Consider the following 248,065-nt stretch of genomic DNA (forward strand, 5'->3'; position numbering starts at 1 on the left):
ACGTAGGAAGAGAACAAGTCGTTGGAATTGTTGGAGAAGTGCCAAATTTCGTACACGTGTTGGATGACGTACCCTTGACGAAGGGCTTCTTGTAATTCGGGGGTGGGCCACGTACCCACCAGACATCGCTCCTGCTCGTTGTGGATGCAGCGATGACTGCGTTCGGTCAGCGGTTTGGGTTGCTCGGTTTCCACGCAGGTTCTGCAAAGTGGAAATGTGGGTTTACCCCCACTGCGGTGGGGTAAGACGGGGTGATACAAACCAAAGGGTGGAAGGATCTTGCATTTGACCAGACCGAAGTAACTGGAGATGTCGGTGCCTTCGGGTTGGTGAATGATTACGGGAAGACCCACAGGGAAGGGACAGTTTTTGTTGGTCCAGGGGTAGAGGGATGTGAAATCGAGGTAATGAACCTTTTCTCCCTGTTCGACCTGATGGTAAAGTTTGATGGTGTTGGTGCTTCCACCGTAGAACGCGTCTCTGGGTTTGAGTCTGGAGACCAGGTCGAAGGATTGGACCAGGCTTCCCAGGTTGTCGTCTTCTTGCTTGAGTTGTTCCCATTCACATTGCCACATGACCACCATACTGTAGCCAGCAGCCAAGACTGTCTTCTTTGAGTTTGGTGGCTTCGTAGACATCGCGCATGGTCTGATCGCACATTTTGTGACGTGTGCGATCGCGGTCGGGTAACACTTGGAACACCCGTGCCAGAAGCAACCGTGAAATTCTTACAAGATGCGAGTGAGTTCATCGTACCCGTCCACGAAGAAGGTTTTGTCTCCGCGTAGGATCACGTGTTCCCCTCCATTGAGGGCGTGTCGAATGTGGTGGTCGGGTTTTCGATTCAAGTAGGTCAACCATTCCAGGGACGCGAGGGAATGCGGTTTGCCTTGAGCATGCCATCCGGCGATGGGTTCCGAGGTGATGGCGCGTTCTTGCATGTGTTTGGTGCGGTAGAAGAGATTGCAGGCGGAGGCGATGGTGAGACATCGTTGGAGAGGATTGAAGCCGCTGATGGCTTCGAATTCTTGGCAGAACACTTCGCAGGCACCTTTGAGTAGCAGCACGTCGGATTCACAGTAGGCTACGAGTTCTGCTTGGAAATCGAAGATCAAGTTGGGCTCGGCGAGTTGTTGGGCATACCATCGTTCGAACTCTTGCGCTCGTTCGGTGGGCATGCCTTGGGGGTCATAGTGTTCTTTGTCGGGTAGAGGTCTCACGTAATCCTGATGGTCGGAGGTGTTGAAGAAGTGGGGGAAGAAACCTTTCTTTTGTTCGACCAGTCCGAAGGCTTTGGGAAAATTGGCCAGAGGCATTTGAAAGAAGCAGAGAGAATCTTTGAAAACAATGTCTCCTGCGTTGATGGACAAAGACAGGATCTTGGCGCCATTGACCACTTGCTCGGGCACCACGTATTGTTGGTAGAGTTCATCCAGTATCAAGTAAGAATCGAACCCTTGGGAATTATGGGCTAGGACGGTGAGGGTACAATCCTGAGCAAAAGCTCTCAACCAATCCAGGAAATCTCGAATGCAGGTGGTGCCTTCAAAATGAAAGAGTTCATCGCAGTTGGAAGTGGCGGCGCACACCAGGTTGGGGACGTGGACACCCGTGTCTTGCATGGTTTCGCTGTCCCAGTACACGAAGAGATGGTCTTTGGTGTGCACGCTACGCGAACCGTCGGCCTTTCGTTTTCTGGATTTCAATAATTATCGCTTTTGTTTCAACTTGGTGGGATTCTGTATGAAGCATTGGTGTCGGTAGAGATTGTGATACTCCTTGCATGAGGGACATTCGGCGGTAACGCACACGTGACGCGTTTCAATCTCGCGAGGCCTGAGTAATCTGTTGCACCGAGGACACTTGCGCAGGGAACTGCAGACAAGTTTTTTTTTTTTGGAAGCGTCGGCTTTGGTTCTATCAGTCTTGGAGTAAGCGTAATGATTGGCCAAACACTGTTCTCCGAAATAGGCACGGTGACAACGAGGGCAGATGTGTGTGGTGTCGCTGGCGCGACGACGATCTTCACACTGGGTTTGACAGCAAGCGGGACATTTCTTACCGTTGCAGGGATGGTGAGAGATGTCGTCGGTCTGGTAGCTTTTCTCACACTCGATGCAAAAATTGGATTTTCCTAGGAAGGCAGAGAGGGAATTACAACCGTGATAATGTTCACCCGCTTTGATGAGGACGATTTGTTTGTCACGTGGGGGGCCTTTGAAAATGATTTGATAATTATGGTCCAGGGAAAGCACCACGATCTGGTGATCGGTGAGTTGACGTTGGAAGGTGTGGAGTTCGGCGAGACCGCAAGGTCCTTCGGGGACACCCGCAGCCTGATGGAGTGCCTTGGCCTTTCTTGCTTGAGCGGGTTTACCCCGTCGTAGGTTGACGTAGTCGGGATGTCTACTACCTACGTCGCAGTAGGCTTGCATGGTAACGAGGGCCCGTGCACAACCGAGTTCATCATCGTTGTTGATTTTGATGACGCTCTTTTTGAAATCGAGTAGCTTGTCGAGCGCTAAGCTGGCTTTGCGAAGTCGCTGTTTGTCGCTACCTCGTCCAGGATCTCGGATGTGTGAAATGTGTAACGAGAAGGTGTCATCCAATCGAAACTGTTCGTTGGAGTTTAACATCTTTGAAATTTGTTGCATGATTTCTTGGGCTCTGAGATCATTGTTCATCCATTCTCTGACGCGCATGCGAGCCGAGTGATAGGAGTGTCTCAATCGGTTCGAATTAATGTTGATGAGAAAGTGATCGTTGGGATTGACTTCTGGATCTTGCAGGACTTGCTCTCGTATGGCGCGTTGGAGGGCTTGTTCTATTTGACGCGGTAAGATTTGTCGTTGACGGGTCGAGAGAGGTGCGGCGCCGCCGCCTTGCATCAATCGTCCCACGTAATTTCTGTGTCTGACGCCTAAATGGCGAACGCGTCGATCCAAGTGAGGCGTTACGAGAAAATCGAAGCCTTGTTCAATGTCATCCAAATGATGGGCTAAGAGGGCGTTGCCTTCTTCATCGTCGAGGTCGAGATCGTCTCTCTGGAAGCGAAACATGATGAGACTGATGGGATGATCAAAGTCGACTTGGTTTTAATCGTGTGAGTGGACCAATGGGAAAAAAGTACTTTTTCAACACGTGAAAAACTTTTTTTTTGCCCCGACTAGGAATCGAACCTGAGTCTTCACGGCCACAACGCGACGTCTTAACCACTAGACCATCGAAGCATGAGTTGAAGGGATCGTCGAGGTGACGTTTATAGGGTGGGGGTTCCCGCCCTTTTTTTAATGACGTCACGGCTGGGGATACCCCCATCCCCCTATGGTGACGTCACGTCACGTGTCGTGATTCCGCGTGTATAAAAATGGCGCGCCTTGGCGGTTGTGGCTCAACTGATGAAGCTTGAAGTGAGTTTGCCGTTGGTGAGTGTGACTGTGGAGCTGGACAATTTTGCGCTTCTTATCATTGGAGTAGTTATCATTGAAGTTTTTCATTGAAGTGGAGGTGAGTTCGAAAGCATGGATACATTGAATAGATGCAATCGAAAGATGACTACTTTAGCAAAGTGGGTCAATGAGTGGAGGGAGCATGAGAAAGAAAATTGCGGGAGTTTTTTATGCAGTGACTTGCGGAACCTGTCAGGTTGCATCGGTGTGGTGCTGCAGGATATTGACCGTTTGTTCCTCGAACAGCAGCTGGGCTTTTTGAGTGAGATGGATCTGGAAGATTTGCGGAAGGACGTGAACTGGGCTCTTAAAGCCTATAAAAACCTGTTTTAATTTTTGTGTTTTTTTAGAAGAAAAAGTGTTCAGTCATCAGGGATCAGTTCAGGGATCGTATTCCTCCCGAAATACAAAGTTACATTATGGACTTGAAGTATAGACAGGAACGATTGGACACGTTGACAGAGGAACGAAAGCGATTGTGTCAAGAAATGAGATTGTATCATGCTGTGAAAGATAGATGGAGGATAGGTCGTGTGGCGTGTCACCCTTATTATTGTTCTATTTGTAATGAGTTTCATGTGAGACTGTATGGTCATTATCGCGATCAACGCGTGATGTTAGGCTACTCCTTGAATCAAGCTATGTGCAATATGGCAGTTGCCAAGCATGGTCTGTTAAATTCGAGAATTCGTTTTGTTTTGTAGAAAAAATGTTAAGCCGAGGGGATTGTCTTCCGCTCGAAATACAAACGAACATTCTCGATTTGAAGCCGCGACGAGAACGATTGGACATGGTGACGGACCAACAAAAAGAGCTGTGTGAATTGATTCGATTGTATTATCGCGTGAAATGTAAATGGAACCTAGGTCACGTGAGATGTCAACCTTTTCAATGTTATATTTGTAACGGGATGAGATGGAAGTATGAAAAAGTAACGCCTGACACTGTCTTTCATGAAAAAGTCTATGGTTCTTATAACGGACGAGAAGTCTTATTAGGTAATTCGTTACATCGAACGATGGAATTCGTAGATGGTATTAAAGAAAATCTTACGATCTTTTTTCCTTAGAAAAATGAATCTCAATACCAAGATGCAATTGAGCGAACAAATAGAAAGTTATTGGGATCTTTTACCATGGCACATTGCCTCCAGAATTGTCAAAGGGATCTTTAGCAATTTCAGAGTGGCTTATTTGCACACCGAAAAGAAGAAGAAAGCCCAAAAATAAGTGAACACATGTATCTTTAATCAAAACGTGATTAAAAAAGTTACAATTTACATCTTTTCTTGGCTTGCATGATTCTTTTCACCACCTTTTCCGTCAGGGTCTTTCTACCGGGTAACCAGTCGATGGCCTTGATCATCTTCGTGTCGGCTTTCTACTTGTCCTGTATATTCTTGGCTCGACTGTAATCGATGTCGTGTTGTTTGGCTAGTCGGTCCAAATGATTTATCCCAGGATCTCCTCGGGCTAGTCGTTTTTTCAGTTTGGTGCCCGGTCCCATGTACTGATACCCCGGCCAATGAAATTCGATTCCCGTCTTACTCAACAGTTTCTGAATGTGGAAGCCATCGCCGCGTTGCTTTTTACGAGTCCTGGTCTTGTTGGCTCTAGTCCGTGTCATAGCCGAGACGTCGTCGACTGGGTCTTTCCCACTCTTCCCAAGGCTTCAGGCGTTCGGCCGCTGTCGGTTTGCGCTTCTGGGGTTTCTTGGCGACTTTCTTGGGGCTGTAACCACCCTCTTCGTCGTCTGTGTCGTCGTCAATTGATTTGGCATCTAGACCAATGCTCTTTAAAAAGCCTTTTCTGGCCCCACTCAAAACGCTTTTTTCAAACCACCCGATTTGGGGGCAGGCTTCTTACCACTTGAGGGGGGTGCGGGCTTTTTACCGGTCTTGGGTGTTTCGGGTAAGATTCGTCGCGGTATTCGACTAGCTTTGGCTTCCTTTTTGATCCCCGAGGGACCAGCCACGGCGGGTGTTGACACCTCTTTCTTGATCCTGGATGTGGCGGGGGTTTGACTTTTGATGACTTGTTTCAATAAGTTTCCCAGGGACTGTCGAGAGCTTCTTCATCCGGCGCAGGGGCGCTCACGCCAGGGCGTGGGGCACCTCCTGTCCGAATCCGTTTGGTCAATGGAGTCTGTTCACGAGCCAAGGGTTTGGCCATCTTGACGGCAATGCCGTCGGGAATGGTGGGATTCCCCAAGATCAATTGTTTTTCGGCGGCCAGTCGTCCTGCTTTGTTCAACAGAGCACTTTGGGAAATCTGTCCTTTGTAGTAATCTTGCAAACGTTCGAATTCACTGACCGGAAACATGACCTCTTCCGTCATACTGCAATGCAGTTTCAAAACAGTCTTGCCAGTAACGGGCTTCTTGGTGGGGTTTTTCCAATTTCAATTGCAGACTCTTGATGGTCTCTTCTGAGTTGGCGCAGGTCTTGCAGGGGATGATGACGTCTTCCACGTCGTCTTTAACTCGTATGCAATCGTCACACCTGTTACCGTATTTTATAGCCAAATATTCCTGTTCGAGAGCCCGATACTTTCGAAACTGACGATCTTGGACTATTTTGAGTTGTTCTTCTCTGTGATTGGGTTCTTGTAACAATCCAATGAGCTTAGACAAGTTGTATTTGATTTCGACTAGTTTTCTCTTCTCACCCACACCTTCTGGTACCACGTCGATGCCCTGTAAGGGGTAACCGTCTGCGTCTCGAGTCGACATGTTCGTAACACTCATTTAAACCTCGCCAGAATCCACTCCCTGTCTGAGCCAACAGATGTTGACGCCTCCTCTTCAGAGAATTTCTGCGCTTACCGACTTCGCGCAACACGTTCTTATGGCGTTGAAGTTTTCGAAGCGTCTGAGGCTCGACGGGATTTCTCTTTTTCAACAAATTCAAGACCATTTTACTGACGGCATTGATCTGGTCGGCGTTGGCGTGTTCCAACAACTCTTGACGTTTGAAACGATTGGCTTCTTGGAGAATACTGGTCAAGAACGGACGTTGTCGCCGTAATCGATTCATCGTCTCTTTCTGAGTCGGTAGTGAGGGGTAAAGTCTTTTATGCCTTGAATCGACTCTACCACTTTCACACCCGCTGGAATGTGGAACGTTGTCTTGCGTTTTTTCTTGACAGGTTTGAGGGCAGTTTGAAAGGGTATTTTGCGAATGGCACGTTCCAACTTGCCTCTGTTCTTTCGAATCTGTTTGTTCAAAAACCTCAACGGACCAGCCTGAGGACCAGCTGCTCTGAATAGATCATTTAACCTTCTCTGGTTCACTTGGGCTCCACCTCGTTGCAGTATCTTGGGTCGGGAGAGTCTTGATAGCTTACTTCGCTGTCTTGCCATGTTTTTTGAACGTGGGTTGAGTGAAGACCAAGCTTCTTATGGCTTTTTCATCCCATCATCTTAACCAATGGTGTCTTGACGGCTGGGATGCGTTTCAATAAACTCAGGAGGGTGGTTCTACGATTAAAACAGACAGGTGGTTTGGCTCTACTCCTGGTCGGGGCTCTCTTACGTTTCACGAATTTCTTCACTTGGAAAGTCTTATCGTACCATGCTTTGCCCTTCTTTGATTTCTTTCACTTCCTACGCATCGTCACGGTGGCTGGCAATTCTCCGGTGTTTAGCACAGCATCCATCGTATTGAATGAGACTTGAGGCTTTTTTTATCGCTTTTTATAGAGCCAAGGTTGTTTGCGATGGCGATACGTGCTTTGAGCAGCGCCTGTCAAACCCATAGTCGGTAATCCTTGCGTTTTCCCAAGGTGTAGCCCATTTTGGCGGCACTGGCAAAGATGTTTCCTCCACTTTGTCATTTCTTTCTCTTCTTCTTACCGATAGCTTGCAAGGCTTTTTTGGCCCCGTAACTGGCTGCTCCGGAAGCCGCCCCCAAGCCCACGGCTTTGCCCAGTGCGATGCCTGCCGGCACGAGAGCTGCTAAAGGCAGGACACCACCCTTCTGTTTCTTTCTCCTCTGACGTCTTCTTCTCATCATGAGCGCGAGCCCCGCGGTCGTTAGGAGGGACGCGGGTAGCACACCACCCTTCTGTTTCATGGCGAGCAATGAACCCTCATACACCTAGGTCCTCTAATTTATGCTCTTTTTGGTAAGGAATGTAACGAAATTTCAGGTCGTACTGCTTGACGTACGCGTCCTTGATGGGTTGAGTCAAATCCGTGATGGTGTCCTCCATGGTTTGCAATTTGATGAGGAAACCTTCAAACTCATCCAAGGGAAAAACGCGCACGTAGGTTCTCAATTCGATCAAGGTCTTTTCATGCGTGGTGAAAGCGAAACGACTCATGTCCATCTTTATGGAAAAATTCTTGAAATCTTTCCATCCCTTGACCAAGGTTCCTAAGGCGGTTAAGATGGCCACGACGACATGTTGTTTTTCCCAAAGCACGCCTATGATCATGCTTAAGGCCATGATAAGCAATGCTAGTCCATTGAGAAAACAAAACCACATTTTGAAATGGTAAAACATTTGTTTCCGATACCACCATTGTCGATGATAATATTTGTACAATCCATCCAATCGCGACAAGGATTCTTCTTCCACGCTATTTCTGTAAGCACTGTTGAGTAAACTGACGTCGATCGTCATGGCTATTCAGTTCGAGACACTGGTCGAATTGCGAGTCACTTGGGGTCTTCCTCCGTCTTTGTATGTGGTAGTGATGGTGTTGGTGGTGGTGATACCAGCGATGCGTCGTCCTCGAGCGGTTTGACGTTGATCGTTCAACAAAATTTGCAATTGACGTTGTAAACTGTCTTGATCCATGTGTCTGGGTGTGGAAACGGCACGGCTTTTGTCGTCATCGTCGTCATTATCGTCATCATCATCATCGTCTCCACCACCACCGCCTCCCGCACCACCTCTACCAGGACCGCCTCTGCCAGGACCACCTCTACCTCTACCCGGACCGCCGAAACCGCGTCTGGGTTGCTTCCCACCTCGACCCCGTCTGGGTTGTTTTCCACCCCTGGTAGCCGGTCTATTGAATCCCACGGTGGCTGTACGAGCCAGATACCCTCGTCCGGGTAGTGTAGTAGCTCTACCTGGTACGTCTCGACAAGTGCTCAAACCCGAGGGACCCGCTCGGGCTGGGGGAGGACTCGCGCCTACACCAGCCACACTACCCGCTGAGCTGGGGCTACTTTGAGCCGAGGGAGTACGTCGTGGCGTACTTTGAGCCAGTGGCCGAGGTCCAGCCGTTCCTGCCCCAGCTGGGGGTGTATTCAGTAGGGGTGGACTAGCGGAAGTGTCCACTCCAGGACCCAAACTTTGAATATACTGGGTCAAAAAGTCGTCGTTGTAAGCGTGGGCCAAGTCGACATCCTCCAGAGGTGAAAGAGGTGAAGGCAAGGCTTGGGCGATGATGCTGGGAGAGGTGCCCACGCCAGCTGGAGATGAAGAATAGCTACTCATAGTAGATAGTCTGGATCGTTCTTTTCTCGAGAATACGTGGATCGTCTCGGCTTTTGGATGTAAATCTAACAAGAGATAACCAAACGGTCGATCGGTCGCCTTTCGAAACGTGTCTTGCACATCTTGCCATCGCGAAGGAAAGGCTTGTAACAACAAATTTCGCATCCCCAGTTGATCTCTAGGGTTCTTGAATCCCACGATATAACGCGCATTTCTGGAGATGCTCTTGGAAAATTTACCGGGTGGAAACATGTCTTGCGATAAATAGATCACCGTGATGTTTCCATGGTGGGAATCTTTGGTGAAGAGATCCAAGACGCGTTTGTCGTTGCCTCCTTCTTCCATGAGATCGTCCAGCACCAGTAAGCCACCCTTGGGAAAACAGATGGGTAAGATATCGGAGTCGGGAATGCCGAGATGGAATTTCACCCCATACTCTTTCATGCGCTTGAATCCGTCTTGCCAGGAACCGTAACAGTAATAAATGTGTTTGGGTGGGGTCTCGAAGAGATCGAGATTGTCCACCAATAATTTGGTGGTGAAAACCGTTTTACCAGATCCCGACGGACCCACCACCATCATGCTGGAAGGCGTGTTGAATCGAAACGCTTTGCGTCGTTCCACGGTCAAGTCCCATATGGATGAGAAAAAACGAGTTCGTTTCATATATAAACGGCATGGGCACCTCATTTAAAACCGTGAGGTCCGGATAGACAGGACTACCGCTCCTGGGCGCGGGAGCCATATATCAACACGCAATTGTCTTGAAACCTTGACTTCACATTTTTTCAAACTTTAATGGTCAAAAATTTTTACAATAAATGTCTTACACCGCAACGAGAGGTACAAGTGTCTTGCTCCTAATCACATCGACATACTTAATCCCAATTCAGCTCTTTTTGTGTCAATTTTTTTAACATTTGTCCCACTTTATGATCATTTTCTACGTAATCGTGAGGACTGAAACGACGTAGAAACGTGTTCATGTCATGACCTTTCGATCGATCTATCAAAAACATCAAGGCGTAATCGCCGCAACTCTGACTGTACAGCGATTGCTGACTCTTGCCGCTGTGTATGTTAAACTTCCAATGTTGATCCAACCACCTCTGTAAAGGTTTGGTGGTCATGTAGGTGTCCAAGGGAAGGGCGTAACTGTCCATGATCTCGCAAGCGTCCTTGAAAGTCCATAGCGCAATCCAATGCCAACCCGGTTGGCCTTGAGGGTCCGTGTTGACGATGTAACCCATGGGTCCTTTCTTGTTGGGTTTCTCGGGTAACCTATCGCAAGGTACCGTGCCGTAAAAATAGGTTTCAAACTGGGCTGACTCATGGCCAACACGTCCAACTGCACGTTGTTCAAACTGACTTTTTCCATTACACTTGGTACACGTCGTATTGCACGGTCTTGTTGCTGTTGATCTCCAAGAGATTTTCAAATTCAGCGTAGATGATGGCAGAGACGTTGGCACCCTGATCGGCTCCAAAGTCGAACACCAACCGCAACTCACCGCTCAGCTTGGGTTTCAACACTGGATTGTTGAGGCAACCGTTGGCCGCGTTCTCAAATACAAAACAGAGTGCATCCTTTGCCTCGTCCCCAATCTTTGGCTCTCACCATGTTTCCTTTGCTCTTACACAAACTTCCTGTGGCTTGTAGAAATTGTCTGTAGCCTCTCATGTCTTTACTTCCATTGGTGTGGATTAATTCCAAGGCTTCATAGGAATAGGTTTCTCCTCTCACCACTTGTTTGATGCTGGTCAGATTAAATTGCTGGCAGGTGAAAGGATACCCGTCGGCTGCACCGTTGAAGGCTGTGGAAGCTACCAATCCCACCACCAGCATGTTGGGTAACCGGTTCTGGAACGGGTTGGTGATTTCATAATGTAACTCGTTTTGCGTGATGTTGTAGGTTCGTATCTCGCTTCTGACCGTGGGGTAACTAACCACGTTTCTTCCACTACCCAAGTCATTCATCAATTCTCGGTAGACGGATGGGTTTAGTCTCACTTGGCAAAGATACAATTTCACTTTGATATCTCGGGAATCTATACGGAAGGCCACAGCGCCATCCATTTGCCAACTCCACACATCCGGCGAATTGAAGTACATTTGGATACCAATCTGCACATTGGGTATCAAGAGTTTGCTGAGATGAAACACTTCGATGTGGGGTACGAAGCTGTAAGTGCGCGTCATACTGTCAATGCTAGTGGCCTGGGCTCTGAGCTCACGCACCAGGGCTTGTCTTTCGGGAGGTAGAGCTCTGAAATCTGCATGTGTCAAAGTCAGTTGAGTGGCTGTCAAGGTATTTGGCTCGTTGACAAAATTGAACCAGCCTTGAGGTTTCAAGATAGTGTCTCCATCGTCTCTGTCAAAATTCAGTAAGGTTTCGATGTAAGCTTTGTAATGGTAAGTGTCCGTTTGATGACTGATGAGCGTGCCGTTGAGTCGCACGCTGATCTGTTTGAAGAGGGAGTGAGCAATGTTGTTGACCAAAAACGTGTTTTCGGCTGCAACGGCATCGCCACCAGCTGCTTTCTGCACTTTCCAATCCAGTTCGAAGTAACTGCGAGACAAATCGATGTAATCTTCTTGCGGATCGATCTGAAAATCGATCGGGTTGATGCCCGTGGTGAAAGGATGAATGGGTACCATACGATAACCCGAGATACTCAGATCCGTGGGTGGTACCCGAAACAAATTCAACGTGGGGAGAGGGACAATGTCAGTCATCGTCGTCGTTTAGGTCCTCGTCGATGTCTTCTCTTGAGAGCGCTCCGTACCCAAGTGGGCTCTAGACCTCGTCTGCGGTGGGGTAAGAAGGCTCCTCTCTTTTGCACTCTTCTCCTTCTTCCTCGAGTCAACTCACTGACGATGGGAGGAATGCGTCGAACGCGTCTCGAATAAATAGGATTCATATTCATTTTCCAAAAATGTCGTCCAACTTGCGTTTGGCTGCTCTGTTGATTTCACTCAAGGCTTTGCGTTTAATGGCTCGTTTCCCACCAGCCTTCACGCCTCAAATGCAACCTGCAATGTTGGGTAATCCCATAGGTCCACCCTTTTTTAAACCTTGCCATCCTTCTCGTAAACTGGATCCCGAAAAGTCTCGTAAGAAACCTCTTCCCATTTGACCGTCAGGTTTGAAACGCGTCAAAGCACCACCTCTCATTCTTGTTTGAAGTGTAGAGTGACAATGGTATTGCCTGCTCCGAATTGAGTCAATTCACCAGTGGTCTCAGTGACTTGTGTCTCTATCATGTCGATGTAATCTTTGCGTACCGGAATATATTGAACATGGAGAGGTTCAAAATACTGGAATCCTTTGCCTTCTCACCTGTAATTCACTTCTCGTAACAGATCCGTGACTTGATTACCCACCACGCCACTAGTCCCCACATCCGAGTAAATCATCAACGAACGCGATGTGGAGCCCGTCACGTTCTTGAACGAGGTGTTGAGGTTGATGAACCGCCAGTTAAAGGTGGTGGTCAACTGAACTCTCTTTTTGTCGGGTGTGAATTTCCAATAGGGATGACCTGTCCTTTGGCTGATGTCGACGGCAGGTGGCACTTTCAGTTCTTTGTTGTTCAGTTCCATGGATAGATTCGGACCCAACACCACATTGTTACCATCCATCTTAAACCATCCCATGTCGATACCCAGTTCCAGATTGACGTAGATTTGTGGATAATAATGACCATTGAAGAATCTCATGTTGAGTTCAGTGTTGTCGATGACAAAATCTTCGCCTTCGAATTGGAAATTCAAGAGATTGCTTTTCTTGGTATTTTTATCCGCGAAGAGGTAACCAGCTCAAAGCCTTTTCTCAATCACTTTCCTGTCAAAAAAACTCTTGACGGTCTTCATGAATTCCACACCCGTCAGATTGAACAAATCGCCCGTACGAACGTCGTTGGGCTTGAAATCAGCACCTTTGGCATTGTGTCGGTTGCTAAATTGCACGGTGTCTTCCACAAACCAATAACCTTCAAACATCACATCGTCACCTTGCAACAAGGGAAGTACTTGACTCTTGGGGTCTGGTAACGAGATACTGCTGAGTCCCACTTTCCAATTCGCTCCTTCCACTTTCAAAGGATGAGGGAGACGAATCTTGAAACTATTAGATCGGTTCTCGGGATACTCGGTCTTGCTACTGTGACTCGGTAGACTCACGTAAAAATCCGTCATGTTTGAAATGCAGGGTGACAGTCGTGACTCCCGCAGCAAATTTCACCAACTCTCCGTCGTTCTCAGCCACTTGCGTATCGATAATGTCAAACACGTCGCTGCGCACCGGTAGATATTGGATATGAATGGGCTCAAAGCTCATCTTCTTCTCGTCGTGCGGGACTTCTCTCAAGAGATCGGTGACTTGATTCCCCATCACGGTACTTTGCGCCACGTTGCAATAGACATACATGGGTGGACGAAGAGTCTCACTGACTTTCATATCACCACCATAGTGCTGATCGTATAGCTCGTCAAGATAGTCGAAGCGCCAATTGCAATAGGAACTGAGCTGTAAGGACCCATCGTGCCTGATGTTCCAAAAATTAGTGGAATGAGTGCTGTGGCTGTTGACCCAATCGAGTGGGAAATTGTCAGGCACTTTGTCGTCTTTGAAGATTTTCACCACGTGATCGGTCAATTTGTAATCGTCCAGTCCAGTCTTTTCAACCCACTTCATTTTCTTCACCATTTCAGGACCAAACCACACTTTGGGACGCATTCTATTGCCTTTTTGATAGAGGAACGTATCCGTGTTGTCAATAATCAAAGAATCCCCTTCCCAAAGAAACACGGGGTAGTATTTTTTACCGTCAGGAGCTCGTAGACGTTCATTGGCACGTTCCATGTACTCAGTCAGACGATCTTGGAAACGATTGACCAAGTATCGCATGAGCGATTTACCACTCGTGACTTTGACCTGGTCCTTGTGCAGGTCTGACCCATTGATGTAAAAGCTATTGCCGTAGACAATAGGAAACCAGAGACCATTGGAACTACGTTGGAAGGTTTCGATGCTCCAATCAAATTCCAACAGGACGTCATCATCTTCGAAGAGGTGTGGTCTGTGAGTCGACGGTTGATAACGTCGCAAGGGTGGGACCGGGTAAGAAATGCTACTCAAACCCACTTTCCACCCTTCTTCTTTCAGTTGGATCTGGTAAGGCAAACGGTTCTTGAAACTGTTGGCTTTATTGGAGGGGAATTCCGTGGTACTCGAAGCGCTGATCAATTGTAAATAAAACTCTTTCATCTCGCCTTGACCAGCTCCCCTTTCTCAATCCACGTGTCGTATTTGTTTGGCCAACCTTTCCACCGAACCAAGACTTTATCCCCTTTTCGTTTGACGATCTTTTCTACGCGAAATAGATCGTCGCTCTTCACCGTCACTTTCCGCAAATCCTGGGCGTAAAAAGTGCCACTCAGAGGTGTTCCGTCCCACTTGTTAATCTTATAGGTAGGAATCACACCCGGCACCACACGAGCCACCACAAACACTTCTTCGGTCCAACCCGGTAAATACCCTTTCTTGAATACGCGATATTTCTTATTCAATCTCACCCGATCTCCCACTTTCAACTCGGGTGGCAGGCGTTTGGCTTGCAGTCGATCCGCGTACAGATTCTTCCACACCTGCTCTTCGTTACCCAGGTTGACTTTCTCGGGCGCCATCTTGATACGATTGTATCCCAACACCAAATCCTTCAAGACGGGTAAATAACTGAAGGTGTTCTTGACCGTAAAATATCGATACATGCGTTTCTTCAAGGTGCGATTGAATCGTTCGATCACACTCGCTTTGGTATCGCCGCTGGTCGAAAAATGACGAATGTCTTTTCTTGTCATCAAGGCTTGAAAGGTCTTGTTGTAAAATTCTTTGCCGTCGTCGGTTTGGAACTTGCGAGGTATCCTTCCATCACTGCGTTTCAAAATTTTCTCGAAGGCTGACGTCACGTCTTTCCCAGTCTTGGACTTGACCGGTTCCACCCAAGCATACTTGGACAACGCGTCCACCACCGTCAATAGATACCTGTACCCTCGATTCGATTTGGCAATGTTACTCACTTCAATGAGATCCGCCACCCATTGTTCGTCGATACCGTAGACCATGACCGGTACAGTACGAAAACGACGACGTGTGGGCTTGTGAAGCGTGTAGCCCAAACTGGCTTCCAATCGCTTGCATACCGGTCCAATGGGTAGTCCTCGGGCTTTGGCGAAACGCGTCACGCCTCCAAGACTTCCAGGGACACTTGGATCCTCGTACGACCTCACCAAATTAGCATACCGATCCACCTTCTTCTTCTTTCGGGTTTTCTTACTCATAATGTCGACAATCGGCGGAGAGCTTGTCTAATCAGCTCGGAGTGTTCTCTTCTTATGATAGAGTACCACGCGATTGGCATGGGTTGTCATTTCAACCACAATATGAAGACCACGAAACGCCACACGTCCTCTTCGACATGAGTCTCCAAAAACACCTGTTCGGGGTCAAACCCTACCAACGAGGGAATGGGATATTTCTTTTCATACTTGGCATATAAAAGCTCGCAGCGCTCGCAGAGACTATACCACGCACTAGCCATGCTGGCAAAAAATGAGTTTTTTATTTAACATCACTGCTTTGATACAAAAAGGACTAAACCAGGACTCGAACCTGGGACCTTTGGGTTATGAGCCCAACGCGCTGACCACTACACCATTTAGTCATCCTCGTTCATCAAACAGTGATTAAAACTCTCAGTCATCAATTCCACCAACAAGTCCTCCATCTTTTCAGTCAGTTCCCTGAAATAAGCGGGAGTCCCCAAAGAAATCGGACGATTCAGTTTCTCGCTCAATCTCACAGAGATATCTCTGGCGTGAGTCAGGGCTCCACCATCTTCTTGATCTTCTGTCTCATACCGAAGGTCAAACTCGATGTGGCCAACAGACAGAACCTGTCCTTCATTCTGACCGGCGGAACGATAGCTGACACAAAACGAATCACATCCAATTCCTTGATGTAGACCATGGATTACCAGTCGATGGTGAACAGAAAGGTTCTGCGCACTTGAGATTTCAGTAAAGGAAGAATCTGCCATCTCCACTCAGGACGTCGACGGAGTAGTTCAGGAATGGTCCAGTCTTGCTCAGGTTTACCATAAAACAAAATGTCAAACACCAACAGGTCATCGACCCCTTCGTCTTCATCGATGCAAGCCAAAGGCGACACGTGAAATCCACACACCGACTCGATCAAATGAACGATCTCGTTACTGTTACTGTACAACACGGTCAACATCTCGAATCAAATGATAAAAACAAGAACTGCAACGCAATGTTTTATAGTAAAAAACGCAAGAAGCTCATTGGTCAATACCACAACACGCCACCCTAAAAGTACTGAGTCACGAAGTAAACCGTTGTTCATTGTCCATGACTCTCATGAACACGTCAAGGGTCGCTTTCTCATCAGCACTCCTCTTCCACTCTTTCCAACCTGTTGGCAATCCGTCCACCAATTTATGCAACTTCACGCGACTTCCCGCTGCATCCATCTGTTCCGCCACTTTCAAAATCCCCCCCAGACAAAACGCCTCGGTACTTATCCATCTTGTTCCCTATCTCAGCGGCTTCCTCCCACATGATGGTATCAATGGTCTTTTTGATCAACAAAAGCAAAATATCAGGTTCTTCTTTCTTCTCTTCTTCCACCTCCATCTTGCAAACCGGAATTTGCTCCTTGGGAGGTGGCTTCGTTTTCCTCTCAGCCTTCCTTCTCTTCAAGGTGGTCTTCTCTTCAACCAGGGGAGTCTCTTCGCTGCAATCCATCGTGTCAAGTGAACTCCAAGCAGTAAACCGCGTTTTTTTATACACCCAAACCTGTCAATCAAGTAAAATCACTTTTGTGATGGGAAAGTACTGACCACGTGATGGAAAAGTATTGACCACGTCATGGGAAAGTACTTGCTCTTGATTGGTCGATGCATAACACTATAAATACAAAGACGGAGTTTCATTCGTTTCATTTTCAGTCGTGATCAGCCACAGGAAGCATGGAGCCCCCGCAACCCAGTCCAGACGAATCCCCCACGCGCTATATGTTACCAGACCAATCGCAGGAGGAGGGTAAAGGGTTTGGTAGATTATAGTCTCAATCCTCATTCGCCCGCCAAATAGCCTATTAGTACCAAGAAGAGAAAGAAAACGGACAAAAAGAATAAGAAGAAAATCAAGCAGGAACCACCTGAAGTTAAACGAGTTCATTTCCAATCTAAAGTTACGGTCAAAACCATTCACGACAAACGCCATCACTCCATGCAAGAAATAGAATTAACCTGCGAAGACGATTATCCGTTAAGAAACAGTGACTTCGCTTTAAAACGTCAAGAACAAAAAATCATCCTCAAACTTCAGCGCAAACGAAGACCCTTAGGTCTTAGACGAATGCGCATACTCGAACGGTTAGAAAAAGAAAATAACTTGTCCTCTGTTTCTTCGACGCAGATAAACCCCCAGCCATCCACACCTTCTGGACCGTGCCAGAGGTCAAAGATGAAGTCACGCGAGACGAATTCGATCCCGACGCTTTCCTCGACCGTATGAAACAAGAAAGGAAAACACCCTACAGGAACCCTTCACCACCCCACACACACTTTCCTTGCCCTAGACACCCCAAGCAAGAATTGAAGAAGCGAGAGACGACCACGACCTACGGGCGTTGGTCCTATTACAAATGTCCCGTACCCGATTGTTTTGCCTGTGCAGGCGTCGACAACATCCAATGTCGTGTGGCTTCCAGCCAACGTATGCTGAACGACTACTATATCCAACTACCCGTGGAAGAAATGAAATGCTATTGCCAAAGACCTCTCATCATGAGCATGTCCAGATCAGAAAAGAACCCGGGCAAGTTTTACTTCAGGTGTTCCAAGCGCCAATGTGATATCTTTCAAGGGGCCAATGAATACCCACAAACCAAGGTCAGAGCTTGGTTAGCAGAGGGTCGAAAACTTTGGTTGGAACCCCACCCACTTCAACCAAGTGTAGATAGAAGAGATGCTCTGGGTCCCTTCGAAGGGAACTGGGATCGAAGCGATTTGAGCCCGCGGATCAAGTTCAACCTAGACCGACTACTCCGAGAGAACACTCCCCAACGATTTCACGATCAGTACCTGTTTAATGAATTCACCCCCAAAGAACGTTTGTACCTGGAACGAAGAGGTTTGCCTCCACCCATAAAAGACAGTCCATAAAAGGCAGTCAAACACAAAGTGAACCATCAGTTTCAAACATGGAAGCGTTACAGAACAATCTTTGCTTCATTTTGGATTTAGAAGGTTTTTTCATCAACAAGACCTTTCAAGTCAGAGAACTGGGTTATTACGCTTGGAACCGAGAATACGGAAGACACGCTTTCAGCATACCCATCCCTTACAAAGAGTTGAGCGTACAAGACAAACGAACAGTGAATTTTGTGATAAGGAAGATCCACGGATTGAGCTATCAACCCCTCGAGGCTGAACACTACCAAAAACCCGAAGTCCTCGAAGACCTGATCAAGAATATCTACTCAAGGCACAAAATCGGACAGAGAACCGTGGTGGGGTACAAGGGAGGACATGTGGAAAAAGATTTGTTAATGAAACTGAACATTCCTTCGCTCGATCTGGAAACATTGGGTTGTCCCAAATACGACAAACTCAGACACATCATTTCAAGTGAACGTGTATTACCCAGCTGCGGTTTTCATCAAGATGAGAGTATCCATCATTGTCCTGTTACAGAATGTCATGCTTTCTGGTTTTGGGTGACAAACATTTTCGGTAAACAATAAAGTTTTTTCTCACACATTGTGTCTTCAAAATTTACTAAAGTAATAAAATAATTTGTCCATGTCCGACAGGCGCACTTCCATCTCTTCTTTGGTCCTCTGCCTCTCCACACTGTTCCCATACTCCTCGTGAATCTTCATCAAACGCCCTCGGCACTTTTGAAATTTCAGGATCACCCTCAAGATCAGATTCATCTTCCTCTTCAATAAGTCCCGCGCACCGGTACTCCTAGCGCGTCGCTTCTTGGACTGCACGCGTTCCCACTCCTCACTCAGTCGCTGCAAAGTAGTGTCCAGCTCCGCCAAAATAGTACCGTACGCTCGCGTAATCGGCATTTTGAAAAACAGAGAATCACGCGCCGCGCCTCCTCTTAATCAACACCTCCACCAATCATAACCCTCCTTCTCAATGACGTCGCCAGAGTAGGGATACCCCCATCCCCCCTCCACCAGGCACGCGAAAATCACATGACCCCTATCTATTTAAACGAGCGAGCTACGACACATTCCGTGATTTTCCATCATGGCTTACAGGCAAAGTCTACGATTGCAAGGCATGGAACCCGAACTCTCCCCGTTCAAAGACCTATGTTTCATCTGTTTATTGGAATTAGACATCCAATCCGTCGTACGTTGTCGCGTCATGCCATGTTGCGGAAAATTTATACACAAACGATGCTTCAAAAAGGCCAACGAACAAAACTTCCAATGTGGACATTGTCGACGTCCCTCCCTCGACGATAGTAACGACACCATCAGCGTTGAAGACGGGGTCGATCTCCGAGCCAACGAACACTTGGCGGACAGTCCCGACAACCCACCGATTTGGGTGTCACCCCCCGACCTCGCGGGTCCCACGCCCTTGGAACGCGCACGAAACGCCATCAGTGATAACCGAACCAGCACCATGGCCCACACCCTTCACCAAGAAGAGAGCAGCTCCTGGGATATTCTGCGTTTTCCCATCGATCCTTTAGTTTGGTATATCTTCTCGGTCCAACTGGATTGGTTCATCTCCACTTCCCCCGATGGAAGAAATCCACTGTACATTCACGCGTCAGTCAACACCCCCATCGAACCCACCCAAGAAGTCCGAAAAACATTTTACCGATTGGTCAACAAAGTCATTCCCGGGGCCGTGTATCCCTACCTGCAAGAAATCGTGCACCGAGAACGCTTCATTCACATTGCCGACTACGAAAGGGAAGGACAAAGGTACGCTTACAACAGAAACGAAGTCACCGTCACGCACATTCGTATGACGCGATTTTGGTCGCCCGAATACTATGAAGACGCTCCCTACACCAGCAAATTAACCTGGACGCAAGTGGGATTGTAAATAAAAAATTTTGAAAAAAATCTGATCACGTGGTCTGTCTGTGTGAAGTCACTTCCGGTCCCCAGACCCTCACGGCATCGCGTCCAACCCTGCGCGGCCAACTTTGACCGAGCTCGCCCCAGTCTTTCCTATTGCAAACTAATGCAACTGCTGACCTGACCCGAAAATCCTGCACGCTGATTGGTCCAGACGCGTCACATGACCAAAATAACGCGATCTGATTGGTTGGGTCTCAAACCGCCCCCTTATACTACTAATTTCAAACTTTGCACGAAATTTCACACCGGTGAAAAAATCTTGGAGAACTCAACTGGTGAACTAAATGCAACTAACATAAAGTAGTTCGAAATAAATCTGTTCTTTAATACATCTTTCCTTGCCTAGTATCTGAGTTACTCACTCGTTCGTTCGTTAGATTTTTTACGAATGGTTTGTAGACGGCGCGTAAACCAATTCAATGACAAAGTTGGGTAAACAAACCCACTCGGAAGCCAATTTACCGCAGGAAAAAAGATAAGCACGTTATTGGCCGGCTTATAGTCGGTCCGTGTAGTTAAACACTGTGACCTCGAGTTTGAAAATGCTGCCCGAGGCCGCAGGCCGCGGGCAGCATTTTCAAGACTTCGCCCACAGTTTTTCCCAATACGGACCTCCCAGCCGGCCAATAACATATATATGTGCTACACGTTTCCTCCCGGGAAAGGATATTTTCAAAACAATAGTTTATCTAATGCTACTCGTCACCACGCAACTCAGGCAATCAGTAAAAATATGTCTTATATATTAAACGAGGGCCTATGCGGTGGAAGATTGTGTCAAAAGTTTTTCTTCTCCTTTGTTTTGCTAAACGTTGCCATAGTTCAAGACAAGATGAACGATAAGTGGGTTCCCACAAACAGGCCTTATTCTTAAGAAAATCATTCTCAAATTCTTTTGATGATAATGTTATTAGAGTTGTTTCGTGGATGTTTTTTTTGTAAGGCGGCCTGGGTTGTGCACGTGTGCAGAATCAAAATTCTCCGCACTTTGGACTTGGGCTTTCTCGCGCGCTTTTATTGTCATTACCAGTATCCTAAAACAACATATTAACCTTGCTATCAGTAAATAATCTCCATGGGTACCTTGCGACACTTACTGCAGAAGATTATTGGCTGTCGACAACACTTTTTAATAAACACTTGTCACACAAAAATGGGCAATTAAAAAAAAAGAAGGGCCACGAAGGAAACTACATGAGGGTAAACTAACTACTTATTTTGTCTGTGCCTTTCAAAGGTCTTTGAAATAGTTTACGTTCGCAAGGAAACCACAGAAGACAAACGAAACTGCCAAGCAGCATTCATGTTGGTCGAAAATATGTATCGACGATTCTTCTATTTTTACTAGCATTGAAGGAAAGGTAACAGCAGCAGTTGCAGGCGAGAGTTCTTTATCGGGTGTGTCCTTTTTCAACGATTATCTTTCTTGTTTTCCATTTTATTTCGAGCACTATTAATTGTTTTAGCAAACAAGGAGCAAATATTTGATAAACAGTGACAAGCACAAAGAAAGTTCAGGAGAAATCAGTCGTTCCCTTTAATGTCTGTTTATTAAGAGTGAATGCCTATAAAAATAGACTTGAATCGCTTATCAATGGCACAAGTCGACAAATTGATTTCGCTTGTATTTTGTCCGTAGATAGGTCCTAGTAAGAATAGAAACGGACCATAGTTAGTTTCAGCTAATACAGCTTTCTTTGGTAGAAATATGCCAAAAACGATTTCGCCCCGATTAGGCTCAGTAGTGAAGGACGCTTATAGGGGCCGTAACCAATCAGGAGGCAGGGATTATACCACGTGACCTTGATCTTCCCATACATTCTTTTAAATTTTCAAATCCAAGATGGCGCATTGGTGGGGCAAATATGGCGCCCACCGGAAATGAGGTCACGCGCATGCCCAAATAAGGCGAGAGACAGGAAGTGAATTTCAAAATTGATTTTTATTGCCACAGGAAGTAAAAATTACATTGGTGTGTATCCGTACGGAAATGACATGAAAGTGTTCGGGTCTACGACACGTTTGTCGAAGACGAGTCCGTATCGTTTAGTCCGTGTGATGACTTTGAGATGTTTGGTGGCTGGGGTTCTCCAGAAGAAGTTCGGGTTGACGACGTTGATATTGCGTCGTTCATCCTCGAGAGGTTGTGTGAGTTCGTCGAGTAGATTTTGTCGCATGACGTCATAGTTGAGTTGCCTGGATCCTCGTACATTCAGTGAGGAGCCTCGTACTTTGCAGCAGACTTTGCCTTAGTGGGTTCTGTATCCGTAATTTTTGGGTCCAGCGGCAGTGAAATCGGTGATGAAATCGCCCTCGTCGAGTTCGTTGGTCATCTCGCCCAGGTAATCGCCTAGCGGAACATTGGCTTGACTTGGTTTGTGCGAGTAGATGACGGAGTCGGTGTCAAAGTAGAGAACTTGTTGCTTTAACTGTTCCAAGTAGCTGTACAATTTGAGACGAGCCCAGCAGGTGGTGAAAGCTGCGACGAAGATGTTGATTCGTCCGTTGTCGGGTTGGTTGTCTTTGAGTTCGGCGTGGACGACTTCTACAGCTTCGTCGTTGGCGATTCTGACTTGTCGTATGTCGTTGAAGGGGTTGGAAACGAGGGCGAAGAGATGCGCTGCGTTGTAGACCACTTGAGTGGTGGGTTGGTGTAGATTTTCACCGAACTTGCCCCAGAAGGAGTTGAGCATGAGTTTGGCGGCGGCTTTGTGGCCGGGATTTTTCTGGATCATGGTCGGGTCTAGAGCGACGCATTCTTTCTGTTGGTATTGGTGGACGTAACGTGCCTTGTCTTCGGGGGTGGTACACCAGTTAGGGTAGCCAGCGGATTCCTGTTTAATTTTTAGCCAGGTGTTCACGTAATCGGCGAAGAGTCCTTTACGGCGTTGTTCGGGTGGGAAATGGTGGACTTCGTGGATCTTATTGAGAGTGTATCCCATGGCAACGGCTTTCTGGAGTTCGGCTGTGCACCAGGTCCCTCGGAGTGTACGTTGCTCGGCCGTGTGAGGGCAGTGATGAGATTTCTCTAGGAGGGGTTTGGTCATTTCGTTTTCCACACACGAGAGGCAGAGTGGGAAGGTGAGTTTACCTCCGTGCCGAAAGGGTAGAACGGGATGGTATAGTTCGTGAGGAGGTAGTATGTCCCCTTTCGCCATTCCGAAGTAGTGATGGATATCTTGATCTTCGGGGTTGACGATGACTTGCGGGTGTCCTACGGGGTATTCGCCTTCCTTGTTGACCCAGGGGTAGAGCGACGTCACGTCGACGTACTTGGTTTTTTCTCCTTGGGTCACGTCGGTCACGTGATACAGTTTGATTGCGTTCGTGCGACCTCCGAAGAAGGCTTCTCGTGGCTCGAGCGGGTCGACGATTTGGAACGTGTCTAGGAACTGACGGAGATCTGGGTCGGTTTTGACCTCCAGGTCCCACTGGCATTCCCACTTGACGTGGAGCTGGTAGCCGCGTCGCCTGAGAAGGGCGTGTTTCTGGAGCGTGGACTCGTAGACTTCCTGTAGAGTGCGATCGGTGTGACAGATGGGATATCTGTCGCGTTGTCGAGGAAAACAGCGAGGACATCCGTGCCACAGACATCCGTGGAATTCGTAGATGGTTCAAGTGTTGGGATCGTAACCGTCGACGAGGTGATTGGCAAGGCGGACTTCGCCTCCGTTCTGGACCGTACGGATACGATCGCCTTGGTCTGTGTGTTGTAACGAGTGTTCTTGCCAGGCTAGCCATTTCAGGGCTTTGACGGACTGATTGGATCTGGCGCCGTGCCATCCTCGAGGTGGCCTGGATGCGATGGTGTTGAGCGGGACGAGTTTCTTGCGCCAGAATCGGTTGCAGCCGGAGGCGATGGTGACGCATTTCTCCATGGGGTCGAAGTCGGCTTTTTGTTTGAATTCTTGTCGGAACTTTTGACAGCCTGCTTTGAGGAGTTTGACGTCCGACTCGCAGTACGCTTCCATTTCTCGCCGTAGGACGAAATGGTAGTTGTCGTTGACTTTCTCTTGGTACCACCGTTCGAATTCGGCTTTATTTTTGGCGGACATGCCGTCGGGATCGTACATGTCTCGCGGTGGCATGGGTCCTTCGTACTCTTGATTTTCTAGGGTGTTGAATTTGTGCGGGAAGAATCCCTTGCACAGTTCGTTGATCCCGAAGGTGGCGGGAAAGTTGGCCAGCGGGAACGGGAGAAAGCACAGGGAATCTTTGAAGGTCAGTCTGTCGGATCTCATGGAAAGTATCTTGGTACCTACGGTGATCTGGTCCGTGACTTCTCGATGCGTGGCGTAACAGTGTTGCAGGATGAACATACCGTCGTAGCCTTTTAGATTGTGGAAGATGACGATGACGTTCCGATCGTCTCCGTCCACGTCGACGTCGATGGATTCGAGGTGGTCGAACATGTCAGCGGTGCAGTTGGGACCGTAGAAGGAGCAGAATTGATCCTCTTCATCGTCTTCTAAGCAGAGAAGAATGGGTGTTTGATTCCCTTCGGCGTCGGTGATGGCTTCGTAGTCGCAGTACACTTGAAGGGGCGGATCTGTGTCCACCCAGACTCGTGTGTCTGGATCACCGGGTTCGGGTTCTTCGAAGGGTCGACCTCTCACTTCGTCGCGTGGCACGCGTTTCTTTTTGGGCTCGTCTTCGTCTTCGGGGATGCGTTGGATGTAACATCGGTGAGTCGGTAGAAAGACATTTTTTCGCAGCTGACACATTCGCCCCATCCGCGCGTGTGATCGGGGACACGATGGTCACCTCCTCGTCCAGTCCTGTGTTTTGGTTCGTAGACGTGGCAACAGTCTGGGCACTTTTTGTAAGTGTCGCAGATGGATGGGATGTTGCGGCTCCGTCGTTGCAGGTGGTAGTTGTAGCACTGGTCACCAAAAAGTTTTCTGTGGCACAACCGGCAGATCGAGGTGGGTGTGGGAAACTTGCCTCGTGCTAGGGGTCGTTTGGATTCGATGAAATCGTGGCAGTCTTTTCGTTTGCAGGCAGGACACCATTTACCGTCGCAGGGATGATGTTGAAAGTCGTCGTGATCGTATCCTCGATTGCATTCGTCGCAGAAGTAGGATTTGCTGAGGAACCCGTTAAACGAATTGCATCCGTCGTAGTGACTGTCTTCTTTGATGAGGCGAATGATTTTGTCCGAGGGTACGGGTTCCGCGTAGATGAGCATGTGTGGTGGATCGATGGAAAGGACCTTTAGTTGGTACCCAGGTAACGCGGCCTGAAACTGCTGCAACTCGGGAATGCCGCAAGGTCCTTCGGGTACGTTGGCTAGACGGTGGAGTTCTTTGGCCAATCGCTCTTGGACGGGTCGCCCCTGTTTGAGATTGCGGTAATCGGGGTCTCGCGAATTCCCGTTCGCATCCACCAGGGCTTTCATGGTGACAATAGCGCGGGCGCAGCAGAGATTGTATTTGTTTTGGATGGTCACGCGCGACCGTTTGAAGATTCCAAGTACGGCCGCACAGCTCGGTTTGTATCGGTTTCCGTTCCCACGCCCAGGACCTGGGGTGCGTATGAAAGTGGTTTCCATGGTGAACGTGTCGTCGGGGGTGAATTCTTCGTTGGAGTTGAGTTTGGCCGCTAGAGACTGGAGGGAAGTGTCTAGTCTTTCACTCCCTTCTTCGAATTCGCGCACGGTGAAAGTGGTGGATTGAAAGGCGTGTGTGAAGGCACTAGACTGCATGGTGAAATGGACCGCGGAGTTGGGAGTCAGGGTAGGATCCTGATCGATTTGTTGCTCGATGGATCGTTGAAGGGCATGAGTCAATTCTTGACCTAGATTGTCCCTGGGAGTAACATCTCTATGTTGTCTGAGCGTGGCTTCGAATCTTTGTTCGTTGAGGACATTTCGCCAGTTACGGCGAGCGCCTACGGGTCTTAATTCGAATTCTAGGAGTGGTCTTGTACTACCACCACCGGTTTGGGTCATCACTTGGTCGAGAGTCGGATCAAAGATCCAGTCATCATCATCGTTCTCGTCGAAGAACGCTTCGTCGTGGGTCCCTCTGTTCTGTGAAGACATGAGTACAATTTGAATGAGACAATGACACAAACATCGCTTTTTTATCAAGAAAAACACAAGTTTTTATTGGTTGGTTTTTACTGCCAGGTTGCCAAGGAAAGTTTGTGACAAGAACGATTTTTTATCATTTACATCAAGGAACGCTTTTTTAAAACTAAATCCTAAATAGATTTTCATTTTCTCGTTACGCATGTTGACAAAATGACCATAGACAGCCGTGTGATAAGGGGTTTGTGTTTCATAAATCATTTTACACACGTTTAGTCTACATTTACTCGTTCGTATTTCTATGTGACCGTAACCCCATTGTCTTTTCAGTATATTGTAATCTAAAATTTCGTCGTGAAGTTGAATCAATTGTTCATTGTTCCTGCGATCGAGTATGTGTTGCCAGGTAGCAAGGTGAAGTATGTAACACTGTATTTCTTCCGGTAGCTTATCCCAGTGACTCTGTAAGAGAGTGAGGACGATATTTTCTTAACCACCTATTATGAGCATACTTGGTGTAGTATTCACTGACAGGGTAAATGAAACCTTTTTCTACGAGGGCGCATCTCTTGGCATCTTTGTAAGACTCGGCTAAATACGTTTTTTGAGGTTTATCGTCAATGTCGATGTAACATCCGTATATTTTAAAATATGTGTCCTATGCCCCATTCTTCTTTCAGTTTTGCGTAGGCTAATATTTCCTTGCGAAGACGTCGTAACTTTTTGTTTCTTCTACGCTCGAGTAGGATTTGCCTCGTAGCCAGTCGAATCACGTAACGCTGTATTTCAGGAGGTAGTAGATCCCAGTAACTCTAAAAGATAGAAAGTCTCTTAACGTCCGCTATTCTGTGATAGGCATGATTAAACCCGTACCCTAAATATATTTCTTTCTTATTGTTTTGTTCGTCTCTGTAGAATCCATACACGACCATGTGCTTATTTTCGAGTCCTGGAATTCTTCCTTTGGAACAATAATCTAGCAGACATGTATCTAGCTTGACTTTGACGGCGCCTAGTCCCCATTCTGCTTGGACCTTTCCGAAGGTCCGTATCTCGTTCCAAAGGTCTCTCCACGATTCACGTTCACGTCTCTCGATGAGAGACTGGGACTCTCTAAGGTGAATAATGTAAGTCTGTATCTCAAGGGGCAGCCAATCCCACCGGCTCTAGGATCAAACGAATCGTATGCACTGAATAAATCATTCAGGTTTGAGAGAAATACATCGCGGATCACGACCGGTCTCGGTCTGGCAATCCAATCGCTCATTTTCATTTGTCTTTCAAATTCCATTTTCTCCTCGAAGGCGAGTTGTGACTCAGCGAGTGAGATGATGTAAACTTGGATTTCTGGTGGCAACCAATCCCAGTAACTCTATGAAAAGAAGGTGATGAACAAGGCATGACAAAGATGTCGTCCGAATTTGTAACCGCAAAACACAACGAAACAAAATCTCAAGTCCAAACGAAGGTAAATCTCTATGGGAGGAGTTACTAGTCTCAGTTCCATTCGTCCAAGATGGGCACGAGCGCACTTAGCATACACAACGAGTGACAGATCTGGCAGTACAACTTCTCTTTGATCACCCCCTTGTTCATCTGATTACCGAGTGCCTGGGTGTAGCAATCGTAGTGAACGTAGTAACGACAACACTTGGTCCTAGCGCAGGTTTCGGTTCTAAGTATGGCTTGCTCGCATAGGGTACACGTTATATTATCCATTTTTCAGATACTCAGTGCTTCCTCTTCTTCATGTTGGTCCATCTGTCGGTTCATCTCCTCGTCAGTGATCTCAGCCATGATACAAGTTTCAGAAAAAACTCAGAGTGCCGTGAACGGTTCGACTCGCTTGTTTTATACGCTCGGTGAAACGGGGTCCAGTCTCCGACCATGTGGGGGGTGTGGTAGGGGGATACTCCCTATCCCCTGAGTCTACCTGTACACGTGACTTCGGCTTTTTTCGTTTGATTGGTGTATGATTGACATAAAGCGAGGTGAACGCATTCGGCGTTTTTCAGTTTGGTCATGTCGACTGAACCTAGACGCAGCCGCCGCCTTCGACGTCTGTCACCCGAAGAAGAAGAACCGAGACGATTACGTCGTCGTCGTGCGCGATCACCCGACGATGAACCACCGAGACGTAGTCGTCGCCTTCGGGGTCAGATACCCGAAGAAACGCCGCTTCGACAAGTTTGTTTTATTTGTCGGAGAGATATCCACATTGTTTCTCTGGCGATATGTCAACGTACTCCTTGCTGCGGTGTGTTCATGCATCGACGTTGCTACCAGGAGATGGAGAGACAGGTTCGAACCTGCGGCAACTGCCGACGCGTGATCAACGAGGATCAGCCTGAGATCGTGTTGGAAACCGAAGAGGAACTCGAGGATGATGATGATGATGATGATATTGACCCGTTCGTGTTACCGTCAGGTGCGAATGGCTTAGTTAGATTTGAGCAAGAGTTGGCTCGATACCGTAGTGAGGATAGACCTACGCGCAGTCATCACGAGGGATCGTATCTGTGGCATGAATTGCCGTATGACTTGGACCCGGACATTTGGAGTCGTTATTATTTCGTGACTCTGTTTCCGAATCGAATCATGTACATTCATGGTTGTGTGCGTCTCCCCGTAGAACCGACCCGAGAGATCAGGTCTATTTTGTACCGTCTGTTCATATACAATACTCCTTATGCGACGTATAAATTGATTCGAATTCAAAGGTTCAGACTCTTCTTTAGGCGCGTAGAGGGACTGAGGAATATTGTTATTCGTTATGTACATCTATTACCCTTTCCGGGCGGTCCATCGCTTTACCACGAGGACGGACTGTGGACCTGACGATGTTTTTTTTTATTTTTATTCGTAGTGTATGAACAACGTAGAAGAATTCAGGAGGACATTTGGCATTTCAGAGACACGGGAAGACCCTTTCAGACGCACAATTCCTTGACGCGTTCGTGGAATCACTTGCGTTATCCCATTCCGGTCACGGTGTGGTTCCGTTACTATCGCGAGTTGGAGGACTTTGTGCGAACCTCAGAGGGACGAAGTCCCCTGTACATTCACGACACCGTGTTCATGCCCTTCCATATCATTTCGTACGATCATATACGCATGGAGGTGTATCGAATGTTTTATTTCAACACCCCTTATAGACTGTACAATTTCATCCCCAGACTTAGGTTTAGGTTGTTATTCGTGTCTTCGTCAACGTTCGGGGACCAAATAAGGATCGAACGACTGATGGTGAGATCGAGTGTTTCGGATACTCTGTACCACGATGGCATGGCGTGTGAGTCTTGAATAAAAAACAAGACACTTTTTTGAAACAACAAAAGTGTAATTTTTTAATGATTACAAAAACAAAAATAAAAAACTTGTTTTACAATTTTCCAACGTTTCTTGTCTTGCATGATTTTCTTCTTAGACAGAGTCATAGCTCAGTCCTTTTCTCTAGGGTTCGAAATCTTCCCACCCTTCTTGTAACTTTTCTGCGGCTGTCTTCTTGGCCTTCTTGTACGTCTTTGTCTTGCCTTTGGGACTGTAACCACCGTCGTCGTCTATGTATTTTTCGGAGACACCGATGTCTCTCAAGAAACTCTTTTGCGATTCGGACAAGGCTTTCTTTTTCGAACTATTCCCCTTTTTACCTAACGTGGATGGTTTGGGCGGAATGGGTGGCTTCTTGCTTGTGGATGGTTTGGTAGTTTTAAACTCCTTTTTGAGACCTGACGTGGAAGGTGTGGCGGGTTGTTGTTTGATGATAACGGGGGCTCGTGCTGCGGGTTGTTTGTTGAGTCCCTTGATGATCTGTTTCAACAGACTTTCGACGGGTGCGTCGGCCATGCCTTTGGGTTCTGCCGTCCCTTGGTACGTGGGGGTGCCGCGTGTACCCGGCCGTATACGTTTCACCAGTTTAATTTCTTCGTTTGCTATGGGTTTGGTCATCTTGACGGCCATGCTGTCGGGGATACGACTGTCATTCAAGATGACATGTTCTTCGGCGGCCAAACGTCCCGCTTTGTTCAACAAGGCACTCTGGGTGATCTGACCCTTGTAATAATCTTGCAAACGATTGAATTCTTGAACGGGCACCATCATGACTTCGTTCATACCTGCTGACTCAGGGTCGTATCAGGAAACTCGGACAATTCTCTCAAGGCCGTCTCGTAACAGTTTTGCCAGTACCGTTTGGCTTCTTCTTTCTTTTCCAAGTGTAGTTGAAGACTTTGAACGGTTTGCTTGCCTTTACCGCACTCCTTGCACAATTCTATGCACCCACCGGGCGGCGTGGTATCTCGTTTCGTTTGACAGGTTTGGCAAAAGTCACCGAATTTTAAAGCCATGTACTCTTGATACAAGGCGTGGTACCTCTTTTTCCAGTACTCGGACGAGTCTTTCCATTGGGCTTCGCGTCGATTGGCATCTTGTAACAACTGCACGAGTTTAGGAATGGTATTGGACTCTTCTTGGTTTTTATCTCTCGGCGGGAAATTGGGTACGACGTCGATACCCTCCAGCGGGTAACCGTCTTCGTCGCGTCCTTTCACCGTACACAACATGCTCGAAGACAACCGTGTAATCCGCTCCAGAACCCTACTCCGTTTTGACTCAGGAGGTGTTCTCTTCGACGCTTGAGGGAGTTTCTACGTTTACCCACTTCTCGCAAAACCTTTTTATGTCTTTTCAGTTTCCCATAAGTCAACGCGTTGATGGGGATCCTCTTTTTCAGCAAATTGAAGACCATCTCGCTGATGGCGTTGATCTGATCTCTGTCGGCGTGATGCAACATCTGTTGACGTTTTTTTCGATTGGCTTCTTTCAGGACGCTCGTCAAGAAACGACGTTGTCGTCGCAACCGCTTCATCGTTCACGTCTAACGTCCGGTTGGCTCGTCACGCTCTTTTATTCACAAGCTTTCGAGAACATTCAAAACTGTCTTGGCTACGGTGCCTATCAGTTTACCAACACCTTTTCCCTTTTGGATCCTTCCTCTTCTCCTTCCACGTATTCCAATACGCGAGGGCACTCGCCGTCTCCTTCGCCTCCTCAACATGTCGGTTCTGATGACGACTGGCACACACTTCAACCTTGAATGACGCCTGAAGGTGATCACGTGTCCTTTTTATAGAGGAACGTGAACGAATCGTTTTTCGTAGTCTCGAACGTATCGGTCGTAGGTGGGAGGTGTGAAATCCGTCACCACGTCGTCTAACGTTTGCATCTTGGTGAAAAACCCATCCAATTCCTCCACTCCAACCAGAGCGTAGTTCCTAAGTTCAGTCAGCGTCTTTTCGTAAGTCGTGTAAGCGAATTTGACCATGTCCATCTTGAACGAATACTTCTTGAAATCGTTCCATCCTTTCAGTAAGGTGGCGAAAGCCGTCAATCCTACCACCGTGTACCCATCTTTCCACACGGATCCCAAAATGATGCTCGCGGCCACGACCAGTAACGCTAGTCCGTTGAGAATGGCGTTACACAATTTGTAGTAGCCAAACATCTGCCTTCGACACCACCAATACTTGTGGTAGAAAGCATACAATCCGTCCAAACGTTTCAGCGAGTCCAATTCCACCATGGTGGTAAAAGGTTCATCCAATAGACAGACCGACGTGCTCATGACAACGCCTCAACCAGTCCCAAATGTATTCTAACTTTCTTTCGGTACGTTCGATCCTTTTAGCTTGTTGCTCGTATTCCCAGATCTCGTCCTTGAAAGCGACTTCTACGGACTGGTTCAGGATCTCCTGGACTTGTCTGTAACTATCGCACTCGTCCGCGATACGTTTCATGTTTTCGTGATCCATGCTGGTATCATCCCAGTAAGAGCGAGAGCATCGACATAGATGCAAGAAGTAGGGAAACCACTTGACTTCACTCCTCAACATGTTGTTGTTCTCAGTTACGCACACTGGTCGAATTGCGAGTCACAGTAGGACGTTGTCCGTTTTTATAGGTAGTCGTGATCGTATTATTGGTCGTGATACCAGCAATGCGACGACCCGCGGCCGTTTGTTGTTGTTGTCTCAAAATCTCTTCCAATTGTTGCTGCATCTGGGCTTGGTTGAGAACACGGGTTCCTCGCCTTCTTCGAGCTCGAGAAAGACCCGATCTCACCGACGAAGGAGGTGTGGAGTCACTACTACTTCCGCCTCCACCTCCACCTCCACCTCCGCCTCCACCTCCGCCTCCACCTCCGCCTCCACCTCCGCCTCCACCTCCGCCTCCACCTCCGCCTCCACCTCCGCCTCTGCGTCGTCTTCTTCCACTAGCATAGCGCTACTTCTTCTGCAGCTCCCGGCATCACTGCGGGACGTCGGCGTGTTTTGACGAGGGACGCGTCTCGGTCGTTTCCCTCCTCGAGTAGCTCGTGCCAAAGGTGTGGCGTCTGTCACTGTGGGTGAACGTCCCACCATTCGACGCAACGAATTTGGCGTACCCACTCCAGTCGTGACGTTGGTGCGTGATGCCCCCGAGCCAGCGCTACCGACACCCGCCGTGACATTGGCACGTGGCGTGCCCGTGCCAGCGGTGCCTACCCCGACCGAGGCCCCTCGCAGGGGTGGTGTCGCCAGTGAAGACTGCGGTGAAGGGGTGTTCAGGCTTAGACCCACACCCGCTGCAGGCGGAACCGGAGACCCCGTTGGAACCGGCGAATCCCACGGCGAATAATCGTCCAGAGCTTCAAAATTGAATTCGTCATTACCAGAACTCATTTCTCTCTCTCCCCCTCTCTCTTTCTATCTTCTTCTTGGCGAGTACTTGTTGTGTATGAACCAAACTCTCGAAACCTTCACCATAATATGTATTTATGATGGATCGTACTTGACGATAACTATCGCATTCTGTGACCTGTCTCATCGGCTCGTAGTCCGTTTCATTGGGATTCATGACGTAGTTGAGCCTATTTTTACACAGGTGAATGAACAGCGGAAACCACTCGACTTCGCTCCTCAACATGACGTTGCATCAAACTGATGGCATCGTACGAATCCCTCGTCTTTTAACACGCGGCTGAGCACGCGTTGATCGTCCTGACTGGCCGGATGAAGATCCAATAGCATGTAACCGTAAGGTCGATCGGTGACCTTTCGAAACGTATCCAACACGTCCTGCCATCGCGTGAGAAACGATTGCAGTAATATATTTCGTATCCCTAACTGATCCCGCGGGTTCTTGAAGGCCGCGATGTAATGAGTGTTTCTGGAAATGGTCTTGGCGAATTTTCCGTTAGGAAATAGATCCTGACACAAGTAAATCACCGTGATGTTCCGATGATGCGAGTGTTTAGTGAAGAGATCCAACACGCGCTCGTCGTTGCCACCCTCGTCCATCAGATCGTCCAGCACCAAAACGCCCCCTCGAGGAAACCATCGGGGTAACTGTTCGCTGTCGGGGATACCTTCGTGAAACTTGACCCCTCCCTTCTTGAGATTTTGGAAACCATCTTGCCACGATCCGTAGCAGTAATGAATACTCTTCGGTGGTTCTTGGAACAAGTCGCCGTTCTCCAAGAGCAGTTTGGTGGTGAACACCGTCTTGCCACAGCCAGACGGACCCGCTATCAACAAACTCGACGGGGTCTGAAATTGAAACGCTTTGCGTCGTTCCATGATCTTGAAATGGTAAATGGTATCGAGACGCTCGGTTTTTATCCAAACAACTTGGCCAATGGTGTCTTGACGGCTTGGATGCGTTTCAATAGACTCAAGAGGGTGGTTCTACGATTGAAACAGATGGGTGGTTTGGCTGGACTCTTGGCGGGCGCTCTCTTCGAGGGCGCTCTCTTTCGAGGTTTCTTCGCGAATTTACTCAAATTTCCGAACTTGTCCTCGTACCAATGCCTCTTTTTCATTCTTCTTTTCCTATCTTCTTTCTTGGAAAGCGTCGGCATGGCTGTCGCTCTCTTGCGTTTCCTGCGCGTTGTCACCGTGGACGGTAACTCACCGGTGTTGAGGACACTGTGTTGCGCGTTGTGCTCGTCTTGAAGTCTCTGAGGACTGTTCATCAAGGCTCTGTAGAGCTCTTGAAGTTCGGCGTTCATTGCAAGTGAATGACCAAGTGAGTTTTTACTGCACCTTTTATGCACTCGCAAAGTGATGTCGGAAGGACTCATTGCCGTAGCGAAGAACGTGCCAGTAAGGGTAACACCTATAATCTCTGCAAGCGTCTGTTTGAAGTCTGGCTCTCGTACGCACGTGGAAAAGGTCGTATCGAAGTAAATGATCTTTTTCCTGATCAAGTATGAATCGGACTCGACGATAACTGTCGCAATCCAAAATGAGTTTCAGGACCTTTCGAGGAGGATCATCCGAGGACAAGTCGAGATACCTGTCTCGACACAGTTCTAGGAATCGAGGGAACCATCTGACCTCACCACGCAACATCTTTTCTCAAAATGAACACTTTTTTATTCCAACAGCTTACTTTAACAAATGACGCACTCCTCTAGAGGAACCGCACGTGTCCTGGTGACACCGGGTTTTACAAATCTTGCGCCAGTCCAACTCGTCCACGATCAAACGTTTTAACATCTGTCCTACTTTACGATCGTTCTCTACAAACTCGTTTTTCTTAAAACGACTCAAGAACGCGTTCATGTCACGACCTTCGGCTCGGTCGATCAGGAACATCAGGGCGTAGTCGCCGCAACTCTGACTGAAGAGTAACTGTAGACTCTTGCCGTTGAAAATATGGTACTTGAAATGACGGTCCAACCATTCTTGGAGCGGCTCGGTGGTTCCGTATACGTCCAACGGGAGTCCGTAACTGTCCAGGATCTCACACTTGTCCTTGTCGGCCCACAAAGCGATCCGATGCATACCCGGTTTATCGTGAGGGTCCGTGTTCACGATGCAAGTGGTCGGTCCTTCTTGAGGTAGTGTCTTGGGAAGCCGATCGCAAGGTACCGTTCCGTAAAAAATACAGCAGAGTGACGGATTCGTTCGGGCCAAATGATCCAATTGTAAATTATTCAAGGCTACTTTCTCCATTTCTTTCTCATTGGTACACGTCGTACGTGACGACTCGGTTCTCCTTGATCTCCAGCAAGTTCTCGAATTCGCCGTACAACAAGATGGTCAGGTTTTCTCCTGGGTTGCCTCCAAAATCGATCACCAGACGCAGCTCACCTTCCTGCTTGGGGTTGAACACTGGACTGTCCAAACATCCGTTGGCTGCATTGTCAAATACAAACATGTTGCATCTCTTGCCGTGCCCCCAGTCCTCTTTTCTGACCATGTTTCCTTTTCCCCTGCACAAAGCTCCTGAGCCCTGGAGGAATCTGTAGTAGCCTCTCTGATCTTTACTGTCCCCATCGTGTTGGAGTTCCAAGGTCTCGTAGGGGTACTCTTCACCTCTCACCAATTGTTTGATGGAAGCGAGATTGAATTTTCCAAAATTGAACGGACTCTTAGTGACGGATCCATTGAAGGCAGCTTGTTTCATCAACACCACCACTAACCGATTAGGAAGCTTATTGTGGAAAGGATTGCTGCACTCAAAATGACGATTGTCATTGGGATGAGAGTAGGTTCGAATTTCACCTCTCACCGTGGGGTAGGTGGCCACTCTTCCACCTTTCATGCTGGACATGATTTCTCGGTACACCGAGGGAGTCACTCTCACTTGGGACAGGAACAATCTCACTTTCACGTCGGCTTCAGTCAGTCTGAGAGTACTGGCACCATGCCATCGGATGGTCCACGCAGCTGGGGCATTGAAAAACATGTCGATCTGGATCTGCACGCCAGGTACCAGTAACTTGCTGAGATGAAACACTTCCAGCTAAGGTTTGAACCTCAAAGTCACTGATTTTCCATCTAGAAACTGGGCTCGTCCCAGGACTAGGTTCTTTAGGTCTTGTGGTAAAGCAGTAAAATCAGCGTGAGGAGTACCAAAATCCAGCTTATTCGTCGGGTACACCGCGACAGTTGTACCAACCATTGGGTGTCAGGATCGTTTCACCGTCGTCTCGGTCGTGGTTCAACAGAGCCTCAATGTAGGCTTTGTAGTGGTAAGTATCGGTCTGAGGGCTGATGAGAGTGCCATTCAATCTCACATTGATCTGTTTGAAGAGGGTGTTGGCCAGATTGTTGACGAGTCCCAGGACATCCGCTGTCAGCAGATCCGTATTGCCAGTTTTCTTAACGGTCAATTCCACTTCAAAGAAACTCTCGTTCAAGTCGATAAAGTCTTCTTGAGGATCGACTTGGAACGTCACAGGGTTGATCCCCGTATTAAACGGGTTGATTCTCACCACACGTCGAGACGACATGCTTAGATCCGTGGGAGGGGTCTGGAACATGTCCAGGCGGGGGTTACGAACCCCCGCCGACCTGGCATGAGCCACCAGGTCCGTCATCGTCGTCTACGTCGTCTTTTTCGTCGTACACATCTCAGTGCGGACTGTACCCAACGATAGTTTGGACGTTTTGAGCGTGTCTGGAATATCGAACCGCCTTTATACGTGCGTATTCCTCCAGGGAGACGTCTCACGCGTCTCAAGTAGATGGGAATCATGATCCAAACAGGTCTTTTCTTTTTCTTTTACTACCCAACACACGTTGTATCTCTTGCGACGCTTTACGTTTCCCGGTTCGTATGGCACCTCGCTTTAACCCGGCGAGTGCACCTTTCCAATTGGGCTTTCCTCCTTTGCCACCCGAATTTAAACCTTTCAGACCCTCGATGGCCGTCTCGTTCAGAACGTCCTTGAGAATGCCGGGACCTCGTTTCTTGATGCCTCTCCAAATCTGACCGAATATGCCTGAACCCGTTTGGTATCCGTCGGGATGAAACCGTATCAAAGTTCCCCCGATCATGATTTCTTAAAGTGTAACGTCACGATCGTATGGCCAATCCCAAATTTCACCAGTTCTCCAGTTGTCTCGGCCACTTGCACCTCTATAATGTCAAGCACCTCCTTGCGCACGGGAATATATTGAATGTGAGTGGGTTCGAAGTACTGAACACCAGCACCTCTTCGAATCCAGTTGACCTCTCTCAGTAAATCCGTGACTTGATTTCCTACCACACTTCCACCTCCCACGTCGGAGTAGACGAACAAGGAACGCGAACTGCTTCCAATCACACTTTCAAAAGCTTTGTTCAGGTTCAGAAAACGCCAATTGCAAAAGATGCTGAGTCTCAAAAAATCAGCATTTTTGAGTGGGTTTTTTACGACATTGAAAAAAAAACACGATTTCCATCAGAATCAAATAGGTCTCCATTGCTTTGAATGTCTGGAATGACATCATCGAAAAATTCGATTCGCAAGTTTGGGCCAATCACGTAACTATTTCCCTTCTCCAGGATCCATCCCATTTTCAAAGCCAGATCAACGTTAAATCGTAATGCAGGTGTATCCGTTCTGGAACGTAAGATGTCTTTGTTATCCGTGACCAGGTCTTCACCTTCCCACTTGAACGCGACGTAGGTTCTTTTACCATCACTCGTGACATATCTTGAGTTTGATCTCGGTCCAGAGTATTTGAAGATGCGTTCCCTTTCGAAGTAGCTGAGAATGGATTTCATGAATTCAACTCCGTTCACGTTGCTGTAAACCTCTCTGACATTTTCGGTGCTGAATAAAGCTTCTCCAAACGAATGCCCATTTGAAGTTCGAGGTTCAACGCGTCTCCATGCGGTATAGGCCAAGGTGACTTTATCTTCAGAATCGGTAAAGGAAGGAAGCGTCACATGAGCACTGACATAGCGATGCTACACATCCCCACTTTCCACCCATTTCCCTCCAGGCGTATGGGATTGGGTAGCCTGATCTTGAAACTGTTGGACTTGTTCTCCGGAAACTCGTTGTTGTTGCTGTGACTGGGTAAGCTGACGTAAAAATCACTCATCTTGTTTTGAAATGCAACGTGATCGTGGTCACACCCGAAGCAAAGTTCACCAGTTGTCCGTCGTTCTCAGACACTTGCGTCTCGACAATGTCCAGGACGGCCGTGCGCACCGGTAGATATAGGATGTGTCTCGGTTGAAAGTCGACTACACCCGGATCGTAACGAACTTGTTTCAACAGATCCGTGACCTGATTTCCCGTCACCATACTTTGTCCCACATTCGAATACACGAACAAAGAACGACGATCGTGACCAAACGCTTCTTCGTAACTACGATCCAGGTCCGTGAAAACCCAATTGATGTAACAACTCAAATGTAATGCGTCTGGGTCGATCTTGTAAAATATCTCGTTCCCTGAAGGTATATGGGTTTGATCAAGTCCAAGGCCGTGGGCACGACTTCCTGGGGAAATTCTTTTCTTAAGTTGGGTCCCAAGACGTAACCCTGTTGTCCGTTATCCAACGTTCCAATCTTGACCCGTTTCATCCTCTTGGCCAATTCGATCCCAATGGACATTTTGGGGTAGACGCGTTTACCGTTGATGTCGAGGGTGGTGCACGTTCTCGAGTTGTCGAGGACGCATTCTCCATTCTCGGCCCGATGCATGACCGTGTACAGCAATTCGGTGGGATCGTCGGGTTTGCTCTTTTTCTTGTACATCGTCGCGTCGACCGGCGCTCGTAAACTCATCCTCCACATGTATCGATCTCGTATCATGTTCAGTAACTCGGTACCGGTCCTCGGCGTGAATTCCAAATCGACTTCTCTTGTCACTCCAGCGACATGAGAGTATATTTCGAGGTCTGGGTCCGCCATCGCGAGCCACCAGATTTCAAACAGAATAGAATCTTTCAAGTCCATCTTACGAACAGCAGACGGAAAAGAGAGGTCGCTGATACCCACTTTCCATCCCGATTCTCTCAACTGTAACGGGTTCGGCAAACGATTCTTGAAACTGTTGGCCTTGTTGTCCGGGAACTCGCTCGTACTGGCGTTGCTCATCAACTGCACGTAAAAGTCATCGGGAGACTCATTCATCCTTAAAGTGTAATGTCACCGAGGTCACGCCCGATTCAAAGTCCACCAGTTTCCCGTCGTTCTCGGCCAATTGCATCTCCACTATATCCAAAACATTGCTGCGCACAGGTTTATATTGAATCTGAGACGGTTCGTACGTCGTCTTGGTAGGGTCGTGGGGTACTTCTCTCAATAGGTCCGTCACTCGATTCCCAGTGATCGTGTTACGACCTACATTCGAATACAAGTACATGGGACTGCGAGGAGGAGGGAGCTCCGGATGGATGATGACTCCACGACAGACCTTGGCGTATTCCTCGTCCAGGTAACTGAAGCGCCAGTTGCAATAGGGACTGAGCTGTAACACCCCGTTGCTGCCCAAATCCCAAAAGTTATGAATGCGAGTGGCGTCATGGTTGGCCCAGTCTTTCTTGAAATCAGATGGGACGGTGTCGTTTTGGAACATTTTGATCATATTCATAGTCAAGTGAACGGAGTAATACGATTCCTCGTTAATCAAACCCAAAGTCTTGACCAGTTTAGGACCAAAAAACACTCTGGGACGTTGTCTGTCTCCGGACTCGCCGAGGAACGTGTCGGTGTTGTCCAGAGTCAAATCATTCCCCTCCCATCGAAACACGGGGTAGTATTTTTTTCCGTCCGGCGCTCGTAGACTTTCACCTGCGCGATCCATATAATGATACATTCTTTCGTGAAACGATTGATGAGGTATTGCATGAGAGATCTACCACTCGTCACTTTGTGTCGGTCACGGTTCAGTTCCTTGCCGGTGACGTGAAATGGTACGCGGTATCGCCCCGGAAGCCACGAACCATCGGATTGCCTGAGAAACGTTTCAATGGTCCACTCAATACTAAGCAACGTATCGTCATCGTCAAAGTCGTGCGATTGATGGACTGGTACTTGATGCGGTCGTGACGGGGGAATCGGGTAAGAAACGCTCACCAATCCCACTTTCCATTCCTTGTCGGCGTCAAACGTGAGCGGGTAAGGCAGACGATTCTTGAAACTGTTGACCTTGTTGTCCGGGAACTCGCTCGTACTGGCATTGCTCAGCAACTGCACGTCTTTCACTTTTTTTTTCTTTTTCACGAGCACGTCTTTTTTATCCAACCAACTGTCGTACTTGACTGGCCAACCTTTCCAACGCACCAAGACTTTATCCCCTTTTCGTTTGACGATCTTGTCGATACGGAACAGATCGTCGTCTTCCACGGTCACCTTTTGCAAATCTTGCGCGTAAAACGTACCTTCGACCGACGTCCCATCCCATTCTTCCACTTTATACGTGGGGACCTTACCCGAACGCACCCTACGTATCACAAACACCTCTTCGGTCCAACCGGGTAAATACCCTTCCTTGAACTGTCTGAACTTCTTGTTCAGTCTCACACGATCCCCGACTTTGAGTTGAGGTTTCTTGAATTTTCCCTTTTTCTTTCCGTAAAGAGTCTCCCACACGTCCTCGCTATTGGTCAAAGTCACTTGATCGGGAGCCATCTTGATACTGCGATGATACGATCGATTGTACCCTTTGACCAGATCTTGTAACACGGGTACAAACTTCAACGTATTCTGCACGGTGAAGTACCGGTACAAACGTTCTTTCAAGGTCCGATTGAACCGTTCCACCACACTGGCTTTCGTATCCCCATGGGTCGAAAAATGATGAATGCCTTTCTGCTTCATCAAATCCTGAAACGTCTTGTTGTAGAATTCCTTCCCGTCGTCCGTCTGAAGATTGATGGGTTTTCTACCTCCTTTCAAGATCTTAGCCATGGCCTCCGTCACCGCTTTACCCCTGTTGCTCTTCAAGGGTTGGACCCAGGCGTGCTTGGAAAACACGTCCACAACCGTCAAGAGATAACGATACCCTCGATTGTACTTGGCGATATTGATCACCTCGATCAAGTCGGCCGTCCACTGCTCGTCGATTCCGAACACCACGACCGGTACCGTGGGAAACCGACGACGTCTGGGTTTGTGCAACGAGTACCCCAAATCCCGTCGCAAGACCTCGCGAGCACGTCGTACCGAGATCTTATTGGCCTTGGCGAATCGCGTCAGACCGCCCAGACTACCGGGTCTGGAGGGATCCCGATACCGTCCCAGTAACGTCCCGGTCGAAAGCTTCTTCTTCTTTTGACTTTTCTTCTTCATAATCGCCAAAGTTTGTAAACGCACTGTCTCCACAACTCAAAACGTTGCTCACGTACATCGAGTTACTTCTTAAATGAATCGGGCTGTTGTTTCAACCACAAGATATAAGCGACAAAACGCATCACGTTGGGTTCGACGTCGGTATAGTCAAACACCTCCAAGGGCGAATCACTGAAAGTGTCGGGGACGAGTTCACCTTCACCGTATCGCGCATAGACTCTAGTGCACTTGGAACACAAGGTGATCCAACTCCATCGATCGGTCATGGTCGCACACACTCTCGATATCAACCAACTCAATGCTTGAGACATGGTAAAAAATGATTCAACCCAATTTTATTTCAACTTTCTTATAGATACAGAAACGTTGTGCCTGATTGGTTCTTACGAAAAAACAAATCTGATTGGCTATCAAAAGAAGGCGAAAGACTACTGATTAGTACACACTTCGTCGTCCTCGGATGTGAATCCGGACGTGTTGTCAGGCAGTTCCATGTTCTTACAATCTTGGCGATACTCCTCATCATAGTCTTCCTCGAAGGAATCCATGGCATAATATCTAAAATTTTTCCAAAAACAATCCCCTTTACCGGGTCTCCAGTTCAGGGCCTCCTCTTCATCCCCCTTCACATAAAATGCCTGACGCATACTCTCTTTACAGACACCACACAGTTCATCCTCATCAGCGTCAATGGCACGAAAGAAAAACCGATCCTTCCATAGATCACGTTGACGCATGATCTTACCGATCAACTCTTCCAACTTCAGACAAGTTTCCTTGTGATCGCCCTTGTTGAAAGTCAGTAACGACTTCACATTGGGACTCTCGTCTGCCTCCAACACCCGTCGTGCCACGTCTCGAGCGAACCGCAAGGGTTCAAACAGATCACGGATGGCCTCACGCATCATGTACGTGATGTTATTCGTGACAATCAAACAGGTACGCTCTGCATCCAGGGCAGGATCCCGACTACGAATAAAACTGAAATAGTTATAGCCCTTTCTGTACAGCACACGACACCACTCACCACAGAACAGATACACCACTTCATTCCTCTTCATCAACTCCAAAATCATACCACCCCAGTCAGGACGGCGTCTCATCAAGAGATCAAAGGACCAGGAACCTTCGGGTAATTTCCCTAACGGTTCAAAGAGATTGTCAAAAATGTACACGTTCACGTTCGACATGGTATCGAGAGATCCCAAAGGGTTTACCTTCTCATCCACAATCTCCTTCACTAGCTCCTGAATCTGGTTAGAGTTGCTGTAGTAAGTCATCTTGGCCACTCTCCGACTAACTCGTTAAACTTCTTTCCTTCTCGATCCGCTCTCTTCGTGATCTCCAAACCCGACAAATGAGGATAGATCGTTCGGTCGCCCCAGTCAATCAAGTGCCTCTGAAGCCTATAGTACAAAGGGGAGACAAGATGTAACTCCAAGTCAAATATCTTAACATGTAACGGTCTTTCGCCTTCTTCGAGTCTCTCCAAAAACTTAGAAGCTCGATTCAACTCTTGTCTCAGATCTTCAATAATCTCTTCCACGTCTCTCTCATCCAAAACCCTATGAGACATCACCGCACCACGAGCAAGTCAAGAATGATTCTCAACCCGAGAAGCGTGCTCCTTTTATACCCGCGCCGTACCTCCACTTTCACTCAGTACACGTACTTTTACTGATCACGCGCCATTTTTTCACACAACCAATCAGAATGAAGACTAGTGCATGATCCCATCACCTGACACGTCTCCGATTGGTCGTAAAAAACCGTCTATAAAGTCGAACCACGCATTCCATCACGAGTCATTCGCAGGCGTCATGGATTCACTCGTCGAACCCGAAGAGGTCCCAAAAATCGATAAGAAAAGAAAATCATCCAAAAAGAAAGAGGCTCGTAAGAAACTGAAACTGGACATCCCCAAGAGAGAAGAAGAAGGTAAACTACTACAATCCACCTTAGATAGATGGCTATTCAAAAAACCTCGTTCTAGACTACGTTTCAAAGAACGCGTACTCCTCAAAGAGATCACACCGGACTCTGTCAGTTGGACCACCGTACCTCTCAAAGGCTTCTCGGAACCCTGGAGCGCCTTTTCAGTCAAACGACTAAGACTGACCCCCAAAAACGTGCGAAAAACCAGACACATCCTAGAAACAATGATACGAGAAAATACCTTGTTGGGATACTAACTCATCTCTTTCCTTAAAATCATAGACTCAAAGCTACCTGCCATTCAAGGCGGATGCATGTCACTGATAGGACTCGACAAGTTCAAGAAAGATAACGTCATAGTAGGAGAAGTGCCACCCGAAGTGGACGACAAAGGAGAATTCACCGAAGTACAAGTGTTGCAGGAATTCGACCCCGATCAGTTCCTGGACCAACTGAAAACACAAGATCACACCTGCCCGCGCTGTTGGGTACAAATGAAATTCGGGAGTGTGGAAACCCCCGATGGTAGTACCTGGGAGTATTACCGATGCCCCTCTTCCAGATTCTTCACCAAGTGTTATGTGACATGTGGTGCTAGTGAAGTGAGCACCTACTTGCAACGCGTCACCGAACGGACCCACCCCTGCTACAAGACCATCGACCCAGCCCGTTTCCGATGCCTATGCAACAAGTCCCTGGTCTTAGCCACCTCCCACTCCGCTGCCAACCCAGACAGACTCTATCTCAAGTGCCCCGAGCGCACCTGCAATTTCTTTCAATGGATCAACGAACCCCCACGAGGGGTCGCCGAAGCTAAACTGATCAACGGACAAAGTCCAGAAGATAGATGGACAGAAACCAAACTAAAAAAGGCAGGGTAGCGCAGTGGAAGCGTGTTGGGCTCATAACCCAGAGGTCCGAGGATCGAAACCTCGTCCCGCCCATTTTTTTTATGAAAAAAAAAACACACACACACACAGTTTTTAAAAAAACACTCTGATTTTTAATTCACATTTTTTTCTAGTTTTGCAGTTTGTCTTCTGCATCGATCATCGATCGCATTGTGTTCTGATCACATTTATTGAAAACTTCGTAATAAAAGTTTATAACGTTCATGTATCGCCTTGCCGTGTTCTTCTGTATGCGAGTCCAGTGAGTCTGGAACGGTTCGAAATTGTAGCACAACATCATTCGGTGAAATGTCACTCTGTCCATAGGCGGCTTCACCTTCAGGTTCCAAACAATGTTCCTTCGAACTGCAATGATGGCATTGTGTAAAGTTCTGTCGAACACCCACTCTGCGCGTCTATAGCGGCACTGGCTACAGGTCCAATTTTCACGCTGCTCTTCCATAAAGAAGAGGACCTGGTGAATCATCACCTCCAATTGACTCGATTCCTTGAAACGTATGACCCAACGGCGACCCGCCAACAAATCTCGTATGGGGAACCCATTTTCCTCGTAAAACTATACCCAGTCGCCATCCATGGTGTCGATCGCTTCTTCATACGATATGTCAGGCTTTCTAGGTACATGGTTCTGCAGATAAATCTCTCTCAAGGCCATGGTAGCGCTCAATACAAGTTTCAAAAACTCAGAGTGGCGAGCGAACGACGCCGATTCGCTTTATGCAGATCCGTCCAGCCACTCACAGATCAATCCTAAGTCACGTGTGCCTATAGACACAGGGGATAGGGGGTATCCCCTACCACGCCCCTCACGGTAGTAGACTGGACCCCGTTTCACCGAGCGTATAAAACAAGCGAGTCGAACCGTTCACGGCACTCTGAGTTTTCGTGAAACTTGTATGAGCGCTGACAAAAGACTGTGGCTGTTGCTGTTTCTATTGCTGTTGCTGTTGGATTTCAAGTGAGTATAGCATGGAAGTGTTAGAGCGTTGTAATGCAGAGTTGACTACCTTGGGAAAGCGGGTGCGAGAGTGGACGAAGGATGAAGAAGAGAATCGAGAGACCCCATTATACAGTGACCTAGAAAACCTTTCTGTTTCTAGAAGAGATGATGGGGTTCGCTGAAGAAGATGAGATTAACGATTTAGTAATAGATGTGGACTGGGCTCTCAACGCCTACAAACAACTATTTTAATTTTTTAGAATGGAAAACAGCTGTTATGTATGCAAGCAATCGAGACCCTGCTGCCGCCAACCGCTCCTAGAATTGGGTAAATATGGGACCCACGACAAATTCGTCCACACAGTCAGTAGACCGCTGAGAGAAGCCTGGAGACTAGGGTGCGTCTGGGCAACCTGTTGCGGGGCCATCTATGGCATGTACCACAATAAGGAGACCGCCCGTTACGAACCTGTCTTTCTGGGAAACCATTATGAAGAGGCGCTGAACAGAGTCAAACATGTCAAATCTTTCTTTTATGATGAAGAAGAAAAAGAGGGCGCAGGTCATTAGGATCGTGCACACGTCCCATCCTGTAATTAACAAGTGTAGTGTCAAAAATAAAAAAAAATGTTTTTTTGTTCCATTTAAGACTCATGTCATTTCCTAATCCAAGATGTCTTTGGTGTAGTGAAGGATACACTCACAAATACGGGCTCGACAACTATTTTCTCACCACGTGTTGCAACCAACTCTATCACGGAACCTGTAAAGCCCTCAACAATTGGTGGCTACGCCCCTCCCAAAGAGTTTGCACCCATTGTAAAACCGTGAATTTCGGCGAACCCTACAATGACAACCCCAAAAACAAGTACTAAAGAGGTAAGCGCTTCGGTGGTCTAATGGTTAAGACGTTGAGTTGTGGCCTCAGAAACCTAGGTTCGATTCCTGGCCGGGGCATTCATTTTTTTCTCTTTTTTCCAAAGAGACCCTTGGCCTGTAAAATCTATTTGGATGAACTCCACCCAGACGAAGATGTCATGCTCATCTTCCTCACCCAACATTTTCCCTACCCATGGTACCTGAGAGGAGACCTCTCCGATGTATGGCCCTTCGGACGCGTTTTCGAATCCTCCTCAGGCCTTCACGGAGAATTTCTCACCCCCAAGACAATGATGTTATCCCTCGTTCACCTGGGAACCAATGATGTGCAAGCCCTCAAAACGATGCAAAAAATCACACAAGAAACCATGTACATTCTCTCGTTAAAGGATCTTTATTAATTTTGTTACAGGCATTAAAAATCTTGTGTTTTTTTCACTCTGGTGGTGGTGGTGACGTCATCATTTTTAAAAATGCTTGGTAAGCCAACTCTTCTCTGTTTTCCCAACCGCTCCTCCACTCTTTCCATCCGGCCTCAAAACTCGCTGGCAACCTCTCCAAACACACGGGGTCCTTATCCGACAGAGACTCGTCATTAAGCATCCTAGTAGACATGGCTTGTCTGAACCTAATCACGTCATCGGCCAGCTTCGTCATCTCTTTCTTCAGGATGTAATCCGTACTGTCACTAACTGCGCCTTTCATAATCTTTCCAAGAAGATTATCCTTCACAGCCTTCAACACTCTCGCTGCAAATTCATTCCTCGGAGTTTCGTCCGGCAAGTCTCCCGCGGGAATCTCCACCACCTCCACCGTCGTCGTCTTCTTGCTATCCTCCGAGGCCATCTTCTTGTCGATCTCGAAACAACAATACCAACTCGACACTCACACAAACCTTTTTATTCACACCCTAACCATCTCTCATTGGTTCGCGCCCTATTTGACCAGGCACGTGACGTCCTCGATTTCATGCATTGGCTCGCGCCTTATTTGGGCATGCGCGTGACGTCATTTCCGGTGGGCGCCATTTTTGCCCCACCAATGCGCCATCTTGGATTTGAAACTTTAAAAGAATGTATGGGAAGATCAAGGTCACGTGGTATAATCCCTGCCTCCTGATTGGTTACGGCCCCTATAAGCGTCCTTCACTAGTAGGCTCAAAATCTACTTCCGGTTTTGCTGAATTTTCCGAATATTTGATTGCTTCGCGCTCCGCAGAACAGCTACTTAAGAATCTTTTAATGGATTTTGTATCCAGTTCAGGTCTTCATGGTATGACTGAGCAAAAAATAAAATAAATCAAAGTAAGTTTTGAGCCCGAAAAGAGATCAAACTGACACGCAAAATTTCACAATGTGTTGCAAGAGAATTATTGTATAAAAAATTTGCCATATTTTTCTACGGGTTATAACTTTAAATACCATAAAAACACTTTCTACGGGTTAAATATACACCCACCTGTTAGGATATCAAAAAACATCTCTGGGCAAATGGTTTTAAGCCGCCCGCCTTGGCCTGTGTTTCTCATAGATTTTGCCCAAAATCCGCCGTTGGAATGTAAACAATTGCGTGACGCGGATAGCCACTCTCGAGTAAATATTCGTTTGCAACAATCCGATGAGAGCAATTTTTGAAACGTTGTGTGGATAAAATAATGGAAAATGTTTTTTTTTGTTTGTTTGTTTAAGTTAGTATAAATATATATATTTTTTCACTTGCATTGCAACACCCACGACATCCCCGATAAGGACGTGACTACAGTGCTCCGGGAAATGATTTTAACACTTGTTTATTTTATTAATTTCACTGATAATTTACAATACAGTGGCAGTTTTAGAGATACACTTAACCAACCTCTATGGTTTATGGCAATTGAATCATTTACTGACAAATACAGTCAAGTGGAAATACCATAAATTCTATAAACTACTAACTGCGTGACGGCATCTCAGCTCTTCAAGCTGTGTAGAAAATTTGTACCTACCCAATATGTTCAACCTGAGCTAGAAAACTCGGAATTTCTTGAATTGAATTGGCCGAGGAAGAACTTGGGTTTAAGTTTCAATCATACTGGGAAAAAAATCCATCTTTTCTACTTTGGTTGTTTGATTAATTAACTGAAACTTGCAGATCATAACACTGGTAGACAAATAAACATTACAGTGGTCGATCTAGGACTAGGTTTACACAAAAGGAGTTTTTCCGGATTCGTAAAAGTTTCCGGATTCATCAGTTTTAAAGTATTCGGATTAGTAGGGGTTTACAGTGAAAAGATATTCGGATTCTTAACCGTTTACACACGACGATAACTCCGGGAACATTCATGATGGAAGGGTTAACAAGCAGTTTGTTGCCTCGACAACGAGAAACAAAATGCCTCCGAAAATAAGACTAGGGGTAGGTTGAGACAGTCTGAAGTTTTCTTTGAACTCGCTGACCACGGTACTGTTGTCCGTCATGTCAGGTCCCTCCAGGCATTTATTCTGGTCTTTACTTAATATCTAGAACCGTCGAGGTTTTCGATCGTGCCATCGTCGTCATCTGCGCAGTAATGTATGGAGGACGTCAATATTGTTTCGTCGATAAATTGGGTTTCTGAGGAACATGGCATTATTATAAAAGTGATTACCTACACCTGAAACAGCACGAAGTAATCAGCCAGCGACAGCCATCAAATGGCCATCAATGTGTCTACGACTCGACTACGACTGGATCATGTAATCCGCCATTTTCGTTCCACCGCAAACTCAAAAGATCACAGGCGAAAAAATATCCGGGTCGAGAGAAAATCGTTTACACGACAAAACTCTCCGGATTCAAAAGTTTTCGGATTCAAAGTTCACACTTTAAATTCTGGATTCAATATCTCCGGAGACACGACCAAACCGGGGAGCTTTTATTTCGTATTCGTCCACTTTTGTGTAAACGGCAAAATCAATCCGGCACTAAAACGTTCCCGATTCATCACGAATCCGGAACAATTTCCTCTAGTGTAAACCTACAATCCATGCCATAAGTTGTTGGGACACTTCCCCTTTTTGCGCGCTAGAACCCACGAGTATAATTGCAAGTATGATTGACCCCCTCCCCCTAGCAAAGTTGCAAGAAAATGAAGCTATTCTGAAGACTAGATCGGACGTGGGAAAAAAGGAAAAAAGGGACAATAGAAAGTGGTTAGACAGTTGTGTTGGAACCGAGCGTGATTGCTAAAAAATCGTTATTATGGGAATAAGACGTGAATATCTATCTTATCGTCTCTTTATTTGGAGAATACTGTTCTAGGAGGCGAACAATTCTTGAAACGTGGCTATTCTGAAGCTATCGCCAAGGTTTTTTTTTCTTCAAGATTTTTATCAACATTGACAGGGGGGGGGGGGGTAGGCGGGCTTGCGCGGTTTTGGTCTTAAGAGAAGCCGCCTGTGAAGTCATCTGCCGTGAACTGTCCCAACACTTTTGACCAGGATTGTAGTCTTAAATGAACAGCGAACATTCATCTTGTTTGTTCGCGGAAGTCGGTCACGGAACAGCGAATTTCAATGAAATATATGTATATAATTTGATTAAGCAATTAGTCAAAAATAGGTTAGCCGCTAAAACAGTTTAGGGTTTAGCCCAACTCTAACTATAAATTTTAAGACTGAGGAAAAAAAATATCTGTCAAGATAATATTATTGAGAATTTCAGTTGTTTGAAATGAAACATTCGCGTAACCTGAAAAGCAATCCGTCCAGCACAGTAAATGTTCAAATTGACAACTTACCGACACACTGGCACGGTTGAGGCCTCTTATTTATGATTTAAACGTTTAGGATTTGTTTAGTTTACTTTTTCCGACTTTTTAGAAGGAGAAAAGGCACTACATGTACTGGTACAAATAAAACGGTTTAACCGAAAATCGATCCGTCGAAATCAACAAATACAAGTTTAATCACTGTAGCGTTCCTTCAGATCACGTAAGGCTACAAACCAACAATATCAACTTGTCGTTACGCTTAACAAATGAACTTAGCACGATTTTCGTTCTAAAACTCGTTCTTGTAATTAACACGATCAAAGAAGGAACGACAGCTTAAAAGGACATAGCAGTAACACCCGAACTCCAAGTAAATTGCTTTTAATTGGCGTTTTTAATTAACGGAATTTTCCAAGCGATGCCTTTCAAAATATAAAGTTAAAAGTGGTCCATTATGTTTTTCTTTTTTCACCCAAATGTTCTGAGATAGCCATCTGCGGTTTCTTGGAAACGAATTATGTATTCAGGGTGACCGCCTGCGTCACGCAATTGTTTACATTCCCACGGCGGTTCAGGGAAAAATTTATGAGAAGCACAGGCCAAGGCGGGCGACTTAAAACCATTTGCCCAGAGATGTTTTTTGATTTTCAAACAGATGGGTGTATAGTTAACCCGTGGAAAGTGTTTTTACGGCATTTGAAGTTATAGCCCATAGAAAAATATGGCGATATTTTAGTGCTATAATTCGTTTGCAACACATTGTAATATTTTGCGTTTCTGCTCGATCTCATTTCGGGCTCAAACGAAACCTCGATTTATTTTATTTTTTGCTCAGTCATACCATGAAGACCTGAGCTGAATATAAAGGTCATTGAAAGATTCTCTAGTAGCTGTTGTGCGACGTGCAAAGCAATCAAACTTTCAGAAAATTTAACATAACAGGAAGCAGATTTTGAGCTCAACCAGGGAGAAATCGTTTTTCGCAAATTTCTCCCAAAAAAGGCTGCATTAGCACAAACTAACTATGGTCAGTTTTTTACTAGCTAGGGCCAATCTATGGGCAAAAAATGAGCAAAATCGATTTTTTGACTCGTGCCGTTGTTTGGTCAAGAGCTGTCCATATGCTGTTTACATTTTTTTTTTTCTTTTTGGCAAATGTTTATTTTGAGTCGACAAACAGATTCTTAATACTCGTCGATGCGCATTTAATATATTTCACGCTGTACAAATCTGCAGAGGACCTTTCTCCGCCCTGGTTATGCTCAGAAGCTCGCGTAAGTTTCTGGGCCCTGATTACATGGAAATTGGTGGGCTTTATATCTAAAGTCTGGCTTTTATAGCAGGCGTTCCTTCCCCTACTTCCTCAGATTTTTCGCCTTCCCAATTCCTTCCCCGTTTACGCCTGCGCCGGCTATCTAGGATGTACTATTTACATCTTTAATCTTTAAGTAAACACAGAATCGCGTTTTGTTTCTTTTTCCTTGGCGAAATTGAAAAACAAAACAAAACAAAACAAAATGCGTGCATGAATACGAGTTTCCAGATGAATGCCTCTATGAGCCGCCCTGCAGGGAATAATTATGGTATTTGTATTCATAAAAACAACCACCCTGTCCAAGATAATCAATACAACTACCACGGTTCCCTGCAAGGGCGTCTGATAGAGGGAATTTAAGACTTGTGTTTGCAGCCGACATAACGCGAGCTCTGATTTGCTAATTCTAGGAAATTGTTCTCCCGTCATACCCATGGACTGATAGCACGGCTACAGAAATAGTACAAAAAGCCATGTAAAAGACAACTTATTGGCCTTGAATGTTCCGGAGAAATTTTAAACAGCGGCCTTGCCGTATTTATCTCCCTATCGCTCGGCCAATAAGGCACTTTCTTGATATGTGTTGCGTTTTGTAAAGTTTGATTGAAAGTCATCTTAAATTCCCAAATCAGTTAAGGAGGGTCTGAATCTGCTCCCATATGTATTTGTTAAACCTTGGCACAAAAATACTATTAACACCTAAATCACAATTCAATAATTAAATGATAAATGGAGGTCACCTGATTAATTTTTGAGTTTTTAAACCTAAGAACTAAAATGAAGGGTGCTTTTAACGGGCTTCAAAGTTGATACGGTAGTCTTTTCCTACACACAAAGAGCTGTAACCTATTTGCCAATAATTGGGCATTTTTTACGGTGTTGCATCAACTAAAAACGAGATCAGTATGATATACATGGGATTAACTCTATTATCCTTTAATCCATTCTTGTTCACGGTTAAATTTGCTCTAGACACTGCTTGAAATAAACGTCACTTTGATAATTACTCGGCTTACAGTGTCCTAAGTATTCTTAGCTATTCCTATGCCCATAGTTTGTTTTTACATAGAAATGAGCTCCATTGAGAACCCCAGCTCGTACTAATCACTGTCAAATGAAAAGTAAGATTTCAAAAACTTAAGTTTGCGGATTTCATTAGTAACTCTCTTTTTCTGTTCGTCTGTCCACTCTACTGAGTACCTGGTTTTAGATGGCTTAGAATATAGAATCTTTAACGTTGAGGTGACAAACTCGTCATAACACGTGACATGAAGATAGTCGCATAATTTACGCAGAGTTTCCCTCGGCTTTGCTATCACGTCGCGGCTGTAAACATCAAGGATTGGATACTTGGACATCTCGTGAAGCTTTTGGACTGTCCGAGTATGGTTGAAGTATCTTTGGATGCAGAAGTCTAAGGCCTTGGCATTGGGTACCTGAAAAAATTGAAATAGGATATAGTTTGTCAGGTAAACACAAGTGAGCTTCTCACATTTCGGTGGAGGAAAAATGCAAAAAGGCAGTCTCCTTTCTGATTTATAAAACGTAAGAACCAGGTAGAAAATCCCCAGTTCGTACGTCGTCACAATAACAGTGAAATCTTCCTTACGTATACTCCGTTAACATGGTCACCTCTTTATCACGTACGGCCACTTTATCCTGGCCTGAACATGCGTACAAAAGCTAAGTCCATTTGCTCCTTGTTTGAAAAGAAACCAAAAGAAACAAACAAACATACAAAAGAAAAAAAAAAAAAAACACTTGTTTGGCTGTTGGCGTTGGCTATTCTGTCACAGCACTGTTGAAGATTAACGAGGCCAGTGCTGTACCAACGCTGTTACTAGCTGCGTGAAAGCGGCCGTTGTGATGAAGGTTACACTTAGTGCAGCTCGGTCCTAGCTATATAGTATAAAGTATAAAGGGGGGATAGGGGTAGGGGTAATGTAAAAACAAAAAATATATATATACAATTTTGAATTTGCCAAACAAGCTATTCGATAATTGGCTTACTTTGTTTCTTGCTAACTGATATCGCACCTCTGGAGATTTTGTGCACATTGTAGCGATGTTGTCGAACGGGTTTCTGATAACATGAATCAGTTTAACTGGAACCACCACTGTTTTTTGTAGTGCTTGTAGTACTTGAAGGCCTTCTCGTTTTCCCAGTATTCCAGCTGTTCCACCTCCTTTTTTGTCTCCAATTACCTACGTTTATAGTAGGAGATAATTAACAATTATTCCATTCGGGCTTGCAGGATATGAGATTGGTAAATAGCCAACGGGGCCCTTAGGGCCAAGTTGGCTATAACCAATCTCATATCCAACAAGCCCGAATGGAATAATTGTTTTATTAAATTCGGTGCGTTTGTATACTTGGAAATTATAGCTTAATTTTCTTGGATTTTAATAAGCGGCCGGAAGTCGATGTGGCAAAAGCAACAAGCGGGAAATCACATGACATGCGCGCCGTTTGTAAATTTAGTTAAATGAAACATTTGAAAGCGAAGGAAGCGAATTTGCTGAATGAAATAACAATTAAGTAGAATTCAAGGAACGTCTATCAAATGTAGGAGATTGAATGAAGGAGAAGCTTTGAAAAGCATTCAAATTCGAGTCATGAAGAAGAGCCGAATAACTGTGCACTTGCACATTGCCGTTGTAATAATGCTGCGGAAAACTTTGATCGCCATGTGACACCGACGTTGTGCCAAAATTATTCCCGACAATACCTCTTTCAGGATTCCCTTGCTTTGAAAGCCTTGGCATTTCGAGCTGTACGTATGGAGCTCATTGTTGGTCAGATCCAGAGTCAGGGACAGAAACTATTTGAGCGTCAGATTCATATTCAGAATCTCCGAGGCCACCGTGATGGTTTTTCGTGGCTGGTAAAGAACCGGGCTTACTTCGGTTCAGCTCAAAACACTTATCTCCTTGAGGCGTTTTTCGCAAGAGCGCTAGCTGTCGTTGAATTGCTCGTCCTCTTGGCCAAACAAGAGACCGAGATAAAACAAGGTCGTCCTCTGTAGCTTTGCGGGATGTTTGCTCTTGACCGATCCGACGTCGCTTAAGTCGAACAGTTTCCTCATCTGCTCATTGGAAATAGGTTTGTTATGGACTACGCCGGCAATAATCCCTGTTTTCCTGAGGCCTGATGGAAAACGGTTTGTGTTGCGGCGGCGTGCGAAGGAAATGATCAATGGCGGTTCTTATGGATTTCGTGGATGTAATACGTGCCATCTCTCCTCTTCGTAGACAAAAATTCAGTTCTTCTTTTGACCTTTGTTATATCGGTTTGCAAAATTCTAGCTTTCTGATTGGCTCACTGGGTCTCGGTTACCAGCCATTATACCTGCGTTTGACCTTATATGGAAATGAAAGCGGGAAATGTCACTCGGCATGAGCTTTTTCGCGTGAAGCGAAGTTTCGTCGACAAAAAAAATGGATGAAAAAAAGCACATTCGGTGAGCTATCTCCACAAGAAATACAGAAAATTATGGACAATGCCGTCCCAGTAACAACAAAAAAGCCACAAAGTTCGAGATAAGATTATTTAACGGTACGTATACGTTAAGTTTCCCTTAAAGTTGCAAAATTAAAATATGACCGGCGAGATTTTACCCATTCATGAAGATTATGTGACAAAAACAATGTCTGCCTCAACAGAATGGCTTGCTGGTCCTGGTGGCACCAAATTTTCGAAACCGATATAAGAAAGGTCAAAAGAAGAACTGAATGTTAAGTTGAAGTGTTTTTACTCGTCTGCGAGGAAGAAAGATGACACATATTGCAAAAGTTCATTGATTAAATCTATTAGAGCCGCCGGTTGATCATTTCCTTTGCACGCCGCCGCACAACAAACCGTTTTCCATTATCTCTGATCAGGCAAATAAATTATTAGAGCATATGCATTTGTAAAAGGCCGCAGGAAAACAGGGATAATTGCCGGCGTAGTCCATAAGAAACCAGTTTCCAATGAGCAGATGAGGAAACTGTTCGACTGAGCAAGCTTGGATGGGCCGAGAGCAAAAATCCCGCAAAGCTACAGAGGACGACCTAGTTTCATCTCAGTCTCTTTTTTGGCCGACCACAACGACAGAATCAACGACAGCTAGCGCCAACAATTCTGTCCTTGAGAAAAACACCTCAAGGAGTTGAGTGTTTTGAGCTGAACCGAAGCGAGCCCGGTTCTTGACCAGCCACGAAAAACCGGAGATTCTGAAGATGAATCTGACGCTAAGATAGTTTCTGTCCTTGACTCTAAATCTGGCCAACAATGAGCTCCACACATACAGCTCGAAATGCCAAGGCTGTCAAAGCAAGGGAATCCTGAAAGGGGTCTTGTCGAGAATAATTTTGGCACAACGTTTGTGTCACATTGCGATCAAAGTTTTCCGCGGCATTATTACAACGGCAATGTGCAAGTACACTGTTATTCGGCTCTTCTCCATGACTCGAACGCTTTTCAAACTTTCTGACCAAGTTTATATCTCCTTCATTTGATAGACTTTCCTTAAATTTTACGTGACTGTAATTTCATTCAGCAAATTCGCTTGCTTCGCTTTCAAATTTTTCATTCAACTACTTTTACAAACGCCGCGCACGTCATGTGGTTTCCCACTTGTTGTTGGTTTTGTCACATCGACTTCCGGTCGTTTTGTAAAATTAAAATCCAAGAAAATTAAGCTATATTTCCAAGAATACAAAAGTACCGAATTTAATAAAACAATTATTCCATTCGCGCTTGTTGGATATGAGATTGGTCATACCATCTCATATCCAACGCGCGCTCATGGAATAATTGTTAAATATTTGGGGTCATTTTTAATAAAACAATTTTTCCACTCGCGCTTCTTGGATATGAGATGATCATAGCCAACTCAACGCTAGGCGCCTCGTTGGCTATCTATCATCCCTTATAATTCATCAAATACTTTCGTGCGCACGTGATTGGTCCAAAACATCACTTGACCGAATATTCCCCAGCTATTCAAAACTGCGCATATTGCGAAAAATGTTTGAAAGATGATAAGCACAATAGCCTGCATTTGGTGCAAAAATCTGCTCGGATATTTGTCCTTGGACATTATCTGTTCATCCAAGCTCACAGTTTTCCTCGAGCTACGCTCTTGGAAAACTGTTCGCTTCTCGAAACAGCTAATGTCCGCGGACAAATATCCGAGCATATTTCCGCGCCAAATGGAGGCTGTTGTTTATATATCCAACGTGCGCTCGTGGAATAATTGTTAAAGAAAGCCCTTCTTTTTTTGGTTATATATTGTCATAACTCAATTTAAGGACAATTTCTTCTTGAAATTGATTACTTCTTGCTTCTTCAAGCTTCTTCTTCGATATTGCTTCTTTTAAATCGTATCAGCCTTTCTTATCCCCATGTCCATGCATCATTTAACAAATTGACATCATTTTCTATTCATCTGTCCTTTAATTGATGCTAAATTGCTTCATAACATTGTCTAAGAGGCAGCAGAACCACAGCCACAGCCACTTTGACAATATTATGGCCAAATTTATCATCAATAAGAGGGCAGACGCATAAAAAAACTGACATCTATTTGTTTTTTACAATAACAAGACCCCAAAATAATCAAATAGCGGGAATAAATGAGGGGAAAAGACGCCGTAAACTTGCCGTAAACAAAGATAGTTAATTTTATTCAAAATGACGCCAACATTGTCAATAGCTTTTCTCGCCGTTTGATTGCTGCTTAAAAAAGTCCATAAAATCTCATTGGTTGAAACGTTGGCAGTTTGACAGCTAAAATTTGAACTTGAAAGCTTGCATAAAGTAAAATTTTATCCGTCTGTAGTCTTATTGATGATAAAAATGAGTTAATCAGCGCGCGAGAAATTAGACAGTTATTGTAAATCAATCAATCAATCAATCAATCAATCAATCTAGAAATGATGCTTCGGTTATATTGTTGTTGAGTCACACAGCCTCGTTTCCTACACCCAATGTGCTCAATTCTTTATATATCCATAACAACCGTTTTTTGATTCAAATGCTTTTCCAGTATCGACTTTTAGTGCCCCAATAGGTAAAATGTATATTTTACTGGTCACCAGTTGTTGTTGTTGTTTTAATTTTTTTTAAGACTTTTTTTTCTTTCATTGATTAGTTTTGAGCCATTTTGATGGTTTGGTCAAGTCTTCTAAAAGTGAAGCCACTAAAACTATCCAGACTGTTTAATTCTACTAATTTAAGTTGAAAAATCGTAAAGATAATAAAATGCATGCTCTATACCTTTCCTTACCTTTATTTGATTTCTATATGTTCCTTGCCAGCTTCCCGGAATATAGTAGGAATAACCATGTCTTTTGTTTGGGGAACGGTTTCCTTGTATGGTTTGACTGTGCGAACGTGAGTGCAAGGCAGAAAAAATCCGGAGTCTCCGACTATACCTTTCCTCATTTGGGTCCTTATAAAAGCTTTTAAATTTTGCCAGGATATGGAGCTCATTTGCAATGATTATCTCTGGATGAGAGTCCAAAATGGCGGCTATAAGACTGTGGCCACTTCTTCCAAGACCAACAAACAACACGAATGTTTCAACGCTATCGTACAAAGAATGATGCTCCAGCTTCTGTTTCCCTTGAGAAAAAGAAAACAAGCAAATTAATAGACAGAAATAAATATTTGACCAATATATAAAATGAATGAATCATGTATATGAAATGCGAACAATTGAGGAATACGGCGTAAGGTGTAAAAGGAAGATTTTCGGGGGGAAACGATCTCCTTTACATATGGACAAACGCGTTCTTTTCTGTTAAAAACGTCTTCTTTATTACACCTGGTGTTCCATTACTTTCAACAGCTATTACACTTCTCAACTTAAGATTCTGCTCTCGTTCTTTTATACCGACCCGGTCGACACTTGTCAATCAAGCATCAAACTTACATCTAGGCTTGCATAAGAACTTACACAGCCCACGCATAACGACACTACGCTTACGCACGAGAAGCATTACCATATTTTCCTTCGACCGAATACCAGAGTCGAAATCTTTTTCATTTCACATTTTCTTTATGATTTCAATAGTCTGGCCAAAATAAAACAATGAGAGCAATATAAAAATTACAGCAATGATCTTTTCAGAATTGAATGAAAATATACGTTACAGCAATGTATAGACTCAACACTCAAATAAAGATTGTTGTACAATCGTTGTCAAACAGCAACTCAGGCTTACTTATTGAGGAAGAAAGGCGGCCCTACTGGTTACGCCTTTTCCACATTTTAATATTTCAGTAGTCGGTAAAAATTTTCAATACCAGGAATCCATACACATAGGTGCCATCAGTACAAACGTACGTGTTGCCAAGTTCTTTTAATGAAACCGACTTCCAAACGGTTTTCTGCGAGTAACACCTTTTCTTTTTAATTACCGTGCTACCAGAAGATATTTAGTATGAGCTAAAATTGTCCATCTGAAACCTTCGCTAAAGAAGTTAGTTTTGCTGTGCTTTTACATCGAAGAAAATAAAACTTTACATTAAGAACAAAACATAACGTCATAACAATAAATTATTCCAGGAAAAATGGTCAGGTACAACATATCTTAGCAATTTACCTGGTCATTACAATAAACATAAATAAAGATAATCATTCCACTTCAAATAACACCAGCTACGAACCTTAATGAAAACGTTCTCATTTAGATAATTTTATTCTAAGCAAGTGCAGATTAAATGTTTACTGAGTTTTTCCATCAAGAATTTCCAGAAACAGTTTTCTTTAAAAATGATCAATTTTTGTTCTTTAACACAGGACTAACTCACACAAGAAAATTTGGCTCGATGCAAGTTTAGTAAACATTATTATTATTTTTTAAAGAATGGAATATGGCCTCATAAGTTTAAAAAAGTATTGAGGTTTTCACAAGCTGTTTGAATATGGTGTCCTGTAATTTGTTTTTTCTAGCTCGATGCCTTGTCTATACTTAAAATCGGATGCTGTTCAGGCAATTTGTTATCAGTGACATCAGCAAAAATGTCGTCAGTTTTCTTTGATCATTGAGGGATCTGAAGGCTATGCCCTTTTCCATGAAAGGCGCAAAGACCTAACTTGATACCTATGCTAGGATCCTGAGTGCTTTTCCCGCCAGAGAAACCCGTAACTCCATGGCTCTGGTATGTAATCATGGGCTGGAGAACAGTCCATGAATTAGCAGCAAACATCATTGTACCGCTGGACTCTTCCGGTCGCGTTTAGTTCTGTCTCTTCTGTACGTTTTACTTAGACTCGTGCATAATAACAAAGAAACTTGTTTAGCCAGCGATAGGCCGCACAATTTTAATTCCATTGCGAAAGAATGGCATAGATAAACATGAAAGAGAGAGAAAATTATGGCGTGTACTAAAAACATCACTAACACTGAAATAGCAGTTTACGTTTCTTCTAAAACTTACCTAAATCATTTGGGAAATCGTTCCTGCTTTTGGGCCACGTGAAATAATTCATCAAAAATAATGCGAGCCCCAAACCTAGCAAGGTGAGCCAAATTATGCTGTAACTATTCAACTTCATTGTTAGCATCACATCCACTGGCCACTACGTGGAATAAGAAATCACAAATATTGCCATTAGTTTTTCGGTTTGTTTCAGTGTTTTCTTCGAAGTGAAAAGGGAACGGTATTTGCATTCGTCAGCAGGCCTATAATGTGTACGTTAATTAATTATAATAAGGAAAGATGTGCGGAGAAATAACATACGGTGATGAAGCAGCACTGTGAGAGTAAAGTGTGTTGACTAGAAAGGCTTCTAAATTCTCAAATAAAAACAAAAATACAAATAAAAAAAGTACATGATTGTATATTGTTAAGTTAAAGAGCGCAGGCCTCACCGTCAGGTTTTTGGGATGATTGTCCTTTGACTCTAATATCCGATCGGCCACACTTGCACTTACTTCTAGTTTTTAAGATGTATATCCTCTCGTATTATTAAAGACTATTTCCTCTTAGATAAAAAAATAAATAAATAAAAAAAAATAAGCAAAAGAGAAAAACGCGGCGTGTGTTATACACAACAGCTAAGAAACGTGGCGATTCTGATCAAATTTAAATTGATTTGAAAGTAAGATGTCTTCAAATCGATGGATTTTTTTCACTGTGATGTAAAATAGTCGAATAATGCCTATTTGACTGATGATACGTTGCTAAGCCAATCTTCACCTCTGCGTGCTGTTCATTTCCTTTCATAATATTACTCTCTATACTGAAGAATAAGCTACAAAGGATGCGATCAGTTTGCTTTACATAACTAGAGCAATTGCTTCAAAGTTGTTAAAACTGCCTCCGTCGCTATGCGACTGGGATAATTTTGTGAAAACCTAGTTAATTGTCCAATGTATGAATAGAGCCACGCTGCTCTCTATTCGAGTAAAACCTGCTAATTCATCCACTTTTTAAAGAAATTACCATTGGAAAGGGATTCATTTATAATTTAAAATGTTAACTAAAGGAGTAAATGTCCACCGGTACCGGCACGGCTTTGAGTATCAGAAAAACTAAATTAAATTAACTAACTAAATAAATAAAAACCGTCGAAGGTTTGGTCCATGCACATAGCCGAATATATCACAGTTTCATTTCCACAAGTCCACAGCGGTAATATATCAAAGCTGCACATAACCTTAAACCAACCAACCAAATATTACGAGAGAAATACTGGTTCTCAACCATGAACGGTATGAAAGAACTGAACACAAAGCAACACCGACAGGAACCCGAAGGCCACTGATATAATAATAATAATAATAATTTATTTCTAGCGCATTACATTAAAATATCTCAATGCTCTTACACAATAAAAATGAGAAAAACGATAACGAAACCAATATAAGGAAAATATATTAAATTACAATGGATGATAAGATACTAAAATTCAGTAATACTAAAATTCATGATAAGATACTAAAATTCATTATAGAAATACTAGATATATATCAAGGGACGGCTTGAGTGTTGTATCTATAGATTTGGGAGGGCCGTACCCCGATTATCCGGACTGCCATCACAACTTGCTTATGAAACTGGGAGGAGCCGCCGAACACTTGATTGACGCTAGCGAAGATGCATTTGTCGGTTGAGCTTTGAATTTTAGAGTTCACAAGTTATTGAGAGGCGTAGTAAGGATATGAATCACATTCACTGCACGTCAGCAATGTATGTGTAACATGAATTTAACGTTTTGAAAGCTCAAATGCAAAATGTTCTCCTGTAACATAGATAAGTTCTTTGTGAAGGTTTGAACTTTCCAACAATGTTTGAGTCCTCTAACACGTTTCTTTTCTCGAAATGATAAATAATAAATGGATAAAAGAAATAAAATTAAAAACCCTCATGATATTAATTTAGCCGTTTAAAACAACCACGAAACCAAAACTCATTCGCATTTTCACTCGAGGAAAACGAAAACCCAAGAACTGCAAAAGTAAAGCAATTTGCATTACTTTTTAAACCTTCCACCGAATAACAAAAATGCCTACCGCGAAAAAGTATTACGTATAAAATAGATTTATTCTCACCTTATGCGATGGGTCTGTCCAACGGGATATCCCAAAGGATTCTAAGCAAATCCAGAATTTGTGCAAAAGATACGTTCTAGTGGGATGAACCATTTCCATTCTAGGGAAACCAAGAGAGAATGGAACATTAAACTAGGAAGCGTGCTCCTTAGTTCTTTTTGAAAAAGAGTGATGGTCTGGGCCGAGCGAATTGATCGGCGCAAGTGCTTATGGGATTGTTTGGGGTAAAGAGCCCAGGGTCAACTTCAAATCGGAAATGGTGGATCTGATGCAGACGAGTGAGTTGAGCTAAGATCCAGGTCTACCAAGATGCCTCTGGACGCAGACTCAACTTGTGCTACCCCATGAGTAATGACGTAAGCAGCGCTTGATTCTTGCCGAGCCCTTGCCGAGCCCTTGCCGAGCTCAGACACTGTATTGGCATTTAATGCTCGGCAACTTTGTTACCCGTCATCCCTTTTGCCACAGCTGTGGCAGGTATCATTGGCTGCAGGAGAGTCACGACGTGCAGCATGTGGCGCGCGGCTGCATCACAAACAGGTAGAAGACGCAAGAGACTATGAAGCTGAGAGCCCTTGCTGTTTGAAGGGGCGACGAGGAGTTCTGGATTTGACATCCTAACCCTAACCCTAACCCAAAACTTGAAGGCTCGACGGCGATCCTCAGAGCTGGCAACGAATGGGGGTCGATCTTTACCCATGACGTCGAAGAGGGAGTCGATCAGGCTAGTAGCGTTGGAGAGTCGATCGCTGAGGTTGTAGCGCTGAAAAGAGTCGAAACAAAATCAATGAAGAGCGACCAGGCTGGAACAATGATGATTTGGGTTCCAAAGTTCTGACACAATGTAATAACTTTGAAAGAATCTCACTAATAAACTATTTTAATGATATCAACATGGCCGACTAGTCGAGCACATGCTTATAATACAATTATCACTGAAATGCAATATGGGGATCCTAGCTTGGGTGAAATGAGGCGAAATTTCTCGATGCAATAAACAAGTCAAAAACCTATGTAAGCGTAATTTGTCTCCTGAAGGAAAAAAAATCTTATTTAATTATTAAGTTGCCAAGGATAAATGTCCTCTCTTAACTGCTGTTTTTCCTTTCATACAAATATTTGTATGTTTCCTTAGGTTACTCGCCAATACTAAACAATTAGGTAGGGGTTATCATCAGGCTGATAACCGTAACCGAGACCTTGATTGTTCTGGATATCACAAAAACCGAATCTAATAATTGTTTTATTTTACATTGAACGAAAAAGAAAAAAAAAAATGGTCACGACAGTGAGTGGAACTGGTAATTTATTTCTAAACGTGTAAACACATACAAATCAGCGGCACATAATTCGCTTGACAAAAACCTCTAAGCATTTAATAGACAGTATGTGAAAAATTGAATAAAAGCTGGTTGAGAAAGTAAATAGCAATAAATAAGTCTAACTAAAGAAAACATTACAGTTATAAAAAGCGAAAATTTTGGAAACTTAGGAGTGAGTTGTCTGAAAGTGTAAATCTCGCATAACGTGCTCTTCCTGTGAGAGAGTTAAAAGGGGAGACAAATTGATATTTTCAGCTCTTAGGCTTTCTAACCTCGCAGAGTCTTCATTGGGAGCAGAGTTGCTAGCGCTGGCAGCGGTTAACGTTTCTGACATTCTCCTCTTGGTGGTTTGATTGGTTTTGCTGTAGGCCCTGATTGAACTTTCATTTCTGTGTCCACTGACAGTCATTATGTGACGAACTTCAAACTCTGATTTATCGAGAATAGCGACGGCTGTAGCTCGGATAGAATGGTTTCTATAAATACTTGACAGGTTTGCTTCCTTTGATATTCGCTTCATCATGTCGCCCAACGAGCGCTCGCCAACTACTATGTTGTCGTGCCAGACTACGGCATCTGAGCTCACTTCTTTTTTGAGTCGTTGAAATAAGAACTCGTTTTTCGGGTTTAGATGTTGCAAATATTTCTCGAAAGAAGCGACAGGACACCACACGCCTTCAGTAGCATACATAACTCCTCCTTCCTCAGCTTCATCGTCTTCTCTGTTATTTTTAGTTAACTCGTGGCGGACTTTTGACACAAATTTGGCTCCCGTTGCATCAGTGTGGACTTTGAAGGCAGCTTTTTTCAATTGTGGTAGATTTTGACGACCACGTCTGCAAAAGCACAGCATGATTTCGAAGAATACTTTGTTCAGAAGCGTCTTGAGTCGTCTTGGGATGGTCTGAATTGAAAACCCCGCTTTCATACAGTTTTCTTCAGGTCATCATCGAGTATCGGCGGTTTGTGTTGTACTTTAGCTTGACCATCTTTCTTTAGTTGGACACATTGAGCTGTAAAAACTTTGTTAGCCTCATTGAACTCGACGTCATTAATAATATCAATCCCTCTTGTTGATTTAAAATGTCTGTTCAAGCCAAATCTGAGGGTTTCCAAACTCCCCATGGAGTAAAACGAACCATCTTTCTTTCTCGCTTCGACATAAAATGTTTTCAAAGTTTGTGCCAACTCTTTCTTTTCCTCGGGTTCTCTCAGTTTTTTCTCTTTCGCGTAATCAGCAAACAGCTCCTTTGCCACCTTCATCGGCCTTTTTGTGTTTTGTGAGTCCTTGTCTTCAACTATTTTTCCGATGTCTTGCTCGGTCAACGAAGCAAGCCTAGAAGTCATGTTTTTGCTTCTTCACTGACGGCAAGCACCACAAAGCGGGCGAACTTGACATGATTACCCTTAGAAATCGTGCACCGCGGTCATATATGCCATGATTACCCGTGACCTTGAGTGTCCTTGACATGATTATTGTATAATCTGCAGTTACGACGTCACAGGCGCTGATTTCGAAAATTCACTGTACGCTTTCGGCCAATCAGAAATGGGATAGTGAGTTCAATGTATTTACGGTTGAAAATTCTGATTACGAGTGATTCGAGGGGGGGAACAGGGGGGGAGGGAGCCTGGGAGAATAGGGGGCGGGAGGGGTACGGGAGGCGGGAGAGGAAAGGGCGGGAAGCGGGAGTTCTAAGAAATCGGGAAGCTGGAGAGATAACCAGTTATCTACAACAGGTAACGGTGATGTTAGTGACTTAGATGGTATACCTGAACCCGAAGATGGAAATGAAAGCGGTCATGAGGTGCGTCTATCACACACTGGAATATATGCCATTGGAGGAAGATCCCATGTTTTCTCCGTATTCATTTCAAGCGAAATGGAACAAACTGATATCTTTGGCACTGAATATGTTGTCATGGACGAAAGTTCATGGCGAAGCAGCACTTACATCTTGCAAGAAAAGTGACATCTTTTGTGAAATAGACAAGGGGGGCGTAAGACTATTTGATAGCCGCTTGCAACTTGCTGAAGAAACGTTTTGCAAGATCCTTTCAGACTGCCTAGAAGAGCGTGAAATGGAATCTGATGACATTGGAGAAATCACGAAATCCCTCCCGACTCGGAAGAGGAAGGAGACTTAACAGGTCTAAGGACCATTTACCCGGCCGTGGGCAGCATTTTCAAGACTTCGGCCACAGTTTTTCCTTTTACGGCCAATAACATATATATGTGCTACACGTTTCCTCCCGGGAAAGGATATTTTCAAAACAGTAGTTTATCCAATTCTCCTCGTCACCACGCAACTCAAGCAATCAGTAAAAGTATCTCTTACATATTGAACGAGGGCCTATGCGGTTGAAGATTATGTCAAAAGTTTTTCTTTTCCTTTGTTTTGCTAAACGTTGCCACAGTTCAAGACGAGATGAAGGATAAGTGGTTCCCACAAACAGGCCTTATTCTTAAGGTAATCATTCTCAAGTTCTTTTGATGATAATGTTATTAGACTTATTTGGTGGATTTTTTTTTTTTTTTTTTTTTGTAAGGTGGCTTGGGTTGTCCACATGTGCAAAATCAAAATTCTGCGCACTTTGGACTTGGGCTTTATCGCGCGCTTTTATTGTCAGCACCAGTATACTAAAACAACATATTAACCTTGCTATCAGTAAATAATCTCCATTGGTACCTTGCGACACTTATTGCAGAAGATGATTGGCTGTTGACAACACTTTTTAATAAACACTTGTCACACAAAAATGGGCAATTAAAAAAAAAGGAAGGGCCACGAAGGAAACCACATGAAGGTTTCTGTAAACTAACTATTTATTTTGCCTGTGCCTTTCAAATCTCTTTGAAATAATTTACGTTCGCAAGGAAACCACAGAAGACAAACGAAATTGCCAAGCGGCATTCATGTTGGTCGGAAATATGTAACGACAATTCTTCTATTTTTACTAGCATTGAAGGAAAGTCAACAGCAGCAGTTGCAGGCGAGCGTTCTTTGTCGGGTGTGTCATTTTTCAACGATTATCTTTCTTGTTTGCCATTTTATTTCGAGCACTATTAATTGTTTTAGCAAACAAGAAGCAAATATTTGATAAACAGTGACAAGCACAAAGAAAGTTCAGCAGAAATCAGTCGTTCCCTTTAATGTCTGTTTATTAAGAGCTGTCCATGTGCTGTTTACATTTTTTTTTTTTTTTGGCAAATGTTTATTTTGAGTCGACAAACAGATTCTTAATACTCGTCGATGCGCATTTAATATATTTCACGCTGTATAAGTCTACAGAGGACCTTTCTCCGCCCTGGTTATGCTCAGAAGCGCGCTTAAGTTTCTGGGCCCTGATTACATGGAAATTGGTGGGCTTTATATTTAAAGTCTAGTCTTTATAGCAGGCGTTCCTTCCCCTACTTCCTCAGATTTTTCGCCTTCCCAATTCCTTCCCCGTTTACGCCTGCGCCGGCTATATAGGATGTACTACTTACATCTTTAATCTTTAAGTAAACACAGAATCGCGTTTTGTTTCTTTTTCCTTGGCGAAATTGAAAAACAAAACAAAACAAAATGCGTGCGTGAATACGAGTTTCCAGATGAATGCCTCCATGAGCCGCCCTGCAGGGAATAATTATGGTATTTGTATTCATAAAAACAACCACCCTGTCCAAGATATTGAATACAACTACCACGGTTCCCTGCAAGGGCGTCTGATAGAGTGAATTTAAAACTTGTGTTTGCAGCCGACATAACGCGAGCTCTGATTTGCTAAATCTAGGAAATTGTTCTCCCGTCATACCCATGGACTGATAGCACGGCTACAGAAATAGTACAAAAAGCCATGTAAAAGACAACTTATTGGCCTTGAATGTTCCGGAGAAATCTTAAACAGCGGCCTTGCCATATTTGTCTCCCTATCGCTCGGCCAATAAGGCACTTTCTTGATATGTGTTGCGTTTTGTAGAGTTTGATTGAGACTCATCTTAAATTCCCAAATCAATTAAGGAGGGTCTGAATCCGCTCCCATATATATTTGTTAAACCTTGGCACAAAAATACTATTAACACCTAAATCACAATTCAATAATTAAATGATAAATGGAGGTCACCTGATTAATTTTTGAGTTTTTAAACCTAAGAACTAAAATGAAGGGTGTTTTTTACGGGCTTCAAAGTTGATACGGCAGTCTTTTCCTACACACAAAGAGCTGTAACCTATTTGCCAATAATTGGGCATTTTTTACGGTGTTGCATCAACTAAAAACGGAACCACTATGATATACGTGGGATTAACTCTATTATCCTTTAATCCATTCTTGTTCACGGTTAAATTTGTTCTAGACACTGCTTGAAATAAACGTCACTTTGATAATTACTCGGCTTACAGTGTCCTAAGTATTCTTAGCTATTCCTATGCCCATATTTTGTTTTTACATAGAAATGACCTCCATTGAGAACCCCAGCTCGTACTAATCACTGTTAAATGAAAAGTAAGGTTTCAAAAACTCAAGTTTGTTGATTTCATTAGTAACTCTCTTTTTCTGTTCGTCTGTCCACTCTACTGAGTACCTGGTTTTAGATGGCTTAGAATATAGAATCTTTAACGTTGAGTTGACAAACTCGTCATAACACGTGACATGAAGATAGTCACATAATTTATGCAGAGTTTCCCTCGGCTTTGCTATCATGTCGCGGCTGTAAACATCAAGGATTGGATACTTGGACATCTCGTGAAGCTTTTGGACTGTCCGAACATGGTTGAAGTATTTTTGGATGCAGAAGTCTAAGGCCTTGGCATTGGGTACCTGGAAAAAGTGAAATAGGATATAGTTTGTCAGGTAAACACAAGTGAGCTTCTCACATTTGGGTGCAGGAAAAATACAAAAAGACAGTCTCCTTTCCGATTTATAAAACGTAAGAACCAGGTAGAAAATCCCCAGTTCGTACGTCGTCACAATAACAGTGAAATCTTCCTTACGTATACTCCGTTAACATGGTCACCTCTTTATTACGTACGGCCACTTTATCCTGGCCTGAGCATGCGTACAAAAGCTAAGTCCATTTGCTCCTTGTTTGAAAAGAAGCCAAAAGAAACAAACAAACAAACAAATAAACAAACAAACATACAAAAGAAAAAAAAAACTTGTTTGGCTATTGGCGTTGGCTATTCTGTCACAGCACTGTTGAGGCCAGTGCTGTAACAACGCTGTTACTAGCTGCTTGAAAGCGGCCGTTGTGATGAAGTTTACACTTAGTGCAGCTCGGTCCTAGCTATATAGTATAAAGTATAAAGGGGGGATAGGGGTAGGGGTAATGTAAAAACAAAAAATATATATACAATTTTGAATTTACCAAACAAGCTATTCGATAATTGGCTTACTTTGTTTCTTGCTAGCTGATCTCGCACCCCTGGAGATTTTGTGCACATTGTAGCGATGTTGTCAAACGGGTTTCTGATAACATGAATCAGTTTAACTGGAACCACCACTGTTTTTTGTAGTTCTTGTAGGTCTTGAAGGCCTTCTCTTTTTCCCAGTATTCCAGCTGTTCCACCTCCTTTTTTGTCTCCAATTACCTACGTTTATAATAGGAGATAATTAACAATTATTCCATTAGCGCGCGTTGGATATGAGATTGGTAAATAGCCAACGGGGCCCTTAGGGCCAAGTTGGCTATAACCAATCTCATATCCAACAAGCCCGAAAGGAATAATTGTTTTATTAAATTCGGTGCGCTTGTATACTTGGAAATTATAGCTTAATTTTCTTGGATTTTAATTTTAATAAGCGGCCGGAAGTCGATGTGGCAAAAGCAACAAGCGGGAAATCACATGACATGCGCGCCGTTTGTAAATTTAGTTAAATGAAACATTTGAAAGCGAAGGAAGCGAATTTGCTGAATGAAATAACAATTAAGTAGAATTCAAGGAACGTCTATCAAATGTGGGAGATTGAATAAAGGAGAAGCTTTGAAAAGCGTTCAAATTCGAGTCATGAAGAAGAGCCGAATAACTGTGCACTTGCACATTGCCGTTGTAATAATGCTACGGAAAACTTTGATCGCCATGTGACACAGAAGTTGTGCCCAAATTATTCCCGACAATACCTCTCTCAGGATTCCCTTGCTTTGAAAGCCTTGGCATCTCGAGCTGTACGTGTGGAGCCCATTCTTGGTCAGATCCAGAGTCAGGGACAGAAACTATTTGAGCGTCAGATTCATATTCAGAATCTCCGAGGCCACCCTGATGGATTTTCGTGGCTGGTAAAGAACCGGGCTTACTTCGGTTCAGGTCAAAACACTCATCTCCTTGAGGCGTTTTTCGCAAGAGCGCTAGCTGTCGTTGAATTGCTCGTCCTCTTGGCCAAACAAGAAACCGAGATAAAACTAGGTCGTCCTCTGTAGTTTTGCGGGATGTTTGCTCTTGACCGATCCGAGCTCGGTTAAGTCGAACAGTTTCCTCATCTGCTCATTGGAAATTGGTTTCTTATGGACTACGCTGGCAATAATGCCTGTTTTCCTGAGGCCTGATGGAAAACGGTTTGTGTTGCGGCGATGTGCGAGGGAAATGATCAATGGCGGTTCTTATAGATTTCGTGGATGCACTTTTGTAATAATTGCCATCTTCCCTCCTCGTAGACGTGTAACAACACTTTAGACAAACATTCAGTTCTTCTTTTGACATTTCTTATATCGGTTTGGAAAATTCTAGCTCTCGGATTGGTTCACTGGATCTCGGTTACCAGCCATTATACCTGCGTTTGACCTTATATGGAAATGAAAGCGGGAAATGTCACTCGGCATGAGCTTTTTCGCGTGAAGCGAAGTTTCGTCGACAAAAAAAATTGATAAAAAAAAAGCACATTCGGTGAGCTATCTACACAGGAAATACAGAAAATTATGGACAATGCCGTCCCAGTAACAACAAAAAAGCCATAAAGTTCGAGATAAGATTTTTTTAACGGTACGTATACGTTAAGTTTCCTTTAAAGTTCCAAAATCAAACTATGACCGGCGAGATTTTACGCATTCATGAAGATTATGTCACAAAAACAATGTCTACCTTAACAGAATGGCTTGCTGGTCCTGGTGGCACCAAATTTTCGAAACCGATATAAGAAAGGTCAAAAGAAGGACTGAATGTTAAGTTGAAGTGTTTTTACTCGTCTGCGAGGAAGAAAGATGACACGTATTGCAAAAGTTCATTGATTAAATCCATTAGAGCCGCCGGTTGATCATTTCCTTTGCACGCCGCCGCACAACAAACCGTTTTCCATTATCTCTGACCAGGCAAATAAATTGTTAGAGCATATGCATTTGTAAAAGGCCGCAGGAAAACAGGGATAATTGCCGGCGTAGTCCATAAGAAACCAGTTTCCAATGAGCAGATGAGGAAACTGTTCGACTGAGCAAGCTTGGATGGGCCGAGAGCAAAAATCCCGCAAAGCTACAGAGGACGACCTAGTTTCATCTCAGTCTCTTTTTTGGCCGACCACAACGACAGAATCAACGACAGCTAGCGCCAACAATTCTGTCCTTGCGAAAAACACCTCAAGGAGTTGAGTGTTTTGAGCTGAACCGAAGCGAGCCCGGTTCTTGACCAGCCACGAAAAACCGGAGATTCTGAAGATGAATCTGACGCTAAGATAGTTTCTGTCCTTGACTCTAAATCTGGCCAACAATGAGCTCCACACATACAGCTCGAAATGCCAAGGCTGTCAAAGCAAGGGAATCCTGAAAGGGGTCTTGTCGAGATTAATTTTGGCACAACGTTTGTGTCACATTGCGATCAAAGTTTTCCGCGGAATTATTACAACGGCAATGTGCAAGTGCACAGTTATTCGGCTCTTCTCTATGACTCGAACGCTTTTCAAACTTTCTGACCAGGGTTATATCTACTTCATTTGATGGACTTTCCTTAAATTTTACGTGATTGTCATTTCATTCAGCAAATTCGCTTGCTTCGCTTTCAAATTTTTCATTCAACTAATTTTACAAACGCCGCGCACGTCATGTGGTTTCCCATTTGTTGTTGGTTTTGTCACATCGACTTCCGGTCGTTTTGTAAAATTAAAATCCAATAGAATTAAGCTATCTTTCCAAGAATACAAGAGCACCAAATTTAATAAAACAATTATTCCATTCGCGCTTGTTGGATATGAGATTGGTTATACCATCTCATATCCAACGCGCGCTCATGGAATAATTGTTAAATATTTGGGGTCATTTTTAATAAAACAATTTTTCCACTCGCGCTTCTTGGATATGAGATGATCATAGCCAACTCAACGCTAGGCGCCTCGTTGGCTATCTATCATCCCTTATAATCCATCAAATACTTTCGTGCGCATGTGATTGGTCCAAAACATCACTTGACCGAATATTCCCCAGCTATTCAAAACTGCGCATATTGCGAAAAATGTTTGAAAGATGATAAGCACAATAGCCGTCATTTGGCGCAAAACTCTGCTCGGATATTTGCCCTTGGACATTATCTGTTCATCCAAGCTCACAGTTTTCCTCGAGCTACGCTCTTGGAAAATTGTTCGCTTCTCGAAACAGCTAATGTCCGCGGACAAATATCCGAGCATATTTCCGCGCCAAATGGAGGCTGTTGTTTATATATCCAACGTGCGCTCGTGGAATAATTGTTAAAGAAAGCCCTTCTTTTTTTGGTTATATATTGTCATAACTCAATTTAAGGATAATTTCTTCTTGAAATTGATTACTTCTTGCTTCTTCAAGCTTCTTCTTCGATATTGCTTCTTTTAAATCATATCAGCCTTTCTTATCCCCATGTCCATGCATCATTTAACAAATTGACATCAATTTTTATTCATCTGTCCTTTAATTGATGCTAAATTGCTTCATAAAATTGTCTAAGAGGCAGCAGAACCACAGCCACAGCCACTTTGACAATATTATGGCCAAATTTATCATCAATAAGAGGGCAGACGCATAAAAAAACTGACATCTATTTGTTTTTTACAATAACAAGACCCCAAAATAATCAAATGCCGGGAATAAATGAGGGGAAAAGACGCCGTAAACTTGCCGTAAACAAAGATAAGTTAATTTTATTCAAAATGACGCCAACATTGTCAATAGCTTTTCTCGCCTTTTGATTGCTACTTAAAAAAGTCCATAAAATCTCACTGGTGAAACGTTGGCAGTTTGACAGCTAAAATTTGAACTTGAAAGCTTGCATAAAGTAAAATTTTATCCGTCTGTAGTCTTATTGATGATAAAAATGAGTTAATCAGCGCGTGAGAAATTAGACAGTTATTGTAAATCAATCAATCAATCAATCAATCAATCAATCAATCAATCAATCTAGAAATGACGCTCTTAAGAGTCTTGAGGTTACCTGTAGCTAGTGGACAGCATATTGCTTCGGTTATATTGTTGTTGAGTCACACTGCCTCGTGTCATACAACCGATGTGCTCAATTCTTTATATATCCATAACAACCGTATTTTTATTCAAATGCTTTTCCAGTATCGACTTTTATTGTCCCAATAGGCAAAATGTATATTTTACTGGTCACCAGTTGTTGTTGTTGTTTTAATTTTTTTTAAGACTTTTTTTTTCTTTCATTGATTAGTTTTGAGCCATTTTGATGGTTTGATCAAGTCTTCTAAAAGTGAAGCCACTAAAACTATCCAAACTATTTAATTCTGCTAATTTTAGTTGAAAAATTGTAAAGGTAATAAAATGCATGCTCTATACCTTTACTTACCTTTATTTGATTTCTATATTTTCCTTGCCAGCTTCCCGGAATATAGTAGGAATAACCATGTCCTTTGTTTGGGGAACGGTTTCCTTGTATGGTTTGACTGTGCGAACGTGAGTGCAAGGCAGAAAAAATCCGGAGTCTCCGACTATACCTTTCCTCATTTGGGTCCTTATAAAAGCTTTTAAACTTTGCCAGGATATGGAGCTCATTTGCAATGATTATCTCTGGATGAGAGTCCAAAATGGCGGCTATAAGACTGTGGCCACTTCTTCCAAGACCAACAAACAACACGAATGTTTCAACGCTATCGTACAAAGAATGATGCTCCAGCTTCTGTTTCCCTTGAAAAAAAAAATAAGCAAATTAATGAACAGAAATAAATATTTGACCAATAAAATGAATGAATCATGTATATGAAATGCGAACAATTGAGGAATACGGCGTAAGGTGTAAAAGGAAGATTTTCGGGGGGAAACGATCTCCTTTACATATGGACAAACGCGTTCTTTTCTGTTAAAAACGTCTTCTTTATTACACCTGGTGTTCCATTACTTTCAACAGCTATTACACTTCTCAACTTAAGATTCTGCTCTCGTTCTTTTATACCGACCCGGTCGACACTTGTCAATCAAGCATCAAACTGACATCTAGGCTTGCATAAGAACTTACACAGCCCACGCATAACGGCACTACGCTTGCGCACGAGAAGCATTACCATATTTTCCTTCGACCGAATACCAGAGTCGAAATCTTTTTCATTTCACATTTTCTTTATGATTCCAATAGAGTCTGGCCAAAATAAAACAATGAGAGCAATATAAAAATTACAGCAATGATCTTTTCAGAATTGAATGAAAATATACGTTACAGCAATGTATAGACTCAACACTCAAATAAAGATTGTTGTGCAATCGTTGTCAAACAACAACTCAGGCTTACTTATTGAAGAAGAAAGGCGGCGTTACTGGTTACGCCTTTTCCACATTTTAATATTTAAGTAGTCGGTAGAACTTTTCAATAACAGGAATCCATACACATAGGTGCCATCGGTAGAAACGTACGTGTTGCCAAGTTCTTTTAATGAAACCGACTTACAGACGGTGTTCCGCGAGTAACACCTTTTCTTTTTAATTATCGTGTTACTAGGCGATGTCTAGTATGAGCTAAAATTGTCCATCTGAAACCTTCAATAAGAAGTAAGGTTTGCTGTGCTTTTACATCGAAGAAAATAAAACTTTACATTAATAACAAAACAATAAATAAATTATAAATTAAGAATAGATTATTCCAGTAAAAATGGTCAGGTACAACATATCTTAGCAATTTACCTGGTCATTACAATAAACCTAAATAAAGATAACCATTCCACTTCAAATAACACCAGCTACGAACCTTAATGAAAACGTTCTCATTTAGATAATTTTATTCCAAGCACATGCAAATGAAATGTTTACGGAGTTTGTCCATCAAGAATTTCCCAAAACAGTTTTCTTTAAAAATAATCAATTTTTCTTCTTTAACAAAGGACTAACTGACGCAAGAAACTTTGGCTCGTTGCAAGTGTAGTAAACATTATTTTTTTTTTCAAAGAATGGAATATGGCCTCATACGTTTCAAAAAAGTACTGACGTTTGCACAAGCTGTTTGAAAGTGGTGTCCTGTAAGATATTTTTCTAGCTCGATGCCTTCTCTATACTTTAAATCGGGTGATGATCAGGCAATTTGTTAGCAATGACATCGGCAAAAATGCGTCCAGTTTTCTTTGAAAATTAAGGAATCCGAAGGCTATGCGCTTTTTCAGGAAAAACGCAAAAACCTAACTTGATTCTCAGGCTTGGATCCTGAGTGATTTTCCCGCCAGGGAAACCCGTAACTCCATGGCTCTCTTATGTAATCGTGGGTTGAAGAATAGTCCATGAATTAGCGGCAAACATCATTGTGCCGCTGGACTCTTCCGGTCGCGTTTAGTTCTGTCTCCTCTGCATGTTTTACTTAGACTCGTGCATAATAACAAAGGATCTTGTTTAGCCAGCGATAGGCCGCACGATTTTAATTCCATTGAGAAAGAATGGCATAGATAAACATGAAAGAGAGAGAAAATTATGGCGTGTACTAAAAGCATCACTAACACTGAAATACCAGTTTATGTTTCTTTTAAAACTTACCTAAATCATTTCGCTGGTCGATGGCAGAGAAATCGTTCCTGCTACGGGGCAACGTGAAATAATTCATCCAAAATAATGCGATCCCCAAACCTAGCAGGATGAGCCAAATTATGCTGTGACTAGTCAACTTCATTGTTAGCATCACATCCACTGGCCACTACGTGTAATAAGAAAGCGCAAATATAGCCATTAGTTTTCCGGTTTGTTTCAGTGTTTTCCTCGACGGGAAAAGGGAACGGTATTCGCATTCGTCAACAGGTCTATGATGTGTACGTCAATTTATTATGATAAGTAAAGATGTGCGGAGAAATAACATACGGTGATGAAGCAGCACTGTGAGAGTAAAATGTGTTGACTAGAAATGCTTCTAAATTCTCAAATAGAAATACAAATACAAATTTAAAAAAATACATGATCGTATCTTGCTAAGTTAAAGAGCGCAGGCCTCACCGTCAGGCTTTTGGGATGATTGTCCTTTGACTCTAATATCCGATCGGCCACACTTGCACTTACTTTTAGTTTTTAAGATGTATATCCTCTCGTATTATTGAAGACTATTTCCTCTTAGATAAAAAAAAAATGAAAATAAAAAATAAGCCAAAGAGAAAAACGCGGCGTGTGGTATATACAACAGCTAAAAAACGTGGCGATTCTGATCAAGTATAAATTGATTTGAAAGTAAGATGTCTTCAAATCGATGGATTTTTTTTCACTGTGATGTAAAATAGTCGAATAATGCGTATTTGACTGATGATACGTTGCCAAGCCAATCTTAACCTCTGCGTGCTGTTCATTTCCTTTCATAATATTACTCTCTATACTGAAGAATAAGCTACAAAGGATGCGATCAGTTTGCTTTACATAACTAGAGCAATTGCTTCAAAATTGTTAAAACTGCCTCCGTCGCTATGCGACTGGGATAATTTTGTGAAAATCTAGTTAATTATCCAATGTGTAAAGAGAGCCATGCTGCTATCTATTCGAGTAAAAGCTATGAATCCGTTCTTGACAAGAAATTACCGTGGGAAAGGGATCCATTTGTAATTTAAAATGTTAACTAAAGGAGTAAATGTCCACCGGCGCCGCTTTGAGTGTCAGAATACCTAAATTAAACTAACTAAATAAATAAATAAAAACCGTCGAAGGTTTGGTCCATGCGCATAGCCGAATATATCAAAACTTCGTTCATTTCCGCAAGTCCACAGAGGTAATATATCAAAGCTGCATGTCACCTTAAACCAACCACCAAATTGAAATATTGCGAGAGGAATACTGGTTCTGAACCATGAACGGTATGAAAGAACTGAACACAAAGCAACACTGACAGGAGCCCGAAGGCCACTGATATATATCAGAGGAACCCAGGAGTGTTGTATGTATGGATTTGGAAGGGCCGTACTCCGATTATGCGGATTGCCATTACAACTTGGTTATGAAGCTGGGAGGAGCCGCCGAAAACGTGATTGACGGTAGAGAAAAATGCATTTGTCGGTTGAGCTCTAAAATTTAAAGTCAACAAGTTATTGAAAGGCGCAGTGAAGATATGAATCACTTTCACTGCTCGTGGGCAATTTATATGTGACATGAATTTAACGTTTTGAAAGCTCAAATGCAAAACGTTCTCCTGTAAGATGGATAAGTTCTTGGTGAAGGTTTGAACTTTCCAACAATGTTTGAGTCCTCTAACACGTTTCTTTTCTCGAAATAATAAATAATAAATGGATAAAATAAATGAAATTAAAAACCTTCATGATATTAATTTAGCTGTTTTAGACACAAAAACTAAACCAAAACTCATTCGCACTTTCACCCAAGGAAAACGAAAACCGTCAGAACTGTGAAAGTAAAGGAATTTGCATTACTTTCTAAACTTTTCACCGAATAACAAAAGTACCTATATTACCGCGAAAAAGCATTACATATAAAGTAGATTTATTCTCAGCCTGTGTTGTGATGGGTCTGTCCAACGCGATATCCCAAAGGATTCGAAGTAAATCCAGAATTTCTGCTTTCTAGTGGGATAAACCATTTCCATTCTATGAAACCTTGCGAGAATGAAGCAATAAATCAACAAGCGTGCTCCTTAGTTCTTTTTGAAAAAGAGTGATGTTCCGAGCCGAAATTACTGATCGGCGCAAGCGCTTATGTGATTGTTTGGGGTAAAGAACACAGAGTCAACTTGAAATCGGAAACGGGGCTCTGATGCAGACGAGTGAGTTGAGCTCAAAAGCCCTTGAGCTTGGCTCAAAGCCCTTGCCGAGCTCAGACACTGCATTGGCATTGAGTTCTCGGCAACTTTGTTACCCGTGGCAGATATCATGCCGTGGCAGATATCATTGGCTGCAGGTCAGTCACGACGTGCAGCATGTGGTGTGCGGCTGCACCACAAGCAGGTAGAAGACTCAAATACTGTGAAGCTGAGAGCCCTTGCTGTTTGAAGGGGTGACGACGAGTTCTGGATTTGACATCACTGGGTGTGATCTTGTGTGCTACGTCAGGTGCGTCCTCATTTATGGCGCTGGGGTGTGACCAGGTGAGCTGATTCCTCAAGCTGTCGTTTACTGATAGCTGATTCAGTTTTCAGGCCAGCTTCAAAGTCACGAGTCTTACTAATGACTTGTTAGGTTAGGGAAGGCAGATTCTCCCGAGAAATGAGGTAGCTCAGAAAGTGCTTGAAGGTGTCAATGGGGCCCGTTACAAAAATTTCTCTGTAGCCGGTCATTGACTGTTGATGGAAAGTTACATATCTGATACTCTAGTCGCACAACTGTTTGTTGCTGTTGAATACTCATCCCTGGGTCCGGTTTTAAAATGCGAAGGAAATTATGAGTACACTGTATGATGGGTTGCTCGCCAAGACAGTGGCTAGGGAGTTTAGCTAACCATTTGGTGGGACGTGGTTTATCCACATTCAACCTGAGGGAAAGCTCTTCCAAGGAACGCCATGGCTTTAGATTGTTTCGCTCTCAATATCTTCAGTAGAATCATCGTAGTCCTCCATAATGCAATATTCTGAAGTTAGCAAGGAAAAACTTGAAGGCTCGTCAGGGATCCTCCGGGCTGGCATCCAAGGTCGAAGAGGGAGTCGATCAGGTTTGTAACGTTGGAGAGTCGATCGCTGAGGTAGTAGCGCTGGAAAAGAGTCGAAACAAAATCAGTGAAGAACGACCAGACTGCATCGATGAAGATTTTAGTTCCAATCATGGTGCACAGCAAACAGAATACCCGCCCACGAGCCGAAGTCTGAAGCAATGATAATATCTAGGCCGAGCTTTTTTGAGAAATTAGCAGTTTTTAAACAAATCAAATTTTTACCCCAGCCTACTTTGGAATCCATCTATTTTAATATTCAATAGTTCTTAGTGTTGAGTACAATATTGTTGCTTTGCTCTGTTGCTCTGTTGCTGTTTCTGCTTTCCTTGCCAGGTGGTCCATGAACTTCCTTCCGTAGCGCTTGATATCTCTTTGTATTTCCCGATTGATCTCATCATACTACCTCTGTGCTTTCTTTAAGGCTACTCTTGTTCTGCTGTTATTAATCGTGGCCTTGTGCTTCTTCTTGCTTTCAATATTTCCCAGGGTTTCTATGATGACCCATTCTTTGTGCTGCTGGTTTTGTTTTTGGTCAAGGATCCCTTTAGGCGCGTCCATCCAGGCCTGCTTCTGCTCTGTTCATGTCTTCCATACTTTGTTGCTGTTCTTCATCGTGTAGACCTGCAAGGACCTGGTAGCTTTTGCTGAGTGCGATAAGAAAGTCTGTGAGGTTAAGTACACCTTTGATGTTGTATGTTGAAGCTGTTTTTGAGTCGTTGGCATTTTATTTTCTAGGTTTCAAGCTCCGCGTGGCCACAACTACGGGATGCTCTGAGCCACAACTTCCCCTATTTGAGAGTGTGTCCATTGGAAAACCAAGCAAGAGGTGATACAGCTCAAACACCGATTTCGCTCAAACTTGGCACAAATGTTTGGTTTGGTGAGTAAATGACTGTGGCAAAAAGTAAGTCAAAATCTTTTATTCCCCTCAAGTTACGAGGACCCCTTGCAAAAATGGCCATTTGACACTAATTTATGCATTTAGCATAAATTCGCAGCTAATTAAAATGATTTCCGCACAACATTCGAGCGATAATGGCAAAATTAAGTTACCAAAAAATCCTCATGGCATGGTAATATTTTGAATACAGTTAAGAAGAATTTATCGAGACTTAAGCTCTCAAGCTGGCCCCGCGAGAGAAAATTGAACTTGAAGTTATCACATATATGCATTTCACTTAAAACAGACGTTTTGCGTTATATTTAAATCAAAAACACAATAACACACGCTTTAAGCATTCTCACGAGGTTGACATTAACTTTCACGAGAATTTTTGAGAATTTAATCGCGGGGTCACTGAGAGAAATGAACTAAAGTGAGTAGTTTTAGATAGCGTTCCAAAAGTTGCCGTGCTGTGAGTAGATTTGTAGTAAATAATTTTTACACTCATCGCTCGAACTTTGAGAGGAATCCGTCTTAATTACCAGTCTTTGGTTCAGTATTTCAACTACAAGAAAAGCCATTTGAACTGGCGTACTGTTTACACAGGACTTTACGGTTTATGAACATTTCGTGGACATCCACGAAAACACAAAGAGCCATTATTATTACTATTTTTTGTCTTAACCCAACACTAGCTGAGCATTTTTCTATCGATTACGAGTAAAAACTCGGCGAAAGGAGGCATGCGGCCTTCAGTACGGGACTCTAATTTACTTCTGGTAGTCAAGGAAGGACGCTTGATAGAGAAGAGCGCTTTTTACAGACGCTTGTTTCTCTTTGAACATATATATCTCTGCTTGGTGATACAATCTAATGAAAAACAATAGCTAGACATCCTTTGAGTAAAGAGTTGTAACAACATGGGTTCCGATAGTCATAAGGTTCAATATAGCTTCAGGTAAGGAAGCAGACTTCATATTTAGTTCGTAGGTTTATTCTATTCTTATATACTCTGCTATAAGTTGGCTACCCTTCCAAATTGCGAAAATAAGATTTCAAAGTAAGGGTAAAAGAAATAAAATAATCATAATGTATATTGTTACGTTATCATTCAAACGACAGAAAAGATACACTGTGAAACTCTTCTTCGAACTCAACTTCTTTATTTAGCGATACGCAGTGAAATCCTAGTTACAGAGAAGCAACTTCTAAACAATGCAATCTACCATCAAACTAACTTACGCCTACTGCTACAATTTCAGTCACCACTGACACAAATTCAGAAAACGTCGTTGTCTCCAAAGAAATCTCCTCTCGATCCACTCGACTTTAAATGGAGTTCCTTAATAGCTCTCTACGATTCCAGATCTCTTGGTATAGCTACTCCAGTTGGTCTCTGCCGACAACAACAACCCACGCTAGTTAGCTGAGTCCTTATATACAATAAGTTAATATCCTAGAACATTCTTGGAGCTTCTAACACAACTAGTTATGTTCAGTAGCATTACATCGTAATTAGCGCATTTAGTAGAATGTTCAAAACCGTTTCATAGTCTGACAGTAGAAGATTTTGTCATAGTCCGGCGACATAGCTCTTGAATTGTGCGATTTTTGATACAGTCAAGCACCAAACTTTGTAGGAAAATGTACATTCCCTTATTGATCAATTCCTGATGTAGTGCCAAGCTCAATTTTCTAATTCCATATAGTTAGCGATAATTAGAGTTTTATTCATTAGACCCTCCGCGAAGTTATTGTTCAGGTTGTTTTTCGAGAATTGATTCACGTTTTTACCTTACGTTTTTATGTTTTTAATGCACGTATCACTGGAATAGCTATTTTTTTCTCCTTATTTTAACTTCAAGTACAGGTAATTTTCCCCCTAATAGTAGAGAGCTTAAGCATTGGACGTTTTTGATGTCACCGACATCAGAATACCGGGGAAGACTGGATCGACAAAGGCGTTTTCGGCGCGAAATTTTTGACTTAAGCTGGACACCCGCGTCACCCCGAACGTGACAGCTTTCTGTCGGAGGTCCTCCTCGAGTTTTTCTACCTCGAGATACTCTTCTATTAGCTGATCCAGTTCTGAAAAAGATGGGCTTGTTCCACTTGCTTTTGCTTCTCTCTTCATTCTTATTGAATACTTCTCTGCCAACAAAACGTACCGATCTTGCACTGATCGTTTTGTCATTGAATCCTTAAATAACGGATCTTTTAATCCACTTAGCGCCTCTGCGATCGACAGCCATATTTGTGCTCGGTTGCTCGTTTTCTTCTTTACTTTAAACGGATTCTGCACTCTGACTTCTTTCATTAGTGCTATGTCGTGCTGTTCAGACCATTCCATGGGCCCACTACATGAAAAGAAAAAATAGAAGCGAGTGTTTACTATAGGTAGTAGCTGTATAAAATAATCGGTCATATTTAAACACTTAAAATAAACTTATATAATGGCGTGAAAATTCATGCACTTTCTTGACCGTAGAACACGGCAACGGCATAAAACTCTCGACAAGAAAGAAAACGACTAACGGCAAAAACAAACACAAAGCAAGATAAACTAAACGGCGACATACAAAAACCAATTCACAGTAAAACAAAATCAAGTAACAGAACCCGAGGCAACTTGGACCAAACGCACAGTAAGACACATTTTGTCCTATTTCACGGAATTTTCTACGGTGAAAAGTATTTTAAAAAGTCATTGTTTAAGTACCTCTAGAACACTACTTCTTATGAAACATACACAGAGCAAAACAACAGGCACGGCAAACATCCCGCTTTCACGTCTGCGACCTCAAGTCAAAAACCTTTGCACATGCGTACTGACTGCGAAGCCCAAATTCAAACTTGCGGTTGACGTCCGTGAATGAAAAACGTCCGATGATTAAGCTCTCTAGAATCAAATGAATGAAGGCCTTAATTTGCGTAAGTCTGCATTTTCTCCGTAGTATTGCTGAAATGTAGAGAAAGGGCAGCAAGGCTTGCTGCCCTTTCTCTACATTTCAGCAACACTTTCTCTTGGTTCTGATGGCAGGAGCGGCATCTCATTCTAACTTGTGTCTGCAATTGGATGCAAATAGGTAAAGAAACCGTTGTTAGAAAGATAAAATGGCGAGCTTGAACATGTAAAGGAAGAAATTGGTTGATTTGGGAAAATTTGAAGGAGACAATGGAATTGCTCGGACATTTGAAATTCAACGTGTCACTTGGCATAAATCTCGTCGAATTCGACAGAACCAAACATAACCAATATGGATCACATATCTAAAAGGAAACTGTCGCGGCCAAAGAAGCAGCAAACGTACAGGAAGTATTTTCCAGACAGCAAAAATGTTCCAGTATGTTCCTTTTGGAAGGAACCGACCACTGAGGTCGATTGAAGAGAGGCGTGTACAATGGTTGTTGACTCCGATCCTGCGGCTGATCTGTTGATCACGAGTTTTGCCATTTGAATCTAATATCTACGCTAAGTACAATTGACATGATTGTCCTTGAAGCCAAATATCATCTGAGCCGTCTCAGCGCTGGTCAACCCCGCGCGACGACATAACAATAGGAAAGTCATCAGAAAAAAGAAAAACGTAAATGCCACTCTATTACTATAGCTTAGTTGATTTCCCACAAACAAAATTCTAGACTGCGACAGTCTCGAACTACCTTTTTTTAAGCTCTTGGACTCGAGAGAGGAGTTTTGCAAAAGGCGTGGCGGCAGAAAAGCAAGAGATACATTTGTACACTCTACGCGTGTTATTGACTGCTGACACCCAAGTTAAAGAGGTATTGTTAGTGTTTGACGAAGACATAGGAAAACAATGGCAATACGGTGAATTTAGAACGTAGAGCTAGCATAGCACGTAAGGAAAGGCGCAATAGATCATTCATAGCCACAGGACCTTTTTCTCAGAACTGCCAAAAGGAATAAAAATAATTACCCAGACTTTGCTGGCATCGGTAACCACGATCCCTGCGAGACAAACGTTAACCTGTACTTCCAGTCATGACGCCCACCCGTAAATCCGAAGAATACACTCGGCATGTCAAAGATCAAGGGAGGCCTTTACCAGTATGTATAAGCTGCATGCTGCACGGAAATGTACTTAAGAAAGAAAGTGTTGACAAACTGCATGCTCTTGGCATGTTGATAGCCAAGCGCAACAGTGCTATCCTTGTCATATTTTGTGTGTGTGATGGCAATACATTCGTGACGAAGTCTATTCTGATACGGAAAATTTAAGAATACCTGAAAAATATGTAGGTTTTATTGTAGATAATGGTCTACCTAACTGGAGGCCCATCGCGAAGACGCAGAGCGTTCTTTTATTTTCAACGAACGTGGGATTCTAATTTTGATGGTTACCAATCCAAATCCTTCCCCTTCCCTCCCCCCTCCCCCCCTGATAGGTTCATTTTCATGTAAATCAAATTCGTTTTCATATGAAAGGTTTTAAACGAGGGCTTATTTTTAAAACAGAGGTACAAAAAAGTTCGGAAATAATAAAATAATTAAAATAACATAAAAGTACAATGTGCAGTTAACTGGTGTCCGTAAATTCAAATGAGATTTAAGTTCGATCAAGAGACTTTTTACGATAACTGCAGAAATTCTCGCGCGCACATTGGCTAATTTTCATTGTCAATAAGCGGACACACACATGAATATATAATCTATGCGATGCGTCAACGAGTGAGAGCGGACAATTTAACAATTTGTTATCGTAAAAAGCAAATTGATGTCAGTTTTTAATGCGTCTGTCCTGTTATTGACAATGAATTTCGTCATAATATTGTCAAAGTAGTCACAGCTTCTTTGACAATGTTATAACGAAATTCATGATTAATAACAGGACAGACGCATGAAAAACTGACGTCAATTTGTTAAATATATAACCATAGTCTCTTGGTTCGATACACTTCCGGTCAGAACATCATCACTGTTACGACCTAGCAATATTTAAAGTATTAGAAGAAGGAACTCTTGCAGGCAAATTTTTTTGCCATGAATAATGATATTTCACATTTCGGTTGCTGAAAAGAGTATTGGACTGTAAGTGTCACACTTGGGTCGCGAGTTTTCCCTCTGCTTACTAAAATTCTTGTTGAGAAATGTCTTTCATCTTTTCTTGGGTGTTTCCAAATCTAATATGGCTAAGTAAACAGCTTAAGATCATTATGACATCTCATGCGACTCTTTTGAACGGTTGCAATGCGAATGGCCTTTTAAACAATGATTCGCCGAAGTGAATTTTGGTAAATAGTTTCCGAGACAAAGTAAAAGTATTATCCGTTTTAACTGATTCTTCGGGTTCCTAAGTACAGAATTTTTTTCTGCAATTTACGCGTACAGTTCTGCTTCCTGGAAAAACTCTGAGAACTAGATATTCACCAATATAAACCGTGGCTGGCTTTACGTTAAAAAATAAAAATACAAAATACAATACTGGTTTAATGTGAATATAGGCTTAGCTATGGTGGTGCACTACAAAAGTTTACTAGCTAGTTTACAGGTATATCACTAGAAAAGAAATATTAAACTATATTGAATATGGAGTGACAAAAATTGGCTAAAATAAGCTAAAATATTGTAAAAAGAAAAAAAAAACAGTGAAAACTTCCTTTACATATGTACAAGCCTAAGATTAATTAATAAATCGACAGAATAATTAACTTATATACACCGCACTATGTCCATCTAGGTCCTGTCAGATCTTGTTTTTTAATACTATTTTTAAAAGCCTTGTATGTTTTAATAGTTCTTGGAGAGTCCGGCAGAGAGTTCCAAGGTTTTGGCCGATTTCAGGCCCTACGTAGTGTGGTATTGGCCCTAGGCAGTTTTAAGAGGTCATTTCCTCTGATATCATATTTGTTTTTTTCTGAGGTTTGAGGTGAGAAATTAATACTCGACAAGTTCTGCTTAATATTCGAGAATGACGTTTTCATAAGGATTATTTTTTCTAATTTAGCTCCAATATTTTTATCATCCAAGCGCAGTCTCATTTGAGATATCCAATGCTTATTTGTTTAAATCGGCAGGTGTTTCAAACTGCATGAGAAATTCAGTCCTTATATGGAAGAGAAAGTGCTATCGTGGACCGGTTTTCATAGCAGTAATGTACTCTCTGGTGTTATCAACCTGTTAAAGTTCTCACTTTTCGGTAAGATTTGTGGAAAAAAGGTAAATTAAAAAAAAAAAAAACACTCAGTCCTGTTTTCTTCCTCACGTTTTGAGGCACGCACTTATCTTATTTTTGCCCATTTTCTCCATTAGCATTGATTTCGTCCATTACGCCCATGTTAATGTAAATGTAAATGCAAATTTAATGTCAAACACAAGGAGTGCTTGCGCAATCGCCCGAGTCAGGGGCTCATGATAAAGTTATCAACCTGTTAAAGTTCTCACTTTTCGGTAAGATCAGTGAAAAAAAAAGTAAATTTAAAAAAAAACACTCTTAGTCCTGTTTTCTTCCTCTCGCCCTCAAGCCTCTTCGCCCATAAGTTGAGGTCGTTTACAATTAGCCAATCAGAAAGCTATACAAACACATTGACACGAGGTTTAGTACTAATATCATCTAATGCAGTTGTTGATAAACTTTAATACCATCGAACAAGCGCTGTCTATCTACATCACGTTTAATCAATTAATATTTGACAAACTTTTTTATCTTTTTTTAAACTTTTTTTTATTACTTTACAATGCTTACAATACAATATGGACACTACTTACAAGCTACAGCTACTTACAACTGGACACGATATAAGCCCGGGTATTAATTAACAAATGCTAATATCGCTTACTAGCGAAGCACTATTACCCATTACTTGAAATATCGTAACCTAACTTACAACACCAAGTGAACTTAATAAACAGCCAATAGAGCGGTTTTCAATTGAGTGTCGACCTAAGACCAAAACCACAGTAATAACTCTGGCCAATCACAAAGGACACAGACAATCCAACGGACCAATCAAAACTTGAACAAAATGCACGTAGCTAACCCGACGCGCGGGAAAACGTGTGCCAGTAAGGTTTTGGTTTTACATTTGATTGGATTAAAAAGTGGCACGAGATTTTTACCCCAATAGCGTATCGTAGTGACAAAAACCAATTAATTTTCGACACTCAAGTGAAAACTGCTCTAGCTCTTTTTTAAAATGCAATCGCAAAGGCAATTGCAAGTTACAAAGAAAGAAATACTATACTTAATATAATACAATCACTGCTTACCTTTCTTCCCTGTTTCTTACTTATTTTCAGCCAAGGTACACCATGGAATAAAAGGATCTTATGACCAATATACGTGAAGTTACATAAGACTAGTTATCGCCCTTCTTTTAATTTAAATGATTTGAAGTTTTGTTCTTCATTAGCGCAGGTATATTTTTAAAATTCAACCCACCTAAGCATTTTTTTAGTATTTGAGATCTTCTGCAATTCCATAGATATTTAGTTTGGCTATCAATAAGAATTAAAATCTAGCAAGGGAGATTCTGAAGCTTAATGCCTATTAACACGTCTTGTAAACTAATACCCCATTCACGTCAACCCGTTAAACATGTTTAAAAGTGGTTTAACTAGACAAGGTTAAAATTTAGCTGCTCAGACCATACACACCCCACAACTTTACAAGGCAAAAACCTGTTTGAATAACATATGTTAGCAAGGTGACTTGACCTCTGTCTTCTCAAAAAGACTGGTCTAGTTGGTGTGAATGGCGTATAAGATGAAATCTATTTTTATTAAAAGAGAAGTAAAATCCAAAATCTTGCTAAACAATCTTGAGTACATACGGTCGAAACAGAGGTGTACTAGAGGGTTTCTGGTTCACTCTATATCGTCTATAAAAACTCCTATCTAAGATAATTTGATAGTAGTATATAATGTACAGTTGGTACCTGATATTGAAAAGCCTTAACATAAGCCTCAGAACACGCAATATGCGAGAGAAGAATCACTTATAAGGTCAAATCGTGTTTCTGAACAAGAGACTCATTAGAATGTATATATTACAATGTATGTTATAGTCTTTTGATTTTTTATGATGAAAAAATGTCAACTGAAAACATTGTTTATAATCAGGGATCAAAGAGGATGTTTCTGATAAGTCTCTGCACTCTCAATAACCTCTGCAAGACCTCGTTAGCAGTCGGCCTTTGCCGGGGATCAGTCGCTCGACATCGTTCCATCACTCTCCGTAGTTTACTCTTTGTAAATCTGCTTCCGTTCACATCGCCAAGAATTCTCTCCACAACCGGAGGAATCTTCCAAATGTCTATCTTTTCGTCGTAGGTTGGCTTCAGATCTGATCTGAAAGGTACGGACCCATTGAAAGGCCACCTTTGCTCTGGTGCCACAAACTGCAGCAATTCCTTCCTGTTTGCGCACAGTATTCCATTTTCGTCTCTGGCGTCTGGTGTGTTATCGAGGTCGTTCACAACCAAGTGAAAGTCATCCGTAATTAAATATTGCGTTAATAATTTACGTAGGGAAGCAGTGTCACACATCACACGAATTCCGATCGGACTGTTGTGCAGGTAGTTCATGATCTTCACATAATCCACAATCAACTGAAATCTCGTCTGTATGTTGTTGTATTGAGAGAACTCTGGCTTTTGAAGAAGTCTGTTCAGATTATTTGCTGAGCCATGTTTGTAATAGGCTGTTACAATCTGCAAGAAAATAGCAACGTAGACAGTTCATTAATTCGCATTGGCAGGAACGTCACACTATTCGAAATTAGTTTTAGTGTCTTAGTGCACGTTTCGCTTCTTAATAGCATTTGATTTACATGGTCGATTTTCATTTGCCTCGATCGGCGATACTACCTATGAATTTAGCAGGTATTTTAAGAACGTTTATCGTTTATATCATTCGACGGAATATTTGAACCTTACACGGGACCCAGGGCTGTGGTGAAGGGAGATCATAACTCAGAAACATTTCTCTGGCTGCCGTTAACTGTAAATATTTTTTGAAGTTCTGCACCAATTGAACGGTCGAGGGTATTGATGACAGCCCTCCAGTATCCGCGCCTCAAAAGGATGGTGGGGAGAAGTGATCCTGAGTTTACGAATGTTGCTGTTATTCAGAAGCGTGAGGAAGAAGAGTAATAAAGAGGGTGCAGGCAGCGGTGGCAGCGGCAGTGACGCACTTAAACGTAATTGCAAAGGTTGAAAAAATAATCCCATATCGCTTGATGAGTTTAAATTTCACAGCTAGTTGACAATTGATACACACTATCTCATGGTCAAATACTGTATAAAACCTACTGAAAGTTAACCACATGCGAGATTTTATTGCTCACTTGAAGACAAGAAATGCTGCAGAAGATATTGTATGGCTAGCTCATTCTCATATGCATCCAAGATCATGAAATGTTTAGTAAAATGTTTTAAGCAACACAGGTAAACTTAAAATCTTGTCAGCAGCGCTTTATTAAACGAGAGCAACAGAGAAATAATCAGAGAAATAATCAAAGGACTGAAATAATTGAATTACCTTTAGCAATAAGTATTGTAAGATAAAGATATCGCTAGCCGAATTAAGTATAAATACAAAGTACTCCAAAATGTATACTTTCAAACTCTCAAATATTTATACTTTCATGAACCCTTCTCGATTTCAATGAACATATTCGCAGTTTATATTTAGACAACGATTCAAAACTACTCTTCATCAGAACTCTAGTATTGCCGTATTTTTGTTGTGTATTTTTTGTTTACCCATCAGGCCAAACACTGTTGGAAGCATTTTTCCCCAATTGGATTTCTCCAATTCACACTTTCTCAGCCTTTTCCCTCAATTAGATTTTAACTGAACGTTCCCTTGAAGGAATCGTGATTTGCAAACAAGGGTTTTCCAAAGCCACTAAAATTATAGCTTGGTTTAGAATTCATAAACAAAGGCCTTACGTGGCAATATTTAAAGATATAATCATGTAAACAATACTCTACAGCTTGCGAATGAAATCCACGTATATTTGTCCGTGTTCGTTATCATATCCCTGAAGCCAAGATAAAGTTCGCGGTTAACTATATGTTCCTATTTTGTCTGTCGTTATATTCTCTTCAAAGTAATCACTTTATTCATGATATAAAATGCTTTCACGGGTTTATCTCACACTGATATCCACTCTGTCATGCGTAAGGTGTAATAAAACAACATAACTCACCTCTAGCTTTTCGTGACATCTTCCAATAAGACGAGTTACAAACGGTCCTTGAAGCTCTTCCATCCTGGTCATTCCGCGCAAACACTGCGTCTTAACTCGAGTGCTTGAGCAATTCACATACACAACGCGATGGCCGTTCCAGTCTGCCAGCCATTTTTCTTTCACCATTCCTCGGAAGGTGCGCTCATTCAGATGAACTTGGAGAGCAATATCTGAACAATTTAACAAAGGCTTGCATTCACTCCAGCCGGAAAAACCAAACGTCCCGTTAATACATGGTGCACAACCATTGGGCGTTGGAAAGGTGTTATCTGAACACGATATATTTTGTGCGTAGAAAGCGTCGGTGTTTTGTGTTATCTCGTTATTTATTTCTTTAGTGTCGTTAATATAACCGTAATACACATATATGTAAAGCAACACTAAGCAAACTGTGCAATAATAATAAATGACTCTTAAGAGGAGTTTCAGTCTGTTTTGTAACTTGTTTGCAAGGAAGCTGTCGATCATTGTTGTGGGCTAGGTGGCGGCCGCGTGGAGAAAAGAGTTTTACGCGAGTGGCATAATATTTTATTGGGTGTGAACCTTGGTAACCAGCTGACAGTTGTCATGTCATCATCTGTCAAAGAGAGTCCCAGACCATCAAGAGTACAATATTTCAAATGCAAATTTGGATTGTTTCTCCACGCAGCCCTGATATGAGAAGGTGTAAAGAATAAAATTAACTGTGACGTAGTACTCGAAATCAAACTACGTAGGTCACCAGCATTAGAACCGTTTATAAAATAAATGAAAAGGTTTTAGCTAGTTACATGCGTAATTCCTACCGCGCTTTTTGAAGTAACCGACAGTTGTAGGAAATTTGAGAGGTAACAAGGAGGAAGTAGGGAATTAAAGTCTCGGGGCTGTTAGAATATTTACTATATCCAAACTGGAGGAGCTGCATGAAGTTTTAGAGAGATAACACCGCCTGAAGTGCCTCGAGGTTATTGTTTCTACAAGCCATATACATTATCACGTTCCTCGCATTTAATTTTCAGGTAATATTCATTTCTTCCAAAAAGTTCAGCGGTATCAATTACTAAGTTTGCCTCAGTATAACTTTCTTTTTGTCGTACGATAGTCTTCTATGAGTCGGTTTCTTTGGATTCTGGGGAGGTTAAAACCTCCCCAGCAAGTTATTCCTTATAAATATTTATTTAAAATTTCAACACGTTTCTCTACTGAGACCATCAACCTCGCCAAGTTCCTCTCCATCAAGTCTGCTTAATTGCTCCAGCAACGCAAAGAAATATCATCGGATAATATCGTTTTAGTTCTATCAAAACTGCACGTAAATGGCAAAGCGAAGAAGCAATGAGCCGGTGACTCAAAGTACAATCGGAGGTAGTTTGCACTCGTTATTAAATAGTTTCCTATGAAAAGTACTACTCTCGTAATAATACGGCAAGTTATCTAATCCCTTGAATGACAATTTTCCATTGAGGCAAAGACAAAATTATTAACATTGTTTTTGATTTTAGACATGCGCAGACCTCTGTGTACTTCGATGCATTCTTGTGATGGTGTTTTCCGTTGCCAAGGTCTAGCATTTAATCCGAGCCTTTTATCCTCCATTCGATTAGCAAACATATAAAAACTAAAGTTAAATATAATGACTGCTTCAAAATCAATATTACTCTAGTTATTCAGATAAGAAGCACCTGGTTTTATCATTCGGGCCAAAATCAACTGCTCCTTTTAGTAACAAGGGACGCAATTTATCAACGGACAGTTTGACATATTTTAATATTCCATTCTAACTGACCACTTCGCCGATGCCACGCTTTTCCGAGTTTTTTCATTCCAAAAAAAATATACGACTCCCTTCTCGATTTATTATACCGAGTTTAGTAATTATGCAGAATTTTATAAGTATCCGTTGCAAACTCATGGAGTATAGGATCCGAAACTTGCCAATGTTGACAAAGAGAAGTATAGACTTGCCCCCTGGCAAGCATTACTTTGTAAAACTTGGTAAGTCTAAGGTCCTTTATTAACGTTATTTCGCAACGGATTTTTATGAAACTTCGCATATTTACGAAATTCGGCTGATAAACTGCTCTGTGTTTTTCTTTTAATTTCTATTTTTTTTTTTCCTATAGGTGTATTTTGTTTTGTTTCGTTTTTTTTTTTCTTTTTGTTTACACCAAATATGCAAAAATAGTGTTCATATTATTACGTGACAAAGTGGTCCGTTGAACTGACAATTAATTCAATACTTTAAAAAAACCGCTTTATACAACGACAAGAGCGTGAAAATTTTCCCCGAATTTTCCAAATTTCTTATCAGAAATCGATCTGATCGAGGAACAATTAAGGATCCCATAGCACCTTTTCCTTTTAAGAACAAGTCTGATCTGTTTATAAGCGCAGTATACAGTCAACTCACGATAACTTGAACCCTCAAAAAAAAATTGTAAAAGGTTCGAGTTCTCGGAAATTGAAAACAAATGACCGGCCGGAAAGAAAGAAAAAACAGTGTTTTACGTATTTCTATTCATACAGTGCACATTTTAATCAAATTTAATTCTAGAGAAGTCAAGTGAAAATGATACAATACATTTCTCAATTACGGAATAAATCAGAACGTATAAACTTCATGGGAAACAAAAGAAAGCAAAGCAAAGCAGCAGGAGAAGTCCAGGTATTGTAAACTTTGCAGATTTAAAAGAGAACGATGTTGGGCTACTGCTACAGAGTTCAGGCGATTTACGTTTTCAAGAATAGTTTCAATGTATAAGACCACAACACTGATTGTTTTGAGTTTTCACGTATTGGCAAACATGGTTCAACTTATCGACGTTAAAATCACGTAGAAAATGGCCTGAAGAGAAATGAAAATAGCTCCCAGTTAGCGGGAGGCTCGAGTTACCAAGGGTAAATCTACAGTCTGATGTATGACGAAAATCCAAGGGAAACCGATTTTGGCCCGAGTTAGTTAGGCCGAGCTTCGAGTTAGCGAGCGTTCGAATTATCGGGAGTCGACTGTATTCCTAAGCGTTAAAGAAACAAAAAGGTTGATCTTCTCAGAGTTTATATTAATTACAGCTAGCGTCAATATCAGTTTCCTAAGGTTTTTGATCGAAGAATTGAAAGATCGTCTTATTAGAATTATTCCACGAGCGCATGTTGGGTATAGCCATGATTGATAGCTAACGAGGAGCGTAGCACCGAGTTGGTACAGTCATCTCATATCCAACAAGCGCGAGTGAAATAATTGTTTGTAGAAAACAAATATCACATAAAAATAAAATTGAAAAAGCCGCCAAAAAGAAACTCTTAAAAAATCTTTAATTGCATTGTCCAATGATCCACTCTTTGATTAATAACAGATGCCGTCCTACAATGCAAATAAAACCACGCTTGACTAAATATTAGATTTTCTAACTCTATTTCTCTGTACATTTTATAACTCATTTAAATAATTTGCCACCACGTTCTTCGTAAAATAATTTTGACTCCTTTGCTCGTTCTAACCTTGCACAAAACGCGAACGACATGATTAAAATAGGCCACTTCCGAATTACTTCTTTCTCAAAGCGATTCTTGGTGCCCGTCCCTTCATATGCAAATGCATGTCATTCACGTGCAAATTAATAATGGTTGAGCAGCAGGCCTCGCTTTGATAGAGAGGCTTAGGTCAACTCGGAAATGGGCTATTGAATAGACCATATTCGTATTCACGGTATTGGACTGGAACTAGCTTGCAATGGAGGCTCATGCGGGGGAGAATAATTATAAAGAGATAAAAGTCATTTGTATTTGAAAAGACTTCCCGCGTTAGCCTCAGTTGTAAGCTGGCTCCAGTCCAATACGGAGAATACGAATATGACCTACTGTCTAGCCATCGATACAATTTGGAATAAAGCGGCATGTGATTTTGACCATTCCCAAGTAGAATTATTAGCCTGCAGATTCGTTTATCTCTTGTTCTGTTCGTCATTCACTTGTAGCTTTCACAAGACATTTTGGTGCAATACGGAATCAGGAATAAGGCCAGGGGTAAAAAGAGAAGAGAAAGAGAGATGAAAATCATTTACTCAGGTTTTAATTTTAATAGCCAAGCTATAGGGTGTGGTGTCAAAAAAATATCGAAACAAGCTGTTCATTTTAGTACATATGCATGATGAACTTAACTCACATTGATGGATCCGGGTCCATATATATATTTCTGAAGTCTATACTTCATCCATCTCTTTTTTCAATGTCAATATCGTTTTCCATTTCGAGTCTGGCACCGCACAATTAACTGCACATTCTGGATTACTGCATGCCGGACCATTTTTAGTCAAATGTAGTTAGTAGCGGTAGTAAATATGAAAACTAAACTTCCTGTGGATTACCAAAACCGTACTGTCGTTTCGATACTACACGATAGAAGTGGTTTTCGTAACTAACCAAAAAAATAGGTCCGCATTGCGTACGCGTGTTTAATGCGTTTTCAGTCAACTGGAGCCATAACCAGAGATGGAGAAAGGGTGAGCCGTTCATGGAGTAGTGGAACAAATCATAAGATTTAAGCAGGAAATGTTATTGACAGAATAAGACTTTGTTTACCGAGGGATGTCAAATTAACTTGTACAGGAAGTGTCGAGATGGTTTCCTGGAATTACTAAGCCTGTAAGTCCTGAATTACACTGAAGTTATGATATTAAGTTTTTATCATGATTGTACGGGAAATATAGACATGTTGAACAACAATCAATTTGCATGGAGAATTGGCTAAGTTCTTTCATTGAAATGAAACTGTAAGCACAATAAGAAGAAACCAATAATGCCAACACACTGTACATTTTTTATACTTCTTACAATAGCTTGTTGTAAGGTTACATGTTAATCAATGGATAGTGGTTTGTAGAATATCTGCTGGACAGAAGAGTGTTCCTGATGACGGAATCAGAGTCTCCAAGTGGTTGTCAGAATACAGTAGTTACACAAAGAGTTCTGTGAAGTAGCTCAACTCCTCTCATAAAACATATTGATGAGATGTTGATACAAAGTAAAATACTTCAGTGACAAAAAACAAATAACAATGGAGAACAGAGTGTTCCATTTCCCATTGCTCAGTGTGCCTGACTTTGGTTAACTAGGTTCTTGTGCTCACATCTGACATGGCATGGTGCAGATGTCTTGCGTTGTTCTTAGTGTCAAAATTGTTCAGTGCCAACTTTAACTCAAAGTCTAAGAGCATGTTTCCAAAGCAACTGTCCACAACTTTTCTGTACATTAGTTACTTCTTTATAGATGCAGGTCAAAATGTTGGTATTTCGTCTGCTTTTGCATTTGTAGGCATATGTTAGCACTATTTATTTTGAATTTGCACTTTACATTATGTGTGAAACTCAGTGCTGCTTTGTTTAACTGGGTCTGTTAATAGTTCACATAATTATTGAACTGCAGTAAATATAGTCCAAACAACACATAAAAGAGCACAAATATACAGCAAAATTGTATAATTAGTTATTTTTATAGCAGAAATCCTACTTGTCAAGTCTGCAAAAGTCATGCAAAACTGTCACACTCTCCCTCTTTTGCTGATAAATAATTATCGACGACAACATTTGGATAATAAATCACTTGTTCAAAGATTTCATGTGCAGTATCGAAGTATAATTTCACTCATTGTTTGTGCATTGACCTGCTCATTAAAATACAGCACATTGACTCATAACAATATAGAGTAATACTTTGTTCATCAAAACATCTATTAAGATATATGTGCTGTATTGCATTGCATGGTATGCCATAATAGCCATTCACTCTATGAGATGTACCTGCAGGGAAACAACACCTGAATGAAAAAACAAGGAGTAACATGGAGTCGGTACGTAAGCTTAAATTCTCGAGGGCTGTGAATGGCACACTATTTTCAGACCTGAAAACCCCTGGACAGCCTGTTGCTGGACGCACCAGACTCAGTTTTGGCAGCAAATTGAAAGTTAACTGATATAAAAAATTCGGCTATTTCGTTCTCTCTTTAAAAACAACTATATTGTCTTATGGTATTTGAAACCGATTTTCGTAAACTTTCAACGAGACCTCTAAGGAGAAAGGTGTTCCGGTTTAAATGCCTTTACTCTGAACTCAGTTTCGACATCAAGACAGTACAATTAAAGTACTTACAGCTCGGCTTCCCCAGTCCCCCTCTCTTAAGGAGAGTATTAAACCAAACATCACACAATGTCAAATTTCAAAAACTTTAATATAATAATAATATTTTAAATGCCTTTCCTCTGAACTCAGTTTCGACATCAAGACAGTACAGTTTTTCGCCGCCTGCTAAATGCTGATTGGCTCATTCAATTAGAGCATAAAACTTTTCCACAAATATCACGCACAATCTCCGAAATATTTTCCAAATATCAAAAAAATTTCTAAATATCTCGAGAAAACCTCTAAATATCTCTTATTTTGGTTAGTTTGAATCACATAAACCAAATATCTTGCCGTAGTAGAAGAACAAGAACAAGAACAAGAACAAGAACAAGAGCAAGAGCAAGAGCAAGAGCAAATGCAAGAGCAAGAGCGAGAGCAAGAGCGAGAGCAAGAGCGAGAGCGAGAGCGAGAGCGAGAGCGAGAGCGAGAGCGAGAGCGAGAGCGAGAGCGAGAGCGAGAGCGAGAGCGAGAGCGAGAGCGAGAGCGAGAGCGAGAGCGAGAGCGAGAGCGAGAGCGAGAGCGAGAGCGAGAGCGAGAGCGAGAGCGAGAGCGAGAGCGAGAGCGAGAGCGAGAGCGAGAGCGAGAGCGAGAGCGAGAGCGAGAGCGAGAGCGAGAGCGAGAACGAGAGCGAGAGCGAGAGCGAGAGCGAGAGCGAGAGCGAGAGCGAGAGCGAGAGCGAGAGCGAGAGCGAGAGCGAGAGCGAGAGCGAGAGCGAGAGCGAGAGCGAGAGCGAGAGCGAGAGCGAGAGCGAGAGCGAGAGCGAGAGCGAGAGCGAGAGCGAGAGCGAGAGCGAGAGCGAGAGCGAGAGCGAGAGCGAGAGCGAGAGCGAGAGCGAGAGCGAGAGCGAGAGCGAGAGCGAGAGCGAGAGCGAGAGCGAGAGCGAGAGCGAGAGCGAGAGCGAGAGCGAGAGCGAGAGCGAGAGCGAGAGCGAGAGCGAGAGCGAGAGCGAGAGCGAGAGCGAGAGCGAGAGCGAGAGCGAGAGCGAGAGCGAGAGCGAGAGCGAGAGCGAGAGCGAGAGCGAGAGCGAGGGCAAGAGCAAGAGCAAGAGCAAGAGCAAGAGTAAGAGCAAGAGCAAGAACAAGAACAAGAAGAAGAGAATGAAGATTCATGCTGAACGTTACCAGCACCCGCCATTTTGTAAAATGCTGCTTAAGTGCTTTTAAAATACTCCTTTGCCGACAAAACAAATGCACTCGCACGTGATATCCCGCCACCTAAGCAGGCAAGCGCCAAAAGAAGGTAAGTTAAATTATCTTCATCTCAGCTGCCTAACATTAAACGTTAGTAAGGCTGTTGCATTAGACTGCAGATCGTGAGGTCTCTGTTTGAGCCCACGCTGGGTTGAATAGAATTCTTGGAAAACACCTACGTCTTTACGCTCACTGTGACTATCAACTCTAAATAAGTAATACATCACAAATGACGTCAAAATGTAGCAAGAACAAAAAAAGTGTCACACGAGACGATAGCTGAGTGTGTCACTGATGTTCTTGCCACATTTTGACGTCGTCTGTGATCTATTACTGAACAGACGCACAGCAACATGGAATATATTTGTTTTATGTAATAAAGAAACAAACTACCACAGAAAAAGCATTTTATTCCAAAATATTTCAACGTAACTCGAAACTGACCTTTGCCCACTTTGGCAAACACAAAAATAGCAATTGCAATAGCACGTATAATCTGTTGTCTATACAAAATGAAGCATACTAATTGGTTGCTATGCTTTGCAAAGAACTGTGATTGGTCCAGGAAAATGACGCCACTGTCAAACTGACTCGCTTCTCGTGGAATGAGCGAAAGCAGAATTGAGCATGAACTGCCAAACTTACAAATCTTAAAGAAAATGCTGGAAATATTAAGTCAATTTTTGTCATCAGAGCAGCTCTGTGAGCCAAAAGCTTGGACGTTACCTTGAATATTGTAGGAGTTCAAAATTACGCTCGGAAAACTTGCGGTTGCGGTCAAAACTGGCGGCTATTCGATTCGAGTTTTGAGTGAAAAGAGCGTAAGTGACGGTGGAAATTTGTGTCCTCTGTGGTTGGTAATTCTCAAATCAGTTTGATATAGTGTCGGAGACACCTTATAACTGAGAAACAGTCAGCTGTGAGCTGTAGTGAGCTATTCTTTGCTCGCTGCTGTGCCCTCAAACGGACTGGAACATTCTCGTCGGAAAGCTAGGTTGTGTTCTAATATATATTTCAACTGGTTGTAAGAGGTGATCTTTTGATCTTTCATTCCTGACGTCAATCTGTATCAACAATTACTTTGAGACTTAGAAAAGTTGAATTTTTTGAATAAATTAATCTTATCAACATTTTGTTTCGTAAGGGTTTGTAAAATTCGAGACAAAGCAATGGTTTCTTAATTCCAAAACCAATTTTATGTTTGGTTTAACCTCGCTCGGCCAACTGAGACTGCTCGAGTATTTTTTCTGAGTAATGTTGTGAACGGCTTCTTCTTTCTTCTTCCAGACTCTTGTACCTGTTCAATGCCTCGACAAGACTTTTTTTGAATCTTATCTTTCGCCTCGTAAAATATTATCTAAATTCTCAAAACTTTCCGTCATTTTAAAACGGAGAGGGAAAAACTTTCTAATGATGACGTCAGTTGTGCGTCTGTCCTTTAATAGATCATAGTCGAGAACCAATCAAACTGCGAGAATAATTTGAGTTATTATATAAAGTGGACTAGCATTGACTAGCGTTCCATTTCTTAATATTTAAAAGTCTGTGGGAGTAGGATTAATCACAGCCATTCCTGTTTTTACGTCTCCGTTAGTAGATATATTGTCAATCTTTGGAAATAGGCACTTATAGATTGTGCTAGAATAATTTTTGGCATAGTTTGGAAAAACTAACATAATTTTCGCACTTTTTGTTAAAGTAGCACTGCTACCACAATCAGCATTTTTTAAAAAGAAGGGAACATTGCCAGAGTCATGACTTGCTTGGACTGTAACAATGATTATTTTCAATCAGATAATTCCATAGTTTGGGGGCGGCAACTCAGAAGGCTCTGTCTCCAGAAGTTTTTAGATGTACCCTAGTAACTTCCAAAAGATATTTTCCAACAGATCTTAAACTCCTTGGTAGATTGTAATGGACTAAAATTTGACCTACATAGGAATGTGCTAAGTTATTAATTGCCTTGTAAGCCAGTAATAAAACTTTAAAAGCAATTCGCTGTTCCACCGAAAGCCAAAGCAATACCTTGAGGATAGGGGTTACATGCGCAGCCCTAGGCTGTTGAACTACAAAGCACGCGGCATAATTTTGAATCCGTTGAAGCTTGATGATTAAATACTTTGGTGACCGGTGAGCAGCGAGTTACAGCTGTCCAAACGACAAGTGACAAAGGCATGAAAAAGAGCTTTAGTGCTCTCGACAGTTAAGTACTCCCTAATCCTAACAATATTCCTTAGATGGAATAAGGCAGATTTGCAAACTAAATTTACATGCTTATCTAGCGATCAAATTTGATCAAAATCTACACCTATGTTCCTGGCCGTTTTAGACGGACATACACGACAATCGCCAACCAGGATCATACTGTCGAGAAGTGGGCACGGCCGATGTTTAGAACCAATACTGAACAAGTAGTTCAGTCTTATCTCTATTTAATTTGAGTTTGTTAGGGGCCATCAAACGATCGAGGTCCCGAACACAAGATTCAATCTGAGTAGGCGAGCTAACCTGATCATCCCCGTCTAAGGAATTGAAAAACTGGTAAAACTGTGTGTCATCAGCGTAAAAATGAAAACCTATGTTATACCGTCTGACGATATCACCAAGTGGCGAGGTGTAACGTAGATACAATATTAGTCGCAGCTCGGACCCCTGAGGCACTCCGCAGGATAACGGACGCGTGGCAGACCCAGCACCCCGAATACTAACAAAGTGAAATCTTTCTCTAAGATAAGATTCAAACCAGGCAAATGCTGAGCCGCAAATTCCAAAACGATTCGCTAATCGATTTAAAAGTAATGAGCGATCGACCGTGATAGATCCAATCAATCAGACGTTGAAACAGGCGGAAAAACGGGAAAAAAATATTAAGGAAATAAAGTAATTTATCTCTTAATTACGGGTGTTTAAATTCAGTAAAAATCCTTCTACCAAACAAAGCAAACTCCGTTGTCATTAACTAAAGCAAAGATAGCAGTTTCCACTGTCCCCTCGACACACAAGTAATTCCGAAAACTCTCTTTTCCTTATTCTGTCATTTGGTTGGGGTGAAAAAGAAGTGAAAACATCTGTAACTTCGACTCTGCAATATTGCGCAGCAAACTGTTTGTCATTCTTAGTTGTTATCATTACTCTGCCACCCAAAGAAAATAACGTTACTCAAAATAGTTTTGTACTCTTGTCTGAATTGTTTATTCGTGGCACCATATATAAAGGGATTGATGGTGCTACTCAAATAGCACAAGAACCCGTATGCAAGGTACACCTGTCTTGACAAAGTGTCTCTCCCGCGGGCAGCGTCAATGTTATCCACGATACAAACAGGAAGCCAACAACACGTAAAACCGACCATTATTGCCGCTAATGTCTTGGTCACTTTGGCTTCTTCCACGTTCGCTCTAAGTTGCTGGGGTTTATTTTCTTGTAAGAAGACTCTGTTTGATCTCGACACTGTGTAGAAGACCTTGGCGTAACAGATGACGATAACCGTTAAAGGGGTTGCGATGTAAACGCACTCGAGAAATACGGTGTAAGCGAGGTTACTTTGAAACGAGTACATGCACATTGCTTTACCCGCCTGAAATTTAACTGCACCGTTTTTGAAAAAGAAGGGAGGAACAGATCCAACGAACGCTAGCAACCATACTACAGCAATGTACATCAAGGCTCTTTGTTTTTTAAAAACTGCGGTATACTTTCCTGACTTCACAACACGGAAATATCGGCTCACTGCAATTATTACCATGGTATTGATAGAAGCCATTGCAAACATAAACACTCCCAAGCCGTGAAAACGACAAAAAGTTTCGCCAAACATCCACTCTCCTCGAAACAATGTTGCAACTGAAAAAGGCATACAGCAAATGGACATCAGAATGTCGCTTACAGCAAGTGCTACTACAAACATGTTGGGAAGGGTACGAAGCCCCCGATTTCTGTGCACAGCGTAACAAGTAAGAAGATTGCCACAGAGGGCCACGGCATTGATAACGGCCAACAAAACAGTTTCAATCCAAAGTAAGGTCTCCGTCCTCGTGGCAAGCTCAAGGGAAAGAGAATCCTTCATGATCCGCGATGATCGCAGAAGATGAAAAAGTTTTGAAGATATCTGGAAAGTTATTGCGATGCAGTTTGCTTTAGGACCTCCAAATCAAACTCGTTAGAGCTCTTTAGTTGTCGTACGTGGAAAGATGCTGAACCAACTGTAATAACAACCGTTATCTTCTGCCGTTTTTATGCGATCATCCAATATTAAATTGTTGTAATCATGGTTAATTGTTATCAGCATCGGCTTTGTAAACTTTGTAAACATGAGATGTGAGATTTTCTGGCTAAAGCACCTAAAACCTACCCATCGTTTACATCCTTCCTTCCTTAGCGAAGAACATAAAAGAACAGATGACAAACAAAATTCACCAATCAATATATATTGTAGTTATATGTGCTATATTGAAACACGTGTGCGAGTGAACATGCTCAATGCAATTAAAATAGAAAGATTGCAAATAAAGGTAGCCGTTTTATTAAAAAGTGTTTCAGTCAACGTTTTCAGGTTAATATGAGCGCAGTAATAAAAAGGTATATAGTAACTCAGAAGAGGAATTCAGTGAACGGGAAAATGTAAATCGGCTCTAGGAAAACATAAGGAGAAACTTTTGAAGAGTTACGATGTGGTGGGAAAATTCTAAAAAAAAACATGGAGGAAAGTTCATCGTAAACACAGATAATATTTGAACTCACAATCTAACAAACTGGTTGAAATAAATTAATTTAAACAATTAAAAGAGATCGATTTCAAGAGTTCAATTACCGTTGTTAAAACAAATGCGGCGTTTTCAAACTGTTTATTTAAACTAACAAGGACGTTGCACATGTGTGATTAAATATTTCTTGAAGCAATTATTAAAACCAAATGTTTGGAACATACAATTATTGCCCGTTCTGCAATGCTGGACTAAATAAAATTGAAAAAAATCACAAGCAATCTTGCAGAAATAGCAAGAGTGAATTGAAACGAGCGGGTCTTTTTCAGTTCCTTCCGCAGTTGCAGGAATATGTATGTATAACAAAGTTTTATTGTCGCCACTATATTTACATTTTTGCCGACTTCTCAATGACAATGATAGCAAAGAAAGTAATGATAAAACTTGTCATGTGGAAATTCTGGCTTCAGTGCTGACTGTTGGTAAAAATTTATATTCTTTAAACTACAGGAGAAATGGAAATTCTCATGTCACTAGAGGCACGACTTCGACTTATCTTTTCAACACTACCAAAAAAAAAAAAACTATAATTGCATGATTCCATTCATATAATGATCATTATATTATATTTTTATATGGCTGTGTCTCACAAGGACTGGGAACTACCGAATTCACGAATTTGATTGGCTAAAATCGATATTGACCGCGGTCTAGATTTTCCCATCTAGACCGTCATCTAGATCGGTTTCATTTTGCGTTGAAAAAGTAGCAAACTAAAATACAAAAATGTTCACCATTTTCTTTTATTTTTTTCTGAATCATCTATGGAAGTGCCAAAAACCCTGATGACAAAAAAAAAAAGTAGAGAGGACGAGCAAATTTCGTCAGGTTTAAGTTAAGCTCATCGCCGTTCCCAAACGAAATGTCAGCAAACCAGTTACATTAAACGAATCAAAGTTTCCTTCTTTGCCATTTAATAAACATGTTATTAACCGAGCTAAGTCGGTCTGTATGAGAGAATCGTGACCTCGGTCGTGTGTACAGACCACACTGCGTTCGGTCTGTACTCACGACGTCGGTCAAGATTCTCCCATACAGACCTGCTGCTCGGTTAATAAGAGCTAAGTAATCGACAAAAATACGAAATACGACATACATGGGCAATCGAATGGTGTCATCACAACGTCATTGTCGTGGTGGTTTTAGAAATATTCTGCGAGTCCCTTATTGGAGATGTTCGCTAAATTTGTGTTATAATTGGGAAAGCTTTATTATGTTGTGGTTCATGTAAAACTTAATGTTATGTCCTCTAAATGATGGTTTCAAACGGCATTTACTTAAAGTAAGTGGACAAATCATGTATTCTGACTTGAAGTAAGTATTAAATGTTTTAACATGTAATGTTACGACAACTAATAATGCAATAGTTGAGAAAACGGCGTTTTTGGAGTACCAGATATCTGCAGCTTCCTCCATAGAATGAAACATTTAACATGGATCCCCATTGCGCTACCTTATGAACATAACAGATCAGTAGACACATACACGCTTGCTGTGCCCGTTTTTGATCTCGGAATGAATGATGTGAACAAATAAAATGAAGTTGTGATCATTAAATTTGCACTAGCAATTTAAGCAGTTGCTTGAACCCCAAAAGTTAAAGATTTCGGGGCTTGGATGGGATTCGAACTTGTGACTTCTGTGTTAGGGCCGCAGTGCTCTACCAACTATAGTAACTAACTGTGAAGACCCACCATATATTGGGAACAGGCCAATGTATTGAGCTCATCGTAACCCCTGAAAGGATATGAACACAGAATGAATTATGTGACCTGTGTAAAAGCTTTTGTCCTTCCCTTAAAACATAAAAAAAATATGCATAATGTTACAATTTAAATAGACATTACTTCTTGATAAGGGCTAAGAGGAAATTGTTTTCCGACTTAAGGCTCTTTATGACCTGCTGGTGTAAAGTACAGCAGACTGATATAACATGTGTGGTCCTTATGACCAGACCAAAGTAATGCAGTAAGTAGAAAAACTCAATTTTTTTTAGTAAACACAAAGGTTTCGGGTTTGGATTTTCTTCGGTGTTTAAACTTGTCAGTTTTTTAGACCATAAATGGAAACTTACCACTTTCGTCTACACGTAGTGTTATTTCTGCAGAAGATTTTATTCAGGTGGCTGAACACAGTTTTTGGTACCTGTGTTTAATTCACCTTTTTCTCTAAAACCCTTGATCTCTCGGTCGTCAAAAATGGCAGCAAGCAAGTTAACCACACAAACGTTGGTTTTTTGATGGTTAACCTGACGTATGTGTCCTTGCCATGGCAACATGAATAAATATAAACAGGCCTTTAAAATCGGTTTTGTTTATTTGTAGAAAATCTGGTTATTAAATTTTCTTTATAATTTGCAAGCAGCACGCTTGTAACGATTCCCACAAGTTAACACCATTTTGCTAATAATTTAACAGAGAGATCGTTAATTATCCCTTGTTAAAGGTTCACTGGAATATCTAGAATTTCCTCTGTTAAAGTTTAATTATTTTCAATACTCCAGTTACTTATTTCCTAAAGTATTTTCGTGCCAAATTATGTGAAATTCTAATGAGTGGTTCTCGAGAAACAGGCGTATTTCCGAGAGTGCAATTTTTCATTTAATCGCAATTTTTTGACCTACTGCGCATGCGCTGCATTTAACTGGGTTCTTTCGGTAACAAAGAAAAAGCTGAGAATTGCTGAGTTCTTTGCATCGTTACCTTTTCTAACATATCTTTGCAATAAATGACTAAAGCCATCAATACACTGCGTTCAATTATAGAGAAAAATAGCACAGACAGTGCAGGGGTTGAGTCAATGGAATGATCGCTCTATTGACGGCGTGTTTGTTTTTTACAATCCTTGCGCGCGCGCTGAATTGCATCAGAAAGCGCGCGCGAAAACTGTGTTCGGGACGACGAACGACGACTTCGGCACGACACGACGACTTCGGTTAATTTGTGCAGACCGCCATTATTTACTGTTGGAGTCTCGCAAGTCTTGAGAATTGATCAACTTTAACGCAACCTTCACCTCAAAACTGGATCTACAGCGGATCCTCGTTCTTCTCGTTCTTCAAAGCACACTGACACATGTAAATGAGGTGGCCGGGTATTCGCAATTGCTCCAAATTTCACCGAGTGCAAGGGTTATGCAAATGAGCTTTGACACGAGCGATAGTGATGTAAATACACTGACTGTGGCAGATTTTAATCTATTCTCGCATCCAATCCAAGGAGATACCCACCGGTTTTAACGTACAGAATGGTTTATTAAGGTAAGAAATTTACTCTGATGTGCTTTTTAGCATTCATTTAGACCCGACTTTTGAGATTTTCTCCCTCGAATTTGGCTGAATTTTAGTAGGTGAACAAGGGCCTCAGAGTAGGGTTTTTTCCAGCCTCGCTGGTAAGCTTAGAATTTTCCGGAAAGTTTCCATATTTCGTCAGTCAAAGTAATGAATGTACTTTAGAATCCGTATGACAAAAAAATTCCGTGAGCTGCACTTTAGGGGACGCAGCACTCTTCACAAAATCGGCGTATTTTACCTTTCTGATCACGGACTACAACCTCAGTTCGGCTAAAATTCAATTTTGGCTCGTAGCAAAGCGAAAATTAGGAATTAAAAATAACAAGTTGCTTTTTATATCTATATGTGCCAAACCCTTTCCACTGACAAAAAAATGAGGGAAAATTAATATTTGGTCCCAAAGTTGAGTGGACGGCTTTTAGAGGGACTGCCACTTAAATTCCCATACCTTTTTCTTTTGAACATCAAGTGGAATCATTCGATCGGCGCCATTTTTATGCGTCATTTTTGTCTCCGCGTGCTATCTATAAATGCACCAGAAATAGAAAGCCAAGCAACAGTATTAGCCGCTGATTGCGTATTGTAGATTCTAGTCGGATAGTTTTTTTTTCAGTCAATAAGAGCACATGGTGTGCGGAAGCGACGAACGAGTTCAGTTTATACGTTCATGTGATGTAGTTTTGAAAGCCGTTAGCGGAACAAGGCACGAAAAACTTGTAAGCATTCATGTGGCTTGTTCCCTTTTAAGTTATTTCAGTTCGAAGCCGATTTTTGTATTGCTTTTGTTTCAGTGAATCGTTCTTGCCGCGCATATCAAGAATTGTCTTGTGTCCGCCGGACAATGGTCCTTATAACACGACTAAGTCAGTTCAGAGGGTCGACAATTAATAAATAAACCTATCAGATTGCTCCATGTCCCGAATGATCCCGCGCGAGCACACTTAAAGATTTTCTAATATTTTTATGACTTACGTCTCTGAAAGAACATGCTATAAATGTATTTCGTTTAGGTGTTTATTTAGGTGCTGTGTATTAGTTCCCACTGGGATAATCATACCTTTATATTCCACTCCCTGTGAATATCACACCACTTGACGCCGACGAGTTTCGTAGCCATACAGGCTGTGTTTTCCAAAGTGTAAATAGCGTTGTTTAAAATAGCGTGTAACTTTTTCTTTTATTCTCTGGCTGCATGGTAACCTGTATTCAGTGTGTCTCAGATTCTTGTAAATAAACTCGATCATTGCTGGCGGCTCCCTCCACTATTTGTTGTATTACTTGTCTCCTTTACTTATAATACAAATGTTTTCTATTCGGCCGAGCGAAGCGAAATATAATAGAACATAAAATATTAAACTCTCTTTCCCTCCCGAGTCGACTCCCAATTAAAATTGCTCGCTTGGAGTTTGCGATTTTTTTCTTATCCGTAGTCATGGCATTTTTTTCTAATTATTTCACTCATGTAAAACATTTCTTATATACCAAGGCTGCTACAGTCCGTACTGGGAGAACATCGGCCTTCGGTCTTTATTTTTACGGACTTCCCCTGCGCTCGGTCTGTACTGTCAATACTTCGGGGCCGATATCACTCCTAGTACGGGGTTCGCGCTTGGTTAATAAGATATATCTAACGAACACTAGTGTTGCTTAGCGATCTTGCTTTTCTTCAATCATGGTTTAATTTTGAAAACTGGTAATTGATCTTTTAAAAGCATTCAAAAGACACAGAAAGAATAACTTACAATTCAGAATTTCGTTTAAATTATATTTTCAAAATTTTTAGAAAATTTCCTGAGTGGAGTGATTCGGAGAATTTGAAAAACTTTGAAACCTTTGATCGTCCTTTCGAAAAAAATCGAACCTAAAGATAGGCCTTTCAACATCCGGATATTTTTTGGCATATTTCGAAGATTCCGAGATATTTAGACAATATTAGGATATGTAGAAAAATTAGGGATATTTAGAAATATTCATAGCTTTTTTTGACTTATCTCTGTGGTTTCCTCGCTTCTGTTTGATATCATACTCTGTCATGTGCCAGAAATAATCCAGTTGGGCGATTTCCCAGTCGAAAAATGTAATCCACATCCCTAAAAGCGCTAAAGCGGCAATTTTCCAAAATGACGGATGCTGGTAACATGGAAGTGCCTGAATCATCTTCCTCAACTCATATTACGGCAAGAAAACTTTGAAGATTTTGTCCTAAGTGATTCAAAATCTGTGTATTTTTACCACAAAAATTAGAGATATTAAGAGGTTGTTCGAGATATTTAGAAACATTTTTTTTGTGTGTAATATTTAGAAGATTTTTTGATAATTTCTGGAAAGATATTTAGGCGATTTTATTTGATATTTGTTAAAAGGCCCACCTCAAGAGATATACAAATCATTCTAACAAAAAACTGTAAAGACTGGTGAAAAATTCCTTGGTAACAGAGTTGTTAAATAAGTATTCTTTTCACTGTTCTCTTGAGATCATTTTAAGGCAGGTACCTTGGCAGCAAGTCTACTATCAACTGCAATTTTTATCAACAGAGGCTCAAAAACTTCCTCAGATGATTTTAACATTGCAACGATCATAAAGGTGAGGAGAATTCCATTGTTAATATTCTACTCTTTTCCGGAAATGTAATTATTTAACATCTATGGGTTATTCACCAAGCTTGCTCGGTCAAGAGAGCTGAATTATAACGGACATGATTTTTTTTTATGAGTTTATGGACATGTTCGCAACAAAGATCGAGGTCCGAATATGTAAGAAAGGTCGAGCCATATATATCGACGGAAAAAGCTTGGTCAATATGGCATAGACTAGCACACCAGTGTGGTTTGCGATACAACTGGCAATCCAGACAAGACAGCCACATGTCACCCGCTCAGGTAGCCACTTACAAAGCAGGATTTGGTTTATCATACACTTTTGTAATGATTAGCAATGGTGATTATTTAAAAAAAAAAAAGAATTACTGTCAGTGTGCTGTTCTGAGTTTTCACCCACTCAAACTATGTAGATGTAGATGACAAGCTGGTTTCCAAATAACCCGGTACGATCGACGCGATCCACGACCGTGCACAATCTATTGTTTTGCGCTCGTACAATATGCATGAATTACGAAACCAAAACGTTTCTATAAGTTGGTTCCTTAGTCAGTAGTGTATTTTGTGCGCGGTCGTGGACAAAAAAGAGAACAAAAACATACAACAAAAAACTTTGTCGAGTTTCATAACCATTCCCCTCTATTAACTATGATCGTAGCTGTTAGATGGAAACCCACCTTTGCAGCTGTGCGAAATTACCCTCATTCAGGTAACAATGAAGTCATTTCCTTATAAATAGAAGTTTTAAACAATTGTTTCAGACAGACCGATTTCCAATGCTTCTTTTCATAAATCACCTCACCAAAATAACTACTTTCACTGGCAAGATTCTTGCCTCGTGACGTAAGGTACCTGGGTTATACTGCTAGTCTTGCTAAAGATTGCTCATTCATATATTTATTATTTGGACACAAATAAAATTCGTAAAATTCATACGAAACCACTTCCGGGACTTCCTCACTAGTAAGGATATTGAACTTTGTTTTATTTTTTAATGCACATCTAAAGAAAGCACGCGAAAATGGCTGAGGTTGCTCTAACGACACACATGAAGACAAGTGGCGACACACACATACATATATAGTATAATTCCACTAGCGTTCGCGGTCTATCATGATCATGAATGCTGTTCTCTGATTGGCTACGCTACTATCTTTTCTGTTGTAGACAGTGAGTGACGTAGCAGCGTACGCTTGGAACCGCTTCTTTGTGTTTTCGAAATGAAACTAATAAGGATTCTAATTTTCAGACACTTCATAGGTTGTTTCAGAGTTGGAAACTCTGTTACGATGACATCCTTGCGTATATACTCTACGACCAGCCTCTTAACGCTGCTTATCCTGGTATTAGTTTTATTGTTTTACACCCGGTCATCAATTCATCCAGCCATATATTCAGACTTTCAACAGTATATCCCGCCTCCTCCAGCAAGAGGTCAGTGATTAACAATGCTTCTAAGAAATTCTTTTGTATTTGTTTTTGTTTTTCTGTTTTTACTTGTCTGTTTATTTGTCTGTTTCTATTAGGCCTTTTAATATTCATGTTCTACTTGTTAGCTTACTCACGAACATATATCTACGGGTCGGATCAAATGACAGATTGACCGTCTAGCTTATTGACTGAAAGACAGACAGACTTACTGAATGACTGACTCACTGACTGACTGACTGACAGACTGTGACAGACCAACCGACCGACCGACTGACTGGCTGGCTGGCTGACTGACTGACTGACTGACTGACTGACTGACTGACTGACTGACTGACTGACTGACTAACTGACTGACTGACTGGCTGGCTGGCTGGCTGGCTGGCTGACTAATTGACTGACTGACTGACTGACTGACAGACAAACAGACAGACAGACAGACAGACAGAGAGACAGAAAGACAGAAAGAGAGATAGAGAGATAGACAAAGAGAAACTTAAAAATTAAGACTGACTGACGTAATTGCTTTATTATGTAAACGCCAAAGTTGTTTCGTTAGTTTTACCTTCAGGGCGAGTTAACTTTACAAAACATTCAGAAACTTTATATTGTGATCAAAATAGCAACTATATGAGTTTGCATACCGGCGGAATGGATACACATAGAAGGAAGTGTTTGAAAAAATGAACATGGGTTTGCTGGAGAAAATGCTTCAAAAGACCAGCGAAGTGTTGCAAGAATTATCCCGCTTATGGTGAGAATTAATAAAAATTCATCCAAGAAAGGTTGGGCCTGTTTAATGGAAGGCAAGTGCTTTAGCTTTTCTTTTTGTAAGTTTTCTCGTGGCGGTATATTTGACTTTTTTATTATTATTTGTATTGTAGCAGAACATCCTCAAGGAAATCTGGAGCACAGTCTCAGAGTATTGTACAATGGCGTGCAAACATTTGTGTTTTTCATCGGTTATGCTCGCAGCGGTCACAGTCTAATTGGAGCCGTATTAGATGCTCATCCAGAGATTATGATTTCAAACTATTATCCAAGGAATACAATAGATAGATGGGACGATTACAAAAGGAAAAGTAAAGGAAGGAACGACAGTTTGAAGATTCGTCTGTTCTTTGATATTCATTCAATGTCACAGTTTCACGCCATGGCTGGAAAACGTGCCTCGTCGTGGTCATGCGTCGCGAAAAACCATAGATATTGTTATAACGTGCCTGGACAATGGCAGGGAACATACAGAGACAAGCTCAAGGTAGGAACAAACAGTCAGATAAATAGCGGCGAACACAGTTCATTGAATCCCGCTAGTTCGAACTTTCAGGGTAAACGAAAAATAGCTCGAAATAGCGGAAGTTCAGAACACAGTTGAATCCCACTAATTCGAACTCAAGAATTTCGAATTCCAAATTATTTCCCCTATATTTTCCTGGATTTACTCTTCCGTCATTTACTATTAACTCCCACTTTTTCGCGTTATTTATCGTTCCCCCTTGGAGTTCGAAATAGCAATGTTCAACTGTAGCCGAATTGGTAAATAGCTGAAGGGCAAATCTAGGGGAAATGGATTCGAGTTCGAAATAACGGACAATTTGAAATAAACCGACTTCGACTTAGCGGGCTCCAACTTAAGTCCCAAATAAATGATTTGTAAATATCAAAATAGAGGATTTAAATATGCATGGAAATGTCACTCACCTTTTAATCAGATCCACGGGAGCCTGATATTTGTCGTAACTAAAAAGCATTAGGAAAGAAACTGCCTATCTTTCTTTGACGATGGGCTGCATGTGCTCGCGTCGCCCCGGGCCCACCTACTTAAGCATGCATAGCTTGGAAAACACGAAAACCCGGATATAGTGCGTGACCTCCATTTACACTCACAAGTCTTGTGAGTCTCCTTCTTTGTAGTGTTGTGTTGAATACAGTTGCAAGAAAATCACTGTAAGAAGAACCAGCTTGACTTACTTTCAATCACAGACTTACACAGGTTCAGGTCCTTTCTTCTCTTCGTCTTGATATCTCACAGGTTATCGGTGATCAAGAGGGGACATCGACAAGCAAGTTGTTAAGTAACTCTCAAAACGTAAAGGTTTTGGAGGAAATACAAAGGACTCTCCAAACCCAACTGAAATTCATTCACGTGATCAGGAACCCATTTGATAACATTGCCACAAAGATGTTGAGATCTAACAAGTTACCTGCCAGTAACGTGGCTTGGGACGCAAGTTTGAAGGTAAGTTTATGACTCGCTCCTTGGAATCACTAGCTAATTACTCGATTATTTCTTGTCAACCGAGATCGTTAATTCAGTCTAAGACTGCCAGAGAGTTGAAATAAACTGCTACTTCTTTAATTAACAATTAAAACTATCAAAGTCCATAGACGCAACTGACTGACCGATCTATCAAATAACAACAGCAACAAAATAGAATTATTTCAGAAACTAAACGTGATAGTAGATGTCAAGCCCCAGAATTACACATTTTAAAACAGATATTTACTCTGAAATGCTGACAGTTTTAAGGAAGTGTTCATTCATCCGTCGAAAAAAAAGTTCTTGTTTCAACTGTTTCTTTATCTCGCCATAGTAATTCTGTTTGGAGACGCAGGTTTCGCCAAATTTTAGCTTGGTCGTCCACAGATTTTGGTTAACAATGCGGAATTAGCAGCCTGGAATTTTTTTATTAAAAGCAACCTAATAATCGTAAAATGTCTGTTTACAATACCAGGACGGGGAAGTGGGGGACTACGAAATTGTTTGTTTTCTTTTTCCCCTTTTTGCTGACTCTGACCTCCTATTGCCGAGTGCCGAAATAAAGCTTCACATTGAAAATTCCGTTTTTGCAATTGCCTTGACAGGACTGCTGTAATTTACGTTTTTTTTATCAGAAAACTTTCAGCAGTGTTCATCACTCCGTCCAAAGTCATGCCTATATAGTGTATCCTAGAATAGTTGCCATAAGGTTCATATTTAATTGGGTGTTTGTCTCCTCCATGGAATGTGGTAACATGACAAGAATAGCTTGCTTTTCTTTGGTATCTTGTTTTAGACAAACGATTCTTCATTGTTGGATGAGGTCATCGCCAAACACTTTAGCCAAGTAGAAGCTGCCCAAAGACTTCTACAGTATGGAAAATTTGAAGTTCTCAACATTTACAGCCACGAAGTTGTTGCCAATCCAGAGGAGAATTTGCAAAAACTCTGCAAATTTTTGGAAGTAACCTGCGATAAAGAATACATGGACGCCTGCTCGAAGTTATTTTATCCCAGCTCTCACTTAACAAGAAATTTCATTGTATGGACCAGCAAACAGAAGGAAAGAGTTACAAAAGAGATTTCAAAGTATCCGTTTTTAAGATCGTTTACATTTGATAGCAGTTAAGCTAGGTTAGTTAAAGGTGGACTATTAGACTTCGGAGGGGTAGGGGTGATTTGGGACAAGCACGATTTTTCTTATTTTTCATGTACTTGGATTTTGTTTTTCTCGGGACGTGTGTATGCTCGACATTTTTCGTTTCATCCTTGTAGTATGCTTATTTTGGGTTTTTTGGGCTCAAAAATCACCCACCCCTCCCTTAAGGATCAAATTATCCACCCCTTATAACATAGTCTTTTCAGGGTAATAAATAACATTACATAACAATAGCATTATTTGATGCCAGATAATGATGTCAATGATAGCAGCTTCGCACTATGTAAGGGCACTATAAAAGGGCAATGAAGATAAATAAGAATCACTACTCACCCTGGGGGTGGGGGGTACTCCCTTATATGGGCTATATAGGTATGTGTGGCCCCAAAGGGTTAGGTTTGCTTTTTGGTCATAAAAAGGGTATCGATTTTGGCTGATTTTGGCCATTTTGGTCATGAATAGGGCATGGTTTTTGCACTCTAGCCTTGATATGGGTATGATTTTAAGATGAAGCCACTTCTTCATTATTATCGAAAAGAAAATCAATAAAAGCCCTTCACAAATTATGTTTGCGGTAATTTAACATCGGTCTGAACTGGTTTTGATTTAAGGGTCTGGGGCGGGTTTTGCAAAGCCTGATTAAGCTAACCTAGGATTGGCGAGAATTTTGACTTGAGTTTTGCAAGTCTTCGGTGAGGTTTTCTGTTTATATTATTTGTCCATTAGCGTTGAATTTGAATAATCTCAAACCATAGAAAACATTCGCAGTGTAAAACATTTATATCCCAGAAAAATTTATACTTCAGTTAACTTTTAATCCTGGGTTAACGTTAACCGGCTTTCGAACAACCCGGCCCAGGTCATAAATAGGGTTTCGAATTTTTGGTCAGGTCATAAATAGGGTAGGGAATATCGCAGATTTTGGTCATAAATAGGGTAAGGGTTTTGGGAAGCGGGCCGCAAAGCCCCACCCAATTTTTCTGGGAGTACCCCTCTGGGCTACCCACTAGGTGTTAAGAAGATGTGTTCATTATAAACATGATAACTTACTAATGCATGGTTCGAGGAGCTGATGGAATGACTTTTAAGACATACACATAGACATACACATAGACATAGCGTAATAAGGTTAACCCTATGTGAAGCACTACCAGTGAGAAAAGGCCAGATCGACCGCAACACCGGAAGATCAATGACCTACTCTTTGCGATAAGTGAGATTTCTTAAACGTCCCCAGGTAACCATGCAACACTAAAAATGCGGGGACGAGGCCCACTGTTTATAGTCCTTATCCAAAAAGACTTCAACGTCCAAACTTTTGCAGATGTAATTAGCCAGGCAGCACATTCAACTCAGAGATTATAAAGCGACTGGAAATCGAGTCTAGATGTCAGTAGGCGATATTAGTATTCTCAGTATTGAACTGGAACTAACTTGTAAAGGAGGCTCATGCAGGGGAATATCATTAAAAAGAGATTTATGACATCTGCATTTGAAGAGACTCTCCGTATCAGCCTCAGTTACAAGCTAGTTCCAGTCCTGCACCAAGAATACGAATGTGGTCTATCAATTCCTACGTTTGCTTGCACTTAGTCGACAACACTTAACTGTTTAATTCAGTCGTAACATTTTCTCCACAAGATAACCTAGAAGCTATCATAAGTAAGATGTCTGATGATAAAACAAGCCAATTAGTACGAAGACGCAGTCGAATAAGTAGCGAACAGTCACAAAGTTATGATTTGTACGGGCCAAGGAAAATTTGTGAACGCTTATTTATTGATCAAAAAAAAAAGTGAAATCATGATTTTGCAGCAATTGGTCCATTCACGAAATATTTAAGATAGTGACCACAGGACAGATTGAAAGTGAGATGTTGAGGCAAGGCAGGAAGTCCGGACGATCTCTTACACGTTATTTCACCATTTCTAATTTTGGAGAAGATCTCTAGCAAGTCGACACTTTCTAACTCCCACGCAATAAATCTCTCTATCCATGCGGCGAATCTGGCGTATTATTATAGCAAATACTATTAAGGTGATTCCTCAGTATTGCATTGCACATCCCTACTGCGCACGATTTACGCGTCATTAGCGCGTGCGCGTACAAAAAGTAAGAGATTTCCTGCAAAATAAGCTCAATATCGAAATAAATGCTCCTTTTCTCTTAAACTAGCACAGTGATCTCCACTTTTTATTCCATAATATCAATGAGAACAATATCTTCAATAACTGAGAAAAAAAATTAGCAGAAATCTACGGCTACTTTCTTGGCAAATGAAATAAATACTACAGAGGAAGACATAACGGGCCCAGAAGCGCATGTCCAAATTATGTTCCCTTTAAAGGATAAAAAATGCAAGGTATTTGAAGACATTTTTTCTGGGACGTAGATGAATAAACAATCAAAGAAAGTCAAACTCTGTGTAACATAACACACTGCATTGAAAAATAATCGAGCTTATTTGTTGCGCACGGAGATTACCAAAAGTCACCATAATAACCGTATTTGTCAGCATTGTGGCGTGCACGGTGACCCCCTCTTTTTACCACATTTTTAATATCTCTTTGTCCTGTAACAACAGCGTACCAGGTTTCATCGCAAATCTATGGCGGGTTCTTTTACTAGGAAATCACCTTAATGGTGTGCAGTAGAATTTAATTAGCGTTTAGAATTTTACATTGTGGCCCTCTGAAATAGAAAAGACAAATATATCAACCAAACTTGTTAAAACCCCCCAACGAGTTGGAGGCACACCGTGAGGTGGCTGTTCTTAACAAAGGAGGAGTTGAATTCAGGAACGCCAAACACAAATCTATCGACTAGCAGGGAGAAGGATTTGAACCCTAACCACAAGGCCACGCCGCCTCCACTTAATATGTTGTGTGACTTTCGCGCCATTCTTGGTTTCTGCATTAAAGTACATCTTAAGATCCAACACAATTTTAATCAACCAAAAGGAGCCGGATGTCACTTGATATTCCAGAAAGAAGAAAACTTAAACTTCTACACCTTTCTCTTCTGAACATCAAGTGGATCCAATGCCTTGCGTGTACTATCTATGAATGCACTCGCAATAGAAAGCCAAGCAACACACGTGTACGATTAAAAGGAGCAGCTCCCAGCTGCAGCTGTGACTTTTTAAAAGCCTTCAATACTACCTAAAGGAACTGTCGTTGCATATCTTTATCGCACGACTAAGTCAGTTCAGAGTGTCAACGATTAATAAATCAACCAATCAGATTGTTCCATTTCCGGTCCAATATACCCTAAGTTACTGTCCCAAATGGACCCGCGCGATCACTATTGAAGATTTTTTGGTAGTTTTAGAGAAAGGAAACTGAATCATAAGACATAAGCTTTTTGTCAGCATCTTGCATTGAATAAAGTTGTGTAACATTATCTAAATTGGCGTTAGAAAGTCACAACGCAGGCAAACCATAAGAAGTACGAATAATTTGTTGCGAAAAAAAAAAATTTTTTCAGTTGACCTATGTATCAAAGTAAATACTCCAACAGAAACATGATGTTTATCAGCAAAGTTGGTCACACGCAAATGTCCTCCCATCTTTATAGCTATACTGCAAGGTAGACTGACCAACAGTACAATCAAATGAAGAACACAAAACGAGCTCAGGGTACTGAGACTACAAAAAACAGAATTATTAATAACATCGATTGGCTTTTATTGATAAGTTTTTACAGTCGGCCAGTTTTTTGCAGTGTGGCCAACCAGTATGAGGAGAAGTCGAAAGACGTGGTTATTCATGCTGATGCGAAGAAGGGTGATCAGCAATCCGTACCGTTCTTTAGATCAAGAGCGAAGTCCATTTGCAAATATAAACGTGCTAGTCGTGGCGACAGAGAACCTTCCAGAATTCCTTGCAAGAAAACGTTGAGTTTGTTTAAAGAATGTATTGTGCATTACTTAAGAAAAAAAAAAAACGTACCGTGCACTTGTTGAAAATGTCTTGCTTTACCTTCGAAGAACACCATTTCTCACTACCTCAGATTCTCGCTTCACATAAAAGAAAACGCAGCGAGAAGACCCTTGCAGAACAAAATATACTCTGTCAAAGATATGTACAGCTACACACGAGTAATGCCGGCGACCTGAAAGCCAGCTGTCACGACAGCTTTAACAACTTTCTAACCTGTGTTATGATTTGTTCAAAATACTATCCGCCTGGCGATTGGCTACTTATTCAGCTTCCGGTTGCGAGTGACTAAGTAATCATTTGCATATGACTTTCTAACCTGTGTTGTGATTCGCTCGAAATACTATCCGCTTTTCCGCCTGGCGATTGGCTAATTAATCGAGCTTCCGGTTACGCGTTAGTGAGTGACTCATTTGCGTACAAATCCCCACTACACTCGTGGATGCTATGCATATCAACGAGTAATAGCAACGCTGAAATATGTATATGGAACAATGGGCGATAAAAGTGTGTATGTATGTACATAAATAAAGAATTTTCAGTGAGCTGCCTGCGCCAACGACGACGTGAAGCATTCAGAAGGATCCTGAAAAGATTCTAAGTTCAAGCCACGGCAAGTGCAGACAAAAACAAGAGTTAAAAGAGGCCAATGGACGGATAACTTCTGAGGCTATGTGTAAAAATTGCACATTTATTAAAAACGTTCCATCTTCAGACCTTCATCAGCTTACAGCAGTGGAACGAATGAATGCACTAATTATAGGCCAATCTCTGTCCTTCCCTGCTTTGGTAAAGTACTAGAAAAGATCCTGTACAAAAGAATAATTAAATACCTTGATGAGAATAAAATATTCCGAAGTCAGTACTGTTTTCGCAAGAAACACTCAACAAATTTAGCAACTATTCTACTAGTTACTAAAATATTGCAAACAATGGAAAATGGTGAATACGCTATTGGAGTGTTCTTAGATCTTCCGAAGGCGTTTGAAACTATTAATCACAAAATACTACTGAAAAAAACTTGAGCGCTATGGAATTAGGGGTGTCGTCTCAAAATGGTTCAAAAATTATTTGACAAATAGTAAACAGAGAGTAAAATATAAATATATGGAATCAGAACAATTAACAATCAAATGTGGAGTGCCACCGGTATCTGTTCTAGGGCCTCTTCTCTTTCTTATTGAAATGAACGATACTTCTTAGTGCTCTGAAGTTTTGTCAGTCATTCTCTAATTGGTTCCTCAGTCACAAAAGTATAGATAAAATACAAAGAATTATGAATCAGGAGCTCCAGAAAGTTGCGTCTTGGCTTTCTGCTAATAAGCTTTCCTAAATATCAAGAAAACATATTTCCTAATTTTTAAATCGGAAGGAAGGAAATTAAGCCAAAAGGTTTCAATCAAGATAAATGAACAACCAAGTGAGATAGTTAAACAGAACCTAGGTTTGTGCCTAGATGAGGAACTCTCATGGAAATATAACATTGACCAAGTTACAAGTAAAATATCAAAACTGACAGGAGTCATGGCTAAGGCAAGGCATTATCTCAGTGTCTCTTGGAATTTGCGAAACTATGGTGTATCCATACTTAACTTATTGCAATATCATTTGGACAAGCATGTATCAAACCAGGCTTAAGTTATTATTTTTGACCCAGAAAAAATAGTTAGATTTATGACTTTTACTAAATATAATGAAGAATCTAGACCGATATTACCGCAACTTAATTAGCTTTAAGTTAATATATATGAGCTGAGCACATACTTAACTGCGCTATTTATGTATTCATACTTTAATCGCCACCTAACAAATTATTTTGCTAATTATTTTATATTATACAAAGAAATACATAGTCACAATATATACACGATCTGCATCAAACATACATATCGACTCTAAAAGAATAAACTATGGGAAATTTTTACTCAAGCTGCGAGGAGGCCAAATCTGGAATGAGTTGCCAAAGGAATTTAAAATATTAAAATCATATAACTCTTTTAAAAAATTGACAAAAAAATTATGTGCAAAATCAAATGCATTCTCTGTTTTAGTTATTTCTTAGTACCCGTGTATGTAATAGATTAGCAATTAAACCCATCTGCTATTTACCCAGGCAGTGAGGCCTGGGTGTAAATTTCGGCTTCTTTTTTTTTTTCTTTTCTTTTCCACGTTCAGTCACAAATCGCCGTCTGGTCTCTAAAGTGCATGCCTCACCTGTGCATGCGTACATGTAATTTACAGAAGTTGTGGTCGTGAAAAGTTAGCACGGATTCCATGATTTCTAGGGCGATGAAATAACATACAAACGATGCCAAAGGAGCCATCGTCCGGGGCTATCAACTCTTCAACTTGATAAAAAGCATCTTCAGAAGCGTCATCCTATTTTTAAACGTGATCGTGAACCAAGCAGAATCGCAGCACTCAACTGAGAACGCCTGAGCAACAAGAGCAGAAAGGTTACAGAATTTGTTTACGAATGTATCTGTTCGAGTTCACCTAAGTAAAACGCTCTGAGAAACCTCGTAAAGTATAATAAAGATAAAATCTCGAGCTAAACGATATTCTCTCGTTATTCTCTTGTAGCGGAGTTATGTGTCTTTACAAGAGTGAAACTCATGTAGCGAATTATGCATCGGTCAATTCCAGCAGTGCCCATCCCCCCCCCCCCCCCCCCCCGTCACGGCCAACCGCGGGGCATTTGCTTATGTTTTCACTCCTGGGGGTGGGGCTTTCGCAATTTTATCGCGGCCCGGGGGCTGGGCATTTGCGTACCCCGGGGCGACCCTCGGGCATTTGACACACGTGTTTTCGAAAGTGCCATGGATGAGTTCATCGGGAAAGACGAGGCGTTTGTCGAACAATGGCTTGTCCGTCACGGACTAGAGAAACTTGTAGATGTTTTTAAAGGTATGTTTTCTCAATTTTAGATATTTCTTAATTACTTGTAAGCATATAAATATAAGCGACAAGGTGAACTATATTTTAATTATCACAAAACAATCACTGACGTGAACACGTCTATTTCGCATTTCGCATTCAAAACTAGTCTAACATTTTTTAAATTCATGAAACTGGTTTGCGCATTCAAATGATGCGATCTTCAAGACAGATCTCGAAAACTGTTGAAAACAAAATATAAAGAAATAAATATAATCAAAATCAACTAACACCTACTGTTGTCCTTGAAGTCTTACCGTTACATTAAAAGACTGAACAGTTGAACGTTTTATTCACTGATTAATAAAAAAAAAAGCTGCAGAGGTGTTGGAAGGCGACGATCCCGGGGGCTGGGCATTCAGGCCCTCTGTTTTCGTTCCCACCCCGGGGCTTTTAGACAGCTTATGTGTCCCCACCCCGGGGAATTTGAAAACATAAACACTCCCAAGCCGTGAAAACGACAAAAGTTTCGCCAAACATTCACTCTCCTCGAAACAATGTTGCAACTGAAAAAGGCATACAGCAAGTGGACATCAGAATGTCGCTTACAGCAAGTGCTACTACAAGCATGTTGGGAAGGGTAAGAAGGCCCTGATTTCTGTACACAGCGTAACAAGTAAGAAGATTGCCACAGAGGGCCACGGCATTGATAACGGCCAACAAAACAGTTTCAATCCAAACTAAGGTCTCCGTCCTCGTGGCAAGCTCAAGAGAAAGGGAATCCTTCATGATCCGCGATGATCGCAGAAGATGAAAAAGTTTTTAAGATATCTGGAAAGTTACTACGATGCAGTTTGCTTTAGGACCTCCAAATCAAACATGTTAGAGCTCTTTAGTTGTCGTACGTGGAAAGACGCTGAACCAACTGTAATAACAATCGTTATCTTCTGCCGTTTTTATGGGATCATCCAATATTAAATTGTTGTAATCATGGTTAATTGTCATCAGCATCGGCTTTGTAAACTTTGTAAACATGAGATGTGAGATTTTCTGGCTAAAGCACGTAAAACCTGCCCATCGTTTACATCCTTCCTTCCTTAGCGAAGAACATAAAAGAACAGATGACAAACAAATTCACCAATCAAGATATATTGTAGTTATAAGTGGGATATTGAAAAACGTGTGCGAGTGAACAAGCTTAATGCAATTAAATAGACATATTACGAATAAAGGTAGCCGTTTTATTAAAAAGTGTATCAGTCAACATGTTCAGGTTAATATGAGCGCAGTAATAAAAAGGTATATAGTAACTCAGAAGAGGAATTCAGTGAACAAGAAAAGAAAAATCGGCTTCCGGAAAAGGTGAGGAGGAACTTTTGAAGAGTTACGATGTGGTGTGAAAATTATATATATAAAAAAAAAAAACATGGAGGAAAGTTCACCGTAAGCACACGGATAAAATTTGAATCCACAATCTAACAAACTGGTTGAAACAAATTTATTTCAATAATTAAAAGAGATCGATTTGAAGAGTTCAATTACCATTGTTAAAACAAATGCGGCGTTTTCAAACTGTTTATTTAAACTAACACGTACGTTGCGATTTTGGAAAAAAAATCTTCCCCCCTGAGCATATATGTGATTAAACATTTCTTGAGGCATTTATTAAATCCAAATGTTTGGAACGTACAATTATTGCCCGTTCTGCAATTCTGCAATGCTGGACAACAACAACAACAACAACAACAACAAAAAAACGGAAAAAAAAAAAAAAAAACACCACCACCAATGTTACGGAAATGTCAAGAGTGAAACGAGTAGGTTTTCTTAGTTCATTCCGCAGTTGCAGGAATATACATATGTGAATGGATTGATTAACTTTTAGGGGAATATAATTTCGACGAAAGTCAGAATGAATAGCAAATATCACGATTCAAACAACGTTTTATTGTCGCCACTATATTCACTTTTTTTTAGCAACGATAGCAAAGAAAGTAATGATGAAATTTGTCATGTGGAAATTCTGGCTTCAGTGCTGACTGTTGAACCATTCACCTTACTCTTTAAGAGAGCAGAAAAATAGAAAGAAAGTTAAGCAAGAAATACAACAATGGATGTTTTGCATAAGTGTTAAGGAGCAATTTGATATACGTTTCATGATAAGCGCAGTCATATTTAATCCACAGGGACACAATATGTTCCAAGCTCGCAGTGTTCTGGGGCCACATAATATCTTGTACGAGTGCTAGCTATGCTCTCATTTTCCGTGATAATTTTTTCTCTGCAATAGCAATTGGTCCACATTCACTGTATAGAAAGATGGTGATCTCTGCATTCAAACTAAATAAAAAAAATTGTTAGGTCCCGTTACCCTTTTCCGAGAAAAAACGATGATTTGTCTCTCGCAAGCCAAGCTGTTTACAAAAGCCACCATTTTGTATATGTTGTGTATGTGCACGCGCTCGTGAGCGCGCGCTAATGACGCGAAAATCGTGCGCAGTAGGAATGCGCAATGCAATTCTGAGGAATAACCTTAAGTTATTTCAGTTCGAAACCGACTTTTGTATTCTCTTTGTTTCAGTGAATCGTTTTTGCCACGCATATCAGGAATTGTCTTGCGTCCGCCGGACAAATAGCCTGCAGTACAGGCGGACTAGCGGGTTCTAGCGCGATACACGAGCGCGCGCGAAGCGCCGGATTTTTCTCGCCTCGCTCTTCGCGCTCGTTCTTGCCAGGGCGGAAAAAGGCTGGGCGGTGAAACGCGCAGTCCACTCTTGGTCCAATGTGTGATGCGGATGGCACGAGCGCTCCTTCTGCGCTTCCGGTGAGATTAACGGCTGCCAAAAATTTCCTCTCGAAGAATCGGAAATCAAATTTTCTTTCTTTATTTTTGAGCCACCAATGATGTATTTTCAAAAGCCTTTTTGATGCTTTAGACCCAAACGTCAATACGTTTATGCCTGTTGTAATGATGCTTATAAGTAGTTTCGTCGTAGGCTAACCAAATTTGAGTGAAGTAAGACAGTATCGAATGCAGGTATGTCCCCCTTATCATGACCAAGCCGTGATCCGCTTCTTCTGTGACGAGTACTCCACATTTACTGCACTCTAAATTTTTACATATGTTGAAGATCGATAGCTTTTACATAACATAATAAAAAAACCAACTGGATACATTTGAATACGGTATAGCAGCGTTTCAGAACTTCAAAGTTTACCTACTCTTGCCACACGCTTACTTGGATTTTGCCATTACTCCACTCTAAATTTTACATATGTTGAAGATCGATAGCTTTTACGTAACATAGTAAAAAACCAACTGGATATATTTGGATATAGCAGCGTTTCAGAACTTCAAAGTTTTCCTACTCTTGCCACACGCTTGCTTTGATTTTGCCATAGAGACCGAAAAGTAATAACATTTTGCGAGTTTGAGTTTCGCCTGAATTGCAAGCAACACGCAATGTTTCATCAAGGCCCAAAAACTTTCGTCTGTAAATACTGCTCAGTTTTGCTTGTGTGAAAATCCATAAATCGCTGGTTGTCGATGAAAAAGAGCGCTCGCCGTGCGTGTTTTGTAGCTATATAAACATATCATAAATTGGACTTTAATTCCACTCTTTCGTGTAAAAGCGTACATCGAACTTAAACAATATCTCTGGCTTTAAATATGTTTAAGACTGATGAATGTTTGAGAACACATTAAAAGTTTAGCTTAAAATATGGGGAGACAACAGAAACAATCAGCACAAGTTAGCGCTTTCATTGATCAACCCGAATAACGATTCCGATTTTGTTGTTTGAGTTCTCAAAACTCCATGTCTATTTCATTTTCGCAGTATAAAATTTCACTATGTTGAAGAAACTCACATGATGTTAGTAGCCTTATAGCGTTGGCGATAACTGTTGCAGCATCTCAGCACAAAAGATGACGAAAAAAATCATTCCTTCCTTCCTTCCTTCCTTCATTCATTCATTCATTTTATATTGACAATTGAAAACACCGACTCGGACTTGAAAGTGCAAGCGCTGCAATATTCCAATTTTCTACTTGTACGCGTCAGATTTATTTTCCTTTCAAAAGCTTCTGCAAACTCGCGAAACGACCAGAAGCAATAAGAAGCTATCGAAACAGATTTTGGTTGTGATTAAACATAATTTGTTCCGAGAAATAACGCGATACCAGAGCGGAGAGTTTTCTTGAATAAACCTTATTCTTAAATCAAAAGCCTGAAAAGCTTACGCGTATATACGTACAACCAGCCCGAGGAGATCTTACTCATTCACGGCGCCAAATTTGAAGTCCTGTTCTCAATCCTGAAGAACTCACCTTTTCCCATGGTCTCAGAACAAAAAAATGCACCAAAAGAAGAGTCTCTTGGAATTTCTTTAGAAATCTAAGTTCGAGTGCAAGTAAGCGGAATCTGCTCGTCTGCATTACACCTTTTTGCTCGGACCCGCTCTTTTCATCCCCTTGCGTATAAGAGCTCAGTTCTCGCGCTTCGCGTGCGCGCTCGTGTATCGCGCCAGAGCCCGCTAATCCGCCTGTTCTGCAGGCTACCGAACAAATGGTCCTTATAACACGACTAAGTCAGTTCAGAGGGTCAACAATTAATAACTAAACCAATCAGATTGCTCCATTTCCGGTCCAATATACTAAGTGCTGTCCCGAATGATCCCGTGAGATCCCACTTGAAGATTTTCTTCTAGTTTTATGGCTTCCGTCTCCGAAAGAACATGGTATAAATGTATTTCGTTTAGGTGTTTAATTAGGTTGCTTTGTAGTAGTTCCCACTGGGATAATCATACCTTTATATTCCACTCCCTGTGAATATCACACCACTTGACGCCGACGAGTTTACTAGAAGCTGTGTTTTCCAAAGTGTAAATAACGTTGTTTAAAATAGCATGTAACTTTTTCTTTTATTCTCTGGCTGCATGGTAACCTGTATTCAGCGTGTCTCAGATTCTTGTAGATAAACTCGATCATTGCTGGCGGCTCCCTCCACTATTTGTTGTATTACTTGTCTCCTTTGCTTATAATAGAAATGTTTTCTATTCGGCCGAGCGAAGCGAAATATAATAGAACATAAAATATTATACTCTCTTTCCCTCCCGAGTCGGCTCCCAATTAAAATTGCCCGCTTGGAGTTTGCGATGCTTTTTCCAGTCCGTAGTCACGGCATTTTTTTTCTAATTAATTATTTCAATCATATAAAACATTTCTTATATACCAAGGCTGCTATAGACCGTACTGGGAGAGCATCGGCCTTCGGTCTTTCTTTTTACGGACTTCCCCTGCGCTCCGTCTGTGCTGTCAAGACCTCGGGCCGATATTACTCCTAGTACGGCCCTCGCGCTTGGTTAATAAGATATATCTAACGAACACCAGTGTTGCTTAGCGATCTTGCTTTTCTTCAATCATGGTTTAATTTTGAAAACTGGTAATTGATCTTTTAAAAGCATTGAAAAGATGCAGAAAGAATAACTTACAATTCAGAATTTCGTTTAAATTGTATTTTCAAAATTTTTAGAAAATTTCCTGAGTGGAGGAGTGATTCGGAGAATTTGAAAAACTTTGAAATCTTTGACCGTCTTTTCGAAAAAATCCGAACCTAAAGATAAACCTTTCAACATCCGGATATTTTTTGGCATATTTCGAAGATTCCGAGATATTTAGACAACATTAGGATATGTAGAAAAATTAGGGATATTTAGAAATATTCATAGCTTTTTTTGACTTATCTCTGTATTTTCCTCGCTTTTGTTCGATATCATACTCTGTCATATGCCAGATATAATCCAGTTCGGGGATTTCCCACTCAAAAAAATATAATCCCCGTCACTAAAAGCGCTAAAGCTTCAAGTTTTCAAAATGAAGGATGCTGGTAACATGGAAGTGCCTGAATCATCTTCCTCAACTCATACTACGGAAAGATAAAATTTGAAGATTTTGTCCTAAGTCATTCAAAATCGGTGTATTTTTACGACAAAAATTAGAAATATCAAGAGGGTGTTTAGTGTGATATTTAGAAGATTTTTTGAGAAACTCTGGTGAGATATTTCGGTGGTTACACTTGATATTTGTTAAAAGGCCTACCTAAAGAGATATACAAATCATCATAACAAAGGACTGTAAAGAAGGGTGAGAAATTCCTTGGTAACATAGAGTTGTTAAATAAGTATTCTTTTCACTGTTCCGTTGAGATCAGTTTAAGGCAGGTACCTTGCCAGCAAGTCCCATCTCAACTTCAATTTTTATCAACAGAGGCTCAAAAACTTGAGGAGAGGAGAATTTCATTGTTAAGATTCTACTCTTTTCGGTAAATGTAATTATTTAACATCTATGGGTTATTCACCAAGCTTCCTCGGTCAAGAGAGCTGAATTATAACGGGCAAGATTTCTTTATGAGTTTATGAACATGTTCGCAACAAAGATGCAAGAAAGGTGGAGCCATATATATCGACGGAAAAAACTTGGTCAACATGACATAGACTGGCACACCAGTGTCGTTTGCAATACAACTGGCAATCCAGACAAGACAGCCACATTTCACCCGTTCAGGTAGCCACTTAAAAAGCAGGATTTCGTTTATCATACACTTTTGTAATGATTAGCAATGGTGATTGTTTAAAAAAAGAATTACTGTCAGTGCACTGTTCTGAGTTTGCACCCACTCAAACTATGTAGATGTAGATGACAAGCTGGTTTCCAAATAACCCGCTGCGATCGACGCGATTGCTACAGAAAATGTTTAGTGAACCATACGACTGACTACTAGTGCACTGTTTCCATATGATCGCAGCGATCTCTTAGCTGTTTCTTACAGCATTATCGTAGCATAGTTAATAGAGGGGACTGGTTACGATGCCCGGCAAATATCAAAGAAGCAAACAAAAATGCCAAGATTTATGTTGGAAGGACCACAATCGTGCACAATCTTTTGTTTTGCGTTCATACAATATGCATGAATTAAGTAACCAAAACGTTTCTATTGGTTAGTTCCTCAGTCAGTAGTCAGTTTTGTGCACGGTCAAGGACAAAAAGAGAGCAAAAACAAATTACCACGAACTTTGTCGAGTTTTATAACCATTCCCCTCTATTAACTATGATCGTAGCTATTAGATGGAAACCCACCTTTGCAGCTGTGCGAAATTACCCTCATTCAGGTGACGCTGAAGTCATTTCCTTATGAATAGAAGTTTGAAACAATCGTTTCAGAAACAGACCGATTTTCAATACTTATTTTCATAAATCACCTGGCCAAAATAATTACTTTCACAGGCAAGATTCTTGCCTCGTGACGTAAGGTACCTTGGGTTATAATGCTAGTCTTGCTGAAGATTGCTCATTCATATATTTAGTTGAGCCATAATCGGGGACGGAGACCGAAAGCGCGCGCCATTTCTATTATTGGGGCTGTCCCCATGATATGGGACAATTTTGCTATTTTTAGAACAAATTGCGCCATCGCGTGAGGCACACGCGCGAACATACTTCGAGGGTTTTGCGGATGTCGCACGGAGGAAATTTGCGTCTGAAATTCCTGAATTTTTTCATGCTTATGGCCCACAACTAAATTTTTTTATGTCTATTTTCGTCATAAGCTGCTCCAGTTTGAGAGAAGCAAGACAGTGTCGAATTTAGGTATGTCTCGTTTTGTATCACTGACTAGGTTGTGTTCCGCTACTTCTTTTGCAAGAGCTTTACATTATTCCACTCTAAATTACACATATGTTGAAGATTAGCAGTTTTTCCACAACACAGCAGAAAACCTAGTTGGATATATTTGGATATAGCACCGTTTGAGGACTTCAAAGTTTCCCTCCTCTTGCCACACGCTTGCGAGGATTTCTTCAGAGTCTATCGCGACCGAAAGGTAAAAAGAATTGCAGTTTTGAGTTTTGCCTGAATTGTAAGCAACGTTTGGTGTTTCATCAAGGCCCAATAACTTTACGTTTGTAGATACTGTTCAGTTTTGTCTGTGTAAAAATCCAATAAAATGTCTGCCGTCGATGAATAAGAGCGCCCGCCAATGCGTGTTTTGTACAGTCAGTAAAACCACAGAGAGCACACAATCTTGTTGAATAGGAAGAGAGTACTATAAAGGAATGAAAAGAATAAATAGTTAAACGATCTCTTGCTGTCGCTTCTTACGCGACCTTGCAGGGAAAACCGCTACCTGCATGTCCTGCATAACACTGTAGCGCTAAACTCGTACCTAGGCCTTTTCGCGCTGTGCAAAAAGTTTTTGGTGTACATATATTATTGACAAGGGAGGCACCCTTCGCTCAGAGATTTTAAACGCAATCTGAAAATTTGCCCGAGCTCTAAATTGCGCAGCTTCCTCGAAACGAAACAAACACAAAATGAAGTGGAAAGAATTTTTCACAACTTGGCCAAATTTTTTTTCGAATACTTTTACGACAGTCGGAGAATTTTAACGTCTTGTGCAAAGTTTTTTTTCTCAAATCACTTTTTGCAACATGATCGTACCGTTACCTAAATCCCAACCGCGTCATCCAGCCACACATGCTTTATCTTGACATGACAAATGTTTACAAAATACTTCCCCTGCTCCCAATTGTTATTGCAGAATCTAACTAAGACGCTTCTGGTATTAACTCGCGACATTTTGTTTCCATGCGGAGATTGGGTGACTCCCTACGCGCAAGAAAGACTGCGAACCAGGGGAGGGGTTTGAATAAAGATTTGTTGTGTCAAAAAAGCATGTGTGGGACAGGGAGGGGAGCGGTAGCGCGCGCTGGATGACGCATTTGGGATTTAGGTAACGGTACGATCACGTTGCGAAAAACGATTTGGCAAGAATTAAAGTCTTGTTTTCGACTCTGAAAAACTCACCTATCCCATTAGCTCAGAGCATAAAACTACGTATAAGCGCCCTTCCTATTCCTTGCCTTATTCCCTACCATCGCTGTGAAATATCCGCAAGAGAATCTCGCAACTCTCACCTCTTGATCACGCAACATAACAACATCCACGCGAGAACCCACGACATGTGCTTGGATCCGCGCGGATATATGACGTCAGGATGGCGCAATTTGTTCTAAAAATAGTAAAATTGTCCCATATCATAGGTGCGCGCGGATATATATATATATATATATATATATATATATATATATAGTATAAATCTACCAGCGTTCTCACGAATGCCGTTCTCTGATTGGCTGCACTATTCATTATCTATTCTGCTGTAGACAGTGAGTAGCGTAGCAGTGTGCGGTGGGAGCCGCTTCTTGGCGTTTTCAAAGTGTCTGTGAAGAGGATTTAGTTTAAGTTTTGAACGACTGGTAGATTTATACTACAACAATTAGATTATCCGCTCTCGATTTCTATCCGTAATAGTTGACGAGGGAGCAATAGAAATCTTGAGCTCATAATCTAATTGTTAAGAGGCGCCCTCTGTAAATATCAACTATGGTCATTTGGACCAGAAAAAATCAAATTCCTCAAACGTACTCAGATGAATGGTCTAGATAAGTGATTCACAAACATATATATTTCAGTTCAACTTGATTCGTATTTTAGCGCTGGGGCCTCCATCTTGGCTTTGCCCCTCCGAGAGGGCTTTCAGCGGCCATTTAAGGGCACATGTTTAACAATTTGCCATACAAAGAAAACGATATAAATCCGGGTAAAAACCCCTTATTCGTTACAAGCAAATGTTTCTTGTTACGTTGAGAGGCTGTTTTGGCAATTTGATCATCATCTGTTTTTTTTTTTACAGAATTTTAAATTTCTTCCCTTTCGGACTACTCATGAAGAGCCATAAACAGGCGAAATTTAAAGGAAAATATCGCCAAAGGTACATCATTTGAGATCTCAAAACTACCCTCCACTTAAAGAGCAATGTCTCACCTGTAAAAACATTTAATAAAATTTTGGGGCACTTAAAACTGTAAAATGTTAGAAGAAGAAGTTTAAGCTGTGCTTTTGTCAACAAAGACCACCGTCCCAATTAGCATAATAACGTGAAAATAACGATGCGCAGAGAAAATGATGATATATTTCACTTACCTCGCGATATGTCGACAACTGGATGTTCCACGATACCTCATGTTATATCATCAGTAGGTGTCTGCCACATTTTCGGTGATTAGCGTACGAAATCACTCTGAGACGTTAAAACGGTTAAGCAGATTTCAACTCTCCGAAGCGCGCGTCATAACATCTAATATATAGATTTAGCCAAGCCTAAAGGCGGAGCTCGTCAGTTATTTTTTGGAATGTTGTTACTGATGAAAATAATCCAACATGTACATGTATGTGAAGTAAACTGGGAGCGATTTTATACTTGCAGCCCGAACTAGGATCACATCAGCAGATCGAGGTGTAAGATGGTGTAATGATGAAAACAGAGCCATGATTTCAAGCATTTCAGGGGAGCCACCAATAATGTTGATCACATAACAGAACTGTCTTCTGTGCTTTTTGGTGACATTTCCTGTTCTTTCTTATTGAGAAAGACATGACATTGTTATTAATCATTATATTCTTTCTTAGTTAACAATTGGGACTCCTGCACAAAAGAAGTTTATTTACACATTTTTTGTTGTTGTGGGGTATGACTGAAATGTAGTGGCTACAATATATTCAGTCCCCAAATTTCTACCAAATGAAATCTCACAAAAATACCAAAGTAGTATACACATGTAAAAAGTTAAAAAGTTTTGTTTTCTAACTTGATCCCCAAAGACAGTTAGCTATCTTCATTTTTGTATGGCATCTCCTCCTGCTAAAAGGGTTTGCACCATCTCTTAAAGTATAAGTATAAGCAAAATCACTCTGGCATGAACGATAAATATGATATTTTGTTGCTGATCATGAATACTTGCATAGGCTTCTGATAATAATTTTACTATTCAATTCCAATGTGATTTGTTCTTTTTCTCGACTGAGATTGTGAACTACAGGAGCTGTTATTGGGTTCCATTAATTAATTTTGCTCATAATGATTAAATTATACCAAGAATTATAAGTACATGTAAGCTATAAGTAAGTTATATTATGTACGTGTATTTTGTCTGCACTACACAACCAAACGCACTCAAAGATTATGAGGCATAGGTACATTTGTCAGAAAAAGCCAGCATATCAAAGATATGTTTAGATCGACATATCAATTAAAGATAATTTATAGCAAAATGGATAAACAATACATCAATATCCTGCATGCACCAAAGCTGGAGATGGGGTTATAAGGCAATCATTTAAACAACTGATTGAAATAATTTATAAATTAGAGAACACTATTTGCACAACACTAGGGAACAAATTAACCTTATTGGACGTTGCGAATGGCAAGGCTGTCAGTAGAATGTCACAAATTTCTCAACTCTTTCTTTCTACAAAAATACTAATCCTGCAACTTTGCTTAAGACCCAGTTCTCCATTTCGTGTTGGCAAAATATTAATTTATGCCATGCCCAATGCCAGTTATCACAAAACTGATTTAGGAGCAACATAAACCAAGCACAATAAATATCATTTTTAAGCCAAAAAAGCAATTATTTGAATAAACCATGACATGATGAGTAAATTGTCTCCAAGAAAAACTGATTAATTTAACAGACACTTTAAATAATTAGTTAATACATGTATCATAGGTGTTTCTTAATAATGTAATACAGTTTATCTGTCACAATGTTGCAGCTACAGCTGTATGATATTACTACACACAGTATGGGTTGCAGAACTCAACTTCCAAGTCAGTTTGTTCAATGAACTTTGTGCAGAAATTATTATGGCATCAAGTTGTCTGTGAATATAGAGAAACCAAACAAAGCATTACAATCTTAAGTAATAAATTATTGAACTCTTTTACATGTATGTACAATGTATATTCCATTAATATTGGGGATCTCTCAGAAGCTGCATCTATGATGATTTAATTTGCTCCCAGTGCATTTTTTAATGGAACTTTTCACACATTAATATCTCTGTTATGACAGCGGTCTCTGTGTTCTATAACAATTAGTACACAAGAAAAATACACTCAGTAAGATATTGTTTACAATAAAAATCAATCCCTATAAGCAATCATAAGGACCTTCAATTTATATTTCTTTAGAAATATCTCACCTGGCCATGGTTGCTTTGAAAATCTTTGCTGTTTTAATCCAGGTTGCCCATGTGTACACTGTTCGTATATTGACTGACAGGAACAGGGATGTAATCATACTGTAAATCGCTGCTACTTGAACACCACTGAACATACAAAGACATATCAATTATAATTTATAACCAACAGATGACATTCCTTTCCTTGATATACAGTGTCCTTCATTGCTAGTCGTTTACTGCGTGTCTACGGTAGTGAATCAAATGCTAGGGGGATGGCACCAAAACTTTCACAGTGGCAGGCTCTGTCCTGAGATGCAAAGCAAACATATATAACTGTTATGAACTTGGCGACTTGCTTTTGAGCGCACATGCAATTTGCTTTAAACAAGAAACTGGAACATTGCAGTACAACAATGTGCATGTAGTCCCAATCAAAGGGCCATCCAAGCTGTTTGGTTGTACATATAACTGAAAATCAGACTGAAATGTAGTGGCTACAATATATTCAGTCCCCAAAATTCTACCAAATGAAATCTCACAAAAATACCAAAGTAGTATACACATGTAAAAAGTTAAAAACTTTTGTTTTCTAACTTGATCCCCAAAGACAGTTAGCTATCTTCATTTTTGTATGGCATCTCCTCCTGCTAAAATCAGACAGAAGATATTCACACGCAATGTCTGAGAAATCATTAATTACAAAATATGCTTTAAGAAATATCTTACCTGGTAAGGCCAACTTTCAGAAAGTTTTGTAATCTAGACTGGCTGGCCAGTTCATACATTTGACAAGTTGACACTGGGCATGTTTGTAAACTTGTGCGCTTCAACATCACATTACAATGTACATGTAGTAGCGTTGGTCAACTGAAAACAGCATAATTTGGTTAATTAATTTACACTGTACAATATTTGGTTATATATTGGTGTATATCGTTGCACACCAACAGATGACTATTAAAATTAATTTACAGAACATATTGGCAGCTAAATCACAACAAGTGAAAAATTGAGCATGAGCCATTTACATGTACATGTAACAGCCCTCACCTCAGAACTGTCATAGATATAATATATTTTCAAACTCGCTGAAATTTCAGATTATTCAATATTAACATGCACGTACATCTTTAACAGTGTGTTTGCTTTACATACACTTTACACACAACCGGTATCCACCATAGGCAGACTTTTAAGTTTGCCTTTGAAAATAAATTGCATCATCTAATGCATCTTTCATTACCTATTCTTGTGACAAAATGACACAAAATCCAAGTACAAGAAGTCATAAGCATAAAACTAACTTAATTACCTGGTAATGCTTACAGCACCTCTTACTGTCTGCATATGCCGTCCATAAACTGGTACTGCCTGGACAATACTCATTATTTTTCTGATCACATCTTTTAAAATGTCACTGTTATATAATTTGTCCTGAAAAGGCAAATGCATGAAATGTTATGCCTTTGGCACTCACCACATACCTTTACATGATGTACAATGTACACCAAGTCATGATCGACATTCACAATTCTTTTTACTTTCATTGTAACTTTTTTTGTAACTTTTTGCGGTGTCATTTTCCCACACTTGAAGACAGGACTTCCACATTAGGTGGTAATTCTCTATGAATTCACAGGGAGTGATAACAATTAAATGGTGACTAACTTTAGCAAAGGAGGCATTCAAATGTCAGATTTTAACGTTAACTTTCTTCGACGAGCAAAAAAGTAAAGCACAACAAAGAAAACAGTCAGTGACATTCGGTTAATAAGTTAGTCAATCAAAAAATTAGTGTGAAAAAGAGAGCAGAGAGAGAGAGATAATGGAGCGAGGAATGCACTCTCACCAACTAAATTTTGAATGTACATAAGTAAAAGTTATTTTTATTACCGAGAAATGGTCAGGGCAAGGACTTCTATGCCCTAAATTTTTTCTACGTATGTAAATGTCATTTTCACTGTTCAAGTTTTTTTTTTTTTTTTTTTTTTTTTTTTTATTATTATTATTACTATTATTATTATTTAAAGTAACACGTCTTAACAAATTACACGTATCACAAATTACAAAAAATTACAATAACAAAGTACTCTGGCATGGCTACTCCGATACTACAATGTACATTACTTATTTACATCAGGTGTTACTTACATTAGGAAAACGAATAACATAAAATAATTAATTAATTCTGACAGCACACATTAGCTACAATTAAATTAAACAGGATAAAAAAGCAAGAAACAGAAATAAAAAGAGAAAGAAAAAAAAAACAATAAAAGGAAAGGAAAACTTAAAATTACAAAATAAGCAAAAAAGCAAACAAACAACTCGTAGCGCGGGGAAGGGGGAGGAGGAACGATTTCTAATCTTGATTTAATACAATTAAAAGTAACTTAGTCTATAAAGTTTGTGACGAGCATTGTTACGTTACGAGTACTTTTTCGGTGTTAATTTACAAATTTTCAACTTTGTATTTATAGTTGATTCTAGCAATAAATTCGGGTAGTACAAGTGAACTGTTGTTTAGTTTACTTATATACACATAGAAATTCATAAAAAGGAGGGTGTAATTGAATTTTCTCACTAGCTCCATATATGTTGGGTGTTTAAAGGTGGCGAAAAGCGTTTCTTTTGTATCTGGCTTAAAGTTTGAACCATTCTGAGTGTTAAACCAATTGATGACTTTGCATGTGAAGGCTTTTGTAAATTCGCAGTCGATAAAGGTGTGATTTATGGAGTCTGGCTCACCACAGTAGATGCAGTCACTGTCTGTATTTATCCCATATCTGAAGAGTTCTTTCTTTGTAATGACAATTCTATGGATAAGTTTGAATTGAAATTCTTTCAACTTATTTTCTTTGCATGTTTTTGAAGCCATTTTAAAGACATCTGTCCAATTCTCTGTGTCTATTGAAATATCTCTTTTCCATCTTTCCGGGCCAGTATGAGGTGATTGGTGTTTCTTAACAAGAAGTAGGCGGTAATAGTCTCTTGCCTTATACGTTTCAAAATTGATTTGATTAGTTTCGTTCAGTAAAAAAGATTTCCAGTTTTCTCTATAATTAAAGATCGAGTTTTGCCCTAGGACTCGCGCTCTGTTCTTCAAGCTCACAGGAATTGCACTCAAGATTTGATAGAACTGGAGAAAATTTGTGTTACAATGATATTTAGCATGAAATTCTTGAAAAGTTAGGTATTGACCGTTTTCATTAAAAAGCTGTTGGATCGTGTGGATACCCTTGACAAACCATTCCCTTATAAATAGCGGTTTTCCATCAACTAAGATTTCTTTGTTATTAAAGAGAATGGTTTCGGTTCCTTGATCATAATTGTACAGAGTCTTGATTTCATCAAATGCAATAAGTATGTCTCTGTAGAATGTTGGAATGTGCCTTAAATATTTGACATCGTAGTTACATCGAAGCAGGAAATTGAGACCTCCGTGTTTGTTAAAAAAATAGTCCGGTACTACTTTCCAATTGCAGTTATCTCTAAAGAGAAGTCTTTTGATCCATGCAAGTCTGAGCGATTTTATCGTAAGTTCGATGTCAACCATCCGTAAGCCTCCCGAGGAAAGGTCTTGGTACATACTAGTCCGTTTTATTTTGTCCTTCTTATTTTTCCAAAGGAAACGAAACATTTTATCTTTTACCATTGGCACTATTTCCTTAGGGACGTTAACATTTGAAATTGAGTATATTAAGTTAGATAACCCCAAAGATTTAATTATCAGTACTTTTCCATAAAGTGTTAATCCTCTCGATTTCCAAATGTCTAAATTTGTCTGCAGTTTTTGTACTTTCAAATTAAAGTTCATCTGGTTATTGCCTTTTTCGTCATAGGAAATATAGATTCCTAGTAATTTTGTGGGAGTATTCATCCATTTCATCCCTAGTGGTTTGGTTCTATTATTCAACCATTTCCCTAACCAGAATGCTTTTGTTTTCTCTACGTTGAGCACTAATCCAGAGAAATTCCCAAAAGCACTCATAGTTTTCAGGGCTTGTTCAGCAGAAGCCACATCAGCACAAAATAAGTTGGTATCGTCTGCAAATTGGCTTAGTTTGATCTCTGAGCCAAAAATTCTGATTCCTTTTATGGTTGAGTTTTGTCTTATTTTGTTTGATAGTATTTCTGCTGTCAGGATAAACAGATATGGCGAGAGTGGGCATCCTTGTCTAACTCCTCTAGAGGGTTTAAACCAGTCCGTTGCAAAACTGTTGTTCAAAGCTGCGCTTTCTATGTCCATGTAGAAGATCTCGATCCATTTTCTTAAGCTATCACCGAAATTGAATTTTTTGAGAGCACTTTGAATACAAGACCATTCCAGTGAGTCAAAAGCTTTTTTAAAATCAACTGATATTAATATACCTGGAGTGTTGTTCACCTGAGTTTGCTCCATAATATCACTTATTAATCTTACATTTTCTCCAATATATTTTCCTTTTATGAAGCCCGTTTGGTCCGGATGTACGAGTTTTGAGAGCATTGGCTCAATTCGCCTTGCGATGGCTTTTGATGCAATTTTATAATCCACATTAAGTAAAGTGATTGGTCGCCAATTCTGTAAAAGCAATAATTCAGCGTCGTCTTTCGGTAAAAGCGTAATTATGCCTCTACGCTGAGAGACCGATAACCTCCCATGCTCGTATGCTCCATTCAGGCTTGCTAATAGATCTGCTCCTACAAGATCAAAGAAATGCTTATAAAATTCTACGGTAAAACCATCCTCACCTGGTGATTTTCCGTTTTCAAAAGTCTCCAATGATTTTTTACATTCTCCATAAGTCAAAGGACCGTCTAAAGCATCTCTTTCTGCATCATCTAGTTTAGGAATTTCCATGCTTTCGGTAAACATTTCAAAGCTATCCTGTGCATCTGTTGTTTGAGAATTATACAAATTACTATAATATATTCGGATCATTGATAGAATTTGTGTTTCATCAGTAGTTGTTTCATCATTTTCCAATTTAATTTCGTTGATAGTTTTTCTATTATAGTTCCTTTTTTCTAAATTAAAAAAGTATTTTGTGGCTTTTTCGCCCTCTTCTACCCAGCGGCATTTAGATCTGAAGATTGCAGATTTACCTTTATTATTATATTGATGTTGGAGTTCTTTTTTGAGGTCATCATATTGTTTAAGGATTCCGTCAATGTTATCAAGGTTCTGGCTATTGCAGATTATTTTATCCAGCTCATCAAGTTGTTGTTTGATCTCCACTTCATGCTTACGAATCGCCTGTGCTTTTCCTTTAGAGAACGAAATGGTTGTGCTTCTTATTTCCATTTTAATCAGTTCCCAAAACAGCTGTTGGTCATTTACATAATTATATTTTTCGCGAAGCTGAGGATATAATTCTAGAATTTTGGTTGTGTATTCCTTGTCCTCTAATAGAGAATTATTGAATTTCCAAAAACCCGGTCCTCGAGGATTCTCGTTCGGCCACGACAATGATAATAATATCGTGTTGTGATCTGGTGCTATTGAGGTTTGGATGTCCACTTTTTTAACAAATTTTGTCAAGTGCTTGGATATTAAAAAGAAGTCTATCCTTGATTTCACGCCTAACGTTTTAGACCTGTAAGAGAACTTGTTAACATTCGGATAACGAGTTCTTTGTATGTCGACAAGGTCAAGGGTATCCATGGTGATATTTACCAAATTCCTATATGCTGTTGGCCTCCAAGGAGAACCACCTTTTTTGTCTTTTTTAGATAGCGTACAATTCCAATCACCTCCTACTATAAGAGTTGTAATTTCCGATTTGTCAATTAAGAGACAATTTAGTTCTTGAATGAAACTTACTTGTTGTGTGTGGTCGTTGGGCGCGTATATATTACAAAATGACAATTTTAGACCGTTGTAAGTGAGGTTGATTAAGATTATTCTACCGTCCGCGTCACTGGATGTGAAGGTCACTTTTTCTTTTACCGTTCGATTAATCAAGATACAAACACCTTTGCTATGAGAAGTCCCGTGAGAAAAGTAAATTTCACCTCCCCATTCATTTCTCCAAACGGCTTCGTCGCTTACTTTGGAAAACGTTTCTTGCAGAAAATAAAAATTGGCCTCCTGATCTTTCAAATACGTAAAAATGCTCCTTCTCTTAACCGTATCTCTGAGACCTCTCACATTCAATGAAATTACCGAACATTTGTGTAGGTGTAATTTATGCATTTAAGGATAGATTTTTGGAATAAAAAATTCGGTTCGCATTCCCCCTCGTATTAACGATTGTAAGCACCAAAACAAAACAAAACAAAACAAAAAAATTACCAATAATGAATTTAAAAAACAGACCTATTTTAGGAGTTCCTTCGCTTAGCAATCCAGTCCGTAGTCCCTTCTTTTATTTAGCAGTCCTTTGATATTAACACAGTTTAGAGATCGTCTAAGTCCTCTACGCAATAAATCCTTACCGGTGCTCCGCTCGGCGATGTCTTTACGAATATTTTTCCATCCATTGTCCAAGTGCTGGTAATCATGTTATCTTTCTTCATCTTGTTTGCTTTCCAGAAAAGCTCTCTTCGATAATTCGTAAGATTCTCGTTGATGAATATACGCTGGTCTTCTCGAGACGCGAAAGCATAGCTTGGAAATACGTCAGAGGTTTTCACGTTTTTAAGCTTGGTTCTCGCTTTGTAGAGAAGAGATTTTACTTTGTGGCTCACGAATTTGACAATTACGGCTTTAGTGGTTTTTCTTTTCAGTTTGTGTGATATTTCTATATCTTCCGGTTTGATATCGACGTTTATGGCTTCTCCAATACGGATAACAACTTCATCGGTTGATGTGTACGCGCCTTCAGGTACGCCCAAAATTTCCAACGAATTCTTACGAGAATATTGCTCCAGGTCGTCATATTTTTCTTCTAAGTTATTCATTTCTTCAATATGATCTTTTAGTTTCATTCTTGTGTGGTTAAGCTCGTTCCTCAACGTGTCATTTGCTTTCTCGGCTTTGGTAAGTTTCGTTTTAAGCTTCTCCGTTTCCCTTTGGTTGGCATTTAGGGCGGATTTCAGCTCTAGAATTTCTTGCTTCAGTTCTTGGTTTTCCCTGAGTATCGTTGCAACTGTAGTTTGTATTTCAACTAGCATCTCCTTGATGTCAATTAGGTTTGGTTCGGGCTGAGTGGCTGCAGCAGTTGGTACTTCGCCGACACTATCCGCCATATTGCATCGTTTCGAAACGTTATCTGCTTCTTCCAATGAACCTCTTTCTCCTCTTTTATGTTTCCCACTAGTCTTCTTCATTGAAATTGGCACTACATAGCATCACTCCAAGATGTGATTAAGGTCGAAAATACCAAGGAAATATTATAAAAGAAGGAAACTTAAGCTCCGCTCAGAAACCACGTCCAACCATGACGGGCTCACGCACGCTCTCCCTTCACTGTTCAAGTTACCGAGCACAGCTCTTAGCATTTTTTTTAAATTAGTACTATCTCACTGTTATGGAATATTTCCATAAGTGTAAATATTCCATAACAGTGAGATAGTACTAATTTAGTAAATACCACACTAAGGAATAACATCTCATTAGGAAAATAGGGGCCATGTACCCCCAACCAAAAACAGTGGCACTAATAAAATGAAATAGCAAATCAAAATCGAAGTAGAGCTTTACCTGCCGACAGGGTTTACATGCATAATCGTCTACTCGACATTTCGACTACAAGCATTTCACCAAACCGAACTAACTGGACAACAACAAAATAAAACGAGGAAATCTACATTATAAACACAATATGCATATCATTACAGCTGAGTATCAAACAGCAAATCCCTTCTCAATGAAGGATGATTGAATGAAAGAAAGGATGAAGAAAATTCGTTTAAGCTTGCAGTGTTAAAGTTTAACAATTATTCACGCTTAAGCATAGATTTGAATATCACAGTGTGTATTTTTGCCGACGGCTTAATTTAGCTTTGCAGTCATTTTATCGGCGGTAGCTTTACCAGTCTTCAACCAAATTAACCTGGAAATTCCTCCCAAGCATTTCGTCAAACCGAATAAATTGAACTAACAAAACGAGGAAATACTTTGTAATCACAAGATGTAAATATTCACATAGGTACGTCAAAAGTAAATTTAGCAAATCCTGTTCGCTTCGGCTTAAAATGGTTTGTTGACCTATCTTGGTTTAAGAAATTTTTGTAGTCTAGGAAGCGGTTGTGCCAATTAACACAGAGAAAACTTCAAAACTCGCCCGGTAGTGTTTACAAATACAGATTTTTTTTTTTAAACGTGACGACGAAACTCGAGACAAAACTTTATTTGTTTACAATATGCAACTTACAACCTCGATCCACAAAACCACTCAAGTGTTATTGTTATGAGCGAAATTAAACCTATGTAATTTACAAAATGCCTCACAGCATGGCTTCAAATAAGGAAGACTTTAAAAAAGGATTCCTACTGAAAATAAGCTTATCTCGCCGAGGCAACTTCATAATTTCCATAGCAAACGCCACAACAAACGTCGCTTACCTCAAGTTGGCAATTCACTTCGGCCAGTGCAAATCTTCCAGGCAGAAACTTGCTGCAAAAGTTGTGAAGACTGAACGGAACTGATCTAATCTTTTCGATAGATCAACGAATCAACCACTTTTTTCCGCTGTGTTTTCTGTTTTACACTAAACACACAGTTCTCTAGTTCGTCACCTGATTTTAATCATGTGACTTTTCTTGCTCGGCTGCACAGCATCTCGACGCACGAATTAATTGAGTGGTTCTACAGTCGTCGGGTATTTCGTCTCCTTTCTATAGTCCTCGTTACCTTTGCTTCACGGCATTGTTCCGTATTATTTCATCCCCTTTCTCTAGTCCTTGACTCGCTATAATTAACGGCAGTGTTCAGTACTGTTTCACCTCCTTCCCCAGCGCTGGCCCGCTCTCTTTCACGATCTTCTTCGCTACTTCTTTGCTACTTCTTTGCCTGTAATTTCTTGCATTCCGTTTCTGTTTTATGCTTCAGTGCAACCCCATCTTAAAAACGTTAGATCAACCTCCGCTGTTATTTGTTGATATGGCAAATAGAAATGAGTTTTCTTTTCTTTAAAAACCCCGCCAAAAAAAGATGGCATTCCTCGGTTGCCCCGTTTGCGCTACCGCGAGGCTCCTCTCCCCCTCCCCCAGAGTCTGTACGGACGGCGTTCGCTCGCTCGCTCGTACGGTGACGTCATAACCAAATTTTCTCGGCTTGATGGGTTTACCAAAATTTCTAAGGTATGGGGCTCTGCTCGCGCGCCTTCGGCGCGCGGGAGCTCCGCTATCAATATTATTTGTCTTTCGTCTCATAAGTCGCCGTTTACAAGACGTTTAACAATTTGCTGAGATTCTAACCGACCAAGAAGTCTGTTAGCAGCCTTTAAAATTCTCCTCTTAATCGAGGATTCTTATCAGGAACTCGTTTAAGCTCAGTTCTGTTTTGATCTGTTGTGCACCCGCCATTATTCCACAGGTTGCGTTACATTTGCCAAGTGCACATTCCAACTGGTAGGGGTAGGGTGGGTAGGAAGTGAAAATGTAACCTTAACCGACTTCAAAGCCATTTTACGCATTTCTTTGGCTAAACTAGTAACTGGCTTTCCTAGAATGATTTGAATATGAGCTTCTGCTTGGAAATTTGAGGCAATTTCTAGGTTATTTTTTGCAGGGTGCATCGTATTAAAAAAAGGAAAATAAAAAACGATAGACAGTATCAGGTTCTTGATCAGGTGTATCAGTTCATTACTGAGGCCCTATTAGGTGTTTTTAGGATACTGGATATTTAGGTAAAAAATTAATAGGATACACGAAATTTAGGGAAAAAATTAATGTGGAAGAGCATGTTTAGATCACATAAAGCGAGACACTTGAGTCTTTTGCTGCCGGAAGTGCCATCAAATTTTTTGGAAAGGCAACAGACTGACGAATAATTCGCAGGAAGTAACGGTAAGCATCGTTTTATTGAAACTCCTTTTTATAAGCCGTTCCACTTTTGCATCATATAAGGAAATGCTCAGAAAATTACTGAAGAACAATTTACAGTGCGGTTTATGTTGACTTGTTCCTAAAAGAGAAAACCTCTTTAACAAGGCCAAAATATGCTATAGCGATAATCGTGGTGTTCACCCTGTCCTAGCAAATTCTACTCTTCCAGTCCCTGCTGAAGAAATTAAACCTAAAGGCTGGGCCCTGAAAGTGACGAAAAAGGCCACTCATTTCAATGAAAACCGAAAAAACTACCTTGAAGAATAGTTTTTTTCTCGGGTCAGGAGACTGCCATTAAGTCGAAGCAGTTACTGTAGCACAGAAAAATGAGGCACTCAAAAGATGAGGCCAGAATTAGGCGGTTCACCTTAGGCTGTTCCTGAATCCTCCCCACGTTCAATTCTCCTTCTCCAGAATGGCTTCAAAGCTCAGAAACAGACAGGAGAAGGTCCTCCAAGAAGACACAACAGCCGCTGAGAATCAAGCTGCAGATATTTTTGACAAATGTCAGTTAACTCATCCAATTGCTTATGACTCATTCAACTTGTGTGCCTTAACGCACCTATAATGTCTTTAAAAAGCTAAGCGTCAACATCAGTGCTTCGCTTGATATATGCGAGTATTTTAAAGCGCCCTACATAAAGTTGAAAACTAGTCTTGTGCAGACATGCAGCTGTGCTCCATCACAGAACTGAACGACATTAGCGGCTGTGGGTTGTCTCAGGCTTATAACGAACGGTGCCTACTAAATACAAACGCATTTCCTCCAGATTAGGAAAACATGGAAAAAGTAAATCTTAGCAAGGGTTATTAGAATCCACAAAGAAAACTGGGGGTAGCCATTAATTTTTCCGAGATAATTAGCCTTGAATCTCGAAGAAAACTGCTGACGGTAACATTTTTCTGAAAAAAGGTAAAGATATTTCTTCACAGATTTTCCTAGAATTCACCTTTACATGCAGAAAACTAAACACATTAATAAACAGTCCGTGAGTCATGGCATTTTTTCTAATGGCCTTTTTTCTAACTTTTTCACTCATGTAAAACATTTCTTATATACCAAGGCTGCTAGGGACCGTACTGGGAGAACATCGGCCTTCGGTCTTTTTTCTACAGAATTTCCACTCCTCGTCTTAGTACGGCCTTCGCACTTGGCTAAGAAGATATATCTAACGAACAGCAATTTCGCTTGGCGATCTTGCTTTTCTTCAACTATTTTTTTTTTTTAATTCAGTTAAAAAGTAGTAATACAGTTGAACCCCGCTCTCTCGAAATCACAGGGGAAACGAAAAATTGTTTGAAATAGCTGGAGTTCGAAATAACCAATAGTAAATGACTGAAGGACAATTCCAAGGGAAATGGTTTTGAGTTTGAAATAACGGGGAATTCGAAATAACATCTATATTTGATGTAACTACTGGTGAGCCGCTTATGTCAGGTTACTTTCATTCTCTGGGTCTGCATGTACAGCGAAACTGAATAAGAGCTGTTATAAATAGAATGGACTGCTGTAACACAGGGTTGCAATGGGGTACGCTAGTATCAAGGAGATACTTTGTAGAATGGCCAGTTCTCTTTGGCACAAAGCTGGTCATCACTCCCCCATAAGATGTACAGCCGTAGTATTTCTATTCGGGTTAAACAACTTACATCCTGGAAACAGTAGCTCTCACTGAACATATCACACATTTTTATGAAGCCAAAGAAGTTTTGATTTAGAGAAAGGAAACTGAATCATAAGACATAAGCTATTTGCCAGCACCTTGCATTGAATAAAGCTGTGTAACACTATCTAAATTGGTGTTAGAAAGTAACAACGCAGGCAAACCACAAGAAGTACAAATTATTTGTTGCGACAAAAAATATACTTTTCGGTTGACCTATGTATCAACGTAAACACTCAAACAGAAAGATGATGTTTGTTAGCAAAGTTGGTCACACGCAAATGTCCTCCCATCTTTATAGCTATACTGCAAGGTAGACTGACCAACAGTACAATCAAATGAAGAACACAAAACGAGCTCAGGATACTGAGACTACAAAAAACAAGATTATTAATAACATCGATTGGCTTTCATTGATAAGTTTTTACAGTCGGCCAGTAATTCACTAAGGCATACAGCCATACTGCGAGGTAGACAACAGCAGTACAATCAAATTAACAAGACCAATCAACCCATGCTGCCGGCCAGACTATTTGTGTGGCCAACCAGTATGAGGAGAAGTCGAAAGACGTGGTTATTCATGCTGATGCGAAGAAGGGTGATCAGCAATCCGTACCGTTCTTTAGATCAAGAGCGAAGTCCATTCTCAAATATAAACGTGCTAGTCGTGGCGACAGAGAACCTTCCAGAATTCCTTACAAGAAAATGTTGAGCTTGTTTAAAGAATGTATTGTGCATTACTTAAGAAAAAAAAAAAACGTACCGTGCACTTGTTGAAAATGTCTTGCTTTACCTTCGAAGAACACCATTTCTCACTACCTCAGATTCTCGCTTCACATAAAAGAAAACGCAGCGAGAAGACCCTTGCAGAACAAAATATACTCTGTCAAAGATATGTACAGCTACACACGAGTAATGCCGGCGACCTGAAAGCCAGCTGTCACGACAGCTTTAACAACTTTCTAACCTGTGTTATGATCCGCCCAAAATACTATCCGTCTGGCGATCGGCTAGTTATTGAGCTTCCGGTTACGAGTGACTAAGTAATCATTTGCATATGACTTTCTAACCTGTGTTGTGATTCGCTCGAAATACTATCCGCTTTTCCGCCTGGCGATTGGCTAATTAATCGAGCTTCCGGTTACGCGTTAGTGAGTGACTCATTTGCGTACAAATCCCCACTACACTCGTGGATGCTATATATATCAACGAGTAATAGCAACGCTGAAATATGTATATGGAACAATGGGCGATAAAAGTGTATGTGTGTACATAGATAAAGAATTTTCAGTGGGCTGCCTGCGCCAACGACGACGTGAAGCATTCAGAAGAATCCTGAAAAGATTCTAAGTTCAAGCCACGGCAAGTGCAGACAAAAACAAGAGTTAAAAGAGGCCAATGGACGGATAACTTCTGAGGCTATGTGTAAAAATTGCACATTTATTAAAAACGTTCCATCTTCAGACCTTCATCAGCTTACAGCAGTGGAACGAATGAATGCACTAATTATAGGCCAACCTCTGTCCTTCCCTGCTTTGGTAAAGTACTAGAAAAGATCCTGTACAAAAGAATAATTAAATACCTTGATGAGAATAAAATATTCCGAAGTCAGTATTGTTTTCGCAAGAAACACTCAACAAATTTAGCAGCTATTCTACTAGTTACTAAGATATTGCAAACAATGGAAAATGGTGAATACGCTATTGGAGTGTTCTTAGATCTTCCGAAGACGTTTGAAACTATTAATCACATAATACTACTGAAAAAAAACTTGAGCGCTATGGAATTAGGGGTGTCGTCTCAAAATGGTTCAAAATTATTTGACAAATAGTAAACAGAGAGTAAAATATAAATATATGGAATCAGAACAATTAACAATCAAATGTGGAGTGCCACAGGGATCTGTTCTAGGGCCTCTTTTCTTTCTTATTTAAATAAACGATATTTCTAAGTGCTCTGAAGTTTTGTCAGTCGTTCTCTAATTGGTTCCTCAGTCACAAAAGTATAGATAAATTACAAAGAATTATGAATCAGGAGCTCCAGAAAGTTGCGTCTTGGCTTTCTGCTAATAAGCTTTCCTAAATATCAAGAAAACATATTTCCTAATTTTTTAAATCGGAAGGAAGGAAATTAAGCCAAAAGGTTTCAATCAAGATAAATGAACAAGCAAGTGAGATACTTAAACATAAAAAAATTCCAAGGTGTGTGCCTAGATGAGGAACTCTCATGGAAATATCACATTGACCAAGTTACAAGTAAAATATCAAAAATGACAGGAGTCATGGCTAAGGCAATGCAAGGCATTATCTCAGTGTCTCTCAAAATTTATGAAACTATGGTGTATCCATACTTAACTTATTGCAATATCATTTGGTCAAGCAATTATCAAACCAGGCTTAAGTTATTTTTTTTGACCCAGAAAAAAATAGTTAGATTTATGACTTTTACTAAATATAATGAAGAATCTAGACCGATATTCCCGCAACTTAATTTGCTTTAAGTTAATATATATTAGCTGAGCACATACTTAACTCCGCCACTTATGTATTCATACTTTAATCACCACCTACTAAATTATTTTGCTAAATTTTGCCACAAAATCAATTTCAACTTATTGATTCGAATTTGAAACCATTTCCTTCTTTTCGAAACTGATCCCCTTCAGCAGAGAAAACTGCGGGCAAATTTCATGTAGTTCATTGTTCAGTGTTAGCAAATCTAAAGAGACAGTTGTTTTTGTTTTGTTTTTTTTAATCTAAAGAGACAAGCGAATCATCATCATAACAAAGGACAGTAAAGAGAGGTCAAAACATTCCTTGGTAACATAAAGTTGTTAAAAAGTATTTTTTGCCAGCAAGTCTCATATCAGCTTCATTTTTTATTAATAGAGGCGCAAAATTTCTCGAATGTTTTGAACTTTACAACGTCCTTAACGGTGAGGAGAAATCCATTTTTAATACCTACTCTTTCGCGTAAATGCGATTTTTATTAAATACATACGGGTTGTTATTCACCAAGCTATAGCTGGATTATATTGGGCAAGATATTTTTTAGTGGGTTTATGAACATGTTCGCAACAAAAATATACAACAAAAATCGCCAATATGCAACAAAGATCGACCCATATCCTCGGAACAAGGCTGGTCAATAAGGGATTCATTATATGGCGATAGAGCTGGACATCCATCGGATAAGATACCCGCATGTTACGGGCGTCAGTGGAATTGTTATAATTTGTAACTGGCTGTTTAGTGCATATTTATCCGCAAAACTCTCTTTGCACGCAAAAATGTGGCTTAATTACTCTTAATCGTTTGCTTGTCGCATTTCTAAGGTAGTGCTCACTTTTTATAGATCGTGTTTCTTCTTCGTCAATAAATGTTCTCCGATCGACAAGGTGTGATTTCGTCAGCAATTCATTTCAGTGGTACTTATCTCAGTGAAACTGAGTGCGGAAACTCCTAGTGCTCCACACCTCGAACGAAAGAAGTTTTCCAGTCGTTTTCTCTAAGTTCAAGAGGACTTGCTCAATAGCTTCAAACTGATTGAAGACTGCAGTGTGTATCAAGGAGAACAAGATAAGACTCAGCATTTTGGCCTCGCAAAATAATAATAATGATAATAAATTTAAAAAAATTGATTCTCGCCTGAAATACTGTGATGCGCCGACGGTGTCTCCAGTCAAGAGTTCTGACATAACAATGGCAGTGGCATTTTGCCTTGTTGGTTTATTCAAACTTCGAGCTGTTTTTCACAGAGCTCTTTTTCTGAATTTATTAGATGACTGGGAAAATAACTTCATTGTGATTGGTTGAGATCAGACCTATTTATCGTTAATACTTAATTTGCACTGCAATGCAAATTAATGCGCGTACGTGAATTACGGATTTACACTGCTCTAGCAATTAAGAGTTTACACTGCTCGTGATATCGGGAAATCCTTTCAAATTGCACTCGCCTGAAGGCTTGTGCAACTTTGAGAGAATTTTTCAAATAGCACTTGTAGTCTAAATCCTCAATTGTAATGGCATTCATACGATTACCTAGAGAAATTTTTGCATTAATGCCTTAATCAAATTGCCTTATTTTCTGACTTCCTGAAAACCTAGTGGAAAACAAAATGGTTAATTTAACGACTTAATATAAGTCATAACCAATAACCCCCCCCCCCCCCCCCCATCTTGACTTGTTCCACGGCGGAGGTATGAATTATCTATTGCGTGCGAGAATTAATTTTCCAATAAGTTGCTACTATAACTACTCGCTTGGTTTCACTGACATGATTCTTGCTTCGAGACGTCAGGGTTCCACCGCTGTTCTTGCTGGTCATACACGTAGTTATTATATAGACACGACTGTTTTACTGGAAAATATACCATTCGTAAATTCATATGAAACTACACCCGAGACACGAGTGGCGTATTCTCCTTATCCTTAATGGTGAGGATATATATTGATTCACGGTTGTTTATGCAAACAATCAGTTTGTGTAGATAATAAAAAGAAAATTACACGGTGGCTTGAAGATATGAATTATATTTTCGAGTGTTAGAAACACTTTTTTTACTGAATCGCTGCGTTCGTGCGTAAAAATTTGTTTTTACCAGTAGAAAATGCAATTCATATAGTCACGGTGCCGTGTGATATCATCTATATATGCGTCCCCTCCTTCCAAGGAACAACACGTATGTTGGCTCTAGACAAAACATTTTTTATTTTCTTTTTCAAGGTAGAGTCCGTTGTTGTGATCCTCAATGAAGACGTATAAAAATTACGTTTGTGGCTTGACTGTGGTGGCCTTGGGGGCGGCGGTATTTCTTTTCTTTGTAACGTGGCCTCGAGCGTTAACCAAGAATTATTCAATTCACTACTATAGAGAAAATACTGGTAAGTATTGAAAAAAAAAAATTTCACTGGATTTTGTTATTTAAATTTTAGTTATTTACTGAAATCAATGCTGTAGAAACTAATTCTTTTTTCACATGGTTTTAGACGTTTTACAAGGTATATAATTTTTTTTTATTGCAGTGAAGATTATGGGTGAACTTTCGCTGTTCGGGAACTTTGTTTTATTTCTTAATACCCATTTACATCTAAAGAAAGCACGCGAACATGGCTGAAGTTGCTCTAATAACACACACGAAGACAAGTTGCGCCACATATATATACATTATCATATAACTGAATCATATAATTAATTTACATACTTTGAGCTACTTGTTCTTCTTTCCAGAGAAACTGGACCTCAAGCGCAATTCTCCGTACGATGGCGTTGAATCGTTTGTGTTGTTTGTTGGTTATCCTAGAAGTGGCCACAGTCTTATAGGCGCCATTTTGGACTCTCATCCAGAAATAATCATTCCACACGAGTTCGACCTCCTGAATAAGTTAAACAGATTTTTTAATGACCCAAATGAAGAAAGTAACAGTCGAAGACTCCGGATTTTTTCCAAACTGCATTCTGTCTCACGTAGACAAGCCATGTTTGGAAATCGTTCTCCAAACTACTCACATGGGTATTCTTACCACATTCCAGGAAGTTGGCAAGGAAAATACAAAAATCATTTAAAGGTAAGGGTAAAGTTCACTTTCATAGTCAGCTCGATTTTGCAATTCCAGTTTAATTCTTTAGTAGACTTAAGGTTTTCACTGTTTAGAGTCTTGATTTCCCCCCCCCCCCTCCCCTCAAACTAAATTGCAAAAAAATATATAATCAACGAAATGAGGTTTTAGAGGTCAATTCAGCAGTTTATATCTTACCATTAACGTAGGTAATTGGTGACAAAAAAGGGAGCGGAACAAATAAAGTACTCGCCACACCACAAGGACTTCAACGTCTACAGGAGCTGCAACAAACAGTAGTGGTTCCAATTAAACTAATTCATGTTATCAGAAACCCGTTCGACAACATCGCTACAATATGCCTGTACAGGAACATAGGAAAAAATATCAAGTGAGTCAGACATCGTAATTTTGCCGCTTAACACTTAAAATAAACGATAGCCTCCATTTGGCGCGGAAATATGCTCGGATATTTGTCCGCGAACATTATCTGTTCCGAGAAGCGAAACAGTTTCCCGAGAGCGTGGCTCGAGTAAAACTGAGAGCTTCGAGAAGCATATATTTTTTCGAGCACAATTATATATTTCTTGAAGAGCATATTTACATCCTAGCATATTATCGCGCCAAATGGAGGCTATTGTGATTATTATCCTTCAAGCATTTTTCGCAACACGCGCGGTTTTGAAAATTGGGGAATATCACTCGGGCATTTTTTAGACATCCGAAAGAAGACTTTTGTCTCCCTGTTGAGAGCGGCGTATTTCTTTCCCTTTTCAGAAAATCGGTGGACTTCTGCATCGACAAATATTTCCTTAGAGCTGAAACAGTCCAAAAGCTTCACGAGATGTCCAAATATCCAATCCTCGATGTTTACAGCCGCGACATGATTGCAAAGCCGAGGGAGACTCTGCATAAATTATGTAAATTTCTTAGTGTCACTTGTGATAACGAATTTATCACCTTAGCGTTAAAAATCCTGTTTCGCAAAACCTCTAGAACGAGGTATTCTGTACAATGGACAAACAAACAGAAAGAAAGGGTCACTAATGAAACCCTCAAGTATCAATTCTTAAAATCTGTCTTTTCATTTGATAGCGATTAATATAACCGTGTTAAGTTCTGTATAGCTGGCCAGCATCGCACAGCACTTCTTTACAAAAGTAAACATGGCTGTTTCAGACTCTACTTTATGACAAGTCTGTAATGTTTTCTATGGAAAATTTTGATTCCTCTGTGTTTTCAACCTTCTCTGTAAAAGTTACAAGTACGTTTTTATATAACACTAGCTATTTTCCCCATTTTTGGAAGAACTGCTATACTTGCTTGTTTGAAACGTAAGCAGCCGAAAGACTGACAACCTTAGGAAGACTCAGGATACTTACTATAGGGGAAAATCAAAATTATTCGCTCACTTCCTTCGCTTATAGCTTGCAAGACGAAAAGTATACCGGGCACTATAACACAGGCTTGGATTCTTTAGGGAAAGTAAACTTTAGTAACGTTTTAGTGGCATTTGAGATCAAATTAATGTACGTGACGTCTGATAAAACCATTATAATAGCTTCAGTCAATGTGTCGAGTTGAATGACTTCTAAAATATACTGGTTATTGACAAGGCTTCCATCAGCGAACAATGTCTTTTCACTTTTGACCTCTCAAAGTCTTTATCATGATAGTACTGCCCCTTTAACTCAGTATCAAAAATGCTGAAGATCAGACCTACTTTACAGATAAATCCAGGTTTAGATTGGGACTCTGAACTGACCACGACTAATCGAAGATTAATCAACAATTTTTAGAGATTTGGATAACTTAAATTTTAGGTACTTCATTTGGTCAAATATGTCACAAACTGTGGAAATATGCTGTTCAAAAAAATCTCAATAGTAACATATTAACATACGTAGTATGCAAAGGATATTGCATGGCCGCGCGGAGAAACGGAATTTCTCTTTCGAGTGTTGAAAAATATTTGAGTGCAGCGCACGAGTGAAATATTTTTCAACGCGAGAAGAAAAGTATCGTTTCTCCAGAAGGCCAGGTAATGTTCTATTTATTACATAAACACCAATGAAATACCAAACCATTCCATTTTCGTTGCAAAAGGCGCGATTTATTATGGAACCATAGCAACGGTTATCTTTTGCTACTGGAGATATCATATTTTCGTGCAAAAGCTCACCTGCTATTTCATTGCTAGGTGGTCAAGATGGCTGGTAATTTTATTCACAGTTCTTAAGCGGGCGGAATTCAATTCAACAAATCTTGTAACCTGATTGGTCCCGGTTACGGGCGGAATTTTCACACCGAAGAACAACTTTCGAGAACTCAACTCGTGAGCTAAATGGAACTAATATCAAGTAGTTAGAAATAAATCTGTTATTTAATTTAACATTGCCGGTACGTAAGCTGATTCAACGACAAATAATTGTTTAATAAGTTACCAATTTACAAACCAGTCTACCACAGGAAAACCTAAACATGTCAGTTCTTTATCGGCCTAGGTCGGTGTATATTGAGAAAAACTATGTCCTCTATCTTGAGTGTGACCCTCGGCCTGCAGCCTCGGGAAAAAATCTGGACGAAACTTTCTTGACAAGACTAAGTTTCAATTTCGCCATACACCGGCCCAAATGGACCTATATACACAGACCCAAACTCGGCCTGTGATTTGTTGCTGGGGCCAAACTTGAGAGAATACACCTTATTCCAAAATGGCCGCCATTTTAGTATTCTTTTGTTTACTTGAAAATGAGCCCTTGTTGCCTCGTTTAAGGGAAAATATTCTTTTGAATTTCGAGTTTGAGAACCAGGCAAAAAGGGCTAATTTGCAAGTAAACAAAAGAATACTTAAATGGCGGCCATTTTGGAATAATGCGTATGAAGTGATGTGACTGCATGATCCAAACATTGAATACTCTTCTACTGGATGCCACGCAGTCTTACTGCTGGATGCTGCACGGGAGGAAATATTTGTTTATATATATATATATATATATATATATATATATATATATATATATATATATATATATATAGGCAATTGTGGAAAACGAGGACGGACAACTTCGAGCGAAAAAAATATATATATACAGTAAAAAGTCTAAGAAATCTAAAAAAAAGTTTAAAAATTTAATAAAAATAAACGTTTCGGTCAAAGACCTTCATCAGTTGCAGTGCAAGTGAATAATAAATTACAATAACCTTAAATAAGTTTACAGTATAAAAAATGACATAATATTACAAAGATGATTACATAACAAGGCGTGGTAACACATGAAAACGAAAAAATTAACCAATGATAAACAATCGGTGAGTAATCACCGATTGTTTATCATTGGTTAATTTTTTCGTTTTCATGTGTTACCACGCCCTGTTATGTAATCATCTTTGTAATATTATGTCATTTTTTATACTGTAAACTTATTTAAGGTTATTGTAATTTATTATTCACTTGCACTGCAACTGATGAAGGTCTTTGACCGAAACGTTTATTTTTATTAAGTTTTTAAACTTTTTTTTAGATTTCTTAGACTTTTTACTGTATATATATTTTTTTTTCGCTGGAAGTTGTCCGTCCTCGTTTTCCACAATTGCCTACAAATTTCATTACTCGAGGTTTGGACTACGAATCCTTTTGGATCCTTCTGGCGCGTGGCATCCCTGTTGGCTCGAAGCATCTTAACTTTATATATATATATATATATATATATATATATATATATATATATATATATATATAGGCAATTGTGGAAAACGAGGACGGACAACTTCGAGCGAAAAAAATATATATCATTACAACACAGGCACGCTTTATTTGTGTTGTTCAGAAATGGGCTATACCGCTGGCTAATTGACACGGAAGGCTCGTTAATTTACCTGTCGGCAAGCTTCGAGTTATTGTCGAGTTTGCTCCGATGACAGGGCTGAGTATCTTCGGAATTATTGAGCTCAGATGAATGAATAGGACTTGTGACTTTTGGGCGGCGATTCAGTGGATGTATCTCAAAAGAATTCAACAATGCGGCTTAATTATTGTCCCTTAAGTGCGTATCCTTTTGTTCTTTGAAGCGTGGTGATTGCGAAAAAAATGTCACCTCGTGTTTTCATCTCTTTCCACCGAAAAACGTTTCGCTCATAAGCGGCAAAGGTAATATCGGGTTATTATTGATATGCATTTTACAAGCTTGAAAATGAGCGTTTAAACGAAATTTTTGGTTCCGTATTACCGGAGAACCGCTTTGTTTTGCAAATTACAACGCAATTTGTCGCCGGCAGTGAGAACCGCGGCGGCATGTCTTCGGTCACGTCTGAATGAATTTGCTCTCGTTTGCGAGATGGAAGTCGATTAAAAAATTATTTGAAGTGATCTGTTACCAACCGATCGCTAAGCTTTTCGTTGGATTAGTTTATTTAAGGTTAACAATCAGATACTATTAAACTACAAAGAAATACATAAGAGTTTGTTTGAATTTGATTGACCGTGCGCTTGTCAAAACAACAGACGATATATATTGTTATGCAAATACACGGCATTACGCGGGCTTATAAATAACTGAGTCATACGCGTGGCTACTCACTTATTCTCATCACTGTAAACACACTTGATCGTCACGTTAACTAGTTTATTAGCTGTGAGCCGTGATACATGATGGAGTTTGCCGTTGGTGCTTCTGTTGAAGCTGTCGATCAGCTCGGTATTTGGGCCAAAGCCAAAGTTATTTCAGCATCCGAAAATTCGGTTGTTGTGACTTTTCCTCCATGGAGATCGGAGTGGGACCGCGAGATAAGTGACCTTTCCGAAATCAGAAAGGAAACGATCGAAGAAACGCTGATCCCGCGCCGTCTTGCACAAAAAAAGGTAAGAAGTTATTCAATGTTAATTTTGAGTTTTTTCATTTCCTTTTCCTTTTTGACGCTTATAAGTATCTCACGCAAGTTACTTTTTGCCATCAGAACCCGAATCTCAAGAAATTGTTCCACGGGGACGTTGTTTACTTGAATGGCAAAGCAGCAAATGTTCTCCAGTCAGATCCTATCAGGAAATCGGTGAGTTTCAACTCTCTGTAGCAGCAGATTTATTGTTTACATAACTTTACATCGAGTGTCAGTGGTCATGATCATACTACTAATTCTCCTTACCAGTCTCTATACAACTCTTATACTGAAAAGTAGTTTGGAGTGTTCGTAACCGATTTAAGGCAAACATTTGAATCATTGATGTTTACAAGTGTCCCCATTTAGTGGTTGTATTGCTGCTTTCATCTTGTCATCTAATGATACTGCTAGAAAAGTTAACCCTCGTCACTTACTTCTTGGCTTGTGTCTGACATTTTGCAGACTGCAAACTAAGAGAATTTATCATGTTACCATTACCATTATTGAAAGCGTACCGTAAACAGGCTAAATGAAGTGTTATTCAGGCTAACCAGAGTGAATAGTAGGCTAACTGAAGTGCATAGTAAGTTTAACCAGAGTGAAAAGTCTGCAGTCTGCATTCTGAAAATGTCAGACACTGTTTTTTGGCTAAGAAAAAATTAAAATAACCACAATACACTAATTGGCTTCAGAAGATGTTTTTTCTTTTGAGTGCCTTACTTTGCATAAAGTTTCTCAGGGCGAAGTACATTTAATTCATTATCTTTTGGAATCCTTTAACTTCTCTCATCTCTTAAATTAATTGTAATTCAAGGAATTTTTCTAGGTCTACATGTTTACTGTGTGGCCATCCAATTTTTGTGCCTGTAGTCTGAAGCCTGAAATTAATACCAAGCTTTTTATTTAAGGTAACTTTGCAACTGGTTGACAGCAAAGAAAGACAGACTGTCAAAGTTTGGGAGGTGGAAGAAGCCATTGCTCAGGAACAAGTTGAGCAGACAAGGAAGAGGCAGAGAAGAACGGTGATTACAGATCAAGGGTTGACATCAAGTTCTGAAGTTGCAGTCACCGAGATTCCATATCAGGATCAGGTTACCATGGCAGTACCTAGTAGCAGCAGTTTACACTTTTATTTCTTTATTGGGTCAAATGGCACCATTTTGAGGATTGGATCCTTGTATTCTCTTGATTTTTGTAAGGGTTCAGTTCTTATTTGTACATCCATTTCAAGAAATAAGGATCTTTTTAAGTTTAAGTTTTTGCTGTGTTCCGTAGTGGACAAAAAAGTTGAAAGTATTGATAGGGGTGTATCTTGTACAGTGAACAATGTAGCGCATGTTTCGTGTCAATCTGATGTCATTATTGGGTCGAAGGGAAAGGGTTTGGTTGACAAAGTTATTTGCGAGGGCTGGGACAGGGTTTTGTTTTGTCAAGTTAAAAATGCTGCAAATTTTTCTTACCTGTTGGACCTCAGAAAGAGTTGCTTGGCCAATCAAATACGTCAAGGTGTCTACTCGGGTATTTCACGCACTGCCACTCGTCCTACGCAGCCTATTCACCTTGGCATATTTGATCCAATGCATGACTCTAAGATCTTGGGTCTAACAGGTGAGAACCATTTCCAAGTTTCATATTCAGGGAGGGATCTTGCAAAGTTAGATTCATTTTTGGGGGCTAATTGGGATGTTAAAATCCTGGAACCAGGAAATCCCTGTTCCCACTTTAAGTATGTTTGCAGAGTAAAATTTTTTGTTCACAGGCCCTCAATGAGCTTACGTTTAAATTTTGTTTATTCAGAGTCTAATTACCCATTTACAGTTGCTTATCGGAGTACTTGTAGTTATTAGAGCTAAGCTTTGTTTAACAATATAAGATACAGTGGAATCCCCTTATTGAACACTTGAGTTTTTGGAGCTTCTGATAAATCAAAGCAAAAGCAGTTCCCTTTCACACAGTCAGACACCGCAACATTACCACCAATTTCTCAAATTTACACCCAATATATTCCCCTATGAGGCTAAAAATATCTGGATTCCACTGTAAGTTTGTAATGTATCTTCTGAATTCCACTGTAAGTTTTTTTGACTTAATCTAGACTGAGAAGACTAGAAGCTTTTGTCATTTCAAAATAATATTATATCATAAAGGGATTCAGTTTAGGTTTTCAGTTTCAATCAACCTGTGATGGTCTGTTCAGGACTGTAGAGTTTTGGAATGTTTTGATGTCAAAAGTAATTTATTTATTTATGGTTACTAAGATGCTTGTTCTGAAAGCATTCAGTTATTATAGCAGTCACTTCTGTATAACTGACAGAATAAATTAAAGGTGGTTTGTGTACAATGGACTGTGTATTTTCGAGTAATTCCAGTTTAGCTATATGCTTGCCTTAAAAAATCTGGCTTTTGAGACTTTTGTTGGAATTTCCAGTGACCTTCTGAGGGGTGGGTATGGGTATTTTCTCATTTCTTCATTTCTGTTTCGTTTACAATCCCTAGCTAATAGGCAGGGACAAAAGTCAGACCCGATCATTAACTCGGATCGCTGATTTGAATGAGAATAGCACTACCTGCTGTTCTTATTCAAATCAGCCATCTGAGTTGATCCACTCCGACTTTTGTCCCTGCCTATTAGCCAGGGATTGTAAATGAAACAGAAATGAAAAAAATCTTTTGAAAAAATACAGCAAGGCAATGAGTGTCTTACAACAGTTTTTGTTTTAAAACCAAGAAAAGAATTTTAATGCCAAAAAATCCTAAATTTACATTGCAAGAAATGCGCTGTAGTCTTATTTACCAGTGCCTGACTTACAAAATATTATATGATTGAGTGTGTGTCTAATAGGGGGATAAAGTGTGTTTTGGATACAGCTTGTTTGCAGTGAACTTTGATTTGTAGGAGACTATTCACACGATCTGCCAACAGTAATTTCTGTTATCAGTTCAGTTCATCCTTGAAAATGCGAACTCAGTGTAATCAATGCCTGAATGTGTGCTTTGATTGGATTGTGCAAGTTCGAGTGCTCTATTCCATTTTTCTGTTTTATGCTGAAATTCAGCCTGTCCCATGTCCTTGTACTGTTTTTGCTCCTCCTCACTGAGTAATTTCCACTGCTGTCCAATTACTTTGCTGATCTCTGACACGCCCTTCTCGCAATTTTCTTTAACATGCTGTGCATAGGCCTTTGTGTTGTACACAATGAATCCGTTTGCTGGTCGTTTCGGTTTTTGCTTTGGGATATCATTTTCTTTGTTAGAATCATCCTGTTCTGTCAACTCTGGCTTTCGCTTTCGTCGCATGGCCTTCTTGAGCTCTGGGTGGGCACTTTTAGTAGTACTGACCAAAAGTTCACTTTGTCTTATAACTCTTGCATGAGCCAGTGTATTAGTGGGTGCACTGTCCAAGTTGTTTAATTTGAGCTTGTACTTATGGATATCTGGAAGGACTTTATCATTGTCAGCTGCAAGCACAAATTGTTTTGAGATAATTGGCCACTTGAAACGATATGCATAAACTATCGGTTTGTTGATCTTTTTGATATCCTTTTCAAGCTCTTTCTGTGATGTTATCAAAATGAAGTCTGCATCAGCAGCTTGTGCCACATCCCTTGTAAACACCTTCCCACCATTCCGAACAATAACTGGAGTGAGTTGTTCAGCATTCGTGATGCCACTTTTATCCTTCTCGTTAAGTCTTCCAGAAATGACAAAAGTGAGTCCATTCAAAACTTGAGGATCAGGGTCACAAAGTGATGTAATTTCAACAAAGAAAGGAGGTTCTTTAGGATTAACAGCCACTTTTACACGCTTTTTCTGTGGAGTAATTTCACAAACCATTGCCTTGGTTGTCTGCCCACCTTTCTCAATGAAGACTCTGTCTCCTCTCTTGTAGTTGTCAGCTTCCTGGCTTCTCAGAGATGTATCTTCAACATTTAAACTCTTCAGTAAAGGTTGATTTCCTACTGCTGCTTCTGACTGAGGGAGTTGATGCTCTGGAGTAGAAGACTGAAGAGTGATATTGTTATCAGCTTCTTGGCTTGGCAGAAATGAATCTTCAACATTCAAGCTGTTAAATGAAGGCTGATTTTCTGCTGCAGCTTCTGACCGAGGGAGCTGTTGCTCTGGATTAGAAGACTGAGGAGTGCTGGTGAGCTCTTGGCATGATGAATTACCAGCCTGGACTGAGGGAGATTCAACCGCCTTCATTTCAGTAGTGTAGTCAAGGCCTTCCTCTTCAAATTTCTTTTGAACGTATAACTCATATGCTTCCTTGACTGCTGTTGGGCACTTGTCTATACGTCTTCTTAGAAATCTGTAGTGCCACATAAATAGTGTGATAATAGGGTCTTGCTTCTTCCAACCTCCTCCCCTGGCAGAGTGTCCAAAGTACAAACATTGGTGCAAGTAATGTGTTCTTTCGCCACCCTCCGTGCCTCCACGAAACAATGAATGGAACGGCAAGTCTCTGAGCATGATGGGGAATACATCCACTCTTTTCATGAGGTAAGGGTAAAGCTTTGATGATCCATAGCGCAGCAAAGTTAAGGCATGGAAGAGATCAGCAAGTTTCACATACTTGTCTATTTCAGTGTCTGTAAGACCAAATCTGTAATCGGATGGATCTTTAGAGCCAACAGATGCTCCTGAATTCAATCGGTCAGGAAATTGCCTCGGGTCTTCATCCCACCGTTCCAATTTATGAAGTTCCCAGTTCACATCCCATATTTTCATCTCGAGGTCATATTCTGAAATTTTCAAAGAAGGCCAATTCAGTTCATTCTTCAGGTGAACAGGCAAATCAAAAAACACTTCTTTGCTGGCAACATTCTCCAGAATTTCTGGGTAAGGGCTTCCTGCATATTCACTTGCTGGTGACGATACTGTCTCAGCATGATTCACATTAAGTGTAATCTGCTCCAGCTTCTTGCCCTCATACCGTAGTTCGAATTTGCCATTCCTTACTCCTCTGGCATTTATGTTGCTGATAAAGTGGTTTAAAGTTTGTTCTTTGGCAGCATGCCCTCCCATAGTTTGCTGGCCTTCTAAATTTAAACAGGTCATACAACGATCAAACACCATGTGTTCTGTTAGTCTACAGAAGCAGTGATTTCCATCTGGAATGTAGTATGATGTCGGCAGTGATGGAAGAAGTGATTCCGGATGCTCTCTGTTGATTCTGCGACCAATTTCTGATCGAAATCCTGTGTTCTCTCCAACCTTGCACCTTGTCTCCTTGGTTTCATAATTGTACATTGTGAAGGAATCTGTACTTGTGGAATCCAACCCACCTCCAAGTAAATTATCTGAAAATTTCGAATCAGATGATATGAACACTTTGTGTCCTCTGTTAATCATTGATTCTATCCAGGAATTTAGACTGCCTCGCTTTGTGGGATTGCCAAGGTTCAGTTCCAAATTAAGGCGCGTGTCCTTTCCGTAAAAAATTGAAAGCGGCCGGTACTCTTCTGGGCTATGGTAGCTTAGACCATGAAACATAGCTTCACTGTTTAATACATTTAGTGTTATTGCCACACTGTCCTTCCCACCAAAATTTCTACCATCTCCGTAAATCTTCCACCATTCATTTGGAGGCAGCCACCAGTACAAAAAGAGCAATGTCTCCCTGAGTCTCTCTGGACTGATTTGCCATCCAGAGTGCGTTCTTTGTGGTTGCCAAACCACTTCAAACTCCCTTCGAAGTTTTGCCTTGAGGATGTTCACCTTGGATTCTGAGTCAAAATATCCTGGCAATTTCCGTCTCAGTTCACGCAACATTTCTGTTGGATTGGTGGTGTCCTGAAGATTGAGCACCTCAATTGCTGACAGGTGATAGTGTTGGGCAGCATCCTGTTGTATGATGAGGTCATAAATCGGCTTCCTTTTCTGGGGATCGTGAGCAATTTTGGCCAAATTTACAACATCCTGAGGGGTTAAACTTCCATCCCAGTTTTCATTATGATCATGATCATCTCCCTTGCAATTAGTTACTGTTTCTGCCAATGATGCAATGAAATCATTTTTTGAGCCATGATGAACATTTTTTGCGAGTTTTGTAAGTTCATCTCTCTGCAGATTCAGGCGACGGACAACTTTTCTGGAGGTGAACTTTCGCCCCTTATCTTGTGTTTGCCTTATGCTTTCTTGGCGTGTCAGAAGATCTTGAGTGCGGATGCGTTTAGACATTGATGCTTGCTGATCATGATTGCAAGGTGGAGTTACTGTCAATGGCGTTGCAAGAATTTGGGTTGATGCACTTGTCGATGTTGATGGCATTGTCGAAACTGGCGTTGATGGAAGCACAGGAGTTTGTGGCTCAGAAATAGTGGTTGGATATTCAGATAATGCAGTTGGTATCATAGATGGTTGTTCAGGTGTAGATGAAGGGTGCTCACTTGGTGTTGTAGCAGCAGCATTTACAAGTATTCCGATTAAATCACAGCGCAGTTTATTGCAGTAGTTGTTTCCTGCCCTTGCAAAGTACTGGTGATGGTAAATAGTAGCAGAAGTGCAGCTTGGCATGACATGTGGGTGCGAATTTTTGCTGCATCACGTTTGAATACATATTCTTCTCTTACAACTAAACCTGGAGACATCAACAAAAAGTTGTTCTGTTTAATATAAAGGTAATGTGTAATGCCATGATTTCACCTTTTAGAAGTGCATAATATTTGCACTTGGTTATTAAACATAATTTTCACATGTCTTGTTGTGGCAGATCTGGAGGAGGGCCTTGGCCTTTTTAGAACAAAAAGAAGCCCCAAAAAATTAATTTTGAGAGAAGCCCCATTATTTTTGGGTATGGATGACTGGCTTGACACTCACCAGAGCCATTGATTTTGGCTGGCACAGCAGCCAATGTATAAAATTAAAAACTATTTGTCAATGAAACACATTTCATAGCTTTGTTAACTGTGGTTATGGAGTGCTTTGCAAGAATTTCAACAATTTAAATCTAATTGAATAATCACAAATCACAAAAAAAACACTTTGCTGGATTAGAAAATATAGCTGTAATGTACTCTGGCGTGCATAACATACGGTTAATTCCTCATGATACTGAGAAACAACAAAAAAATACTGCAGATCCTTTGTTTAGTTTTTCAGTTTTTGTAACAAAAATTTGCAAAAAACTCAAACAAGCAGAGGTAATTTGTTGTATTTGAAAACAAAACTCGTCTCAGCCTAAGATTTTACTTTCATTGGAAAAGATACTGGTTATGTCCAGGTAGCGATGACTACAAAAAAGACTGGGATAATGTTTCTTTATGGAACTCAAAATTCTCACAACTACAATAAAAGAATCGTGTGGTCGCAAGAAAGGAGAATTTATAGTTCATAGTTCTTTAACATCGTTCGTTCCCTATCACCTTCATTGAACTAGGATTATTAAATAAAGAACAACAATCAATTTTTTTCAAGCATTCAGATTTATTGTGTTGTATCATTAATCGCAAAAAACACTGGCTTTAAAATACAATATTCTGATTCGTAAGCCTTACCGTGCTTTTGAAGAACTGCGTCCAGATGTTTGTATCCCTTCTTCTTTACGTGAGTTTTCAATCCAAGTGTAAGAAGAAATGAATTGTCAATCTTGAAGAACTTTTTGTTCCCAACGAACGTCGCTTTCAAGTTTTCTGGCCACATTTGCGGGACAATTGTCGGTCAAGAGTGTCATCCTAAAGGTAAACAATGGATTTATTTATACGTTTCAGTCGTGAGCTTACCGATCAAGGGAGTCGCTGACTTCACGGTGGAAAACATGTAAATAAGTGACCCTGTGTTTTGTACATTAGCTCAATGAATTTCACATACGTTTCAATGGACTTACCGTCAAAAGTGCTTTGATTTCTGGAAGGATGAACTGCCATTTAGACTTCTGAGATTTTTAAACACGCTGTCACCTTGAATTCGTTCGATTAACAACTCGCGTTGTTGTGATCCGCGATGCTGACCCGAAACACACAATTTGTTGATACTGCCGTGACACTAAACTTCTGAAAAGATGAAATGTCGTTGATAATTTTGAGATTTGGCTTAAAAAAAGCTTGTAAATAAACTTAAATTCGCCCGATTCAGCTCCGCTTAACTCGCGTTGATTTGTTGGTCGTCACAGCAACCACATGGATCTGACCAATAGAAATCGCGTTTGATTCATTGCCGTGACGTTTATACTCGACTCGATCGTTTCGTACCAGAAAAGCTAAAAGACAAAAGAAAACATCTAAAGGAACAGTAAATGACAAAGGAAAGGGTACACAGAATTCAAAATCCAACACACTCGTTTTATTTTCTTCTTGCTTATGAATGTCTACGTTTAATTCGGTGAAAACGGGCCGACTTCCAATAACTAGCTATCGATCGACAGAGTTTTTTTATAAATAATCGAGCGGGCTTCCATTCCATGGGTTTATGTTCACTTGGACTCATCAAAGCGGTATGATTTTAACAAAGCGAGACGTCAAAAATCGTAGCTTAGATTCAAATGAACACTGGAATGAATAAAAGGAGCGAATTTATTGATGAAAAACATTCCAGACACTAGAATGTTTGAGAGTGTTTTTGCGGTCAGACGCCGAGCAATGCGTTCATGTCAATTTCTCAGCCTTTCCCGGGGCCTTTCCACGTGCATGCTTTGAGCTTTTCCAGACCTTTCTTACGAATAAATTAAAATATGTCGCAACAATAGGGTTTAAAAAATCAATCAAGCAGAAATCCTAACACAAAGCAAAAATATCGCACCTAACATCAAAGCGTTTGCGCTCGTGCAGTAGCCAGCCACATGTTCGGAAAGTAATCGGTCCGTGAATTATGAATATTCAATGAGAAAGAACAATAGCGTGAATATATGAATAATAATCGACCCACAAAATGTGGGTACACACTTAAAGCGTGCCTGTGTTGTAATGATACAGTAAAAAGTCTAAGAAATCTAAAAAAAAAAGTTTAAAAATTTAATAAAAATAAACGTTTCGGTCAAAGACCTTCATCAGTTGCAGTGCAAGTGAATAATAAATTACAATAACCTTAAATAAGTTTACAGTATAAAAAATGACATAATATTACAAAGATGATTACATAACAGGGCGTGGTAACACATGAAAACGAAAAAATTAACCAATGATAAACAATCGGTGATTACTAAGCGAGATACTATGACAATGCGGTACAAAACTCAAAAGACACAAACCAAATAAGAATAAATAATCGAATATAATACAAATAAGATTAATGTCAAAAAAGTAACGCGATTCGTCGAGTCAGCCTAAAGTGTGAAGGGACCCGCGTGTAAAATATTCAATGTTCAAAAAAGGCGGTCCCAAAATCCCCAAACAAAGCCCCTGAAACTATGCCGCGGCAAGGCACAACAGGCGCCCTAAACAGGGCCCTTAAACAACAATAATGTAATAAATTCCCCGATGGGGGCCCCTGAGAAAACCTAGCGCTAACAAAGCTAACAAGATCCAAGGTCAGGGCCTTTGAACACCTGAACTAAGATAACCGCCAAATTTGCAAGTTATTTTTGCGCTAATTGTAGTTTATTCTTTTTTTCGAGTGGAATTCCTGACGTTTATTCAAGCCAAAAGGTGCCAGAGAGAACAACTGTGCACTCCAATATGCCTCTTCAGTGATTAAAAGCTTTTCGATGTTACTTGTATTGTTTGCATTTATCTGCACTTGATCAATACACTGGAAAGAAAAGTCGTTTAAGTCGTGCGGTGTTCTGTTGAAATGCACCGCTACCTCACAAGTCTTTTTCTTGGTCAGCATAGCAGACTTGTGGTTGCGAAATCTAACTCTAAAATCTGTTGTTGTAGAGCCAATGTATTGTAAGTTACATTTCTTACACGAAGCCAAATAAATGACATTTTTTGAATCACAGGAAAGTTTCAATCGTATCTTATAGCTCTTGCTATATATTATTGCAGATTATATATTATATATATACACCTTATTCCAAAATGGCCGCCATTTTAGTATTCTTTTGTTTACTTGAAAATGAGCCCTTGTTGCCTTGTTGCAGATTATATATATATATATATATATATATATATATATATGTATATATATATATATATATATATATATATATATATGTATATATATATATATATATATATATATATATATATATATATATAATCTGTGCTTTTCCGCACGACACGAATTGCTAAGAAGAGAGCTGTGTAGCGTCACTGTCACGGTCAATTCATTAGTTTAAGATTGAGTGTTTGAGAGTCGCTGATACTGATGAAGAGTGCACACGTTTCGCCGAGGGCTGCTGCCGTCTATCGCGCCCAAATCTGAATTAATCACTTATTGTATATGTCTGAATTGATGAAAACCGTGTTGAAGACTTTGCACCAAAATAGCGGGCATGTTTGTGGAAAATCGCTCAGATAGTGTACATAAATATGGCCATGTCGTACTGAGAGTGCTATCTACCTGGTGTACTCTTAAGGTGGGACTTAACCTAAAAACACAACATGTTTCAAACATTTTCTGGCGGCTAAGAGTTAACTCCAAACCATGGCAAAGTATACATTTTAAAAAGCTCAAAGACCAAAGATCATGAAAAAAATATTTGTGTACCCTACGACTGTATTGTAACCTGACACCGGCTGATTAAATCTGCCACCTGCTTGGGAATGCCAGGGCTTACTTGAGAAAAAATAACTCCTACAAGAACTGATCAAAAGGAATCATTTTTACATTTTACAAAAGAAGACAAATAGCTTGCTGTGACAAGCATAGAGATTTTTGAAAAGTTAAAAACACGTGAAATGATGGCCAGTTAAATCTGATGCAGAAAATCTAGCGTACGTTTCAATACATAACTTCGACAGAATGCACTGGATGGAAAAGCTCTATGCTTATCCCACAGGACGTACTCAGAACAACAAATCCTGAAAATTTCAGCACAATTGAATAAATCCTTCTCAAGATATCTTTTCTCGAAGGCGAAAAGAACTCGTTTTGAGAAAACGAGCTTTAAACTTACAGTAACAGTACTAGTCCAAATAAAACTTCAATACCTTAAGATTCGGGTTCCGTGAAAAACAAAACTTCGAATTTCTTTCAGAATTTTGGGTTAGGTCCCGCCTTAATAGAGGCCGTACCATGCCTATACAAGCCTTTGAAGTCGCTGCAAATGAGTCCAACGAGCCAAACAAAGCTAAATTAGAGCTTAAATTGATCATTTGATTCGCGGCACTAATCTAGACATGCTGAACCTCTGCGATTTCACCTAAATGACCTCACTATGTCTTTACTGTGGGTTAAATTAGCCAATCATGGCGACAAGAGCATGGTAGGCAGTGGCTTTCTAAAGGCCTGCATTGTCCTAAATGGACTGAACAAGAGCTTCCTACATCGAGAATCGATTGAACTTCAAACAAACTAGGCCATAATTATGATTCAGCGAGAACACTCAACAAGCCACGCACATAAATTTCTTCCGCGCTAGCGAATCACAGACAGTTCTGATAGTTAGCTAAGCCGAGAACGCCTAAAATTGATAAAAGAAGGAAATTCTAGCTACTCACGATCAGCGCTTGACCTGATGTTCTTCACTCCGTTCGTAGCCATGTCTTGCTCGCAAATAGCAATGTCCCGGATGTAATTGAATTTCAACGAGCGGGCAAGTACCATATCCAGACTTCAAAAGATTTTTTTCTAAGTCTTTAGCCCCATCAAAGTTCAGACCACAGAACGCCAACAGCAGCTAGAAATGTCTAGTCCATTGCACGTCTAAGCCCTAAATTGATGTGGCTAAAGATCTTTGCTGTCTAAAGCAAGCACAACATTATCGCCACAGTGCAAACGGCCGTACTATTACGGGGCTAAATGTTGACCCGTTTACACATCTCTGGCCCGCCTCACGTACGATAATGGACGACGCTTGCTAGCAAATCGTTAGACTTGCGCCTTCATCGGACTTAATGATGTCCTCGGGCAGACTTCCTTTAGACAGCAAATACAGAACGCTAACCGGTCGGCTCCTTGTCAGAGTCACCGCGCGAACTGAATTCAGACGAGTGTAGCCTGGGCTAGATAAATAACTCACGACTGCCATCGCGGGTCCACGCTCACGCGGGACCTCCGCGACTTGCGTGTGTCGGGTTTTCTTAGCATTTTTTAAGGAAGTTTGGCTGTCTAGCCACATAAAAACACATCTCAGCCTAAGATACACACTTGGCATTCACTTCAACTTATAATAAATAAGCCTTTTAAAGGCTATCCGATGCACCTTAGAAATGCTCTTCTCACAATTCTGCCGGAAATCGACGGGTGCACTCAAAATATGATTCTACAGTTGTCGCAGGAGCAAAAAAATTTGGAACGCTTCACGAATTTGCGTGTCATCCTTGCGCAGGGGCCATGCTAATCTTCTCTGTATCGTTCCAATTTTAGTATATGTGCTGCCGTTAAGCGAGCACGTCTATGGCGTACATCAAACACAATATATATTAGGCTGTGTTCTGCAGCACTGAACCTTGTGGGACTTGCTTAAACTAGCCTTGAGGCTTAGGGCTTTGTTGTAAGCCTATTATTCCCACGCATCTCAACGCATGCGTGTGTGTCTGCAATATTTAATTCAAACTTTCAACAACGTTTCTGACGATTTTCCGAGACTTTTTCCGGACTTGAAGTCAAGTTAAGAAAGTTTAAATTAGTTCTTCAACTGAGTAAATTGGTCCAGGATCAACGACACATTTATTACGGAAATTTACGGAAATTTTTGGAAGCAGTAAATGCGTCACGCAGTGCCGTTGATATTTCGTCGAAGGTCTTCCTACTAGTCAAATTTTTTGGCGCCTACAATTGTATAAGCGTATGGATACCTATGATGGTTTTTTTGATTCGATAATTCTGCTGTTATTTCCAATAAGTCACAAGAAGATTTGGGAAAGTGAACTGCGTCGCGTTGAACGACGTCTCTTTTGTTTGACTTTATGAGCAGTTTGGCACTCTATTCATCCTTTCTGATCCTGTCACGCGGATGATAAATCATACCCAGAGGGGATCACATGGACTGGCGGCCAATAAAATACCATTTAGTGGTATCGTATGTCAGTGGTACGAAAATATATAATGAGTCCAAATGAAAACACGCAGTAAATTTTACAGTCGATGTTATGTTACCATATGTAAGGAGAATTTGCATCGCTTTTTTTGTTTAGCTTTTTTTATTTTTGTAATCTTTTATACAACGCTGAGATAGTCAAGTACTTTGCTCTTTTCCAATGTCATGAGAAACTTCTGGAAACTTTAATATCCTTTCCCATTTCACAATATCATTAATCTCATGCTTTAATACGCTATTTTCAATTTAAATATGGGGTTGATTTTCCAATTAGATCGTCAACGCTACAACTATCCCTCTCAGGAAATGATCTATCTTCATTTTCGCTCTAAATTTCCCGCGTAAACGTTTCAATCACGTTGCACTAGAGGCCGCGTTATCTTTTTCCAGCGGTTGCACACTTGGGACATGCGCATAAGACCTAAATAAGCGTAAATGTGACTAGACGCATTTATGATAGCTTTATAGCAACTTTACATTTGGTCTAGCAAAGTATCGCTTTGCGCAAACTTTACATGGCGCGTAAAGGAACGTGGATCTGGTTTTTCAACTTTAAGCTGCATTAACGCAAGCTTTACGTCCGACGGCGTACGTCTACCTTTACGTGCCTTTACGGGCATGTAAAACTGGCGTAAAGTTGCGTAACGAAACGCAACTTTAAGTTTCTGTAAATCTCTTTTTTTATGCTGTGGTTTTGGACAAACTGAGCTTCACTTTCGCCACATAGCGGCCGAAATGGGCCCATATTCAGAGACCCTAGCTCGGCCTGTGATTTGTTGCTGGGGCCAAACTTGAGAGAATACACCTTATTCCAAAATGGCCGCCATTTTAGTATTCTTTTGTTTACTTGAAAATGAGCCCTTGTTGCCTCGTTTAAGGGAAAATATTCTTTTGAATTTCGAGTTTGAGAGCGAGGCAAACAGGGCTAATTTGCAAGTAAACAAAAGAATACTTAAATGGCGGCCATTTTGGAATAATGCGTATGAAGTGATGTGACTGCATGATCCAAACATTGAATACTCTTCTACTGGATGCCACGCAGTCTTACTGCTGGATGCTCCACGGGAGGAAATATTTGTTTAATATATATATATATATATATATATATATATATATATATATATATATATATATATAGGCAATTGTGGAAAACGAGGACGGACAACTTCGAGCGAAAAAAATATATATATACAGTAAAAAGTCTAAGAAATCTAAAAAAAAAAGTTTAAAAATGTAATAAAAATAAACGTTTCGGTCAAAGACCTTCATCAGTTGCAGTGCAAGTGAATAATAAATTACAATAACCTTAAATAAGTTTACAGTATAAAAAATGACATAATATTACAAAGATGATTACATAACAGGGCGTGGTAACACATGAAAACGAAAAAATTAACCAATGATAAACAATCGGTGATTACTAAGCGAGATACTATGACAATGCGGTACAAAACTCAAAAGACACAAACCAAATAAGAATAAATAATCGAATATAATACAAATAAGATTAATGTCAAAAAAGTAACGCGATTCGTCGAGTCAGCCTAAAGTGTGAAGGGACCCGCGTGTAAAATATTCAATGTTCAAAAAAGGCGGTCCCAAAATCCCCAAACAAAGCCCCTGAAACTATGCCGCGGCAAGGCACAACAGGCGCCCTAAACAGGGCCCTTAAACAACAATAATGTAATAAATTCCCCGATGGGGGCCCCTGAGAAAACCTAGCGCTAACAAAGCTAACAAGATCCAAGGTCAGGGCCTTTGAACACCTGAACTAAGATAACCGCCAAATTTGCAAGTTATTTTTGCGCTAATTGTAGTTTATTCTTTTTTTCGAGTGGAATTCCTGACGTTTATTCAAGCCAAAAGGTGCCAGAGAGAACAACTGTGCACTCCAATATGCCTCTTCAGTGATTAAAAGCTTTTCGATGTTACTTGTATTGTTTGCATTTATCTGCACTTGATCAATACACTGGAAAGAAAAGTCGTTTAAGTCGTGCGGTGTTCTGTTGAAATGCACCGCTACCTCACAAGTCTTTTTCTTGGTCAGCATAGCAGACTTGTGGTTGCGAAATCTAACTCTAAAATCTGTTGTTGTAGAGCCAATGTATTGTAAGTTACATTTCTTACACGAAGCCAAATAAATGACATTTTTTGAATCACAGGAAAGTTTCAATCGTATCTTATAGCTCTTGCTATATATTATTGCAGATTATATATTATATATATACACCTTATTCCAAAATGGCCGCCATTTTAGTATTCTTTTGTTTACTTGAAAATGAGCCCTTGTTGCCTTGTTGCAGATTATATATATATATATATATATATATATATATATATATGTATATATATATATATATATATATATATATATATATGTATATATATATATATATATATATATATATATATATATAATCTGTGCTTTTCCGCACGACACGAATTGCTAAGAAGAGAGCTGTGTAGCGTCACTGTCACGGTCAATTCATTAGTTTAAGATTGAGTGTTTGAGAGTCGCTGATACTGATGAAGAGTGCACACGTTTCGCCGAGGGCTGCTGCCGTCTATCGCGCCCAAATCTGAATTAATCACTTATTGTATATGTCTGAATTGATGAAAACCGTGTTGAAGACTTTGCACCAAAATAGCGGGCATGTTTGTGGAAAATCGCTCAGATAGTGTACATAAATATGGCCATGTCGTACTGAGAGTGCTATCTACCTGGTGTACTCTTAAGGTGGGACTTAACCTAAAAACACAACATGTTTCAAACATTTTCTGGCGGCTAAGAGTTAACTCCAAACCATGGCAAAGTATACATTTTAAAAAGCTCAAAGACCAAAGATCATGAAAAAAATATTTGTGTACCCTACGACTGTATTGTAACCTGACACCGGCTGATTAAATCTGCCACCTGCTTGGGAATGCCAGGGCTTACTTGAGAAAAAATAACTCCTACAAGAACTGATCAAAAGGAATCATTTTTACATTTTACAAAAGAAGACAAATAGCTTGCTGTGACAAGCATAGAGATTTTTGAAAAGTTAAAAACACGTGAAATGATGGCCAGTTAAATCTGATGCAGAAAATCTAGCGTACGTTTCAATACATAACTTCGACAGAATGCACTGGATGGAAAAGCTCTATGCTTATCCCACAGGACGTACTCAGAACAACAAATCCTGAAAATTTCAGCACAATTGAATAAATCCTTCTCAAGATATCTTTTCTCGAAGGCGAAAAGAACTCGTTTTGAGAAAACGAGCTTTAAACTTACAGTAACAGTACTAGTCCAAATAAAACTTCAATACCTTAAGATTCGGGTTCCGTGAAAAACAAAACTTCGAATTTCTTTCAGAATTTTGGGTTAGGTCCCGCCTTAATAGAGGCCGTACCATGCCTATACAAGCCTTTGAAGTCGCTGCAAATGAGTCCAACGAGCCAAACAAAGCTAAATTAGAGCTTAAATTGATCATTTGATTCGCGGCACTAATCTAGACATGCTGAACCTCTGCGATTTCACCTAAATGACCTCACTATGTCTTTACTGTGGGTTAAATTAGCCAATCATGGCGACAAGAGCATGGTAGGCAGTGGCTTTCTAAAGGCCTGCATTGTCCTAAATGGACTGAACAAGAGCTTCCTACATCGAGAATCGATTGAACTTCAAACAAACTAGGCCATAATTATGATTCAGCGAGAACACTCAACAAGCCACGCACATAAATTTCTTCCGCGCTAGCGAATCACAGACAGTTCTGATAGTTAGCTAAGCCGAGAACGCCTAAAATTGATAAAAGAAGGAAATTCTAGCTACTCACGATCAGCGCTTGACCTGATGTTCTTCACTCCGTTCGTAGCCATGTCTTGCTCGCAAATAGCAATGTCCCGGATGTAATTGAATTTCAACGAGCGGGCAAGTACCATATCCAGACTTCAAAAGATTTTTTTCTAAGTCTTTAGCCCCATCAAAGTTCAGACCACAGAACGCCAACAGCAGCTAGAAATGTCTAGTCCATTGCACGTCTAAGCCCTAAATTGATGTGGCTAAAGATCTTTGCTGTCTAAAGCAAGCACAACATTATCGCCACAGTGCAAACGGCCGTACTATTACGGGGCTAAATGTTGACCCGTTTACACATCTCTGGCCCGCCTCACGTACGATAATGGACGACGCTTGCTAGCAAATCGTTAGACTTGCGCCTTCATCGGACTTAATGATGTCCTCGGGCAGACTTCCTTTAGACAGCAAATACAGAACGCTAACCGGTCGGCTCCTTGTCAGAGTCACCGCGCGAACTGAATTCAGACGAGTGTAGCCTGGGCTAGATAAATAACTCACGACTGCCATCGCGGGTCCACGCTCACGCGGGACCTCCGCGACTTGCGTGTGTCGGGTTTTCTTAGCATTTTTTAAGGAAGTTTGGCTGTCTAGCCACATAAAAACACATCTCAGCCTAAGATACACACTTGGCATTCACTTCAACTTATAATAAATAAGCCTTTTAAAGGCTATCCGATGCACCTTAGAAATGCTCTTCTCACAATTCTGCCGGAAATCGACGGGTGCACTCAAAATATGATTCTACAGTTGTCGCAGGAGCAAAAAAATTTGGAACGCTTCACGAATTTGCGTGTCATCCTTGCGCAGGGGCCATGCTAATCTTCTCTGTATCGTTCCAATTTTAGTATATGTGCTGCCGTTAAGCGAGCACGTCTATGGCGTACATCAAACACAATATATATTAGGCTGTGTTCTGCAGCACTGAACCTTGTGGGACTTGCTTAAACTAGCCTTGAGGCTTAGGGCTTTGTTGTAAGCCTATTATTCCCACGCATCTCAACGCATGCGTGTGTGTCTGCAATATTTAATTCAAACTTTCAACAACGTTTCTGACGATTTTCCGAGACTTTTTCCGGACTTGAAGTCAAGTTAAGAAAGTTTAAATTAGTTCTTCAACTGAGTAAATTGGTCCAGGATCAACGACACATTTATTACGGAAATTTACGGAAATTTTTGGAAGCAGTAAATGCGTCACGCAGTGCCGTTGATATTTCGTCGAAGGTCTTCCTACTAGTCAAATTTTTTGGCGCCTACAATTGTATAAGCGTATGGATACCTATGATGGTTTTTTTGATTCGATAATTCTGCTGTTATTTCCAATAAGTCACAAGAAGATTTGGGAAAGTGAACTGCGTCGCGTTGAACGACGTCTCTTTTGTTTGACTTTATGAGCAGTTTGGCACTCTATTCATCCTTTCTGATCCTGTCACGCGGATGATAAATCATACCCAGAGGGGATCACATGGACTGGCGGCCAATAAAATACCATTTAGTGGTATCGTATGTCAGTGGTACGAAAATATATAATGAGTCCAAATGAAAACACGCAGTAAATTTTACAGTCGATGTTATGTTACCATATGTAAGGAGAATTTGCATCGCTTTTTTTGTTTAGCTTTTTTTATTTTTGTAATCTTTTATACAACGCTGAGATAGTCAAGTACTTTGCTCTTTTCCAATGTCATGAGAAACTTCTGGAAACTTTAATATCCTTTCCCATTTCACAATATCATTAATCTCATGCTTTAATACGCTATTTTCAATTTAAATATGGGGTTGATTTTCCAATTAGATCGTCAACGCTACAACTATCCCTCTCAGGAAATGATCTATCTTCATTTTCGCTCTAAATTTCCCGCGTAAACGTTTCAATCACGTTGCACTAGAGGCCGCGTTATCTTTTTCCAGCGGTTGCACACTTGGGACATGCGCATAAGACCTAAATAAGCGTAAATGTGACTAGACGCATTTATGATAGCTTTATAGCAACTTTACATTTGGTCTAGCAAAGTATCGCTTTGCGCAAACTTTACATGGCGCGTAAAGGAACGTGGATCTGGTTTTTCAACTTTAAGCTGCATTAACGCAAGCTTTACGTCCGACGGCGTACGTCTACCTTTACGTGCCTTTACGGGCATGTAAAACTGGCGTAAAGTTGCGTAACGAAACGCAACTTTAAGTTTCTGTAAATCTCTTTTTTTATGCTGTGGTTTTGGACAAACTGAGCTTCACTTTCGCCACATAGCGGCCGAAATGGGCCCATATTCAGAGACCCTAGCTCGGCCTGTGATTTGTTGCTGGGGCCAAACTTGAGAGAATACACCTTATTCCAAAATGGCCGCCATTTTAGTATTCTTTTGTTTACTTGAAAATGAGCCCTTGTTGCCTCGTTTAAGGGAAAATATTCTTTTGAATTTCGAGTTTGAGAGCGAGGCAAACAGGGCTAATTTGCAAGTAAACAAAAGAATACTTAAATGGCGGCCATTTTGGAATAATGCGTATGAAGTGATGTGACTGCATGATCCAAACATTGAATACTCTTCTACTGGATGCCACGCAGTCTTACTGCTGGATGCTCCACGGGAGGAAATATTTGTTTAATATATATATATATATATATATATATATATATAGGCAATTGTGGAAAACGAGGACGGACAACTTCGAGCGAAAAAAATATATATATACAGTAAAAAGTCTAAGAAATCTAAAAAAAAAAGTTTAAAAATGTAATAAAAATAAACGTTTCGGTCAAAGACCTTCATCAGTTGCAGTGCAAGTGAATAATAAATTACAATAACCTTAAATAAGTTTACAGTATAAAAAATGACATAATATTACAAAGATGATTACATAACAGGGCGTGGTAACACATGAAAACGAAAAAATTAACCAATGATAAACAATCGGTGATTACTAAGCGAGATACTATGACAATGCGGTACAAAACTCAAAAGACACAAACCAAATAAGAATAAATAATCGAATATAATACAAATAAGATTAATGTCAAAAAAGTAACGCGATTCGTCGAGTCAGCCTAAAGTGTGAAGGGACCCGCGTGTAAAATATTCAATGTTCAAAAAAGGCGGTCCCAAAATCCCCAAACAAAGCCCCTGAAACTATGCCGCGGCAAGGCACAACAGGCGCCCTAAACAGGGCCCTTAAACAACAATAATGTAATAAATTCCCCGATGGGGGCCCCTGAGAAAACCTAGCGCTAACAAAGCTAACAAGATCCAAGGTCAGGGCCTTTGAACACCTGAACTAAGATAACCGCCAAATTTGCAAGTTATTTTTGCGCTAATTGTAGTTTATTCTTTTTTTCGAGTGGAATTCCTGACGTTTATTCAAGCCAAAAGGTGCCAGAGAGAACAACTGTGCACTCCAATATGCCTCTTCAGTGATTAAAAGCTTTTCGATGTTACTTGTATTGTTTGCATTTATCTGCACTTGATCAATACACTGGAAAGAAAAGTCGTTTAAGTCGTGCGGTGTTCTGTTGAAATGCACCGCTACCTCACAAGTCTTTTTCTTGGTCAGCATAGCAGACTTGTGGTTGCGAAATCTAACTCTAAAATCTGTTGTTGTAGAGCCAATGTATTGTAAGTTACATTTCTTACACGAAGCCAAATAAATGACATTTTTTGAATCACAGGAAAGTTTCAATCGTATCTTATAGCTCTTGCTATATATTATTGCAGATTATATATTATATATATACACCTTATTCCAAAATGGCCGCCATTTTAGTATTCTTTTGTTTACTTGAAAATGAGCCCTTGTTGCCTTGTTGCAGATTATATATATATATATATATATGTATATATATATATATATATATATATGTATATATATATATATATATATATGTATATATATATATATATATATATATATATATATAATCTGTGCTTTTCCGCACGACACGAATTGCTAAGAAGAGAGCTGTGTAGCGTCACTGTCACGGTCAATTCATTAGTTTAAGATTGAGTGTTTGAGAGTCGCTGATACTGATGAAGAGTGCACACGTTTCGCCGAGGGCTGCTGCCGTCTATCGCGCCCAAATCTGAATTAATCACTTATTGTATATGTCTGAATTGATGAAAACCGTGTTGAAGACTTTGCACCAAAATAGCGGGCATGTTTGTGGAAAATCGCTCAGATAGTGTACATAAATATGGCCATGTCGTACTGAGAGTGCTATCTACCTGGTGTACTCTTAAGGTGGGACTTAACCTAAAAACACAACATGTTTCAAACATTTTCTGGCGGCTAAGAGTTAACTCCAAACCATGGCAAAGTATACATTTTAAAAAGCTCAAAGACCAAAGATCATGAAAAAAATATTTGTGTACCCTACGACTGTATTGTAACCTGACACCGGCTGATTAAATCTGCCACCTGCTTGGGAATGCCAGGGCTTACTTGAGAAAAAATAACTCCTACAAGAACTGATCAAAAGGAATCATTTTTACATTTTACAAAAGAAGACAAATAGCTTGCTGTGACAAGCATAGAGATTTTTGAAAAGTTAAAAACACGTGAAATGATGGCCAGTTAAATCTGATGCAGAAAATCTAGCGTACGTTTCAATACATAACTTCGACAGAATGCACTGGATGGAAAAGCTCTATGCTTATCCCACAGGACGTACTCAGAACAACAAATCCTGAAAATTTCAGCACAATTGAATAAATCCTTCTCAAGATATCTTTTCTCGAAGGCGAAAAGAACTCGTTTTGAGAAAACGAGCTTTAAACTTACAGTAACAGTACTAGTCCAAATAAAACTTCAATACCTTAAGATTCGGGTTCCGTGAAAAACAAAACTTCGAATTTCTTTCAGAATTTTGGGTTAGGTCCCGCCTTAATAGAGGCCGTACCATGCCTATACAAGCCTTTGAAGTCGCTGCAAATGAGTCCAACGAGCCAAACAAAGCTAAATTAGAGCTTAAATTGATCATTTGATTCGCGGCACTAATCTAGACATGCTGAACCTCTGCGATTTCACCTAAATGACCTCACTATGTCTTTACTGTGGGTTAAATTAGCCAATCATGGCGACAAGAGCATGGTAGGCAGTGGCTTTCTAAAGGCCTGCATTGTCCTAAATGGACTGAACAAGAGCTTCCTACATCGAGAATCGATTGAACTTCAAACAAACTAGGCCATAATTATGATTCAGCGAGAACACTCAACAAGCCACGCACATAAATTTCTTCCGCGCTAGCGAATCACAGACAGTTCTGATAGTTAGCTAAGCCGAGAACGCCTAAAATTGATAAAAGAAGGAAATTCTAGCTACTCACGATCAGCGCTTGACCTGATGTTCTTCACTCCGTTCGTAGCCATGTCTTGCTCGCAAATAGCAATGTCCCGGATGTAATTGAATTTCAACGAGCGGGCAAGTACCATATCCAGACTTCAAAAGATTTTTTTCTAAGTCTTTAGCCCCATCAAAGTTCAGACCACAGAACGCCAACAGCAGCTAGAAATGTCTAGTCCATTGCACGTCTAAGCCCTAAATTGATGTGGCTAAAGATCTTTGCTGTCTAAAGCAAGCACAACATTATCGCCACAGTGCAAACGGCCGTACTATTACGGGGCTAAATGTTGACCCGTTTACACATCTCTGGCCCGCCTCACGTACGATAATGGACGACGCTTGCTAGCAAATCGTTAGACTTGCGCCTTCATCGGACTTAATGATGTCCTCGGGCAGACTTCCTTTAGACAGCAAATACAGAACGCTAACCGGTCGGCTCCTTGTCAGAGTCACCGCGCGAACTGAATTCAGACGAGTGTAGCCTGGGCTAGATAAATAACTCACGACTGCCATCGCGGGTCCACGCTCACGCGGGACCTCCGCGACTTGCGTGTGTCGGGTTTTCTTAGCATTTTTTAAGGAAGTTTGGCTGTCTAGCCACATAAAAACACATCTCAGCCTAAGATACACACTTGGCATTCACTTCAACTTATAATAAATAAGCCTTTTAAAGGCTATCCGATGCACCTTAGAAATGCTCTTCTCACAATTCTGCCGGAAATCGACGGGTGCACTCAAAATATGATTCTACAGTTGTCGCAGGAGCAAAAAAATTTGGAACGCTTCACGAATTTGCGTGTCATCCTTGCGCAGGGGCCATGCTAATCTTCTCTGTATCGTTCCAATTTTAGTATATGTGCTGCCGTTAAGCGAGCACGTCTATGGCGTACATCAAACACAATATATATTAGGCTGTGTTCTGCAGCACTGAACCTTGTGGGACTTGCTTAAACTAGCCTTGAGGCTTAGGGCTTTGTTGTAAGCCTATTATTCCCACGCATCTCAACGCATGCGTGTGTGTCTGCAATATTTAATTCAAACTTTCAACAACGTTTCTGACGATTTTCCGAGACTTTTTCCGGACTTGAAGTCAAGTTAAGAAAGTTTAAATTAGTTCTTCAACTGAGTAAATTGGTCCAGGATCAACGACACATTTATTACGGAAATTTACGGAAATTTTTGGAAGCAGTAAATGCGTCACGCAGTGCCGTTGATATTTCGTCGAAGGTCTTCCTACTAGTCAAATTTTTTGGCGCCTACAATTGTATAAGCGTATGGATACCTATGATGGTTTTTTTGATTCGATAATTCTGCTGTTATTTCCAATAAGTCACAAGAAGATTTGGGAAAGTGAACTGCGTCGCGTTGAACGACGTCTCTTTTGTTTGACTTTATGAGCAGTTTGGCACTCTATTCATCCTTTCTGATCCTGTCACGCGGATGATAAATCATACCCAGAGGGGATCACATGGACTGGCGGCCAATAAAATACCATTTAGTGGTATCGTATGTCAGTGGTACGAAAATATATAATGAGTCCAAATGAAAACACGCAGTAAATTTTACAGTCGATGTTATGTTACCATATGTAAGGAGAATTTGCATCGCTTTTTTTGTTTAGCTTTTTTTATTTTTGTAATCTTTTATACAACGCTGAGATAGTCAAGTACTTTGCTCTTTTCCAATGTCATGAGAAACTTCTGGAAACTTTAATATCCTTTCCCATTTCACAATATCATTAATCTCATGCTTTAATACGCTATTTTCAATTTAAATATGGGGTTGATTTTCCAATTAGATCGTCAACGCTACAACTATCCCTCTCAGGAAATGATCTATCTTCATTTTCGCTCTAAATTTCCCGCGTAAACGTTTCAATCACGTTGCACTAGAGGCCGCGTTATCTTTTTCCAGCGGTTGCACACTTGGGACATGCGCATAAGACCTAAATAAGCGTAAATGTGACTAGACGCATTTATGATAGCTTTATAGCAACTTTACATTTGGTCTAGCAAAGTATCGCTTTGCGCAAACTTTACATGGCGCGTAAAGGAACGTGGATCTGGTTTTTCAACTTTAAGCTGCATTAACGCAAGCTTTACGTCCGACGGCGTACGTCTACCTTTACGTGCCTTTACGGGCATGTAAAACTGGCGTAAAGTTGCGTAACGAAACGCAACTTTAAGTTTCTGTAAATCTCTTTTTTTATGCTGTGGTTTTGGACAAACTGAGCTTCACTTTCGCCACATAGCGGCCGAAATGGGCCCATATTCAGAGACCCTAGCTCGGCCTGTGATTTGTTGCTGGGGCCAAACTTGAGAGAATACACCTTATTCCAAAATGGCCGCCATTTTAGTATTCTTTTGTTTACTTGAAAATGAGCCCTTGTTGCCTCGTTTAAGGGAAAATATTCTTTTGAATTTCGAGTTTGAGAGCGAGGCAAACAGGGCTAATTTGCAAGTAAACAAAAGAATACTTAAATGGCGGCCATTTTGGAATAATGCGTATGAAGTGATGTGACTGCATGATCCAAACATTGAATACTCTTCTACTGGATGCCACGCAGTCTTACTGCTGGATGCTCCACGGGAGGAAATATTTGTTTAATATATATATATATATATATATATATATATATATATATAGGCAATTGTGGAAAACGAGGACGGACAACTTCGAGCGAAAAAAATATATATATACAGTAAAAAGTCTAAGAAATCTAAAAAAAAAAGTTTAAAAATGTAATAAAAATAAACGTTTCGGTCAAAGACCTTCATCAGTTGCAGTGCAAGTGAATAATAAATTACAATAACCTTAAATAAGTTTACAGTATAAAAAATGACATAATATTACAAAGATGATTACATAACAGGGCGTGGTAACACATGAAAACGAAAAAATTAACCAATGATAAACAATCGGTGATTACTAAGCGAGATACTATGACAATGCGGTACAAAACTCAAAAGACACAAACCAAATAAGAATAAATAATCGAATATAATACAAATAAGATTAATGTCAAAAAAGTAACGCGATTCGTCGAGTCAGCCTAAAGTGTGAAGGGACCCGCGTGTAAAATATTCAATGTTCAAAAAAGGCGGTCCCAAAATCCCCAAACAAAGCCCCTGAAACTATGCCGCGGCAAGGCACAACAGGCGCCCTAAACAGGGCCCTTAAACAACAATAATGTAATAAATTCCCCGATGGGGGCCCCTGAGAAAACCTAGCGCTAACAAAGCTAACAAGATCCAAGGTCAGGGCCTTTGAACACCTGAACTAAGATAACCGCCAAATTTGCAAGTTATTTTTGCGCTAATTGTAGTTTATTCTTTTTTTCGAGTGGAATTCCTGACGTTTATTCAAGCCAAAAGGTGCCAGAGAGAACAACTGTGCACTCCAATATGCCTCTTCAGTGATTAAAAGCTTTTCGATGTTACTTGTATTGTTTGCATTTATCTGCACTTGATCAATACACTGGAAAGAAAAGTCGTTTAAGTCGTGCGGTGTTCTGTTGAAATGCACCGCTACCTCACAAGTCTTTTTCTTGGTCAGCATAGCAGACTTGTGGTTGCGAAATCTAACTCTAAAATCTGTTGTTGTAGAGCCAATGTATTGTAAGTTACATTTCTTACACGAAGCCAAATAAATGACATTTTTTGAATCACAGGAAAGTTTCAATCGTATCTTATAGCTCTTGCTATATATTATTGCAGATTATATATTATATATATACACCTTATTCCAAAATGGCCGCCATTTTAGTATTCTTTTGTTTACTTGAAAATGAGCCCTTGTTGCCTTGTTGCAGATTATATATATATATATATATATATATATGTATATATATATATATATATATATATATGTATATATATATATATATATATATATGTATATATATATATATATATATATATATATATAATCTGTGCTTTTCCGCACGACACGAATTGCTAAGAAGAGAGCTGTGTAGCGTCACTGTCACGGTCAATTCATTAGTTTAAGATTGAGTGTTTGAGAGTCGCTGATACTGATGAAGAGTGCACACGTTTCGCCGAGGGCTGCTGCCGTCTATCGCGCCCAAATCTGAATTAATCACTTATTGTATATGTCTGAATTGATGAAAACCGTGTTGAAGACTTTGCACCAAAATAGCGGGCATGTTTGTGGAAAATCGCTCAGATAGTGTACATAAATATGGCCATGTCGTACTGAGAGTGCTATCTACCTGGTGTACTCTTAAGGTGGGACTTAACCTAAAAACACAACATGTTTCAAACATTTTCTGGCGGCTAAGAGTTAACTCCAAACCATGGCAAAGTATACATTTTAAAAAGCTCAAAGACCAAAGATCATGAAAAAAATATTTGTGTACCCTACGACTGTATTGTAACCTGACACCGGCTGATTAAATCTGCCACCTGCTTGGGAATGCCAGGGCTTACTTGAGAAAAAATAACTCCTACAAGAACTGATCAAAAGGAATCATTTTTACATTTTACAAAAGAAGACAAATAGCTTGCTGTGACAAGCATAGAGATTTTTGAAAAGTTAAAAACACGTGAAATGATGGCCAGTTAAATCTGATGCAGAAAATCTAGCGTACGTTTCAATACATAACTTCGACAGAATGCACTGGATGGAAAAGCTCTATGCTTATCCCACAGGACGTACTCAGAACAACAAATCCTGAAAATTTCAGCACAATTGAATAAATCCTTCTCAAGATATCTTTTCTCGAAGGCGAAAAGAACTCGTTTTGAGAAAACGAGCTTTAAACTTACAGTAACAGTACTAGTCCAAATAAAACTTCAATACCTTAAGATTCGGGTTCCGTGAAAAACAAAACTTCGAATTTCTTTCAGAATTTTGGGTTAGGTCCCGCCTTAATAGAGGCCGTACCATGCCTATACAAGCCTTTGAAGTCGCTGCAAATGAGTCCAACGAGCCAAACAAAGCTAAATTAGAGCTTAAATTGATCATTTGATTCGCGGCACTAATCTAGACATGCTGAACCTCTGCGATTTCACCTAAATGACCTCACTATGTCTTTACTGTGGGTTAAATTAGCCAATCATGGCGACAAGAGCATGGTAGGCAGTGGCTTTCTAAAGGCCTGCATTGTCCTAAATGGACTGAACAAGAGCTTCCTACATCGAGAATCGATTGAACTTCAAACAAACTAGGCCATAATTATGATTCAGCGAGAACACTCAACAAGCCACGCACATAAATTTCTTCCGCGCTAGCGAATCACAGACAGTTCTGATAGTTAGCTAAGCCGAGAACGCCTAAAATTGATAAAAGAAGGAAATTCTAGCTACTCACGATCAGCGCTTGACCTGATGTTCTTCACTCCGTTCGTAGCCATGTCTTGCTCGCAAATAGCAATGTCCCGGATGTAATTGAATTTCAACGAGCGGGCAAGTACCATATCCAGACTTCAAAAGATTTTTTTCTAAGTCTTTAGCCCCATCAAAGTTCAGACCACAGAACGCCAACAGCAGCTAGAAATGTCTAGTCCATTGCACGTCTAAGCCCTAAATTGATGTGGCTAAAGATCTTTGCTGTCTAAAGCAAGCACAACATTATCGCCACAGTGCAAACGGCCGTACTATTACGGGGCTAAATGTTGACCCGTTTACACATCTCTGGCCCGCCTCACGTACGATAATGGACGACGCTTGCTAGCAAATCGTTAGACTTGCGCCTTCATCGGACTTAATGATGTCCTCGGGCAGACTTCCTTTAGACAGCAAATACAGAACGCTAACCGGTCGGCTCCTTGTCAGAGTCACCGCGCGAACTGAATTCAGACGAGTGTAGCCTGGGCTAGATAAATAACTCACGACTGCCATCGCGGGTCCACGCTCACGCGGGACCTCCGCGACTTGCGTGTGTCGGGTTTTCTTAGCATTTTTTAAGGAAGTTTGGCTGTCTAGCCACATAAAAACACATCTCAGCCTAAGATACACACTTGGCATTCACTTCAACTTATAATAAATAAGCCTTTTAAAGGCTATCCGATGCACCTTAGAAATGCTCTTCTCACAATTCTGCCGGAAATCGACGGGTGCACTCAAAATATGATTCTACAGTTGTCGCAGGAGCAAAAAAATTTGGAACGCTTCACGAATTTGCGTGTCATCCTTGCGCAGGGGCCATGCTAATCTTCTCTGTATCGTTCCAATTTTAGTATATGTGCTGCCGTTAAGCGAGCACGTCTATGGCGTACATCAAACACAATATATATTAGGCTGTGTTCTGCAGCACTGAACCTTGTGGGACTTGCTTAAACTAGCCTTGAGGCTTAGGGCTTTGTTGTAAGCCTATTATTCCCACGCATCTCAACGCATGCGTGTGTGTCTGCAATATTTAATTCAAACTTTCAACAACGTTTCTGACGATTTTCCGAGACTTTTTCCGGACTTGAAGTCAAGTTAAGAAAGTTTAAATTAGTTCTTCAACTGAGTAAATTGGTCCAGGATCAACGACACATTTATTACGGAAATTTACGGAAATTTTTGGAAGCAGTAAATGCGTCACGCAGTGCCGTTGATATTTCGTCGAAGGTCTTCCTACTAGTCAAATTTTTTGGCGCCTACAATTGTATAAGCGTATGGATACCTATGATGGTTTTTTTGATTCGATAATTCTGCTGTTATTTCCAATAAGTCACAAGAAGATTTGGGAAAGTGAACTGCGTCGCGTTGAACGACGTCTCTTTTGTTTGACTTTATGAGCAGTTTGGCACTCTATTCATCCTTTCTGATCCTGTCACGCGGATGATAAATCATACCCAGAGGGGATCACATGGACTGGCGGCCAATAAAATACCATTTAGTGGTATCGTATGTCAGTGGTACGAAAATATATAATGAGTCCAAATGAAAACACGCAGTAAATTTTACAGTCGATGTTATGTTACCATATGTAAGGAGAATTTGCATCGCTTTTTTTGTTTAGCTTTTTTTATTTTTGTAATCTTTTATACAACGCTGAGATAGTCAAGTACTTTGCTCTTTTCCAATGTCATGAGAAACTTCTGGAAACTTTAATATCCTTTCCCATTTCACAATATCATTAATCTCATGCTTTAATACGCTATTTTCAATTTAAATATGGGGTTGATTTTCCAATTAGATCGTCAACGCTACAACTATCCCTCTCAGGAAATGATCTATCTTCATTTTCGCTCTAAATTTCCCGCGTAAACGTTTCAATCACGTTGCACTAGAGGCCGCGTTATCTTTTTCCAGCGGTTGCACACTTGGGACATGCGCATAAGACCTAAATAAGCGTAAATGTGACTAGACGCATTTATGATAGCTTTATAGCAACTTTACATTTGGTCTAGCAAAGTATCGCTTTGCGCAAACTTTACATGGCGCGTAAAGGAACGTGGATCTGGTTTTTCAACTTTAAGCTGCATTAACGCAAGCTTTACGTCCGACGGCGTACGTCTACCTTTACGTGCCTTTACGGGCATGTAAAACTGGCGTAAAGTTGCGTAACGAAACGCAACTTTAAGTTTCTGTAAATCTCTTTTTTTATGCTGTGGTTTTGGACAAACTGAGCTTCACTTTCGCCACATAGCGGCCGAAATGGGCCCATATTCAGAGACCCTAGCTCGGCCTGTGATTTGTTGCTGGGGCCAAACTTGAGAGAATACACCTTATTCCAAAATGGCCGCCATTTTAGTATTCTTTTGTTTACTTGAAAATGAGCCCTTGTTGCCTCGTTTAAGGGAAAATATTCTTTTGAATTTCGAGTTTGAGAGCGAGGCAAACAGGGCTAATTTGCAAGTAAACAAAAGAATACTTAAATGGCGGCCATTTTGGAATAATGCGTATGAAGTGATGTGACTGCATGATCCAAACATTGAATACTCTTCTACTGGATGCCACGCAGTCTTACTGCTGGATGCTCCACGGGAGGAAATATTTGTTTAATATATATATATATATATATATATATATATATATATATATATAGGCAATTGTGGAAAACGAGGACGGACAACTTCGAGCGAAAAAAATATATATATACAGTAAAAAGTCTAAGAAATCTAAAAAAAAAAGTTTAAAAATGTAATAAAAATAAACGTTTCGGTCAAAGACCTTCATCAGTTGCAGTGCAAGTGAATAATAAATTACAATAACCTTAAATAAGTTTACAGTATAAAAAATGACATAATATTACAAAGATGATTACATAACAGGGCGTGGTAACACATGAAAACGAAAAAATTAACCAATGATAAACAATCGGTGATTACTAAGCGAGATACTATGACAATGCGGTACAAAACTCAAAAGACACAAACCAAATAAGAATAAATAATCGAATATAATACAAATAAGATTAATGTCAAAAAAGTAACGCGATTCGTCGAGTCAGCCTAAAGTGTGAAGGGACCCGCGTGTAAAATATTCAATGTTCAAAAAAGGCGGTCCCAAAATCCCCAAACAAAGCCCCTGAAACTATGCCGCGGCAAGGCACAACAGGCGCCCTAAACAGGGCCCTTAAACAACAATAATGTAATAAATTCCCCGATGGGGGCCCCTGAGAAAACCTAGCGCTAACAAAGCTAACAAGATCCAAGGTCAGGGCCTTTGAACACCTGAACTAAGATAACCGCCAAATTTGCAAGTTATTTTTGCGCTAATTGTAGTTTATTCTTTTTTTCGAGTGGAATTCCTGACGTTTATTCAAGCCAAAAGGTGCCAGAGAGAACAACTGTGCACTCCAATATGCCTCTTCAGTGATTAAAAGCTTTTCGATGTTACTTGTATTGTTTGCATTTATCTGCACTTGATCAATACACTGGAAAGAAAAGTCGTTTAAGTCGTGCGGTGTTCTGTTGAAATGCACCGCTACCTCACAAGTCTTTTTCTTGGTCAGCATAGCAGACTTGTGGTTGCGAAATCTAACTCTAAAATCTGTTGTTGTAGAGCCAATGTATTGTAAGTTACATTTCTTACACGAAGCCAAATAAATGACATTTTTTGAATCACAGGAAAGTTTCAATCGTATCTTATAGCTCTTGCTATATATTATTGCAGATTATATATTATATATATACACCTTATTCCAAAATGGCCGCCATTTTAGTATTCTTTTGTTTACTTGAAAATGAGCCCTTGTTGCCTTGTTGCAGATTATATATATATATATATATATATATATGTATATATATATATATATATATATATATGTATATATATATATATATATATATATGTATATATATATATATATATATATATATATAATCTGTGCTTTTCCGCACGACACGAATTGCTAAGAAGAGAGCTGTGTAGCGTCACTGTCACGGTCAATTCATTAGTTTAAGATTGAGTGTTTGAGAGTCGCTGATACTGATGAAGAGTGCACACGTTTCGCCGAGGGCTGCTGCCGTCTATCGCGCCCAAATCTGAATTAATCACTTATTGTATATGTCTGAATTGATGAAAACCGTGTTGAAGACTTTGCACCAAAATAGCGGGCATGTTTGTGGAAAATCGCTCAGATAGTGTACATAAATATGGCCATGTCGTACTGAGAGTGCTATCTACCTGGTGTACTCTTAAGGTGGGACTTAACCTAAAAACACAACATGTTTCAAACATTTTCTGGCGGCTAAGAGTTAACTCCAAACCATGGCAAAGTATACATTTTAAAAAGCTCAAAGACCAAAGATCATGAAAAAAATATTTGTGTACCCTACGACTGTATTGTAACCTGACACCGGCTGATTAAATCTGCCACCTGCTTGGGAATGCCAGGGCTTACTTGAGAAAAAATAACTCCTACAAGAACTGATCAAAAGGAATCATTTTTACATTTTACAAAAGAAGACAAATAGCTTGCTGTGACAAGCATAGAGATTTTTGAAAAGTTAAAAACACGTGAAATGATGGCCAGTTAAATCTGATGCAGAAAATCTAGCGTACGTTTCAATACATAACTTCGACAGAATGCACTGGATGGAAAAGCTCTATGCTTATCCCACAGGACGTACTCAGAACAACAAATCCTGAAAATTTCAGCACAATTGAATAAATCCTTCTCAAGATATCTTTTCTCGAAGGCGAAAAGAACTCGTTTTGAGAAAACGAGCTTTAAACTTACAGTAACAGTACTAGTCCAAATAAAACTTCAATACCTTAAGATTCGGGTTCCGTGAAAAACAAAACTTCGAATTTCTTTCAGAATTTTGGGTTAGGTCCCGCCTTAATAGAGGCCGTACCATGCCTATACAAGCCTTTGAAGTCGCTGCAAATGAGTCCAACGAGCCAAACAAAGCTAAATTAGAGCTTAAATTGATCATTTGATTCGCGGCACTAATCTAGACATGCTGAACCTCTGCGATTTCACCTAAATGACCTCACTATGTCTTTACTGTGGGTTAAATTAGCCAATCATGGCGACAAGAGCATGGTAGGCAGTGGCTTTCTAAAGGCCTGCATTGTCCTAAATGGACTGAACAAGAGCTTCCTACATCGAGAATCGATTGAACTTCAAACAAACTAGGCCATAATTATGATTCAGCGAGAACACTCAACAAGCCACGCACATAAATTTCTTCCGCGCTAGCGAATCACAGACAGTTCTGATAGTTAGCTAAGCCGAGAACGCCTAAAATTGATAAAAGAAGGAAATTCTAGCTACTCACGATCAGCGCTTGACCTGATGTTCTTCACTCCGTTCGTAGCCATGTCTTGCTCGCAAATAGCAATGTCCCGGATGTAATTGAATTTCAACGAGCGGGCAAGTACCATATCCAGACTTCAAAAGATTTTTTTCTAAGTCTTTAGCCCCATCAAAGTTCAGACCACAGAACGCCAACAGCAGCTAGAAATGTCTAGTCCATTGCACGTCTAAGCCCTAAATTGATGTGGCTAAAGATCTTTGCTGTCTAAAGCAAGCACAACATTATCGCCACAGTGCAAACGGCCGTACTATTACGGGGCTAAATGTTGACCCGTTTACACATCTCTGGCCCGCCTCACGTACGATAATGGACGACGCTTGCTAGCAAATCGTTAGACTTGCGCCTTCATCGGACTTAATGATGTCCTCGGGCAGACTTCCTTTAGACAGCAAATACAGAACGCTAACCGGTCGGCTCCTTGTCAGAGTCACCGCGCGAACTGAATTCAGACGAGTGTAGCCTGGGCTAGATAAATAACTCACGACTGCCATCGCGGGTCCACGCTCACGCGGGACCTCCGCGACTTGCGTGTGTCGGGTTTTCTTAGCATTTTTTAAGGAAGTTTGGCTGTCTAGCCACATAAAAACACATCTCAGCCTAAGATACACACTTGGCATTCACTTCAACTTATAATAAATAAGCCTTTTAAAGGCTATCCGATGCACCTTAGAAATGCTCTTCTCACAATTCTGCCGGAAATCGACGGGTGCACTCAAAATATGATTCTACAGTTGTCGCAGGAGCAAAAAAATTTGGAACGCTTCACGAATTTGCGTGTCATCCTTGCGCAGGGGCCATGCTAATCTTCTCTGTATCGTTCCAATTTTAGTATATGTGCTGCCGTTAAGCGAGCACGTCTATGGCGTACATCAAACACAATATATATTAGGCTGTGTTCTGCAGCACTGAACCTTGTGGGACTTGCTTAAACTAGCCTTGAGGCTTAGGGCTTTGTTGTAAGCCTATTATTCCCACGCATCTCAACGCATGCGTGTGTGTCTGCAATATTTAATTCAAACTTTCAACAACGTTTCTGACGATTTTCCGAGACTTTTTCCGGACTTGAAGTCAAGTTAAGAAAGTTTAAATTAGTTCTTCAACTGAGTAAATTGGTCCAGGATCAACGACACATTTATTACGGAAATTTACGGAAATTTTTGGAAGCAGTAAATGCGTCACGCAGTGCCGTTGATATTTCGTCGAAGGTCTTCCTACTAGTCAAATTTTTTGGCGCCTACAATTGTATAAGCGTATGGATACCTATGATGGTTTTTTTGATTCGATAATTCTGCTGTTATTTCCAATAAGTCACAAGAAGATTTGGGAAAGTGAACTGCGTCGCGTTGAACGACGTCTCTTTTGTTTGACTTTATGAGCAGTTTGGCACTCTATTCATCCTTTCTGATCCTGTCACGCGGATGATAAATCATACCCAGAGGGGATCACATGGACTGGCGGCCAATAAAATACCATTTAGTGGTATCGTATGTCAGTGGTACGAAAATATATAATGAGTCCAAATGAAAACACGCAGTAAATTTTACAGTCGATGTTATGTTACCATATGTAAGGAGAATTTGCATCGCTTTTTTTGTTTAGCTTTTTTTATTTTTGTAATCTTTTATACAACGCTGAGATAGTCAAGTACTTTGCTCTTTTCCAATGTCATGAGAAACTTCTGGAAACTTTAATATCCTTTCCCATTTCACAATATCATTAATCTCATGCTTTAATACGCTATTTTCAATTTAAATATGGGGTTGATTTTCCAATTAGATCGTCAACGCTACAACTATCCCTCTCAGGAAATGATCTATCTTCATTTTCGCTCTAAATTTCCCGCGTAAACGTTTCAATCACGTTGCACTAGAGGCCGCGTTATCTTTTTCCAGCGGTTGCACACTTGGGACATGCGCATAAGACCTAAATAAGCGTAAATGTGACTAGACGCATTTATGATAGCTTTATAGCAACTTTACATTTGGTCTAGCAAAGTATCGCTTTGCGCAAACTTTACATGGCGCGTAAAGGAACGTGGATCTGGTTTTTCAACTTTAAGCTGCATTAACGCAAGCTTTACGTCCGACGGCGTACGTCTACCTTTACGTGCCTTTACGGGCATGTAAAACTGGCGTAAAGTTGCGTAACGAAACGCAACTTTAAGTTTCTGTAAATCTCTTTTTTTATGCTGTGGTTTTGGACAAACTGAGCTTCACTTTCGCCACATAGCGGCCGAAATGGGCCCATATTCAGAGACCCTAGCTCGGCCTGTGATTTGTTGCTGGGGCCAAACTTGAGAGAATACACCTTATTCCAAAATGGCCGCCATTTTAGTATTCTTTTGTTTACTTGAAAATGAGCCCTTGTTGCCTCGTTTAAGGGAAAATATTCTTTTGAATTTCGAGTTTGAGAGCGAGGCAAACAGGGCTAATTTGCAAGTAAACAAAAGAATACTTAAATGGCGGCCATTTTGGAATAATGCGTATGAAGTGATGTGACTGCATGATCCAAACATTGAATACTCTTCTACTGGATGCCACGCAGTCTTACTGCTGGATGCTCCACGGGAGGAAATATTTGTTTAATATATATATATATATATATATATATATATATATATATATATATATATAGGCAATTGTGGAAAACGAGGACGGACAACTTCGAGCGAAAAAAATATATATATACAGTAAAAAGTCTAAGAAATCTAAAAAAAAAAGTTTAAAAATGTAATAAAAATAAACGTTTCGGTCAAAGACCTTCATCAGTTGCAGTGCAAGTGAATAATAAATTACAATAACCTTAAATAAGTTTACAGTATAAAAAATGACATAATATTACAAAGATGATTACATAACAGGGCGTGGTAACACATGAAAACGAAAAAATTAACCAATGATAAACAATCGGTGATTACTAAGCGAGATACTATGACAATGCGGTACAAAACTCAAAAGACACAAACCAAATAAGAATAAATAATCGAATATAATACAAATAAGATTAATGTCAAAAAAGTAACGCGATTCGTCGAGTCAGCCTAAAGTGTGAAGGGACCCGCGTGTAAAATATTCAATGTTCAAAAAAGGCGGTCCCAAAATCCCCAAACAAAGCCCCTGAAACTATGCCGCGGCAAGGCACAACAGGCGCCCTAAACAGGGCCCTTAAACAACAATAATGTAATAAATTCCCCGATGGGGGCCCCTGAGAAAACCTAGCGCTAACAAAGCTAACAAGATCCAAGGTCAGGGCCTTTGAACACCTGAACTAAGATAACCGCCAAATTTGCAAGTTATTTTTGCGCTAATTGTAGTTTATTCTTTTTTTCGAGTGGAATTCCTGACGTTTATTCAAGCCAAAAGGTGCCAGAGAGAACAACTGTGCACTCCAATATGCCTCTTCAGTGATTAAAAGCTTTTCGATGTTACTTGTATTGTTTGCATTTATCTGCACTTGATCAATACACTGGAAAGAAAAGTCGTTTAAGTCGTGCGGTGTTCTGTTGAAATGCACCGCTACCTCACAAGTCTTTTTCTTGGTCAGCATAGCAGACTTGTGGTTGCGAAATCTAACTCTAAAATCTGTTGTTGTAGAGCCAATGTATTGTAAGTTACATTTCTTACACGAAGCCAAATAAATGACATTTTTTGAATCACAGGAAAGTTTCAATCGTATCTTATAGCTCTTGCTATATATTATTGCAGATTATATATTATATATATACACCTTATTCCAAAATGGCCGCCATTTTAGTATTCTTTTGTTTACTTGAAAATGAGCCCTTGTTGCCTTGTTGCAGATTATATATATATATATATATATATATATATATATATGTATATATATATATATATATATATATGTATATATATATATATATATATATATATATATATATATATATATATATATATATATATATAATCTGTGCTTTTCCGCACGACACGAATTGCTAAGAAGAGAGCTGTGTAGCGTCACTGTCACGGTCAATTCATTAGTTTAAGATTGAGTGTTTGAGAGTCGCTGATACTGATGAAGAGTGCACACGTTTCGCCGAGGGCTGCTGCCGTCTATCGCGCCCAAATCTGAATTAATCACTTATTGTATATGTCTGAATTGATGAAAACCGTGTTGAAGACTTTGCACCAAAATAGCGGGCATGTTTGTGGAAAATCGCTCAGATAGTGTACATAAATATGGCCATGTCGTACTGAGAGTGCTATCTACCTGGTGTACTCTTAAGGTGGGACTTAACCTAAAAACACAACATGTTTCAAACATTTTCTGGCGGCTAAGAGTTAACTCCAAACCATGGCAAAGTATACATTTTAAAAAGCTCAAAGACCAAAGATCATGAAAAAAATATTTGTGTACCCTACGACTGTATTGTAACCTGACACCGGCTGATTAAATCTGCCACCTGCTTGGGAATGCCAGGGCTTACTTGAGAAAAAATAACTCCTACAAGAACTGATCAAAAGGAATCATTTTTACATTTTACAAAAGAAGACAAATAGCTTGCTGTGACAAGCATAGAGATTTTTGAAAAGTTAAAAACACGTGAAATGATGGCCAGTTAAATCTGATGCAGAAAATCTAGCGTACGTTTCAATACATAACTTCGACAGAATGCACTGGATGGAAAAGCTCTATGCTTATCCCACAGGACGTACTCAGAACAACAAATCCTGAAAATTTCAGCACAATTGAATAAATCCTTCTCAAGATATCTTTTCTCGAAGGCGAAAAGAACTCGTTTTGAGAAAACGAGCTTTAAACTTACAGTAACAGTACTAGTCCAAATAAAACTTCAATACCTTAAGATTCGGGTTCCGTGAAAAACAAAACTTCGAATTTCTTTCAGAATTTTGGGTTAGGTCCCGCCTTAATAGAGGCCGTACCATGCCTATACAAGCCTTTGAAGTCGCTGCAAATGAGTCCAACGAGCCAAACAAAGCTAAATTAGAGCTTAAATTGATCATTTGATTCGCGGCACTAATCTAGACATGCTGAACCTCTGCGATTTCACCTAAATGACCTCACTATGTCTTTACTGTGGGTTAAATTAGCCAATCATGGCGACAAGAGCATGGTAGGCAGTGGCTTTCTAAAGGCCTGCATTGTCCTAAATGGACTGAACAAGAGCTTCCTACATCGAGAATCGATTGAACTTCAAACAAACTAGGCCATAATTATGATTCAGCGAGAACACTCAACAAGCCACGCACATAAATTTCTTCCGCGCTAGCGAATCACAGACAGTTCTGATAGTTAGCTAAGCCGAGAACGCCTAAAATTGATAAAAGAAGGAAATTCTAGCTACTCACGATCAGCGCTTGACCTGATGTTCTTCACTCCGTTCGTAGCCATGTCTTGCTCGCAAATAGCAATGTCCCGGATGTAATTGAATTTCAACGAGCGGGCAAGTACCATATCCAGACTTCAAAAGATTTTTTTCTAAGTCTTTAGCCCCATCAAAGTTCAGACCACAGAACGCCAACAGCAGCTAGAAATGTCTAGTCCATTGCACGTCTAAGCCCTAAATTGATGTGGCTAAAGATCTTTGCTGTCTAAAGCAAGCACAACATTATCGCCACAGTGCAAACGGCCGTACTATTACGGGGCTAAATGTTGACCCGTTTACACATCTCTGGCCCGCCTCACGTACGATAATGGACGACGCTTGCTAGCAAATCGTTAGACTTGCGCCTTCATCGGACTTAATGATGTCCTCGGGCAGACTTCCTTTAGACAGCAAATACAGAACGCTAACCGGTCGGCTCCTTGTCAGAGTCACCGCGCGAACTGAATTCAGACGAGTGTAGCCTGGGCTAGATAAATAACTCACGACTGCCATCGCGGGTCCACGCTCACGCGGGACCTCCGCGACTTGCGTGTGTCGGGTTTTCTTAGCATTTTTTAAGGAAGTTTGGCTGTCTAGCCACATAAAAACACATCTCAGCCTAAGATACACACTTGGCATTCACTTCAACTTATAATAAATAAGCCTTTTAAAGGCTATCCGATGCACCTTAGAAATGCTCTTCTCACAATTCTGCCGGAAATCGACGGGTGCACTCAAAATATGATTCTACAGTTGTCGCAGGAGCAAAAAAATTTGGAACGCTTCACGAATTTGCGTGTCATCCTTGCGCAGGGGCCATGCTAATCTTCTCTGTATCGTTCCAATTTTAGTATATGTGCTGCCGTTAAGCGAGCACGTCTATGGCGTACATCAAACACAATATATATTAGGCTGTGTTCTGCAGCACTGAACCTTGTGGGACTTGCTTAAACTAGCCTTGAGGCTTAGGGCTTTGTTGTAAGCCTATTATTCCCACGCATCTCAACGCATGCGTGTGTGTCTGCAATATTTAATTCAAACTTTCAACAACGTTTCTGACGATTTTCCGAGACTTTTTCCGGACTTGAAGTCAAGTTAAGAAAGTTTAAATTAGTTCTTCAACTGAGTAAATTGGTCCAGGATCAACGACACATTTATTACGGAAATTTACGGAAATTTTTGGAAGCAGTAAATGCGTCACGCAGTGCCGTTGATATTTCGTCGAAGGTCTTCCTACTAGTCAAATTTTTTGGCGCCTACAATTGTATAAGCGTATGGATACCTATGATGGTTTTTTTGATTCGATAATTCTGCTGTTATTTCCAATAAGTCACAAGAAGATTTGGGAAAGTGAACTGCGTCGCGTTGAACGACGTCTCTTTTGTTTGACTTTATGAGCAGTTTGGCACTCTATTCATCCTTTCTGATCCTGTCACGCGGATGATAAATCATACCCAGAGGGGATCACATGGACTGGCGGCCAATAAAATACCATTTAGTGGTATCGTATGTCAGTGGTACGAAAATATATAATGAGTCCAAATGAAAACACGCAGTAAATTTTACAGTCGATGTTATGTTACCATATGTAAGGAGAATTTGCATCGCTTTTTTTGTTTAGCTTTTTTTATTTTTGTAATCTTTTATACAACGCTGAGATAGTCAAGTACTTTGCTCTTTTCCAATGTCATGAGAAACTTCTGGAAACTTTAATATCCTTTCCCATTTCACAATATCATTAATCTCATGCTTTAATACGCTATTTTCAATTTAAATATGGGGTTGATTTTCCAATTAGATCGTCAACGCTACAACTATCCCTCTCAGGAAATGATCTATCTTCATTTTCGCTCTAAATTTCCCGCGTAAACGTTTCAATCACGTTGCACTAGAGGCCGCGTTATCTTTTTCCAGCGGTTGCACACTTGGGACATGCGCATAAGACCTAAATAAGCGTAAATGTGACTAGACGCATTTATGATAGCTTTATAGCAACTTTACATTTGGTCTAGCAAAGTATCGCTTTGCGCAAACTTTACATGGCGCGTAAAGGAACGTGGATCTGGTTTTTCAACTTTAAGCTGCATTAACGCAAGCTTTACGTCCGACGGCGTACGTCTACCTTTACGTGCCTTTACGGGCATGTAAAACTGGCGTAAAGTTGCGTAACGAAACGCAACTTTAAGTTTCTGTAAATCTCTTTTTTTATGCTGTGGTTTTGGACAAACTGAGCTTCACTTTCGCCACATAGCGGCCGAAATGGGCCCATATTCAGAGACCCTAGCTCGGCCTGTGATTTGTTGCTGGGGCCAAACTTGAGAGAATACACCTTATTCCAAAATGGCCGCCATTTTAGTATTCTTTTGTTTACTTGAAAATGAGCCCTTGTTGCCTCGTTTAAGGGAAAATATTCTTTTGAATTTCGAGTTTGAGAGCGAGGCAAACAGGGCTAATTTGCAAGTAAACAAAAGAATACTTAAATGGCGGCCATTTTGGAATAATGCGTATGAAGTGATGTGACTGCATGATCCAAACATTGAATACTCTTCTACTGGATGCCACGCAGTCTTACTGCTGGATGCTCCACGGGAGGAAATATTTGTTTAATATATATATATATATATATATATATATATATATATATATATATATATATATAGGCAATTGTGGAAAACGAGGACGGACAACTTCGAGCGAAAAAAATATATATATACAGTAAAAAGTCTAAGAAATCTAAAAAAAAAAGTTTAAAAATGTAATAAAAATAAACGTTTCGGTCAAAGACCTTCATCAGTTGCAGTGCAAGTGAATAATAAATTACAATAACCTTAAATAAGTTTACAGTATAAAAAATGACATAATATTACAAAGATGATTACATAACAGGGCGTGGTAACACATGAAAACGAAAAAATTAACCAATGATAAACAATCGGTGATTACTAAGCGAGATACTATGACAATGCGGTACAAAACTCAAAAGACACAAACCAAATAAGAATAAATAATCGAATATAATACAAATAAGATTAATGTCAAAAAAGTAACGCGATTCGTCGAGTCAGCCTAAAGTGTGAAGGGACCCGCGTGTAAAATATTCAATGTTCAAAAAAGGCGGTCCCAAAATCCCCAAACAAAGCCCCTGAAACTATGCCGCGGCAAGGCACAACAGGCGCCCTAAACAGGGCCCTTAAACAACAATAATGTAATAAATTCCCCGATGGGGGCCCCTGAGAAAACCTAGCGCTAACAAAGCTAACAAGATCCAAGGTCAGGGCCTTTGAACACCTGAACTAAGATAACCGCCAAATTTGCAAGTTATTTTTGCGCTAATTGTAGTTTATTCTTTTTTTCGAGTGGAATTCCTGACGTTTATTCAAGCCAAAAGGTGCCAGAGAGAACAACTGTGCACTCCAATATGCCTCTTCAGTGATTAAAAGCTTTTCGATGTTACTTGTATTGTTTGCATTTATCTGCACTTGATCAATACACTGGAAAGAAAAGTCGTTTAAGTCGTGCGGTGTTCTGTTGAAATGCACCGCTACCTCACAAGTCTTTTTCTTGGTCAGCATAGCAGACTTGTGGTTGCGAAATCTAACTCTAAAATCTGTTGTTGTAGAGCCAATGTATTGTAAGTTACATTTCTTACACGAAGCCAAATAAATGACATTTTTTGAATCACAGGAAAGTTTCAATCGTATCTTATAGCTCTTGCTATATATTATTGCAGATTATATATTATATATATACACCTTATTCCAAAATGGCCGCCATTTTAGTATTCTTTTGTTTACTTGAAAATGAGCCCTTGTTGCCTTGTTGCAGATTATATATATATATATATATATATATATATATGTATATATATATATATATATATATATGTATATATATATATATATATATATGTATATATATATATATATATATATATATATATATATAATCTGTGCTTTTCCGCACGACACGAATTGCTAAGAAGAGAGCTGTGTAGCGTCACTGTCACGGTCAATTCATTAGTTTAAGATTGAGTGTTTGAGAGTCGCTGATACTGATGAAGAGTGCACACGTTTCGCCGAGGGCTGCTGCCGTCTATCGCGCCCAAATCTGAATTAATCACTTATTGTATATGTCTGAATTGATGAAAACCGTGTTGAAGACTTTGCACCAAAATAGCGGGCATGTTTGTGGAAAATCGCTCAGATAGTGTACATAAATATGGCCATGTCGTACTGAGAGTGCTATCTACCTGGTGTACTCTTAAGGTGGGACTTAACCTAAAAACACAACATGTTTCAAACATTTTCTGGCGGCTAAGAGTTAACTCCAAACCATGGCAAAGTATACATTTTAAAAAGCTCAAAGACCAAAGATCATGAAAAAAATATTTGTGTACCCTACGACTGTATTGTAACCTGACACCGGCTGATTAAATCTGCCACCTGCTTGGGAATGCCAGGGCTTACTTGAGAAAAAATAACTCCTACAAGAACTGATCAAAAGGAATCATTTTTACATTTTACAAAAGAAGACAAATAGCTTGCTGTGACAAGCATAGAGATTTTTGAAAAGTTAAAAACACGTGAAATGATGGCCAGTTAAATCTGATGCAGAAAATCTAGCGTACGTTTCAATACATAACTTCGACAGAATGCACTGGATGGAAAAGCTCTATGCTTATCCCACAGGACGTACTCAGAACAACAAATCCTGAAAATTTCAGCACAATTGAATAAATCCTTCTCAAGATATCTTTTCTCGAAGGCGAAAAGAACTCGTTTTGAGAAAACGAGCTTTAAACTTACAGTAACAGTACTAGTCCAAATAAAACTTCAATACCTTAAGATTCGGGTTCCGTGAAAAACAAAACTTCGAATTTCTTTCAGAATTTTGGGTTAGGTCCCGCCTTAATAGAGGCCGTACCATGCCTATACAAGCCTTTGAAGTCGCTGCAAATGAGTCCAACGAGCCAAACAAAGCTAAATTAGAGCTTAAATTGATCATTTGATTCGCGGCACTAATCTAGACATGCTGAACCTCTGCGATTTCACCTAAATGACCTCACTATGTCTTTACTGTGGGTTAAATTAGCCAATCATGGCGACAAGAGCATGGTAGGCAGTGGCTTTCTAAAGGCCTGCATTGTCCTAAATGGACTGAACAAGAGCTTCCTACATCGAGAATCGATTGAACTTCAAACAAACTAGGCCATAATTATGATTCAGCGAGAACACTCAACAAGCCACGCACATAAATTTCTTCCGCGCTAGCGAATCACAGACAGTTCTGATAGTTAGCTAAGCCGAGAACGCCTAAAATTGATAAAAGAAGGAAATTCTAGCTACTCACGATCAGCGCTTGACCTGATGTTCTTCACTCCGTTCGTAGCCATGTCTTGCTCGCAAATAGCAATGTCCCGGATGTAATTGAATTTCAACGAGCGGGCAAGTACCATATCCAGACTTCAAAAGATTTTTTTCTAAGTCTTTAGCCCCATCAAAGTTCAGACCACAGAACGCCAACAGCAGCTAGAAATGTCTAGTCCATTGCACGTCTAAGCCCTAAATTGATGTGGCTAAAGATCTTTGCTGTCTAAAGCAAGCACAACATTATCGCCACAGTGCAAACGGCCGTACTATTACGGGGCTAAATGTTGACCCGTTTACACATCTCTGGCCCGCCTCACGTACGATAATGGACGACGCTTGCTAGCAAATCGTTAGACTTGCGCCTTCATCGGACTTAATGATGTCCTCGGGCAGACTTCCTTTAGACAGCAAATACAGAACGCTAACCGGTCGGCTCCTTGTCAGAGTCACCGCGCGAACTGAATTCAGACGAGTGTAGCCTGGGCTAGATAAATAACTCACGACTGCCATCGCGGGTCCACGCTCACGCGGGACCTCCGCGACTTGCGTGTGTCGGGTTTTCTTAGCATTTTTTAAGGAAGTTTGGCTGTCTAGCCACATAAAAACACATCTCAGCCTAAGATACACACTTGGCATTCACTTCAACTTATAATAAATAAGCCTTTTAAAGGCTATCCGATGCACCTTAGAAATGCTCTTCTCACAATTCTGCCGGAAATCGACGGGTGCACTCAAAATATGATTCTACAGTTGTCGCAGGAGCAAAAAAATTTGGAACGCTTCACGAATTTGCGTGTCATCCTTGCGCAGGGGCCATGCTAATCTTCTCTGTATCGTTCCAATTTTAGTATATGTGCTGCCGTTAAGCGAGCACGTCTATGGCGTACATCAAACACAATATATATTAGGCTGTGTTCTGCAGCACTGAACCTTGTGGGACTTGCTTAAACTAGCCTTGAGGCTTAGGGCTTTGTTGTAAGCCTATTATTCCCACGCATCTCAACGCATGCGTGTGTGTCTGCAATATTTAATTCAAACTTTCAACAACGTTTCTGACGATTTTCCGAGACTTTTTCCGGACTTGAAGTCAAGTTAAGAAAGTTTAAATTAGTTCTTCAACTGAGTAAATTGGTCCAGGATCAACGACACATTTATTACGGAAATTTACGGAAATTTTTGGAAGCAGTAAATGCGTCACGCAGTGCCGTTGATATTTCGTCGAAGGTCTTCCTACTAGTCAAATTTTTTGGCGCCTACAATTGTATAAGCGTATGGATACCTATGATGGTTTTTTTGATTCGATAATTCTGCTGTTATTTCCAATAAGTCACAAGAAGATTTGGGAAAGTGAACTGCGTCGCGTTGAACGACGTCTCTTTTGTTTGACTTTATGAGCAGTTTGGCACTCTATTCATCCTTTCTGATCCTGTCACGCGGATGATAAATCATACCCAGAGGGGATCACATGGACTGGCGGCCAATAAAATACCATTTAGTGGTATCGTATGTCAGTGGTACGAAAATATATAATGAGTCCAAATGAAAACACGCAGTAAATTTTACAGTCGATGTTATGTTACCATATGTAAGGAGAATTTGCATCGCTTTTTTTGTTTAGCTTTTTTTATTTTTGTAATCTTTTATACAACGCTGAGATAGTCAAGTACTTTGCTCTTTTCCAATGTCATGAGAAACTTCTGGAAACTTTAATATCCTTTCCCATTTCACAATATCATTAATCTCATGCTTTAATACGCTATTTTCAATTTAAATATGGGGTTGATTTTCCAATTAGATCGTCAACGCTACAACTATCCCTCTCAGGAAATGATCTATCTTCATTTTCGCTCTAAATTTCCCGCGTAAACGTTTCAATCACGTTGCACTAGAGGCCGCGTTATCTTTTTCCAGCGGTTGCACACTTGGGACATGCGCATAAGACCTAAATAAGCGTAAATGTGACTAGACGCATTTATGATAGCTTTATAGCAACTTTACATTTGGTCTAGCAAAGTATCGCTTTGCGCAAACTTTACATGGCGCGTAAAGGAACGTGGATCTGGTTTTTCAACTTTAAGCTGCATTAACGCAAGCTTTACGTCCGACGGCGTACGTCTACCTTTACGTGCCTTTACGGGCATGTAAAACTGGCGTAAAGTTGCGTAACGAAACGCAACTTTAAGTTTCTGTAAATCTCTTTTTTTATGCTGTGGTTTTGGACAAACTGAGCTTCACTTTCGCCACATAGCGGCCGAAATGGGCCCATATTCAGAGACCCTAGCTCGGCCTGTGATTTGTTGCTGGGGCCAAACTTGAGAGAATACACCTTATTCCAAAATGGCCGCCATTTTAGTATTCTTTTGTTTACTTGAAAATGAGCCCTTGTTGCCTCGTTTAAGGGAAAATATTCTTTTGAATTTCGAGTTTGAGAGCGAGGCAAACAGGGCTAATTTGCAAGTAAACAAAAGAATACTTAAATGGCGGCCATTTTGGAATAATGCGTATGAAGTGATGTGACTGCATGATCCAAACATTGAATACTCTTCTACTGGATGCCACGCAGTCTTACTGCTGGATGCTCCACGGGAGGAAATATTTGTTTAATATATATATATATATATATATATATATATATATATATATATATATATATATATAGGCAATTGTGGAAAACGAGGACGGACAACTTCGAGCGAAAAAAATATATATATACAGTAAAAAGTCTAAGAAATCTAAAAAAAAAAGTTTAAAAATGTAATAAAAATAAACGTTTCGGTCAAAGACCTTCATCAGTTGCAGTGCAAGTGAATAATAAATTACAATAACCTTAAATAAGTTTACAGTATAAAAAATGACATAATATTACAAAGATGATTACATAACAGGGCGTGGTAACACATGAAAACGAAAAAATTAACCAATGATAAACAATCGGTGATTACTAAGCGAGATACTATGACAATGCGGTACAAAACTCAAAAGACACAAACCAAATAAGAATAAATAATCGAATATAATACAAATAAGATTAATGTCAAAAAAGTAACGCGATTCGTCGAGTCAGCCTAAAGTGTGAAGGGACCCGCGTGTAAAATATTCAATGTTCAAAAAAGGCGGTCCCAAAATCCCCAAACAAAGCCCCTGAAACTATGCCGCGGCAAGGCACAACAGGCGCCCTAAACAGGGCCCTTAAACAACAATAATGTAATAAATTCCCCGATGGGGGCCCCTGAGAAAACCTAGCGCTAACAAAGCTAACAAGATCCAAGGTCAGGGCCTTTGAACACCTGAACTAAGATAACCGCCAAATTTGCAAGTTATTTTTGCGCTAATTGTAGTTTATTCTTTTTTTCGAGTGGAATTCCTGACGTTTATTCAAGCCAAAAGGTGCCAGAGAGAACAACTGTGCACTCCAATATGCCTCTTCAGTGATTAAAAGCTTTTCGATGTTACTTGTATTGTTTGCATTTATCTGCACTTGATCAATACACTGGAAAGAAAAGTCGTTTAAGTCGTGCGGTGTTCTGTTGAAATGCACCGCTACCTCACAAGTCTTTTTCTTGGTCAGCATAGCAGACTTGTGGTTGCGAAATCTAACTCTAAAATCTGTTGTTGTAGAGCCAATGTATTGTAAGTTACATTTCTTACACGAAGCCAAATAAATGACATTTTTTGAATCACAGGAAAGTTTCAATCGTATCTTATAGCTCTTGCTATATATTATTGCAGATTATATATTATATATATACACCTTATTCCAAAATGGCCGCCATTTTAGTATTCTTTTGTTTACTTGAAAATGAGCCCTTATTGCCTTGTTGCAGATTATATATATATATATATATATATATATATGTATATATATATATATATATATATATATGTATATATATATATATATATATATGTATATATATATATATATATATATATATATATATATATAATCTGTGCTTTTCCGCACGACACGAATTGCTAAGAAGAGAGCTGTGTAGCGTCACTGTCACGGTCAATTCATTAGTTTAAGATTGAGTGTTTGAGAGTCGCTGATACTGATGAAGAGTGCACACGTTTCGCCGAGGGCTGCTGCCGTCTATCGCGCCCAAATCTGAATTAATCACTTATTGTATATGTCTGAATTGATGAAAACCGTGTTGAAGACTTTGCACCAAAATAGCGGGCATGTTTGTGGAAAATCGCTCAGATAGTGTACATAAATATGGCCATGTCGTACTGAGAGTGCTATCTACCTGGTGTACTCTTAAGGTGGGACTTAACCTAAAAACACAACATGTTTCAAACATTTTCTGGCGGCTAAGAGTTAACTCCAAACCATGGCAAAGTATACATTTTAAAAAGCTCAAAGACCAAAGATCATGAAAAAAATATTTGTGTACCCTACGACTGTATTGTAACCTGACACCGGCTGATTAAATCTGCCACCTGCTTGGGAATGCCAGGGCTTACTTGAGAAAAAATAACTCCTACAAGAACTGATCAAAAGGAATCATTTTTACATTTTACAAAAGAAGACAAATAGCTTGCTGTGACAAGCATAGAGATTTTTGAAAAGTTAAAAACACGTGAAATGATGGCCAGTTAAATCTGATGCAGAAAATCTAGCGTACGTTTCAATACATAACTTCGACAGAATGCACTGGATGGAAAAGCTCTATGCTTATCCCACAGGACGTACTCAGAACAACAAATCCTGAAAATTTCAGCACAATTGAATAAATCCTTCTCAAGATATCTTTTCTCGAAGGCGAAAAGAACTCGTTTTGAGAAAACGAGCTTTAAACTTACAGTAACAGTACTAGTCCAAATAAAACTTCAATACCTTAAGATTCGGGTTCCGTGAAAAACAAAACTTCGAATTTCTTTCAGAATTTTGGGTTAGGTCCCGCCTTAATAGAGGCCGTACCATGCCTATACAAGCCTTTGAAGTCGCTGCAAATGAGTCCAACGAGCCAAACAAAGCTAAATTAGAGCTTAAATTGATCATTTGATTCGCGGCACTAATCTAGACATGCTGAACCTCTGCGATTTCACCTAAATGACCTCACTATGTCTTTACTGTGGGTTAAATTAGCCAATCATGGCGACAAGAGCATGGTAGGCAGTGGCTTTCTAAAGGCCTGCATTGTCCTAAATGGACTGAACAAGAGCTTCCTACATCGAGAATCGATTGAACTTCAAACAAACTAGGCCATAATTATGATTCAGCGAGAACACTCAACAAGCCACGCACATAAATTTCTTCCGCGCTAGCGAATCACAGACAGTTCTGATAGTTAGCTAAGCCGAGAACGCCTAAAATTGATAAAAGAAGGAAATTCTAGCTACTCACGATCAGCGCTTGACCTGATGTTCTTCACTCCGTTCGTAGCCATGTCTTGCTCGCAAATAGCAATGTCCCGGATGTAATTGAATTTCAACGAGCGGGCAAGTACCATATCCAGACTTCAAAAGATTTTTTTCTAAGTCTTTAGCCCCATCAAAGTTCAGACCACAGAACGCCAACAGCAGCTAGAAATGTCTAGTCCATTGCACGTCTAAGCCCTAAATTGATGTGGCTAAAGATCTTTGCTGTCTAAAGCAAGCACAACATTATCGCCACAGTGCAAACGGCCGTACTATTACGGGGCTAAATGTTGACCCGTTTACACATCTCTGGCCCGCCTCACGTACGATAATGGACGACGCTTGCTAGCAAATCGTTAGACTTGCGCCTTCATCGGACTTAATGATGTCCTCGGGCAGACTTCCTTTAGACAGCAAATACAGAACGCTAACCGGTCGGCTCCTTGTCAGAGTCACCGCGCGAACTGAATTCAGACGAGTGTAGCCTGGGCTAGATAAATAACTCACGACTGCCATCGCGGGTCCACGCTCACGCGGGACCTCCGCGACTTGCGTGTGTCGGGTTTTCTTAGCATTTTTTAAGGAAGTTTGGCTGTCTAGCCACATAAAAACACATCTCAGCCTAAGATACACACTTGGCATTCACTTCAACTTATAATAAATAAGCCTTTTAAAGGCTATCCGATGCACCTTAGAAATGCTCTTCTCACAATTCTGCCGGAAATCGACGGGTGCACTCAAAATATGATTCTACAGTTGTCGCAGGAGCAAAAAAATTTGGAACGCTTCACGAATTTGCGTGTCATCCTTGCGCAGGGGCCATGCTAATCTTCTCTGTATCGTTCCAATTTTAGTATATGTGCTGCCGTTAAGCGAGCACGTCTATGGCGTACATCAAACACAATATATATTAGGCTGTGTTCTGCAGCACTGAACCTTGTGGGACTTGCTTAAACTAGCCTTGAGGCTTAGGGCTTTGTTGTAAGCCTATTATTCCCACGCATCTCAACGCATGCGTGTGTGTCTGCAATATTTAATTCAAACTTTCAACAACGTTTCTGACGATTTTCCGAGACTTTTTCCGGACTTGAAGTCAAGTTAAGAAAGTTTAAATTAGTTCTTCAACTGAGTAAATTGGTCCAGGATCAACGACACATTTATTACGGAAATTTACGGAAATTTTTGGAAGCAGTAAATGCGTCACGCAGTGCCGTTGATATTTCGTCGAAGGTCTTCCTACTAGTCAAATTTTTTGGCGCCTACAATTGTATAAGCGTATGGATACCTATGATGGTTTTTTTGATTCGATAATTCTGCTGTTATTTCCAATAAGTCACAAGAAGATTTGGGAAAGTGAACTGCGTCGCGTTGAACGACGTCTCTTTTGTTTGACTTTATGAGCAGTTTGGCACTCTATTCATCCTTTCTGATCCTGTCACGCGGATGATAAATCATACCCAGAGGGGATCACATGGACTGGCGGCCAATAAAATACCATTTAGTGGTATCGTATGTCAGTGGTACGAAAATATATAATGAGTCCAAATGAAAACACGCAGTAAATTTTACAGTCGATGTTATGTTACCATATGTAAGGAGAATTTGCATCGCTTTTTTTGTTTAGCTTTTTTTATTTTTGTAATCTTTTATACAACGCTGAGATAGTCAAGTACTTTGCTCTTTTCCAATGTCATGAGAAACTTCTGGAAACTTTAATATCCTTTCCCATTTCACAATATCATTAATCTCATGCTTTAATACGCTATTTTCAATTTAAATATGGGGTTGATTTTCCAATTAGATCGTCAACGCTACAACTATCCCTCTCAGGAAATGATCTATCTTCATTTTCGCTCTAAATTTCCCGCGTAAACGTTTCAATCACGTTGCACTAGAGGCCGCGTTATCTTTTTCCAGCGGTTGCACACTTGGGACATGCGCATAAGACCTAAATAAGCGTAAATGTGACTAGACGCATTTATGATAGCTTTATAGCAACTTTACATTTGGTCTAGCAAAGTATCGCTTTGCGCAAACTTTACATGGCGCGTAAAGGAACGTGGATCTGGTTTTTCAACTTTAAGCTGCATTAACGCAAGCTTTACGTCCGACGGCGTACGTCTACCTTTACGTGCCTTTACGGGCATGTAAAACTGGCGTAAAGTTGCGTAACGAAACGCAACTTTAAGTTTCTGTAAATCTCTTTTTTTATGCTGTGGTTTTGGACAAACTGAGCTTCACTTTCGCCACATAGCGGCCGAAATGGGCCCATATTCAGAGACCCTAGCTCGGCCTGTGATTTGTTGCTGGGGCCAAACTTGAGAGAATACACCTTATTCCAAAATGGCCGCCATTTTAGTATTCTTTTGTTTACTTGAAAATGAGCCCTTGTTGCCTCGTTTAAGGGAAAATATTCTTTTGAATTTCGAGTTTGAGAGCGAGGCAAACAGGGCTAATTTGCAAGTAAACAAAAGAATACTTAAATGGCGGCCATTTTGGAATAATGCGTATGAAGTGATGTGACTGCATGATCCAAACATTGAATACTCTTCTACTGGATGCCACGCAGTCTTACTGCTGGATGCTCCACGGGAGGAAATATTTGTTTAATATATATATATATATATATATATATATATATATATATATATATATATATATAGGCAATTGTGGAAAACGAGGACGGACAACTTCGAGCGAAAAAAATATATATATACAGTAAAAAGTCTAAGAAATCTAAAAAAAAAAGTTTAAAAATGTAATAAAAATAAACGTTTCGGTCAAAGACCTTCATCAGTTGCAGTGCAAGTGAATAATAAATTACAATAACCTTAAATAAGTTTACAGTATAAAAAATGACATAATATTACAAAGATGATTACATAACAGGGCGTGGTAACACATGAAAACGAAAAAATTAACCAATGATAAACAATCGGTGATTACTAAGCGAGATACTATGACAATGCGGTACAAAACTCAAAAGACACAAACCAAATAAGAATAAATAATCGAATATAATACAAATAAGATTAATGTCAAAAAAGTAACGCGATTCGTCGAGTCAGCCTAAAGTGTGAAGGGACCCGCGTGTAAAATATTCAATGTTCAAAAAAGGCGGTCCCAAAATCCCCAAACAAAGCCCCTGAAACTATGCCGCGGCAAGGCACAACAGGCGCCCTAAACAGGGCCCTTAAACAACAATAATGTAATAAATTCCCCGATGGGGGCCCCTGAGAAAACCTAGCGCTAACAAAGCTAACAAGATCCAAGGTCAGGGCCTTTGAACACCTGAACTAAGATAACCGCCAAATTTGCAAGTTATTTTTGCGCTAATTGTAGTTTATTCTTTTTTTCGAGTGGAATTCCTGACGTTTATTCAAGCCAAAAGGTGCCAGAGAGAACAACTGTGCACTCCAATATGCCTCTTCAGTGATTAAAAGCTTTTCGATGTTACTTGTATTGTTTGCATTTATCTGCACTTGATCAATACACTGGAAAGAAAAGTCGTTTAAGTCGTGCGGTGTTCTGTTGAAATGCACCGCTACCTCACAAGTCTTTTTCTTGGTCAGCATAGCAGACTTGTGGTTGCGAAATCTAACTCTAAAATCTGTTGTTGTAGAGCCAATGTATTGTAAGTTACATTTCTTACACGAAGCCAAATAAATGACATTTTTTGAATCACAGGAAAGTTTCAATCGTATCTTATAGCTCTTGCTATATATTATTGCAGATTATATATTATATATATACACCTTATTCCAAAATGGCCGCCATTTTAGTATTCTTTTGTTTACTTGAAAATGAGCCCTTGTTGCCTTGTTGCAGATTATATATATATATATATATATATATATGTATATATATATATATATATATATATGTATATATATATATATATATATATGTATATATATATATATATATATATATATATATATATAATCTGTGCTTTTCCGCACGACACGAATTGCTAAGAAGAGAGCTGTGTAGCGTCACTGTCACGGTCAATTCATTAGTTTAAGATTGAGTGTTTGAGAGTCGCTGATACTGATGAAGAGTGCACACGTTTCGCCGAGGGCTGCTGCCGTCTATCGCGCCCAAATCTGAATTAATCACTTATTGTATATGTCTGAATTGATGAAAACCGTGTTGAAGACTTTGCACCAAAATAGCGGGCATGTTTGTGGAAAATCGCTCAGATAGTGTACATAAATATGGCCATGTCGTACTGAGAGTGCTATCTACCTGGTGTACTCTTAAGGTGGGACTTAACCTAAAAACACAACATGTTTCAAACATTTTCTGGCGGCTAAGAGTTAACTCCAAACCATGGCAAAGTATACATTTTAAAAAGCTCAAAGACCAAAGATCATGAAAAAAATATTTGTGTACCCTACGACTGTATTGTAACCTGACACCGGCTGATTAAATCTGCCACCTGCTTGGGAATGCCAGGGCTTACTTGAGAAAAAATAACTCCTACAAGAACTGATCAAAAGGAATCATTTTTACATTTTACAAAAGAAGACAAATAGCTTGCTGTGACAAGCATAGAGATTTTTGAAAAGTTAAAAACACGTGAAATGATGGCCAGTTAAATCTGATGCAGAAAATCTAGCGTACGTTTCAATACATAACTTCGACAGAATGCACTGGATGGAAAAGCTCTATGCTTATCCCACAGGACGTACTCAGAACAACAAATCCTGAAAATTTCAGCACAATTGAATAAATCCTTCTCAAGATATCTTTTCTCGAAGGCGAAAAGAACTCGTTTTGAGAAAACGAGCTTTAAACTTACAGTAACAGTACTAGTCCAAATAAAACTTCAATACCTTAAGATTCGGGTTCCGTGAAAAACAAAACTTCGAATTTCTTTCAGAATTTTGGGTTAGGTCCCGCCTTAATAGAGGCCGTACCATGCCTATACAAGCCTTTGAAGTCGCTGCAAATGAGTCCAACGAGCCAAACAAAGCTAAATTAGAGCTTAAATTGATCATTTGATTCGCGGCACTAATCTAGACATGCTGAACCTCTGCGATTTCACCTAAATGACCTCACTATGTCTTTACTGTGGGTTAAATTAGCCAATCATGGCGACAAGAGCATGGTAGGCAGTGGCTTTCTAAAGGCCTGCATTGTCCTAAATGGACTGAACAAGAGCTTCCTACATCGAGAATCGATTGAACTTCAAACAAACTAGGCCATAATTATGATTCAGCGAGAACACTCAACAAGCCACGCACATAAATTTCTTCCGCGCTAGCGAATCACAGACAGTTCTGATAGTTAGCTAAGCCGAGAACGCCTAAAATTGATAAAAGAAGGAAATTCTAGCTACTCACGATCAGCGCTTGACCTGATGTTCTTCACTCCGTTCGTAGCCATGTCTTGCTCGCAAATAGCAATGTCCCGGATGTAATTGAATTTCAACGAGCGGGCAAGTACCATATCCAGACTTCAAAAGATTTTTTTCTAAGTCTTTAGCCCCATCAAAGTTCAGACCACAGAACGCCAACAGCAGCTAGAAATGTCTAGTCCATTGCACGTCTAAGCCCTAAATTGATGTGGCTAAAGATCTTTGCTGTCTAAAGCAAGCACAACATTATCGCCACAGTGCAAACGGCCGTACTATTACGGGGCTAAATGTTGACCCGTTTACACATCTCTGGCCCGCCTCACGTACGATAATGGACGACGCTTGCTAGCAAATCGTTAGACTTGCGCCTTCATCGGACTTAATGATGTCCTCGGGCAGACTTCCTTTAGACAGCAAATACAGAACGCTAACCGGTCGGCTCCTTGTCAGAGTCACCGCGCGAACTGAATTCAGACGAGTGTAGCCTGGGCTAGATAAATAACTCACGACTGCCATCGCGGGTCCACGCTCACGCGGGACCTCCGCGACTTGCGTGTGTCGGGTTTTCTTAGCATTTTTTAAGGAAGTTTGGCTGTCTAGCCACATAAAAACACATCTCAGCCTAAGATACACACTTGGCATTCACTTCAACTTATAATAAATAAGCCTTTTAAAGGCTATCCGATGCACCTTAGAAATGCTCTTCTCACAATTCTGCCGGAAATCGACGGGTGCACTCAAAATATGATTCTACAGTTGTCGCAGGAGCAAAAAAATTTGGAACGCTTCACGAATTTGCGTGTCATCCTTGCGCAGGGGCCATGCTAATCTTCTCTGTATCGTTCCAATTTTAGTATATGTGCTGCCGTTAAGCGAGCACGTCTATGGCGTACATCAAACACAATATATATTAGGCTGTGTTCTGCAGCACTGAACCTTGTGGGACTTGCTTAAACTAGCCTTGAGGCTTAGGGCTTTGTTGTAAGCCTATTATTCCCACGCATCTCAACGCATGCGTGTGTGTCTGCAATATTTAATTCAAACTTTCAACAACGTTTCTGACGATTTTCCGAGACTTTTTCCGGACTTGAAGTCAAGTTAAGAAAGTTTAAATTAGTTCTTCAACTGAGTAAATTGGTCCAGGATCAACGACACATTTATTACGGAAATTTACGGAAATTTTTGGAAGCAGTAAATGCGTCACGCAGTGCCGTTGATATTTCGTCGAAGGTCTTCCTACTAGTCAAATTTTTTGGCGCCTACAATTGTATAAGCGTATGGATACCTATGATGGTTTTTTTGATTCGATAATTCTGCTGTTATTTCCAATAAGTCACAAGAAGATTTGGGAAAGTGAACTGCGTCGCGTTGAACGACGTCTCTTTTGTTTGACTTTATGAGCAGTTTGGCACTCTATTCATCCTTTCTGATCCTGTCACGCGGATGATAAATCATACCCAGAGGGGATCACATGGACTGGCGGCCAATAAAATACCATTTAGTGGTATCGTATGTCAGTGGTACGAAAATATATAATGAGTCCAAATGAAAACACGCAGTAAATTTTACAGTCGATGTTATGTTACCATATGTAAGGAGAATTTGCATCGCTTTTTTTGTTTAGCTTTTTTTATTTTTGTAATCTTTTATACAACGCTGAGATAGTCAAGTACTTTGCTCTTTTCCAATGTCATGAGAAACTTCTGGAAACTTTAATATCCTTTCCCATTTCACAATATCATTAATCTCATGCTTTAATACGCTATTTTCAATTTAAATATGGGGTTGATTTTCCAATTAGATCGTCAACGCTACAACTATCCCTCTCAGGAAATGATCTATCTTCATTTTCGCTCTAAATTTCCCGCGTAAACGTTTCAATCACGTTGCACTAGAGGCCGCGTTATCTTTTTCCAGCGGTTGCACACTTGGGACATGCGCATAAGACCTAAATAAGCGTAAATGTGACTAGACGCATTTATGATAGCTTTATAGCAACTTTACATTTGGTCTAGCAAAGTATCGCTTTGCGCAAACTTTACATGGCGCGTAAAGGAACGTGGATCTGGTTTTTCAACTTTAAGCTGCATTAACGCAAGCTTTACGTCCGACGGCGTACGTCTACCTTTACGTGCCTTTACGGGCATGTAAAACTGGCGTAAAGTTGCGTAACGAAACGCAACTTTAAGTTTCTGTAAATCTCTTTTTTTATGCTGTGGTTTTGGACAAACTGAGCTTCACTTTCGCCACATAGCGGCCGAAATGGGCCCATATTCAGAGACCCTAGCTCGGCCTGTGATTTGTTGCTGGGGCCAAACTTGAGAGAATACACCTTATTCCAAAATGGCCGCCATTTTAGTATTCTTTTGTTTACTTGAAAATGAGCCCTTGTTGCCTCGTTTAAGGGAAAATATTCTTTTGAATTTCGAGTTTGAGAGCGAGGCAAACAGGGCTAATTTGCAAGTAAACAAAAGAATACTTAAATGGCGGCCATTTTGGAATAATGCGTATGAAGTGATGTGACTGCATGATCCAAACATTGAATACTCTTCTACTGGATGCCACGCAGTCTTACTGCTGGATGCTCCACGGGAGGAAATATTTGTTTAATATATATATATATATATATATATATATATATATATATATATATATATATATATAGGCAATTGTGGAAAACGAGGACGGACAACTTCGAGCGAAAAAAATATATATATACAGTAAAAAGTCTAAGAAATCTAAAAAAAAAAGTTTAAAAATGTAATAAAAATAAACGTTTCGGTCAAAGACCTTCATCAGTTGCAGTGCAAGTGAATAATAAATTACAATAACCTTAAATAAGTTTACAGTATAAAAAATGACATAATATTACAAAGATGATTACATAACAGGGCGTGGTAACACATGAAAACGAAAAAATTAACCAATGATAAACAATCGGTGATTACTAAGCGAGATACTATGACAATGCGGTACAAAACTCAAAAGACACAAACCAAATAAGAATAAATAATCGAATATAATACAAATAAGATTAATGTCAAAAAAGTAACGCGATTCGTCGAGTCAGCCTAAAGTGTGAAGGGACCCGCGTGTAAAATATTCAATGTTCAAAAAAGGCGGTCCCAAAATCCCCAAACAAAGCCCCTGAAACTATGCCGCGGCAAGGCACAACAGGCGCCCTAAACAGGGCCCTTAAACAACAATAATGTAATAAATTCCCCGATGGGGGCCCCTGAGAAAACCTAGCGCTAACAAAGCTAACAAGATCCAAGGTCAGGGCCTTTGAACACCTGAACTAAGATAACCGCCAAATTTGCAAGTTATTTTTGCGCTAATTGTAGTTTATTCTTTTTTTCGAGTGGAATTCCTGACGTTTATTCAAGCCAAAAGGTGCCAGAGAGAACAACTGTGCACTCCAATATGCCTCTTCAGTGATTAAAAGCTTTTCGATGTTACTTGTATTGTTTGCATTTATCTGCACTTGATCAATACACTGGAAAGAAAAGTCGTTTAAGTCGTGCGGTGTTCTGTTGAAATGCACCGCTACCTCACAAGTCTTTTTCTTGGTCAGCATAGCAGACTTGTGGTTGCGAAATCTAACTCTAAAATCTGTTGTTGTAGAGCCAATGTATTGTAAGTTACATTTCTTACACGAAGCCAAATAAATGACATTTTTTGAATCACAGGAAAGTTTCAATCGTATCTTATAGCTCTTGCTATATATTATTGCAGATTATATATTATATATATACACCTTATTCCAAAATGGCCGCCATTTTAGTATTCTTTTGTTTACTTGAAAATGAGCCCTTGTTGCCTTGTTGCAGATTATATATATATATATATATATATATATATGTATATATATATATATATATATATATGTATATATATATATATATATATATGTATATATATATATATATATATATATATATATATAATCTGTGCTTTTCCGCACGACACGAATTGCTAAGAAGAGAGCTGTGTAGCGTCACTGTCACGGTCAATTCATTAGTTTAAGATTGAGTGTTTGAGAGTCGCTGATACTGATGAAGAGTGCACACGTTTCGCCGAGGGCTGCTGCCGTCTATCGCGCCCAAATCTGAATTAATCACTTATTGTATATGTCTGAATTGATGAAAACCGTGTTGAAGACTTTGCACCAAAATAGCGGGCATGTTTGTGGAAAATCGCTCAGATAGTGTACATAAATATGGCCATGTCGTACTGAGAGTGCTATCTACCTGGTGTACTCTTAAGGTGGGACTTAACCTAAAAACACAACATGTTTCAAACATTTTCTGGCGGCTAAGAGTTAACTCCAAACCATGGCAAAGTATACATTTTAAAAAGCTCAAAGACCAAAGATCATGAAAAAAATATTTGTGTACCCTACGACTGTATTGTAACCTGACACCGGCTGATTAAATCTGCCACCTGCTTGGGAATGCCAGGGCTTACTTGAGAAAAAATAACTCCTACAAGAACTGATCAAAAGGAATCATTTTTACATTTTACAAAAGAAGACAAATAGCTTGCTGTGACAAGCATAGAGATTTTTGAAAAGTTAAAAACACGTGAAATGATGGCCAGTTAAATCTGATGCAGAAAATCTAGCGTACGTTTCAATACATAACTTCGACAGAATGCACTGGATGGAAAAGCTCTATGCTTATCCCACAGGACGTACTCAGAACAACAAATCCTGAAAATTTCAGCACAATTGAATAAATCCTTCTCAAGATATCTTTTCTCGAAGGCGAAAAGAACTCGTTTTGAGAAAACGAGCTTTAAACTTACAGTAACAGTACTAGTCCAAATAAAACTTCAATACCTTAAGATTCGGGTTCCGTGAAAAACAAAACTTCGAATTTCTTTCAGAATTTTGGGTTAGGTCCCGCCTTAATAGAGGCCGTACCATGCCTATACAAGCCTTTGAAGTCGCTGCAAATGAGTCCAACGAGCCAAACAAAGCTAAATTAGAGCTTAAATTGATCATTTGATTCGCGGCACTAATCTAGACATGCTGAACCTCTGCGATTTCACCTAAATGACCTCACTATGTCTTTACTGTGGGTTAAATTAGCCAATCATGGCGACAAGAGCATGGTAGGCAGTGGCTTTCTAAAGGCCTGCATTGTCCTAAATGGACTGAACAAGAGCTTCCTACATCGAGAATCGATTGAACTTCAAACAAACTAGGCCATAATTATGATTCAGCGAGAACACTCAACAAGCCACGCACATAAATTTCTTCCGCGCTAGCGAATCACAGACAGTTCTGATAGTTAGCTAAGCCGAGAACGCCTAAAATTGATAAAAGAAGGAAATTCTAGCTACTCACGATCAGCGCTTGACCTGATGTTCTTCACTCCGTTCGTAGCCATGTCTTGCTCGCAAATAGCAATGTCCCGGATGTAATTGAATTTCAACGAGCGGGCAAGTACCATATCCAGACTTCAAAAGATTTTTTTCTAAGTCTTTAGCCCCATCAAAGTTCAGACCACAGAACGCCAACAGCAGCTAGAAATGTCTAGTCCATTGCACGTCTAAGCCCTAAATTGATGTGGCTAAAGATCTTTGCTGTCTAAAGCAAGCACAACATTATCGCCACAGTGCAAACGGCCGTACTATTACGGGGCTAAATGTTGACCCGTTTACACATCTCTGGCCCGCCTCACGTACGATAATGGACGACGCTTGCTAGCAAATCGTTAGACTTGCGCCTTCATCGGACTTAATGATGTCCTCGGGCAGACTTCCTTTAGACAGCAAATACAGAACGCTAACCGGTCGGCTCCTTGTCAGAGTCACCGCGCGAACTGAATTCAGACGAGTGTAGCCTGGGCTAGATAAATAACTCACGACTGCCATCGCGGGTCCACGCTCACGCGGGACCTCCGCGACTTGCGTGTGTCGGGTTTTCTTAGCATTTTTTAAGGAAGTTTGGCTGTCTAGCCACATAAAAACACATCTCAGCCTAAGATACACACTTGGCATTCACTTCAACTTATAATAAATAAGCCTTTTAAAGGCTATCCGATGCACCTTAGAAATGCTCTTCTCACAATTCTGCCGGAAATCGACGGGTGCACTCAAAATATGATTCTACAGTTGTCGCAGGAGCAAAAAAATTTGGAACGCTTCACGAATTTGCGTGTCATCCTTGCGCAGGGGCCATGCTAATCTTCTCTGTATCGTTCCAATTTTAGTATATGTGCTGCCGTTAAGCGAGCACGTCTATGGCGTACATCAAACACAATATATATTAGGCTGTGTTCTGCAGCACTGAACCTTGTGGGACTTGCTTAAACTAGCCTTGAGGCTTAGGGCTTTGTTGTAAGCCTATTATTCCCACGCATCTCAACGCATGCGTGTGTGTCTGCAATATTTAATTCAAACTTTCAACAACGTTTCTGACGATTTTCCGAGACTTTTTCCGGACTTGAAGTCAAGTTAAGAAAGTTTAAATTAGTTCTTCAACTGAGTAAATTGGTCCAGGATCAACGACACATTTATTACGGAAATTTACGGAAATTTTTGGAAGCAGTAAATGCGTCACGCAGTGCCGTTGATATTTCGTCGAAGGTCTTCCTACTAGTCAAATTTTTTGGCGCCTACAATTGTATAAGCGTATGGATACCTATGATGGTTTTTTTGATTCGATAATTCTGCTGTTATTTCCAATAAGTCACAAGAAGATTTGGGAAAGTGAACTGCGTCGCGTTGAACGACGTCTCTTTTGTTTGACTTTATGAGCAGTTTGGCACTCTATTCATCCTTTCTGATCCTGTCACGCGGATGATAAATCATACCCAGAGGGGATCACATGGACTGGCGGCCAATAAAATACCATTTAGTGGTATCGTATGTCAGTGGTACGAAAATATATAATGAGTCCAAATGAAAACACGCAGTAAATTTTACAGTCGATGTTATGTTACCATATGTAAGGAGAATTTGCATCGCTTTTTTTGTTTAGCTTTTTTTATTTTTGTAATCTTTTATACAACGCTGAGATAGTCAAGTACTTTGCTCTTTTCCAATGTCATGAGAAACTTCTGGAAACTTTAATATCCTTTCCCATTTCACAATATCATTAATCTCATGCTTTAATACGCTATTTTCAATTTAAATATGGGGTTGATTTTCCAATTAGATCGTCAACGCTACAACTATCCCTCTCAGGAAATGATCTATCTTCATTTTCGCTCTAAATTTCCCGCGTAAACGTTTCAATCACGTTGCACTAGAGGCCGCGTTATCTTTTTCCAGCGGTTGCACACTTGGGACATGCGCATAAGACCTAAATAAGCGTAAATGTGACTAGACGCATTTATGATAGCTTTATAGCAACTTTACATTTGGTCTAGCAAAGTATCGCTTTGCGCAAACTTTACATGGCGCGTAAAGGAACGTGGATCTGGTTTTTCAACTTTAAGCTGCATTAACGCAAGCTTTACGTCCGACGGCGTACGTCTACCTTTACGTGCCTTTACGGGCATGTAAAACTGGCGTAAAGTTGCGTAACGAAACGCAACTTTAAGTTTCTGTAAATCTCTTTTTTTATGCTGTGGTTTTGGACAAACTGAGCTTCACTTTCGCCACATAGCGGCCGAAATGGGCCCATATTCAGAGACCCTAGCTCGGCCTGTGATTTGTTGCTGGGGCCAAACTTGAGAGAATACACCTTATTCCAAAATGGCCGCCATTTTAGTATTCTTTTGTTTACTTGAAAATGAGCCCTTGTTGCCTCGTTTAAGGGAAAATATTCTTTTGAATTTCGAGTTTGAGAGCGAGGCAAACAGGGCTAATTTGCAAGTAAACAAAAGAATACTTAAATGGCGGCCATTTTGGAATAATGCGTATGAAGTGATGTGACTGCATGATCCAAACATTGAATACTCTTCTACTGGATGCCACGCAGTCTTACTGCTGGATGCTCCACGGGAGGAAATATTTGTTTAATATATATATATATATATATATATATATATATATATATATATATATATATATATAGGCAATTGTGGAAAACGAGGACGGACAACTTCGAGCGAAAAAAATATATATATACAGTAAAAAGTCTAAGAAATCTAAAAAAAAAAGTTTAAAAATGTAATAAAAATAAACGTTTCGGTCAAAGACCTTCATCAGTTGCAGTGCAAGTGAATAATAAATTACAATAACCTTAAATAAGTTTACAGTATAAAAAATGACATAATATTACAAAGATGATTACATAACAGGGCGTGGTAACACATGAAAACGAAAAAATTAACCAATGATAAACAATCGGTGATTACTAAGCGAGATACTATGACAATGCGGTACAAAACTCAAAAGACACAAACCAAATAAGAATAAATAATCGAATATAATACAAATAAGATTAATGTCAAAAAAGTAACGCGATTCGTCGAGTCAGCCTAAAGTGTGAAGGGACCCGCGTGTAAAATATTCAATGTTCAAAAAAGGCGGTCCCAAAATCCCCAAACAAAGCCCCTGAAACTATGCCGCGGCAAGGCACAACAGGCGCCCTAAACAGGGCCCTTAAACAACAATAATGTAATAAATTCCCCGATGGGGGCCCCTGAGAAAACCTAGCGCTAACAAAGCTAACAAGATCCAAGGTCAGGGCCTTTGAACACCTGAACTAAGATAACCGCCAAATTTGCAAGTTATTTTTGCGCTAATTGTAGTTTATTCTTTTTTTCGAGTGGAATTCCTGACGTTTATTCAAGCCAAAAGGTGCCAGAGAGAACAACTGTGCACTCCAATATGCCTCTTCAGTGATTAAAAGCTTTTCGATGTTACTTGTATTGTTTGCATTTATCTGCACTTGATCAATACACTGGAAAGAAAAGTCGTTTAAGTCGTGCGGTGTTCTGTTGAAATGCACCGCTACCTCACAAGTCTTTTTCTTGGTCAGCATAGCAGACTTGTGGTTGCGAAATCTAACTCTAAAATCTGTTGTTGTAGAGCCAATGTATTGTAAGTTACATTTCTTACACGAAGCCAAATAAATGACATTTTTTGAATCACAGGAAAGTTTCAATCGTATCTTATAGCTCTTGCTATATATTATTGCAGATTATATATTATATATATACACCTTATTCCAAAATGGCCGCCATTTTAGTATTCTTTTGTTTACTTGAAAATGAGCCCTTGTTGCCTTGTTGCAGATTATATATATATATATATATATATATATATGTATATATATATATATATATATATATGTATATATATATATATATATATATGTATATATATATATATATATATATATATATATAATCTGTGCTTTTCCGCACGACACGAATTGCTAAGAAGAGAGCTGTGTAGCGTCACTGTCACGGTCAATTCATTAGTTTAAGATTGAGTGTTTGAGAGTCGCTGATACTGATGAAGAGTGCACACGTTTCGCCGAGGGCTGCTGCCGTCTATCGCGCCCAAATCTGAATTAATCACTTATTGTATATGTCTGAATTGATGAAAACCGTGTTGAAGACTTTGCACCAAAATAGCGGGCATGTTTGTGGAAAATCGCTCAGATAGTGTACATAAATATGGCCATGTCGTACTGAGAGTGCTATCTACCTGGTGTACTCTTAAGGTGGGACTTAACCTAAAAACACAACATGTTTCAAACATTTTCTGGCGGCTAAGAGTTAACTCCAAACCATGGCAAAGTATACATTTTAAAAAGCTCAAAGACCAAAGATCATGAAAAAAATATTTGTGTACCCTACGACTGTATTGTAACCTGACACCGGCTGATTAAATCTGCCACCTGCTTGGGAATGCCAGGGCTTACTTGAGAAAAAATAACTCCTACAAGAACTGATCAAAAGGAATCATTTTTACATTTTACAAAAGAAGACAAATAGCTTGCTGTGACAAGCATAGAGATTTTTGAAAAGTTAAAAACACGTGAAATGATGGCCAGTTAAATCTGATGCAGAAAATCTAGCGTACGTTTCAATACATAACTTCGACAGAATGCACTGGATGGAAAAGCTCTATGCTTATCCCACAGGACGTACTCAGAACAACAAATCCTGAAAATTTCAGCACAATTGAATAAATCCTTCTCAAGATATCTTTTCTCGAAGGCGAAAAGAACTCGTTTTGAGAAAACGAGCTTTAAACTTACAGTAACAGTACTAGTCCAAATAAAACTTCAATACCTTAAGATTCGGGTTCCGTGAAAAACAAAACTTCGAATTTCTTTCAGAATTTTGGGTTAGGTCCCGCCTTAATAGAGGCCGTACCATGCCTATACAAGCCTTTGAAGTCGCTGCAAATGAGTCCAACGAGCCAAACAAAGCTAAATTAGAGCTTAAATTGATCATTTGATTCGCGGCACTAATCTAGACATGCTGAACCTCTGCGATTTCACCTAAATGACCTCACTATGTCTTTACTGTGGGTTAAATTAGCCAATCATGGCGACAAGAGCATGGTAGGCAGTGGCTTTCTAAAGGCCTGCATTGTCCTAAATGGACTGAACAAGAGCTTCCTACATCGAGAATCGATTGAACTTCAAACAAACTAGGCCATAATTATGATTCAGCGAGAACACTCAACAAGCCACGCACATAAATTTCTTCCGCGCTAGCGAATCACAGACAGTTCTGATAGTTAGCTAAGCCGAGAACGCCTAAAATTGATAAAAGAAGGAAATTCTAGCTACTCACGATCAGCGCTTGACCTGATGTTCTTCACTCCGTTCGTAGCCATGTCTTGCTCGCAAATAGCAATGTCCCGGATGTAATTGAATTTCAACGAGCGGGCAAGTACCATATCCAGACTTCAAAAGATTTTTTTCTAAGTCTTTAGCCCCATCAAAGTTCAGACCACAGAACGCCAACAGCAGCTAGAAATGTCTAGTCCATTGCACGTCTAAGCCCTAAATTGATGTGGCTAAAGATCTTTGCTGTCTAAAGCAAGCACAACATTATCGCCACAGTGCAAACGGCCGTACTATTACGGGGCTAAATGTTGACCCGTTTACACATCTCTGGCCCGCCTCACGTACGATAATGGACGACGCTTGCTAGCAAATCGTTAGACTTGCGCCTTCATCGGACTTAATGATGTCCTCGGGCAGACTTCCTTTAGACAGCAAATACAGAACGCTAACCGGTCGGCTCCTTGTCAGAGTCACCGCGCGAACTGAATTCAGACGAGTGTAGCCTGGGCTAGATAAATAACTCACGACTGCCATCGCGGGTCCACGCTCACGCGGGACCTCCGCGACTTGCGTGTGTCGGGTTTTCTTAGCATTTTTTAAGGAAGTTTGGCTGTCTAGCCACATAAAAACACATCTCAGCCTAAGATACACACTTGGCATTCACTTCAACTTATAATAAATAAGCCTTTTAAAGGCTATCCGATGCACCTTAGAAATGCTCTTCTCACAATTCTGCCGGAAATCGACGGGTGCACTCAAAATATGATTCTACAGTTGTCGCAGGAGCAAAAAAATTTGGAACGCTTCACGAATTTGCGTGTCATCCTTGCGCTGCGGTCAGGCTAATCTTCTCTGTTGAGTGAGCCAATCGCATCCTGTAGATTAGCAGTTTTCGACCAATGATATCCTGTAGATTTCGTCAAGCTGACCAATCACATCCAGTAGATTTCGAATCACCAAACGAGTGGATGTGATTGGTCAATTTGGAAGTTAAGAACAACAAACCTACCAAGCTTCTTTCTCTTACCTTTTAAGATTTTGAATCGAAAGGTAGGACTTTGAAAAGCGATTATAAAAAGTTATTGAAAGAGCCAGAGACCAACGAAGACATCGAGCGTTGTAATCTGTGGTATAAGGATCCGTTTAGAACTATTTTCTGCCAAAAATTATTCGTGGAGGAGACTTACGCGCTCGATCGTTTTCGTACTTGTCGTTTGCCTTTGTGGTTTTCTTTTCTGTTTATATCTTTCAGCCATGGCGAGAATGCCGAAGTTTAGACGTTTTTCCAATGGGGATTTGATGCTTGGCTACACAGGAGAAGCGGACGAGGTGTTCAAGAGGAATTCGGAGCAGCAGGACAAGCGCCGGGAAAAGAATGAGCCGCAAGTGTTTAGCAAACCTCTCGAAGAGGTAAGCTTAAACAATTTAGAATTGTTAAGATTAAAATTTAAAAAGCCAATTGTTTTGTCCTGAGAACCGCTTGTTGCTTTTGTTTCGATTAACAAAACATCAATTAAGACTAAGTGCTTCATTGAACTCTTAATTATAATATCCTGAGGGCTTAGAGACAAACAAAACAATTATAATTTTAAGACCGAGTTCGAGTGCAGATTTGTTTTTCCTCGATATTGAATCGGCGGGCCGAAAGTTCCGGTCATATTCTACAAGTACAAGTCAGGTCACTGTCTCACTGATAAAGAAACAAGCTAAACAGTGTCCAATAGACCGAATTATTAATCAAAATGGTGTTTAAAACATCGACGGAAAACCATTTAGTTGGCTAATTTTTTTGTAATTATATTACATGCGACTCTAGTGTGAGCTAGATTTGAGCCTTGTGTGTATTAAACTACTTGCATATTTCGTAATGAAAGTTTCTCTGTGTTCCTTTGATTTTATATACAGACTTACCCTGACGAGACTTAAATTTCTAAGGTCAACACAACGACCTAATCATTGTTATCAATATACTATTTCGTTCAGGTCAGAAAACTTGCTATTGAAGCTGTCAAGAAGAGAAAAGGGGATGTTAAAAATGAAATTGATGTGCTAGGAGAGTACTTGCTCCAGTTTGGAAAATATCGTGGCCAGTCATTCAGGTGGATGCTGGAAAATGCTCTTGGCTATGTTGGCTGGTTTGTTGATAACATTCGCAATGAAAAAGTGACCCACTCTGCCATAAGTCAAAACAAAGCTGCCTTTAAGAAGTATGTGGAGTCCTTTAAAGAGGGTCGTGATGTTGTGGCCCTGAAGAAAAAGCAGAGGGAGGATAAAGAGGCGAAAATGCAAAGCAGTTCCATGCAACCAAGCCAAAGTTCTGCATCAAATCCAGTTGTCTCCTCACTTGCAGCTGGTCTGGCATCTGGACACATAAGCACTGAGAAATATTTGTCCAGGGTTACTTCAACTGCAGGTGTTGCAAAGTTCAAACCCACCATTCCTGTATCAACGAGAAAAAGAAAACCAGTGAAACCCTCTGCCACTGTGACATCTACATCTATATTGTCAAGTACTCAAGATGCAGATGATGAGGAGCTTTCTGCCATTGCTGACCAAATAGAGAAGAATTTAGGTAATTTTTGAAAACTCAGATAACTGTTTCTGTTTGAAGATGTGTTCTGAAAGAATTTTCTTCATTTCATTGTAGTCCAACAAACCAGTGAATCAAGTACAAGTCAGCAGCCAACACCAGAAGCGTCTCTGTCAATACAGCCACCTGAACCAGGAATACCTGTAACACAACTACCTGAACTAGTTGAGGTGCCTGAGGCTCAACCAGAACCCGAGCAAGTACCAACAGCTTCAATAGCCCTCACCGGCAGTGCCAGGAATCAAGGTACAGGTTTTGTGTCAAGTGTTATTAATTTGTGATTTCCTTTTTAATGATATTAGTATATTATTCTTCAGAACATCCCTTGCTCCCTGATGGATGGCGTAAGACATTACCTAAAGCTGACCACCAGTGGGTATCTCAGGCCTTGTTTACAACAAACGAGAAGGGAAAAGCAAAGCTGGACTTTAGCAGGTGACCGATACGTTAATAATATTGCTGTCTATTTAAGTTGCTATTTATTTATTTATTTTTAATTTTTAATTTTTTAATATTTTATTTCTGCTAAGTTTTAATTTTTTCTTGTCTTTCATTGTTAAATAGTTAATAACAAACATGACACTCTGTGTTATCATCAGGGAATGTATTAATCATTTTGACTGGGAAGGGTGTTTCTACATAGACAATTTGTCTGACTGTTAATTCCCTTTTAGGGTCAACAAGCTATGGTGGGATCCCCCTCAGCCACCTCTTATCACCACACAGCCACCTTGTCCGGACAGATTCTTTGCTCAACGCCTGTTACTTTGGATGCCAAGGAAGCTTTGGAAAGTCACACTATACTGCCCACATGAAGGATGTGACAAGAAACCACTCACCAGCGCTGGGATATACAGCACTGTGAGGCAAGTCCTAGACATTGACAGCTACTACAACCTTGCTGCAGAGTACCTTGAGTGTAGGTGTTGCCAAAAAAAGGTTATCAGCTGGAGCCCTGAGATTGTAAAACAACTTGACGCTGGCCATCAAGTTCAGTTTCCAGTTCTGCTAACCTACCAATATGCTTGTGATGTGAGAGTTATCAGACTGTTGAGAAACAGGGGCCTTGGCAATAGCTCGACACAATTACAAAAGAAGCTTACTGAAGAACACAGTGAAAAGTGGCTCCAAAAATCAGCCCAGTATCTGACTGACTGCAAATACTTTTCAAATGCATCCAAACGTGGTCTCACTGGTCCCCTTAAGTTCCAAGAGCCTCCAGAATTTGTACCAGTGCCAAAGTATAAGTGGCTGCTCACAGTGTATGCCCTAGACATCATGGCCAGAATGGACTATATTAAAGCATCCATCACTTCTGTCTTTGGAAGAATATTGAAAATGGACTCTACCAAGAAAATTGTGAGAAAACTTGCAGGAGATAGTGCTGGTACTGCTTCCTGGGCCACCAATATTGGAAATGAAAAAGGACAAGTGCTCATGTCAGTGATGACTGTCAATGAAGGAACTGGATTGGAAAACATGGCAAATGGACTTATGAGAAGATTCTCTATGGCTGGTGTTTCACCTCCCGAGGTCCTTTACGTTGACAGAGATTGTTGCGGTGGAACCACAGGCGGCAAAACTCAGAATCTGTTCTCACTCTGGGACAATTTAGTGATACGCCTTGATATTTGGCACTTTATGAGACGAATTGCTGCTGGATGTAATACAGAGGCCCATCCACTCTATAGTGTATTTCTCAGTCGTTTATCACAGTGCATCTTTCAATGGAGTGAGGAAGACCTGGCTTTATTAAAGTCTGCCAAAAGAGGACAACTGCAGAGTCAAGGCATTGCTGACCCTTCTGAAGCAGCCATTATTGAAAAGATTACTAGGAGAGAATTGGCTCTACATTGCCGTAGGAAAACTCGGGGAGTAGTTGACACCACTGCAATGATTTATGATCTACTATTGACATTTACTGGTCCCCAGGGTTGTGATGCTACTGGAGTTCCATTGCTTGACAAAACCCGCATATGGGCAATCTGGGACAACCAAAAGCACCACATTCCATGCATTCAGGACCCTGAGGGTGTGCAACTATATACAAAAACTGGAGTCTTGACTAAAGGTGGTGTCCAACTTCCAACTTATAGATGTGCAAGAGGTTCAACCTCTTTGGAGTCATTCCACCTGCATATTGATAAATTCATACCAGGTAATGACATCAGTGGAAAGACTCAACACATCCCAAATACTTTTGTTTATAAAATGCTCTTGTTTATTTCAGGTACTTCTGCAAGTGACATTCATTTTCAAGCTTACTTGTTAGATGGCCTGATGAGGTGGAATGCTGATCGTGCTTCTGCTGCAGTGTCAAGTACTCAATTGGGACCAGAAAGCTACAGTGGATTATTAATCCAAGCTGTGAATGAGCTAAGTGAGGATGTCCTTGGTAAGAAAATGAAGTCCAATGTTCAGAACATTGGAATCCACACGGGTGAAATGATAGGAGTTGAATATCTCTTTAATCAAACTGGTGAGATTCTCAAGGACAACAACCTAGAAGATGAAGATCTGAGACCAGACAGGGAAGAACCTCTCTCAGATATTAACCCAGACCAAATAGATGAAGGATTTAGTGAAAATGAAGATGAGACTATTGCAGTTGCAGAGCAGGTGTTTAGTGGTGACAGAGGTAAGTGCACATTTTCTTCAAAATGACTGTGTCTTTCCTGAATTTTTAACTAAAAATGTGAATTTACATCTACACTCAGAGGCTGCCAGTACTTCTGATGAAGACTACACTGAGGATGATGCAGGAAGTGAATTACCATGTGACATAGATGTAAGTTCATATATAAGGATTTAAACAATTTATTTAAGTAAACCCTTAATTGAAGGGGTGCTTGGAATAATAAAGCCCTAAGTGACTTTTAGAACATTTTGAGGTAACCAGCATTGAAATACCTCACAGCAATTTCTATCGTGTACTTTGTCTTCATTATTGTCTAATAAGAACTAGTAGTAATTACTAGTTTTTTTGAGACAATAAGTAAAACTAGAGTACACAGTGAGGGGAAGTATTTCAATCCTGGCTGCCTAAAAATTTTCCAAAGGTCACTTAGGACTTTATTTCATGCACCCCTTTAATTATAACCATTTATTGCTCTCTAGGACTCTGCTGGGCCCGACAACATTGAGGGATATGGGGAAGTCCAGGCTTTAGCAGCATATTTGGTTTCTTTGAAAGATGGAAATATGGCCTTGTCCAATACCCAAGCCAATGAAATAATCAGATTGTGGAAAAGCCTTCATGAATATGACAAACAGCCAACAACATTTGCTCCACGACACCGCACTACGCTGGTGAAGGGAAAGTTTAAAGCTCCAAAGAGAAGAAGTACCAATGTTGTACCTGGGCTGGACAGCACTAGGAGGTGAGCAACTGTATTATAATGTTGTAAAATATATTACACAATTATTTATCAAAGGATTTCCTTTTTCTTTCTTTAAGATGTTTTCTAGGCTCCAACAGTGCCCCAGCCCAATGGCCAGATTGTAACAGGTACACTGAGGCAATAATATCTGAACTGTGTAATGTACATCCTGGACCAGAGAGATCAAGAAAAAAAACAACCACCCGTTGGTCTCTTGTGTGTAAAGACTACAGAGGCATACAAGAACGTGTTACAAACAATGGCATGGTGACTAGAGAGACACAGATCCAGCTACCAGACATAAACCAAACAACACTAAGTCAGTGGTATATCAAGCAACAAAAGAAGAAAGAACAAGAAATGCTTAAACAGGGATTACCTCAACGAACTGAAGCAGCAACATCTCAGACACCTTTACCACAAGCCATACTGCTACCTACATCTCTGCCACAAGTCAACTTTCCTGTGCCCTTTAAATTTATATTACCAACCAATACCACAGGAACAGCTATTCTCAGAGGTCCAGCTCCGAAAGCTTGCCCACCAGTGCCAATACTTCCAGCTCCTGTTCCCTTTTTACAGCCACCAACAGCAGAGAGAAGATATCACCATGTTACAATACAGCCACAAATGACAGCACAACACCATCAGCCTGAACAGCACAATCAGTCTGGGCAACAAAAGTCTCAGTGTCAACCACCAACAAACCCAAAACAAAAAGATGAAGCAAGGACTACCCAGGAACAGAAAGCAAGCAGCAGTCGTAAGCGATCCTTGTATGACATGGTCTGCACCAAATGTGGAAAGAAGAGAGATCCTGAAAATCATAAACAGTACTTTGGAAACTGGTATTGTAACCAAATGACTGAAAGCTTTGAGACATGGAGGGAAAACCTTAAAAACAAGAAAGGATATAAAAAGAAGAAGAAAGATTAACTATGGATCATTTTCAATTCATTTTTTTGTTTTTTTGTTTTTTTGTTTTTTTGTTTTTTTGTTTTTTTGTTTTTTTGTTTTTTTGTTTTTGTTATTCCAGTTCAAGCTTGCTTGAACAACGCCGGGTGCTGGGCGGCGGTTAACTATCCTAGCTCCCTCAGTTAGCAGTCAGCCTCTGAGGTTTGGGTAATGGTCCCCTTGATGGAGGAAATGCCATCATAAATCCAAACCTTCAAACTTTTAATGCTGCCTAGCTCAATTGCTAGAAGGTCCCAAGCCCTTAGAGAAGCAGAGGGAAAGTTTGTTGGATTTTCATATCCTTTTCTTACTGTTTTGCTTTATGCAGTAAAGTTTCACTTTACATTCACTTTTTTTACAGTTCTGATTAATTTACTGTCTGTTTGTAGTCTTTCTGGAGTAAATCTGTAATAAAACCCTAATAAACCTCTGTAATTTGAGTGATTTGCCTATTTTTCTCTTTGTGGGGAGCCTGTGCTCATAAGGGAGTCCCCTTTTCCCACCGGGTACCCAACAGAGAAGAATGGGCGCCTTCCTTTGCGCAGGGGCCATGCTAATCTTCTCTGTATCGTTCCAATTTTAGTATATGTGCTGCCGTTAAGCGAGCACGTCTATGGCGTACATCAAACACAATATATATTAGGCTGTGTTCTGCAGCACTGAACCTTGTGGGACTTGCTTAAACTAGCCTTGAGGCTTAGGGCTTTGTTGTAAGCCTATTATTCCCACGCATCTCAACGCATGCGTGTGTGTCTGCAATATTTAATTCAAACTTTCAACAACGTTTCTGACGATTTTCCGAGACTTTTTCCGGACTTGAAGTCAAGTTAAGAAAGTTTAAATTAGTTCTTCAACTGAGTAAATTGGTCCAGGATCAACGACACATTTATTACGGAAATTTACGGAAATTTTTGGAAGCAGTAAATGCGTCACGCAGTGCCGTTGATATTTCGTCGAAGGTCTTCCTACTAGTCAAATTTTTTGGCGCCTACAATTGTATAAGCGTATGGATACCTATGATGGTTTTTTTGATTCGATAATTCTGCTGTTATTTCCAATAAGTCACAAGAAGATTTGGGAAAGTGAACTGCGTCGCGTTGAACGACGTCTCTTTTGTTTGACTTTATGAGCAGTTTGGCACTCTATTCATCCTTTCTGATCCTGTCACGCGGATGATAAATCATACCCAGAGGGGATCACATGGACTGGCGGCCAATAAAATACCATTTAGTGGTATCGTATGTCAGTGGTACGAAAATATATAATGAGTCCAAATGAAAACACGCAGTAAATTTTCATTTTCTCTCTGAATTTCCGCGTAAACGTTACAATTACGTTCCACTAGAGGCCGCGTTATCTTTTTCCAGCAGTTACACACTCAGGGTGTGCGCTGTGATATCTTTCAAAATGGCGGAAAGATGCCATCAAAATTTGGCCTCGTTGTCCTCGTTTTTTCCTTGAGCACAATACTCGTCTGTTAATGGGAGCGGGAAGTGTTGGTTATACAGCTAGTATGTGGCTAGGGGTCATGTTTACAAAGGTACGTCAAAAGTTGTTTTCTGAGTTCAATTTTTTAGTACTTGTGTAACGTGTCGAACTTCGTCAATCGATCCTAGCCTCTTACATACTGCAGTGGTACAAAGCTACGCTTAGTTTATTTATAGTGGTGCGTAACTTAACTTTTCATAACCTAAACTTATTGATCTTGCTGACATTGTGGCAATTGTGAGTATTTTTTTTTTTTTTTTACATTATTATTTTCATGTATCACCTGCTTGCTGGATAAAGGTGAAATGAAATGTCCATCAAGCTTTTCAAAGTTCTGTACTTTAGAAAGTAGGATTGAAAGAATACTCTAGAATTATAATTACGTATTGCACAAAGGTTTTTTAGATCTTGGGTGCCTAAGGCATCTGTCAGCCTTGTATCAAACCACACTATCAGTCAACTTGTCAACCAAGTGTCGGTCGACATATCGACCGAGTATCGGCCAATATGTCAAGTGACACTGGGTCGACATACTCTACCAACACTAGGCTGACACTACCATTACTTGGTCAGCTTTTGTTTTTCGCATTAGACATGTATTCGAGATGATGGCTGTTTGTGCTGTAGTTTGCTCCATCAACATATGGACACAGGCAACATAAACTATTCTTTCACATCCCCTGTGACTAAGGGGAAGGAGCTAGGAGACAGCTGCCACTCCAGCAAAACAATGGTTTACAGTACACACATAACACTGACAGTTGACAGGGCAGAAAAAAACTCAGGTCCTATGGCCGGTAGTCTTCTCTGCAGCCGTTTTTTGGGATGTCACGCAGCGCTCCCCCCAAAGAAACGGTTGCTCACATCTGAACAACATTCCTTTCACAGAATTAGCCAACCACCGCTTCTGTTCCATTTTCAAGAACATTTCTGTGCCAAATTCGCCCTTTGAAACGTGTCCAATCAGAGAATGGTTTTTATCTTTGTATGCCATTTGGGAGATGTCACAAATGAACATACAAATTTCCGGCTTTTGTTTATGGACGTCGAAAAATACCGCCGATGCCAGAACGAACTTTCTATGTAGCTGAAGACTCCTCAAAGTTCAGGCTAATTATTAGAAGCTTTCAACTCAAAAAATTATTGTCTAGAAGGAAGATATCTATTTTAACTTGATAAAGGAACCCGGAAATCAAGTAGCTTCGCTCGATTTCTTGACAGCGAGTTTTGAATGCCGCTCTTTCCTCCTGATTTCAATCTGTAGGAAGCGTTTAGCCCTTGATGGACATTTACAATTTGACATTTCCAGAAAATATGTATTCTCTCATTAGCTGAACATAGTGATGATCACATGAAGCAATTGTACTTAGGGCTTTCATTTACATTTTTTATTCGTCTGTCCTGATGGTAGCCTGCGAACACCACCTATTTTTGGCGATGTGTTGCGTGAAGCCAGAAATCCCTCGTGTGTTCGCACTGCAGGCCTTTTTGCACGAAAGCTTACATCATTCACACTTTGTTATTATGTGATCGGTCTGTTCCACAGAGCCAAACAAACCACAAACACAAAAGGAAAAGAATGTGGTTCGGATGTGAGCAGCAGTTTCTTTGGGGGGAGCATAACGTAATATCCCAAAAAACGGCTGCGGAGGAGACTATATGGCCGGGGGCAAGTAAATTTTGTTCTTGGGCAAGTGAAAATAGAAGTTCAGTGGCCCAGTGGGCAAGTGAAAGTAGCCTCAGTAGTCTTGTGAGTCTGAATGAAAATGTCAGCTTGACAAATGATAATTTCCAGTCAGAAGCTATTTCAAAACTAAAGACTACCAGATTAGTTAACCACTGAGTATAAAACATAGATTATTAGGAATCCAAGCATGCTTTGTTTGCGTTTGTCCTCTGATTGCCATACTGGCCGCCACGTTAGCAAGTAGCATTTTAGTGTGGGCAAGTGAAAACTGAAATTTAGTAGCCCACCGGGAAGGTGGATTTCAATGTAATTTTTTTTTCTGCCCTGGTCAACCGATACACCCGCCAACTGTTGATCACAATGTAATGGTCAAGGTGTTGGCTGAGTGTGGAACCACATACTGACCAATACTTGAATAACATAGCAACTGGCACTCTACAGACTCTCAGTCAACATGTCGACTGAGTATCGGCCGCTATATTGATTGCAACAGATCCCTAAGTACACAAGATCATGTTTTTTGCCTTGAGTGCAGATCAGTCCTCAACTTAATCATCTACAATGTAATTCTAGGAGTTGTGAATCACATTTATTTCAGAACTGATGTAAATCACAGAACTGAACCAAATTTCTACTGGAATTTCCTACATTCACACCCTCCCACATTGCCATCTCTCTCTCTCTCTCATTTTTTTTTTTTTTTTTTTTTTTCATTACACTTTCTCAGAGTGTCAATTTCTAATTCATGGCTTTGAGAAAGTTTCAGGCTCACAGGAATACATCTACAACTTCTATCTGACCCTTCATCTTGCAAAGTCTTGAAAAGCCATTCACAATAACAATTTCAAAGCCTTGTTGCTTGTTAATTAATTTAATAACTTTATTCCAAAATTTCACTATGTGCTCCATCAATTGGTGGCTTTCTGATATTGTCAAAATTGTAAATTAATTTGAACCACCTATTCTTAAAGCAATTCAGACTATTAACATGGTGTTAACATTGTTGATAATAACTTCATGTAACTTTTGATATCTTCTGACAAGAACTCGTACAACTGTAAGCTGTGACCATGAATATATCATTTAACAAGGCAGACACATGCAGTGTTATTTTATGTGCAGAAGATTTATTGGATTTGTTTTGTCAGTAACTTCATAGTGGTAAAAAACATAATACTGGGTAAGCTGTTTTGATATTTGACTTATCTGGAAATCCACCCCCTATTATTTTCCATGAATTTAATTCAATTTAACTAAAATTTGATTGTTGTTATTTAAGCAGAAAAAAAAATGTTTGACTGTGATACTGTATTCTCCCAGTCACCAACCTGTGTCAATACAACAGTGATGTATTTCTCACTAATGTTTCAGATTTCTTCAAGACACTGCAGAAAAGGGCAGACATTCCGCAAAATGTTCACACTGCATTCATGTTCAGTGCAAGATTGACAGATCTTGATTCTTCCCATTTGAATCAAGGACATTGTCTAGAACAGGTGACATTCTCCAATTGGATCTACACTAGATGTACATGTATCAACACAAGCTGCCCAGGTTTCCTAGATTCAATTTCGCATTTTATTAATAAGCGTATGATATGGAGTTGCTTATTATTTTATAATTTTGTGTAAAAGAGGCACACGTACATATTCCATAATAGGGCACTAAATTGAGGGATACCTTTCACATTTTAATCTTGACAACTGGACTTTGTTTTGATTAAAATGTTCTGTGCCAAACTCAGCTCAATACACCACATTACTATTTTAATTAATGACAAAAACAGGATTTAATCGCTTTATGATATCTTTCAAGCATAATTTATTGTATTTCTTTTTTTTTTTAAGTTTTACTTTTACTTTTTTAATCCTTTCTCAATATCATAATTCATTGGACTGGAAACGTTTGAGGGAGAAGGGCTACTTATTTGAGAGGAGCACAGTTATTGTCTGTTTTCCTTGACTGGGTGCAAACTAATTTGAAGGAGGCAATTTTCATTTCACCAGAAAAAGTCCAGACACTTACAATGGAAAAGAGCTCCGTAATTATATTTAAGATTGGGTATGTGTCCAAGAAATTTCAATCATTTTTGTTGTTGTTGTTTGGTTGTTGAATTGGGTAGCAGGGAGAAGATGCAGTTGTGAGTGCTCTTGCCTCCCACCAATGTGGCCCGGGTTCACTTTGTTGTTGGTTCTCGCCTTGCTCCAAGGTTTTTTTTTTTTTTTCTCCTCGGGTTCTCTGGTTTTCCTCCCTCCTTAAAAGCTAACACTTCTAATTCCAATTTGAGCAGGGTAAAGGACGTGCATGGAAACCAACTGAGGCTTACGTGACTTCCTCTCTAAATATTGCAATTTTAAATTATCTTAAACTTACGAGTGCAATCCAGTTGATCTATTGACAGATTTTTACACTACAGTATATGTCTGTGGCTTTATCCAATCACTTTTGCTTATTTCATAATTTGAAATTCATAGCTTGGTATTAAAGTTTTTTTTTTTTTTTTTGGCTCATGTTAGTGTGTCTCATCTTTAATTTAGAAATAAACCAATGGCCAACATCTCAAGCAAACCAAAGGAGAAGTGTTCACCGAAAATTTTCGTACGAAACAATGATTGACATCTTTAGACTTGATCCCTACCCCTTTCAACAGACAGTAATAAATATACCAGGAGAAAATACGATACCATGGGCTATTGACACTACTACTTTTTACACTATCTCATAATTATTACTCATTATAATTTATTCACAAAATTACTGAGATAGTTGGCACTCTTTATAATTTTTAAGGAAACAATTTTTTTGCTGTAACTGTTCTTAGGGTTCAGTCCCATCCCTTGTGATGGCCAAATGAGACAAAAGCCCTCTCTTTGAACATGTAAAATATGTATGGGTCATTGACCAAGTGTGAGGTCAATATGGCTGGATATTGGCCAAGTTCTTTTTTTGCGTGTTCATTGACCGAGACGGAGTCAAGGTCCATGAACTCACAAAAAAAGAACGAGGCCAATATCCAGCCATCATGACCGAACAAGCTTGGTCAATAAAGGATTTATTATATGGCCTTCGGGCAAATTTCTCTTGCGGGACGCGGCGGGTAGACCCGAGCAGGCAAGACAGTCCCATCTTGCCCGCTCGGGTAGCCGATCACAGCGCAGGATTTGATTCATCTTGCCCACTCACAAAGCTAGCCATATAATAATAGGCCATTAGTAACCTTTTCCCTGTGTCAAAGCGAGTCGTCATGCGAAACCATTCATAAAAATTATCATGATGTGTTCCTCCTGCAGGTTTGTTTTAAGGCAAATCAAACTCATTTTCATATGAGAAGGTTTTGCCTGATGACTCGTTCTGAAACAGAGGCACAAGGTAACTCGGAAATGGCCGATTTTGATCTTTTCATCGGCTCGTATCCATCAAACACTTGAAATAAGAGTGGGGAGGAACAGAATGGGGGGGGGGGGGGGGGAGTAAAGAGGAGTGTAGAAACGGAAATGCCGTAAGTAGGGAGAGCTGGATGGACCTGGATGAGAAATAATTTTATGGAATATTTAAAGTATGGAGGAGGAGAAAAATTGGCTCAAAAAGTAGGGAAAAGGGGGATTTACCACCCCCTCCCCCTCCACCTCCCCCTCCCCCTCCCCCTCCCCTCCCCCCCTCACCCTGTTCCTCCCCGCTCTAATAAGCGTTTTAGTTCCTGTGCCCCCGCTTATGGACTCTAGAAGAAGAAGCCGATCGGAATTAAAGTTATAATAATCCCATGACCAGTTCGTAATTTGTACTCATTTCGTATCGTTGAGTCAGACGCGATACATCGATTGATTCGTACAGAAATAACAAACTTCTTCTGTCGTCTCTGCAGATCGTTACATTGCGTGTATTGATCCATGCATTGTTCTCGGTATCGATAGAACGAGACGTACGATTGCGTCAAGATACGTGGCCAAATTGAATTTTAGAGATTTGACATTATTTTACGATGAGATAGCACTTATTTATGTGACTTAGTGTTTAGAGTGGACTTGGTAACAAAATAATATGACAAAGGTCAATGTTAAACATGTTGTTTTGTCAGTCTCCTTGGGTCTTCTGTCGCGCGAAGCGCCACTCACACGTACGAATTTGCGCACGCTCCTTCTGCGGCCCACGACTTAAGATCTCCGCGCTCAGAATCTCTCCTAATACTGCCCGGGGGTGGGAGTACTCCCAGAAAAGTTGGGTGGGGATGGGCAACCGACTTCCCAAAACCCTTACGCTATTTATAACCAAAATCTGCGATTTTGCTACCCTATGTATGACCTGACCAAACAAATTCGATGCCTTATTTGTTGTCGTTGCGGCTAGCACAGTTGCCCTAAACATAAGTTATGAAGGGCTTTTGTTGATGGTCTTATTGATAATGATGAAAAAGTAGCTTCTTCCAAGAAACAAACCCGGTTCAAGACTAGAGTGCTAAAACAATACCCTATTTAAGACCAAAATGGCCAAAATCGATACCCCATTTATGGCCAAAACGGCTGCAAAACCCTACCCTTTGGGCCGCACATACCTATACAGCCCATATAGGGGATTACCCCCCCCCCGGGTAATACTCCCCCAACACGGTACATTTTATGGCTGTTTTACAGCTACAAAGTATGTGTTGATCTCGAAACAAGCCCGCGCATGAGGTTCTCGCACGAGAGTGATTAAGCCCCGAAAGCGAGGCGGCATGTAAACTCGAGTGGGAGTTTTTCCGGCCTGCTCGTTTCGCTTCTCGCGTCTTGAACGCTCACGTGTGAGGTCCTCTACATGGAAGACTGCTCGCTAGTTACAAAGCTATCTCAGATCCCTGGAAAATTAAAACGTGTCTAATATCTGGGGGTAGCTACAATAAGCTTTCGCGGCAGTAGCCTGCATAACAAACGGTTTAACAAGGCAGAGCCGGAGCATGAAGGTGAAAAAGGTAAGTCTCGCGGAGCGCTGACTTTCACGCTCGCGTATCGCACATCGTGGCTGACGTCGCACGCCGTGGAGTTCAACCGCCGAAAAACTCCAATGGTGAAGTTTTTCGGTAAGCTGACAAGAATCGCAACAATAACTGAAAACTGAGAGAAGACACCTAGCGATTATTTTAGCTGACTTTATACCACCCAGTCAGATCCTCTGCAAACAGTGACTAGGCCAAGTCACAAATGTGAAATTTTATTTACGAAATTGAAAACGGCAGCAAACATTACACGCCATTATTAATGCACCTAACTATTCGTGTCATAAGTAAATGCTATCTCTGAGGAGTGCGTTTTCTTGTAATACAGTAAAACTATATGGTCCTATAGGCTGTGCTAAGTTCATGCCAAAATGGCAATCGTGAATTTATAAAAACAAAACAAAAAATCTATCACTGGTATCCGGCCTTGTCATACTTCGGTGCAACTTTTGTTCCCCAAAGGCAGACAAATATGGACGGGTCATAGGCGTTGTTCGCACAACATTTCAGCACTGCACCATATGGGCGAGGATTGAGCTTTGAACCACAGCAGATACCCGTGTATGGATCGTACGGTGCGCCTGCGCACTTGGTATACACCTGGTTACCGCTACAGAAATGAGACTGAGAGTTGTACGGGCTCGGGCCACAGCATTTGGCATCTTTACCACCCACCCGCTGTTGTACCGTACCATTGCAGCACAGGGAGCTGGCAAGGTTGTATGGCCTGGCTCCTCCACACAGAGTCACCACAGTGTCATTGTAGCAGAAGTAGCGGCTGGAGTCGTAGCTTTCTCTGGCGCAGCATTTGGCATGCTGTCCTCCTTGCTTGGGTGTCAGGGTATTGCCACAGCACTTTTGAGTGTTCAGGTCATAGCGAGCGTAATTACAAAGGGGGACAACCTGGCCACCGGTGCAGAAGAAGCGGTCACTGGCATACGCTCGCTTGCCACAGCAATCTGTCTGGTTTCCTCCAAACCGCGGATTAAGCGCGTTATCGCAGCATTTAAACTTCGATGGGTCATACTTCTTCTTGTCGCATAGGGTGTAAATCTTCCTTTGCTCGCAAAAGTAATACCGGGAATCGTAACTCTTCACTCCACAGCATTGCGCAGTAAGACCACCGTCACGGGTCACCGGCATGTTTCCACAGCAGATGAAGGAGGTAGGATTGTAATCGTGGCCTCCGCAACGCTGATATATCTTGCCACCGAAACAGAAAGACTTGGAGCTGTCGTAGCTTTCAGCCGAGCAGCACCGAGCGTAGTTTCCCCCGGTACGAGGCTGAACGTATCCAGCACAACACAGGTGTGATGTAAGTCCATACGAGCTATTTCCACATTTAGGAGTGATCTTTCCTTGGAAGCAGAAGTGCGAGTAAGAATTGTAGCTTTCTTTACCACAGCACTGTGAAAGCGCCCCTCCCTTCTGTAGAACAACTGAACCGTCACAGCACTGCGAGGTATCCGGCGTGTACGCTGCGGCGCCGCACTTCAGGTACGTCTTGCCGCCGTGGCAAAAATGACTTCTGCCGTCGTACAGATAGCTGATGCAGCATTTGGCATGGGCTGCGGGAACGCGACCGTAAACTGCCAGGCTACCGCCACAGCAGGTGGACTTGGTCGGATCATAGGCGCTGCTACCACACAGGTGGATGATCGTGTCGTTGTGGCAGAAGAATTGGCGGCTGTTACATAGTTAAGAAGGGAAGAAACAAATTGGAATATATAAATGACTGTGTTACCCATACAATATTAAGGGATTGCGTTATGTAATTTGGAGACGTTATGGAAGCTTCGATTGTACAGAAAACCCGACTCGTAATTAACAGTCAATTAAATAAAATAAATAAATAAAACACTTTAATAGCTGACACAATTACTGGTAACCCAGTAGTTTGCATTGTGGGCTATTAATTAAATGAATTCATTGAAGTACATGTAGAAAAAAGAGGGATTGAACCATTTCAACGTTAAAGATTTGAACCCACACAAAGACAAAAGTAGAACTAGGTTACGCCCTGGTTTTAATGTATTAATAATTCCTGTGTTAAACCATACAAAAATGTAAACACAGATAACCAAAGTGTGCTATAATAGTTTGTATGGAGTTTTCTCTCTCTACTTCGCGTCAGACTGTTAAAACCCAAAATCGTTCGAATGTATATAGAAATGTTAGAAAACCAGTTTACGGTTTTACTTTCTTGTGGCTTTTTATTTTAAAGGAAAGACGTACTAGATATTTTATCAGAGTTTTTGATCGAATATTTCAAATCTGGACAAACTCCTACAGAGCTCCATACAAACTCTAACAGTAGTACCCTTTGGACGTCAATCCCGCTCTATAGGGTCCAAAGGTCGGTTTGTAAATGCCAGCTAACTCGAAAGTGCTTGGCTGAATTAAGCGTTTTACCATATGTTGGTATTTCTAGTGGTGGTCGGTACAGCAAAATTCGATTAAAGGCAACATTGCATTCTCCAGACCCATAACACCTCACCTATTATAACTCTTTTTGCCACAGCATTTCGTGTCCTTTCCTCCAGCACGCAGCACTAATTCTTTGTTGCAACACATGAACGAGACAGGATCATAGCTTTTGTAGTTACACCGCTGATAGATTGAGCCTCCATGGCAGAATGAGTCGTGTGAGTTATATGCTAGGCTTCCACAGCAGTCGGAATATCTTGCTCCATAACTACGGCCAATTTTACCGGCACAACATTGTTCACTAGAAGATAAAAAGAGCGGGAACACTTATAAGAAACATAATTTTCTTAGTATTTTAAACTAACCACTTCGTCATAGCTACGGTTTATCGTTTTGTTGGTGTTGCTGCTGTTCTTTTTTTTTTTTTTTTTTTTTTTTTGGCTTCGTTGTTTGTTTTGCATGTTAAATTGGACAACAAACGCTGAAGTAAGACCAATTTTCTGAAAAGAAAATTCAAATGTTCACCAAAACGAACCTCCAGTACATATTCTTTCTTTCTAATATAATTTGATGGGCAGTGTTGGTTTAAAATTGGCCTTTGATTGCCTGTTAAGCATATCGACCAGCTAAAACGTATTAAGGTGCTTTTCTTTCTTGGGTTTTGCAATGCTATAACAGGCCAGTATCAGCTACTGCTCTATCCTTACCTGGCAGGATTGTATATTTTGTTGCCACACTTGTGTATAACCGTCTTGTTGTTGTAGCAGAAGTAATCCTTTGAATCGTAGTTGACTGATCCACAGCATCTGGAGTATTGACCACCCACCAAATGCAAGACTTTTCCGTTACAGCAAGATTGGCTGCGAGGATCATAAGCCTGGCTTCCGCATTTGAGATACACCACATCTTGGAAACAGAAGTACGACTGGGTGTTGTACACCGACTTGGCGCAACAACTGGCATACCGCAGAGGAACTTTGCCGAGCGGTATGGAGGAACCGGCACAACAGAGGTCCCCTAGAGGGTTGTATGAGCTGTGTGCACACAGAGCATACAGTTTATTATGGCTGCAGAAGAACTTGTCAGGGTGGTAACTCTTTTGACCACAGCAACGGGAATTTGAACCAGCGCGTTCTACCAGATACTCACTACAGCACTGATGTGTGCCGGGATTGTACTCTTGTTGCCGGCAGCGACCATAAACCACTTTATTGTAACAGAAGTTGATGCGAGAATCGTATGAGACATTAGCGCAGCACTTGGATGCCAGCCCTCCAATGCGTGGTTGCTGGGTGCCAAGGCAACAGACTGTCACGCTTGGGTTGTAGCTCCTCCTTTGGCAGAGTGGATATACTTTGGATTTAAGGCAGAAGTAACTGGTCTCGTCATAGCTCAGATAACCACAACACTTGGCCTTACTGCCTCCGACTCGGGATGTCACGTACCCGTTGCAGCACATGAAGCTATAAGGATTGTACTCGATCTTTCCACATAATGCATACACCTTGTTTGAATGGCAGAAGTGCGTCAGTGAGCTGTAACTGTAGCGTGAACAGCAACGGGCAGCAGCCCCACCCAATCGGGGAACCACGTAACCGTTACAGCAGAGGTGACTGGTGGGGTTGTAGCTGCTGGCGTTACACTTTCGTAAGACGCGCCCACCGTAGCAGAAGTACGACGCGGAGTCGTAGCTGTTTGCACCGCAGCACTTGGCACCGTAGCCGCCAACTCGAGGAACGACTCGCCCAACGCAGCAGTGTTGACGAGTGGGGTTGTAACGATTCTTTCCACACTTGCTGTTTAAGCAAAAAGTTTTGATAACGATTTTGAATTTACTCAACGAGAACTGAAATTTGAAGTCATACGACGAATCATTTTGTTCCTTAGTGGAGTACTAATAAAAAAATCAAACTTAGAGTCGAATTCATAAAGCTTTGAACAAACATTGAAGTGAGTTTTAAAATGCTCAAGCAAGTGTGAGTCCGATCCGCATATTATGGCTTAACCTATATTAAATCGAATTGCTATACTCGCGTACGGAATTTAAAATGGAATTTGGAATTTACAAGGCAGTTTGAAACTGCAAAAATTTTAATTTGTGCAACTTACGACATAAACAACTGTAGTATCTGAGCAAGAGAAAACTTTAGTTCGAAATTGCATCTGAACCTCGTTTGATATGATTTGAGTTGAGTTGAATCTAATTTTGATGGTCATAGAGCACGTGGAATTTCTAGGAAAAGTTCGTAGGCCATTTTCTCTTTGTTATGGATTTAAAAAGAGTGATTAATTTACCTTTTCATCTACAAGACGTTCATGTACTTACCTGTGAACAGTTTTTTCGTAGCAAAAGGCCGATAGCTGGTCGTAGCTGTTTTTACCGCAGCACTTCGCATACAACCCACCTCTGCGCTTAGCAATCACGGAATCACAGCAGATCTCGCCAACTGGGTTGTAACGCTTCTTCCCGCACAAAGAAATGATTTTGCTTCCGTAGCAGAAGTATTGGCGTGAATCATAGCTTCGTGCGACACAACATGCAGTATAGCTTCCACCAATCCTGGGCACCACGCGTTTGGAACAGCAAAGATTCTTGACGGGATTATAAGGCATCAGTCCGCATTTCTTGTGCACTTTGCTGCTGAAGCAAAACTCAGAGCGCGAGTCATAGGTACGGTTATAACAACAGCCGGCATAGCTACCGTAACTACTCCGAGACGCGACCAAGTTGTTACAACAGAATGACGACTGGATATTGTACACACTTCCTCCGCACTTCTTGTAGATCTTTTTGGCATGGCAGAAGAAGTGTCGCGAATCATAGCTCTTAATTCCGCAGCATTGTCCTTGTTTTACACCGTATTGTGGATTCATGTGCCCACTGCAGCAGAGGAAGTGTGTAGGGTCGTACACTCTGCTACCGCACTTGCGAATGATGGTGCCTTTGTAGCAGAAGTTGAGGGACGAGTCGTAAGCCTTTTTCTCGCAGCACCGCGCATGTTTGCCACCGGGGCGCTGGTAGAAGTTGTTCTGGCAACAGATGTACGATGAAGGATTGTACGTTTTCTTGAAACACTGCGGATAGATTTGTTTATTGAAGCAAAAATACCTGTTGAATCGTACAGAGAAAAACGATTAACATGACAGTATTAAAGAAATTGTCGCCTGTCACATTTTATTTGGAAAAAAAAACGTATCACCAATCCATTTAATTTAGTGAATAATTCATACGACAAGGTTGTCATGAAAAAAGTGTTAGGTCAGTTTATGGTTTTCGAGCATGGCACTTTTTAAAATGTATATTTTGGATTTACCGTCTGAGTTTGTGGCAAATTTCCACGCAGTTAATGAAAATGTCAAAAAGAAACCAAGGTATCTACATCCACATGAAAAAAAATCTGTGAGCAGACAAAACTGACGTTCTCTTCAAAATGAACTTTATGAAATGATTTCAGAAAATATTTACCTTGATAGACTTTATGTTAATTTGATTGTCGATCTCATTTAATTAGTAAACAAAACTCGGACAGCTACAAGCTTCTGTTAGAGAGCTCCATCAAAGTGTTGTCACCTACCTTCTGCTATCATAACTTCTGTCTTGACAGCATTTCGTGTCCAGTCCGCCAAAGTGGGGTCTGATCTTATTTTCGCAGCAAATGAAGGAGTTAGGGTTGTACGATCTGCTCTGACACCTTCCATACACTTTCTTCTCGTAACAAAAGTTAACGCGGCCATCGTAACTCTTGGTGTGGCAACAGGAGCTGTGGCCGCCGCCTATTCGAGGGTTGACTACACCAGAGCAGCACTGCTGGGTCGTTGGGTTGTAGGTCAGCTTGCGGCAGAGAGGGTAGATATGTCTTTGATAGCAGAAGAAGAAGCGGGAATCGTAGGTGTGTGTGCCGCAGCACTTAGCATGGCTACCACCGACACGTCTCACAACGTGGCCTTCACAGCATTTGAAGAAGAAGTCTAGAGAAACAAGCAAATTTCAGTATACAATTACGGAAATATGGAGGGTCTAACACAGGTTTGACGGGATGCGGGATTTGCGGGAACGGGATTTGCTCATTTTGACAGGCAGGGAACGGGATAGTTTTAAAATTGACGAAAAGATGCTAAATATAAAAAGACAGAAAATGGCAAGTTACGAATGTTACTCCTAAAGATTCCGATTGGGTTGTGATGGAGGTATTTAACCAGAAATAGGGGCGGGACCTATGTTGGAACTTCACTATGTAAGCGACAAGACAATATTCAACTGATTTGCACGTTTGTTACAAGACTTCAATTTAAGTTCGTGATGAGAGCAAACATTAAGTTTCCTTTGGAACGCGAGTCAGATTCAAGACAAATTGCAGTTTTGCAAACTATGAAAGCATAAAATTGCTTACCGACAAATCAAAAATCAAATGTAACCTTACTTTGCAAATTTAACAGGTAAATTTGCAATCTACTTTGCTTAATTATCACTGCAGCCATGAGTATATAGTGTCTTCCTTTGACATTTCATTGATAATACTTCATTCAAACCGATTGTTAAGAGCTTTGCTATCAAAATTTCTATAGCCAGCTATAAATAATATTGACCTTAATTCGTAAATCAGCGTAAACCATACATTTATATTGTTCATAAGTCCATCAAGCTTTTGTTTAATATTTAGTCCATTTATATGCAGCCTAACAAGACAAGATGTAAACTGTTCACTGGACACGCGTTATAAAATTCTTGGGCGGGTACAAGAGATCAACACTAAAGAAATACATTTACCGCGAAATACAGAGACAATAACCAATATTGGTCTTTTCATTGTTATAATTTGGTCAAGGCGTGTTGACCATGATGAAGCACTATTACTTTGATAGGTAGTTTACTTAAATTTCTTTAAATATTATTAGTACATCGTTACTGTTCACAGTCTATGGTTGAAGGATTTTATCAGCGGCCTATTTTAGACCGTCGTGCGGGACAAGACGCGAAGATTTCGTGTTGAGTCATCTTCCTTTTTTAAACTTCAAATTATTTTTGAACCTTTACAAGTTTTTGATAGCCTTGAATAGTCTTGACAGCTTTGATTAATTAATTTTCGTCAAGTGTATGGTGATATTTGGAAGAACAAGGAAACAACAGGAGAAGACGAAGAAAAACAGCAACGAGAACAAAGACAACTTGAAAGAACACGAACTTGAAGAAATGTACATGACCACAAGAAATGTACGGGAACGGAATTAATATTAGTTAATTCCCGTCCACACCACGACGACGAAATTTGAAAACGCAGCTTTATGTCTTCGGTTAGGCCTAGTACCGTCCATACTAATGAGTCACGAAAACAGAGCAATTCGAAAAGGCTATTCAAATCGGAGGGATGTGAAAGCACCGGCTTTGCGTTCTAGCGTGAACGGAAAACATTTTGAAAAAGGAAACTTTCGAAAACGATGGCATAACGATAATCAGGTTATTTCTTCGCCCGGGTTAAATTTTCCTCGAACACAAATCCAAAATGACCGGTGACTGTTGCGTTTTTAAATTTCTCCGGCAAGAGTGGACGGGGCCCTTAGACTTTATCAATCATTGAACTCCAACGTGAAGAGATCCTAGTGTGTTTTTGAGAGTTAAGAAAATAAAATTATGCCAGCAGCTAAGCAAAACGTAGGTGAAGACACGTTACTCATAAGAACGCTGCCATCAAACTTGCTCTGTGAGGAAATTAAAAGACATTACTAAAAAAGATATAAACGTGAAAGGGTCCGGTACAGACACGATATTAGAAGCACAAACGTGAAAGCCACAGAAATTCGTGGAAATGTTTGCGTCTGTTATATCATTCAAACATGAATTAAGTCAAAGTTTTTAAGCGGCATCTAAGAAACCGTTACTCCTTCTCAAAAGTTAATGAGCGCGAGATATACTGAATATTAAGCTTTAACTGCACTTCACGAAATCACAATATGTAATCTTTATTATATTGGCTGGGTTCCTCCAAACGGTCTGAGTTCTAACGTTCCTGAATTAAAATGATCAGTGGTCGTTGAAGAGAAGTTCAAAGACGGCAATCGATTGAACTCATTCTTATCATACTGCCCTTATTATCTTAGCTACCTTTATTGATGGTACGTAAAATGTGTAGACCAAATCGCGTGGTCAAAGATGGATTGAATTTAGATATAGGTGGTATGGTGTTCTAGCTACACTGAGCAGTGAAATGGTTGATATTCAACATGTAAACTTTGTTTATAACTCAATAGATCTGTTTCTTAAAAGCGGAAGAGACACTTAAAGTACACTTTTGGCAAGGCCTTAAAACGTCATCGTTATATTGATATACTGATATTTTCAGTTTTCTTCACATTCTCCTCTCTCTTTTTCAGCTCGAAATCGTGTTTTAAGATCAATCATATTTACGAGTCGAAAAACAAAATACAATGCTTTGAAAATCAGCGGGAAATGTCAGTCTACTAAGAAGCTTGATTATCTTCCGTGTGAAACGAGACTAGAAAATAATTTACTAGTACAAGGAACCTAGCTTTTTGAAATTCAGTTTTCTTTGAAAATTACCCAATGGATTTGCGAGTTCTCTTCATCCATCGTCTGGAATCTTAAATATTCGTGTTTTTAGCTGGTGAATATTATTCAACCATTAAGTAAGTTCAGTTTCAATCCAGAAATCTGTTGAAAATGTGGTGGGGGTTGGGGTCGGGGGGGGGGGGGCAGGAGAATGACCATATATAGAGGCTGTAACACGTTACCAGAGCAATGGAAGCAAAGAGGATGTACTGGCAACATTTGTAACGTTACTTTCAGTCAAACTTGAAGATAAAACTAACTTTAAAGACTCACTCAAAAGAATGCTCACCAAATATCAAGCTAAACAAGAAATGACTATGCCTATAAAACCTACTCTTTCCTGGTTATTTCAACAACTGTACATTGTCCAAAGACGAAAAAAGTTCTTACCAAAGTTTTTGTGTTTACTCATCAATTGGCTTCCCACACTCGCAGAGGAGGTACTGAAAACATCTGGTACACTCAGTAAGATACCTAAAGAGATGGTTAACGCCAAAGGAACCATCATTTTGTCCTGGGTTTAGTCACCTAGCTGCAGACTCAAGTAAACGTTACAAAACCTATCGTATTTATATCTAAATGCCTGGGCCATGAGCGCTAGATACGCACAAAGGCATGAAAAATGGCCTCTTGGAGCTTAAGTGTTTCATACAAAGCCACGAACGTTAGCAATAAGGAAATAATTGTCTTGGCACCAACTTAACAACGCAACATACTAAATATGAGTGCAGGTGTGTGACTCGTTTTTATTCAAAACTACGTCAAACCTATTTTTTTTCCTCAAGCGAACACGGCAAATATCGTTAGTCACCCACCCACACAACAATAAGCTATTTAAGATGGGACATATAGGATGTTTGCTAACGTTTAATGACCAAAAAAGCCTAAAAGGGACCGAAATGACGTTTTGGTTATCAAAAGAACGTAGACCCTTGGACAGCTGACAGCCGATAAATATCTTGAAAATATGTTTTCCTTTTCTTCCAACCTAAAAACCAGTTTCAGCATGTTCTGAAGGACAGTCTTATTTTCAGGTGACTCAAAGTTTTGATATTCTTTGTAATGCTGATATTCGTTGTAATGCTGCTTCTTAACGCAGGAAGTATCGATGAAATACGTATGGGAAAATAGAAGAAACAAAAAGAATAAATTCGTTTGCGTGAGAAATACACCGGAACTAAAATGTTTTGAGAGTTTTCACGATGATTATGGCAAGTTTACGTTGGTTTGATCGACTGGATGCACGCACGGATAGCTTTTGGAGGAGCTGTAGAAAAGTTGATCAAAAATAGAAAAAGTAAGAAGTAGGCAATCCACATGCGATCAAAGAAAATTAACGGTGACAGTGGACTATTAAAATAATAGTACTTTGAAATTCAGAAACGCAGTTCTAGATAGCATGCATGTAATTAATAATAAAATTCTGTTTTATGGTTAAAGAAAGCGACCACAAGATCATTGAGGAAGAACTTACTTTGTTACTTACGAATTTTTACTTTATTAGTGGTCACATTCTTATCATTATATACCTTTCTCGTTTGTTTCCATGTATGCATTGTTCATGCGGCTTTCATTGTTAAAACTCTTGCTTAGCATAACATCCAATAATACTCAACTGATTTTTCTTCAATAGAAATATCGGCCCAAAATTCGATTATCAAGAGGGCTTGGAGCTGTCCATCGAGGAAATCTATAAAATGGACTTGCGTTAGAAAACAGGACATGAAAAAATAAATTTTCGCAACCGCAGCCTTTGTTGAATTCCAAATTCTTTCAGTTCGTTGAGGCCGCTTAGAACAACCACCTTTTCCTGTGCTTATATTTTTAAGTTGCTGACTCATGTGAAATCCGCTTTTAAGTCTTGAGTACTCCAGTTTGTTTTGTGTTGAATTGTGAAAAACGTCATGAAAGTACCTCGTTAGTCCATAACGTCGTCGCTACAAAACATATCAGCTATTAATTTCATGGTAGGTCAATTAAGTTCCTACGCTGCTGCTTGAAGGATCTTAAACGTTATCACAAGTGGGAAGTTGTTCACATTCTTTAGGCAGAAAATTTTAATAGCGTTTAGTAACCAAGAATTGAGTTTCAAGCTGGAATGAACGACTTGAGAAGGTGTAAAAGTACTTTTAAAAAAGTTTCTTATACTATTTAGCTTTGGTTTTTGCAGCTTTCGACGCCTTTAATGGTGTGTTAGGTATAGGAGCTCGCTGAATCTTTCAATTCACTACTTCCTGGGGTTCGCTTTTGTCTGAGGTTTAATATTGATTCAAATTTCTTAAAGACCAGACTGGATGGTCAGATCATGGTTAAAATAAACCGGTTTCAAGTTTTATCTGAGTCATACCACAAAACGCACGCAAGTGAAAAGAAAATCATTAGACAGATGTTCTGGGTGTGTTTTCCCATCTTTGTGCATGCTGTGTTCTTTGCGTTTTATAGAGTGTTAAGACAAGAAGAGAGGAACTTTCCCGGGCGTTCACGTTGATGTTAGCTTTACCATCACTATTATTATAAAGTAGCCCTGTTTTTTGTGATTTGAAGGAAGAAAGGTCAGAATTAAAATTAAATACCAAAAGAGACATTAGCTGGGACTTGCTTAATAAACTCTTTTCATTGTTAATCAAACCATTCAATATCCTTTGTGTCTTTTTCATCCTTTGAGAACGTTTCTTTTAGAGCATATTAGTTTTGAAATGTATTTGCAGAAACTTTTCAACTTCCAACGTTGGCGAACAATCATGAAAGGAATATTGCATAGTCTGAACGGGTCTAATATATTCACAGTTGGGTGTAAAAGTCGATTCGAGTGGGAAAACTACGCTAATGAATTTTTGGGTCCACTGCTTCGAGATTGATCAATATTACGAATATTTGGCTTAAAATTCAGTGTGCAGGCTTGGTGCATCAAAGTTTTAGAAGATTCGCTGCGACGAGCATACAGTGTTAATCGAAACAAAAGTCACTTTATAATCAAAATCTGCCCCAAGTTTGAAACGTTCCGTCCACACTACGCCGCAGGAATTTGAAGACGGAGATTTCACTCCGCATCAAACGTTTTCCGTCCACACTATGCCGGAGGAGTTTGAACATTCAACAATACGCGGTCATTCTGGATTTGTGGTTGAACGAAACTCAGGCAGGAAAATATCACATTGTTATCGAGATGTCATCGCTCTCGAAACGCCGGCTCCGTTTTTAAAATACACTAAAACGCAAAACCGGCGTGTTCAGATTCCTCTGGTTTGAGTGGCGTTTTCGAAAATCTCCGTTTTCGTGGCGGATTAGTGTATACGGTAGGCGTAACCTCAGAAATAAAGTTGCGTTTTCAAAGTCTTCAAATTCCTCCGGCGGAGTGTGAAAGGGGCTTAAAGTGAACTGTCCACGGAGCAATCACGTTAGTTCGACATGTAGATCACTAGTTAAGACATGGGTTAGTTAATGTTTAAAGTAAGCAGCAAGAAAAGGGTTTAGAAAGTGTCTGTGATCCAAGAAAAAATAATAATTTAAGAAATTAAAATTAAGTATCATAAATGTACCACAGGATCAGATAAAATGAACGTGGTTTGGTACATCACAGTGCAAACTGATCAGCACGCGAGCTAAAATCAAATGAATAATCAACTGAACTCTATTGATAGTACCACCTTGGGCAGGCAATTTCTTGATACACGCAAGAGTTGAAAGAGAATATTTATATGGTAATTTGCGTCTGTTATTTTCGGTTTTAGAACTGAATGCAAACAAGCTCTTAGAACGGGAATGCCTTGTCATGTAGACATCGCAACTACGTTACTGCTTGTTTGGTGACATGCCCCTGACTGAGGCAGGCTAAAATCAAATGTTGGTGATATTAAGCATTTCAAATTCTTAATTAAAGTACTTTCACCTTAACAACAAGTGACAGACGCATAAAAAGGGAATATTTTACCTAATTTGTGATCCTTTCGACTCCCATAATGGTTTAACGAGATGTTAACGACTGAAAAGTCTGGAATTAGCAGCGGAAATGAAGAATTGTGGTTTATTCTAATTTCATTAAGTTCTATATTGTGTCTCCATCACCAACACAGCGAAAAATGTCTCTTGTTCTTTTATTATGCACGTAAAGCAATTTGACAGAAGCTTTTGAAACAAATGGATTGAATACTCAATTCAAGATTGCCTGTTGTCACCCGGCTAATTATGCATGCTTTGCCTCACGCACTAGATATTTAAAGCCCGCAGAATATAGCCAAAAGAATTTAAAAGCACTTAGTTGTTTCATTTGAAGTGATGACATGACAAATTTCTGCATTTCAGATTCTGGTGGTGTTTGGTTCATAATTTATATTCAGTGATTTTTTTTACTGGGTAACTTCAATATTATGTTTTCAGAATGAGAAACGCAATGTTTTTCCAACACGATTTTTGCTGATGAATGCCTTAATTCCACTGCGCTGAAATGCATAATTGTCCTACCGGATTCCTTAACAGTCTTTTTCCCTGTTCTGGGTTTAAAAAAATTGTCTATGAAAGGCACAGAATTCAAAACGAAAACATTATATCCTCCCGAAATTTTCTAGAGCTTCAGTAGTAGGCCGAAGAACTGAAAAATAGATGAAATTTAACTTAAACAGAAACAGTATCAAATCTTGGAAATATACTTCCGTTTTTATTCAATGATTAATTTTCAAATCATTCCACCTGTGTACAAACGAAGGTGTTGGTATAATAATAAATATTTTCAATTTCATGTGCTTTTTCTCTCATATTATATATGGTTCAAGATATCTGCAAAGCTTTTATGTGAGTGAATGATATTTTTCTCACTTGTAGCAACGATTCCAACCAGTTTTGCCCACGGTTTCGGTTAGCAATTCAATCAAAAAAAAATTTTAAAAAAAAAATTAGCAATGGATTTTAAGATGTACTACGCTTTTGCCACAAAACGTCAGTTAATTCTCACACGTTGTTAAAAATATGAAATATTCTTAACTCGGGCAGTTCAGTACAACGAAAGATTGCGTGATATAAACGACAAGTGGCTACCGTCATTTTGATTTCCTATCCACTCAAAAAAAGCAACATAATATAACCAGAAACAATTTTGTCTACACACTTGAAATTACTACTATACAATATCTCTTTTGGCATAAATGGCACTGACTACGGGAATTAACCCATGATGTGTGAGAGTGATGCCAGATCATGAAATACCACAAGGAAAAAAATAATAAAGCTAGGGTAACAAGGCAACGTAATCTCTTACGCGATAAGCGTCCACTGTCATACTTAAAATAAGAATGAACATGAACAAAGTAAGACAAAATCATTCGAATTGAATTTGGATTTGCCTAACAAGCACAATCCTTCCTGATAAGGGATTTAAACCATCGCAGTTCTGTTAATTGTATTTTAAACACGATTGTTAAGGGCGTGGTATTGCTGTAATACTTAATGGTCGTGTATTGACTATGCATGAGTAAGACCCACTTAGGTCCTTGAAGGAACACGAACCCTTACCATCAAGATATCGTGCCGATGTAAGACTGAGCTATGTGACGTCAAAGCCATTGGAGTAAACCAGACGTACACTTCACATATGTACAAGAGACTATGTCTCTTGATATTTATTGTAGTTTTCATTCTTTAAGATAGCATCAGCGACGTTGGATAGCCGACGCATGCTGAAGCTCATTTCTCCTTCAATTTGTTTTTCTATAATAAAGTAATATCGATGTGGATGAATATCACACAAAGTGTCTTTCATATCATACGGTTCGGTTATGCAGTTTCAGACTCAAAAGAGAGACTTTTATAAGAAATATCGAGTTGAAAACTGACTACAATCAAAATTTCAATAACAATTAAGGCCATGATTTTATGCATGTTTATCTTAAGAAATATTTAATAGCAACTTGGTTATTACGAATTTCTACATTTTGCGAGTTAGGAAAAAAATGATTTAAGACGGAAAACCCCGTTAAGAAGGGCACTCGATACATTAGAAATTGGAAGAGACTTAGCCTCGACTGACTGTGTTGTTAGGCCCTCTGGATCCTCTAAAATTTAATCTTCGTTTATTCGATAAAAGCACCGATTGTGGTCAATAACGTCATTCAAAATGGCTTACTTCAAATTTTTTTTTTATATTTTACCAAAAAGTTATAATAATTTGTCCTACGTTTTAAAAATAAAATGAGGC

General features: G+C 40.4%; 16 protein-coding genes, 2 long non-coding RNA genes, 12 other non-coding genes and 4 pseudogenes across 32 annotated transcripts; 4 read left to right on the top strand and 30 right to left on the bottom strand.

Moving 5' to 3' along the window:
* Positions 1-8,009: 8,009 nt before the first annotated feature.
* LOC149099008 (uncharacterized) lies at positions 8,010-9,589 on the bottom strand. The gene has a single exon (XM_089278650.1). It carries the CDS (start codon positions 9,587-9,589, stop codon positions 8,081-8,083), a length of 1,509 nt encoding a protein of 502 aa, XP_089134776.1. The 3' UTR covers positions 8,010-8,080.
* A 629-nt stretch (positions 9,590-10,218) lies between these two features.
* Positions 10,219-11,901, bottom strand: LOC149099009 (uncharacterized protein F54H12.2-like; annotated as a pseudogene).
* A 3,651-nt stretch (positions 11,902-15,552) lies between these two features.
* Positions 15,553-15,625, bottom strand: Trnam-cau (transfer RNA methionine (anticodon CAU)). The gene has a single exon. It is a non-coding gene; the product is annotated as a tRNA-Met (tRNA).
* A 6,733-nt stretch (positions 15,626-22,358) lies between these two features.
* LOC149099011 (uncharacterized) lies at positions 22,359-26,152 on the bottom strand. The gene is made up of 4 exons (XM_089276747.1): positions 24,874-26,152; positions 24,372-24,577; positions 22,994-23,621; positions 22,359-22,459 (listed from the first exon to the last, which is right to left on the bottom strand). The coding sequence occupies exons 1-4, from the start codon at positions 26,150-26,152 to the stop codon at positions 22,359-22,361; spliced, it is 2,214 nt and encodes a 737-aa protein (XP_089132873.1).
* Positions 26,153-31,244: 5,092 nt separating this feature from the next.
* LOC149099012 (uncharacterized) lies at positions 31,245-31,830 on the bottom strand. Its single transcript, XM_089278460.1, has one exon. The coding sequence runs from the start codon at positions 31,761-31,763 to the stop codon at positions 31,266-31,268; it is 498 nt and encodes a 165-aa protein (XP_089134586.1). The 5' UTR covers positions 31,764-31,830; the 3' UTR covers positions 31,245-31,265.
* A 1,248-nt stretch (positions 31,831-33,078) lies between these two features.
* Positions 33,079-33,961, bottom strand: LOC149099013 (uncharacterized). The gene has a single exon (XM_089278459.1). The coding sequence runs from the start codon at positions 33,754-33,756 to the stop codon at positions 33,097-33,099; it is 660 nt and encodes a 219-aa protein (XP_089134585.1). The 5' UTR covers positions 33,757-33,961; the 3' UTR covers positions 33,079-33,096.
* A 518-nt stretch (positions 33,962-34,479) lies between these two features.
* On the bottom strand, positions 34,480-35,922 carry LOC149099014 (uncharacterized protein F54H12.2-like). The gene has a single exon (XM_089278458.1). It carries the CDS (start codon positions 35,870-35,872, stop codon positions 35,144-35,146), a length of 729 nt encoding a protein of 242 aa, XP_089134584.1. The 5' UTR covers positions 35,873-35,922; the 3' UTR covers positions 34,480-35,143.
* Positions 35,923-37,432: 1,510 nt separating this feature from the next.
* LOC149099015 (uncharacterized) lies at positions 37,433-39,115 on the bottom strand (annotated as a pseudogene).
* A 7,184-nt stretch (positions 39,116-46,299) lies between these two features.
* On the bottom strand, positions 46,300-46,934 carry LOC149099016 (uncharacterized). Its single transcript, XM_089277193.1, has one exon. The coding sequence runs from the start codon at positions 46,709-46,711 to the stop codon at positions 46,301-46,303; it is 411 nt and encodes a 136-aa protein (XP_089133319.1). The 5' UTR covers positions 46,712-46,934; the 3' UTR covers position 46,300.
* Positions 46,935-67,250: 20,316 nt separating this feature from the next.
* Positions 67,251-72,862, bottom strand: LOC149099017 (uncharacterized; the record flags this gene model as incomplete). The annotated part of the gene is made up of 4 exons (XM_089276748.1): positions 67,251-67,586; positions 68,162-68,356; positions 71,935-71,959; positions 72,447-72,862. Coding segments are annotated over 4 exons (972 nt in total), but the record flags the coding sequence as incomplete, so codon positions are not given.
* A 3,939-nt stretch (positions 72,863-76,801) lies between these two features.
* Positions 76,802-77,759, bottom strand: LOC149099018 (uncharacterized; annotated as a pseudogene).
* A 7,451-nt stretch (positions 77,760-85,210) lies between these two features.
* LOC110057989 (protein O-mannose kinase-like) lies at positions 85,211-89,436 on the bottom strand. The gene is made up of 2 exons (XM_020764587.2): positions 88,828-89,436; positions 85,211-87,325 (listed from the first exon to the last, which is right to left on the bottom strand). The coding sequence occupies exons 1-2, from the start codon at positions 89,335-89,337 to the stop codon at positions 86,732-86,734; spliced, it is 1,104 nt and encodes a 367-aa protein (XP_020620246.1). The 5' UTR covers positions 89,338-89,436; the 3' UTR covers positions 85,211-86,731.
* An 8,466-nt stretch (positions 89,437-97,902) lies between these two features.
* LOC110058108 (melatonin receptor type 1B-like) lies at positions 97,903-101,166 on the bottom strand. Its single transcript, XM_020764696.2, has one exon. The coding sequence runs from the start codon at positions 100,279-100,281 to the stop codon at positions 99,331-99,333; it is 951 nt and encodes a 316-aa protein (XP_020620355.2). The 5' UTR covers positions 100,282-101,166; the 3' UTR covers positions 97,903-99,330.
* A 6,425-nt stretch (positions 101,167-107,591) lies between these two features.
* On the top strand, positions 107,592-112,281 carry LOC149099019 (uncharacterized). The gene is made up of 4 exons (XM_089277853.1): positions 107,592-108,302; positions 109,181-109,554; positions 110,329-110,535; positions 111,353-112,281. Exons 1-4 carry the CDS (start codon positions 108,089-108,091, stop codon positions 111,683-111,685), a joined length of 1,128 nt encoding a protein of 375 aa, XP_089133979.1. The 5' UTR covers positions 107,592-108,088; the 3' UTR covers positions 111,686-112,281.
* Positions 112,282-129,072: 16,791 nt separating this feature from the next.
* LOC149099020 (uncharacterized) lies at positions 129,073-139,916 on the bottom strand. 3 transcript variants are annotated; one of them, XR_016203647.1, is made up of 5 exons: positions 139,110-139,916; positions 131,931-132,243; positions 131,345-131,485; positions 130,637-130,709; positions 129,073-130,313 (listed from the first exon to the last, which is right to left on the bottom strand). It is a non-coding gene; the product is annotated as an uncharacterized LOC149099020 (long non-coding RNA). The 3 variants fall into 3 exon arrangements; XR_016203646.1 differs by having other exon boundaries at positions 131,931-132,052; positions 139,110-139,912; XR_016203645.1 differs by lacking the exon at positions 139,110-139,916 and having other exon boundaries at positions 131,931-134,830.
* On the bottom strand, positions 135,038-138,026 carry LOC149099021 (uncharacterized). The gene has a single exon (XM_089277548.1). The coding sequence runs from the start codon at positions 137,870-137,872 to the stop codon at positions 137,000-137,002; it is 873 nt and encodes a 290-aa protein (XP_089133674.1). The 5' UTR covers positions 137,873-138,026; the 3' UTR covers positions 135,038-136,999.
* Positions 139,917-143,678: 3,762 nt separating the features above from the next.
* Positions 143,679-166,834, bottom strand: LOC110058126 (uncharacterized). The gene is made up of 4 exons (XM_089277854.1): positions 164,239-166,834; positions 148,019-148,104; positions 147,466-147,637; positions 143,679-143,816 (listed from the first exon to the last, which is right to left on the bottom strand). The coding sequence occupies exons 1-4, from the start codon at positions 164,342-164,344 to the stop codon at positions 143,761-143,763; spliced, it is 420 nt and encodes a 139-aa protein (XP_089133980.1). The 5' UTR covers positions 164,345-166,834; the 3' UTR covers positions 143,679-143,760.
* On the top strand, positions 151,609-155,041 carry LOC149099022 (uncharacterized). Its single transcript, XM_089277693.1, has 4 exons — positions 151,609-151,870; positions 152,453-152,681; positions 152,777-152,869; positions 153,607-155,041. The coding sequence occupies exons 2-4, from the start codon at positions 152,469-152,471 to the stop codon at positions 154,543-154,545; spliced, it is 1,245 nt and encodes a 414-aa protein (XP_089133819.1). The 5' UTR covers positions 151,609-151,870; positions 152,453-152,468; the 3' UTR covers positions 154,546-155,041.
* On the bottom strand, positions 155,408-161,054 carry LOC149099023 (uncharacterized). Its single transcript, XM_089277692.1, has 3 exons — positions 160,524-161,054; positions 160,195-160,371; positions 155,408-159,278 (listed from the first exon to the last, which is right to left on the bottom strand). The coding sequence occupies exon 3, from the start codon at positions 159,212-159,214 to the stop codon at positions 155,639-155,641; it is 3,576 nt and encodes a 1,191-aa protein (XP_089133818.1). The 5' UTR covers positions 159,215-159,278; positions 160,195-160,371; positions 160,524-161,054; the 3' UTR covers positions 155,408-155,638.
* Positions 165,024-165,132, bottom strand: LOC149099024 (U6 spliceosomal RNA). Its single transcript, XR_016204007.1, has one exon. It is a non-coding gene; the product is annotated as a U6 spliceosomal RNA (small nuclear RNA).
* Positions 166,835-170,385: 3,551 nt separating the features above from the next.
* On the bottom strand, positions 170,386-170,494 carry LOC149099025 (U6 spliceosomal RNA). The gene has a single exon (XR_016204015.1). It is a non-coding gene; the product is annotated as a U6 spliceosomal RNA (small nuclear RNA).
* Positions 170,495-175,719: 5,225 nt separating this feature from the next.
* Positions 175,720-175,828, bottom strand: LOC149099026 (U6 spliceosomal RNA). Its single transcript, XR_016204016.1, has one exon. It is a non-coding gene; the product is annotated as a U6 spliceosomal RNA (small nuclear RNA).
* A 5,239-nt stretch (positions 175,829-181,067) lies between these two features.
* On the bottom strand, positions 181,068-181,176 carry LOC149099027 (U6 spliceosomal RNA). Its single transcript, XR_016204017.1, has one exon. It is a non-coding gene; the product is annotated as a U6 spliceosomal RNA (small nuclear RNA).
* Positions 181,177-186,417: 5,241 nt separating this feature from the next.
* On the bottom strand, positions 186,418-186,526 carry LOC149099028 (U6 spliceosomal RNA). Its single transcript, XR_016204018.1, has one exon. It is a non-coding gene; the product is annotated as a U6 spliceosomal RNA (small nuclear RNA).
* A 5,257-nt stretch (positions 186,527-191,783) lies between these two features.
* Positions 191,784-191,892, bottom strand: LOC149099029 (U6 spliceosomal RNA). The gene has a single exon (XR_016204008.1). It is a non-coding gene; the product is annotated as a U6 spliceosomal RNA (small nuclear RNA).
* Positions 191,893-197,149: 5,257 nt separating this feature from the next.
* On the bottom strand, positions 197,150-197,258 carry LOC149099030 (U6 spliceosomal RNA). The gene has a single exon (XR_016204009.1). It is a non-coding gene; the product is annotated as a U6 spliceosomal RNA (small nuclear RNA).
* A 5,261-nt stretch (positions 197,259-202,519) lies between these two features.
* LOC149099031 (U6 spliceosomal RNA) lies at positions 202,520-202,628 on the bottom strand. The gene has a single exon (XR_016204010.1). It is a non-coding gene; the product is annotated as a U6 spliceosomal RNA (small nuclear RNA).
* Positions 202,629-207,881: 5,253 nt separating this feature from the next.
* Positions 207,882-207,990, bottom strand: LOC149099032 (U6 spliceosomal RNA). Its single transcript, XR_016204011.1, has one exon. It is a non-coding gene; the product is annotated as a U6 spliceosomal RNA (small nuclear RNA).
* Positions 207,991-213,245: 5,255 nt separating this feature from the next.
* Positions 213,246-213,354, bottom strand: LOC149099033 (U6 spliceosomal RNA). The gene has a single exon (XR_016204012.1). It is a non-coding gene; the product is annotated as a U6 spliceosomal RNA (small nuclear RNA).
* A 5,253-nt stretch (positions 213,355-218,607) lies between these two features.
* LOC149099034 (U6 spliceosomal RNA) lies at positions 218,608-218,681 on the bottom strand (annotated as a pseudogene).
* A 133-nt stretch (positions 218,682-218,814) lies between these two features.
* Positions 218,815-225,182, top strand: LOC149099035 (uncharacterized). Its single transcript, XM_089277560.1, has 9 exons — positions 218,815-219,228; positions 219,802-220,390; positions 220,466-220,654; positions 220,726-220,843; positions 221,083-222,566; positions 222,639-223,046; positions 223,126-223,196; positions 223,526-223,788; positions 223,866-225,182. Exons 1-9 carry the CDS (start codon positions 219,073-219,075, stop codon positions 224,722-224,724), a joined length of 4,137 nt encoding a protein of 1,378 aa, XP_089133686.1. The 5' UTR covers positions 218,815-219,072; the 3' UTR covers positions 224,725-225,182.
* Positions 225,183-225,239: 57 nt separating this feature from the next.
* Positions 225,240-225,351, bottom strand: LOC149099036 (U6 spliceosomal RNA). Its single transcript, XR_016204014.1, has one exon. It is a non-coding gene; the product is annotated as a U6 spliceosomal RNA (small nuclear RNA).
* Positions 225,352-225,798: 447 nt separating this feature from the next.
* Positions 225,799-230,423, top strand: LOC149099037 (uncharacterized). The gene is made up of 2 exons (XR_016203650.1): positions 225,799-226,282; positions 229,289-230,423. It is a non-coding gene; the product is annotated as an uncharacterized LOC149099037 (long non-coding RNA).
* Positions 230,424-233,085: 2,662 nt separating this feature from the next.
* On the bottom strand, positions 233,086-242,450 carry LOC110058030 (uncharacterized). Its single transcript, XM_089278124.1, has 6 exons — positions 242,269-242,450; positions 238,889-239,282; positions 237,640-238,422; positions 236,021-237,109; positions 235,384-235,614; positions 233,086-234,573 (listed from the first exon to the last, which is right to left on the bottom strand). Exons 1-6 carry the CDS (start codon positions 242,384-242,386, stop codon positions 233,298-233,300), a joined length of 3,891 nt encoding a protein of 1,296 aa, XP_089134250.1. The 5' UTR covers positions 242,387-242,450; the 3' UTR covers positions 233,086-233,297.
* Positions 242,451-248,065: the final 5,615 nt, after the last annotated feature.

The sequence above is a fragment of the Orbicella faveolata genome, unplaced genomic scaffold (genome assembly GCF_042242905.1).
Source record: "Orbicella faveolata isolate gen_17 unplaced genomic scaffold, um_ofav_v1 contig_46, whole genome shotgun sequence".
Classification (NCBI taxonomy): Eukaryota; Metazoa; Cnidaria; class Anthozoa; order Scleractinia; family Merulinidae; genus Orbicella; species Orbicella faveolata.

Bases quoted from the DNA above. Each gene is read 5' to 3' on its own strand.
- LOC149099008 (XM_089278650.1), bottom strand. From the start codon at position 9,589: ATGAGGTGCCCATGCCGTTTATATATGAAACGAACTCGTTTTTTCTCA.
- LOC149099011 (XM_089276747.1), bottom strand. From the start codon at position 26,152: ATGTCTTCACAGAACAGAGGGACCCACGACGAAGCGTTCTTCGACGAG. The intron at 24,578-24,873 runs GTGACCATCGTG...TTCTCTGCTTAG, and splicing joins ACACAGGACTGGACGAGGAG to AAGACGATGAAGAGGATCAA. The intron at 22,460-22,993 runs GTAAAGGACTCT...ATGTTCCGCTAG, and splicing joins TTTCCCACCCGAACAACGCC to GCGATTACCTGGGCGAGATG.
- LOC149099012 (XM_089278460.1), bottom strand. From the start codon at position 31,763: ATGAGCACGTCGGTCTGTCTATTGGATGAACCTTTTACCACCATGGTG.
- LOC149099013 (XM_089278459.1), bottom strand. From the start codon at position 33,756: ATGGAACGACGCAAAGCGTTTCAATTTCAGACCCCGTCGAGTTTGTTG.
- LOC149099014 (XM_089278458.1), bottom strand. From the start codon at position 35,872: ATGTTTTTCAATGCCCCAGCTGCGTGGACCATCCGATGGCATGGTGCC.
- LOC149099016 (XM_089277193.1), bottom strand. From the start codon at position 46,711: ATGGCCTCGGAGGATAGCAAGAAGACGACGACGGTGGAGGTGGTGGAG.
- LOC110057989 (XM_020764587.2), bottom strand. From the start codon at position 89,337: ATGATCGACAGCTTCCTTGCAAACAAGTTACAAAACAGACTGAAACTC. The intron at 87,326-88,827 runs GTGAGTTATGTT...ATTTTCTTGCAG, and splicing joins GATGTCACGAAAAGCTAGAG to ATTGTAACAGCCTATTACAA.
- LOC110058108 (XM_020764696.2), bottom strand. From the start codon at position 100,281: ATGAAGGATTCTCTTTCCCTTGAGCTTGCCACGAGGACGGAGACCTTA.
- LOC149099019 (XM_089277853.1), top strand. From the start codon at position 108,089: ATGAAACTAATAAGGATTCTAATTTTCAGACACTTCATAGGTTGTTTC. The intron at 108,303-109,180 runs GTCAGTGATTAA...TTTGTATTGTAG, and splicing joins CCCGCCTCCTCCAGCAAGAG to CAGAACATCCTCAAGGAAAT. The intron at 110,536-111,352 runs GTAAGTTTATGA...ATCTTGTTTTAG, and splicing joins CTTGGGACGCAAGTTTGAAG to ACAAACGATTCTTCATTGTT.
- LOC149099021 (XM_089277548.1), bottom strand. From the start codon at position 137,872: ATGAAGAAGACTAGTGGGAAACATAAAAGAGGAGAAAGAGGTTCATTG.
- LOC149099022 (XM_089277693.1), top strand. From the start codon at position 152,469: ATGATGGAGTTTGCCGTTGGTGCTTCTGTTGAAGCTGTCGATCAGCTC. The intron at 152,682-152,776 runs GTAAGAAGTTAT...TTTTGCCATCAG, and splicing joins GCCGTCTTGCACAAAAAAAG to AACCCGAATCTCAAGAAATT. The intron at 152,870-153,606 runs GTGAGTTTCAAC...TTTTTATTTAAG, and splicing joins CAGATCCTATCAGGAAATCG to GTAACTTTGCAACTGGTTGA.
- LOC149099023 (XM_089277692.1), bottom strand. From the start codon at position 159,214: ATGCCAAGCTGCACTTCTGCTACTATTTACCATCACCAGTACTTTGCA.
- LOC110058126 (XM_089277854.1), bottom strand. From the start codon at position 164,344: ATGGTACTTGCCCGCTCGTTGAAATTCAATTACATCCGGGACATTGCT. The intron at 148,105-164,238 runs GTGAGTAGCTAG...TGTTTGTTGCAG, and splicing joins CATCAGGTCAAGCGCTGATC to CTCCTGTAGACGTTGAAGTC. The intron at 143,817-147,465 runs GTATGTAAATTA...TCTTTTGTACAG, and splicing joins AGAAGAACAAGTAGCTCAAA to GATCTTTTCTAGTACTTTAC.
- LOC149099035 (XM_089277560.1), top strand. From the start codon at position 219,073: ATGGCGAGAATGCCGAAGTTTAGACGTTTTTCCAATGGGGATTTGATG. The intron at 222,567-222,638 runs GTAATGACATCA...TGTTTATTTCAG, and splicing joins TATTGATAAATTCATACCAG to GTACTTCTGCAAGTGACATT. The intron at 223,789-223,865 runs GTGAGCAACTGT...TCTTTCTTTAAG, and splicing joins GGGCTGGACAGCACTAGGAG to ATGTTTTCTAGGCTCCAACA.
- LOC110058030 (XM_089278124.1), bottom strand. From the start codon at position 242,386: ATGATGGTTCCTTTGGCGTTAACCATCTCTTTAGGTATCTTACTGAGT. The intron at 237,110-237,639 runs GTAAGTACATGA...TTGCTTAAACAG, and splicing joins TACGAAAAAACTGTTCACAG to CAAGTGTGGAAAGAATCGTT. The intron at 235,615-236,020 runs GTAAGGATAGAG...TTTATCTTCTAG, and splicing joins AAAATATACAATCCTGCCAG to TGAACAATGTTGTGCCGGTA.